At 37.7% G+C, this 249,652-nt stretch overlaps 14 protein-coding genes and 1 long non-coding RNA gene across 24 annotated transcripts; 7 read left to right on the forward strand and 8 right to left on the reverse strand.

Annotated features, from left to right (window-relative positions):
- Positions 1-8,914: 8,914 nt before the first annotated feature.
- si:dkey-27i16.2 (regulator of cell cycle RGCC-like) lies at positions 8,915-12,912 on the reverse strand. Its single transcript, XM_041047929.1, has 5 exons — positions 12,772-12,912; positions 11,643-11,807; positions 10,913-10,993; positions 10,150-10,212; positions 8,915-9,557 (listed from the first exon to the last, which is right to left on the reverse strand). Exons 1-5 carry the CDS (start codon positions 12,791-12,793, stop codon positions 9,550-9,552), a joined length of 339 nt encoding a protein of 112 aa, XP_040903863.1. The 5' UTR covers positions 12,794-12,912; the 3' UTR covers positions 8,915-9,549.
- Positions 12,913-13,565: 653 nt separating this feature from the next.
- Positions 13,566-17,569, forward strand: pcdh20 (protocadherin 20). Its single transcript, XM_041047927.1, has 2 exons — positions 13,566-14,306; positions 14,967-17,569. The coding sequence occupies exons 1-2, from the start codon at positions 14,259-14,261 to the stop codon at positions 17,493-17,495; spliced, it is 2,577 nt and encodes an 858-aa protein (XP_040903861.1). The 5' UTR covers positions 13,566-14,258; the 3' UTR covers positions 17,496-17,569.
- A 2,584-nt stretch (positions 17,570-20,153) lies between these two features.
- Positions 20,154-113,716, forward strand: plp1a (proteolipid protein 1a). The gene is made up of 7 exons (XM_041047928.1): positions 20,154-20,244; positions 22,547-22,733; positions 22,887-23,043; positions 23,366-23,534; positions 111,721-111,794; positions 111,902-111,967; positions 112,365-113,716. The coding sequence occupies exons 1-7, from the start codon at positions 20,241-20,243 to the stop codon at positions 112,443-112,445; spliced, it is 738 nt and encodes a 245-aa protein (XP_040903862.1). The 5' UTR covers positions 20,154-20,240; the 3' UTR covers positions 112,446-113,716.
- A 1,193-nt stretch (positions 113,717-114,909) lies between these two features.
- Positions 114,910-119,351, reverse strand: rab9b (RAB9B, member RAS oncogene family). Its single transcript, XM_041048206.1, has 3 exons — positions 119,258-119,351; positions 117,567-118,263; positions 114,910-116,978 (listed from the first exon to the last, which is right to left on the reverse strand). The coding sequence occupies exon 2, from the start codon at positions 118,181-118,183 to the stop codon at positions 117,575-117,577; it is 609 nt and encodes a 202-aa protein (XP_040904140.1). The 5' UTR covers positions 118,184-118,263; positions 119,258-119,351; the 3' UTR covers positions 114,910-116,978; positions 117,567-117,574.
- Positions 119,352-119,364: 13 nt separating this feature from the next.
- fut11 (fucosyltransferase 11 (alpha (1,3) fucosyltransferase)) lies at positions 119,365-123,646 on the forward strand. Of its 2 annotated transcripts, none has more exons than XM_041048205.1 (5): positions 119,365-119,494; positions 120,725-121,063; positions 121,201-121,581; positions 121,950-122,572; positions 122,739-123,646. In XM_041048205.1, exons 2-5 carry the CDS (start codon positions 120,725-120,727, stop codon positions 122,887-122,889), a joined length of 1,494 nt encoding a protein of 497 aa, XP_040904139.1. In that variant the 5' UTR covers positions 119,365-119,494; the 3' UTR covers positions 122,890-123,646. The 2 variants fall into 2 exon arrangements, with proteins under 2 accessions (XP_040904139.1, XP_040904138.1); XM_041048204.1 differs by lacking the exon at positions 119,365-119,494 and adding an exon at positions 120,382-120,529.
- A 186-nt stretch (positions 123,647-123,832) lies between these two features.
- znf185 (zinc finger protein 185 with LIM domain) lies at positions 123,833-137,662 on the reverse strand. 3 transcript variants are annotated; one of them, XM_041048481.1, is made up of 35 exons: positions 137,528-137,662; positions 136,466-136,519; positions 136,058-136,175; positions 135,867-135,974; positions 135,739-135,765; positions 135,374-135,433; positions 135,213-135,260; positions 135,046-135,117; positions 134,884-134,964; positions 134,594-134,656; positions 134,283-134,414; positions 133,756-134,197; positions 133,637-133,707; positions 132,780-132,845; positions 132,568-132,639; positions 132,244-132,318; positions 131,961-132,035; positions 131,673-131,753; positions 131,255-131,314; positions 131,055-131,108; positions 130,760-130,819; positions 130,134-130,184; positions 129,982-130,026; positions 129,696-129,743; positions 128,997-129,062; positions 128,683-128,760; positions 128,493-128,555; positions 128,072-128,182; positions 127,742-127,789; positions 127,372-127,407; positions 126,593-126,646; positions 126,414-126,488; positions 126,243-126,308; positions 125,161-125,266; positions 123,833-124,442 (listed from the first exon to the last, which is right to left on the reverse strand). In XM_041048481.1, the coding sequence occupies exons 2-35, from the start codon at positions 136,473-136,475 to the stop codon at positions 124,341-124,343; spliced, it is 2,724 nt and encodes a 907-aa protein (XP_040904415.1). In that variant the 5' UTR covers positions 136,476-136,519; positions 137,528-137,662; the 3' UTR covers positions 123,833-124,340. The 3 variants fall into 3 exon arrangements, with proteins under 3 accessions (XP_040904415.1, XP_040904413.1, XP_040904414.1); XM_041048479.1 differs by having other exon boundaries at positions 133,637-134,197; XM_041048480.1 differs by lacking the exon at positions 137,528-137,662 and adding an exon at positions 136,829-137,163 and having other exon boundaries at positions 133,637-134,197.
- Positions 137,663-140,152: 2,490 nt separating this feature from the next.
- Positions 140,153-143,587, reverse strand: nsdhl (NAD(P) dependent steroid dehydrogenase-like). 2 transcript variants are annotated; one of them, XM_041048685.1, is made up of 8 exons: positions 143,551-143,587; positions 143,340-143,429; positions 143,062-143,223; positions 142,677-142,823; positions 142,444-142,572; positions 141,920-142,062; positions 141,270-141,372; positions 140,153-141,098 (listed from the first exon to the last, which is right to left on the reverse strand). In XM_041048685.1, the coding sequence occupies exons 2-8, from the start codon at positions 143,358-143,360 to the stop codon at positions 140,766-140,768; spliced, it is 1,038 nt and encodes a 345-aa protein (XP_040904619.1). In that variant the 5' UTR covers positions 143,361-143,429; positions 143,551-143,587; the 3' UTR covers positions 140,153-140,765. The 2 variants fall into 2 exon arrangements, with proteins under 2 accessions (XP_040904619.1, XP_040904618.1); XM_041048684.1 differs by having other exon boundaries at positions 143,340-143,433.
- A 1,243-nt stretch (positions 143,588-144,830) lies between these two features.
- On the forward strand, positions 144,831-147,194 carry cetn2 (centrin, EF-hand protein, 2). The gene is made up of 5 exons (XM_041048686.1): positions 144,831-145,105; positions 145,374-145,538; positions 145,652-145,780; positions 145,935-146,072; positions 146,314-147,194. Exons 1-5 carry the CDS (start codon positions 145,103-145,105, stop codon positions 146,401-146,403), a joined length of 525 nt encoding a protein of 174 aa, XP_040904620.1. The 5' UTR covers positions 144,831-145,102; the 3' UTR covers positions 146,404-147,194.
- A 355-nt stretch (positions 147,195-147,549) lies between these two features.
- LOC121188938 (olfactory receptor 2AG2-like) lies at positions 147,550-149,353 on the reverse strand. Its single transcript, XM_041048884.1, has 4 exons — positions 149,163-149,353; positions 148,767-149,010; positions 148,529-148,630; positions 147,550-148,155 (listed from the first exon to the last, which is right to left on the reverse strand). The coding sequence occupies exons 1-4, from the start codon at positions 149,351-149,353 to the stop codon at positions 147,550-147,552; spliced, it is 1,143 nt and encodes a 380-aa protein (XP_040904818.1).
- A 526-nt stretch (positions 149,354-149,879) lies between these two features.
- gcna (germ cell nuclear acidic peptidase) lies at positions 149,880-154,433 on the reverse strand. Its single transcript, XM_041048304.1, has 13 exons — positions 154,349-154,433; positions 153,895-153,997; positions 153,158-153,350; positions 152,994-153,066; positions 152,803-152,852; positions 152,624-152,690; positions 152,463-152,533; positions 151,912-152,331; positions 151,633-151,798; positions 151,338-151,482; positions 151,035-151,170; positions 150,659-150,863; positions 149,880-150,537 (listed from the first exon to the last, which is right to left on the reverse strand). Exons 2-13 carry the CDS (start codon positions 153,982-153,984, stop codon positions 150,306-150,308), a joined length of 1,848 nt encoding a protein of 615 aa, XP_040904238.1. The 5' UTR covers positions 153,985-153,997; positions 154,349-154,433; the 3' UTR covers positions 149,880-150,305.
- Positions 154,434-155,185: 752 nt separating this feature from the next.
- Positions 155,186-168,925, reverse strand: ogt.1 (O-linked N-acetylglucosamine (GlcNAc) transferase, tandem duplicate 1). 5 transcript variants are annotated; one of them, XM_041047476.1, is made up of 22 exons: positions 168,557-168,925; positions 166,513-166,663; positions 165,921-166,164; positions 165,728-165,796; positions 162,194-162,310; positions 162,011-162,090; positions 161,359-161,554; positions 161,097-161,237; positions 160,869-160,969; positions 160,390-160,543; positions 159,875-159,976; positions 159,571-159,750; positions 159,092-159,250; positions 158,909-158,998; positions 158,621-158,746; positions 158,282-158,452; positions 158,069-158,185; positions 157,552-157,722; positions 157,071-157,223; positions 156,706-156,958; positions 156,424-156,547; positions 155,186-156,334 (listed from the first exon to the last, which is right to left on the reverse strand). In XM_041047476.1, exons 1-22 carry the CDS (start codon positions 168,591-168,593, stop codon positions 156,154-156,156), a joined length of 3,117 nt encoding a protein of 1,038 aa, XP_040903410.1. In that variant the 5' UTR covers positions 168,594-168,925; the 3' UTR covers positions 155,186-156,153. The 5 variants fall into 5 exon arrangements, with proteins under 5 accessions (XP_040903410.1, XP_040903409.1, XP_040903408.1 ...); XM_041047475.1 differs by having other exon boundaries at positions 159,553-159,750; XM_041047474.1 differs by having other exon boundaries at positions 166,513-166,693.
- Positions 168,926-186,951: 18,026 nt separating this feature from the next.
- Positions 186,952-196,801, forward strand: fhdc2 (FH2 domain containing 2). Of its 2 annotated transcripts, XM_041048986.1 has the most exons (12): positions 186,952-187,185; positions 188,397-188,984; positions 189,084-189,145; positions 191,053-191,155; positions 191,413-191,498; positions 191,762-191,862; positions 192,120-192,190; positions 192,425-192,532; positions 192,953-193,023; positions 193,511-193,628; positions 193,780-193,944; positions 194,054-196,801. In XM_041048986.1, exons 2-12 carry the CDS (start codon positions 188,508-188,510, stop codon positions 195,989-195,991), a joined length of 3,300 nt encoding a protein of 1,099 aa, XP_040904920.1. In that variant the 5' UTR covers positions 186,952-187,185; positions 188,397-188,507; the 3' UTR covers positions 195,992-196,801. The 2 variants fall into 2 exon arrangements, with proteins under 2 accessions (XP_040904920.1, XP_040904921.1); XM_041048987.1 differs by lacking the exon at positions 186,952-187,185 and having other exon boundaries at positions 188,323-188,984.
- Positions 196,802-198,730: 1,929 nt separating this feature from the next.
- rhogd (ras homolog gene family, member Gd) lies at positions 198,731-202,486 on the forward strand. The gene is made up of 2 exons (XM_041047857.1): positions 198,731-198,792; positions 199,445-202,486. Exon 2 carries the CDS (start codon positions 199,474-199,476, stop codon positions 200,047-200,049), a length of 576 nt encoding a protein of 191 aa, XP_040903791.1. The 5' UTR covers positions 198,731-198,792; positions 199,445-199,473; the 3' UTR covers positions 200,050-202,486.
- Positions 202,487-203,132: 646 nt separating this feature from the next.
- Positions 203,133-204,463, forward strand: LOC121188224. Its single transcript, XR_005894685.1, has 3 exons — positions 203,133-203,340; positions 204,073-204,171; positions 204,270-204,463. It is a non-coding gene; the product is annotated as an uncharacterized LOC121188224 (long non-coding RNA).
- Positions 204,464-232,975: 28,512 nt separating this feature from the next.
- Positions 232,976-246,119, reverse strand: kctd12b (potassium channel tetramerisation domain containing 12b). The gene is made up of 2 exons (XM_041048334.1): positions 244,520-246,119; positions 232,976-233,822 (listed from the first exon to the last, which is right to left on the reverse strand). Exons 1-2 carry the CDS (start codon positions 245,361-245,363, stop codon positions 233,257-233,259), a joined length of 1,410 nt encoding a protein of 469 aa, XP_040904268.1. The 5' UTR covers positions 245,364-246,119; the 3' UTR covers positions 232,976-233,256.
- Positions 246,120-249,652: the final 3,533 nt, after the last annotated feature.

The raw sequence follows: 249,652 nt of genomic DNA on the forward strand, positions 1-249,652 counted from the left end.
AGGACTTCCTCTTTACCTCCTCTCTCCTCCTCCTCCTCCTCCTCCTCCTCCTCCTCTTCCTCCTCCTCCTCCCTCTCTCCTTTTCTCTCGCTGAAACCTTTGAGAAAAACAGGCTAACAGCTTGGGGCCCATCGTGCATAACTCCAGATTTTACTGTAATTCATGCAAAGTAGTGCTGCAGCAATGGGAGATTGTGAAAAGATTGCCTTGATGTACTCACATTGCATCCTATTATATGTTGTTCTCGGGGAGAAACTGGAGTTATTGATTCTGCGAGTAAAACTGACAATTTTCATTAAGTATCTTGGCGTAGCACAGATTGTCTCCTGCGTTACAGTGGGGCGCAGTAATGCGACCTGACCAGTGATCCTAGATCAGTGTTGCAATTCTTAGACATTTCATGCACATAGGCCTCAACATTTTTTATGAAGTATCCCATTACAACTTCCCCTGGTATTTAATGATTGGAGACGCAGCAGAGCGAAAAGCACAGTCTGGTCACCTCATCACCGATTCTGCCAGTGGCAGAAAGAGAGAGGGGGTTATTTGAGGGAAATTGCTTGGAGACTGATCTATATGAGTCATCTTGTTTTCGCTCATCCTGCCTTATATGGGGCTCACCTCCTAATCAGCCACCGTCTTCAGCTGAGTTGCGGCCACTAAAGAAACAAGCAGTTGGCGTCTACCTGGAGCCATCTCATACATACAGAAACATTTAATAATGTCTGTGTGGTTGTGCTTATGTAAAGAGTAGATTATGTAAATAGTCAGACTTGTTTCAGTAACAATAAAATCAGCAGAACCTTGTTTTCTGGCAGAAAACATTAGAGCATCAGTGGCATTTTGATGAGCAAAGATATTTACTCCTGACTGTGTCCCTAAAGGGTCGATTCACCGAAATTACTTAAAGATATATATTTTTAACATACCTATTGTGGCATCTCACCATGCAGAAAGTTCTGCTTTTAAGAAATTGAGATTTATGCTACTGTCGCAGTACAACAGAAGTGAATGGAATTTAATTTGTGGTGTATTTAATAACAAAATAAAAATCATCCTTTGCTGCAGGTCACCTGAGCTCTGCGGAGCAATTTATTGTCTTTCAGCTCATAGTTTGAGTAGGTAGTGAAATCTAATGTTGCTCTGTGTCTGCTGGGGGTGTAAATAAGCACCTGTCTGCAAACAAGTTTGCCATATAAACGTAGTTTCTAAAGCTGTTAACACCACAAACCAAATTTCATTCACCACTCCATTAATTATTGATTCTTTATTGACTATGAGCAAAGTCCATCTGCCGATGAAGGGCATGAGATGTGGCTGAATGTTTTTTGCAATATATGCAGCTGATGCACCTACTAGTCAAATGACCCTTTAAGCCAGAATATCAAAGAATCAAAGTCAACTGTTCCCTCGTCTGATCTGTCTGCAGTGGTGGGAGGTCAGTTTCCACTGGCTCCAACACACACACACTCACACAAACACACAGTGGCACAGAGCTAAAAATTGAGTGGAGTTGAGAGTGAACTATCAAAAGGAAGAAATGTCATGGGAGGGCAACTTGTTTTTTGCCATGTAATCTTCCCATATGTTGTTAAAGCAGAGCAGATGTCACTGAGTACTGGCAGGGGTAGACCTGGTGGCCTTGGGGACCCAGTTTGGGATACATGGCCCTGTGAAGAGCCACATAATTAAGTGCCGGACCAAAGGGAAAGACCATGGAAACTGCGGTGCAGCAACAGAAAACAGGGTCAAACTCCTTCTGAATTCAGACACCTGGAGGCTTGATGAAATTAGTAGAAAAGAATGACCACCAGTAGAAAAACAGGACAGTTGTAAGCGAGACACTTTTACTCAGTCAACATTCGTTTGCAGTTCAGTGAGTGTGTTTCGAAAGTGACATCATTCAAGGACTGGCTGGAATACCCCGATGGGGTTTGTGACTGCCTCGACAGCACTGAAGACAAACTCAGCCTAGGAAATGGATGTGCCAAATTACACAGTGCCCCCCGCTGGGAAAGAGCTGCAGGTGTGTGTGTGTGTGTGTGTGTGTGTGTGTGTGTGTTTGTGCACAGTATGTGTGTGCAGATATTGAGAATTTTATTTCTACCGCAGTGAGCGTGTGGTTACCTATATTTCCTCTTCACCCTGTTCCTCACCCTCATCTCTCTTCCTGTTTCTCATTCGTCTTTGCAGCCATCGTCTTTTTCTTTCATGCAGCTTTTTTTTTTTTTGTCCTCCCTCACGCAAAATGCAATCTGCTCCGCTCTACCTCTGTCTCACACAAGCTTGACTTGCCCATTTTCTCTTTCCTCTACTTTCTAAGTGCCATAATCTGGACAACTTGCTCATTTCCAATCATTTAAGTTCTAATTTTCTTGAATTGCTGAGTTTCTCTGCTGACTAAGAAGCTAATGAACATTACTTACAGGGAAGCAGAGTGGAACCAGTCACTGAACCAAAACTCTTGTACTTTAAATTTAAATAGCCTGTTTTTCTCCAAAGGGAAATCATAGCGCGTTTGTCAAAACATCAATAAACTATTATTTCCATGTGAAAAACACACTCCTGACAATTTTATTTTGTACCCACAGAGCATTAGACAAATCACCGGCATATTTTTGGGGTTTTCCCTAACAAGGAGAATCATGCTCTGGAGTTTTTTGTTTGTTTTTTTTTCTTTCTTTCTTTCTTTCTTTCTTTCTTTTTTTTGGGTGGCATCAAACCTGGGTACTGTAATTCACACTTTTCACTAGAAACTAGAACTCAAATCAGCAAAAGCAATGGAGTTTGAGTCCAAATCCATGATGACAAATATCTGTTATCTCAGTGTCATTGTACAGATTACAAAAGATGCCCTGTTACTTCTATGTTTATGTCCATAGAATGTATTTATAATCACGCAAACTGGAGTAATCAAAATAAATATCTATTCTTTCTGTATCTTTTTGTGGTTCTCATAAATGTAGAAAATGACATCAATTTTCAGTGGGCGTGAGACCAAGAAGTTCGGTGCTGATAATAGTGTTTTGTATATTTTTCATCCTACAAAGTGATTCTGGAGAGAGCATCACAATCCAAGAGAGCATCTCTGTAAGTGCTGTATTTGAGTGCTCTGTTCCTCCAAAAAACACACAGCTTTTGCATTAAAGGATAAGCCCGGCATATTTTATCTTTTTTTATTATCATCAACAAATCCCACCAACAGACCCAAACCAAACAATGAGTTTATCCTGCTAACAAGTGCTGTCTGTGGAGCCACAGCCAGATGCAACATATGCCTCTGTGCTGTTGAACCCACTGTCATCCAAACACTATTAAAAACACAGGGAAAAGAGCCAAACAAGAGCCATACTGGTGTATTGGGTGACATATTCTTTAATTGCAATAAACACTGACTGTGTAGCTCTTTCCCCATTGCTCTTCAAACTAGCTGAGTAACCACATTACCCAGGATTCTCAGTCACGTCTGCCCGACGTGATGCTGCTGTCCAGAGAAAATGCTGCGGCAGATTTGTGTCGGAATAAACTGGAATATCACCCAATGGTATGGCTGTTTTATGTGTTTTTAATGGTTATTGGATGATGATGGAGTTCTGTGGCACAGAGGCATAAGCTCCAAGCTGAGGCCACACAGAGACACTTGTTAGCAGAAAAAATTCAAGGCTGTTTTTGGTCTTATAATGGGCTTTGTTGGTAAAAATAAAAAATAATAAAGTAAAATATCACCAGCGTGATCCTTAAAATGCAGCTCTGGGTGCAACAAACTGTGCAACGTTCCAAGAATAGAACAAGTTTTAGTGTAATGATTCAACAGTAAAAAGAGGTCTGGTTTGGTTTTTATGAAAGTCCAGTAAAGAACAGTAGCAGACTATGGTTCATCTAGTACCAGCAGTCCCACTTGCCCCCAGCCTAAAGCTTCCTGTCACCTACATAATGATCTGCCCTCTGTAAGATGGATGGCCTGGAGATACCACTGAGCCTGCTGAGACTAAAGCCCATACACTCCCAGTGTGTGTGAGGCAAGTAACAACAGCAGGCAACAAGCGCATTTTAAGCCTCTACAGAGTATCTATCCTCTTTCCTGTCCAGAAAACCCTGTTACCACAAGATGCTATTTGACGGCTAATTTTTCCTTACTAGTTGGTCGAGTTCTGATAGGGGAGAAGTGAGGAAGAAGTTTCATGGCAAGATTCACAACTTCCAGGAGGTTTCACTTCTGCTCTAACTGATCTCTTCACAGCATTATCTTGCAGATTCAGAGCTATTTTGCAAAGTCGGTCCTCGCCAGCTGAGGCCAGGCCCGGCGCTATCTCTCGGTTGCATCAGCTGGAGTTCACCATCAGATGGCAGTCCACTAATGCCTTTCTCAGATGTGGGTTACTGGTGGCAAGAGAAGGTTGCGTCAGTGGACCTTTGGTGTCTGAACCCGCTGGCCTGTGCTACTCTGGTATAGGCTACAGAAGACTCCCAGAGGACTTCCTGAAAGTATCTTATCACTTAGATCACATTAAAATGACTTTCAATGGCCAATTTGATCTTTGGTGCTAATCCAGACTACCGGGCTTTTCACAGATCTTTCAGATCAAATACACTGTGAGTTTGACTGCAATAGCTTACTCCAAAAAAGAATGTTTCTGTGCAATACTGGAAACATCCTTTGAAGTTAAGCTTTTTTTCTGCCCCAAGAGGCAGAAACACTCATTTGTCAGTTATGCCTAAACATTAGTCCTGTGCTGTGAATTCTGCCATTTTTCCAACAAATTAAGTAGATGTTTGAATGGTAATTTTCAACTATATAGACACAGATATTGTACTTAATACGTGATCATAAAATTTTATAAATAGATGACTTTCAGAAACATTCTGAAAATTATTTTAAGAGATGCAGTAGTTTTGCTGATGGGGATCTAATCTAATCAAAATGTGGGTCCATTTGCCTCTAGTGTTTACACATATTCCACACACCCTGTTTTAAACAGATTTAAAGTTCCTGCTTTACTGTCAGATATTGTGAGTTGGGGTATAAAGATGTCAGCCAGTCAGACAGAAAAAAGTATCATCCCTGCCACAAAAATATGTTTCATATCACTAAAATACATAGAAGCAAGGCATTCTAGGTAACACAGGCTCTAAACTGTAGGCACTCTAAAGCCTACTCTTAGATCTTAAAAATTTTCCACATTTGTTTCTGTCCGCTCTACTGAAGCTACGAACACACTGGAAACATTTTCTCAGCAGTGAAGATGCACTGAGACCTCCTCGTGTGACTGACAGCTTACCAGCTTGCTACATTAAAATAAAGAATATTTTTTCCTGCCCACTAGGTAGCCCATGGCATTTGCTAAAACTATGTTCGCTGTCACTTCCTTTCACGGATCCGCATCTTCACAGCTTGTTTTTACTCCCTTATCTTACCAGTATTTAATTCAGAATTAACACTCAAATCGGGTATTATTTAAAATACAGATGATCCACATAATCCAAGAATGGGCTTGTAACCATTTTTCTGCTTTTTGATTTGTTTTGTGTTGTTTGCTTGAGTTTCAGTAATGAATTCAAGTGAATTGCCAGTCTGAGCTAAAAGAGGAAGGGTGAAGTGGCGTCAAGAAATCCCCAGTCAGCAGTGATGTAATGGCTCATTTGAAGTCCAGGGATGACTCACATTCTTTGGGAACGAAATCCTGTGAAAGGAATTACACTGGTTTCCTGTATGTGTACAATGTCTGAGGACTCAGAGAGCAAAACAGGAAATGACCATGGCTACAGGTGGAGCCCTGGATTTGCTTGATAGTGCCCACAAAAATCCAAATGGGTCATTAAAATGTTTCCACTGAGGTCATTTTTGTCAGAAATAGCAGGCTGGTATGCTCAGTTATGATAAGTCTGTGCAAGTTCTCATTCATCCAGATCATCATATCCTAAGGGTTGATTGAAGGCAACTGGACTTCTTGTTTGAAGCTTGAAGACATTTCACCTCTCATCCGAGAAGCTTCTTCAGTTCTGGAGACTGGTTAGAGAATCCAAACATTTCCACCAAGTGGTTCCTATTGCTCCTAGAGGTACCACCCACTAGGTGAGATAGGGATGAGTTTAAATGTTTGGACTGTCTAACCAGAAGAAAAGTCAGGGGATCACTAAAGTTATTGACAGTTGAGAGAATGGTTGAGATTTTTCAGTCTGAATAAAAGTAATAGGCCGACAAACCCTTAAATGACAGGCTACATAAGACTGTTGTAGTCAGTTGTTAGTGCAGCTACAGATCAGATCAGTTCTCACTGTCCTCACAACATCAGAATAACTGAGAAATGGTTTTACAGTATTTAGGGCCTACATGAATATCTCATGACTTTGAAGAAATGTCATATGAGAGATATTATTTCACAGCACATCACTAAGCCCTTTTATGGTTCAAGCGCCTCGCTCTGCCTTTTGTGAGTTCTGCAAGAATAACAAAGCAGTGATCTGAGTCCTCGATCCAGGCTCTGCGACTGACCTCAGTTATGTAAGACCCAGTCAGAACCTGACAAAGCAGTGCATGCATATTGGGTTGGTGTGTTGGCTGGGTGTGTGTGTGTGCGTGTGTGTGTGTTGGCCAAGCTAATTCCTTGGGAGAGCGTTGTTAGCCTGGACCATTTGGGGACCTCTCAGGGGAGAGGCGTTGCTCCGTTCTCTCATCAGGCAGATGACTGCGTGCTCTGCATGCTGCACTCATCTCAGCCATGATAGCCTCACTGCACAGGCCATATCTCTGCTTCATTTACTCATTGTCTGATAATAGCAAGTGTCTCCTTTCTGCTATACTCAATTACATCTTCATTAGCTTGCTAACTAGCTTAAAACAAACCAGCATTGTGTGCAGAGATTTTAAGTCTATGTGACATTTATTACCAAGATGCCTGAGTCTATAGGTGATGGTCGTGAGGGGTACAACATGATATTTATTATGTCTTCATCTCTCAAGACCATTCACTGTCTCATAATAACATCAATTCATTTTAATCTTTCAGCTAATGAACTCAGTTCATTCATAATTTACTCTGTCTGTTATCTAAACAAGGCATCTGCCTGACATATTGGCCTCTTACTTTAGTGTGCTGCCAATCAAATACCAGCCTCATAGTAATTAGTGGATAAACAATGGGGAGGTGTTCCCAAAAGACAAACTGATATATTACATCAGATCCCACTGAAGAGCAACCTAATAAAAATCAGACTGTGTAATTAGCTGCTGGTGACTTTTCATGTTCACTGAAATGACAGGGTGGATTAGAAGAAGGGAAGGGTGGCAGCGATGTCAAGAGCCAGACCAGAAACAGAGCTACAGATCTCAAACATACTGTCACAAAAGTGGGAATTCAATCAAATGCCTTTCAGTTTCACTTGTGCTATACCATCACATTTCCTTTTTGCTGCAGTTCCTCAACTTCTGCATGAGAAAACAGGATGTGCCCTTCATTTGAGGGAAGTTCCATCATGTAAAAGCAAACTTTGTTTGTTACTGTGCTGTAACAGCTGTGGCCTCAATCAGTCATCCTCGCCTTTCTCTAAGTGGAACAGACAACACAGGAGGAACAGGTTACTCCATACAACCCCTGTGTATTTCCCTATTGTTTTAACACTCTCATTTTCCTTTTTGGTAACTTTCTGCTCCCATTATCCCTGCTCCCTTTACAGTAATGTCACATTTGGAGCTTATTTTCTCTCACTGCTATACCCTTCTCTCCCTCTCTCCTCTTTGACCAGAGCCAGCTCTTGTCCCGGTCAGCAAGGTTAAATAGTTGGCCAGAGTTCAGAGCTGCGCTGAACTTTCGGAACAAAGTGTCTTTTAATGAGACATAAACAGACAAGGAGCAGTATCTTCAATGTCCAGCTTTCCTTCCTTTGGTCACAGCCACTGACACAGTGTCAAAAAGCAGGTCCACCCAAGAAGTCTATCTGTAATAGATCACCAGGGCCAGTGAAATGGATGGCAGGTTGTATCAACCAGCTCTCCTGGGATTTTTAAGTAGAAAACAATAACAATTCAATAAACTGCTGGTCCCTGACTTCTCTGTTTCCCAAAGAACTTTGCCTTGACTTTACTCACCCTGAAACCAGGATCTTAGGTGTGATCACAATGAGCAGTGTAAATAAATATGTAGTTCCTCATTCTTCAGCGGTGTATAAATTATTTTAGCATACTTCAGCTGGATTATACTGCTGATGTCAGTCACTGTAAAATCACAAGTCATGAGTGAAAAATCACTCCTTACAACCACAACATTCACCTCGCCCCATGTCTGTTTCTCTAAGCCGTGTTGCTCTGACAAAGAGGAGGAGACACTTGTAAATGGATGACACACGGTAGACCTGAAAGTCACAGTGAGGTAACTGCCAAGATGTTCCTTTACAGGTAAACAAAGCAGAACAATGTCCCTCCTCCAGTTCAAAGCTTGGATTTGTGGTAATAAGTTACAGTGTTCAGAGCCCCCCTGCAAAAGAATCACAGCACAAAAGTCAAAATGAGCATTGTTCCTCACAGCACAACTGACGCATTTCCTTTTTTAGGCTGTCTTCACATGGTGTCTGAGCTTAATTTGTGTTTCCTGATTTTAGTGGCAGAAGTGAAACTCAAAGCATAATCAGAACAGACATACAGGAAGCGCAGGCACAAACAAAAAAGGCCGGGTGAAGGGCTCCTGAGACATGTGGTGTGACGCTAGCAACAGTCAGTTTAGGGGATAGTTAAGGTGTAGGCACACTGAATATAATTTGTTTCCAGTGCTGTCAGGAGTATTCTCTTAACTTCCAGCATTGTGTATTGCGTTTCAGTGCTGCGTATAGAATCAGATAAGGCCCACAAGGCCAGCAGTGTCTCTGGAACCAGATTAAATCTAGTTCTGCATGTCAACAAAAAATGAAATACAGTACAAAATAAAATCAAAACATAGATTTATTTATATGTGCATTCATCAGTACAACAGTTTATATAAAAAAATGAATTTTCACAACAACAACAAACATCGGCATAAAAATGACATTTGATATTACACAGCAGATCTGAACCCCTTGGACTTTGAATCCCTTGGACTTGAAATTAGTTTAAAACTAAAGTGCCATATGCAATTTTAAACACGGTAAAGATCAGCCTTCTTTAAAGAAATATGGCACCTAGGATTTAGGGCCCTTTCCTGGCATGGTTCTTATGGGAATTTCAAATGTGGCATAAAAATGCTTTCTATACTCTAGGCAGCGTTTCCTCATACGCCCAGACAGATGGAAGCTTTGTGTAGTTTCGGGAATATGTCACACATCTTGGATCTGATGCTGCAGGGACATCGTCTTGCTGGCTGGACACGGAGTTGCTAGGGGTCTGAGGGTGTTCTTGCATTTTGGAATGGAGTGCCCTTTTAATTTCTGATGTTAACCTTTTCCCCTGGAGCGGCCAGGGGAGCATTTGCTCCCTCAGATCTGCTCTGGTGTAGATCTGCCTGTCTGCTCGGCGGTAGCCAGCCATGTCGCCCCCGGCCTGTTTCAACCCCCTCTACGTAGCTCGCTATCTCTCTCTGTTCACATCTCTGCAAGAGAGCGAGACAGAAAACTACAAAAGCTCAGGAGCCAGAATAAGAGAGAGAGCACACAGGCGTATTAACACTCACACAAACATGCACAGACTTAATAAGTAAGCCTTGTAAAGATACAAGGGGAGTTACGATTAATTTATAACATTAATTCTCTCTGTGTTGAGACCACTGATAGCACAGAATGCATGTTTGGTTCTTTGTGGTTTGTGTGTGCGTGCAGGGACACGTATGTGTTTGCAGGCCTCTGAAACACCACTGCTTTAGAGCTGATAGCAGGATCATGATGCTTATGTAGTCAAGTATGCTATTATCACTAAAGGGCGTCTAGATAGTCCACCTGAGTCCCCAGACATGGCATTTACACACAAGAGGTACTCAGAGATAAACTGGAGGGAGGGGTAGTACAGGGTAGAAACAAGTTGGCTACTGGTACGCACTCTGTTTTTTTCGATGTGTAACAACACATGGACTCTGTCAGTGTCTGTGCCACCATTACACACTGCAGCCTGCTGGCTTGTCAGCTTAAGTGCAAAACAAGTAAAGAAAAGACTGAGTGATAGGGGGTATAATTCTCTTAAATACGCACCAGCAAGCTCCCGGTCTAACATGTCGATAAAACTCTCAAGTTCCCTTGTGTCTCCCAGCTTGGCTGCAGAAAGAGGACAGAAAGAAACGGAATTTGAGAAACTATAGAAGAAAGGGGAAGAAAAGCAGCAATGGAACATTTTTGTGGAGAAATGCAGCTCAGTTCAGTGGTATTTCCTTTGGACCAAAAGCTGAAGACTAATCTAAGTCCCAGAATTACATATGAACCCAACTGCTTTTGGACTGGCAAAAACTTCTTTTCTGCAAACTGAGATAAAGCGAATCTTAAGCACGATAAAACTTGGGCATCTTGATGGATCCCACCAGGAACTCTTTTGTAAAGATATGCGTAAGGTACTCTGTATAAACACAGACATAGTGAGTGGCACCTCCTGGTCACCTTCTTGTTTTCATCCGCTGAGATTTAAGGATAGTCCGTGCATCTGCATACAACAAAGAAACAGCAGCTCCCATTTATTTACATACACACACACACACACACACACACACACACACACACACACAAACACACAAACACACACACACCTGAGCCACTCTCACAACTACATAACAGCACAAATAACCCCTGCAGGAGACAAGGAAAAAGGGGTGGGGGGACTTTGTTGTGTAAAAACCAAAGAGCTTGCAGCCTAATGTGGAGAGTTTTTGTGTGGCTGTGATAGTGATCAGAGCAAAAGTGATAGTCATCACTGTAAGAGCGAGGGCTATCCGAGTAGAGATAGGCTGATGGAAGCCTCTAGTACCTTTCGGTGCCAGCGTTATGCCTGCTGTGTGAAGCTCCTCCTCGCTGGTGTTTAAACTGTTTCCCAAAGAAGCTTCACTGCCTGGAGCAGGGGGGTGGCAAGAGGGAGACGAGGAGGGAGTGAGCAGAAATAATAAACAGAAGACAAGCACTAAGGCCAGCTCATGCAAATGATCAACAACAATGACAGTAATTTATCACAATGCATGAGTTGCTTATAATGATACTAACATGCAGTAAAGTGAAGGTAAATGCCTGTTCACTGTTAGCGACTCCCATGTGTCAGCTTTTGAAAGCGGCTTGCCTGTTGAAGCCATAGGGGGCCAAAATGCTTTCAATAATGATGACACATGGGAGCAGGAAAACACACTTTCTTCTTTTATCTCATAACCGTCAACAAACGCACAACGGCAGCAAAAAAAATACAAATACAAAAGAGGAGTTATCCATAATTGCAGTTCATTCCAGTACACAGCTATTGTCATGAGCAAAACAGCCATTTTAATAGAAGTGTACAGGGATGTGTCCTCTTGTACCACTAATTTCATGCAAATTAAAAGTGTCAAGCAGCAGTTCTTTGGGCTGATAAAGGGGCTCAGACGGTGCCCATGGGGCTATCACACAACCTCACTCACCAACAAATGATGCAGTAAATAATGTCTTTCCTTCCCTATGCTTTGTACTTTAAGCAAACATCATAATCACAGAAACATTGTTTGTTCATTACTCACTGTAATCGGAGTCCTCGACTCCGCTGTCGTCCCCCGGCCCTGTGCGAGTTTTGGCCTCCTGCAGGATGCGCTGGTAAGCGTGCGGTTTGCTCTGTGCAGGGGCCTTCAGCTCCTCCACCACATCCTGGAACTCCTGAAGCAACTCGCCCAGTTCGAGCTCCAAGTCTGTGGAAAATATGACAGCAGTTGGAAAGAAATCACATTACTTGACTGAAAGAAAATTTTAAGATCATCTAAGGTTATTCCAGAAAGCACAATTTAGAACAGAGAGGCAGCAAATATATTTATGTTTCACAGAAATGAAAAAAGATCAAGGTCAAATCATGTTTAAAATTCCTGGGTAAGTCCAGAGAATTAAAAAATATTTTTTTGAAATTAAAAAAACCCTAATTTCTCAATGATCTAGGACATTTTCCTGTATGAGAAACAGCTTACTTAGAAGAAATATCTTGAGGGTGAGAATGAAATTAAATAAAGGCTAAAAGCAAAAGCAGTTGAGTTTGTGTCAGTGGGCTGTGTCAGATAACTCGGTGTGTGAAAATAAACCTAACAGCCCATGAGGCGTATAAACCACCAAACAGCCTGTAAACCACCTGGTCTGCAAACTGTGATACAAAAATATTACATTTTAAAGTCTATGCTTTGCACTGCAATAAAACAACACTTTTGTCTATTTCTTGAATGAATGCACAATCATAAAATGACAGATGCAGTAAAGGATCACCACACCTCAGTTTACCCAGCATTTCGTCACAGAGTCATTTCAAGATTAGGCTGACATGAATAAAGAACAAAGCTTTAACAGTCCCCTATGAAAAAAATATTAGGTTTTAGAGGAAGCAAGAGAGAGAAAAAAATAGATATTTGCCTTGTCTGTTCAAAATATACATATATAACAGAAAAACATGAGCTAGAAAACGTAAAATGTAAGCATAGCAGGCAACATGATCTATTAAAAAAAAAAATGGGGGGCACTAGACAAGTGTGGAATTTTAAAGGAGTTAAATATATATTACAGCCTCTCTGAAAGCGTTAGACTATACTTGTGGCAGTTGTTTCTTATGGGCCTATTATCACCATCGCTGTATCACCGTTTAAAAGTAATGGCTCAAGGAGTCGTTGGACTCACCTGTGTTAATGTCTGAGGACATGCTGGAACAGTGAAATTAAACGCCGCCAAGCTGCTGTGTATCTGGGTTCAGCGCGGTTTAAAGCTCATAAGGCAGGGCTGTAGTTTTATTCTAAAGTCATCCACACCCGCCTCAACTAGCAGACAGCACCAGCCAATCACCTCTCAGATAAACCTCAGAGGTCTAAGAGGAAATAAGTGGGCGGAAAGTTTAATGGAAAATCAGACGCAAATGAGATTTAGGAATAAAAAAATGCCGTTATGTAACTCCGGCCGAGGCTTACAGTTGCTGTTTTTTTCCCATGCTTTCAAATTAAAAATAAAACTTACTACTTTTTCCGTTTAGGATTCATTATCATGTTTTTGGCACAATCGGTTGGCAACAATATGGTTTTACAGAGGACCTGTAAGAGTTTGAGTGAGCTTTACTGAAGAAGGACAACGGCGACTATCAAATTCACGTACTATACGCACTTCACTCTGTATCACACTGTGTAGTCAGGTCGCATTATCTTAAAATTGATACGATATTTCGCGAAATATTGTTGATTGGGTCTACTTATACTAAGCGCATGACTTTAAAATAGTATGGAAGTTTACTTTTTAAGATTTTTAATTTATAATTGCTTTTTCTCCATATGTTGGAACAAAATCTTTAAATGTTATAATTTTTTGCTGTAAGTGGTGCAGTACTCTGCTCTGTCGATAGAGGCCCCTCTAGTGTGACTTCTACTCCCAAAGAGCAGCTGTGCAGGACCAAGGGCCATATTTTGCAATCTTGTGTGAAGCAGACCTGCATGTTTACCAGTGACAGAAATACTAAAGTATAAGTCCTCAGTTCAAACTTTTACTTAAGTAAAACATACAGAAGCATAATTAACAATATACACATATACAAATATAAAGTTCTGTAAGGAATATATCTCCTCCTGAAATTTACTTCAAAATTTTTGTTGAGTAAATGTACATAGTGTCTTTCCACCAATAAAGTTTACCTAAAGTAAAAAACTACCAGTTTACGTATTCATGCCACAAGATGCTTTTAGCATTGTAAACACTGTTGTTTATGTTATTTATTAAAAACTTAATCTCTAGGGATAAAAAGGGCTCTGGACAAATCTGAAAGAAAAGAATGTGTCAGAGAATTAAAACGTTGGTACGGCAGTGCAAGTAAAAACTGGTGTACATGCATATGCCGTATGAGCACATTAATCCTGCCCTGTACAGTTCAGAGACATTATATGTTCATTCCATAAACCTCGTTCATGCTCATTCAAGTGGTTGAGGTCTTACAAAACTATGCGTTTGACTCATGCAGATAAACCTGTTGTTCCTCTCACTTCTCCCGTGTCAGTTAGACACACAAGGTAAGTGCGGTAGGAGGAGCATGTAATGAATCATTCCTTCAGCTGTGCAGGTTTAGGTTGCTGCCTCCGTCCTCAGCATTCACTTGCTGCTGTGGAACTTGGGTAACATGTGTGAGGACGATGGGCCATGGGACTCCTGATAATATGAACTGGGCTGGACTACTGCAGGTCAGTGAGTCAAAAGATTCTCTATTGTGATGGTATCTAATTCTGGTCTCTCTGTGTGTCTGATAGTGTGAAAAGGTATAGCTGGAATGTTATTCTTTAGTGTACATTTTCAAAATATATAAATGTATTGAAGGTGTGCTGGAGCACCTAGAGAGACACCAAAGGGTTTTTAGGTTACATGAAAAATGATGCCCATTCAAAACCTCTTAAAGATTAAAAGAAAACATAATCCTCAAATATAGTATAATCCAAAGAAGTATAATCCTCAAATATATGGCATACTGAAATATATGTGAAACTGTAGAAATGTTTGCAAATGTGATGGGTTTTGTGTACCGCCAAATACATACTTTGGTATATGCTTTTTGTTTGTGTGTTGTTTGTATGTATGTGAGTGTAAATGGTTGGAGATAAGTGAGGGGCATCATATTTCCTTTATTGTACAGTTGCCTGCCTTCAAAAGAACTCACTGAGGCGTGAAGTTTAAGCCTTATCACCACCTAGAAAAACTTCTCTGACAGACTGAAGGGTAAAAAATAGGGCTGCCAAATCATGACCAAAAATAAAAAATGCTGCAGCCGTTAAAAAAAAATAAAAATAAAAATAAAAAACAGATGGGGAAAAAAATTACAGCTCACTGTTTTTTTCTTTTTCCATCAGAACCTGCTGCTTTTGGTCCAACTCAAGCAGATCATATGTGGTTCTCTCCGGTTTTCTGTCCCAGAGGAACAGGAGCCTGGTACTCTGGCTGGGTCACTTAGTAAACACTTTCCACCTCCGTACCAGCTCCTGACCCAAGAGTACCTGTGGATGGACAAAAACACAGGGAATTTCTACACCACTGAGCATAAGATGGATCGTGAGGCCCTTTGCCCCAAGGAGACAAAAGCTGAGGAATGCATTCTTCTACACAATGCTATCGTGAGGCCCTCAGGAGACCTTATACAGTTTCCTGTGATCATAGAGGACATCAATGACAATGCACCTCATTTTGAAAACAGTGAAATACACCTGAGGGTGTCTGAGGACGCAACTGTAGGGACCAGTTTCCCATTGGATGACCAGGCTAAGGACAGGGATGCCGGTCTTAACGGAGAGCTGCGGTACCACCTAGAAGATTCTAATGGAGTTTTCAGTTTAAAGGTCGAAGAAGACGGACATTTAATCATGCTGGTTGTAGAAACAGCTATGGATAGAGAGACTCAGGACCAGTATCAGATGGCGCTGGTGGCCACCGACTGTGGCACAGACCCTTTAAGTGCTACAGCAACTTTGATAGTCACAGTGACAGATGTTAATGACAACTGTCCAAGCTTTAGTTCTGACAGCCCACGCAATGTCACCATCCCTGGAGACTCCCCGAAGAACATGTTGGTAGCTCAGGTCAGAGCCACAGACCCAGATTCAGGCCCGAATGCTGTCATCACTTATTCCCTCAGTCCCAGAGTCTCTGAGCGGGCCAAGAAGCTCTTTAGCCTCGACAGCCTCACTGGGCACATCAGACTAACACAGGACCTCCAGAGTGACAACTCTGAGGAGCTGGTGTTGAAAGTGTTAGCTAGCGGCCGTCACTGCCCCCCAGCAGACACTCAGGTAATCGTATCCGTGCTCCCCAAGGCGAAGCAAGAGCTGACGATAAAGATCGGGTTCATAGTGGAGCATCAAAACGAGACTGTGGTGTTACCAGAGAACCAACCCCCCACCGCCTTAGCTGTTTTGGAGCTTGAAGGTGACAGCAGCTTTAACAGCTCATCTCTTGCCATTGAGGGTGAAGTTCCTTTCACTTTGAGCCCACAGAATGGCAAATATCTGCTTTCGACATCAAAGCCCCTAGACTATGAGATGAAAAGGCAACATCATATTTTTCTGGTAGTGCATAGGAAATCAGATGAAGTGTCTGTGATGGTTCCTCCCAGGCATGTGATCAGGGTGTTGGTGGCAGATGTCAATGATAATGCTCCACATTTCCTCCAGTCTCACTACCAGCTGGAGGTGGGGGAAAACAACGACCCAGGAATGTCACTGCTGCAGGTCTCAGCTTCAGACGCAGACAGCGGATACAACGGCAGGGTGACCTACGGGCTGGACAAACACTCGTCTACCATCTTTAACATTGACCCTGTGACAGGTCAACTGTCTGTGTCAGCCTCTCTTGATAGAGAACAGCAGGGTGTACACAAACTCACAGTGTTTGCACGAGATAGCGGCTCCCCTCCCTTGGAGTCTTCGGCCACAGTATCCATTCGTGTTCTGGACCAGAATGACAATGCGCCTGTTTTTCTAACCCCTCACTTCATCTTTTTCATCCCTGAGAATGTACGACCCTTTGTCCAGGTGGGGAGGGTAGGGGTGACAGACGCAGATGAAGGGGAGAATGGGAACACAGAGTTGCATGTTGTAAACAGCAGTGGACCATTTGTTGTGGATAACACCCAGGGGACACTTCGCACCACCACCAACTTGGACCGCGAGACAGAGGACCGCTACGAGCTCTATCTGCTGGCCAGCGATCATGGGCACCCTGTCGCTTTGACATCCACTGCCAGGGTAACTATCTTTGTGGAGGACATCAATGACAACCGACCAAAAGTGATCCTTCCCAGCAGCAACTCCTCATGCCTGACTGTCTCTCCTTCTGCTATGGCCGGCACCATGGTAACAAAGATCTATGCCATTGATGAGGACTCAGGGCTGAATTCAGAGATTACATACTCTATTGTGGCACCTGAGCCAGTGCAAAACAGCAGTCCCTTTCAGGTGGATTCAAGGTCAGGGAACATCGTTTTAGGGCAGCAACTTCTACAGAAGGACCTGGGAATGCATCACTTGTTCATTGTGGTCAGAGATGGGGGGAAACCAATTCCACTTTATAGCACTGTCTGGGTTAATCTGTTGGTCAATGACACCATGGAGCCCTGCCATTTGAACAGGGCACCTACCTGGACGGGAACACCTGACTTGTTTCGAACCCCTTCAAGTGCCCCTATCTGTGAGATAGAGACTCCAAGATATGACATGATACTGGTCGCAGGCCTAATTGCAATGCTGGTATCCACATGTTTGTTTGTGGTGACAGTTGTTTTATACGTGAAACTAAGGAGAAGAAGTCTACAACAGAACAAAAGGGCACACGTTGAGGAGAATGAGATTCCACTCAGGCTCAAAGCCAAATATTACTCTGATGACTAACAGAATAAAGCAAGCAATGTGTATAATCCTCACTCACACAGTGTCAATATGAATTCAGCCTGTGAAATAAATGTATTCTGAATATTTGTCAAAGTCTTCTTGCATTTTAATGATCAAATTCTTTGAATTTTTCTGATAGTGGATTCAAACATTTGTCAACAGCAAAACTGCAAAATTCTGCAGAAATAGAGTTTATCCATTTTCTGATAAAGATCCCTGTAAGCAACCAGGAAAGCAAAGAAAAGGTTATCTGATAAGTGAAGTATTTCAAGTTACCAGAACAGACTTGTCCCCAGTGCTTTCTGTCTAAAAATTTTAAACACTATAATTTGACACAACTGATGCATTGAGTCTTTCCCACCCTAAGGTAGAGCATATCACAGCAAGGCATTGCTAAAATACCAGTAATACAGTCATTATCTTTAGGGATTATGACCGCTGAAGCCAGAAGAAGTCTGAAGTAATGGTCTGCTAACTTGATTGGGCCTTTCTCAGATTTCTAACTCTGAGTGATGGGGAGTCTAAAGTATTTAGACACACAAAAGGGTTTAATGTTCCTCTGGTGGGGAGGTGATGAAAGTCTCTCAAGAAGAAGCTCAGTTCTGAGACAACCACAGGAGGCAGAGAGTGGCTGTGGACAGGTGAGAAGCGGCAGAGGGAAGGCACACCACCATCTCGAGTCACCAGCTCATACCTGTCATCCGATAGCGCTGCGTCTCACCCACAGCGCTGGCTCTCACCCAAAAGGCAGAACCTACTATACCACACCCTGTAACCGAAAAGCGTTGCTGATGTTTTGTTGACAGATGTTTGGAGTGAAATCATATCTAGGAAAAAAGAAATCTTTACAAAAGGAAGTTGCTCTCATGTGTTACTGATAGATTTGTATGCTGGGGAACAATTGAGATATCAAACCAGGCTAAGTGATGCATCAAGTATGAATGAGTCCGGGTAAAATGTGTTCACAAATCTGTGAACACACAATTACACAAAGAGGGCAGTGTAATTGTTTTAGCTTTTTTATTTTTTCTAAACGGTATCAAGCTATTGAGCGATCCTATCAAGGTACACCTGTGGTGGAGGACAGGAGCAAAGCCAAGAGTCAGAGACCGTAAAACAATGTACAACAACCTGGTTAGTGGAGAACAAGGCTTGTATTACATGAGTGGTGTCTCTCTGAGGATTTGTGAGCTAGCAGCTCAAAAATAAATGATCTAATAGGGTTGTACTTTAAGGCTAACTGCATTAACTGAGAGGAAATAAAGAGTTCCATAACAAAATTACAAATTAAGGCAGCATCTTCACGTAAGGAATTACAGACTCCATTAAGTAACAACATGTAGGACAAATTAATATCAAAGAACAGGCTGATTGGAGTTTTTCAAAAGAGACATTTTGACCTTGTTGACAAAAAGTCAAACAATTTTACAAAGTGATTTTTACAGCATCACGTTCAGAGATGCTTCCTGCCAAAGTTGACTTTTCTCAAGAAATGAGTAGCATTATGGGATAATACTGTTCCTGAGCCTGCTGCTGTAGAAATGTTGTGGCAGGACAAAGCCTGCCATCTACTGGACAAAGATGAAGTCCAATCTGTCTCTTTATTTCTGGTATCTGGCCAGAGGGTGGAGATGAATCAGAGGACACTCTCTGACTCCACCACAGTCTGGTCGCCTGAGATCAGTGGCGTTTCCCTGCTGCATGCTGTACTACTCCACTCAGAGCACATTTCATTTTAATCAAATTCTTTCTTTCTTTCTTTTTTCCCTATCAACATTTGATAGTTATGAGATCATATGAGCTGACATGGACAAAGAAACCAGCTGGCGCCCCACCAAATACCCAGTGATACACATCAGGGATTTTATGACCACAGAAGATCAACAATCCATTCCAATTAAAATACATGTGATTTTTTTTTCTCTTATCAAAGACAAGTATCCCTCAACTATTCAGGTTGACAGGAACTATCTGCCTTCATCAAAAGTTGAGCTATCCACAACTTCATGGTCTGTGAATGCCACTTGAAACTTGCTTTTTAAGGTAACATTCCAGGACTAAATAGACCCATTTAAGAGAAAAACGATAAAACACACATCAGTTTTCTTTTCTTTTTTTCAGCTGAGATGTCACATCTTTCTTGTTCAGTCCCATATCTCAAAGGCTGCACTCAAACAGATAGTATCTAACAATTTACCAAGTCTGGAGAGCCTCACCTGAAAGTCCACAGTCTCATTCGTTTTAATCTCAGACAAATCACCTACACTGTTCATAGGCACACATTCATAGGCCGAGTTTCTCATTTGGTTTTATTTATCAGGCTGGGTAAAAAAGGCCTTGGCGAACCAGGGATTGAATGCCCTATCTAAGCTGGGATGCCTAACTCAGAAGAAGTATGTTTTTTCCATTGGAGAAATACTTCATGCTTCATGCATTTGCACAAGAAGTTGCAAGGTGCTTTCTCTGCGTAAACTTGCGTCAACAATGAACTATCCCAAGTAAATTTCTACCAACGTAAGAACCTTGAACTCCTCATTATTCTCCGCCTTTGAGTTCATTGAAAAGCGACATTGTTTCTTTAAGATTGCACTTGCAGTCATCGGCGGGTCTGTTCATTGTTGGGGGAACAGAAAGCGAGTTGAGGTTGATATACGGGGGCCGAAGACAAATTGCGCATATCATCAGCGGACAAGCTGCAGTGTAGGCAGCAGTAGCCAACAAGTCCTGAAACGCATCCTTCCAGACATGGGTAAGAAACTCCTGCCACTAGACTCTAACTCTATTAGCTTTTAGCAGATAGAAAATTTCTTATTATCAAATCTGCGTTTTATTTTTATGCGATTGCACGTTTATAAGAACGGCACTGTGAAAGGGCATCAGAAGTTATATTAGGTTTTATTTATTTATTTATTTTTTGTCATTTTAGAGGTCGGCTACTCACCGGCTGATGCGGCACTGATATTATGAGATTTATTTCATGCTTGAGATGGCAGGGCTACTTTCAGAGGAGCCTTGTCGCATTTGCTTTCGGTTTCAATCATTCTCAATTTTTTAAAAAGGCGAAACTTGGCTCTCGGCTTTGCATTCTCTACCCGAACAATAGGCCTGCATTTTCATCTTAGTCTCAGCCCAGAGACAGTGAGTCGCCTCGGTCCGGAGCGCGTCAGCTGCTTACTCAGGCGGGTGATGTCATTAATTAGTTAATTGGTAGCCTACAAGGTGTATCTGGAGGCACGCGGACTAACATTGGTTAGACTGTGTCATATTTGAAGCTCTGAATTATGTCCAGGCTGTTGTACTTGTATACTTGTACACGTGGTGACCATAATTCTTTGTGTGCACAGTAGTATGTGTAATTGCCCCACTTTCATTAACTTCCTTTCTAATGTAGCAATACTGAAATTAACTGCCTGTTATTAGCTCAACTCCCTCTTCCACACTTTAGTAAAGTTGTGCTATCTGAATATCTGACAGTGAGACAGAGTTTGCCTCTCTGTCTCTGTTAAATAAAGAGCCAGTACAGCCATGTAGATGTGTTCAGTTAAAGAGCTATCTATTTGCCCCTTGTGCCATCTCTGTTTACTGTAATGGTACCAACCACAGTCAGTCTGCTTCCATTGTGCTCGTCTGTGTGGATGCATGCATGCATGCAAGCGTGTAATGGCTCACATGCACACAGTTGTTTGTTTATAGATTTGCTTTTCTCCATCCTCTTCCAGCACAGACAGCCCCTCACCCCCGACCAACTATCACTTTCTTGTTCCTGCGTCTCACCAGAAGGAAGTCTATGGGTGTGCATATGTGTGTGTGTCAGGCATAGAGGTGCCTCTGGTCTTTGTTTGCGTGACATTGGTGGCCCTTGTACCCCCATGATGCTGCGGGACAAAGACTGTTGTCTCTGCAGTCACAAAAGCAGCCTCTCTCTCTCTCTTCCACTTTGTTTCTCCTCTCTGTCCTCCCCCTTTTCTCACACTCTCCATGCTGGGTGGTGAATGGAGTCAGGGTGTGAGCTGGGGTCAGAACAGACACATCCACATGCCCTTGGCCCTTGGCATCCATTCAAACAACACATGACTATTAGGGAGAATGCTCAGCTTTACCTACCCTTAGTGTTATCTAAGTCTGCAGATAGTTTCAGAGCTATGTGCCCAGGTCTGAAGATATCCATCTCCTTAGATCACCACAGTTAAGTGGAATTCTGAATTTCCTGTTACTCTAGATAAGGGACCACCATTGTTCTCTTTTGTTCATGGGAACTGTTTTCTCCTAAAAAAAAAAAAAAAAAAAAAGTTATGATGAAAACTGTTGTGTGTTCTGTGAATTATCCAGCACAACAGGACAATTGTTTCTCGACAGAGAAGGTGCTGTTGAATATTTTGAGTGGTACTGAAATACTTAATGGATTTATTTGTTTGTGGATCCACTGAAAGTCAGTGTCCAGCAGGTTTTACTCAATACATTGTATTAATTTTTAACAATTTCCAGGTTCCAGCTTGTCCAGTGTGAAAATTTGCTGCTTTTTATGTCATTGTAAAATAAATATCTTTGAGTTTCGACTGGGTTTTGACTTCTGTAGATGTCACCTTGACATTTAATAGCTTTTTGTGGACATTTTTAGAAAAAAAAAGGCTAATCAGTAATGAAAATGATTCTTTAGCGATCCTAGTTTTGAGCAGAACAAACAAAATTCAGCTCACCTTCACTGTATTGGGATAGAGGCAAAATTCTTATACAGGAATATTTCAAAACCAAAGCAAATACAACCAGAGCCTTCTGCATGGCCACCACCAGAGTTAAGCAAAAAAAATGTTTTGTTTAGTTTTAATAATTTTGGTGAACCTAGCCTTTTTACAAGTTTAGTGCATGTCTGTATTAACTAATTTGACAGAATAAAAAGAAGAAAGAAGAAATGTCTTATTTAAAAGAAAGCTGTTATATTCTACTGTTCATTATTTGTGCATTGGAACAGAGTACTTCTCCTGTGTTGTCTGTCATGTGGCATCAGTTGATAATGTGCCCTGATTTTCATGATGCTGCGCCTTGTTTAACAGGTTGCTATGACTGCTGTATGCGCTGTTTGAGTGGGGTGCCGTACTGCTCCCTGGTCGCCACACTGCTGTGTTTCTCTGGCATTGCCCTCTTCTGCGGTTGTGGGCACCAGGCACTCACAGAGACAGAGAGACTCATCGAAAATTACTTTGCCCGTAACCTTCAGGACTACATCACCCTTGCCTACATGTAAGTAGTAAAGTTTAGCATATCCATCATTAGAGTGACATTTTTTTTAACATTCCCATGTGATTTCTGAGGGCTGTAGTCTCTATTTTGAAGGTTTGGTTTCTCTGTAACCCTGAATTTTGACTGTTTTCTTTTCCCTTTTCCTCTTCTCAGCATTCAATATTTCCAATATGTCATCTATGGTTTGGCCTCTTTTTTCTTCCTCTACTGCATCGTGCTGTTGGCTGAGGGCTTCTACACCACCAGCGCTGCCAAGCAAACCTTTGGAGAGTTCAGGAGCACCATGTGTGGCCGCTGCCTCAGCTCCTCGGTGAGAAGGCCCAGAGTGGGACAAGGAAAGGGGATTGGAGAGATTGCATAGGATTAATACACATATCACTCCCTGGTGGGTGCTGAGCTGAAAATCTTAAAGCTGCTAAAAACCTTTGGGGACATGCAAAGATAAGCATACAATATGTGTGTTTGAGCGGTTGGGTAAGAAAAAAAAACCTGAGTGGTTTGAAGAGGAGGAGAACAGAGTGAGATAATAAGTAAAGCTAATCAGAAAAAGTGGTCACTAAGTGAGTCACTGCTTTTAAAAACACTCTTACTCACTGCACCCCTAATGTTTATTCTACTTTCTCCTTGTACAGTTTATAGTGATGACATATGTTCTAGCTGTGCTGTGGCTCCTGGTGTTTGCCTTCTCCGCCCTCCCTGTCTACTTCTTCTACAACATGGATGCCACCTGCCACACCATTGACGTTCTGACTGAGACCCCAGCGAGTATCAACCAGCTCTGTGTTGATGCACGGCAATATGGTAATAAGACTTACTGACCCTCACTAATTCTATTATATATTCTATATTTTATTGCTAACAAATCACATGAAAAGACAAATATAAACTATGAACTGACCCCTCTACTAGTGCTGCACGATTAATGTAATCGCGATGTCATGCTGTGCAATTACATAATTTGCAATTTAATGTAAACCAATGTGGAGTAATTGACGCCACATCCACACGCTGTGGGCAGCTGCAGGTATGGTCACGTGACTACCCGGCTTTCAGCAAACAGTAGTGACCGACATGGACGCTGAGGAGAACCGGCTCTTTTGGCTCGGATCACTAAAAAGAGCCGGCTCTTTCAGCTCCCAAGCGGCTCTTCAAATTGTTTTGTTGATTAAATTAAATAACATTTTGAGGCCATACTTAAGTATGAATATTTTTGGCCTATTTTGAAGCCTCACTATAACATGACCATTTTTATGACATTTTTAGGCCATACTAAAGTATGACTTTTTTTTAGCCTGTTTTGAAGCCTTACTATGACCATTTTAATGACATTTTGAGGTCTTACTAAAATGTGACGTTTTTTGGGCTATTTTGACGCCTTACTATACTATAACGTTTTTTATGACATTTTGACGTCTTACTAAAATATGACATTTTTTGAAAATGTCATAAAAAAAATGTCATAGTATAGTGAGGCGTTTTTTTCGGCCAAAAAAAGTCAAAAAATTTTTTGACCTCAAAATGTCATAAAAAACGTCATAGTATAGTAAGGCGTCAAAATCGGCCAAAAAAAGTCAAAAAAATTTTTGACCTCAAAATGTCATAAAAAACGTCATAGTATAGTAAGGCGTCAAAATCGGCCAAAAAAAGTCAAACATTTATTTGACCTCAAAATGTCATAAAAAAACGTCATAGTATAGTAAGGCGTTTTTTTTTGGCCAAAAAATGTCAAAAAAATTTTTGACCTCAAAATGTCATAAAAAACGTCATAGTATAGTAAGGCGTCAAAATCGGCCAAAAAAAGTCCAAATTTTTTTTGACCTCAAAATGTCATAAAAAACGTCATAGTATAGTAAGGCGTTTTTTTCTGCTAAAAAAAGTCAAAAAAATTTTTGACCTCAAAATGTCATAAAAAACGTCATAGTATAGTAAGGCGTCAAAATCGGCCAAAAAAAGTCAAAATTTTTTTTGACCTCAAAATGTCATAAAAAACGTCATAGTATAGTAAGGCGTTTTTTTTTCGGCCAAAAAAAGTCAAAAAAATTTTTGACCTCAAAATGTCATAAAAAACGTCTATAGTATAGTAAGGCGTCAAAATCGGCCAAAAAAAGTCAAAATTTTTTTTGACCTCAAAATGTCATAAAAAACGTCATAGTATAGTAAGGCGTCAAAATCGGTCAAAAAAAGTCACAATTTTTTTTTACCTAAAAATGTCATAAAAAACGTCATAGTATAGTAAGGCTTCAAAATCAGCCAAAAAAAGTTAAAAAAAATTTTTAACCTCAAAATGTCATAAAAAACATGATAGTATAGTAAGGCGTTTTTTTCGGCCAAAAAAAGTCAAAAAATTTTTTGACCTCAAAATGTCATAAAAAAACGTCATAGTATAGTAAGGCGTCAAAATCGTTCAAAAAAAGTCACAATTTTTTTTTACCTCAAAATGTCATAAAAAACGTCATAGTATAGTAAGGCGTTTTTTTCGGCCAAAAAAAGTCAAAAATTTTTTTGACCTCAAAATGTCATAAAAAACGTCATAGTATAGTAAGGCGTCAAAATCGGCCAAAAAAAGTCAAAATTTTTTTTGACCTCAAAATGTCATAAAAAACGTCATAGTATAGTAAGGCGTTTTTTTTTCGGCCAAAAAAAGTCAAAAAAATTTTTGACCTCAAAATGTCATAAAAAACGTCTATAGTATAGTAAGGCGTCAAAATCGGCCAAAAAAAGTCAAAATTTTTTTTGACCTCAAAATGTCATAAAAAACGTCATAGTATAGTAAGGCGTCAAAATCGGTCAAAAAAAGTCACAATTTTTTTTTAATTAAAAATGTCATAAAAAACGTCATAGTATAGTAAGGCGTTTTTTTCGGCCAAAAAAAGTCAAACATTTTTTTGACCTCAAAATGTCATAAAAAACGTCATAGTATAGTAAGGCGTCAAAATCGGTCAAAAAAAGTCACAATTTTTTTTTAATTAAAAATGTCATAAAAAACGTCATAGTATAGTAAGGCGTTTTTTTCGGCCAAAAAAAGTCAAACATTTTTTTGACCTCAAAATGTCATAAAAAACGTCATAGTATAGTAAGGCGTTTTTTTCGGCCAAAAAAAGTCAAAATTTTTTTTGACCTCAAAATGTCATAAAAAACGTCATAGTATAGTAAGGCGTTTTTTTCGGCCAAAAAAATTCAAAATTTTTTTGACCTCAAAATGTCATAAAAAACGTCATAGTATAGTAAGGCGTTTTTTTTTGGCCAAAAAATGTCAAAAAAATTTTTGACCTCAAAATGTCATAAAAAAACGTCATAGTATAGTAAGGCGTCAAAATCGACCAAAAAAAGTCAAAAATTTTTTTGACCTCAAAATGTCATAAAAAACGTCATAGTATAGTAAGGCTTCAAAATCGGTCAAAAAAAGTCAATTTTTTTTAACCTAAAAATGTCATAAAAAACGTCATAGTATAGTAAGGCGTTTTTTTCGGCCAAAAAAGTCACAATTTTTTTTGACCTCAAAATGTCATAAAAAACGTCATAGTATAGTAAGGCGTTTTTTTCGGCCAAAAAAAATCAAACATTTTTTTGACCTCAAAATGTCATAAAAAACGTCATAGTATAGTAAGGCGTTTTTTTTTTGGCCAAAAAATGTCAAAAAAATTTTTGACCTCAAAATGTCATAAAAAACGTCATAGTATAGTAAGGCGTTTTTTTCGGCCAAAAAAAGTCAAAAAAATTTTTGACCTCAAAATGTCATAAAAAACGTCATAGTATAGTAAGGCGTCAAAATCGTTCAAAAAAAGTCACAATTTTTTTTTACCTCAAAATGTCATAAAAAACGTCATAGTATAGTAAGGCGTTTAAATCGGCCAAAAAAAGTCAACATTTTTTTTTACCTCAAAATGTCATAAAAAACGTCATAGTATAGTAAGGCGTTTTTTTCGGCCAAAAAAAGTCAAAAATTTTTTTGACCTCAAAATGTCATAAAAAACGTCATAGTATAGTAAGGCGTCAAAATCGGCCAAAAAAAGTCAAAATTTTTTTGACCTCAAAATGTCATAAAAAACGTCATAGTATAGTAAGGCGTTTTTTTCGGCCAAAAAAAGTCAAAATTTTGTTTAACCTCAAAATGTCATAAAAAACGTCATAGTATAGTAAGGCGTTTTTTTCGGCCAAAAAAAGTCAAAAAAAAATTTTGACCTCAAAATGTCATAAAAAACGTCATAGTATAGTAAGGCGTTTTTTTCGGCCAAAAAAAGTCAAAATTTTTTTTAACCTCAAAATGTCATAAAAAAGGTCATAGTATAGTAAGCAGTTTTTTTCGGCCAAAAAAAGTCAAAAATTTTTTTGACCTCAAAATGTCATAAAAAACGTCATAGTATAGTAAGGCGTTTTTTTCGGCCAAAAAAAGTCCAAATTTTTTTTAACCTCAAAATGTCATAAAAAACGTCATAGTATAGTAAGCCGTTTTTTTCGGCCAAAAAAAGTCAAACATTTTTTTGACCTCAAAATGTCATAAAAAACGTCATAGTATAGTAAGGCGTTTTTTTCGGCCAAAAAAAGTCAAACATTTTTTTGACCTCAAAATGTCATAAAAAACGTCATAGTATAGTAAGGCGTTTTTTTTTTGGCCAAAAAATGTCAAAAAAATTTTTGACCTCAAAATGTCATAAAAAACGTCATAGTATAGTAAGGCGTTTTTTTCGGCCAAAAAAAGTCAAAAATTTTTTTGACCTCAAAGTGTCATAAAAAACGTCATAGTATAGTAAGGCGTCAAAATCGTTCAAAAAAAGTCACAATTTTTTTTTACCTCAAAATGTCATAAAAAACGTCATACTATAGTAAGGCGTCAAGATCGGCCAAAAAAAGTCAAAATTTTTTTTGACCTCAAAATGTCATAAAAAACGTCATAGTATAGTAAGGCGTCAAAATCGTTCAAAAAAAGTCACAATTTTTTTTGACCTCAAAATGTCATAAAAAACGTCATAGTATAGTAAGGCGTTTAAATCGGCCAAAAAAAGTCAAAAATTTTTTTGACCTCAAAATGTCATAAAAAACGTCATAGTATAGTAAGGCGTCAAAATCGGCCAAAAAAAGTGAAAATTTTTTTGACCTCAAAATGTCATAAAAAACGTCATAGTATAGTAAGGCCTTTTTTTCGGCCAAAAAAAGTCAAAATTTTGTTTAACCTCAAAATGTCATAAAAAACGTCATAGTATAGTAAGGCGTTTTTTTCGGCCAAAAAAAGTCAAAAAAAAATTTTGACCTCAAAATGTCATAAAAAACGTCATAGTATAGTAAGGCGTTTTTTTCGGCCAAAAAAAGTCAAAATTTTTTTTAACCTCAAAATGTCATAAAAAACGTCATAGTATAGTAAGCAGTTTTTTTCGGCCAAAAAAGTCAAAATTTTTTTTGACCTCAAAATGTCATAAAAAACGTCATCGTATAGTAAGGCGTTTTTTTCGGCCAAAAAAAGTCAAAAAAATTTTTAACCTCAAAATGTCATAAAAAACGTCATAGTATAGTAAGGCGTTTTTTTCGGCCAAAAAAAGTCAAAATTTTTTTTGACCTCAAAATGTCATAAAAAACGTCATAGTATAGTAAGCAGTTTTTTTCGGCCAAAAAAAGTCAAAATTTTTTTTGACCTCAAAATGTCATAAAAAACGTCATAGTATAGTAAGGCGTCAAAATCTGTCAAAAAAAGTCACAATTTTTTTTAACCTCAAAATGTCATAAAAAACGTCATAGTATAGTAAGGCGTCAAAATCGGCCAAAAAAAGTCAAAATTTTTTTTTACCTAAAAATGTCATAAAAAACGTCATAGTATAGTAAGGCTTCAAAATCAGCCAAAAAAAGTTAAAAAAAATTTTGACCTCAAAATGTCATAAAAAACGTCATAGTATAGTAAGGCGTTTTTTTCGGCCAAAAAAAGTCAAAAAAATTTTTGACCTCAAAATGTCATAAAAAACGTCATAGTATAGTAAGGCGTCAAAATCTGTCAAAAAAAGTCACAATTTTTTTTAACCTAAAAATGTCATAAAAAACGTCATAGTATAGTAAGGCGTTTTTTTCGGCCAAAAAAAGTCAAAATTTTTTTGACCTCAAAATGTCATAAAAAACGTCATAGTATAGTAAGGCGTCAAAATCGGCCAAAAAAAGTCAACATTTTTTTTGACCTCAAAATGTCATAAAAAACGTCATAGTATAGTAAGGCGTTTTTTTCGGCCAAAAAAAGTCAAAAAAATTTTTGACCTCAAAATGTCATAAAAAACGTCATAGTATAGTAAGGCGTTTTTTTCGGCCAAAAAAAGTCAAACATTTTTTTGACCTCAAAATGTCATAAAAAACGTCATAGTATAGTAAGGCGTTTTTTTCGGCCAAAAAAAGTCAAACATTTTTTTGACCTCAAAATGTCATAAAAAACGTCATAGTATAGTAAGGCGTTTTTTTTTTGGCCAAAAAATGTCAAAAAAATTTTTGACCTCAAAATGTCATAAAAAACGTCATAGTATAGTAAGGCGTCAAAATCAGTCAAAAAAAGTCACAATTTTTTTTTACCTCAAAATGTCATAAAAAACGTCATAGTATAGTAAGGCTTCAAAATCGGTCAAAAAAAGTCACAATTTTTTTTAACCTAAAAATGTCATAAAAAACGTCATAGTATAGTAAGGCGTTTTTTTCGGCCAAAAAAGTCACAATTTTTTTTGACCTCAAAATGTCATAAAAAACGTCATAGTATAGTAAGGCGTCAAAATCGGCCAAAAAAAGTCAAAATTTTTTTGACCTCAAAATGTCATAAAAAACGTCATAGTATAGTAAGGCTTCAAAATCAGCCAAAAAAAGTTAAAAAAAATTTTGACCTCAAAATGTCATAAAAAACTTCATAGTATAGTAAGGCGTTTTTTTCGGCCAAAAAAAGTCAAAAAAATTTTTGACCTCAAAATGTCATAAAAAACGTCATAGTATAGTAAGGCGTCAAAATCTGTCAAAAAAAGTCACAATTTTTTTTTACCTCAAAATGTCATAAAAAACGTCATAGTATAGTAAGGCTTCAAAATCGGTCAAAAAAAGTCACAATTTTTTTTAACCTAAAAATGTCATAAAAAACGTCATAGTATAGTAAGGCGTTTTTTTCGGCCAAAAAAGTCACAATTTTTTTTGACCTCAAAATGTCATAAAAAACGTCATAGTATAGTAAGGCGTCAAAATCGGCCAAAAAAAGTCAAAATTTTTTTGACCTCAAAATGTCATAAAAAACGTCATAGTATAGTAAGGCGTCAAAATCGGCCAAAAAAAGTCAAAAAAATTTTTGACCTCAAAATGTCATAAAAAACGTCATAGTATAGTAAGGCGTCAAAATCGGCCAAAAAAAGTCAAAATTTTTTTAACCTCAAAATGTCATAAAAAACGTCATAGTATAGTAAGGCGTCAAAATCTGTCAAAAAAAGTCACAATTTTTTTTAACCTCAAAATGTCATAAAAAAACGTCATAGTATAGTAAGGCGTCAAAATCGGCCAAAAAAAGTCAAAAATTTTTTTTACCTAAAAATGTCATAAAAAACGTCATAGTATAGTAAGGCTTCAAAATCAGCCAAAAAAAGTTAAAAAAAATTTTGACCTCAAAATGTCATAAAAAACTTCATAGTATAGTAAGGCGTTTTTTTCGGCCAAAAAAAGTCAAAAAAATTTTTGACCTCAAAATGTCATAAAAAACGTCATAGTATAGTAAGGCGTCAAAATCTGTCAAAAAAAGTCACAATTTTTTTTAACCTAAAAATGTCATAAAAAACGTCATAGTATAGTAAGGCTTCAAAATCAGCCAAAAAAAGTTAAAAAAAATTTTGACCTCAAAATGTCATAAAAAACGTCATAGTATAGTAAGGTGTCAAAATCGGCCAAAAAAAGTCAAAAAAATTTTTGACCTCAAAATGTCATAAAAAACGTCATAGTATAGTAAGGCGTTTTTTTCGGCCAAAAAAAGTCAAACATTTTTTTGACCTCAAAATGTCATAAAAAACGTCATAGTATAGTAAGGCGTTTTTTTCGGCCAAAAAAAGTCAAACATTTTTTTGACCTCAAAATGTCATAAAAAACGTCATAGTATAGTAAGGCGTTTTTTTTTGGCCAAAAAATTTCAAAAAAATTTTTGACCTCAAAATGTCATAAAAAACGTCATAGTATAGTAAGGCGTTTTTTTCGGCCAAAAAAAGTCAAAAATTTTTTTGACCTCAAAGTGTCATAAAAAACGTCATAGTATAGTAAGGCGTCAAAATCGTTCAAAAAAAGTCACAATTTTTTTTTACCTCAAAATGTCATAAAAAACGTCATACTATAGTAAGGCGTCAAAATCGGCCAAAAAAAGTCAAAATTTTTTTTGACCTCAAAATGTCATAAAAAACGTCATAGTATAGTAAGGCGTCAAAATCGGTCAAAAAAAGTCACAATTTTTTTTTAATTAAAAATGTCATAAAAAACGTCATAGTATAGTAAGGCGTCAAAATCGGCCAAAAAAAGTCAAAATTTTTTTTGACCTCAAAATGTCATAAAAAACGTCATAGTATAGTAAGGCGTTTTTTTCGGCCAAAAAAAGTCAAAAAAATTTTTGACCTCAAAATGTCATAAAAAACGTCATAGTATAGTAAGGCATTTTTTTCGGCCAAAAAAAGTCCAAATTTTTTTTAACCTCAAAATGTCATAAAAAACGTCATAGTATAGTAAGCCGTTTTTTTCGGCCAAAAAAAGTCAAAATTTTTTTTGACCTCAAAATGTCATAAAAAACGTCATAGTATAGTAAGGCGTTTTTTTTGGCCAAAAAAAGTCAAAAAAATTTTTGACCTCAAAATGTCATAAAAAACGTCATAGTATAGTAAGGCGTTTTTTTCGGCCAAAAAAAGTCAAAAAAATTTTTGACCTCAAAATGTCATAAAAAACGTCATAGTATAGTAAGGCGTCAAAATCGGCCAAAAAAAGTCAAAAAAAATTTTGACCTCAAAATGTCATAAAAAACGTCATAGTATAGTAAGGCGTCAAAATCGTTCAAAAAAAGTCACAATTTTTTTTGACCTCAAAATGTCATAAAAAACGTCATAGTATAGTAAGGCGTCAAAATCGGACAAAAAAAGTCAAAATTTTTTTTGACCTCAAAATGTCATAAAAAACGTCATAGTATAGTAAGGCGTTTTTTTCGGCCAAAAAAAGTCAAAAAAATTTTTGACCTCAAAATGTCATAAAAAACGTCATAGTACAGTAAGGCATTTTTTTCGGCCAAAAAAAGTCAAAAAAATTTTTGACCTCAAAATGTCATAAAAAACGTCATAGTATAGTAAGGCGTCAAAATCGGCCAAAAAAGTCAAAAAAAATTTTGACCTCAAAATGTCATAAAAAACGTCATAGTATAGTAAGGCGTCAAAATCGTTCAAAAAAAGTCACAATTTTTTTTGACCTCAAAATGTCATAAAAAACGTCATAGTATAGTAAGGCGTTTAAATCGGCCAAAAAAAGTCAAAAATTTTTTTTACCTCAAAATGTCATAAAAAACGTCATAGTATAGTAAGGCGTCAAAATCGGCCAAAAAAAGTCAAAAAAATTTTTGACCTCAAAATGTCATAAAAAACGTCATAGTATAGTAAGGCGTTTTTTTCGGCCAAAAAAAGTCAAAATTTTTTTTGACCTCAAAATGTCATAAAAAACGTCATAGTATAGTAAGGCGTTTTTTTCGGCCAAAAAAAGTCCAAATTTTTTTTGACCTCAAAATGTCATAAAAAACGTGATAGTATAGTAAGGCGTTTTTTTCGGCCAAAAAGGTCAAAAAAATTTTTGACCTCAAAATGTCATAAAAAACGTCATAGTATAGTAAGGCGTCAAAATCGGCCAAAAAAAGTCAAAAAAATTTTTGACCTCAAAATGTCATAAAAAACGTCATAGTATAGTAAGGCGTTTTTTTCGGTTAAAAAAAGTCAAAATTTTTTTTGACCTCAAAATGTCATAAAAAACGTCATAGTATAGTAAGGCGTCAAAATCGTTCAAAAAAAGTCACAATTTTTTTTGACCTCAAAATGTCATAAAAAACGTCATAGTATAGTAAGGCGTTTTTTTCGGCCAAAAAAAGTCAAAAAAATTTTTGACCTCAAAATGTCATAAAAAACGTCATAGTATAGTAAGGCGTTTTTTTCGGCCAAAAAAAGTCAAAATTTTTTTTAACCTCAAAATGTCATAAAAAACGTCATAGTATAGTAAGCCGTTTTTTTCGGCCAAAAAAAGTCAAATTTTTTTTTGACCTCAAAATGTCATAAAAAACGTCATAGTATAGTAAGGCGTTTTTTTCGGCCAAAAAAAGTCAAAAAAATTTTTGACCTCAAAATGTCATAAAAAACGTCATAGTATAGTAAGGCGTTTTTTTCGGCCAAAAAAAGTCAAAAAAAATTTTGACCTCAAAATGTCATAAAAAACATCATAGTATAGTAAGACGTTTAAATCGGCCAAAAAAAGTCAAAAAAATTTTTGACCTCAAAATGTCATAAAAAACGTCATAGTATAGTAAGGCGTTTTTTTCGGCCAAAAAAAGTCAAAATTTTTTTTGACCTCAAAATGTCATAAAAAACGTCATAGTATAGTAAGGCGTTTTTTTCGGCCAAAAAAAGTCCAAATTTTTTTTGACCTCAAAATGTCATAAAAAACGTGATAGTATAGTAAGGCGTTTTTTTCGGCCAAAAAGGTCAAAAAAATTTTTGACCTCAAAATGTCATAAAAAACGTCATAGTATAGTAAGGCGTCAAAATCGGCCAAAAAAAGTCAAAAAAATTTTTGACCTCAAAATGTCATAAAAAACGTCATAGTATAGTAAGGCGTTTTTTTCGGCCAAAAAAAGTCAAAAAAAATTTTGACCTCAAAATGTCATAAAAAACATCATAGTATAGTAAGACGTTTTTTTCGGCCAAAAAAAGTCAAACATTTTTTTGACCTCAAAATGTCATAAAAAACGTCATAGTATAGTAAGGCGTTTTTTTCGGCCAAAAAAACTCAACATTTTTTTTAACCTCAAAATGTCATAAAAAACGTCATAGTATAGTAAGCCGTTTTTTTCGGCCAAAAAAAGTCAAATTTTTTTTTGACCTCAAAATGTCATAAAAAACGTCATAGTATAGTAAGGCGTTTTTTTCGGCCAAAAAAAGTCAAAAAAATTTTTGACCTCAAAATGTCATAAAAAACGTCATAGTATAGTAAGGCGTTTTTTTCGGCCAAAAAAAGTCAAACATTTTTTTGACCTCAAAATGTCATAAAAAACGTCATAGTATAGTAAGGCGTTTTTTTCGGCCAAAAAAACTCAACATTTTTTTTGACCTCAAAATGTCATAAAAAACGTCATAGTATAGTAAGGCGTTTTTTTTGGCCAAAAAATGTCAAAAAAATTTTTGACCTCAAAATGTCATAAAAAAACGTCATAGTATAGTAAGGCGTCAAAATCGACCAAAAAAAGTCAAAATTTTTTTTGACCTCAAAATGTCATAAAAAACGTCAAAGTATAGTAAGGCGTTTTTTTCGGCCAAAAAAAGTCCAAATTTTTTTTTACCTGAAAATGTCATAAAAAACGTCATAGTATAGTAAGGCGTCAAAATCGGCCAAAAAAAGTCAAAAAATTTTTTGACCTCAAAATGTCATAAAAAACGTCATAGTATAGTAAGGCGTTTTTTTCGGCCAAAAAAAGTCAAAAAAATTTTTGACCTCAAAATGTCATAAAAAACGTCATAGTATAGTAAGGCGTTTTTTTCAGCCAAAAAAAGTCAAACATTTTTTTGACCTCAAAATGTCATTAAAAACGTCATAGTATAGTAAGGCGTTTTTTTCGGCCAAAAAAAGTCAACATTTTTTTTAACCTCAAAATGTCATAAAAAACGTCATAGTATAGTAAGGCGTTTTTTTTGGCCAAAAAATGTCAAAAAAATTTTTGACCTCAAAATGTCATAAAAAAACGTCATAGTATAGTAAGGCGTCAAAATCGACCAAAAAAAGTCAAAAATTTTTTTGACCTCAAAATGTCACAAAAAACGTCATAGTATAGTAAGGCGTCAAAATCGGCCAAAAAAAGTCAACATTTTTTTTGACCTCAAAATGTCATAAAAAACGTCATAGTATAGTAAGGCGTTTTTTTCGGCCAAAAAAAGTCAAAATTTTTTTTGACCTCAAAATGTCATAAAAAACGTCATAGTATAGTAAGGCGTTTTTTTCGGCCAAAAAAAGTCAAAAAAATTTTTGACCTCAAAATGTCATAAAAAACGTCATAGTATAGTAAGGCGTTTTTTTCGGCCAAAAAAAGTCAAAAAAATTTTTGACCTCAAAATGTCATAAAAAACGTCATAGTATAGTAAGGCGTCAAAATCGGCCAAAAAAAGTCAAAAATTTTTTTGACCTCAAAATGTCATAAAAAACGTCATAGTATAGTAAGGCGTTTTTTTCGGCCAAAAAAAGTCAAAAAAAATTTTGACCTCAAAATGTCATAAAAAACGTCATAGTATAGTAAGGCGTCAAAATCGGCCAAAAAAAGTCAAAAAAATTTTTGACCTCAAAATGTCATAAAAAACGTCATAGTATAGTAAGGCGTTTTTTTTCGGCCAAAAAAAGTCAACATTTTTTTTTAACCTCAAAATGTCATAAAAAACGTCATAGTATAGTAAGGCGTTTTTTTCGGCCAAAAAAAGTCAAAAAAATTTTTGACCTCAAAATGTCATAAAAAACGTCATAGTATAGTAAGGCGTTTTTTTCGGCCAAAAAAAGTCAAAATTTTTTTTAACCTCAAAATGTCATAAAAAGCGTCATAGTATAGTAAGGCGTTTTTTTCGGCCAAAAAAGTCAAAATTTTTTTTGACCTCAAAATGTCATAAAAAACGTCATAGTATAGTAAGGCGTTTTTTTCGGCCAAAAAAAGTCAAAAAAAATTTTTGACCTCAAAATGTCATAAAAAACGTGATAGTATAGTAAGGCGTTTTTTCGGCCAAAAAAAGTCAAAATTTTTTTTGACCTCAAAATGTCATAAAAAACGTCATAGTATAGTAAGGCGTCAAAATCGTTCAAAAAAAGTCAAAATTTTTTTTGACCTCAAAATGTCATAAAAAACGTCATAGTATAGTAAGGCGTTTTTTTCGGCCAAAAAAAGTCAAAATTTTTTTTGACCTCAAAATGTCATAAAAAACGTCATAGTATAGTAAGCAGTTTTTTTCGGCCAAAAAAAGTCAAAAATTTTTTTGACCTCAAAATGTCATAAAAAACGTCATAGTATAGTAAGGCGTTTTTTTCGGCCAAAAAAAGTAAAAATTTTTTTTGACCTCAAAATGTCATAAAAAACGTCATAGTATAGTAAGCAGTTTTTTTCGGCCAAAAAAAGTCAAAATTTTTTTTGACCTCAAAATGTCATAAAAAACGTCATAGTATAGTAAGGCGTTTTTTTCGGCCAAAAAAAGTCAAAAAAATTTTTGACCTCAAAATGTCATAAAAAACGTCATAGTATAGTAAGGCGTTTTTTTTCGGCCAAAAAAAGTCAAAATTTTTTTTGACCTCAAAATGTCATAAAAAACGTCATAGTATAGTAAGGCGTTTTTTTCGGCCAAAAAAAGTCAAAAAAATTTTTGACCTCAAAATGTCATAAAAAACGTCATAGTATAGTAAGGCGTCAAAATCGGCCAAAAAAAGTCAAAAATTTTTTTGACCTCAAAATGTCATAAAAAACGTCATAGTATAGTAAGGCGTCAAAATCGGCCAAAAAAAGTCAAAAATTTTTTTGACCTCAAAATGTCATAAAAAACGTCATAGTATAGTAAGGCGTTTTTTTCGGCCAAAAAAAGTCAAAAAAATTTTTGACCTCAAAATGTCATAAAAAACGTCATAGTATAGTAAGGCGTTTTTTTCGGCCAAAAAAAGTCAAACATTTTTTTGACCTCAAAATGTCATAAAAAACGTCATAGTATAGTAAGGCGTTTTTTTCGGCCAAAAAAAGTCAAAAAAATTTTTGACCTCAAAATGTCATAAAAAAACGTCATAGTATAGTAAGGCGTTTTTTTCGGCCAAAAAAAGTCAAAAATTTTTTTGACCTCAAAATGTCATAAAAAACGTCATAGTATAGTAAGGCGTCAAAATCGTTCAAAAAAAAGTCAAAAAAAATTTTGACCTCAAAATGTCATAAAAAACGTCATAGTATAGTAAGGCGTTTTTTTCGGCCAAAAAAAGTCAAAAAAAATTTTGACCTCAAAATGTCATAAAAAACGTCATAGTATAGTAAGGCGTCAAAATCTGTCAAAAAAAGTCACAATTTTTTTTAACCTCAAAATGTCATAAAAAACGTCATAGTATAGTAAGGCGTCAAAATCGGCCAAAAAAAGTCAAAATTTTTTTTTACCTAAAAATGTCATAAAAAACGTCATAGTATAGTAAGGCTTCAAAATCAGCCAAAAAAAGTTAAAAAAAATTTTGACCTCAAAATGTCATAAAAAACGTCATAGTATAGTAAGGCGTTTTTTTCGGCCAAAAAAAGTCAAAAAAATTTTTGACCTCAAAATGTCATAAAAAACGTCATAGTATAGTAAGGCGTCAAAATCTGTCAAAAAAAGTCACAATTTTTTTTAACCTAAAAATGTCATAAAAAACGTCATAGTATAGTAAGGCGTTTTTTTCGGCCAAAAAAAGTCAAAATTTTTTTGACCTCAAAATGTCATAAAAAACGTCATAGTATAGTAAGGCGTCAAAATCGGCCAAAAAAAGTCAAAATTTTTTTTGACCTCAAAATGTCATAAAAAACGTCATAGTATAGTAAGGCGTTTTTTTCGGCCAAAAAAAGTCAAAAAAATTTTTGACCTCAAAATGTCATAAAAAACGTCATAGTATATAGTAAGGCGTTTTTTTTCGGCCAAAAAAAGTCAAACATTTTTTTGACCTCAAAATGTCATAAAAAACGTCATAGTATAGTAAGGCGTTTTTTTCGGCCAAAAAAAGTCAAACATTTTTTTGACCTCAAAATGTCATAAAAAACGTCATAGTATAGTAAGGCGTTTTTTTTTTGGCCAAAAAATGTCAAAAAAATTTTTGACCTCAAAATGTCATAAAAAACGTCATAGTATAGTAAGGCGTCAAAATCGTTCAAAAAAAGTCACAATTTTTTTTGACCTCAAAATGTCATAAAAAACGTCATAGTATAGTAAGGCTTCAAAATCGGTCAAAAAAAGTCACAATTTTTTTTAACCTAAAAATGTCATAAAAAACGTCATAGTATAGTAAGGCGTTTTTTTTCGGCCAAAAAAGTCACAATTTTTTTTGACCTCAAAATGTCATAAAAAACGTCATAGTATAGTAAGGCGTCAAAATCGGCCAAAAAAAGTCAAAAAAATTTTTGACCTCAAAATGTCATAAAAAACGTCATAGTATAGTAAGGCGTCAAAATCGGCCAAAAAAAGTCAAAATTTTTTTGACCTCAAAATGTCATAAAAAACGTCATAGTATAGTAAGGCGTCAAAATCTGTCAAAAAAAGTCACAATTTTTTTTAACCTCAAAATGTCATAAAAAACGTCATAGTATAGTAAGGCGTCAAAATCGGCCAAAAAAAGTCACAATTTTTTTTAACCTAAAAATGTCATAAAAAACGTCATAGTATAGTAAGGCTTCAAAATCAGCCAAAAAAAGTTAAAAAAAATTTTGACCTCAAAATGTCATAAAAAACGTCATAGTATAGTAAGGCGTTTTTTTTCGGCCAAAAAAAGTCAAAAAAATTTTTGACCTCAAAATGTCATAAAAAACGTCATAGTATAGTAAGGCGTCAAAATCGGTCAAAAAAAGTCACAATTTTTTTTAACCTAAAAATGTCATAAAAAACGTCATAGTATAGTAAGGCGTTTTTTTCGGCCAAAAAAGTCACAATTTTTTTTGACCTCAAAATGTCATAAAAAACGTCATAGTATAGTAAGGCGTTTTTTTCGGCCAAAAAAAGTCAAAAAAATTTTTGACCTCAAAATGTCATAAAAAACGTCATAGTATAGTAAGGCGTCAAAATCGGCCAAAAAAAGTCAAAAATTTTTTTGACCTCAAAATGTCATAAAAAACGTCATAGTATAGTAAGGCGTTTTTTTCGGCCAAAAAAAGTCAAAAAAAATTTTGACCTCAAAATGTCATAAAAAACGTCATAGTATAGTAAGGCGTCAAAATCGGCCAAAAAAAGTCAAAAAAATTTTTGACCTCAAAATGTCATAAAAAACGTCATAGTATAGTAAGGCGTTTTTTTTCGGCCAAAAAAAGTCAACATTTTTTTTTAACCTCAAAATGTCATAAAAAACGTCATAGTATAGTAAGGCGTTTTTTTCGGCCAAAAAAAGTCAAAAAAAATTTTTGACCTCAAAATGTCATAAAAAACGTCATAGTATAGTAAGGCGTTTTTTTCGGCCAAAAAAAGTCAAAATTTTTTTTGACCTCAAAATGTCATAAAAAACGTCATAGTATAGTAAGCAGTTTTTTTCGGCCAAAAAAAGTCAAAATTTTTTTTGACCTCAAAATGTCATAAAAAACGTCATAGTATAGTAAGCAGTTTTTTTCGGCCAAAAAAAGTCAAAATTTTTTTTGACCTCAAAATGTCATAAAAAACGTCATAGTATAGTAAGGCGTTTTTTTCGGCCAAAAAAAGTAAAAATTTTTTTTGACCTCAAAATGTCATAAAAAACGTCATAGTATAGTAAGCAGTTTTTTTCGGCCAAAAAAAGTCAAAATTTTTTTTGACCTCAAAATGTCATAAAAAACGTCATAGTATAGTAAGGCGTTTTTTTCGGCCAAAAAAAGTCAAAAAAATTTTTGACCTCAAAATGTCATAAAAAACGTCATAGTATAGTAAGGCGTTTTTTTTCGGCCAAAAAAAGTCAAAATTTTTTTTGACCTCAAAATGTCATAAAAAACGTCATAGTATAGTAAGGCGTTTTTTTCGGCCAAAAAAAGTCAAAAAAATTTTTGACCTCAAAATGTCATAAAAAACGTCATAGTATAGTAAGGCGTCAAAATCGGCCAAAAAAAGTCAAAAATTTTTTTGACCTCAAAATGTCATAAAAAACGTCATAGTATAGTAAGGCGTCAAAATCGGCCAAAAAAAGTCAAAAATTTTTTTGACCTCAAAATGTCATAAAAAACGTCATAGTATAGTAAGGCGTTTTTTTCGGCCAAAAAAAGTCAAAAAAATTTTTGACCTCAAAATGTCATAAAAAACGTCATAGTATAGTAAGGCGTTTTTTTCGGCCAAAAAAAGTCAAACATTTTTTTGACCTCAAAATGTCATAAAAAACGTCATAGTATAGTAAGGCGTTTTTTTCGGCCAAAAAAAGTCAAAAAAATTTTTGACCTCAAAATGTCATAAAAAAACGTCATAGTATAGTAAGGCGTTTTTTTCGGCCAAAAAAAGTCAAAAATTTTTTTGACCTCAAAATGTCATAAAAAACGTCATAGTATAGTAAGGCGTCAAAATCGTTCAAAAAAAGTCAAAAAAAATTTTGACCTCAAAATGTCATAAAAAACGTCATAGTATAGTAAGGCGTTTTTTTCGGCCAAAAAAAGTCAAAAAAAATTTTGACCTCAAAATGTCATAAAAAACGTCATAGTATAGTAAGGCGTCAAAATCTGTCAAAAAAAGTCACAATTTTTTTTAACCTCAAAATGTCATAAAAAACGTCATAGTATAGTAAGGCGTCAAAATCGGCCAAAAAAAGTCAAAATTTTTTTTTACCTAAAAATGTCATAAAAAACGTCATAGTATAGTAAGGCTTCAAAATCAGCCAAAAAAAGTTAAAAAAAATTTTGACCTCAAAATGTCATAAAAAACGTCATAGTATAGTAAGGCGTTTTTTTCGGCCAAAAAAAGTCAAAAAAATTTTTGACCTCAAAATGTCATAAAAAACGTCATAGTATAGTAAGGCGTCAAAATCTGTCAAAAAAAGTCACAATTTTTTTTAACCTAAAAATGTCATAAAAAACGTCATAGTATAGTAAGGCGTTTTTTTCGGCCAAAAAAAGTCAAAATTTTTTTGACCTCAAAATGTCATAAAAAACGTCATAGTATAGTAAGGCGTCAAAATCGGCCAAAAAAAGTCAAAATTTTTTTTGACCTCAAAATGTCATAAAAAACGTCATAGTATAGTAAGGCGTTTTTTTCGGCCAAAAAAAGTCAAAAAAATTTTTGACCTCAAAATGTCATAAAAAACGTCATAGTATATAGTAAGGCGTTTTTTTTCGGCCAAAAAAAGTCAAACATTTTTTTGACCTCAAAATGTCATAAAAAACGTCATAGTATAGTAAGGCGTTTTTTTCGGCCAAAAAAAGTCAAACATTTTTTTGACCTCAAAATGTCATAAAAAACGTCATAGTATAGTAAGGCGTTTTTTTTTTGGCCAAAAAATGTCAAAAAAATTTTTGACCTCAAAATGTCATAAAAAACGTCATAGTATAGTAAGGCGTCAAAATCGTTCAAAAAAAGTCACAATTTTTTTTGACCTCAAAATGTCATAAAAAACGTCATAGTATAGTAAGGCTTCAAAATCGGTCAAAAAAAGTCACAATTTTTTTTAACCTAAAAATGTCATAAAAAACGTCATAGTATAGTAAGGCGTTTTTTTCGGCCAAAAAAGTCACAATTTTTTTTGACCTCAAAATGTCATAAAAAACGTCATAGTATAGTAAGGCGTCAAAATCGGCCAAAAAAAGTCAAAATTTTTTTGACCTCAAAATGTCATAAAAAACGTCATAGTATAGTAAGGCGTCAAAATCGGCCAAAAAAAGTCAAAAAAATTTTTGACCTCAAAATGTCATAAAAAACGTCATAGTATAGTAAGGCGTCAAAATCGGCCAAAAAAAGTCAAAATTTTTTTGACCTCAAAATGTCATAAAAAACGTCATAGTATAGTAAGGCGTCAAAATCTGTCAAAAAAAGTCACAATTTTTTTTAACCTCAAAATGTCATAAAAAACGTCATAGTATAGTAAGGCGTCAAAATCGGCCAAAAAAAGTCACAATTTTTTTTAACCTAAAAATGTCATAAAAAACGTCATAGTATAGTAAGGCTTCAAAATCAGCCAAAAAAAGTTAAAAAAAATTTTGACCTCAAAATGTCATAAAAAACGTCATAGTATAGTAAGGCGTTTTTTTCGGCCAAAAAAAGTCAAAAAAATTTTTGACCTCAAAATGTCATAAAAAACGTCATAGTATAGTAAGGCGTCAAAATCGGTCAAAAAAAGTCACAATTTTTTTTAACCTAAAAATGTCATAAAAAACGTCATAGTATAGTAAGGCGTTTTTTTCGGCCAAAAAAGTCACAATTTTTTTTGACCTCAAAATGTCATAAAAAACGTCATAGTATAGTAAGGCGTCAAAATCGGCCAAAAAAAGTCAAAATTTTTTTGACCTCAAAATGTCATAAAAAACGTCATAGTATAGTAAGGCGTCAAAATCGGCCAAAAAAAGTCAAAAAAATTTTTGACCTCAAAATGTCATAAAAAACGTCATAGTATAGTAAGGCGTCAAAATCGGCCAAAAAAAGTCAAAATTTTTTTGACCTCAAAATGTCATAAAAAACGTCATAGTATAGTAAGGCGTCAAAATCTGTCAAAAAAAGTCACAATTTTTTTTAACCTCAAAATGTCATAAAAAACGTCATAGTATAGTAAGGCGTCAAAATCGGCCAAAAAAAGTCACAATTTTTTTTAACCTAAAAATGTCATAAAAAACGTCATAGTATAGTAAGGCTTCAAAATCAGCCAAAAAAAGTTAAAAAAAATTTTGACCTCAAAATGTCATAAAAAACGTCATAGTATAGTAAGGCGTTTTTTTCGGCCAAAAAAAGTCAAAAAAATTTTTGACCTCAAAATGTCATAAAAAACGTCATAGTATAGTAAGGCGTCAAAATCGGCCAAAAAAAGTCAAAAAAATTTTTGACCTCAAAATGTCATAAAAAACGTCATAGTATAGTAAGGCGTCAAAATCGGCCAAAAAAAGTCAAAAAAATTTTTGACCTCAAAATGTCATAAAAAACGTCATAGTATAGTAAGGCGTTTTTTTCAGCCAAAAAAAGTCAAACATTTTTTTGACCTCAAAATGTCATAAAAAACGTCATAGTATAGTAAGGCGTTTTTTTCGGCCAAAAAAAGTCAAACATTTTTTTGACCTCAAAATGTCATAAAAAACGTCATAGTATAGTAAGGCGTTTTTTTTTTGGCCAAAAAATGTCAAAAAAATTTTTGACCTCAAAATGTCATAAAAAACGTCATAGTATAGTAAGGCGTTTTTTTTCGGCCAAAAAAAGTAAAAAATTTTTTTGACCTCAAAGTGTCATAAAAAACGTCATAGTATAGTAAGGCGTCAAAATCGTTCAAAAAAAGTCACAATTTTTTTTTACCTCAAAATGTCATAAAAAACGTCATAGTATAGTAAGGCGTTTTTTTCGGCCAAAAAAAGTCAAAATTTTTTTTGACCTCAAAATGTCATAAAAAATGTGATAGTATAGTAAGGCGTTTTTTTCGGCCAAAAAAAGTCAAAAAAATTTTTGACCTCAAAATGTCATAAAAAACGTCATAGTATAGTAAGGCGTCAAAATCGGCCAAAAAAAGTCAAAATTTTTTTTGACCTCAAAATGTCATAAAAAACGTCATAGTATAGTAAGGCGTTTTTTTCGGCCAAAAAAAGTCAAAAAAATTTTTGACCTCAAAATGTCATAAAAAACGTCATAGTATAGTAAGCCGTTTTTTTCGGCCAAAAAAAGTCAAAATTTTTTTTAACCTCAAAATGTCATAAAAAACGTCATAGTATAGTAAGCCGTTTTTTTCGGCCAAAAAAAGTCAAAATTTTTTTTGACCTCAAAATGTCATAAAAAACGTCATAGTATAGTAAGGCGTTTTTTTCGGCCAAAAAAAGTCAAAAAAATTTTTGACCTCAAAATGTCATAAAAAACGTCATAGTATAGTAAGGCGTCAAAATCGGCCAAAAAAAGTCAAAAAAAATTTTGACCTCAAAATGTCATAAAAAACGTCATAGTATAGTAAGGCGTCAAAATCGTTCAAAAAAAGTCACAATTTTTTTTGACCTCAAAATGTCATAAAAAACGTCATAGTATAGTAAGGCGTCAAAATCGGACAAAAAAAGTCAAAATTTTTTTTAACCTAAAAATGTCATAAAAAACGTCATAGTATAGTAAGGCGTTTTTTTCGGCCAAAAAAGTCACAATTTTTTTTGACCTCAAAATGTCATAAAAAACGTCATAGTATAGTAAGGCGTCAAAATCGGCCAAAAAAAGTCAAAATTTTTTTGACCTCAAAATGTCATAAAAAACGTCATAGTATAGTAAGGCGTCAAAATCGGCCAAAAAAAGTCAAAAAAATTTTTGACCTCAAAATGTCATAAAAAACGTCATAGTATAGTAAGGCGTCAAAATCGGCCAAAAAAAGTCAAAATTTTTTTGACCTCAAAATGTCATAAAAAACGTCATAGTATAGTAAGGCGTCAAAATCTGTCAAAAAAAGTCACAATTTTTTTTAACCTCAAAATGTCATAAAAAACGTCATAGTATAGTAAGGCGTCAAAATCGTTCAAAAAAAGTCACAATTTTTTTTTACCTCAAAATGTCATAAAAAACGTCATACTATAGTAAGGCGTCAAAATCGGCCAAAAAAAGTCAAAATTTTTTTTGACCTCAAAATGTCATAAAAAACGTCATAGTATAGTAAGGCGTCAAAATCGGTCAAAAAAAGTCACAATTTTTTTTTAATTAAAAATGTCATAAAAAACGTCATAGTATAGTAAGGCGTCAAAATCGGCCAAAAAAAGTCAAAATTTTTTTTGACCTCAAAATGTCATAAAAAACGTCATAGTATAGTAAGGCGTTTTTTTCGGCCAAAAAAAGTCAAAAAAATTTTTGACCTCAAAATGTCATAAAAAACGTCATAGTATATAGTAAGGCGTTTTTTTTCGGCCAAAAAAAGTCAAACATTTTTTTGACCTCAAAATGTCATAAAAAACGTCATAGTATAGTAAGGCGTTTTTTTCGGCCAAAAAAAGTCAAACATTTTTTTGACCTCAAAATGTCATAAAAAACGTCATAGTATAGTAAGGCGTTTTTTTTTGGCCAAAAAATGTCAAAAAAATTTTTGACCTCAAAATGTCATAAAAAACGTCATAGTATAGTAAGGCGTCAAAATCGTTCAAAAAAAGTCACAATTTTTTTTGACCTCAAAATGTCATAAAAAACGTCATAGTATAGTAAGGCTTCAAAATCGGTCAAAAAAAGTCACAATTTTTTTTAACCTAAAAATGTCATAAAAAACGTCATAGTATAGTAAGGCGTTTTTTTCGGCCAAAAAAGTCACAATTTTTTTTGACCTCAAAATGTCATAAAAAACGTCATAGTATAGTAAGGCGTCAAAATCGGCCAAAAAAAGTCAAAATTTTTTTGACCTCAAAATGTCATAAAAAACGTCATAGTATAGTAAGGCGTCAAAATCGGCCAAAAAAAGTCAAAAAAATTTTTGACCTCAAAATGTCATAAAAAACGTCATAGTATAGTAAGGCGTCAAAATCGGCCAAAAAAAGTCAAAATTTTTTTGACCTCAAAATGTCATAAAAAACGTCATAGTATAGTAAGGCGTCAAAATCTGTCAAAAAAAGTCACAATTTTTTTTAACCTCAAAATGTCATAAAAAACGTCATAGTATAGTAAGGCGTCAAAATCGGCCAAAAAAAGTCACAATTTTTTTTAACCTAAAAATGTCATAAAAAACGTCATAGTATAGTAAGGCTTCAAAATCAGCCAAAAAAAGTTAAAAAAAATTTTGACCTCAAAATGTCATAAAAAACGTCATAGTATAGTAAGGCGTTTTTTTCGGCCAAAAAAAGTCAAAAAAATTTTTGACCTCAAAATGTCATAAAAAACGTCATAGTATAGTAAGGCGTCAAAATCGGTCAAAAAAAGTCACAATTTTTTTTAACCTAAAAATGTCATAAAAAACGTCATAGTATAGTAAGGCGTTTTTTTCGGCCAAAAAAGTCACAATTTTTTTTGACCTCAAAATGTCATAAAAAACGTCATAGTATAGTAAGGCGTTTTTTTCGGCCAAAAAAAGTCAAAAAAATTTTTGACCTCAAAATGTCATAAAAAACGTCATAGTATAGTAAGGCGTCAAAATCGGCCAAAAAAAGTCAAAAATTTTTTTGACCTCAAAATGTCATAAAAAACGTCATAGTATAGTAAGGCGTTTTTTTCGGCCAAAAAAAGTCAAAAAAAATTTTGACCTCAAAATGTCATAAAAAACGTCATAGTATAGTAAGGCGTCAAAATCGGCCAAAAAAAGTCAAAAAAATTTTTGACCTCAAAATGTCATAAAAAACGTCATAGTATAGTAAGGCGTTTTTTTTCGGCCAAAAAAAGTCAACATTTTTTTTTAACCTCAAAATGTCATAAAAAACGTCATAGTATAGTAAGGCGTTTTTTTTCGGCCAAAAAAAGTCAAAAAAAATTTTTGACCTCAAAATGTCATAAAAAACGTCATAGTATAGTAAGGCGTTTTTTTCGGCCAAAAAAAGTCAAAATTTTTTTTGACCTCAAAATGTCATAAAAAACGTCATAGTATAGTAAGCAGTTTTTTTCGGCCAAAAAAAGTCAAAATTTTTTTTGACCTCAAAATGTCATAAAAAACGTCATAGTATAGTAAGCAGTTTTTTTCGGCCAAAAAAAGTCAAAATTTTTTTTGACCTCAAAATGTCATAAAAAACGTCATAGTATAGTAAGGCGTTTTTTTCGGCCAAAAAAAGTAAAAATTTTTTTTGACCTCAAAATGTCATAAAAAACGTCATAGTATAGTAAGCAGTTTTTTTCGGCCAAAAAAAGTCAAAATTTTTTTTGACCTCAAAATGTCATAAAAAACGTCATAGTATAGTAAGGCGTTTTTTTCGGCCAAAAAAAGTCAAAAAAATTTTTGACCTCAAAATGTCATAAAAAACGTCATAGTATAGTAAGGCGTTTTTTTTCGGCCAAAAAAAGTCAAAATTTTTTTTGACCTCAAAATGTCATAAAAAACGTCATAGTATAGTAAGGCGTTTTTTTCGGCCAAAAAAAGTCAAAAAAATTTTTGACCTCAAAATGTCATAAAAAACGTCATAGTATAGTAAGGCGTCAAAATCGGCCAAAAAAAGTCAAAAATTTTTTTGACCTCAAAATGTCATAAAAAACGTCATAGTATAGTAAGGCGTCAAAATCGGCCAAAAAAAGTCAAAAATTTTTTTGACCTCAAAATGTCATAAAAAACGTCATAGTATAGTAAGGCGTTTTTTTCGGCCAAAAAAAGTCAAAAAAATTTTTGACCTCAAAATGTCATAAAAAACGTCATAGTATAGTAAGGCGTTTTTTTCGGCCAAAAAAAGTCAAACATTTTTTTGACCTCAAAATGTCATAAAAAACGTCATAGTATAGTAAGGCGTTTTTTTCGGCCAAAAAAAGTCAAAAAAATTTTTGACCTCAAAATGTCATAAAAAAACGTCATAGTATAGTAAGGCGTTTTTTTCGGCCAAAAAAAGTCAAAAATTTTTTTGACCTCAAAATGTCATAAAAAACGTCATAGTATAGTAAGGCGTCAAAATCGTTCAAAAAAAGTCAAAAAAAATTTTGACCTCAAAATGTCATAAAAAACGTCATAGTATAGTAAGGCGTTTTTTTCGGCCAAAAAAAGTCAAAAAAAATTTTGACCTCAAAATGTCATAAAAAACGTCATAGTATAGTAAGGCGTCAAAATCTGTCAAAAAAAGTCACAATTTTTTTTAACCTCAAAATGTCATAAAAAACGTCATAGTATAGTAAGGCGTCAAAATCGGCCAAAAAAAGTCAAAATTTTTTTTTACCTAAAAATGTCATAAAAAACGTCATAGTATAGTAAGGCTTCAAAATCAGCCAAAAAAAGTTAAAAAAAATTTTGACCTCAAAATGTCATAAAAAACGTCATAGTATAGTAAGGCGTTTTTTTCGGCCAAAAAAAGTCAAAAAAATTTTTGACCTCAAAATGTCATAAAAAACGTCATAGTATAGTAAGGCGTCAAAATCTGTCAAAAAAAGTCACAATTTTTTTTAACCTAAAAATGTCATAAAAAACGTCATAGTATAGTAAGGCGTTTTTTTTCGGCCAAAAAAAGTCAAAATTTTTTTGACCTCAAAATGTCATAAAAAACGTCATAGTATAGTAAGGCGTCAAAATCGGCCAAAAAAAGTCAAAATTTTTTTTGACCTCAAAATGTCATAAAAAACGTCATAGTATAGTAAGGCGTTTTTTTCGGCCAAAAAAAGTCAAAAAAATTTTTGACCTCAAAATGTCATAAAAAACGTCATAGTATATAGTAAGGCGTTTTTTTCGGCCAAAAAAAGTCAAACATTTTTTTGACCTCAAAATGTCATAAAAAACGTCATAGTATAGTAAGGCGTTTTTTTCGGCCAAAAAAAGTCAAACATTTTTTTGACCTCAAAATGTCATAAAAAACGTCATAGTATAGTAAGGCGTTTTTTTTTTGGCCAAAAAATGTCAAAAAAATTTTTGACCTCAAAATGTCATAAAAAACGTCATAGTATAGTAAGGCGTCAAAATCGTTCAAAAAAAGTCACAATTTTTTTTGACCTCAAAATGTCATAAAAAACGTCATAGTATAGTAAGGCTTCAAAATCGGTCAAAAAAAGTCACAATTTTTTTTAACCTAAAAATGTCATAAAAAACGTCATAGTATAGTAAGGCGTTTTTTTCGGCCAAAAAAGTCACAATTTTTTTTGACCTCAAAATGTCATAAAAAACGTCATAGTATAGTAAGGCGTCAAAATCGGCCAAAAAAAGTCAAAATTTTTTTGACCTCAAAATGTCATAAAAAACGTCATAGTATAGTAAGGCGTCAAAATCGGCCAAAAAAAGTCAAAAAAATTTTTGACCTCAAAATGTCATAAAAAACGTCATAGTATAGTAAGGCGTCAAAATCGGCCAAAAAAAGTCAAAATTTTTTTGACCTCAAAATGTCATAAAAAACGTCATAGTATAGTAAGGCGTCAAAATCTGTCAAAAAAAGTCACAATTTTTTTTAACCTCAAAATGTCATAAAAAACGTCATAGTATAGTAAGGCGTCAAAATCGGCCAAAAAAAGTCACAATTTTTTTTAACCTCAAAATGTCATAAAAAACGTCATAGTATAGTAAGGCGTTTTTTTCGGCCAAAAAAAGTCAAAAAAATTTTTGACCTCAAAATGTCATAAAAAACGTCATAGTATAGTAAGGCGTCAAAATCGGTCAAAAAAAGTCACAATTTTTTTTAACCTAAAAATGTCATAAAAAACGTCATAGTATAGTAAGGCGTTTTTTTTCGGCCAAAAAAGTCACAATTTTTTTTGACCTCAAAATGTCATAAAAAACGTCATAGTATAGTAAGGCGTCAAAATCGGCCAAAAAAAGTCAAAATTTTTTTGACCTCAAAATGTCATAAAAAACGTCATAGTATAGTAAGGCGTCAAAATCGGCCAAAAAAAGTCAAAAAAATTTTTGACCTCAAAATGTCATAAAAAACGTCATAGTATAGTAAGGCGTCAAAATCGGCCAAAAAAAGTCAAAATTTTTTTGACCTCAAAATGTCATAAAAAACGTCATAGTATAGTAAGGCGTCAAAATCTGTCAAAAAAAGTCACAATTTTTTTTAACCTCAAAATGTCATAAAAAACGTCATAGTATAGTAAGGCGTCAAAATCGGCCAAAAAAAGTCACAATTTTTTTTAACCTAAAAATGTCATAAAAAACGTCATAGTATAGTAAGGCTTCAAAATCAGCCAAAAAAAGTTAAAAAAAATTTTGACCTCAAAATGTCATAAAAAACGTCATAGTATAGTAAGGCGTTTTTTTCGGCCAAAAAAAGTCAAAAAAATTTTTGACCTCAAAATGTCATAAAAAACGTGATAGTATAGTAAGGCGTTTTTTTCGGCCAAAAAGGTCAAAAAAATTTTTGACCTCAAAATGTCATAAAAAACGTCATAGTATAGTAAGGCGTCAAAATCGGCCAAAAAAAGTCAAAAAAATTTTTGACCTCAAAATGTCATAAAAAACGTCATAGTATAGTAAGGCGTTTTTTTCGGTTAAAAAAAGTCAAAATTTTTTTTGACCTCAAAATGTCATAAAAAACGTCATAGTATAGTAAGGCGTCAAAATCGTTCAAAAAAAGTCACAATTTTTTTTGACCTCAAAATGTCATAAAAAACGTCATAGTATAGTAAGGCGTTTTTTTCGGCCAAAAAAAGTCAAAAAAATTTTTGACCTCAAAATGTCATAAAAAACGTCATAGTATAGTAAGGCGTTTTTTTCGGCCAAAAAAAGTCAAAATTTTTTTTAACCTCAAAATGTCATAAAAAACGTCATAGTCTAGTAAGGCGTCAAAATCGGCCAAAAAAAGTCAAAATTTTTTTAACCTCAAAATGTCATAAAAAACGTCATAGTATAGTAAGGCGTCAAAATCTGTCAAAAAAAGTCACAATTTTTTTTAACCTCAAAATGTCATAAAAAAACGTCATAGTATAGTAAGGCGTCAAAATCGGCCAAAAAAAGTCAAAAATTTTTTTTACCTAAAAATGTCATAAAAAACGTCATAGTATAGTAAGGCTTCAAAATCAGCCAAAAAAAGTTAAAAAAAATTTTGACCTCAAAATGTCATAAAAAACTTCATAGTATAGTAAGGCGTTTTTTTCGGCCAAAAAAAGTCAAAAAAATTTTTGACCTCAAAATGTCATAAAAAACGTCATAGTATAGTAAGGCGTCAAAATCTGTCAAAAAAAGTCACAATTTTTTTTAACCTAAAAATGTCATAAAAAACGTCATAGTATAGTAAGGCTTCAAAATCAGCCAAAAAAAGTTAAAAAAAATTTTGACCTCAAAATGTCATAAAAAACGTCATAGTATAGTAAGGCGTCAAAATCGGCCAAAAAAAGTCAAAAAAATTTTTGACCTCAAAATGTCATAAAAAACGTCATAGTATAGTAAGGCGTTTTTTTCGGCCAAAAAAAGTCAAACATTTTTTTGACCTCAAAATGTCATAAAAAACGTCATAGTATAGTAAGGCGTTTTTTTCGGCCAAAAAAAGTCAAACATTTTTTTGACCTCAAAATGTCATAAAAAACGTCATAGTATAGTAAGGCGTTTTTTTTTGGCCAAAAAATTTCAAAAAAATTTTTGACCTCAAAATGTCATAAAAAACGTCATAGTATAGTAAGGCGTTTTTTTCGGCCAAAAAAAGTCAAAAATTTTTTTGACCTCAAAGTGTCATAAAAAACGTCATAGTATAGTAAGGCGTCAAAATCGTTCAAAAAAAGTCACAATTTTTTTTTACCTCAAAATGTCATAAAAAACGTCATACTATAGTAAGGCGTCAAAATCGGCCAAAAAAAGTCAAAATTTTTTTTGACCTCAAAATGTCATAAAAAACGTCATAGTATAGTAAGGCGTCAAAATCGGTCAAAAAAAGTCACAATTTTTTTTTAATTAAAAATGTCATAAAAAACGTCATAGTATAGTAAGGCGTCAAAATCGGCCAAAAAAAGTCAAAATTTTTTTTGACCTCAAAATGTCATAAAAAACGTCATAGTATAGTAAGGCGTTTTTTTCGGCCAAAAAAAGTCAAAAAAATTTTTGACCTCAAAATGTCATAAAAAACGTCATAGTATAGTAAGGCGTTTTTTTCGGCCAAAAAAAGTCCAAATTTTTTTTAACCTCAAAATGTCATAAAAAACGTCATAGTATAGTAAGCCGTTTTTTTCGGCCAAAAAAAGTCAAAATTTTTTTTGACCTCAAAATGTCATAAAAAACGTCATAGTATAGTAAGGCGTTTTTTTTGGCCAAAAAAAGTCAAAAAAATTTTTGACCTCAAAATGTCATAAAAAACGTCATAGTATAGTAAGGCGTTTTTTTCGGCCAAAAAAAGTCAAAAAAATTTTTGACCTCAAAATGTCATAAAAAACGTCATAGTATAGTAAGGCGTCAAAATCGGCCAAAAAAAGTCAAAAAAAATTTTGACCTCAAAATGTCATAAAAAACGTCATAGTATAGTAAGGCGTCAAAATCGTTCAAAAAAAGTCACAATTTTTTTTGACCTCAAAATGTCATAAAAAACGTCATAGTATAGTAAGGCGTCAAAATCGGACAAAAAAAGTCAAAATTTTTTTTGACCTCAAAATGTCATAAAAAACGTCATAGTATAGTAAGGCGTTTTTTTCGGCCAAAAAAAGTCAAAAAAATTTTTGACCTCAAAATGTCATAAAAAACGTCATAGTACAGTAAGGCATTTTTTTCGGCCAAAAAAAGTCAAAAAAATTTTTGACCTCAAAATGTCATAAAAAACGTCATAGTATAGTAAGGCGTCAAAATCGGCCAAAAAAGTCAAAAAAAATTTTGACCTCAAAATGTCATAAAAAACGTCATAGTATAGTAAGGCGTCAAAATCGTTCAAAAAAAGTCACAATTTTTTTTGACCTCAAAATGTCATAAAAAACGTCATAGTATAGTAAGGCGTTTAAATCGGCCAAAAAAAGTCAAAAATTTTTTTTACCTCAAAATGTCATAAAAAACGTCATAGTATAGTAAGGCGTCAAAATCGGCCAAAAAAAGTCAAAAAAATTTTTGACCTCAAAATGTCATAAAAAACGTCATAGTATAGTAAGGCGTTTTTTTCGGCCAAAAAAAGTCAAAATTTTTTTTGACCTCAAAATGTCATAAAAAACGTCATAGTATAGTAAGGCGTTTTTTTCGGCCAAAAAAAGTCCAAATTTTTTTTGACCTCAAAATGTCATAAAAAACGTGATAGTATAGTAAGGCGTTTTTTTCGGCCAAAAAGGTCAAAAAAATTTTTGACCTCAAAATGTCATAAAAAACGTCATAGTATAGTAAGGCGTCAAAATCGGCCAAAAAAAGTCAAAAAAATTTTTGACCTCAAAATGTCATAAAAAACGTCATAGTATAGTAAGGCGTTTTTTTCGGTTAAAAAAAGTCAAAATTTTTTTTGACCTCAAAATGTCATAAAAAACGTCATAGTATAGTAAGGCGTCAAAATCGTTCAAAAAAAGTCACAATTTTTTTTGACCTCAAAATGTCATAAAAAACGTCATAGTATAGTAAGGCGTTTTTTTCGGCCAAAAAAAGTCAAAAAAATTTTTGACCTCAAAATGTCATAAAAAACGTCATAGTATAGTAAGGCGTTTTTTTCGGCCAAAAAAAGTCAAAATTTTTTTTAACCTCAAAATGTCATAAAAAACGTCATAGTATAGTAAGGCGTCAAAATCGGCCAAAAAAAGTCAAAATTTTTTTAACCTCAAAATGTCATAAAAAACGTCATAGTATAGTAAGGCGTCAAAATCTGTCAAAAAAAGTCACAATTTTTTTTAACCTCAAAATGTCATAAAAAAACGTCATAGTATAGTAAGGCGTCAAAATCGGCCAAAAAAAGTCAAAAATTTTTTTTACCTAAAAATGTCATAAAAAACGTCATAGTATAGTAAGGCTTCAAAATCAGCCAAAAAAAGTTAAAAAAAATTTTGACCTCAAAATGTCATAAAAAACTTCATAGTATAGTAAGGCGTTTTTTTCGGCCAAAAAAAGTCAAAAAAATTTTTGACCTCAAAATGTCATAAAAAACGTCATAGTATAGTAAGGCGTCAAAATCTGTCAAAAAAAGTCACAATTTTTTTTAACCTAAAAATGTCATAAAAAACGTCATAGTATAGTAAGGCTTCAAAATCAGCCAAAAAAAGTTAAAAAAAATTTTGACCTCAAAATGTCATAAAAAACGTCATAGTATAGTAAGGCGTCAAAATCGGCCAAAAAAAGTCAAAAAAATTTTTGACCTCAAAATGTCATAAAAAACGTCATAGTATAGTAAGGCGTTTTTTTCGGCCAAAAAAAGTCAAACATTTTTTTGACCTCAAAATGTCATAAAAAACGTCATAGTATAGTAAGGCGTTTTTTTCGGCCAAAAAAAGTCAAACATTTTTTTGACCTCAAAATGTCATAAAAAACGTCATAGTATAGTAAGGCGTTTTTTTTTGGCCAAAAAATTTCAAAAAAATTTTTGACCTCAAAATGTCATAAAAAACGTCATAGTATAGTAAGGCGTTTTTTTCGGCCAAAAAAAGTCAAAAATTTTTTTGACCTCAAAGTGTCATAAAAAACGTCATAGTATAGTAAGGCGTCAAAATCGTTCAAAAAAAGTCACAATTTTTTTTTACCTCAAAATGTCATAAAAAACGTCATACTATAGTAAGGCGTCAAAATCGGCCAAAAAAAGTCAAAATTTTTTTTGACCTCAAAATGTCATAAAAAACGTCATAGTATAGTAAGGCGTCAAAATCGGTCAAAAAAAGTCACAATTTTTTTTTAATTAAAAATGTCATAAAAAACGTCATAGTATAGTAAGGCGTCAAAATCGGCCAAAAAAAGTCAAAATTTTTTTTGACCTCAAAATGTCATAAAAAACGTCATAGTATAGTAAGGCGTTTTTTTCGGCCAAAAAAAGTCAAAAAAATTTTTGACCTCAAAATGTCATAAAAAACGTCATAGTATAGTAAGGCGTTTTTTTCGGCCAAAAAAAGTCCAAATTTTTTTTAACCTCAAAATGTCATAAAAAACGTCATAGTATAGTAAGCCGTTTTTTTCGGCCAAAAAAAGTCAAAATTTTTTTTGACCTCAAAATGTCATAAAAAACGTCATAGTATAGTAAGGCGTTTTTTTTGGCCAAAAAAAGTCAAAAAAATTTTTGACCTCAAAATGTCATAAAAAACGTCATAGTATAGTAAGGCGTTTTTTTCGGCCAAAAAAAGTCAAAAAAATTTTTGACCTCAAAATGTCATAAAAAACGTCATAGTATAGTAAGGCGTCAAAATCGGCCAAAAAAAGTCAAAAAAAATTTTGACCTCAAAATGTCATAAAAAACGTCATAGTATAGTAAGGCGTCAAAATCGTTCAAAAAAAGTCACAATTTTTTTTGACCTCAAAATGTCATAAAAAACGTCATAGTATAGTAAGGCGTCAAAATCGGACAAAAAAAGTCAAAATTTTTTTTGACCTCAAAATGTCATAAAAAACGTCATAGTATAGTAAGGCGTTTTTTTCGGCCAAAAAAAGTCAAAAAAATTTTTGACCTCAAAATGTCATAAAAAACGTCATAGTACAGTAAGGCATTTTTTTCGGCCAAAAAAAGTCAAAAAAATTTTTGACCTCAAAATGTCATAAAAAACGTCATAGTATAGTAAGGCGTCAAAATCGGCCAAAAAAGTCAAAAAAAATTTTGACCTCAAAATGTCATAAAAAACGTCATAGTATAGTAAGGCGTCAAAATCGTTCAAAAAAAGTCACAATTTTTTTTGACCTCAAAATGTCATAAAAAACGTCATAGTATAGTAAGGCGTTTAAATCGGCCAAAAAAAGTCAAAAATTTTTTTTACCTCAAAATGTCATAAAAAACGTCATAGTATAGTAAGGCGTCAAAATCGGCCAAAAAAAGTCAAAAAAATTTTTGACCTAAAAATGTCATAAAAAACGTCATAGTATAGTAAGGCGTTTTTTTCGGCCAAAAAAAGTCAAAATTTTTTTTGACCTCAAAATGTCATAAAAAACGTCATAGTATAGTAAGGCGTTTTTTTCGGCCAAAAAAAGTCCAAATTTTTTTTGACCTCAAAATGTCATAAAAAACGTGATAGTATAGTAAGGCGTTTTTTTCGGCCAAAAAGGTCAAAAAAATTTTTGACCTCAAAATGTCATAAAAAACGTCATAGTATAGTAAGGCGTCAAAATCGGCCAAAAAAAGTCACAAAAATTTTTGACCTCAAAATGTCATAAAAAACGTCATAGTATAGTAAGGCGTTTTTTTCGGTTAAAAAAAGTCAAAATTTTTTTTGACCTCAAAATGTCATAAAAAACGTCATAGTATAGTAAGGCGTCAAAATCGTTCAAAAAAAGTCACAATTTTTTTTGACCTCAAAATGTCATAAAAAACGTCATAGTATAGTAAGGCGTTTTTTTCGGCCAAAAAAAGTCAAAAAAATTTTTGACCTCAAAATGTCATAAAAAACGTCATAGTATAGTAAGGCGTTTTTTTCGGCCAAAAAAAGTCAAAATTTTTTTTAACCTCAAAATGTCATAAAAAACGTCATAGTATAGTAAGCCGTTTTTTTCGGCCAAAAAAAGTCAAATTTTTTTTTGACCTCAAAATGTCATAAAAAACGTCATAGTATAGTAAGGCGTTTTTTTCGGCCAAAAAAAGTCAAAAAAATTTTTGACCTCAAAATGTCATAAAAAACGTCATAGTATAGTAAGGCGTTTTTTTCGGCCAAAAAAAGTCAAAAAAAATTTTGACCTCAAAATGTCATAAAAAACATCATAGTATAGTAAGACGTTTAAATCGGCCAAAAAAAGTCAAAAAAATTTTTGACCTCAAAATGTCATAAAAAACGTCATAGTATAGTAAGGCGTTTTTTTCGGCCAAAAAAAGTCAAAATTTTTTTTGACCTCAAAATGTCATAAAAAACGTCATAGTATAGTAAGGCGTTTTTTTCGGCCAAAAAAAGTCCAAATTTTTTTTGACCTCAAAATGTCATAAAAAACGTGATAGTATAGTAAGGCGTTTTTTTTCGGCCAAAAAGGTCAAAAAAATTTTTGACCTCAAAATGTCATAAAAAACGTCATAGTATAGTAAGGCGTCAAAATCGGCCAAAAAAAGTCAAAAAAATTTTTGACCTCAAAATGTCATAAAAAACGTCATAGTATAGTAAGGCGTTTTTTTCGGCCAAAAAAAGTCAAAAAAAATTTTGACCTCAAAATGTCATAAAAAACATCATAGTATAGTAAGACGTTTTTTTCGGCCAAAAAAAGTCAAACATTTTTTTGACCTCAAAATGTCATAAAAAACGTCATAGTATAGTAAGGCGTTTTTTTCGGCCAAAAAAACTCAACATTTTTTTTAACCTCAAAATGTCATAAAAAACGTCATAGTATAGTAAGCCGTTTTTTTCGGCCAAAAAAAGTCAAATTTTTTTTTGACCTCAAAATGTCATAAAAAACGTCATAGTATAGTAAGGCGTTTTTTTCGGCCAAAAAAAGTCAAAAAAATTTTTGACCTCAAAATGTCATAAAAAACGTCATAGTATAGTAAGGCGTTTTTTTCGGCCAAAAAAAGTCAAACATTTTTTTGACCTCAAAATGTCATAAAAAACGTCATAGTATAGTAAGGCGTTTTTTTCGGCCAAAAAAACTCAACATTTTTTTTGACCTCAAAATGTCATAAAAAACGTCATAGTATAGTAAGGCGTTTTTTTTGGCCAAAAAATGTCAAAAAAATTTTTGACCTCAAAATGTCATAAAAAAACGTCATAGTATAGTAAGGCGTCAAAATCGACCAAAAAAAGTCAAAATTTTTTTTGACCTCAAAATGTCATAAAAAACGTCAAAGTATAGTAAGGCGTTTTTTTCGGCCAAAAAAAGTCCAAATTTTTTTTTACCTGAAAATGTCATAAAAAACGTCATAGTATAGTAAGGCGTCAAAATCGGCCAAAAAAAGTCAAAAAATTTTTTGACCTCAAAATGTCATAAAAAACGTCATAGTATAGTAAGGCGTTTTTTTCGGCCAAAAAAAGTCAAAAAAATTTTTGACCTCAAAATGTCATAAAAAATGTCATAGTATAGTAAGGCGTTTTTTTCGGCCAAAAAAAGTCAAACATTTTTTTGACCTCAAAATGTCATTAAAAACGTCATAGTATAGTAAGGCGTTTTTTTCGGCCAAAAAAAGTCAACATTTTTTTTAACCTCAAAATGTCATAAAAAACGTCATAGTATAGTAAGGCGTTTTTTTTGGCCAAAAAATGTCAAAAAAATTTTTGACCTCAAAATGTCATAAAAAAACGTCATAGTATAGTAAGGCGTCAAAATCGACCAAAAAAAGTCAAAAATTTTTTTGACCTCAAAATGTCACAAAAAACGTCATAGTATAGTAAGGCGTCAAAATCGGCCAAAAAAAGTCAACATTTTTTTTGACCTCAAAATGTCATAAAAAACGTCATAGTATAGTAAGGCGTTTTTTTCGGCCAAAAAAAGTCAAAATTTTTTTTGACCTCAAAATGTCATAAAAAACGTCATAGTATAGTAAGGCGTTTTTTTCGGCCAAAAAAAGTCAAAAAAATTTTTGACCTCAAAATGTCATAAAAAACGTCATAGTATAGTAAGGCGTTTTTTTCGGCCAAAAAAAGTCAAAAAAATTTTTGACCTCAAAATGTCATAAAAAACGTCATAGTATAGTAAGGCGTCAAAATCGGCCAAAAAAAGTCAAAAATTTTTTTGACCTCAAAATGTCATAAAAAACGTCATAGTATAGTAAGGCGTTTTTTTCGGCCAAAAAAAGTCAAAAAAAATTTTGACCTCAAAATGTCATAAAAAACGTCATAGTATAGTAAGGCGTCAAAATCGGCCAAAAAAAGTCAAAAAAATTTTTGACCTCAAAATGTCATAAAAAACGTCATAGTATAGTAAGGCGTTTTTTTTCGGCCAAAAAAAGTCAACATTTTTTTTTAACCTCAAAATGTCATAAAAAACGTCATAGTATAGTAAGGCGTTTTTTTCGGCCAAAAAAAGTCAAAAAAATTTTTGACCTCAAAATGTCATAAAAAACGTCATAGTATAGTAAGGCGTTTTTTTCGGCCAAAAAAAGTCAAAATTTTTTTTAACCTCAAAATGTCATAAAAAGCGTCATAGTATAGTAAGGCGTTTTTTTCGGCCAAAAAAGTCAAAAATTTTTTTGACCTCAAAATGTCATAAAAAACGTCATAGTATAGTAAGGCGTTTTTTTCGGCCAAAAAAAGTCAAAAAAAATTTTTGACCTCAAAATGTCATAAAAAACGTGATAGTATAGTAAGGCGTTTTTTCGGCCAAAAAAAGTCAAAATTTTTTTTGACCTCAAAATGTCATAAAAAACGTCATAGTATAGTAAGGCGTCAAAATCGTTCAAAAAAAGTCAAAATTTTTTTTGACCTCAAAATGTCATAAAAAACGTCATAGTATAGTAAGGCGTTTTTTTCGGCCAAAAAAAGTCAAAATTTTTTTTGACCTCAAAATGTCATAAAAAACGTCATAGTATAGTAAGCAGTTTTTTTCGGCCAAAAAAAGTCAAAAATTTTTTTGACCTCAAAATGTCATAAAAAACGTGATAGTATAGTAAGGCGTTTTTTTCGGCCAAAAAAAGTAAAAATTTTTTTTGACCTCAAAATGTCATAAAAAACGTCATAGTATAGTAAGCAGTTTTTTTCGGCCAAAAAAAGTCAAAATTTTTTTTGACCTCAAAATGTCATAAAAAACGTCATAGTATAGTAAGGCGTTTTTTTCGGCCAAAAAAAGTCAAAAAAATTTTTGACCTCAAAATGTCATAAAAAACGTCATAGTATAGTAAGGCGTTTTTTTTCGGCCAAAAAAAGTCAAAATTTTTTTTGACCTCAAAATGTCATAAAAAACGTCATAGTATAGTAAGGCGTTTTTTTCGGCCAAAAAAAGTCAAAAAAATTTTTGACCTCAAAATGTCATAAAAAACGTCATAGTATAGTAAGGCGTCAAAATCGGCCAAAAAAAGTCAAAAATTTTTTTGACCTCAAAATGTCATAAAAAACGTCATAGTATAGTAAGGCGTCAAAATCGGCCAAAAAAAGTCAAAAATTTTTTTGACCTCAAAATGTCATAAAAAACGTCATAGTATAGTAAGGCGTTTTTTTCGGCCAAAAAAAGTCAAAAAAATTTTTGACCTCAAAATGTCATAAAAAACGTCATAGTATAGTAAGGCGTTTTTTTCGGCCAAAAAAAGTCAAACATTTTTTTGACCTCAAAATGTCATAAAAAACGTCATAGTATAGTAAGGCGTTTTTTTCGGCCAAAAAAAGTCAAAAAAATTTTTGACCTCAAAATGTCATAAAAAAACGTCATAGTATAGTAAGGCGTTTTTTTCGGCCAAAAAAAGTCAAAATTTTTTTTGACCTCAAAATGTCATAAAAAACGTCATAGTATAGTAAGGCGTTTTTTTCGGCCAAAAAAAGTCAAAAAAATTTTTGACCTCAAAATGTCATAAAAAACGTCATAGTATAGTAAGGCGTTTTTTTCGGCCAAAAAAAGTCAAAATTTTTTTTAACCTCAAAATGTCATAAAAAACGTCATAGTATAGTAAGGCGTCAAAATCGGCCAAAAAAAGTCAAAATTTTTTTAACCTCAAAATGTCATAAAAAACGTCATAGTATAGTAAGGCGTCAAAATCTGTCAAAAAAAGTCACAATTTTTTTTAACCTCAAAATGTCATAAAAAAACGTCATAGTATAGTAAGGCGTCAAAATCGGCCAAAAAAAGTCAAAAATTTTTTTTACCTAAAAATGTCATAAAAAACGTCATAGTATAGTAAGGCTTCAAAATCAGCCAAAAAAAGTTAAAAAAAATTTTGACCTCAAAATGTCATAAAAAACTTCATAGTATAGTAAGGCGTTTTTTTCGGCCAAAAAAAGTCAAAAAAATTTTTGACCTCAAAATGTCATAAAAAACGTCATAGTATAGTAAGGCGTCAAAATCTGTCAAAAAAAGTCACAATTTTTTTTAACCTAAAAATGTCATAAAAAACGTCATAGTATAGTAAGGCTTCAAAATCAGCCAAAAAAAGTTAAAAAAAATTTTGACCTCAAAATGTCATAAAAAACGTCATAGTATAGTAAGGCGTCAAAATCGGCCAAAAAAAGTCAAAAAAATTTTTGACCTCAAAATGTCATAAAAAACGTCATAGTATAGTAAGGCGTTTTTTTCGGCCAAAAAAAGTCAAACATTTTTTTGACCTCAAAATGTCATAAAAAACGTCATAGTATAGTAAGGCGTTTTTTTCGGCCAAAAAAAGTCAAACATTTTTTTGACCTCAAAATGTCATAAAAAACGTCATAGTATAGTAAGGCGTTTTTTTTTGGCCAAAAAATTTCAAAAAAATTTTTGACCTCAAAATGTCATAAAAAACGTCATAGTATAGTAAGGCGTTTTTTTCGGCCAAAAAAAGTCAAAAATTTTTTTGACCTCAAAGTGTCATAAAAAACGTCATAGTATAGTAAGGCGTCAAAATCGTTCAAAAAAAGTCACAATTTTTTTTTACCTCAAAATGTCATAAAAAACGTCATAGTATAGTAAGGCGTCAAAATCGGCCAAAAAAAGTCAAAATTTTTTTTGACCTCAAAATGTCATAAAAAACGTCATAGTATAGTAAGGCGTCAAAATCGGTCAAAAAAAGTCACAATTTTTTTTTAATTAAAAATGTCATAAAAAACGTCATAGTATAGTAAGGCGTCAAAATCGGCCAAAAAAAGTCAAAATTTTTTTTGACCTCAAAATGTCATAAAAAACGTCATAGTATAGTAAGGCGTTTTTTTCGGCCAAAAAAAGTCAAAAAAATTTTTGACCTCAAAATGTCATAAAAAACGTCATAGTATAGTAAGGCGTTTTTTTCGGCCAAAAAAAGTCCAAATTTTTTTTAACCTCAAAATGTCATAAAAAACGTCATAGTATAGTAAGCCGTTTTTTTCGGCCAAAAAAAGTCAAAATTTTTTTTGACCTCAAAATGTCATAAAAAACGTCATAGTATAGTAAGGCGTTTTTTTTGGCCAAAAAAAGTCAAAAAAATTTTTGACCTCAAAATGTCATAAAAAACGTCATAGTATAGTAAGGCGTTTTTTTCGGCCAAAAAAAGTCAAAAAAATTTTTGACCTCAAAATGTCATAAAAAACGTCATAGTATAGTAAGGCGTCAAAATCGGCCAAAAAAAGTCAAAAAAAATTTTGACCTCAAAATGTCATAAAAAACGTCATAGTATAGTAAGGCGTCAAAATCGTTCAAAAAAAGTCACAATTTTTTTTGACCTCAAAATGTCATAAAAAACGTCATAGTATAGTAAGGCGTCAAAATCGGACAAAAAAAGTCAAAATTTTTTTTGACCTCAAAATGTCATAAAAAACGTCATAGTATAGTAAGGCGTTTTTTTCGGCCAAAAAAAGTCAAAAAAATTTTTGACCTCAAAATGTCATAAAAAACGTCATAGTACAGTAAGGCATTTTTTTCGGCCAAAAAAAGTCAAAAAAATTTTTGACCTCAAAATGTCATAAAAAACGTCATAGTATAGTAAGGCGTCAAAATCGGCCAAAAAAAGTCAAAAAAATTTTTGACCTCAAAATGTCATAAAAAACGTCATAGTATAGTAAGGCGTCAAAATCGTTCAAAAAAAGTCAAAAATTTTTTTGACCTCAAAATGTCATAAAAAACGTCATAGTATAGTAAGGCGTTTTTTTCGGCCAAAAAAAGTCCAAATTTTTTTTGACCTCAAAATGTCATAAAAAACGTGATAGTATAGTAAGGCGTTTTTTTCGGCCAAAAAGGTCAAAAAAATTTTTGACCTCAAAATGTCATAAAAAACGTCATAGTATAGTAAGGCGTTTTTTTCGGTTAAAAAAAGTCAAAATTTTTTTTGACCTCAAAATGTCATAAAAAACGTCATAGTATAGTAAGGCGTCAAAATCGTTCAAAAAAAGTCACAATTTTTTTTGACCTCAAAATGTCATAAAAAACGTCATAGTATAGTAAGGCGTTTTTTTCGGCCAAAAAAAGTCAAAAAAATTTTTGACCTCAAAATGTCATAAAAAACGTCATAGTATAGTAAGGCGTTTTTTTCGGCCAAAAAAAGTCAAAATTTTTTTTAACCTCAAAATGTCATAAAAAACGTCATAGTATAGTAAGCCGTTTTTTTCGGCCAAAAAAAGTCAAATTTTTTTTTGACCTCAAAATGTCATAAAAAACGTCATAGTATAGTAAGGCGTTTTTTTCGGCCAAAAAAAGTCAAAAAAATTTTTGACCTCAAAATGTCATAAAAAACGTCATAGTATAGTAAGGCGTTTTTTTCGGCCAAAAAAAGTCAAAAAAAATTTTGACCTCAAAATGTCATAAAAAACATCATAGTATAGTAAGACGTTTAAATCGGCCAAAAAAAGTCAAAAAAATTTTTGACCTCAAAATGTCATAAAAAACGTCATAGTATAGTAAGGCGTTTTTTTCGGCCAAAAAAAGTCAAAATTTTTTTTGACCTCAAAATGTCATAAAAAACGTCATAGTATAGTAAGGCGTTTTTTTCGGCCAAAAAAAGTCCAAATTTTTTTTGACCTCAAAATGTCATAAAAAACGTGATAGTATAGTAAGGCGTTTTTTTCGGCCAAAAAGGTCAAAAAAATTTTTGACCTCAAAATGTCATAAAAAACGTCATAGTATAGTAAGGCGTCAAAATCGGCCAAAAAAAGTCAAAAAAATTTTTGACCTCAAAATGTCATAAAAAACGTCATAGTATAGTAAGGCGTTTTTTTCGGCCAAAAAAAGTCAAAAAAAATTTTGACCTCAAAATGTCATAAAAAACATCATAGTATAGTAAGACGTTTTTTTCGGCCAAAAAAAGTCAAACATTTTTTTGACCTCAAAATGTCATAAAAAACGTCATAGTATAGTAAGGCGTTTTTTTCGGCCAAAAAAACTCAACATTTTTTTTAACCTCAAAATGTCATAAAAAACGTCATAGTATAGTAAGCCGTTTTTTTCGGCCAAAAAAAGTCAAATTTTTTTTTGACCTCAAAATGTCATAAAAAACGTCATAGTATAGTAAGGCGTTTTTTTCGGCCAAAAAAAGTCAAAAAAATTTTTGACCTCAAAATGTCATAAAAAACGTCATAGTATAGTAAGGCGTTTTTTTCGGCCAAAAAAAGTCAAACATTTTTTTGACCTCAAAATGTCATAAAAAACGTCATAGTATAGTAAGGCGTTTTTTTCGGCCAAAAAAACTCAACATTTTTTTTGACCTCAAAATGTCATAAAAAACGTCATAGTATAGTAAGGCGTTTTTTTTGGCCAAAAAATGTCAAAAAAATTTTTGACCTCAAAATGTCATAAAAAAACGTCATAGTATAGTAAGGCGTCAAAATCGACCAAAAAAAGTCAAAATTTTTTTTGACCTCAAAATGTCATAAAAAACGTCAAAGTATAGTAAGGCGTTTTTTTCGGCCAAAAAAAGTCCAAATTTTTTTTTACCTGAAAATGTCATAAAAAACGTCATAGTATAGTAAGGCGTCAAAATCGGCCAAAAAAAGTCAAAAAATTTTTTGACCTCAAAATGTCATAAAAAACGTCATAGTATAGTAAGGCGTTTTTTTCGGCCAAAAAAAGTCAAACATTTTTTTGACCTCAAAATGTCATTAAAAACGTCATAGTATAGTAAGGCGTTTTTTTCGGCCAAAAAAAGTCAACATTTTTTTTAACCTCAAAATGTCATAAAAAACGTCATAGTATAGTAAGGCGTTTTTTTTGGCCAAAAAATGTCAAAAAAATTTTTGACCTCAAAATGTCATAAAAAAACGTCATAGTATAGTAAGGCGTCAAAATCGACCAAAAAAAGTCAAAAATTTTTTTGACCTCAAAATGTCACAAAAAACGTCATAGTATAGTAAGGCGTCAAAATCGGCCAAAAAAAGTCAACATTTTTTTTGACCTCAAAATGTCATAAAAAACGTCATAGTATAGTAAGGCGTTTTTTTCGGCCAAAAAAAGTCAAAATTTTTTTTGACCTCAAAATGTCATAAAAAACGTCATAGTATAGTAAGGCGTTTTTTTCGGCCAAAAAAAGTCAAAAAAATTTTTGACCTCAAAATGTCATAAAAAACGTCATAGTATAGTAAGGCGTTTTTTTCGGCCAAAAAAAGTCAAAAAAATTTTTGACCTCAAAATGTCATAAAAAACGTCATAGTATAGTAAGGCGTCAAAATCGGCCAAAAAAAGTCAAAAATTTTTTTGACCTCAAAATGTCATAAAAAACGTCATAGTATAGTAAGGCGTTTTTTTCGGCCAAAAAAAGTCAAAAAAAATTTTGACCTCAAAATGTCATAAAAAACGTCATAGTATAGTAAGGCGTCAAAATCGGCCAAAAAAAGTCAAAAAAATTTTTGACCTCAAAATGTCATAAAAAACGTCATAGTATAGTAAGGCGTTTTTTTTCGGCCAAAAAAAGTCAACATTTTTTTTTAACCTCAAAATGTCATAAAAAACGTCATAGTATAGTAAGGCGTTTTTTTCGGCCAAAAAAAGTCAAAAAAATTTTTGACCTCAAAATGTCATAAAAAACGTCATAGTATAGTAAGGCGTTTTTTTCGGCCAAAAAAAGTCAAAATTTTTTTTAACCTCAAAATGTCATAAAAAGCGTCATAGTATAGTAAGGCGTTTTTTTCGGCCAAAAAAGTCAAAATTTTTTTTGACCTCAAAATGTCATAAAAAACGTCATAGTATAGTAAGGCGTTTTTTTCGGCCAAAAAAAGTCAAAAAAAATTTTTGACCTCAAAATGTCATAAAAAACGTGATAGTATAGTAAGGCGTTTTTTCGGCCAAAAAAAGTCAAAATTTTTTTTGACCTCAAAATGTCATAAAAAACGTCATAGTATAGTAAGGCGTCAAAATCGTTCAAAAAAAGTCAAAATTTTTTTTGACCTCAAAATGTCATAAAAAACGTCATAGTATAGTAAGGCGTTTTTTTCGGCCAAAAAAAGTCAAAATTTTTTTTGACCTCAAAATGTCATAAAAAACGTCATAGTATAGTAAGCAGTTTTTTTCGGCCAAAAAAAGTCAAAAATTTTTTTGACCTCAAAATGTCATAAAAAACGTCATAGTATAGTAAGGCGTTTTTTTCGGCCAAAAAAAGTAAAAATTTTTTTTGACCTCAAAATGTCATAAAAAACGTCATAGTATAGTAAGCAGTTTTTTTCGGCCAAAAAAAGTCAAAATTTTTTTTGACCTCAAAATGTCATAAAAAACGTCATAGTATAGTAAGGCGTTTTTTTCGGCCAAAAAAAGTCAAAAAAATTTTTGACCTCAAAATGTCATAAAAAACGTCATAGTATAGTAAGGCGTTTTTTTTCGGCCAAAAAAAGTCAAAATTTTTTTTGACCTCAAAATGTCATAAAAAACGTCATAGTATAGTAAGGCGTTTTTTTCGGCCAAAAAAAGTCAAAAAAATTTTTGACCTCAAAATGTCATAAAAAACGTCATAGTATAGTAAGGCGTCAAAATCGGCCAAAAAAAGTCAAAAATTTTTTTGACCTCAAAATGTCATAAAAAACGTCATAGTATAGTAAGGCGTCAAAATCGGCCAAAAAAAGTCAAAAATTTTTTTGACCTCAAAATGTCATAAAAAACGTCATAGTATAGTAAGGCGTTTTTTTCGGCCAAAAAAAGTCAAAAAAATTTTTGACCTCAAAATGTCATAAAAAACGTCATAGTATAGTAAGGCGTTTTTTTCGGCCAAAAAAAGTCAAACATTTTTTTGACCTCAAAATGTCATAAAAAACGTCATAGTATAGTAAGGCGTTTTTTTCGGCCAAAAAAAGTCAAAAAAATTTTTGACCTCAAAATGTCATAAAAAAACGTCATAGTATAGTAAGGCGTTTTTTTCGGCCAAAAAAAGTCAAAAATTTTTTTGACCTCAAAATGTCATAAAAAACGTCATAGTATAGTAAGGCGTCAAAATCGTTCAAAAAAAGTCAAAAAAAATTTTGACCTCAAAATGTCATAAAAAACGTCATAGTATAGTAAGGCGTTTTTTTCGGCCAAAAAAAGTCAAAAAAAATTTTGACCTCAAAATGTCATAAAAAACGTCATAGTATAGTAAGGCGTCAAAATCTGTCAAAAAAAGTCACAATTTTTTTTAACCTCAAAATGTCATAAAAAACGTCATAGTATAGTAAGGCGTCAAAATCGGCCAAAAAAAGTCAAAATTTTTTTTTACCTAAAAATGTCATAAAAAACGTCATAGTATAGTAAGGCTTCAAAATCAGCCAAAAAAAGTTAAAAAAAATTTTGACCTCAAAATGTCATAAAAAACGTCATAGTATAGTAAGGCGTTTTTTTCGGCCAAAAAAAGTCAAAAAAATTTTTGACCTCAAAATGTCATAAAAAACGTCATAGTATAGTAAGGCGTCAAAATCTGTCAAAAAAAGTCACAATTTTTTTTAACCTAAAAATGTCATAAAAAACGTCATAGTATAGTAAGGCGTTTTTTTCGGCCAAAAAAAGTCAAAATTTTTTTGACCTCAAAATGTCATAAAAAACGTCATAGTATAGTAAGGCGTCAAAATCGGCCAAAAAAAGTCAAAATTTTTTTTGACCTCAAAATGTCATAAAAAACGTCATAGTATAGTAAGGCGTTTTTTTCGGCCAAAAAAAGTCAAAAAAATTTTTGACCTCAAAATGTCATAAAAAACGTCATAGTATATAGTAAGGCGTTTTTTTCGGCCAAAAAAAGTCAAACATTTTTTTGACCTCAAAATGTCATAAAAAACGTCATAGTATAGTAAGGCGTTTTTTTCGGCCAAAAAAAGTCAAACATTTTTTTGACCTCAAAATGTCATAAAAAACGTCATAGTATAGTAAGGCGTTTTTTTTTGGCCAAAAAATGTCAAAAAAATTTTTGACCTCAAAATGTCATAAAAAACGTCATAGTATAGTAAGGCATCAAAATCGTTCAAAAAAAGTCACAATTTTTTTTGACCTCAAAATGTCATAAAAAACGTCATAGTATAGTAAGGCTTCAAAATCGGTCAAAAAAAGTCACAATTTTTTTTAACCTAAAAATGTCATAAAAAACGTCATAGTATAGTAAGGCGTTTTTTTCGGCCAAAAAAGTCACAATTTTTTTTGACCTCAAAATGTCATAAAAAACGTCATAGTATAGTAAGGCGTCAAAATCGGCCAAAAAAAGTCAAAATTTTTTTGACCTCAAAATGTCATAAAAAACGTCATAGTATAGTAAGGCGTCAAAATCGGCCAAAAAAAGTCAAAAAAATTTTTGACCTCAAAATGTCATAAAAAACGTCATAGTATAGTAAGGCGTCAAAATCGGCCAAAAAAAGTCAAAATTTTTTTGACCTCAAAATGTCATAAAAAACGTCATAGTATAGTAAGGCGTCAAAATCTGTCAAAAAAAGTCACAATTTTTTTTAACCTCAAAATGTCATAAAAAACGTCATAGTATAGTAAGGCGTCAAAATCGGCCAAAAAAAGTCACAATTTTTTTTAACCTAAAAATGTCATAAAAAACGTCATAGTATAGTAAGGCTTCAAAATCAGCCAAAAAAAGTTAAAAAAAATTTTGACCTCAAAATGTCATAAAAAACGTCATAGTATAGTAAGGCGTTTTTTTCGGCCAAAAAAAGTCAAAAAAATTTTTGACCTCAAAATGTCATAAAAAACGTCATAGTATAGTAAGGCGTCAAAATCGGTCAAAAAAAGTCACAATTTTTTTTAACCTAAAAATGTCATAAAAAACGTCATAGTATAGTAAGGCGTTTTTTTCGGCCAAAAAAGTCACAATTTTTTTTGACCTCAAAATGTCATAAAAAACGTCATAGTATAGTAAGGCGTTTTTTTCGGCCAAAAAAAGTCAAAAAAATTTTTGACCTCAAAATGTCATAAAAAACGTCATAGTATAGTAAGGCGTCAAAATCGGCCAAAAAAAGTCAAAAATTTTTTTGACCTCAAAATGTCATAAAAAACGTCATAGTATAGTAAGGCGTTTTTTTCGGCCAAAAAAAGTCAAAAAAAATTTTGACCTCAAAATGTCATAAAAAACGTCATAGTATAGTAAGGCGTCAAAATCGGCCAAAAAAAGTCAAAAAAATTTTTGACCTCAAAATGTCATAAAAAACGTCATAGTATAGTAAGGCGTTTTTTTTCGGCCAAAAAAAGTCAACATTTTTTTTTAACCTCAAAATGTCATAAAAAACGTCATAGTATAGTAAGGCGTTTTTTTCGGCCAAAAAAAGTCAAAAAAAATTTTTGACCTCAAAATGTCATAAAAAACGTCATAGTATAGTAAGGTGTTTTTTTCGGCCAAAAAAAGTCAAAATTTTTTTTGACCTCAAAATGTCATAAAAAACGTCATAGTATAGTAAGCAGTTTTTTTCGGCCAAAAAAAGTCAAAATTTTTTTTGACCTCAAAATGTCATAAAAAACGTCATAGTATAGTAAGCAGTTTTTTTCGGCCAAAAAAAGTCAAAATTTTTTTTGACCTCAAAATGTCATAAAAAACGTCATAGTATAGTAAGGCGTTTTTTTCGGCCAAAAAAAGTAAAAATTTTTTTTGACCTCAAAATGTCATAAAAAACGTCATAGTATAGTAAGCAGTTTTTTTCGGCCAAAAAAAGTCAAAATTTTTTTTGACCTCAAAATGTCATAAAAAACGTCATAGTATAGTAAGGCGTTTTTTTCGGCCAAAAAAAGTCAAAAAAATTTTTGACCTCAAAATGTCATAAAAAACGTCATAGTATAGTAAGGCGTTTTTTTTCGGCCAAAAAAAGTCAAAATTTTTTTTGACCTCAAAATGTCATAAAAAACGTCATAGTATAGTAAGGCGTTTTTTTCGGCCAAAAAAAGTCAAAAAAATTTTTGACCTCAAAATGTCATAAAAAACGTCATAGTATAGTAAGGCGTCAAAATCGGCCAAAAAAAGTCAAAAATTTTTTTGACCTCAAAATGTCATAAAAAACGTCATAGTATAGTAAGGCGTCAAAATCGGCCAAAAAAAGTCAAAAATTTTTTTGACCTCAAAATGTCATAAAAAACGTCATAGTATAGTAAGGCGTTTTTTTCGGCCAAAAAAAGTCAAAAAAATTTTTGACCTCAAAATGTCATAAAAAACGTCATAGTATAGTAAGGCGTTTTTTTCGGCCAAAAAAAGTCAAACATTTTTTTGACCTCAAAATGTCATAAAAAACGTCATAGTATAGTAAGGCGTTTTTTTCGGCCAAAAAAAGTCAAAAAAATTTTTGACCTCAAAATGTCATAAAAAAACGTCATAGTATAGTAAGGCGTTTTTTTCGGCCAAAAAAAGTCAAAAATTTTTTTGACCTCAAAATGTCATAAAAAACGTCATAGTATAGTAAGGCGTCAAAATCGTTCAAAAAAAGTCAAAAAAAATTTTGACCTCAAAATGTCATAAAAAACGTCATAGTATAGTAAGGCGTTTTTTTCGGCCAAAAAAAGTCAAAAAAAATTTTGACCTCAAAATGTCATAAAAAACGTCATAGTATAGTAAGGCGTCAAAATCTGTCAAAAAAAGTCACAATTTTTTTTAACCTCAAAATGTCATAAAAAACGTCATAGTATAGTAAGGCGTCAAAATCGGCCAAAAAAAGTCAAAATTTTTTTTTACCTAAAAATGTCATAAAAAACGTCATAGTATAGTAAGGCTTCAAAATCAGCCAAAAAAAGTTAAAAAAAATTTTGACCTCAAAATGTCATAAAAAACGTCATAGTATAGTAAGGCGTTTTTTTCGGCCAAAAAAAGTCAAAAAAATTTTTGACCTCAAAATGTCATAAAAAACGTCATAGTATAGTAAGGCGTCAAAATCTGTCAAAAAAAGTCACAATTTTTTTTAACCTAAAAATGTCATAAAAAACGTCATAGTATAGTAAGGCGTTTTTTTCGGCCAAAAAAAGTCAAAATTTTTTTGACCTCAAAATGTCATAAAAAACGTCATAGTATAGTAAGGCGTCAAAATCGGCCAAAAAAAGTCAAAATTTTTTTTGACCTCAAAATGTCATAAAAAACGTCATAGTATAGTAAGGCGTTTTTTTCGGCCAAAAAAAGTCAAAAAAATTTTTGACCTCAAAATGTCATAAAAAACGTCATAGTATATAGTAAGGCGTTTTTTTCGGCCAAAAAAAGTCAAACATTTTTTTGACCTCAAAATGTCATAAAAAACGTCATAGTATAGTAAGGCGTTTTTTTCGGCCAAAAAAAGTCAAACATTTTTTTGACCTCAAAATGTCATAAAAAACGTCATAGTATAGTAAGGCGTTTTTTTTTGGCCAAAAAATGTCAAAAAAATTTTTGACCTCAAAATGTCATAAAAAACGTCATAGTATAGTAAGGCGTCAAAATCGTTCAAAAAAAGTCACAATTTTTTTTGACCTCAAAATGTCATAAAAAACGTCATAGTATAGTAAGGCTTCAAAATCGGTCAAAAAAAGTCACAATTTTTTTTAACCTAAAAATGTCATAAAAAACGTCATAGTATAGTAAGGCGTTTTTTTCGGCCAAAAAAGTCACAATTTTTTTTGACCTCAAAATGTCATAAAAAACGTCATAGTATAGTAAGGCGTCAAAATCGGCCAAAAAAAGTCAAAATTTTTTTGACCTCAAAATGTCATAAAAAACGTCATAGTATAGTAAGGCGTCAAAATCGGCCAAAAAAAGTCAAAAAAATTTTTGACCTCAAAATGTCATAAAAAACGTCATAGTATAGTAAGGCGTCAAAATCGGCCAAAAAAAGTCAAAATTTTTTTGACCTCAAAATGTCATAAAAAACGTCATAGTATAGTAAGGCGTCAAAATCTGTCAAAAAAAGTCACAATTTTTTTTAACCTCAAAATGTCATAAAAAACGTCATAGTATAGTAAGGCGTCAAAATCGGCCAAAAAAAGTCACAATTTTTTTTAACCTAAAAATGTCATAAAAAACGTCATAGTATAGTAAGGCTTCAAAATCAGCCAAAAAAAGTTAAAAAAAATTTTGACCTCAAAATGTCATAAAAAACGTCATAGTATAGTAAGGCGTTTTTTTCGGCCAAAAAAAGTCAAAAAAATTTTTGACCTCAAAATGTCATAAAAAACGTCATAGTATAGTAAGGCGTCAAAATCGGTCAAAAAAAGTCACAATTTTTTTTAACCTAAAAATGTCATAAAAAACGTCATAGTATAGTAAGGCGTTTTTTTCGGCCAAAAAAGTCACAATTTTTTTTGACCTCAAAATGTCATAAAAAACGTCATAGTATAGTAAGGCGTCAAAATCGTTCAAAAAAAGTCAAAAAAATTTTTGACCTCAAAATGTCATAAAAAACGTCATAGTATAGTAAGGCGTCAAAATCGGCCAAAAAAAGTCAAAATTTTTTTTGACCTCAAAATGTCATAAAAAACGTCATAGTATAGTAAGGCGTTTTTTTCGGCCAAAAAAAGTCAAAAAAATTTTTGACCTCAAAATGTCATAAAAAACGTCATAGTATAGTAAGCCGTTTTTTTCGGCCAAAAAAAGTCACAATTTTTTTTAACCTCAAAATGTCATAAAAAACGTCATAGTATAGTAAGGCGTTTTTTTCGGCCAAAAAAAGTCAAACATTTTTTTGACCTCAAAATGTCATAAAAAACGTCATAGTATAGTAAGGCGTTTTTTTTTGGCCAAAAAATGTCAAAAAAATTTTTGACCTCAAAATGTCATAAAAAACGTCATAGTATAGTAAGGCGTTTTTTTCGGCCAAAAAAAGTAAAAAATTTTTTTGACCTCAAAGTGTCATAAAAAACGTCATAGTATAGTAAGGCGTCAAAATCGTTCAAAAAAAGTCACAATTTTTTTTTACCTCAAAATGTCATAAAAAACGTCATAGTATAGTAAGGCGTTTTTTTCGGCCAAAAAAAGTCAAAATTTTTTTTGACCTCAAAATGTCATAAAAAATGTGATAGTATAGTAAGGCGTTTTTTTCGGCCAAAAAAAGTCAAAAAAATTTTTGACCTCAAAATGTCATAAAAAACGTCATAGTATAGTAAGGCGTCAAAATCGGCCAAAAAAAGTCAAAAAAATGTTTGACCTCAAAATGTCATAAAAAACGTCATAGTATAGTAAGCCGTTTTTTTCGGCCAAAAAAAGTCAAAATTTTTTTTAACCTCAAAATGTCATAAAAAACGTCATAGTATAGTAAGCCGTTTTTTTCGGCCAAAAAAAGTCAAAATTTTTTTTGACCTCAAAATGTCATAAAAAACGTCATAGTATAGTAAGGCGTTTTTTTCGGCCAAAAAAAGTCAAAAAAATTTTTGACCTCAAAATGTCATAAAAAACGTCATAGTATAGTAAGGCGTTTTTTTCGGCCAAAAAAAGTCAAAAAAATTTTTGACCTCAAAATGTCATAAAAAACGTCATAGTATAGTAAGGCGTCAAAATCGGCCAAAAAAAGTCAAAAAAAATTTTGACCTCAAAATGTCATAAAAAACGTCATAGTATAGTAAGGCGTCAAAATCGTTCAAAAAAAGTCACAATTTTTTTTGACCTCAAAATGTCATAAAAAACGTCATAGTATAGTAAGGCGTCAAAATCGGACAAAAAAAGTCAAAATTTTTTTTAACCTAAAAATGTCATAAAAAACGTCATAGTATAGTAAGGCGTTTTTTTCGGCCAAAAAAGTCACAATTTTTTTTGACCTCAAAATGTCATAAAAAACGTCATAGTATAGTAAGGCGTCAAAATCGGCCAAAAAAAGTCAAAATTTTTTTGACCTCAAAATGTCATAAAAAACGTCATAGTATAGTAAGGCGTCAAAATCGGCCAAAAAAAGTCAAAAAAATTTTTGACCTCAAAATGTCATAAAAAACGTCATAGTATAGTAAGGCGTCAAAATCGGCCAAAAAAAGTCAAAATTTTTTTGACCTCAAAATGTCATAAAAAACGTCATAGTATAGTAAGGCGTCAAAATCTGTCAAAAAAAGTCACAATTTTTTTTAACCTCAAAATGTCATAAAAAACGTCATAGTATAGTAAGGCGTCAAAATCGGCCAAAAAAAGTCACAATTTTTTTTAACCTAAAAATGTCATAAAAAACGTCATAGTATAGTAAGGCTTCAAAATCAGCCAAAAAAAGTTAAAAAAAATTTTGACCTCAAAATGTCATAAAAAACGTCATAGTATAGTAAGGCGTTTTTTTCGGCCAAAAAAAGTCAAAAAAATTTTTGACCTCAAAATGTCATAAAAAACGTCATAGTATAGTAAGGCGTCAAAATCGGCCAAAAAAAGTCAAAAAAATTTTTGACCTCAAAATGTCATAAAAAACGTCATAGTATAGTAAGGCGTCAAAATCGGCCAAAAAAAGTCAAAAAAATTTTTGACCTCAAAATGTCATAAAAAACGTCATAGTATAGTAAGGCGTTTTTTTCAGCCAAAAAAAGTCAAACATTTTTTTGACCTCAAAATGTCATAAAAAACGTCATAGTATAGTAAGGCGTTTTTTTCGGCCAAAAAAAGTCAAACATTTTTTTGACCTCAAAATGTCATAAAAAACGTCATAGTATAGTAAGGCGTTTTTTTTTGGCCAAAAAATGTCAAAAAAATTTTTGACCTCAAAATGTCATAAAAAACGTCATAGTATAGTAAGGCGTTTTTTTCGGCCAAAAAAAGTAAAAAATTTTTTTGACCTCAAAGTGTCATAAAAAACGTCATAGTATAGTAAGGCGTCAAAATCGTTCAAAAAAAGTCACAATTTTTTTTTACCTCAAAATGTCATAAAAAACGTCATAGTATAGTAAGGCGTTTTTTTCGGCCAAAAAAAGTCAAAATTTTTTTTGACCTCAAAATGTCATAAAAAATGTGATAGTATAGTAAGGCGTTTTTTTCGGCCAAAAAAAGTCAAAAAAATTTTTGACCTCAAAATGTCATAAAAAACGTCATAGTATAGTAAGGCGTCAAAATCGGCCAAAAAAAGTCAAAATTTTTTTTGACCTCAAAATGTCATAAAAAACGTCATAGTATAGTAAGGCGTTTTTTTCGGCCAAAAAAAGTCAAAAAAATTTTTGACCTCAAAATGTCATAAAAAACGTCATAGTATAGTAAGCCGTTTTTTTCGGCCAAAAAAAGTCACAATTTTTTTTAACCTCAAAATGTCATAAAAAACGTCATAGTATAGTAAGCCGTTTTTTTCGGCCAAAAAAAGTCAAAATTTTTTTTGACCTCAAAATGTCATAAAAAACGTCATAGTATAGTAAGGCGTTTTTTTCGGCCAAAAAAAGTCAAAAAAATTTTTGACCTCAAAATGTCATAAAAAACGTCATAGTATAGTAAGGCGTTTTTTTCGGCCAAAAAAAGTCAAAAAAATTTTTGACCTCAAAATGTCATAAAAAACGTCATAGTATAGTAAGGCGTCAAAATCGGCCAAAAAAAGTCAAAAAAAATTTTGACCTCAAAATGTCATAAAAAACGTCATAGTATAGTAAGGCGTCAAAATCGTTCAAAAAAAGTCACAATTTTTTTTGACCTCAAAATGTCATAAAAAACGTCATAGTATAGTAAGGCGTCAAAATCGGACAAAAAAAGTCAAAATTTTTTTGACCTCAAAATGTCATAAAAAACGTCATAGTATAGTAAGGCGTCAAAATCGGCCAAAAAAAGTCAAAAAAATTTTTGACCTCAAAATGTCATAAAAAACGTCATAGTACAGTAAGGCGTTTTTTTCGGCCAAAAAAAGTCAAAAAAATTTTTGACCTCAAAATGTCATAAAAAACGTCATAGTATAGTAAGGCGTCAAAATCGGCCAAAAAAGTCAAAAAAAATTTTGACCTCAAAATGTCATAAAAAACGTCATAGTATAGTAAGGCGTCAAAATCGTTCAAAAAAAGTCACAATTTTTTTTTACCTCAAAATGTCATAAAAAACGTCATAGTATAGTAAGGCGTTTAAATCGGCCAAAAAAAGTCAAAAATTTTTTTTACCTCAAAATGTCATAAAAAACGTCATAGTATAGTAAGGCGTTTTTTTCGGCCAAAAAAAGTCACAATTTTTTTTGACCTCAAAATGTCATAAAAAACGTCATAGTATAGTAAGGCGTTTTTTTCGGCCAAAAAAAGTCAAAAAAATTTTTGACCTCAAAATGTCATAAAAAACGTCATAGTATAGTAAGGCGTTTTTTTCGGCCAAAAAAAGTCAAAAAAAATTTTGACCTCAAAATGTCATAAAAAACATCATAGTATAGTAAGACGTTTTTTTCGGCCAAAAAAAGTCAAACATTTTTTTGACCTCAAAATGTCATAAAAAACGTCATAGTATAGTAAGGCGTTTTTTTCGGCCAAAAAAAGTCAAAAAAATTTTTGACCTCAAAATGTCATAAAAAACGTCATAGTATAGTAAGGCGTCAAAATCGGCCAAAAAAAGTCAAAATTTTTTTTGACCTAAAAATGTCATAAAAAACGTCATAGTATAGTAAGGCGTTTTTTTCGGCCAAAAAAAGTCAAAAAAATTTTTGACCTCAAAATGTCATAAAAAACATCATAGTATAGTAAGGCGTTTTTTTCGGCCAAAAAAAGTCAAAATTTTTTTTAACCTCAAAATGTCATAAAAAACGTCATAGTATAGTAAGCCGTTTTTTTCGGCCAAAAAAAGTCCAAATTTTTTTTGACCTCAAAATGTCATAAAAAACGTCATAGTATAGTAAGGCGTTTTTTTCGGCCAAAAAAAGTCAAAAAAAATTTTGACCTCAAAATGTCATAAAAAACGTCATAGTATAGTAAGGCGTCAAAATCGGCCAAAAAAAGTCAAAAATTTTTTTGACCTCAAAATGTCATAAAAAACGTCATAGTATAGTAAGGCGTTTTTTTCGGCCAAAAAAAGTCAAAAAAATTTTTGACCTCAAAATGTCATAAAAAACGTCATAGTATAGTAAGGCGTTTTTTTCGGCCAAAAAAAGTCAAAAATTTTTTTGACCTCAAAATGTCATAAAAAACGTCATAGTATAGTAAGGCGTTTTTTTCGGCCAAAAAAAGTCAAAAAAATTTTTGACCTCAAAATGTCATAAAAAACGTCATAGTATAGTAAGGCGTTTTTTTCGGCCAAAAAAAGTCAAAAAAATTTTTGACCTCAAAATGTCATAAAAAACGTCATAGTATAGTAAGGCGTTTTTTTCGGCCAAAAAAAGTCAAAAAAAATTTTGACCTCAAAATGTCATAAAAAACGTCATAGTATAGTAAGGCGTTTTTTTCGGCCAAAAAAAGTCAAAATTTGTTTAACCTCAAAATGTCATAAAAAACGTCATAGTATAGTAAGGCGTTTTTTTCGGCCAAAAAAAGTCAAAAAAATTTTTGACCTCAAAATGTCATAAAAAACGTCATATTATAGTAAGGCGTCAAAATCGGCCAAAAAAAGTCAAAAATTTTTTTGACCTCAAAATGTCATAAAAAACGTCATAGTATAGTAAGGCGTCAAAATCGGCCAAAAAAAGTCAAAATTTTTTTGACCTCAAAATGTCATAAAAAACGTCATAGTATAGTAAGGCTTCAAAATCGGTCAAAAAAAGTCACAATTTTTTTGACCTAAAAATGTCATAAAAAACGTCATAGTATAGTAAGGCGTTTTTTTCGGCCAAAAAAAGTCAAAAAAATTTTTGACCTCAAAATGTCATAAAAAACGTCATAGTATAGTAAGGCGTTTTTTTCGGCCAAAAAAAGTCAAAATTTTTTTTGACCTCAAAATGTCATAAAAAACGTCATAGTATAGTAAGGCTTTTTTTTCGGCCAAAAAAAGTCAAAAATTTTTTTGACCTCAAAATGTCATAAAAAAACGTCATAGTATAGTAAGGCGTTTTTTTCGGCCAAAAAAAGTCAAAAAAAATTTTGACCTCAAAATGTTATAAAAAACGTCATAGTATAGTAAGGCGTCAAAATCGGCCAAAAAAAGTCAAAAATTTTTTTGACCTCAAAATGTCATAAAAAACGTCATAGTATAGTAAGGCGCCAAAATCGGCCAAAAAAAGTCAAAAATTTTTTTGACCTCAAAATGTCATAAAAAACGTCATAGTATAGTAAGGCGTTTTTTTCGGCCAAAAAAAGTCAAAATTTTGTTTAACCTCAAAATGTCATAAAAAACGTCATAGTATAGTAAGGCGTTTTTTTCGGCCAAAAAAAGTCAAAAAATTTTTTGACCTCAAAATGTCATAAAAAACGTCATAGTATAGTAAGGCGTTTTTTTCGGCCAAAAAAAGTCAAAATTTTTTTTGACCTCAAAATGTCATAAAAAACGTCATAGTATAGTAAGGCGTCAAAATCGGCCAAAAAAAGTCAAAAAAAATTTTGACCTCAAAATGTCATAAAAAACGTCATAGTATAGTAAGGCGTCAAAATCGGCCAAAAAAAGTCCAAATTTTTTTTGACCTCAAAATGTCATAAAAAACGTCATAGTATAGTAAGGCGTTTTTTTCGGCCAAAAAAAGTCAAAATTTTTTTTGACCTCAAAATGTCATAAAAAACGTCATAGTATAGTAAGGCGTTTTTTTCGGCCAAATAAAGTCAAAAAAAATTTTGACCTCAAAATGTCATAAAAAACGTCATAGTATAGTAAGGCGTCAAAATCGGCCAAAAAAAGTCAAAATTTTTTTTGACCTCAAAATGTCATAAAAAACGTCATAGTATAGTAAGGCGTTTTTTTCGGCCAAAAAAAGTCAAAAAACTTTTTTGACCTCAAAATGTCATAAAAAACGTCATAGTATAGTAAAGCGTTTTTTTCGGCCAAAAAAAGTCAAAAAAAATTTTGACCTCAAAATGTTATAAAAAACGTCATAGTATAGTAAGGCGTCAAAATCGGCCAAAAAAAGTCAAAAATTTTTTTGACCTCAAAATGTCATAAAAAACGTCATAGTATAGTAAGGCGCCAAAATCGGCCAAAAAAAGTCAAAAATTTTTTTGACCTCAAAATGTCATAAAAAACGTCATAGTATAGTAAGGCGTTTTTTTCGGCCAAAAAAAGTCAAAATTTTGTTTAACCTCAAAATGTCATAAAAAACGTCATAGTATAGTAAGGCGTTTTTTTCGGCTAAAAAAAGTCAATTTTTTTTGACCTCAAAATGTCATATAAAACGTCATAGTATAGTAAGGCGTCAAAATCGTTCAAAAAAAGTCACAATTTTTTTTGACCTCAAAATGTCATAAAAAACGTCATAGTATAGTAAGGCGTTTAAATCTTTTTCTTGAATCGGCCAAAAAAAGTCAAAATTTTTTTTGACCTCAAAATGTCATAAAAAACGTCATAGTATAGTAAGGCGTTTTTTTCGGCCAAAAAAAGTCAAAAAAATTTTTGACCTCAAAATGTCATAAAAAACGTCATAGTATAGTAAGGCGTTTTTTTCGGCCAAAAAAAGTCAAAATTTTTTTTGACCTCAAAATGTCATAAAAAACGTCATAGTATAGTAAGGCGTTTTTTTCGGCCAAAAAAAGTCAAAAAAATTTTTGACCTCAAAATGTCATAAAAAACGTCATAGTATAGTAAGGCGTTTTTTTCGGCCAAAAAAAGTCAAAATTTTTTTTGACCTCAAAATGTCATAAAAAACGTCATAGTATAGTAAGGCGTTTTTTTCGGCCAAAAAAAGTCAAAAAAATTTTTGACCTCAAAATGTCATAAAAAACGTCATAGTATAGTAAGGCGTTTTTTTCGGCCAAAAAAAGTCAAAAAAATTTTTGACCTCAAAATGTCATAAAAAACGTCATAGTATAGTAAGGCGTTTTTTTCGGCCAAAAAAAGTCAAAAAAAATTTTGACCTCAAAATGTCATAAAAAACGTCATAGTATAGTAAGGCGTTTTTTTCGGCCAAAAAAAGTCAAAATTTGTTTAACCTCAAAATGTCATAAAAAACGTCATAGTATAGTAAGGCGTTTTTTTCGGCCAAAAAAAGTCAAAAAAATTTTTGACCTCAAAATGTCATAAAAAACGTCATATTATAGTAAGGCGTCAAAATCGGCCAAAAAAAGTCAAAAATTTTTTTGACCTCAAAATGTCATAAAAAACGTCATATTATAGTAAGGCGTCAAAATCGGCCAAAAAAAGTCAAAAATTTTTTTGACCTCAAAATGTCATAAAAAACGTCATAGTATAGTAAGGCGTCAAAATCGGCCAAAAAAAGTCAAAATTTTTTTGACCTCAAAATGTCATAAAAAACGTCATAGTATAGTAAGGCATCAAAATCGGTCAAAAAAAGTCACAATTTTTTTTGACCTAAAAATGTCATAAAAAACGTCATAGTATAGTAAGGCGTTTTTTTCGGCCAAAAAAAGTCAAAAAATTTTTTGACCTCAAAATGTCATAAAAAACGTCATAGTATAGTAAGGCGTTTTTTCGGCCAAAAAAAGTCAAAATTTTTTTTGACCTCAAAATGTCATAAAAAACGTCATAGTATAGTAAGGCGTCAAAATCGTTCAAAAAAAGTCAAAATTTTTTTTGACCTCAAAATGTCATAAAAAACGTCATAGTATAGTAAGGCGTTTTTTTCGGCCAAAAAAAGTCAAAATTTTTTTTGACCTCAAAATGTCATAAAAAACGTCATAGTATAGTAAGCAGTTTTTTTCGGCCAAAAAAAGTCAAAAATTTTTTTGACCTCAAAATGTCATAAAAAACGTGATAGTATAGTAAGGCGTTTTTTTTCGGCCAAAAAAAGTAAAAATTTTTTTTGACCTCAAAATGTCATAAAAAACGTCATAGTATAGTAAGCAGTTTTTTTCGGCCAAAAAAAGTCAAAATTTTTTTTGACCTCAAAATGTCATAAAAAACGTCATAGTATAGTAAGGCGTTTTTTTCGGCCAAAAAAAGTCAAAAAAATTTTTGACCTCAAAATGTCATAAAAAACGTCATAGTATAGTAAGGCGTTTTTTTTCGGCCAAAAAAAGTCAAAATTTTTTTTGACCTCAAAATGTCATAAAAAACGTCATAGTATAGTAAGGCGTTTTTTTCGGCCAAAAAAAGTCAAAAAAATTTTTGACCTCAAAATGTCATAAAAAACGTCATAGTATAGTAAGGCGTCAAAATCGGCCAAAAAAAGTCAAAAATTTTTTTGACCTCAAAATGTCATAAAAAACGTCATAGTATAGTAAGGCGTCAAAATCGGCCAAAAAAAGTCAAAAATTTTTTTGACCTCAAAATGTCATAAAAAACGTCATAGTATAGTAAGGCGTTTTTTTCGGCCAAAAAAAGTCAAAAAAATTTTTGACCTCAAAATGTCATAAAAAACGTCATAGTATAGTAAGGCGTTTTTTTCGGCCAAAAAAAGTCAAACATTTTTTTGACCTCAAAATGTCATAAAAAACGTCATAGTATAGTAAGGCGTTTTTTTCGGCCAAAAAAAGTCAAAAAAATTTTTGACCTCAAAATGTCATAAAAAAACGTCATAGTATAGTAAGGCGTTTTTTTCGGCCAAAAAAAGTCAAAATTTTTTTTGACCTCAAAATGTCATAAAAAACGTCATAGTATAGTAAGGCGTTTTTTTCGGCCAAAAAAAGTCAAAAAAATTTTTGACCTCAAAATGTCATAAAAAACGTCATAGTATAGTAAGGCGTTTTTTTCGGCCAAAAAAAGTCAAAATTTTTTTTAACCTCAAAATGTCATAAAAAACGTCATAGTATAGTAAGGCGTCAAAATCGGCCAAAAAAAGTCAAAATTTTTTTAACCTCAAAATGTCATAAAAAACGTCATAGTATAGTAAGGCGTCAAAATCTGTCAAAAAAAGTCACAATTTTTTTTAACCTCAAAATGTCATAAAAAAACGTCATAGTATAGTAAGGCGTCAAAATCGGCCAAAAAAAGTCAAAAATTTTTTTTACCTAAAAATGTCATAAAAAACGTCATAGTATAGTAAGGCTTCAAAATCAGCCAAAAAAAGTTAAAAAAAATTTTGACCTCAAAATGTCATAAAAAACTTCATAGTATAGTAAGGCGTTTTTTTCGGCCAAAAAAAGTCAAAAAAATTTTTGACCTCAAAATGTCATAAAAAACGTCATAGTATAGTAAGGCGTCAAAATCTGTCAAAAAAAGTCACAATTTTTTTTAACCTAAAAATGTCATAAAAAACGTCATAGTATAGTAAGGCTTCAAAATCGGCCAAAAAAAGTCAAAAAAATTTTTGACCTCAAAATGTCATAAAAAACGTCATAGTATAGTAAGGCGTTTTTTTCGGCCAAAAAAAGTCAAACATTTTTTTGACCTCAAAATGTCATAAAAAACGTCATAGTATAGTAAGGCGTTTTTTTCGGCCAAAAAAAGTCAAACATTTTTTTGACCTCAAAATGTCATAAAAAACGTCATAGTATAGTAAGGCGTTTTTTTTTGGCCAAAAAATTTCAAAAAAATTTTTGACCTCAAAATGTCATAAAAAACGTCATAGTATAGTAAGGCGTTTTTTTCGGCCAAAAAAAGTCAAAAATTTTTTTGACCTCAAAGTGTCATAAAAAACGTCATAGTATAGTAAGGCGTCAAAATCGTTCAAAAAAAGTCACAATTTTTTTTGACCTCAAAATGTCATAAAAAACGTCATACTATAGTAAGGCGTCAAAATCGGCCAAAAAAAGTCAAAATTTTTTTTGACCTCAAAATGTCATAAAAAACGTCATAGTATAGTAAGGCGTTTTTTTCGGCCAAAAAAAGTCCAAATTTTTTTTGACCTCAAAATGTCATAAAAAACGTGATAGTATAGTAAGGCGTTTTTTTCGGCCAAAAAGGTCAAAAAAATTTTTGACCTCAAAATGTCATAAAAAACGTCATAGTATAGTAAGGCGTCAAAATCGGCCAAAAAAAGTCAAAAAAATTTTTGACCTCAAAATGTCATAAAAAACGTCATAGTATAGTAAGGCGTTTTTTTCGGTTAAAAAAAGTCAAAATTTTTTTTGACCTCAAAATGTCATAAAAAACGTCATAGTATAGTAAGGCGTCAAAATCGTTCAAAAAAAGTCACAATTTTTTTTGACCTCAAAATGTCATAAAAAACGTCATAGTATAGTAAGGCGTTTTTTTCGGCCAAAAAAAGTCAAAAAAATTTTTGACCTCAAAATGTCATAAAAAACGTCATAGTATAGTAAGGCGTTTTTTTCGGCCAAAAAAAGTCAAAATTTTTTTTAACCTCAAAATGTCATAAAAAACGTCATAGTATAGTAAGCCGTTTTTTTCGGCCAAAAAAAGTCAAATTTTTTTTTGACCTCAAAATGTCATAAAAAACGTCATAGTATAGTAAGGCGTTTTTTTCGGCCAAAAAAAGTCAAAAAAATTTTTGACCTCAAAATGTCATAAAAAACGTCATAGTATAGTAAGGCGTTTTTTTCGGCCAAAAAAAGTCAAAAAAAATTTTGACCTCAAAATGTCATAAAAAACATCATAGTATAGTAAGACGTTTAAATCGGCCAAAAAAAGTCAAAAAAATTTTTGACCTCAAAATGTCATAAAAAACGTCATAGTATAGTAAGGCGTTTTTTTCGGCCAAAAAAAGTCAAAATTTTTTTTGACCTCAAAATGTCATAAAAAACGTCATAGTATAGTAAGGCGTTTTTTTCGGCCAAAAAAAGTCCAAATTTTTTTTGACCTCAAAATGTCATAAAAAACGTGATAGTATAGTAAGGCGTTTTTTTCGGCCAAAAAGGTCAAAAAAATTTTTGACCTCAAAATGTCATAAAAAACGTCATAGTATAGTAAGGCGTCAAAATCGGCCAAAAAAAGTCAAAAAAATTTTTGACCTCAAAATGTCATAAAAAACGTCATAGTATAGTAAGGCGTTTTTTTCGGCCAAAAAAAGTCAAAAAAAATTTTGACCTCAAAATGTCATAAAAAACATCATAGTATAGTAAGACGTTTTTTTCGGCCAAAAAAAGTCAAACATTTTTTTGACCTCAAAATGTCATAAAAAACGTCATAGTATAGTAAGGCGTTTTTTTCGGCCAAAAAAACTCAACATTTTTTTTAACCTCAAAATGTCATAAAAAACGTCATAGTATAGTAAGCCGTTTTTTTCGGCCAAAAAAAGTCAAATTTTTTTTTGACCTCAAAATGTCATAAAAAACGTCATAGTATAGTAAGGCGTTTTTTTCGGCCAAAAAAAGTCAAAAAAATTTTTGACCTCAAAATGTCATAAAAAACGTCATAGTATAGTAAGGCGTTTTTTTCGGCCAAAAAAAGTCAAACATTTTTTTGACCTCAAAATGTCATAAAAAACGTCATAGTATAGTAAGGCGTTTTTTTCGGCCAAAAAAACTCAACATTTTTTTTGACCTCAAAATGTCATAAAAAACGTCATAGTATAGTAAGGCGTTTTTTTTGGCCAAAAAATGTCAAAAAAATTTTTGACCTCAAAATGTCATAAAAAAACGTCATAGTATAGTAAGGCGTCAAAATCGACCAAAAAAAGTCAAAATTTTTTTTGACCTCAAAATGTCATAAAAAACGTCAAAGTATAGTAAGGCGTTTTTTTCGGCCAAAAAAAGTCCAAATTTTTTTTTACCTGAAAATGTCATAAAAAACGTCATAGTATAGTAAGGCGTCAAAATCGGCCAAAAAAAGTCAAAAAATTTTTTGACCTCAAAATGTCATAAAAAACGTCATAGTATAGTAAGGCGTTTTTTTCGGCCAAAAAAAGTCAAAAAAATTTTTGACCTCAAAATGTCATAAAAAATGTCATAGTATAGTAAGGCGTTTTTTTCGGCCAAAAAAAGTCAAACATTTTTTTGACCTCAAAATGTCATTAAAAACGTCATAGTATAGTAAGGCGTTTTTTTCGGCCAAAAAAAGTCAACATTTTTTTTAACCTCAAAATGTCATAAAAAACGTCATAGTATAGTAAGGCGTTTTTTTTGGCCAAAAAATGTCAAAAAAATTTTTGACCTCAAAATGTCATAAAAAAACGTCATAGTATAGTAAGGCGTCAAAATCGACCAAAAAAAGTCAAAAATTTTTTTGACCTCAAAATGTCACAAAAAACGTCATAGTATAGTAAGGCGTCAAAATCGGCCAAAAAAAGTCAACATTTTTTTTGACCTCAAAATGTCATAAAAAACGTCATAGTATAGTAAGGCGTTTTTTTCGGCCAAAAAAAGTCAAAATTTTTTTTGACCTCAAAATGTCATAAAAAACGTCATAGTATAGTAAGGCGTTTTTTTCGGCCAAAAAAAGTCAAAAAAATTTTTGACCTCAAAATGTCATAAAAAACGTCATAGTATAGTAAGGCGTTTTTTTCGGCCAAAAAAAGTCAAAAAAATTTTTGACCTCAAAATGTCATAAAAAACGTCATAGTATAGTAAGGCGTCAAAATCGGCCAAAAAAAGTCAAAAATTTTTTTGACCTCAAAATGTCATAAAAAACGTCATAGTATAGTAAGGCGTTTTTTTCGGCCAAAAAAAGTCAAAAAAAATTTTGACCTCAAAATGTCATAAAAAACGTCATAGTATAGTAAGGCGTCAAAATCGGCCAAAAAAAGTCAAAAAAATTTTTGACCTCAAAATGTCATAAAAAACGTCATAGTATAGTAAGGCGTTTTTTTTCGGCCAAAAAAAGTCAACATTTTTTTTTAACCTCAAAATGTCATAAAAAACGTCATAGTATAGTAAGGCGTTTTTTTCGGCCAAAAAAAGTCAAAAAAATTTTTGACCTCAAAATGTCATAAAAAACGTCATAGTATAGTAAGGCGTTTTTTTCGGCCAAAAAAAGTCAAAATTTTTTTTAACCTCAAAATGTCATAAAAAGCGTCATAGTATAGTAAGGCGTTTTTTTCGGCCAAAAAAGTCAAAAATTTTTTTGACCTCAAAATGTCATAAAAAACGTCATAGTATAGTAAGGCGTTTTTTTCGGCCAAAAAAAGTCAAAAAAAATTTTTGACCTCAAAATGTCATAAAAAACGTGATAGTATAGTAAGGCGTTTTTTCGGCCAAAAAAAGTCAAAATTTTTTTTGACCTCAAAATGTCATAAAAAACGTCATAGTATAGTAAGGCGTCAAAATCGTTCAAAAAAAGTCAAAATTTTTTTTGACCTCAAAATGTCATAAAAAACGTCATAGTATAGTAAGGCGTTTTTTTCGGCCAAAAAAAGTCAAAATTTTTTTTGACCTCAAAATGTCATAAAAAACGTCATAGTATAGTAAGCAGTTTTTTTCGGCCAAAAAAAGTCAAAAATTTTTTTGACCTCAAAATGTCATAAAAAACGTGATAGTATAGTAAGGCGTTTTTTTCGGCCAAAAAAAGTAAAAATTTTTTTTGACCTCAAAATGTCATAAAAAACGTCATAGTATAGTAAGCAGTTTTTTTCGGCCAAAAAAAGTCAAAATTTTTTTTGACCTCAAAATGTCATAAAAAACGTCATAGTATAGTAAGGCGTTTTTTTCGGCCAAAAAAAGTCAAAAAAATTTTTGACCTCAAAATGTCATAAAAAACGTCATAGTATAGTAAGGCGTTTTTTTTCGGCCAAAAAAAGTCAAAATTTTTTTTGACCTCAAAATGTCATAAAAAACGTCATAGTATAGTAAGGCGTTTTTTTCGGCCAAAAAAAGTCAAAAAAATTTTTGACCTCAAAATGTCATAAAAAACGTCATAGTATAGTAAGGCGTCAAAATCGGCCAAAAAAAGTCAAAAATTTTTTTGACCTCAAAATGTCATAAAAAACGTCATAGTATAGTAAGGCGTCAAAATCGGCCAAAAAAAGTCAAAAATTTTTTTGACCTCAAAATGTCATAAAAAACGTCATAGTATAGTAAGGCGTTTTTTTCGGCCAAAAAAAGTCAAAAAAATTTTTGACCTCAAAATGTCATAAAAAACGTCATAGTATAGTAAGGCGTTTTTTTCGGCCAAAAAAAGTCAAACATTTTTTTGACCTCAAAATGTCATAAAAAACGTCATAGTATAGTAAGGCGTTTTTTTCGGCCAAAAAAAGTCAAAAAAATTTTTGACCTCAAAATGTCATAAAAAAACGTCATAGTATAGTAAGGCGTTTTTTTCGGCCAAAAAAAGTCAAAATTTTTTTTGACCTCAAAATGTCATAAAAAACGTCATAGTATAGTAAGGCGTTTTTTTCGGCCAAAAAAAGTCAAAAAAATTTTTGACCTCAAAATGTCATAAAAAACGTCATAGTATAGTAAGGCGTTTTTTTCGGCCAAAAAAAGTCAAAATTTTTTTTAACCTCAAAATGTCATAAAAAACGTCATAGTATAGTAAGGCGTCAAAATCGGCCAAAAAAAGTCAAAATTTTTTTAACCTCAAAATGTCATAAAAAACGTCATAGTATAGTAAGGCGTCAAAATCTGTCAAAAAAAGTCACAATTTTTTTTAACCTCAAAATGTCATAAAAAAACGTCATAGTATAGTAAGGCGTCAAAATCGGCCAAAAAAAGTCAAAAATTTTTTTTACCTAAAAATGTCATAAAAAACGTCATAGTATAGTAAGGCTTCAAAATCAGCCAAAAAAAGTTAAAAAAAATTTTGACCTCAAAATGTCATAAAAAACTTCATAGTATAGTAAGGCGTTTTTTTCGGCCAAAAAAAGTCAAAAAAATTTTTGACCTCAAAATGTCATAAAAAACGTCATAGTATAGTAAGGCGTCAAAATCTGTCAAAAAAAGTCACAATTTTTTTTAACCTAAAAATGTCATAAAAAACGTCATAGTATAGTAAGGCTTCAAAATCAGCCAAAAAAAGTTAAAAAAAATTTTGACCTCAAAATGTCATAAAAAACGTCATAGTATAGTAAGGCGTCAAAATCGGCCAAAAAAAGTCAAAAAAATTTTTGACCTCAAAATGTCATAAAAAACGTCATAGTATAGTAAGGCGTTTTTTTCGGCCAAAAAAAGTCAAACATTTTTTTGACCTCAAAATGTCATAAAAAACGTCATAGTATAGTAAGGCGTTTTTTTCGGCCAAAAAAAGTCAAACATTTTTTTGACCTCAAAATGTCATAAAAAACGTCATAGTATAGTAAGGCGTTTTTTTTTGGCCAAAAAATTTCAAAAAAATTTTTGACCTCAAAATGTCATAAAAAACGTCATAGTATAGTAAGGCGTTTTTTTCGGCCAAAAAAAGTCAAAAATTTTTTTGACCTCAAAGTGTCATAAAAAACGTCATAGTATAGTAAGGCGTCAAAATCGTTCAAAAAAAGTCACAATTTTTTTTTACCTCAAAATGTCATAAAAAACGTCATACTATAGTAAGGCGTCAAAATCGGCCAAAAAAAGTCAAAATTTTTTTTGACCTCAAAATGTCATAAAAAACGTCATAGTATAGTAAGGCGTCAAAATCGGTCAAAAAAAGTCACAATTTTTTTTTAATTAAAAATGTCATAAAAAACGTCATAGTATAGTAAGGCGTCAAAATCGGCCAAAAAAAGTCAAAATTTTTTTTGACCTCAAAATGTCATAAAAAACGTCATAGTATAGTAAGGCGTTTTTTTCGGCCAAAAAAAGTCAAAAAAATTTTTGACCTCAAAATGTCATAAAAAACGTCATAGTATAGTAAGGCGTTTTTTTCGGCCAAAAAAAGTCCAAATTTTTTTTAACCTCAAAATGTCATAAAAAACGTCATAGTATAGTAAGCCGTTTTTTTCGGCCAAAAAAAGTCAAAATTTTTTTTGACCTCAAAATGTCATAAAAAACGTCATAGTATAGTAAGGCGTTTTTTTTTGGCCAAAAAAAGTCAAAAAAATTTTTGACCTCAAAATGTCATAAAAAACGTCATAGTATAGTAAGGCGTTTTTTTCGGCCAAAAAAAGTCAAAAAAATTTTTGACCTCAAAATGTCATAAAAAACGTCATAGTATAGTAAGGCGTCAAAATCGGCCAAAAAAAGTCAAAAAAAATTTTGACCTCAAAATGTCATAAAAAACGTCATAGTATAGTAAGGCGTCAAAATCGTTCAAAAAAAGTCACAATTTTTTTTGACCTCAAAATGTCATAAAAAACGTCATAGTATAGTAAGGCGTCAAAATCGGACAAAAAAAGTCAAAATTTTTTTTGACCTCAAAATGTCATAAAAAACGTCATAGTATAGTAAGGCGTTTTTTTCGTCCAAAAAAAGTCAAAAAAATTTTTGACCTCAAAATGTCATAAAAAACGTCATAGTACAGTAAGGCATTTTTTTCGGCCAAAAAAAGTCAAAAAAATTTTTGACCTCAAAATGTCATAAAAAACGTCATAGTATAGTAAGGCGTCAAAATCGGCCAAAAAAGTCAAAAAAAATTTTGACCTCAAAATGTCATAAAAAACGTCATAGTATAGTAAGGCGTCAAAATCGTTCAAAAAAAGTCACAATTTTTTTTGACCTCAAAATGTCATAAAAAACGTCATAGTATAGTAAGGCGTTTAAATCGGCCAAAAAAAGTCAAAAATTTTTTTTACCTCAAAATGTCATAAAAAACGTCATAGTATAGTAAGGCGTCAAAATCGGCCAAAAAAAGTCAAAAAAATTTTTGACCTCAAAATGTCATAAAAAACGTCATAGTATAGTAAGGCGTTTTTTTCGGCCAAAAAAAGTCAAAAATTTTTTTGACCTCAAAATGTCATAAAAAACGTCATAGTATAGTAAGGCGTTTTTTTCGGCCAAAAAAAGTCCAAATTTTTTTTGACCTCAAAATGTCATAAAAAACGTGATAGTATAGTAAGGCGTTTTTTTCGGCCAAAAAGGTCAAAAAAATTTTTGACCTCAAAATGTCATAAAAAACGTCATAGTATAGTAAGGCGTTTTTTTCGGTTAAAAAAAGTCAAAATTTTTTTTGACCTCAAAATGTCATAAAAAACGTCATAGTATAGTAAGGCGTCAAAATCGTTCAAAAAAAGTCACAATTTTTTTTGACCTCAAAATGTCATAAAAAACGTCATAGTATAGTAAGGCGTTTTTTTCGGCCAAAAAAAGTCAAAAAAATTTTTGACCTCAAAATGTCATAAAAAACGTCATAGTATAGTAAGGCGTTTTTTTCGGCCAAAAAAAGTCAAAATTTTTTTTAACCTCAAAATGTCATAAAAAACGTCATAGTATAGTAAGCCGTTTTTTTCGGCCAAAAAAAGTCAAATTTTTTTTTGACCTCAAAATGTCATAAAAAACGTCATAGTATAGTAAGGCGTTTTTTTCGGCCAAAAAAAGTCAAAAAAATTTTTGACCTCAAAATGTCATAAAAAACGTCATAGTATAGTAAGGCGTTTTTTTCGGCCAAAAAAAGTCAAAAAAAATTTTGACCTCAAAATGTCATAAAAAACATCATAGTATAGTAAGACGTTTAAATCGGCCAAAAAAAGTCAAAAAAATTTTTGACCTCAAAATGTCATAAAAAACGTCATAGTATAGTAAGGCGTTTTTTTCGGCCAAAAAAAGTCAAAATTTTTTTTGACCTCAAAATGTCATAAAAAACGTCATAGTATAGTAAGGCGTTTTTTTCGGCCAAAAAAAGTCCAAATTTTTTTTGACCTCAAAATGTCATAAAAAACGTGATAGTATAGTAAGGCGTTTTTTTCGGCCAAAAAGGTCAAAAAAATTTTTGACCTCAAAATGTCATAAAAAACGTCATAGTATAGTAAGGCGTCAAAATCGGCCAAAAAAAGTCAAAAAAATTTTTGACCTCAAAATGTCATAAAAAACGTCATAGTATAGTAAGGCGTTTTTTTCGGCCAAAAAAAGTCAAAAAAAATTTTGACCTCAAAATGTCATAAAAAACATCATAGTATAGTAAGACGTTTTTTTCGGCCAAAAAAAGTCAAACATTTTTTTGACCTCAAAATGTCATAAAAAACGTCATAGTATAGTAAGGCGTTTTTTTCGGCCAAAAAAACTCAACATTTTTTTTAACCTCAAAATGTCATAAAAAACGTCATAGTATAGTAAGCCGTTTTTTTCGGCCAAAAAAAGTCAAATTTTTTTTTGACCTCAAAATGTCATAAAAAACGTCATAGTATAGTAAGGCGTTTTTTTCGGCCAAAAAAAGTCAAAAAAATTTTTGACCTCAAAATGTCATAAAAAACGTCATAGTATAGTAAGGCGTTTTTTTCGGCCAAAAAAAGTCAAACATTTTTTTGACCTCAAAATGTCATAAAAAACGTCATAGTATAGTAAGGCGTTTTTTTCGGCCAAAAAAACTCAACATTTTTTTTGACCTCAAAATGTCATAAAAAACGTCATAGTATAGTAAGGCGTTTTTTTTGGCCAAAAAATGTCAAAAAAATTTTTGACCTCAAAATGTCATAAAAAAACGTCATAGTATAGTAAGGCGTCAAAATCGACCAAAAAAAGTCAAAATTTTTTTTGACCTCAAAATGTCATAAAAAACGTCAAAGTATAGTAAGGCGTTTTTTTCGGCCAAAAAAAGTCCAAATTTTTTTTTACCTGAAAATGTCATAAAAAACGTCATAGTATAGTAAGGCGTCAAAATCGGCCAAAAAAAGTCAAAAAATTTTTTGACCTCAAAATGTCATAAAAAACGTCATAGTATAGTAAGGCGTTTTTTTCGGCCAAAAAAAGTCAAACATTTTTTTGACCTCAAAATGTCATTAAAAACGTCATAGTATAGTAAGGCGTTTTTTTCGGCCAAAAAAAGTCAACATTTTTTTTAACCTCAAAATGTCATAAAAAACGTCATAGTATAGTAAGGCGTTTTTTTTGGCCAAAAAATGTCAAAAAAATTTTTGACCTCAAAATGTCATAAAAAAACGTCATAGTATAGTAAGGCGTCAAAATCGACCAAAAAAAGTCAAAAATTTTTTTGACCTCAAAATGTCACAAAAAACGTCATAGTATAGTAAGGCGTCAAAATCGGCCAAAAAAAGTCAACATTTTTTTTGACCTCAAAATGTCATAAAAAACGTCATAGTATAGTAAGGCGTTTTTTTCGGCCAAAAAAAGTCAAAATTTTTTTTGACCTCAAAATGTCATAAAAAACGTCATAGTATAGTAAGGCGTTTTTTTCGGCCAAAAAAAGTCAAAAAAATTTTTGACCTCAAAATGTCATAAAAAACGTCATAGTATAGTAAGGCGTTTTTTTCGGCCAAAAAAAGTCAAAAAAATTTTTGACCTCAAAATGTCATAAAAAACGTCATAGTATAGTAAGGCGTCAAAATCGGCCAAAAAAAGTCAAAAATTTTTTTGACCTCAAAATGTCATAAAAAACGTCATAGTATAGTAAGGCGTTTTTTTCGGCCAAAAAAAGTCAAAAAAAATTTTGACCTCAAAATGTCATAAAAAACGTCATAGTATAGTAAGGCGTCAAAATCGGCCAAAAAAAGTCAAAAAAATTTTTGACCTCAAAATGTCATAAAAAACGTCATAGTATAGTAAGGCGTTTTTTTTCGGCCAAAAAAAGTCAACATTTTTTTTTAACCTCAAAATGTCATAAAAAACGTCATAGTATAGTAAGGCGTTTTTTTCGGCCAAAAAAAGTCAAAAAAATTTTTGACCTCAAAATGTCATAAAAAACGTCATAGTATAGTAAGGCGTTTTTTTCGGCCAAAAAAAGTCAAAATTTTTTTTAACCTCAAAATGTCATAAAAAGCGTCATAGTATAGTAAGGCGTTTTTTTCGGCCAAAAAAGTCAAAATTTTTTTTGACCTCAAAATGTCATAAAAAACGTCATAGTATAGTAAGGCGTTTTTTTCGGCCAAAAAAAGTCAAAAAAAATTTTTGACCTCAAAATGTCATAAAAAACGTGATAGTATAGTAAGGCGTTTTTTCGGCCAAAAAAAGTCAAAATTTTTTTTGACCTCAAAATGTCATAAAAAACGTCATAGTATAGTAAGGCGTCAAAATCGTTCAAAAAAAGTCAAAATTTTTTTTGACCTCAAAATGTCATAAAAAACGTCATAGTATAGTAAGGCGTTTTTTTCGGCCAAAAAAAGTCAAAAAAAATTTTGACCTCAAAATGTCATAAAAAACATCATAGTATAGTAAGACGTTTAAATCGGCCAAAAAAAGTCAAAAAAATTTTTGACCTCAAAATGTCATAAAAAACGTCATAGTATAGTAAGGCGTTTTTTTCGGCCAAAAAAAGTCAAAATTTTTTTTGACCTCAAAATGTCATAAAAAACGTCATAGTATAGTAAGGCGTTTTTTTCGGCCAAAAAAAGTCCAAATTTTTTTTGACCTCAAAATGTCATAAAAAACGTGATAGTATAGTAAGGCGTTTTTTTCGGCCAAAAAGGTCAAAAAAATTTTTGACCTCAAAATGTCATAAAAAACGTCATAGTATAGTAAGGCGTCAAAATCGGCCAAAAAAAGTCAAAAAAATTTTTGACCTCAAAATGTCATAAAAAACGTCATAGTATAGTAAGGCGTTTTTTTCGGCCAAAAAAAGTCAAAAAAAATTTTGACCTCAAAATGTCATAAAAAACATCATAGTATAGTAAGACGTTTTTTTCGGCCAAAAAAAGTCAAACATTTTTTTGACCTCAAAATGTCATAAAAAACGTCATAGTATAGTAAGGCGTTTTTTTCGGCCAAAAAAACTCAACATTTTTTTTAACCTCAAAATGTCATAAAAAACGTCATAGTATAGTAAGCCGTTTTTTTCGGCCAAAAAAAGTCAAATTTTTTTTTGACCTCAAAATGTCATAAAAAACGTCATAGTATAGTAAGGCGTTTTTTTCGGCCAAAAAAAGTCAAAAAAATTTTTGACCTCAAAATGTCATAAAAAACGTCATAGTATAGTAAGGCGTTTTTTTCGGCCAAAAAAAGTCAAACATTTTTTTGACCTCAAAATGTCATAAAAAACGTCATAGTATAGTAAGGCGTTTTTTTCGGCCAAAAAAACTCAACATTTTTTTTGACCTCAAAATGTCATAAAAAACGTCATAGTATAGTAAGGCGTTTTTTTTGGCCAAAAAATGTCAAAAAAATTTTTGACCTCAAAATGTCATAAAAAAACGTCATAGTATAGTAAGGCGTCAAAATCGACCAAAAAAAGTCAAAATTTTTTTTGACCTCAAAATGTCATAAAAAACGTCAAAGTATAGTAAGGCGTTTTTTTCGGCCAAAAAAAGTCCAAATTTTTTTTTACCTGAAAATGTCATAAAAAACGTCATAGTATAGTAAGGCGTCAAAATCGGCCAAAAAAAGTCAAAAAATTTTTTGACCTCAAAATGTCATAAAAAACGTCATAGTATAGTAAGGCGTTTTTTTCGGCCAAAAAAAGTCAAACATTTTTTTGACCTCAAAATGTCATTAAAAACGTCATAGTATAGTAAGGCGTTTTTTTCGGCCAAAAAAAGTCAACATTTTTTTTAACCTCAAAATGTCATAAAAAACGTCATAGTATAGTAAGGCGTTTTTTTTGGCCAAAAAATGTCAAAAAAATTTTTGACCTCAAAATGTCATAAAAAAACGTCATAGTATAGTAAGGCGTCAAAATCGACCAAAAAAAGTCAAAAATTTTTTTGACCTCAAAATGTCACAAAAAACGTCATAGTATAGTAAGGCGTCAAAATCGGCCAAAAAAAGTCAACATTTTTTTTGACCTCAAAATGTCATAAAAAACGTCATAGTATAGTAAGGCGTTTTTTTCGGCCAAAAAAAGTCAAAATTTTTTTTGACCTCAAAATGTCATAAAAAACGTCATAGTATAGTAAGGCGTTTTTTTCGGCCAAAAAAAGTCAAAAAAATTTTTGACCTCAAAATGTCATAAAAAACGTCATAGTATAGTAAGGCGTTTTTTTCGGCCAAAAAAAGTCAAAAAAATTTTTGACCTCAAAATGTCATAAAAAACGTCATAGTATAGTAAGGCGTCAAAATCGGCCAAAAAAAGTCAAAAATTTTTTTGACCTCAAAATGTCATAAAAAACGTCATAGTATAGTAAGGCGTTTTTTTCGGCCAAAAAAAGTCAAAAAAAATTTTGACCTCAAAATGTCATAAAAAACGTCATAGTATAGTAAGGCGTCAAAATCGGCCAAAAAAAGTCAAAAAAATTTTTGACCTCAAAATGTCATAAAAAACGTCATAGTATAGTAAGGCGTTTTTTTTCGGCCAAAAAAAGTCAACATTTTTTTTTAACCTCAAAATGTCATAAAAAACGTCATAGTATAGTAAGGCGTTTTTTTCGGCCAAAAAAAGTCAAAAAAATTTTTGACCTCAAAATGTCATAAAAAACGTCATAGTATAGTAAGGCGTTTTTTTCGGCCAAAAAAAGTCAAAATTTTTTTTAACCTCAAAATGTCATAAAAAGCGTCATAGTATAGTAAGGCGTTTTTTTCGGCCAAAAAAGTCAAAATTTTTTTTGACCTCAAAATGTCATAAAAAACGTCATAGTATAGTAAGGCGTTTTTTTCGGCCAAAAAAAGTCAAAAAAAATTTTTGACCTCAAAATGTCATAAAAAACGTGATAGTATAGTAAGGCGTTTTTTCGGCCAAAAAAAGTCAAAATTTTTTTTGACCTCAAAATGTCATAAAAAACGTCATAGTATAGTAAGGCGTCAAAATCGTTCAAAAAAAGTCAAAATTTTTTTTGACCTCAAAATGTCATAAAAAACGTCATAGTATAGTAAGGCGTTTTTTTCGGCCAAAAAAAGTCAAAATTTTTTTTGACCTCAAAATGTCATAAAAAACGTCATAGTATAGTAAGCAGTTTTTTTCGGCCAAAAAAAGTCAAAAATTTTTTTGACCTCAAAATGTCATAAAAAACGTCATAGTATAGTAAGGCGTTTTTTTCGGCCAAAAAAAGTAAAAATTTTTTTTGACCTCAAAATGTCATAAAAAACGTCATAGTATAGTAAGCAGTTTTTTTCGGCCAAAAAAAGTCAAAATTTTTTTTGACCTCAAAATGTCATAAAAAACGTCATAGTATAGTAAGGCGTTTTTTTCGGCCAAAAAAAGTCAAAAAAATTTTTGACCTCAAAATGTCATAAAAAACGTCATAGTATAGTAAGGCGTTTTTTTTCGGCCAAAAAAAGTCAAAATTTTTTTTGACCTCAAAATGTCATAAAAAACGTCATAGTATAGTAAGGCGTTTTTTTCGGCCAAAAAAAGTCAAAAAAATTTTTGACCTCAAAATGTCATAAAAAACGTCATAGTATAGTAAGGCGTCAAAATCGGCCAAAAAAAGTCAAAAATTTTTTTGACCTCAAAATGTCATAAAAAACGTCATAGTATAGTAAGGCGTCAAAATCGGCCAAAAAAAGTCAAAAATTTTTTTGACCTCAAAATGTCATAAAAAACGTCATAGTATAGTAAGGCGTTTTTTTCGGCCAAAAAAAGTCAAAAAAATTTTTGACCTCAAAATGTCATAAAAAACGTCATAGTATAGTAAGGCGTTTTTTTCGGCCAAAAAAAGTCAAACATTTTTTTGACCTCAAAATGTCATAAAAAACGTCATAGTATAGTAAGGCGTTTTTTTCGGCCAAAAAAAGTCAAAAAAATTTTTGACCTCAAAATGTCATAAAAAAACGTCATAGTATAGTAAGGCGTTTTTTTCGGCCAAAAAAAGTCAAAAATTTTTTTGACCTCAAAATGTCATAAAAAACGTCATAGTATAGTAAGGCGTCAAAATCGTTCAAAAAAAGTCAAAAAAAATTTTGACCTCAAAATGTCATAAAAAACGTCATAGTATAGTAAGGCGTTTTTTTCGGCCAAAAAAAGTCAAAAAAAATTTTGACCTCAAAATGTCATAAAAAACGTCATAGTATAGTAAGGCGTCAAAATCTGTCAAAAAAAGTCACAATTTTTTTTAACCTCAAAATGTCATAAAAAACGTCATAGTATAGTAAGGCGTCAAAATCGGCCAAAAAAAGTCAAAATTTTTTTTTACCTAAAAATGTCATAAAAAACGTCATAGTATAGTAAGGCTTCAAAATCAGCCAAAAAAAGTTAAAAAAAATTTTGACCTCAAAATGTCATAAAAAACGTCATAGTATAGTAAGGCGTTTTTTTCGGCCAAAAAAAGTCAAAAAAATTTTTGACCTCAAAATGTCATAAAAAACGTCATAGTATAGTAAGGCGTCAAAATCTGTCAAAAAAAGTCACAATTTTTTTTAACCTAAAAATGTCATAAAAAACGTCATAGTATAGTAAGGCGTTTTTTTCGGCCAAAAAAAGTCAAAATTTTTTTGACCTCAAAATGTCATAAAAAACGTCATAGTATAGTAAGGCGTCAAAATCGGCCAAAAAAAGTCAAAATTTTTTTTGACCTCAAAATGTCATAAAAAACGTCATAGTATAGTAAGGCGTTTTTTTCGGCCAAAAAAAGTCAAAAAAATTTTTGACCTCAAAATGTCATAAAAAACGTCATAGTATATAGTAAGGCGTTTTTTTCGGCCAAAAAAAGTCAAACATTTTTTTGACCTCAAAATGTCATAAAAAACGTCATAGTATAGTAAGGCGTTTTTTTCGGCCAAAAAAAGTCAAACATTTTTTTGACCTCAAAATGTCATAAAAAACGTCATAGTATAGTAAGGCGTTTTTTTTTGGCCAAAAAATGTCAAAAAAATTTTTGACCTCAAAATGTCATAAAAAACGTCATAGTATAGTAAGGCATCAAAATCGTTCAAAAAAAGTCACAATTTTTTTTGACCTCAAAATGTCATAAAAAACGTCATAGTATAGTAAGGCTTCAAAATCGGTCAAAAAAAGTCACAATTTTTTTTAACCTAAAAATGTCATAAAAAACGTCATAGTATAGTAAGGCGTTTTTTTCGGCCAAAAAAGTCACAATTTTTTTTGACCTCAAAATGTCATAAAAAACGTCATAGTATAGTAAGGCGTCAAAATCGGCCAAAAAAAGTCAAAATTTTTTTGACCTCAAAATGTCATAAAAAACGTCATAGTATAGTAAGGCGTCAAAATCGGCCAAAAAAAGTCAAAAAAATTTTTGACCTCAAAATGTCATAAAAAACGTCATAGTATAGTAAGGCGTCAAAATCGGCCAAAAAAAGTCAAAATTTTTTTGACCTCAAAATGTCATAAAAAACGTCATAGTATAGTAAGGCGTCAAAATCTGTCAAAAAAAGTCACAATTTTTTTTAACCTCAAAATGTCATAAAAAACGTCATAGTATAGTAAGGCGTCAAAATCGGCCAAAAAAAGTCACAATTTTTTTTAACCTAAAAATGTCATAAAAAACGTCATAGTATAGTAAGGCTTCAAAATCAGCCAAAAAAAGTTAAAAAAAATTTTGACCTCAAAATGTCATAAAAAACGTCATAGTATAGTAAGGCGTTTTTTTCGGCCAAAAAAAGTCAAAAAAATTTTTGACCTCAAAATGTCATAAAAAACGTCATAGTATAGTAAGGCGTCAAAATCGGTCAAAAAAAGTCACAATTTTTTTTAACCTAAAAATGTCATAAAAAACGTCATAGTATAGTAAGGCGTTTTTTTCGGCCAAAAAAGTCACAATTTTTTTTGACCTCAAAATGTCATAAAAAACGTCATAGTATAGTAAGGCGTTTTTTTCGGCCAAAAAAAGTCAAAAAAATTTTTGACCTCAAAATGTCATAAAAAACGTCATAGTATAGTAAGGCGTCAAAATCGGCCAAAAAAAGTCAAAAATTTTTTTGACCTCAAAATGTCATAAAAAACGTCATAGTATAGTAAGGCGTTTTTTTCGGCCAAAAAAAGTCAAAAAAAATTTTGACCTCAAAATGTCATAAAAAACGTCATAGTATAGTAAGGCGTCAAAATCGGCCAAAAAAAGTCAAAAAAATTTTTGACCTCAAAATGTCATAAAAAACGTCATAGTATAGTAAGGCGTTTTTTTTCGGCCAAAAAAAGTCAACATTTTTTTTTAACCTCAAAATGTCATAAAAAACGTCATAGTATAGTAAGGCGTTTTTTTCGGCCAAAAAAAGTCAAAATTTTTTTTGACCTCAAAATGTCATAAAAAACGTCATAGTATAGTAAGCAGTTTTTTTCGGCCAAAAAAAGTCAAAATTTTTTTTGACCTCAAAATGTCATAAAAAACGTCATAGTATAGTAAGCAGTTTTTTTCGGCCAAAAAAAGTCAAAATTTTTTTTGACCTCAAAATGTCATAAAAAACGTCATAGTATAGTAAGGCGTTTTTTTCGGCCAAAAAAAGTAAAAATTTTTTTTGACCTCAAAATGTCATAAAAAACGTCATAGTATAGTAAGCAGTTTTTTTCGGCCAAAAAAAGTCAAAATTTTTTTTGACCTCAAAATGTCATAAAAAACGTCATAGTATAGTAAGGCGTTTTTTTCGGCCAAAAAAAGTCAAAAAAATTTTTGACCTCAAAATGTCATAAAAAACGTCATAGTATAGTAAGGCGTTTTTTTTCGGCCAAAAAAAGTCAAAATTTTTTTTGACCTCAAAATGTCATAAAAAACGTCATAGTATAGTAAGGCGTTTTTTTCGGCCAAAAAAAGTCAAAAAAATTTTTGACCTCAAAATGTCATAAAAAACGTCATAGTATAGTAAGGCGTCAAAATCGGCCAAAAAAAGTCAAAAATTTTTTTGACCTCAAAATGTCATAAAAAACGTCATAGTATAGTAAGGCGTCAAAATCGGCCAAAAAAAGTCAAAAATTTTTTTGACCTCAAAATGTCATAAAAAACGTCATAGTATAGTAAGGCGTTTTTTTCGGCCAAAAAAAGTCAAAAAAATTTTTGACCTCAAAATGTCATAAAAAACGTCATAGTATAGTAAGGCGTTTTTTTCGGCCAAAAAAAGTCAAACATTTTTTTGACCTCAAAATGTCATAAAAAACGTCATAGTATAGTAAGGCGTTTTTTTCGGCCAAAAAAAGTCAAAAAAATTTTTGACCTCAAAATGTCATAAAAAAACGTCATAGTATAGTAAGGCGTTTTTTTCGGCCAAAAAAAGTCAAAAATTTTTTTGACCTCAAAATGTCATAAAAAACGTCATAGTATAGTAAGGCGTCAAAATCGTTCAAAAAAAGTCAAAAAAAATTTTGACCTCAAAATGTCATAAAAAACGTCATAGTATAGTAAGGCGTTTTTTTCGGCCAAAAAAAGTCAAAAAAAATTTTGACCTCAAAATGTCATAAAAAACGTCATAGTATAGTAAGGCGTCAAAATCTGTCAAAAAAAGTCACAATTTTTTTTAACCTCAAAATGTCATAAAAAACGTCATAGTATAGTAAGGCGTCAAAATCGGCCAAAAAAAGTCAAAATTTTTTTTTACCTAAAAATGTCATAAAAAACGTCATAGTATAGTAAGGCTTCAAAATCAGCCAAAAAAAGTTAAAAAAAATTTTGACCTCAAAATGTCATAAAAAACGTCATAGTATAGTAAGGCGTTTTTTTCGGCCAAAAAAAGTCAAAAAAATTTTTGACCTCAAAATGTCATAAAAAACGTCATAGTATAGTAAGGCGTCAAAATCTGTCAAAAAAAGTCACAATTTTTTTTAACCTAAAAATGTCATAAAAAACGTCATAGTATAGTAAGGCGTTTTTTTCGGCCAAAAAAAGTCAAAATTTTTTTGACCTCAAAATGTCATAAAAAACGTCATAGTATAGTAAGGCGTCAAAATCGGCCAAAAAAAGTCAAAATTTTTTTTGACCTCAAAATGTCATAAAAAACGTCATAGTATAGTAAGGCGTTTTTTTCGGCCAAAAAAAGTCAAAAAAATTTTTGACCTCAAAATGTCATAAAAAACGTCATAGTATATAGTAAGGCGTTTTTTTCGGCCAAAAAAAGTCAAACATTTTTTTGACCTCAAAATGTCATAAAAAACGTCATAGTATAGTAAGGCGTTTTTTTCGGCCAAAAAAAGTCAAACATTTTTTTGACCTCAAAATGTCATAAAAAACGTCATAGTATAGTAAGGCGTTTTTTTTTGGCCAAAAAATGTCAAAAAAATTTTTGACCTCAAAATGTCATAAAAAACGTCATAGTATAGTAAGGCGTCAAAATCGTTCAAAAAAAGTCACAATTTTTTTTGACCTCAAAATGTCATAAAAAACGTCATAGTATAGTAAGGCTTCAAAATCGGTCAAAAAAAGTCACAATTTTTTTTAACCTAAAAATGTCATAAAAAACGTCATAGTATAGTAAGGCGTTTTTTTCGGCCAAAAAAGTCACAATTTTTTTTGACCTCAAAATGTCATAAAAAACGTCATAGTATAGTAAGGCGTCAAAATCGGCCAAAAAAAGTCAAAATTTTTTTGACCTCAAAATGTCATAAAAAACGTCATAGTATAGTAAGGCGTCAAAATCGGCCAAAAAAAGTCAAAAAAATTTTTGACCTCAAAATGTCATAAAAAACGTCATAGTATAGTAAGGCGTCAAAATCGGCCAAAAAAAGTCAAAATTTTTTTGACCTCAAAATGTCATAAAAAACGTCATAGTATAGTAAGGCGTCAAAATCTGTCAAAAAAAGTCACAATTTTTTTTAACCTCAAAATGTCATAAAAAACGTCATAGTATAGTAAGGCGTCAAAATCGGCCAAAAAAAGTCACAATTTTTTTTAACCTAAAAATGTCATAAAAAACGTCATAGTATAGTAAGGCTTCAAAATCAGCCAAAAAAAGTTAAAAAAAATTTTGACCTCAAAATGTCATAAAAAACGTCATAGTATAGTAAGGCGTTTTTTTCGGCCAAAAAAAGTCAAAAAAATTTTTGACCTCAAAATGTCATAAAAAACGTCATAGTATAGTAAGGCGTCAAAATCGGTCAAAAAAAGTCACAATTTTTTTTAACCTAAAAATGTCATAAAAAACGTCATAGTATAGTAAGGCGTTTTTTTCGGCCAAAAAAGTCACAATTTTTTTTGACCTCAAAATGTCATAAAAAACGTCATAGTATAGTAAGGCGTCAAAATCGTTCAAAAAAAGTCAAAAAAATTTTTGACCTCAAAATGTCATAAAAAACGTCATAGTATAGTAAGGCGTCAAAATCGGCCAAAAAAAGTCAAAATTTTTTTTGACCTCAAAATGTCATAAAAAACGTCATAGTATAGTAAGGCGTTTTTTTCGGCCAAAAAAAGTCAAAAAAATTTTTGACCTCAAAATGTCATAAAAAACGTCATAGTATAGTAAGCCGTTTTTTTCGGCCAAAAAAAGTCACAATTTTTTTTAACCTCAAAATGTCATAAAAAACGTCATAGTATAGTAAGGCGTTTTTTTCGGCCAAAAAAAGTCAAACATTTTTTTGACCTCAAAATGTCATAAAAAACGTCATAGTATAGTAAGGCGTTTTTTTTTGGCCAAAAAATGTCAAAAAAATTTTTGACCTCAAAATGTCATAAAAAACGTCATAGTATAGTAAGGCGTTTTTTTCGGCCAAAAAAAGTAAAAAATTTTTTTGACCTCAAAGTGTCATAAAAAACGTCATAGTATAGTAAGGCGTCAAAATCGTTCAAAAAAAGTCACAATTTTTTTTTACCTCAAAATGTCATAAAAAACGTCATAGTATAGTAAGGCGTTTTTTTCGGCCAAAAAAAGTCAAAATTTTTTTTGACCTCAAAATGTCATAAAAAATGTGATAGTATAGTAAGGCGTTTTTTTCGGCCAAAAAAAGTCAAAAAAATTTTTGACCTCAAAATGTCATAAAAAACGTCATAGTATAGTAAGGCGTCAAAATCGGCCAAAAAAAGTCAAAAAAATGTTTGACCTCAAAATGTCATAAAAAACGTCATAGTATAGTAAGCCGTTTTTTTCGGCCAAAAAAAGTCAAAATTTTTTTTAACCTCAAAATGTCATAAAAAACGTCATAGTATAGTAAGCCGTTTTTTTCGGCCAAAAAAAGTCAAAATTTTTTTTGACCTCAAAATGTCATAAAAAACGTCATAGTATAGTAAGGCGTTTTTTTCGGCCAAAAAAAGTCAAAAAAATTTTTGACCTCAAAATGTCATAAAAAACGTCATAGTATAGTAAGGCGTTTTTTTCGGCCAAAAAAAGTCAAAAAAATTTTTGACCTCAAAATGTCATAAAAAACGTCATAGTATAGTAAGGCGTCAAAATCGGCCAAAAAAAGTCAAAAAAAATTTTGACCTCAAAATGTCATAAAAAACGTCATAGTATAGTAAGGCGTCAAAATCGTTCAAAAAAAGTCACAATTTTTTTTGACCTCAAAATGTCATAAAAAACGTCATAGTATAGTAAGGCGTCAAAATCGGACAAAAAAAGTCAAAATTTTTTTTAACCTAAAAATGTCATAAAAAACGTCATAGTATAGTAAGGCGTTTTTTTCGGCCAAAAAAGTCACAATTTTTTTTGACCTCAAAATGTCATAAAAAACGTCATAGTATAGTAAGGCGTCAAAATCGGCCAAAAAAAGTCAAAATTTTTTTGACCTCAAAATGTCATAAAAAACGTCATAGTATAGTAAGGCGTCAAAATCGGCCAAAAAAAGTCAAAAAAATTTTTGACCTCAAAATGTCATAAAAAACGTCATAGTATAGTAAGGCGTCAAAATCGGCCAAAAAAAGTCAAAATTTTTTTGACCTCAAAATGTCATAAAAAACGTCATAGTATAGTAAGGCGTCAAAATCTGTCAAAAAAAGTCACAATTTTTTTTAACCTCAAAATGTCATAAAAAACGTCATAGTATAGTAAGGCGTCAAAATCGGCCAAAAAAAGTCACAATTTTTTTTAACCTAAAAATGTCATAAAAAACGTCATAGTATAGTAAGGCTTCAAAATCAGCCAAAAAAAGTTAAAAAAAATTTTGACCTCAAAATGTCATAAAAAACGTCATAGTATAGTAAGGCGTTTTTTTCGGCCAAAAAAAGTCAAAAAAATTTTTGACCTCAAAATGTCATAAAAAACGTCATAGTATAGTAAGGCGTCAAAATCGGCCAAAAAAAGTCAAAAAAATTTTTGACCTCAAAATGTCATAAAAAACGTCATAGTATAGTAAGGCGTCAAAATCGGCCAAAAAAAGTCAAAAAAATTTTTGACCTCAAAATGTCATAAAAAACGTCATAGTATAGTAAGGCGTTTTTTTCAGCCAAAAAAAGTCAAACATTTTTTTGACCTCAAAATGTCATAAAAAACGTCATAGTATAGTAAGGCGTTTTTTTCGGCCAAAAAAAGTCAAACATTTTTTTGACCTCAAAATGTCATAAAAAACGTCATAGTATAGTAAGGCGTTTTTTTTTGGCCAAAAAATGTCAAAAAAATTTTTGACCTCAAAATGTCATAAAAAACGTCATAGTATAGTAAGGCGTTTTTTTCGGCCAAAAAAAGTAAAAAATTTTTTTGACCTCAAAGTGTCATAAAAAACGTCATAGTATAGTAAGGCGTCAAAATCGTTCAAAAAAAGTCACAATTTTTTTTTACCTCAAAATGTCATAAAAAACGTCATAGTATAGTAAGGCGTTTTTTTCGGCCAAAAAAAGTCAAAATTTTTTTTGACCTCAAAATGTCATAAAAAATGTGATAGTATAGTAAGGCGTTTTTTTCGGCCAAAAAAAGTCAAAAAAATTTTTGACCTCAAAATGTCATAAAAAACGTCATAGTATAGTAAGGCGTCAAAATCGGCCAAAAAAAGTCAAAATTTTTTTTGACCTCAAAATGTCATAAAAAACGTCATAGTATAGTAAGGCGTTTTTTTCGGCCAAAAAAAGTCAAAAAAATTTTTGACCTCAAAATGTCATAAAAAACGTCATAGTATAGTAAGCCGTTTTTTTCGGCCAAAAAAAGTCACAATTTTTTTTAACCTCAAAATGTCATAAAAAACGTCATAGTATAGTAAGCCGTTTTTTTCGGCCAAAAAAAGTCAAAATTTTTTTTGACCTCAAAATGTCATAAAAAACGTCATAGTATAGTAAGGCGTTTTTTTCGGCCAAAAAAAGTCAAAAAAATTTTTGACCTCAAAATGTCATAAAAAACGTCATAGTATAGTAAGGCGTTTTTTTCGGCCAAAAAAAGTCAAAAAAATTTTTGACCTCAAAATGTCATAAAAAACGTCATAGTATAGTAAGGCGTCAAAATCGGCCAAAAAAAGTCAAAAAAAATTTTGACCTCAAAATGTCATAAAAAACGTCATAGTATAGTAAGGCGTCAAAATCGTTCAAAAAAAGTCACAATTTTTTTTGACCTCAAAATGTCATAAAAAACGTCATAGTATAGTAAGGCGTCAAAATCGGACAAAAAAAGTCAAAATTTTTTTGACCTCAAAATGTCATAAAAAACGTCATAGTATAGTAAGGCGTCAAAATCGGCCAAAAAAAGTCAAAAAAATTTTTGACCTCAAAATGTCATAAAAAACGTCATAGTACAGTAAGGCGTTTTTTTCGGCCAAAAAAAGTCAAAAAAATTTTTGACCTCAAAATGTCATAAAAAACGTCATAGTATAGTAAGGCGTCAAAATCGGCCAAAAAAGTCAAAAAAAATTTTGACCTCAAAATGTCATAAAAAACGTCATAGTATAGTAAGGCGTCAAAATCGTTCAAAAAAAGTCACAATTTTTTTTTACCTCAAAATGTCATAAAAAACGTCATAGTATAGTAAGGCGTTTAAATCGGCCAAAAAAAGTCAAAAATTTTTTTTACCTCAAAATGTCATAAAAAACGTCATAGTATAGTAAGGCGTTTTTTTCGGCCAAAAAAAGTCACAATTTTTTTTGACCTCAAAATGTCATAAAAAACGTCATAGTATAGTAAGGCGTTTTTTTCGGCCAAAAAAAGTCAAAAAAATTTTTGACCTCAAAATGTCATAAAAAACGTCATAGTATAGTAAGGCGTTTTTTTCGGCCAAAAAAAGTCAAAAAAAATTTTGACCTCAAAATGTCATAAAAAACATCATAGTATAGTAAGACGTTTTTTTCGGCCAAAAAAAGTCAAACATTTTTTTGACCTCAAAATGTCATAAAAAACGTCATAGTATAGTAAGGCGTTTTTTTCGGCCAAAAAAAGTCAAAAAAATTTTTGACCTCAAAATGTCATAAAAAACGTCATAGTATAGTAAGGCGTCAAAATCGGCCAAAAAAAGTCAAAATTTTTTTTGACCTAAAAATGTCATAAAAAACGTCATAGTATAGTAAGGCGTTTTTTTCGGCCAAAAAAAGTCAAAAAAATTTTTGACCTCAAAATGTCATAAAAAACATCATAGTATAGTAAGGCGTTTTTTTCGGCCAAAAAAAGTCAAAATTTTTTTTAACCTCAAAATGTCATAAAAAACGTCATAGTATAGTAAGCCGTTTTTTTCGGCCAAAAAAAGTCCAAATTTTTTTTGACCTCAAAATGTCATAAAAAACGTCATAGTATAGTAAGGCGTTTTTTTTCGGCCAAAAAAAGTCAAAAAAAATTTTGACCTCAAAATGTCATAAAAAACGTCATAGTATAGTAAGGCGTCAAAATCGGCCAAAAAAAGTCAAAAATTTTTTTGACCTCAAAATGTCATAAAAAACGTCATAGTATAGTAAGGCGTTTTTTTCGGCCAAAAAAAGTCAAAAAAATTTTTGACCTCAAAATGTCATAAAAAACGTCATAGTATAGTAAGGCGTTTTTTTCGGCCAAAAAAAGTCAAAAATTTTTTTGACCTCAAAATGTCATAAAAAACGTCATAGTATAGTAAGGCGTTTTTTTCGGCCAAAAAAAGTCAAAAAAATTTTTGACCTCAAAATGTCATAAAAAACGTCATAGTATAGTAAGGCGTTTTTTTCGGCCAAAAAAAGTCAAAAAAATTTTTGACCTCAAAATGTCATAAAAAACGTCATAGTATAGTAAGGCGTTTTTTTCGGCCAAAAAAAGTCAAAAAAAATTTTGACCTCAAAATGTCATAAAAAACGTCATAGTATAGTAAGGCGTTTTTTTCGGCCAAAAAAAGTCAAAATTTGTTTAACCTCAAAATGTCATAAAAAACGTCATAGTATAGTAAGGCGTTTTTTTCGGCCAAAAAAAGTCAAAAAAATTTTTGACCTCAAAATGTCATAAAAAACGTCATATTATAGTAAGGCGTCAAAATCGGCCAAAAAAAGTCAAAAATTTTTTTGACCTCAAAATGTCATAAAAAACGTCATAGTATAGTAAGGCGTCAAAATCGGCCAAAAAAAGTCAAAATTTTTTTGACCTCAAAATGTCATAAAAAACGTCATAGTATAGTAAGGCTTCAAAATCGGTCAAAAAAAGTCACAATTTTTTTGACCTAAAAATGTCATAAAAAACGTCATAGTATAGTAAGGCGTTTTTTTCGGCCAAAAAAAGTCAAAAAAATTTTTGACCTCAAAATGTCATAAAAAACGTCATAGTATAGTAAGGCGTTTTTTTCGGCCAAAAAAAGTCAAAATTTTTTTTGACCTCAAAATGTCATAAAAAACGTCATAGTATAGTAAGGCTTTTTTTTCGGCCAAAAAAAGTCAAAAATTTTTTTGACCTCAAAATGTCATAAAAAAACGTCATAGTATAGTAAGGCGTTTTTTTCGGCCAAAAAAAGTCAAAAAAAATTTTGACCTCAAAATGTTATAAAAAACGTCATAGTATAGTAAGGCGTCAAAATCGGCCAAAAAAAGTCAAAAATTTTTTTGACCTCAAAATGTCATAAAAAACGTCATAGTATAGTAAGGCGCCAAAATCGGCCAAAAAAAGTCAAAAATTTTTTTGACCTCAAAATGTCATAAAAAACGTCATAGTATAGTAAGGCGTTTTTTTCGGCCAAAAAAAGTCAAAATTTTGTTTAACCTCAAAATGTCATAAAAAACGTCATAGTATAGTAAGGCGTTTTTTTCGGCCAAAAAAAGTCAAAAAATTTTTTGACCTCAAAATGTCATAAAAAACGTCATAGTATAGTAAGGCGTTTTTTTCGGCCAAAAAAAGTCAAAATTTTTTTTGACCTCAAAATGTCATAAAAAACGTCATAGTATAGTAAGGCGTCAAAATCGGCCAAAAAAAGTCAAAAAAAATTTTGACCTCAAAATGTCATAAAAAACGTCATAGTATAGTAAGGCGTCAAAATCGGCCAAAAAAAGTCCAAATTTTTTTTGACCTCAAAATGTCATAAAAAACGTCATAGTATAGTAAGGCGTTTTTTTCGGCCAAAAAAAGTCAAAATTTTTTTTGACCTCAAAATGTCATAAAAAACGTCATAGTATAGTAAGGCGTTTTTTTCGGCCAAATAAAGTCAAAAAAAATTTTGACCTCAAAATGTCATAAAAAACGTCATAGTATAGTAAGGCGTCAAAATCGGCCAAAAAAAGTCAAAATTTTTTTTGACCTCAAAATGTCATAAAAAACGTCATAGTATAGTAAGGCGTTTTTTTCGGCCAAAAAAAGTCAAAAAACTTTTTTGACCTCAAAATGTCATAAAAAACGTCATAGTATAGTAAAGCGTTTTTTTCGGCCAAAAAAAGTCAAAAAAAATTTTGACCTCAAAATGTTATAAAAAACGTCATAGTATAGTAAGGCGTCAAAATCGGCCAAAAAAAGTCAAAAATTTTTTTGACCTCAAAATGTCATAAAAAACGTCATAGTATAGTAAGGCGTCAAAATCGGCCAAAAAAAGTCAAAAATTTTTTTGACCTCAAAATGTCATAAAAAACGTCATAGTATAGTAAGGCGCCAAAATCGGCCAAAAAAAGTCAAAAATTTTTTTGACCTCAAAATGTCATAAAAAACGTCATAGTATAGTAAGGCGTTTTTTTCGGCCAAAAAAAGTCAAAATTTTGTTTAACCTCAAAATGTCATAAAAAACGTCATAGTATAGTAAGGCGTTTTTTTCGGCTAAAAAAAGTCAATTTTTTTTTACCTCAAAATGTCATATAAAACGTCATAGTATAGTAAGGCGTCAAAATCGTTCAAAAAAAGTCACAATTTTTTTTGACCTCAAAATGTCATAAAAAACGTCATAGTATAGTAAGGCGTTTAAATCTTTTTCTTGAATCGGCCAAAAAAAGTCAAAATTTTTTTTGACCTCAAAATGTCATAAAAAACGTCATAGTATAGTAAGGCGTTTTTTTCGGCCAAAAAAAGTCAAAAAAATTTTTGACCTCAAAATGTCATAAAAAACGTCATAGTATAGTAAGGCGTTTTTTTCGGCCAAAAAAAGTCAAAATTTTTTTTGACCTCAAAATGTCATAAAAAACGTCATAGTATAGTAAGGCGTTTTTTTCGGCCAAAAAAAGTCAAAAAAATTTTTGACCTCAAAATGTCATAAAAAACGTCATAGTATAGTAAGGCGTTTTTTTCGGCCAAAAAAAGTCAAAATTTTTTTTGACCTCAAAATGTCATAAAAAACGTCATAGTATAGTAAGGCGTTTTTTTCGGCCAAAAAAAGTCAAAAAAATTTTTGACCTCAAAATGTCATAAAAAACGTCATAGTATAGTAAGGCGTTTTTTTCGGCCAAAAAAAGTCAAAAAAATTTTTGACCTCAAAATGTCATAAAAAACGTCATAGTATAGTAAGGCGTTTTTTTCGGCCAAAAAAAGTCAAAAAAAATTTTGACCTCAAAATGTCATAAAAAACGTCATAGTATAGTAAGGCGTTTTTTTCGGCCAAAAAAAGTCAAAATTTGTTTAACCTCAAAATGTCATAAAAAACGTCATAGTATAGTAAGGCGTTTTTTTCGGCCAAAAAAAGTCAAAAAAATTTTTGACCTCAAAATGTCATAAAAAACGTCATATTATAGTAAGGCGTCAAAATCGGCCAAAAAAAGTCAAAAATTTTTTTGACCTCAAAATGTCATAAAAAACGTCATATTATAGTAAGGCGTCAAAATCGGCCAAAAAAAGTCAAAAATTTTTTTGACCTCAAAATGTCATAAAAAACGTCATAGTATAGTAAGGCGTCAAAATCGGCCAAAAAAAGTCAAAATTTTTTTGACCTCAAAATGTCATAAAAAACGTCATAGTATAGTAAGGCATCAAAATCGGTCAAAAAAAGTCACAATTTTTTTTGACCTAAAAATGTCATAAAAAACGTCATAGTATAGTAAGGCGTTTTTTTCGGCCAAAAAAAGTCAAAAAATTTTTTGACCTCAAAATGTCATAAAAAACGTCATAGTATAGTAAGGCGTTTTTTTCGGCCAAAAAAAGTCAAAATTTTTTTTGACCTCAAAATGTCATAAAAAACGTCATAGTATAGTAAGGCGTCAAAATCGGCCAAAAAAAGTCAAAAAAAATTTTGACCTCAAAATGTCATAAAAAACGTCATAGTATAGTAAGGCGTCAAAATCGGCCAAAAAAAGTCCAAATTTTTTTTGACCTCAAAATGTCATAAAAAACGTCATAGTATAGTAAGGCGTTTTTTTCGGCCAAAAAAAGTCAAAAAAAATTTTGACCTCAAAATGTCATAAAAAACGTCATAGTATAGTAAGGCGTCAAAATCGTTCAAAAAAAGTCACAATTTTTTTTGACCTCAAAATGTCATAAAAAACGTCATAGTATAGTAAGGCGTTTTTTTCGGCCAAAAAAAGTCAAAAAACTTTTTTGACCTCAAAATGTCATAAAAAACGTCATAGTATAGTAAAGCGTTTTTTTCGGCCAAAAAAAGTCAACATTTTTTTTAACCTCAAAATGTCATAAAAAACGTCATAGTATAGTAAGCCGTTTTTTTCGGCCAAAAAAAGTCAAAAAAATTTTTGACCTCAAAATGTCATAAAAAACGTCAAGGCGTTTTTTTCGGCCAAAAAAAGTCAAACATTTTTTTGACCTCAAAATGTCATAAAAAACGTCATAGTATAGTAAGGCGTTTTTTTCGGCCAAAAAAAGTCAAAAATTTTTTTGACCTCAAAATGTCATAAAAAACGTCATAGTATAGTAAGGCGTCAAAATCGGCCAAAAAAAGTCAAAAATTTTTTTGACCTCAAAATGTCATAAAAAACATCATAGTATAGTAAGGCGTTTTTTTCGGCTAAAAAAAGTCAAAAAAATTTTTGACTTCAAAATGTCATAAAAAACGTCATAGTATAGTAAGGCGTTTTTTTCGGCTAAAAAAAGTCAAAAAAATTTTTGACCTCAAAATGTCATAAAAAACGTCATAGTATAGTAAGGCGTCAAAATCGGCCAAAAAAAGTCAAAATTTTTTTTGACCTCAAAATGTCATAAAAAACGTCATAGTATAGTAAGGCGTCAAAATCGGTCAAAAAAAGTCACAATTTTTTTTTACCTAAAAATGTCATAAAAAACGTCATAGTATAGTAAGGCGTCAAAATCGGCCAAAAAAAGTCAAAAATTTTTTTGACCTCAAAATGTCATAAAAAACGTCATAGTATAGTAAGGCGTCAAAATCGGCCAAAAAAAAGTCAAACATTTTTTTGACCTCAAAATGTCATAAAAAACGTCATAGTATAGTAAGGTGTTTTTTTCTGCTAAAAAAAGTCTACATTTTTTTTGACCTCAAAATGTCATAAAAAACGTCATAGTATAGTAAGGCGTTTTTTTCGGCCAAAAAAAGTCAAACATTTTTTTGACCTCAAAATGTCATAAAAAACGTCATAGTATAGTAAGGCGTTTTTTTCGGCCAAAAAAAGTCAAAAAAAATTTTGACCTCAAAATGTCATAAAAAACGTCATAGTATAGTAAGGCGTCAAAATCGGCCAAAAAAAGTCACAATTTTTTTTTACCTCAAAATGTCATAAAAAACATCATAGTATAGTAAGGCGTCAAAATCGGCCAAAAAAAGTCAAAAAAATTTTTGACCTCAAAATGTCATAAAAAACGTCACAGTATAGTAAAGCGTTTTTTTCGGCCAAAAAAAGTCAAAAAAAATTTTGACCTCAAAATGTCATAAAAAACGTCATAGTATAGTAAGGCGTCAAAATCGGCCAAAAAAAGTCAAAAATTTTTTTGACCTCAAAATGTCATAAAAAACGTCATAGTATAGTAAGGCGTTTTTTTCGGCCAAAAAAAGTCAACATTTTTTTTAACCTCAAAATGTCATAAAAAACGTCATAGTATAGTAAGGCGTCAAAATCGGCCAAAAAAAGTCAAAATTTTTTTGACCTCAAAATGTCATAAAAAACGTCATAGTATAGTAAGGCGTTTTTTTTTCAGCCAAAAAAAGTCAAAAATTTTTTTGACCTCAAAATGTCATAAAAAACATCATAGTATAGTAAGGCGTCAAAATCAGCCAAAAAAAGTCAAACTTTTTTTTTGGCCTCAAAATGTCATAAAAATGGTCATAGTATAGTAAGGCTTCAAAATAGGCCAAAAAAAAGTCATACTTTAGTGTGGCCTCAAAATGTCAATGTCATGTGTTGTCCTTGATATTCAAGCAAGTAGACTCATGACACCATTCATTTATAATATCGTAATCGCAAATTGCAATATTGTTCACAATAAACGCAATCGCACATTTTCATCAAATCGTGCAGCACTACGTACTCATGTTTTAGAATTGTTTGCTAAAAATAAAACTACATTCTCTAGCTGTTCTAGGAAATTATTCCTCTTTTCTTTTAATGAGAAAGTATTGATGAAAGGACTGAAAATGGACAAATGTATTATGGCTTCTTTAATTGTCACTGTTACAAATAAAATTGATGAGATGGTCTTAATTTCAACAGGCCTCCTGCCGTGGAATGCAGTGCCAGGGAAAGCCTGTGGAATGACTCTGTCCACCATTTGCAAGACCAGAGAGGTAAGGACCAGGAAATAATTCATGCTCTGCAGTCATGTTCCACAACTGTCCTGACATGAAATAAAGAAGACATGTCGTCACCGCTAAAGTAAATCTCTTCCTTTCAGTTCCAAATAACCTATGACCTCTTCATTGCTGCCTTCGCCGGGGCAGGCATCACTCTCTTGGCTCTGGTGAGTGATTATGCTTCAGTCGGGGCCAATTTGGCTGCACTTCCACAGTGGGGTACAACAATAGTGTTATGGCTCATGTGACTAAGTGACGCTCAAAGTGTAGGCGACGAGGCATCTCAGGCCTCCATGACTGATGACTTTTGTGCTATTGCTCTTTGTTCCTCTTTCTCAGCTGATACAAACATCATAATAATGCTGTAATGTCTGGTGGTTTTCCAGCCAAGCAAATGGTGCATCTATTATACTCGCATGCTCCATTACAGAGGCTGTTATATGGATGGCATCTGCTATCAAATTAATGCCATTAGTAGTTAATCTCTAATTTGTAGAGTTTCTGGATGTTTTCTTTTCTTCACTTGTGTTCTGACACTTCCTGTCTCTGCTTCTCCTTTCGTAGCTGACCTATACTGTGTCAACAACTTATAACTTTGCGGTTCTACGGTATCTGGGGAGAAAGGGCATAGGTGCACGGTGTTAGGCTCACCAGCTTCCTATCTGCTCTGTCACTACGTCACCACCAACACGGGCATCTAAAGGGGACAACAACAATTCTTTTCTTCCACATCATCTGCACAGGAGCTCCTATGATCACAGACTTTTAAAAATCTTCTCTTTATATTTTTATCTTCCTTGTTGTAAGGATGTTATTTTTTTTGTATTTCCTTTTCTTGTTGTTGTCATTATTTTCAGTGCCACATCACTAAATATTTGTAATTTATTGCTCTTGTTGCTTGCAGAGGTTAGTGTCTAACATTCATTTCTGCTTTCCATCACAGAAGAATAACACTCCACTAATAAATTAACATAAAAAAAAACACCAATTGGCAATACATGTGCAGCTAGAATGCAGCTGTTCCAGAGAATTGGGATTATAGGTTACTATGGCTACCATCCTTCACATCTGGTTGCCATGGTGGCAGACAAGCATGCATTTGCAGTCTCACGCTGACCTCAGGACTTTTCTCACGGGCTGGAGAAAAGCCTCAACAATGGAGTCATGCCTGGTTTAAAAGCTAGCCAATAAGGATCCAGTTCTGGGAGCCACCTGCGCTACGAGTCTCTGCCAAGGGTTTTATTACATGTCAAGGGAAAGGGTCCTCTGGACAAAGAGAGGGTTAGACCTCTCTAAAGCCACAATGCAGCTCTTCTGGGACAGAACACACACACACAACACATCCACACTGCTGCTGCATGGCCCCCACCTTCCCCCGAATGATGGAAATGATGGATTGAGTGAGTGAGCGAACTGAAGGAATTTTAGATTATCTTGAATAGTTTCTTTCTGACGAAGGGACATACTTGTTTAGTTCTGATCTAGAAAGGTCTGAAATTGTTTCTCGTAATTTTTGAGATAGCAAAAGCACTAGGTGCTAACTTATTGAGTAACCTCATGTTATTAGATGCAAAACACATTGTTGAGGTGTGACTCCCCCCCTGCTGTTAATGCATGATTGAGGTACTTCTATAGAGATAGGGCGGCTTTGTTTTGTCTCTGATCCTTTAGGAATTTTGTTGTAGCTATTGTATAATAATTCTTTTTACTTATTGTAGCTGAATTTACTACGACTTTTACACTTTGGGTATTACTAACAAAACCTTTTGCAAAATAATGAGTAGTTTATTTTATTTGGTGGAAGCTTTACCCAGCTGTGAATGGTAGATTTGTCAAGTGGCAGCTGGCTGTTTGATGATTTTTTTTTGTGTGTGTTGGTAATATTTGATAATAAAAAGAATATTCTTTGAAGTGTTTGTGCAGAGTGCCTCTGAAAATATTTGTTTGAAGTCTGTGTGAAAGTGCAGTTTATTATGTAGTGTCACACTGTTTAACTGGAGCTTCATCCTTGGCCTCCTGCCATGTCTAGAGGCCAAGGTGCTTTGTAAGGTGTTTTGTATTCTTTCCTCTTGTGTCCACAGGTGCACTGTTCCCTGCACTTGGCTGTGAACCAGGTGTATCTGAGGAAGCTGAGGCACAGGGCGAAAGAGGAGAGAAGAGGCTATGACCTATATGGGAGGCTGCAGAGCGACAGAGGAGGGACACTGTGCTCTCCATACCCTCCAAACGCATCTGATATCTCCTGACAGTGTCTCCAGTTTTTGCTGCAGAAGCAGCAAAAAATGAGCTGGTCATCATAATAATACTGCATTGAAAAGCACTCAGTTTTTTTGTTACAACTTGGTAGTACTTGTTAAATTGATTCCCTTCATTATTTTTGATGTTTTCATTAAACTATGGGCTACTGTGTATAACGATGGGCCATCTTAAGTTGTAAAATGGTAAATATACAGATGGGAACTTTTGTTGTTTTTTGAGCCATAACAGCTCAATATTTTGTGCTCATTTCATATAATGTTCTGCATTTGACCAATGTCTGAATATTTGATTAAGTCAGAGATTTAAAAATATGTACTTTGTAAGGCAGACATGATGGGGAAAAAAAACACTGCCTAGGTCACAGTATGCAGTGCACGCTTGATATCATTTTTAATGAAGGGAAAATAAAAATGCAGTGCACACTTGATATTCTTTTTTTAATGAAGAGGAAATGAACAGTGTTCACTGTCTCTTGGGTCCCACACCTACTTGGTCATTCTGTGACATTCAAGGTCTTGCATGATGAAATTCAAACATAGTATGTTTTGGGATAAAATTGCAGGACTTGTGTTTTACTTGTGATTTTACTGAGAAATGCTTATTTTTATTTTCAACATTACCGCAAATACTGGGGCTTTTTTTTTTTTTTTTTTTTACCCTGATGGTGACTAGAAAAAGGTGGATAACTTACGTTAGTAATAAATTTGAGTGACCTATTTTAGTTTTAAAAATAGTTTCAAAGAGCTTTTGTTTTCAAACTTTAAAGTCATTTTTAAAGCCATGTACTTTAATGTGCTTTCAAGGCATCAGCACAAAAACAACAGACAAGATAGCGTCTCCATTTGGTATGTCGCATGTTTTTATTTGTAGCCAAGCACTGGAGAGAATTTGCCGCTTTGCCAGCATGTTGGCACAACCAGTCTTATCCTCCGTAGTGCAAAAAGAGGAGCGAGGGAAGTTGTCCATTAAATCAACACATAATCAAGATGAACAGTCCAACTTTCACACAGCTTAAATAGCACTCTGGGGTGAGCACTGAGAGTGAAACAGACGTTCACTGTCATTTTGTACATTATTATAAAATGAATGCCCTTTGCAATTTACATAAGCCATTAATATGGACAGCCCAAAGAAATTAGTTTTTACATTCATAAATATTACAGCAACATTTAAAAAAAATACTGACATTAGACTGAGTTGCTATCATGTAAGACAGCAACATGAAAGCAACATACTGAAGGGTTATGCTACCAGCTTATAAACACCCACTCATTCTCAGGTATGTTAGATTTCAGGTAAACACTGTGGTAGGCTACATTTCCTGAACAGGATACAAACTGAAATAGTACAGGAAAGGAGACATGGTATTCTGATTAATTCAGAAAGCATTGACACTGACAAATGATAAATTTTCAGCCCTCATTTTTGCTTTGAATTAATATAGGCTAACAGCTCCACTTTGTTAAAATGCCCGACTCAGTTCACAGTTAAAAAGCTATCTCTCGTAAGCTTCGAGTACCACTACTGTAACACATCTTATAAAAATTTTAACAATGATCGTATCAATAAGCTATTCATCATAAGCCTACATTAAAACAAAGAACCATGTAATAAATTGAACATGACAGTACCTGATTGGATTAGGTTCTCTTGTAATGTTCACCACTAGTCAGCATGCATACAGAAATATGATGCCATTTTTGACTCGGAAGGCAAATGATGCTCAGAGACTACACAAGACCATCAACACCATGGCGGCTCTGTGCATTCAGAAGATGAAAACATTTTATCTTATTCATGGAACAGGTTTGGTTGTTTGAGCAGACACAATATAAAATGCTATTCAAGCAGCAACTGAAATACTGATAAGCAGGAATTTAAACCATGTCAAACTCAGTTTGAAGCACTGAATTGCTAGCATGTCATTTTCTAAAACCACACAGGCAAAACAACGCTGCCCTCTGGCTCACAGCAGTAAAAACCAAATGCACCTGTGGTGAGTAAACCAGTATGTAAAAAAAACATTGAAATAAAAGTACCATTGAGAAGAACACGAGTAAATGTTTAGTTATAAGAATACTCAGTTGTAAGTTTCACTCAATACTGTATTAATGGACAGGAGAGATGATGCACACATCAGCAGTAACGTCATTATCGTTGTGCCCATGCTATTTCACATTCAGCTGAGACCTTGAATGACAGGACTTAACAGTAATATTGACAGTTTGGACAGTAATATAACAGTAAAGCACAGGGAACCTTCAGAACAGGCAAAGCTAAAAGACTGGAATGTTAAGGCCTGCCACGCAATCAACCAGGCAGGCACAGGATTACAAACATGCCATGATTATGAAAATTAATGTTAATTTAAATAATTATAACCTCATCCACACATCAGGAACACAAACTTCAATCAGCCTCTGATCAAACACAGAAACCTAATGTAAATATCACGCAATAATGTCTGTTAAAAAAAAAAAAAATCAAAGGATGGAAATCTGCTTCTCAGAAAAATAAAAATCAGTTTATCAACAACAGCAGTATTATTTTTGAACTTTGAGAAACACTGAAACTTTTTGTAGCAAACTGGCCCATATACATAAATCACGGGAAATAAATATGATCTCATAATGCCTGACTCGTACCCCTGATACCTGCAGCTACACAGTTTTGCAGTGGTAATCGATCTAATAATCAAATGAGTAAGAGCACCACAATAGCTCATACCCAATGCGTACAGTCAGAGCTGCAAAATTAAAGCTCACAATTGTCTTCCCATTAAAGACAAACAAGGTCATCTTCCTTTTAAGTGCAGCAATTATCTAACCTCACCGTAGGCCTACCTGGAATCATATTGGTCATCATCCCGATGTCAGGAGTTCTCAGTTACAAAATCTGCATGGATCGGGAACGCTGTCACTGACGGACAGAGAAGACACATTAGCTCTCCAGAAATTACCAACATATAAAAAGAGAAGGCAATGTTGTATTCAGTCCTTCTAAAACCCTGGAAAATCAGGTCACGGACAGAAAGTTGAGCAGTTACAAGACCAACTGAATGTTACTGTGCCAAAGGTAGAGTGTGCTCTTCAACAGAGGACTGGTACTGTCTCTCTTCTGCTGTATTAATTAAATTTTTAATTGTTTTGATTAAAATAAATGCTCTGAAAGCAGTGTTTGATAAAACTCCTGCACAGGCAGGCAAAGCTGAAGCTGGGTAAAACAGTTTTTGTGCAACACTACTGAAAGAAGATAGAGTACAAAGGATGAATGTGCCTGTTACAGGGTCCCTGTACCTCAGAGTAATAATTCAACAATCTACACAAACAGCTGATGCCTTGACATCGCCCTCCTCAGACGCTGTATCTTATCCATATTATCTTTAGGGGATACTGCACTCAGTACCTTGTACCTATAGTATGTGTACCATAAATAATATCTACCCAGGTTTCAAAACTGCCTCAGGCAAGTTTGAGTCAGAGAGATTAAGATAAGGTGGAGTCACACCTGACCAATCAGCAGCAAGACGCGCGAGAGGTTTTGCGGTTGCCATGGAGATCAATAGTACCACTCAGTAGTGCATGGTCAGTCGGGTCCTCAGCAGCCAGAACCTCTCTGACAGCTGCCTCAAATGCAGCTGTGACATTCGTGTCATCCTTAGCACTGGTCTCAAAGTAAGGACAGCAGCCGTTCTCTTCACACCAGGCCCGTGCTTCGTCCTCCCCTACCTCCCTCTGCTCCATGTCTACCTTATTGCCAAGCACCACAAAAGGGAACCGCTCAGGGTCCTTAACGTCCGAATAGTACATGAACTCCTTCTTCCAGCAGCCAAGGTTCTGGAAGCTCTGCAGGTCATTCACAGCAAATGTGAGCAGGCAGCAGTCGGCACCTCGGTAAAAGGGCGTGCGCAGGGACTTGAAGCGCTCCTGACCCGCTGTGTCCCAGATCTGAAGAGTGACCAAGCGTCCGTCCACCTCAAGGTCCCGGTTGAGGAACTCCACACCGATAGTGTGAAAGGACTGGGAGTCGAAGCGGTCTGTGACATAGCGGTTCATCAAGGAGGACTTACCCACTCCACCATCCCCCAGCAGGATCACCTTCAGAAGCAGGCTCTTCCCGCTCATCGTGCTTCCTCCCACCCAGAAAGGCCTCCTCACTGGGTTACAACCCTCCACACCAGATGGCAGACCAGGGTCAATTTAACCTAGAAAGAGGAAGAAAGGAAAGAAGAGATAGTTACTGGACAATCAAATGAGAAACACAAATCACTATTGTGCAATAGGATATGAAAGATTCAGACTTCTCAGAAAAAAACTCAACATGCACCCACACACCCAGGGTTTGGCTTTGCTGATGATTCACTCCAGATTACTAGAGGAAAAGACTGCTGCTCAAGCAACATTCGTATTCAACCTCGAATGAACCTTTCTGGCAACAAATGGAACCCATATGAGAGATGTGTAATGGTTGACTAGTTTCAGGTACACAATGACAGAGGTGAATGACCAAGATATCAAGGTCTCTGGCTGAAGTAAGGAGGCTAGCTCTGGGCTGGACGACTACAGCCTTGTTGTGTACTTCATGACACAGTAATTCTGAGTCATGACTGTCCGCACATGTACTACGCCTGGCGAAACTGAAATGAACATGTGGCAGCCATAGCGTGGGGCCCTAAAAGGTAAAGGATAACATGTGTTTTATGACACGTGGAACAGGTAATGCGAGAGTCCTACGCCACAACAACAAAGGCAAGTCAAGACCAAACGCTGACACTGAAAGCGACCACTGCACCTGCGCAGACCACAAACAACAAACAGGCTGCCGGGTAAACTCTCATTAAACTGCCTCTTCGATGGTGTCTGCTAAGCTATCCAAAGCGTGCTTCCGAGCAGAAGTTAAACAGGAACCGAAACAGGTAACAGACCTTTGAATAGAAACTTTCATGCAGCAGACATGAAACTGTTATCCTGTGTAACGGCTTAGCAAGCCTCATAGCCAAGCAGCAAGCTAGCCGGCTAGTCTGACGGCTTGTTGACATTCCAGCCTGGCCAGGCTAACCGTTAGCCTCAGTGCATATGGGGCTCAAAACAAATTTCAGAAGCGTTGTAAAGCAACAAAAGAACAAATGCTGCAGTGAGGTGATATATCAAAACTTAACGCAGGTAGCAGAAACACAATAAACATCTATTTTCCCTCACCCCGTTCCAAATAGTTGGTGTTTTGCGGTCTCCCCCGTCCCCCTGCATCTGACTGAGATTGAGTGTCGTGACGTGCGCGCGACCATCGAGGAGCCGCACGTGCACACCGCCGAGGCACACCGGGGTCCAAAAGCCCGACAGATTAACCAGCCTCCATAAGTCATGACAACAAAGTGAATGTTGTTCAGTGTAACTAAGTACATTTACTGAAGTATTGTTGTTAACTACAAATCTCAGGTACGTTATGCTTCTATTCTACTAAATTTCAGAGTGAAATATTCTACTTTTACTCCACTACATCTATTGAACAGCTCATTTAAGTCTTTTATTTTTTTTTTTTTTATTTAAAAATAACAAATATTTAATGGCTCCAGCTTCTCAAGTGCTGCTTTTCCTTTTAACTATTTTAATAATGTTAAGGTTTGAACTGATTGGATAAAACAAGCATGAGCAAGGTGTCAGTTGGTAGTAGTAAAATGCTGTTTACACTTTAAGGCATTGGTAACGATCATCTAATGATATCATATTTGATAAGATGTTTACTTGTAATGGAGTATTATTACAATGTGGTATCAGTACAGGGTCTTAGTATTAGGGTCTGAATACTTCCTCCACTACTCTTGTGGTTCGTGGTTCCTGTACAAATGTACTTAAATTCATTTTGAGCTCAAAGTTCTTCACTTCAGTGTTTTTTCTGTTTACTACAACTGCTACTTCTGCTCTACTACAATTAATGAAATAAAATATTATACTTTTTACTCCATTGGAGGGATTTGACTCGTGTAATTAGCTGTTACTATACAGATTAAGATTCTGTAAGAAAAACACATGTTAAGCTGTTATAGACGAAACTACCCAGCACTATGTGAAGTAGATAAAAAACTGATAAAAGTGCCTTGGATAAGAGTATGCGTCTGATATGGTTTATGCACCAAAATATTTGAATTACCTTATTAGAAATTCATAGAATTCTGCACATACATCATTCTGCACCGTGGCGCAAACCTGTGCTGCGGTGTTCACAGATATTTAGTTGAACCTCAGCTGTAGCAGGCGCTGTGCGACCTGAGGTTAGTTTACAACCCAAAGAAGAAGAAGAAGAAAAGGCAGCAACGTAGAAGAAGAGTCCAGCTGTTTTTATTCCCTCGGCCGTTGGCTGTTATCAGACAGTATCCCGTTATCGCCGCTCTATAAAGCAAACTTTTGAGAATAACCTTTTTTTTTGAAGAGTAAAGAGAAACGTACCTTCATGTGTTTGCTGCAGTGACAATGGTAGGAAACTGTCAGTGCTGCGATATCGATGTATGCTCTCACAACACTGACACGTATGATTGAAAAACAGTAGTTTGCCAGGCTGTTTGTTGCCTATAGAAATAACTGTATCTGTAACTCGTTAACCCACGCGGGGCGTGAGTTTATTTACTTTTCTGAAATGTATTCTGTTCTCTGTTCTTTTCAACTTTGCAGATGGCAAGTAGGGGCAGGCTGATGCCCTGTGTGTGTCTGGGGCTGTTCGGTTTCCTGTGCTGGGTATGGGTCTCCTTTGCGTCCTTTCCAGACGATCAGCTTCCCCTGGAGGCCTTGGATGCAGTGGACCGTGGAGCCTTTCAGCCCCAGAGTGCTCTGTCAGAGATGGAGTTTGCCTCCGTCAGTTCGTACAGAGGACCGGGCAACAGTGACCGCCGCAGCAACAAGGAGCTGCCCATCATCCTCTGGTGGAGCGGGGGACTGTTCCCACATTTTCCAGGGGACACTGAGCGCATCGACTGTGCCACGTCCTCCTGCCTGGTCACAAGTAACCGTAAGGTACCAAAAATATTTAACCTTAACAAAGCTTTCTACTCAAACTCTTGGTTTAGACAGAGAGATGGTGCATGTGCACATTAGTAATAATTATCATTCCAAGTTTCTCTGCCAGTAATTTTGAGTTTGATCTTGAAAAGGTCCAGCTGTACAAGCGGACAGCATCCATCATCTTTTATGGGACAGACTTCAGGGCATATGAGGCACCGCTCCCTCGTCTCAGCCACCAGACCTGGGCACTGTTCCATGAAGAGTCACCCATGAATAACTACATCCTCTCTCACGGACCGGGAATCAGGCTATTCAACTACACTGCCACGTTTCGCAGGGAGTCTGACTATCCTCTGACCCTGCAGTGGCTGCCCTCTCTCGACTACTTGCTGGAGCCTGCAGCTGTGTCCCTGCAGGAGAAGAACCGCCTGAGGAGGGAGGGCCTGGCCCCTGTGCTCTACATGCAGTCTCACTGCGATGTACCATCAGACAGAGACAGATATGTCAAGGAGCTCATGAAGTACATCGAGGTACGATACAGAGGAGACCACCCAGTGTCATGTTTATTAAGATGTGTGTAGCTGCTTCCAGTTTAATGCCTTTATCTAGATTACTAGCTAGCTTACGTTAGCTGAGAGTTTTCCATATACTTGTGCACATAGGTTAGGAGGTGTGGGATATTAACAGTAACACCAGTAACAGTAAATAGTGCTCTAAATAATGTTTGTGAATTCCCATCAGGGAATGAAATGTAAGAGTTCAATTTGAAATATATAATCAGGGTTTTGTGAAAAATGCAGACCATTAAACATTTGTCATTAATAATCTCTTCCCAAATGTTTCCTAACTATCCCCCCACATCCTTCTCCTTTCACACACCTTATTGCTGTCTCTGTAGGTGGACTCCTATGGGAAATGCTTGAATAACAAACCTCTACCTGAACATCTGGAGGACACGGCCACTGCTACCGGCGAGGAACCCAGATTCATGAATTTTGTAGCACGCTACAAGTTCCACCTGGCACTAGAGAACGGCATGTGTCCGGATTACATGACAGAGAAGCTGTGGCGGCCTCTCCATCAGGGCTGTGTGCCTGTCTATCGAGGCTCCTCTGTGGTGGTGGACTGGATGCCCAACGACCACTCTGCAATCATCATAGACAACTTCCCCTCCCCAAAAGCTCTTGCGGACTTCCTCAAACTTCTCGATAACAATGATGATGAATATGCAAAGTATTTAGAGTTTAAGAAGCCCAGTCATATTACCAACACTCGCTTGCTGGAGGCTCTAGAGACTCGTGAGTGGGGGGTTAATGACATGAGCAAGCCTAACTACCTGAATGGATTTGAGTGTTACGTGTGTGACCAGGAGAATGCGCGACTGGCAGCAGAACGAGCATACAGGAAAGCACCTAAGAAGAACCAACCTCCTCGGCCTAAAATGGCCGATAACTCTCACATGGGATGCCCCCTGCCCAGCCCTGGGTACGGAGACATCCAACATTTACCTGCAGATGATGGGTGAGTTTATCTTAAATTATCCACCATGCCAGCTGTGAAATCCTTCCACTTTGTATACTTTAACGTGAATAACGATGTCACAGGGGGAGAGAAATCAGCCTATTTTAATTGTCTAATTAAAACATCCTCTCTGATGATCCTAATCTGCTTGTATATCTGTCCACAGATGGTTGCAAATATGGCCTCAGGATTACTGGCAGAGCCTGGACCAAGCAGAGGGGCTGGAGTCTCTGATAAGACATAACGAGTCAGACCCTTCACTGCTGTGGAAGCACATCCAAAACATAGCTGTGAGCAGAGCCAGAGGAAAACACTGACACAGGCCTTGAAACAGAGGATGGAGCACATCCAGGATTACAGGGGTGTCCCACATTATGCATCCCTTCTGTTTCAATGAGGACACGAAGCAGAAATTTCTCATATTTTTGTATCTGAGCCAAAACTCCTTTACTCTTAAGAGCAGTTTAGTTCTAGCATAACAGATTTTGATATTGTATTCAGCTGATGTGATACTTTTGTCCTTCATTCCAAGTTCAGTTATGGGAAAATAATGTTTTAGAGTGCTGTATGTTAATATTTTCAAGTTGTTTTATCACCATAACTGAGGTGCCATCATTGCCCTTACTCTGCCTTGCATTGTTAACATTAACTGCATGCAGTGCAGTTGTTCCATAGATGCACATTCTCATGGGAGGCACATTTTCATTGGACTGGGGCAGAGCCAAAGACTTGTCCTCTGTACCAAGGGAGCTCTGCCTAACTGTGTGTGAAGACCATCAAGACAGTAGCCAATGAACTGCACTAGCTTCTTTTACAGTTACTCAGCGGGTAGCCGATGGTTATTAGCTGAAGTCACATTAATGTACACGGCTATTCTAAGTGACTATGCAAGGGAAATATTATCCCACCAAGGAGAGGAGGAAGGCAAATGAAAAGTTAAGCACAACTCCCAGTGGGAAATCACCACTGCATCTGTAAAGTAGTTCTCAGGAACAGCTCATCTAATGAATTTCTGTGGTTGATACTTCATACTTTTGCTCTGTATGCTGTTACATGATGCTAGGATCATCTTTAGGTGCTATATATATATATATATATATATATATATATATATATATATATATATATATATATATATATTTTTTTTTTTTTTTTTTTTTTTTTTTAATAATGCTTTTCTAAAACATGTAACTCGAGACTCCACAGCAATCTTGTGTGTCTCCTAGCACACTACTTTTGTATCACGTATTTATACCAGGATCATATAAATCATTTTATTTTGTTAACAAGGCATCATACATGTGAACACACTATTTTGTATCATAAGAACAAAGGAAGTAAACATTTTGTAACAAAGTCATATTCTTGCACAACTAGTGTTGCTAAATTATAATGTCGTACCCCACTTGCCAGTTTTAGGCTGTTCACAGCTACATGTTAGCGCATCATGTTGTACAGACATATCCTTCATAGGCTACTGAGGCAGAAACAGCTTTCACCACCCGGGGAAAAAAAAAAACAAGCTCGTATAACATGTTCAGTTCAGGTCAGTAACATGAAATTAGAAATTGAACCTAATGTAAAAATGCACATGAAGAAATCATATTGTTCCCTGTAACAATCTCTTTGATCACCCTAAACCACAGCAAAGTTCAAACTGAACACAATCCAAACTTTTGCAAAAGACCAGTTCTCACTTTATATGCAAATGAACGGGGAGGGGGGGGGGGGGGGGGGGGGATAAGAGGCTGCTGAAGAGCTTTGATAATCAGTCCAAAGCTTTGGAGTAGCAGCACTCGCAGTGGACTTTACCACCATGTATGAACATACTGTAGAGAAGGTCTCCCATAGGCTTACTACACACAGCGCACTGAAAAATGGTGAGAATGTCATTAGAAAATGTAATTAAAAGAAAATACAGTCCAGAGCAGTGTTTCTTTCTTTCTTTCTTTGAAACTCTGCAATACATTTTCCCCACAATACACAGTATAGAAAAATGCTTTAGCTGTATAAACATGAAGATAAGAAGATTGACGACACTCTCACATTGGTTAATTATGATATGATGATGCCGCAGCCCATTGCCAGTTAGCTTAGCTTAGCATAAAGACTGGAAATGGGGAAACAGCCAGCCTGGTTTGGTCTAAAGATAAAGGTAACAGCACTTCCTAAGCTCACCAGTTAATACTTTGTCTCCATTATTTATCAGTATAACAAATTCGTTGTTGTTGCAGGGGATTATGTGCCAGTCCTGTCACCATGATGTTACCAGGCAACCACTCTCATGAAGTCACTGCCTGTTTAAGAAATAGTCAAACACTAACAAGATTTCCCCATTTACAGTCTTTATGCTAATCCAAGCTGTATGTCATTTATTTATATTCATCATTTATTTATGGGACAGATGTGAGAGTGATATCTGCTCATCCAGCTCTGGACAAAAAAAGTGATTGAAGACATTTATCAAAATTTTTGTAAGGTCAACAAAAGCTCATTTTCTCCACCTGAATATATCCAAAATCTTAGAGGCCAATAAATACCTCATTGTATCTCTAGCAGAAGTGTATCTGAGTGCACAGATGAATTACCTTGAAGCAGTCAGGGTGACAGTTGATATTGAGGTGCTCAATGGTGATCCTGGCGTCATGTCCCACCTGCTCTCCACAGTATGTACATGTGGATGACAGGGAGCCACTGGAGAGGACAGAGCAGTTGAGACAAGTTAATTTGGCCGCTGAATCAGAAACAGCTCTTGTGCAACCACAGCTCTGTCTGGATAAATAACCTGTGACCTTTTCTGTGCTGTGTGAGGGAATTTAAGAAGTGTAAATAATCCTTTCATGTCCCTGCTTAGCCTCCTAATGAGCAGGCTTGGTAGAATTTCTGCCCTACTGCTTACGTATGTATCTGGTTTCGTCAAGATGGGAAATAACAAGGCAGTGGGAGAAAGGGCTGAGGCTTAAAGCTGATTTAAAACAGGTTTAGGGAATTGTGTTGTCACCAGGAAATAAGTGGAGGAGCTGCTGTAAATGGACAGAGCTTGATATCAAATAATCTGACTCACTATGGGAACAAGAGCAACTACAAAAAGCTAAATTTTCTGAAGAAAATGTACTTGTGCTTGCTGAAGGAAATTTGCAGTTGAAGTTGAGGGTAAAGTTGAAGTGGCAGTCACCATACAAATACTGCAAGTAGCTGAAGTGGCAGTTAAAACAGAAGTGATAGAAGAGGTTCAAGTTTAAGTGGAAATGTAAGCACTGACTTAAGTTTAAGCAACAATTTTGAGTGTGAGTGCTGAGTGAAGTTTAGCTTATATGTTGAAGTGAAATGTCATCCAAAGTGTAGGTGATAAATTGAGCTGAAGTGTATAAACTGAAAGAAGACATCAGCTGAAATGTGTGCACTGAAAGCAGTTACAGTAAATTGTGTGTGAACTGTGGGAAGGGTTTAATTTGTTGTTCAAAGCTGAAGACCTCAGATCTGAAAGGATTTAAAGTGCCGGTCAAAGTCTGAGCACTGAAAGGAGTTGAAATGTCAGCTGAAGAAAAACAGACAAATACAGTCAAGAAGTAACTTGACATGTGACTGGTGAAAGCAGTTGAATTGTCGGGGGAGAAAGGGCTCAGCCTAATAGGTGGTCAAATACAGGTTTAAGGAACTGTGTTATTACCTGGAGTGAGTGGGGGGACTGCTAAAAGAGTCACTGACGGAGCTTGATGTCAAATAATCTGATTTGCTGTGGAAACAAAAGCAGTAAGTAAATCATTAGAGCAGTGTTTATTCAGCAGTATGTTTTAATAAATTATGTTATTTGATTGTGTAAATAATGTAGTCGTCCTACCCTTCCATTGTGTCTCTGGTGTTATGCAAGGACAGCTCCGTTGCATTGACATACTCCTTCACATATACAAACGCCCTTGAACACAGGTATGTGAATGAAGGAGTGAGTTAATATTGCATAAGTAAAATAGATCTCACTTGTCGCTTTTATTTTAAAATCTAGTTTGTAAAATCACTCACTTTTTGCCCTCAGGTTCTGGTGTTTGGACACGGCGGTCTTCTTCTGTCACGGTCCTGGAATAGGTTTCATAATTGGAGACAGAGTGCAGCAGCGTTAGTTTCATCTTTCACTCACCCACGGCAGCAGCGCGATGGGTTAGACAGAGGGACTCTACATCTGTCAAATGTAACTCAGGAGATAATCATTTTCTGCCATCGCTTGTTAATGGCATGCTGTTTAACGGGCTGTGATTTGACAAAAGGACATCTCTAATACACATCATTAATCTGACATCTGGAGACTGATAATTAGAGGGAAGGAAATGAGGGCAAATTGAAAGACAATGGGAGAGCAGATCTTGTCATTTAACTTCGGTGGCAGAGTTGAGACAGGGGTCTGTCTCACCAGGCGTCATGGGGGAGTTGCAGGTAACTTTAGTTCCAGAGTTTAGCATTAATCGGACACAGCTGCAGTACAGCCCCCCCCCCCCCCCCAACTAAGATGGCTGGGTTACAAGCACAGAATGTGTAAAACAGATGACCTAAATATTAGAGATTGTGTTTTATGTATTAAACATATTTCATTAAATCAAACACAGGAACATTTTATTTACATACAGTAACTCAGCCTTGTTTAAAAATTCTAGAGTCATAAAAGACAAAAAGCTCTGCTTACAAAAGAAAAGGAGTGTCTTTTACAAAAGTGAGAAAATCAGCAGACCAAATAGTAGAAAATAACACTCTGGAGAAAGTATTCTTGCATTATGCTGTGTCTGATGCTAACAAGATCATAAACTTACCGATCCATAGCAGGCTCTGGCTCACTGTGCATCTCCCTGGAAAGTAAAGAAAGCTGTATTAGACTTTTACTGTAGCCTGTAGCAGTCAATAAGCTGGACGCCATCCAGTGAACAAGAATTCAGCGGCTTTTAGTTTATTAAGCTGATCTTTCTAAGTCACAGCTCCAGTGGGGTCGAGGTTTATTGACCAGGTGTGGTCTGTTTTCTTTTTGTACTGCAGCGTTGCCTCATCCTGAGCTCTCCTCCCATGAATCGTAATTGTAAACATCACCCTGCATGCCTCTCACACCCTCTCCTCCTCCTCCTTCTAATCTCAAAAGTTTTTGATCTTAAGATGGGAGCTTTAAGAATTTCAAAAGTTTTTCCCTACCTGATAGTGGTGGTGGTCGTGACTGTCTGAGTCTGTGTATCCTCAGGGCTACAAAACAGAGGACATTCCTGAATTGTAATTAATCTGGCAGCACAGATGAAAAACAGTGGCAGTGTTAAAGTTTTAAAAGAAAAGAAAAGAAATCAGAAGTTGAGAAGAAGTTGATTATTCTCAGAGTGAGCCGCGAGGAACTTGTATTTAGCTCACTTTCAATTAAATGGTTGACAGCCACTGAATTTTAAGGTGCTGTAATCACATCCTGCTAAAATGGTACAAAAAATAAAAGCTGCTTTAATATGCATTTAATGAGCTCCGCCACAGCAGAGATACCTTTCCTCCTTCTCCTCCTCCTCTTCCTCCTCTTCCTCTCCTGTAGTGGTAGTGACAGTATAGACAGTGGGTGATGTCCACCTGTCCCATGGGGAGTCATTCTCAGTGGACCTTGTGCACAAACAAAGACATGGCATTGTGGCATGAAGGGAAGATGAACTCACAAAACTCTGAACATTGTTAAAAATAAATAAATAAATAAAAAAGCTGGCAGGGGGTCTGTTTACCACAGTTGTGAGGGAAAGTTGTAACAAATATATATCTGACCTATTTTCATCAGCACCAGTGCACAATGTTTTCTGGCTCGATGAGTAAATGCTGCAAAAGCCTAGTTACTTCACTGTAGTGAAAGGGAAGGAGGTTATGGGAATAAAAGGGGCAGATATGCACCCGGAGCTTTTAATAAAAAAAGATGACTTACTTTCTCTCAAACATGATCAGCGTCTGTTGATCTTCCGCTTGGCCTTCTGGCTCCGGCTCTTGGCTGAGAGGGGGACATACATTGAAAGGCTTTTAGCACATAATGGACCAGGATGGGTGCATGTAGATGAATGAAACGTAGTGAGCCGCATTGTGTGGAAGTGTAAGAGTAAATCGAAGCGTGTCATCACCTCTCTTCTGCGTTAGTCTGCTGAGGTGTGCTGGTTTCCCATGTGCGTGCCCATGACCGCTGAGACTGAGTGCTGGGGCTGAAGAGCCCAAATGGAGACAGAGAGAGAGAGAGAGGGAGAGAGAGAGAGAGAGAGAGAGTGAGAGTGAGAGAGAGATAGAGAGAGGATGCAGAAGTTGTGACAGATCAAGCATATCAGACACTGGTAATGTGAGCTGTCTGAGAAATTGATTTCTGCAGATCCACATTCTTCCTTTTTTCTGCATCTCTCTCTCTCACGCATTCATAACACAATTATGCACTTGGGTTTAATACCTTGTGGTGTCGGTGTCAATGGGGATGATGTCGTCTGCAAGGGATGTAAGTGCAGCACCGCTCATACTGTCAAACGCATACACACACATATTTGATGGTCAATCAGTTTAAAATCAACAAAAAAAAGTGATTTTCAGGCAAACATCTAGTTCCAGCTTCTCAAAGGCTTTTCTCTGTTTTATATCATTATAATTTTAATATCTTTTGCGCTTTTGGTCAAACAAAAACAATCTGAACACAATTTCCCAGGTGTCTCGAGGAAATTGCAACATTGCAAAGTCTGTTGATTAAATGACTGATTTATTGCTGGGCTGCAACTCATAATAATGTCCATTATTGATACATTTGCACATTATTTTCTAGATGGCTGATTATTTGTTTTATCTATCAAATGCTGGAAAATGGTGAAAAAAAAATTACAAGACTCCAAAAACCGGATGATTTTCAATATACAGTGATTTAAGACACAGAAGTATCAAATTGCATCACATTTAAAGGCTAAAACCACTGATGATCGATTAGCAAATTTGTTTCTAATTCATTTTCTTTCTGATGGACTGATTAATTTTCTAAACATTTCAGCTCTAATCTACTGCTCAACAAATTGATCAATATTGAAAATAATTGTTAGCTGTTGCCTTATTTTACTAAATTTTTAGCTTAATTTCATATAGAATCTAATAAGTGCAAATAACTCACTTTGTTTCTGGACCTGAGTCTTTGTTCTCCATGGTAGGGGCTGGTGCACTGAAGAAACAAGACAATAAATAAATAAAGCAAACAATAAATAATAAATCAACAGAAGCATATCAATAACATGTACTGTAGCTACAGTGAGGTTTGCTAGCTGCTTATTATGAATAATAATTATTGCAATAACTTTCAAAGTGGGAGCAGCAGTAGTAAAGAGGATATTATGTAGTAACATGCAACAAACAGAGGTTGCAATATAGAAAAAGAGGAATTTGCATTATCATTTCTGTACCTGTTGATGGAAATATCTGCGAGGGGCTGGAGCAGGTCAGAGGAGCTGCAACAGGGAAAAGTGGCTCATAATCAGAAGCTGCTGCATTATGCATGCCGAGATGCTATCTGGCTGGCTGGAAAACAGTCACAGCTCCAAACCAATATGATTACCTGTTAGGGGATGTGGTCCCTATCGGATATGGATCAAACGGATCAGCCGAGCTGAAAAACAATTTCACACTGATTTCACTCTCAATTGTCAGCATGGCCCATCTTGTGTCGGAGGAATTCTGATCACATTGACTCATAATGGAAAGATTTAATGCAGTTTGAATGGTAAACAGACGCACGGAGGAACCCGGGGCTGGACTCAATCAAAATCAGAATCTGGATGTCTTGGACAAATGGAAAGACTATTCTGCTGCTGAATAGCAAAATAAGTGTATTTCAGATTTTCTTCACCTAAAATGAACCCTGGCTGCAGTCGATATTAATTTCACCACACAAATCATTAGTATTACCAATTCTGTTTTCAGATTTTTAACCGACAAGAAAATTTTTCCTGCACACAATCAGATTCATTACCCGCATTAAACTTGATTTGTTTAACAGGAATGACACTGAATCTCTTTTTTTTTTTTTTAAAGAAAATGAGTCAATGAGTTTTTTTTATATTATTCACTCAGTATCAGTGGGTTAAACTGTTTTTTAAACACATTTACATATATATTACATACACTGTGACACAGACATCTTAAAGCACTAGTCCAAGTGTGACATGGCAGTAAATAAACTACCTTGATGCAGTGACTGTAGTTGTCACATGTGAGCTCCAGGGATCTGCACGGTCCTCTTCACTGCACAGAGGCAAGATAGGAAAGTAAGGATGGTGGTACGGATGAATGGCATAATACGAGGAGAAAAGAGGCCAAGTAAAGGTTAGTGTGGTCCTTCTCATACACTATTTACAATGCCAGTCCATTAGAAATGCCTGAAATCCACTGAACTATTTAACGAGCATGAAAACCATCTGAATATAGTACAGAGCTGACTTCTGTCTCTGTGTGTGTGTATATGTGTGTGTTCTCATACCTTTTGTCAGTAATGATCACAGTTGTGGTGGTTATAGTGACTGTCTCCGTGGGGCTGGCGGGCAGAGAGACACAGCACAGTTGCAGGCAGGAGTTAGTATAAATCAGTACAAGGCATATCTGAATAGAATGCATTTCTTCGCAGGAACAGCTCTGCATAGATAGTTAATTGTTTAAGAGCAGCCTGTCATCTCCCTCTACCTTTGTGTTTCTTTGGCTGTCTCATCTGTCTGCTTCTCCTCCTCTCGCTGTGTGCTGAGGCTGGTGGAGACAAAACAAAGCCGCAATACTAATCAGTACAGAACATTCTATTTCCAGTCGTGCGGCAGATAAGACTTGGCTTTCTGTTTCAAAGTGTTTCTCGGTCGCTTCGGAAAATCTGCGACTTTGTTTCTATCTTACACGGAGCAGGGGTTAAAATAGAAATAAATAGAATGCCGGAAGTAGAGGGGCCCCTGAGTTATGGATCAAACTTGAGGAGGATGGGGTTTATTAAAAATCGTCCTCCTCAGGGAGCTGAGATTCTTGCCCCCTCCATCTGTGGTGATAAAAATTAATGGTACACAAGGAGGGAGGGATGGGGAGCAGAGGCCATCACATGTCCGTCTCTTTCTCTCACCTGCGAGCCTCTGTGTTGATTAAAATGATATCATCAGCCAGGAGATCCAGGGTGCCACTGGTCTTTGCTGGTTCTGCCTCACTAAAGAAGTCAAACACAGAAGTCAAATACAGAGTGTGTGTGCGCTCCAGCTCCCTTGTAAGTGTATATCCAACTCTGGCAAGGTAAGTTAAGGTAATGCTTCGGCTCGCTACTGACAAGGGAGCTATTGATTTTCCGCTGATGAAAGGATAATTCTTTGCATAACTCTGTATTCAGGGCTTGGGTGGGAAAGAGTTCTTCCTATACCTGTCTAGTGCGCTAAGCAGATCCTGACTCCAGCGTCCTGGGCTGGGGGGAACAGGCTCTGCTGACTCCTCTGGACTGCGGAAAGAGGAGAGGAAGAGGAAGTGGAGAAGATGATGAACAAAGGGGGATTTAGGATTCATGGGAGATTTCAGAGCAAGAGCAGGCCAGTTGAGGTAGAGGAGAGGGAGATGATTAGAAGTCCAACAGTGCCACCTTGTGGGTACTACCCTTTTGGTGAGGCCTGCTTAATTGCACAATCAGTAAGAACATATTTTTCACAAACCTATCATCAAGAGCCAGGAGATCGTCTGTTATTGGTTCACAGTTGCTGAGTGCTGGTTCTGGCTCCTTTTCAACACTGCAGACAGTAAGAAAAAAATCAGTGCAACTGCACTGGCACACACACACACTATATTACATTTTTAAGTGCCACTTTTAATGAAGACTAATTTGGGACACCCCCTTGTGTAAGGTAGCTTTAGGCCCCTGAAACTGAGATATGGGTTATTTTGTGATTACTTTGACGTGAACACAGTGGCAGTTTGTTACTTTCTGTTTTTTTGCCAACCCTGCAATGACAGGAATGAGGAAGTTGTTGGTTTTATACCTGTTCTCTGTGGTGTGACTGTCCGCTGAGCCTCCCTCTTCCTTTGCCAGCACTGGCTCATCATCCTTGAAACTGGAGAGGAAATAAACTCTAATTATCAGATGGCGTGTTGTTAAGGCTGGAGGCACTAACATATCAGTGCCATGGCTTGCTTTTTTTTTTTTTTTTTTTTGGTGTCTGATGCTGCTGTTATCTTTTTCTTTTTCCAGTACCTGGTTGAACTTGTGTCAAATGGAATGAGAGTGTCGTACAAGGCGGTAAGCGTGTCACCGCTGGAGCTGTGAAGGCAGATGGAGAACAAACACATGGTACTCCAGGGTAACTTTCAATCACACGTGTGAAAGGAATGAGAGCAAACAAACCATAGACATAAACAAATAAAAGAATCTGAAAGCACATTTGGTTGAGAATAATGATATTCAATTATTCAGAAAATATTTACGCAAACCTAATGTTGATGTTTGAGTCTCATTTTCACAGTGCTGGTACAATTTTATGTCACACTGTTACACTGGGAGAAGAAGTGTAAAGATTCTTTGATTAAGTGAAAGTGACAGTACCTAAATATAAAAATTACTATTAAAAGTCCTGTGTTCACATTTTTGCGTAAGAAAAGAAGCAAACGTATTGTCAGCAAAATGTACCTCAAGTGTCAGAAGTAGCAGACAAATTGTTGCTGTGAGTGTTGTCATATATTTAATTTCTGGACTGTTAACACTAATGCATTAATGTATAAGCAGCATTTTACTGTTATATTTGGTCATCATGCAGTTAAATTTAGCTTCTTTATTTAAAGTTTGGTAGTTTAATCCACAATATAAATTGATAGTAAATTGATTTTTGTGTGTAAAATGTTAACATACAAAGCTGAATTCATCTGAGTTAAAAAGTACAATATTTTCCTCTGAAATCTGGTGGACTGGAAGTATAAAGAAACAGGTTAGTAGAAATTCAATAGTAGAAGTAAAGTACCTAAAAATGACTTAAGTATAGTACTGAAATTGCTTTCCATCACTGACACTAAGCTAAATTATTTGGCAGCACTGATTTTTGTGAGTGAGAATCTGACCTCGGCTTTGGAGACGGTGTAGATTCTGGTTCTGGTTTTGGTTCTGGTTTTTGCTCTGGCTCTGGTTCTGGTTTTGGCTCTGGTTCTGGTTTTTCCTCTGGCTCTGGTTCTGGTTCTGGCTCTGTCTGTGGCTCTGATTCTGATCCAGGCTCTACTTCAGGTTCAGATTCTGTCTTCACTGCGATCGCTGTTACAGCAGACACTGGAGCAGGTGGCTCTGGGACAGTTGGAGCTGGGGCAGGAGATGGTGGAGTTGTTGTTGGAGCCGGGGTTGGTAATGCAGGGACAAGTTTAACCAGAGGGGTCCCGGCTTTCCCAGAGACACCTGAATCCTCAGGCTCTGGCTTGGCACAGACTGCTTCAACGCACACAGGGACAAGTTCAGGGAGAGGCGTGGCCACCTTGGTGCACCCTGGTTTCACGTCTTCAAACGGGTCTTTTTCTGTAACAGACACTGGAGCGGGGTCTTTTTGCACGGGCTCTGGTGCAGTCTCCTCCACCTTTGGAGCCACCGGCTCATCGACAGCGACATTAACAGCTGTTTTTACACTGGTGTCAACTCTGTAAACAACACAGATAATGAATGAAACTGAAGGAGCAGAAATCACTCGTTGCACAGGAAAGAGGAACATGGCACAGGACTTACATTTTCCTTGGTTTGGGCTGTGGCGCAGAGGCAACAGATGTGACAGGGGCGACGGGTGAGACGGGGGAGGGGGCCGGAGAGCTGGCAGGTGCTGGAGTCATGTTGCTCTCATCATCATCAGTAATCTCCACCCTGCACATTTGTAGCCAAGCACACGTGCACACACACACACGCATGGATGGATGCATGTGTGAAGTCAGGCGTGTGCACATACAAAAACAGACAGATGTACAAACATTTAATCACACAGACTTGGATTCACAGATTTTTCTTTTGGCTTCAGTGTCAGTTATGTTAGAGGGACCATTTACCTTTTAGCCACAAATGATGGACTGCTGTTGACCAATGGGGTGTCAGGTGCTTTTTCTTTAGAGCTGGAGGTTTTTCAACACACAGCTTTCATAAATATCACCATAAATTCTCATCATTTATAATCATATGTGAGTGAAAAGTGCTATTTCTCAATGTGTAGTACGTTTTTGTTTTTTGTTTTTTTTATAACAATATATATATATATGTCACTTATTTCCTTTATGGTTAAACAATTCCAGAAACAGACTGAGAGTGAAGATTAGTATAAGGAGACATAAGTCATACATACTCATATTTCTTAGCAGCAGAAAGCACATACGACCGCTGCCTGACTGCAGATTTCTTCAGAACATTGCTAGCTGCCTCTTTCCTGTGAAACGAATCATAATGATGTTAACATAATCTCTTCCCTTCGAACTGGACGGTGTTCTTTGTGTTAGGAGAGTCTTACCGTCTCTCCTGCTCCTCCTGGCTAAGCTGGCTCTCCTGGGTCTCTGAAGTGGGCCTCACAGTGTGAAGGGCTCTAAGGAACAGAAGCACAAACATGAAAACCTCATGAAAACACATTCTCACTTAGCTGCCAGCAGCTCACTGGGAATCTGATTTGCGTGCGCTCACATCTTCTTGTAGCTCTCTGAAGGTTTTTTGTTGAATTGTGTTGTTCCACTGCAAAAAAAAAAAGCAAGCAGACAACATTAATGTGAGAATTGGAGAGGTCAGTCATGTGCATCACTAGTCACACTATTAACTCCACTCATATGAGTAAGGGAAGCTCTTACCTAAAGCCATTAGATGTTGAGGATGACGCAGGCTTATCTTCCAGTTTAGTGAAAACGCCTCTGAATGAAAAACAAAAAGTGTGAGTAGATATATGCTTTCTCTCTGTGTAATCTATGATTTAACATTCAAAATGTCCCATGCTGTTCTGTTGTCAGTGCTCAGATGTCCCTGTGTCTGCTTTCAGTTCCAATTTCTAGTTTCAAATTGGATGACTACAAAACGTTTGAGCCAGAAAACGACTATAAACTCATAAGCTTTCCAAATGTTTGTTGTTGTTATTTTGCTTGTTCTTGTACTGTCAGTAAGCACTGAAACCAAATGGCACCAGACTGAGGAGTTCATAATTTCACAAGTGAAATCTTACCTGATCAGATATCCTGTTGCTGGTGCTCTAAGTTCAAAACAGAGACTCGTTATCAGCACAATCATGTTTTGTGGGAGGTTTCAAAGTGCTGTGTAGATAACTGAGCAACATTAGACACCTGTGTTTACCTTTCAGTGTCAGGCTTGGTGGGTGGCGGAGTGGATGTTGTTGGGGAAGACACTGGACTGGTATCTGTAGGGGCTCCATTCAAACGACTGGCTCTTACCTCTGCTATCCTGCATGGATGCACAGGAACTAGGTTTTATCTGTTCAGGTAAGTGATAATATGGACAGTATCCTGTCAAAACATGTGGCTTACCAGGGTTTCTCCTCCTCAGTTTCAGCCTGAGGTTCACTGCGGCGCTGCAACCAGCTGCCGTCTCCCTTCAGCTTGGTCCGCACTTTGGTGGTACGAAAAACAGCTGCTCTGTCCCCCTCTGAGAAACAAACACGCACAACGTCAGATACCCACACACCATCTGAGATATTATACACTCTGTAGGCTGCATCATGACAAAGTCTTAATCACTGTCTGCTTGGCAGCGTGTATGATTTTCAGCCCCCTTTGGGCCAACACAATCAGCCACTTGTAGTTTGCATTCAATGAGGGCAATGACAGAATTTACAGAGTCAACAGCCTGACGCAGAGGAGACCCGCCCTCTGATGCCCTTTGTTTTTTATTGGAAAAACACGTCATCTCATATTCAGATCAGTCAGCCCTCTCACTGTTTGACATGCTTGTTCTCAAGGTTTCTCTCTCTCTTCTTTTTTCCAGGCCACCTGAAAAAAAAATACAATAGCACCAGATAAGTGACAGAGATTGTGTTAAAAGAAATTGCATAAAATTGACAGCAAAATTGCAAATTATTATAACATAGTTTCAAAATGGTCTTTCCCACGGTATGTTCCCTCCCAATGAGGAATATGTGCTCTGCAAAGCATTCCTCAGTCTCATCCTTTAGACATGTAGATCATCCTGTCCTGCCACTTTCAAAAAAAAAAAAAAAAAATACTGCTAATTCCTAAATATGAATGGGCACACACAAATACACACATGAGCCTTTGTCTTTACATACAAAATATACTCACACAGAATGATTCATGTGATTGGGAAAATATTTCTTTTGCACGTATCCAAATTAGTTGAGTCCTCAGTTATTTACGGTCAAAAATGAACTGTTCAAAGGCAAACACGCTTCCACAGGGAACTTAAGAAAAAAAAAAAACAAAAAAAAAAGGAAAACACTAATGAAACACTGAGGAGTGTTCCCTTATCTGAAAGTAGGCGCAGGCTACAGCTTATGCAAAAGTGTGGAGTACTGCCAAATTCAGAATGCAAATGTTAGTTGTAAAACTCCCAAGGCTGCGAATTCACTCCTTCTAAAGCACGTTGCCACAATATCTCTGGAAGGTATTGTCCTGAATATTGGTGACAGGAGAAATACACTGAGGGCTCAGAGAGCATATTTATCCTGGGTTCAACACATCAGTCCACACACGATCAATGATTAATGAAGAGCAATAGCATTTAAGGCGAGCAAGGAGCAGGACAGACAACTCTACTGACAAGCAATCATGACAGAGGAACACCCAGAAAAATGAGAGCAAACACTGACAATCACCAGCTGACACGTTCAACAAACAGTTTATATGGCATGATTGAACACTTTTTGCACTTTCTGTTCTTACAGCTGCTGATTACTGAAGCTCTAAATACACAAACATATCTAGGTAATTTGCTGCACCACGTTGTGAATAACACAAACATCTGCCAGTCAGAGCACCTACCTGCTACCACTTTATATCCAGCAGAGCAAAGTCCGTGCAGTTCAGTCGAGAATCGGTGACAGTGTGTCCCACTGAGAGTGGCTGGTGTGAGTAGAGGGAAAGTCTTTCTCTGTCTGACAGGTGTTTCAGTCCCTGAGCTAGTGAACAGGTACGGGCGTAAGCACTAACAAGCCCAGCCAGTCAAGGAAGGTGAGGGGTGGGGTGGAGCAGTGTGTGCGTGTGTGTGCACGTAATAGAGGTTGCTAAGAACTCATTTTTGTTTACTACATCTGTGCTTTGTTCATGGGAATAAGCAAGCACATACCCGTCATACAGGTGGCAATCAACCCTGAGAGCGAGTAAGGCAAATGGAAGAGAACAACGACAAGGTGCACAGCGTGGCACAAGTAAATGAAGCAACTCGCAGCAACATCTCCTGTGGGAACTCTGCTCTCATGCTCAGTGGGTACGAAAAACCCGGAAGCATGCACGCACACGCACACGCACACGCACACGCACACGCACACACACACACACACACACACATCATTAAAATGAGATCAAGAACAACAGTAATGAGCTGAACTGAGATAACAAACAAAAAAAGTGGCCCACACATCAATAAAAACAATCTAAGCTTTTTAAAAAAAAACAAAAAACAAAAAAAAACCCAAACTAAATTCTAATTTTATGTTTGAAATAAAAATGTTGAGCACTATCATGTTTTTGTACAATGAAAAATTGAAAAATTTTAAATTGTTGTTTTGAAGGACTGATTTTCTTTCATAATATGAGTTTGGTAAAAGTCAGTTATAACTTATTTTCTTGTAGTACATAATGTTGGCAAAAAAAAAGAAATCAAATGCAAGCCTATGATGAAATGTTTGCTCAATCTAAGTAACTGTCTATGTTTGTACAAGTGAAAGACAAGAAAAATGACAGGTCTGCGCTCCTGCAATTGTTCAGCAATTTCTTCAGCAAATGTGAAGCACTTTCTGAGGGTGTAGCATGCACTCTTCGAAAACACAACATGGAGATCAGCCTACCACTGTCTCTGTAGAAAAAAACCAATCTCACACATGCTGTGCATACATTTACAAAGCCTTTTCAAATCAGCAAAAGGGTGTGAATAGATTTCGCAACATGTCACAGAGAGTAGGTGGAAGAGGAAATTAGCAAGTGTGTGAGAGAGCCAAAGTTTCACTCTGGTGAGCGCATTGGCAAGTGTAAACGCTCAGGTCTATTATCTACGTGGATCCCGCTCCCTCTTTACCCTGAACAAGAAACCAGTCCGACGGCCTTGCCCAGTGGCTCAGACTCTCTCTCTCTCTCTTGCAGTGAATCATTTGGGTGCTGCTGGCTTAGAATTAAAACGAGAATGCAAAGTATCTGAACTTAACCCCCACCTTATCGTCACCACACCAAGATACGGAATGACAAAAATGTTTCACCCAGAAAAGGCAAATTCACATAGCAGCTAATCAATACACTTAACAGGAACACTGTGAAAACGAGGCGCTGTAATATCTGCAACTCGATGTAATTTTAGAACTCTATAATTATCAAAATGACAGGTTGAATGTGGAAATAGAAGGACTGTAGCTCATGATGCACTTTCATCGCCCATTCCATTATTGTATTTGATGACGATGCTTGAATAGTATTCTAGCAGTATGCCAAACTCGTAGAAACACATGCCATACTGATGATATATGGAATCTAATACCAGAGAGTTATTGCAGTGTCAGAGAAGAGAGAGAAATTGTGAAAAATGTGTGTGATATGTATCTGTGAAAATACTATGGTCAAATGTGTGTGGACACCAAACATTAGTCCCATAGGGGATTTAGATTGTTGAGCAATTTGTGGTCTGCCTTAAAACAGTGCTCACATGCTCATATGGACATTGAAACAGTTACTGATTGCTGAGACCATTCCTCCTGCCCGTAGCCCTGAAGAGGCCCTTTCCAAATGCAATTCCAATGTGAGAGACCGTCCTTGATCTGTGTTGAAATTCCTTTTAAAGTTTAGCCTGTTAGTTAAAGTGTCAGCAAGTGGGTATCTTCCAAGGTTTTATTTTTTTTAGGGCAAAATTCCCTCTCCTTTTCCCCTCATATTAGCTTTGGTTGAACTTCAGGATGTATTTTTAAACAGAAGTCTCTTACACCAGAATCACATTAAGGGAACCCTTTTTACATCCATTATGGACAGAAGGAACAATCACAGCAAGCAAAAACTGTTTCAGTGTACATATGGGTGTGTGAGTATTGTTTTAGGATAGACTTGAAAATCTGTGAATCCATGCTTCCAAATATGGGCAGTTACATGCTGCTCTATATAGCAGCCTCCAGTCCTTGAAGAAGGCTCTGAACAAGATTCTGGACCAGGGATTTGCTCCAGTTCAGCCACAAGAGCTTTAGTAAGGTCAGCCACAGATCTTCAGCGATAAGGCCTGGCTCACAGTTGCCGTTGTTGTTCACCCTAAAGATCTGGATGGGGATGAGGTCGGGGCTTTGTGCAAGGCCAGTCGACTTCTTCAACATAAAGCCCAGAAAAGCATTTTTAGATGCATGTGGCACTGTGCACACAGGATTGTCCTGCTGAAACAAGACAGGCCCTTTCACAAAGAGTTGCCACACTAATGTCTAAAGAATCACTGCATGTTGTAGCATTAAAACTTATCTTAATTCAAACTAAGGTGTTTATAAAGCAAAGTTACAACTAAATAAAACAGCCTTAGAGCAATAAGTAAATAAATAAATAAATCCCTGTCCACATACCACATGCCAGTAAACATTGTAAACAAAATCACTTTCATGCGAGTTGTATCAGGAGAACCATCATTTAGTGGAATGTATTAAGGCATTTTGACTTATCAGCAGCAGCATCTCAATGTGTGTACAGAACTCAGGTGAAACATGAAAACAGAACAGGTGCGTTCGTAATTCTCTGCAGTTTTCACAGTGTAAGATCTAAGCTGACATAAAGTGTTTGCTAAGTGCTTTAAAACTAAAAATATCAGACTGCAATGTGTTGACCAAAACCAGGACATTCTGCTGCCATCTGCTGGTGAAAATCACACATCAACACTGAAAGGGTACACAAATGCTACACATTGCGAGGTTCGATTAAAGATAAACTGTCTCTTTCCTCATTTTGATTTGTCCATCCGGTGTGACCTGATCACCTTACTCTCACCATAACTGTACTAACAGCCACAGCACTGCATGTCTCAACAGTCTTCATCTCCATTCTGCCATCAAGCCCCTTGTCTGAGATGGGGGTAGCTCTGCACCGTACGGGCGATCCCCTCCTTCAGGCTGACGACCGGTTTGTAGCCCATGTCCTGTTTCGCACGTTCACAGCTGTAGTAGTGATGGGTCCCAGCCAAAGCCACCCTCATTGGAGTAAAAGTGGGTTTGAAGGACACTAGAGGACGCAGGATTAGGGCCAACAGCCAGAGGAGCAGGGCCAGTCCGTACACAAGGGCATAGGGGAGGTGGTAGCGTGGAGCTGCATATCCCAGCCCCACCAACACCTCAGACATGAAGTCCCAGAATCGAATTGGCTCATCATTCGTGATGTGGTATGGCTGAAAGTGAAGCAAGAGCATACATTTAATCGTGCAAAGACAGAGCAGAGATACATGTAAGTCTGATCCTGAATATGGACGTATGCAGCTAGTACCAAGATCTGATGGACGTGGACTTTAAACCAGCTATACCAACAAGTTGGCTCTGCTTTAGATTTTATTTTCACTCACTTTTCCACATATAGGAGAGTCCGGCCTGAGGCGTTCAGCAGCCAGGATGTGTCCGTGAACAACATTCTCCACAAAGGTGAAGTCCACCAAGTTGGTCCCATCTCTGTGGAAAATTAAATAAAGAGAAATACCATTGGATCGAGAAAACAAGAATCATCTGTCCCTCAGCACACCAGTGCAACAATCTACTACTTCACTACTACTTGCAGCTTTTCAAATGGCAGGGGAGTAGTGAGTAGGCTGGAGAGAGTGTGGGTGAAGAGGGAGAAGAGTGGATAGCTGGGTTTAGAAGTAGGTGAGAGAAAATAAAATGTCAGAGCCCAGTATTTTACACCCACAATGTTCGGACATAAGCACATGCAGATAAAATCTTTAAAACAAACAACGTGCTTCATGAAGGTTTTAGATGACATCTGGTAAAACATATTTTTAATACCATATTTTAAATCAAGTCCTGTGTTTATATCTAGGAATCCAAAACACAACCTTATATTTGAGTTCAGGTTCGGGAGAGCATGAAATTCTTGTTTATGACACACACTGACTGATGTTAGCTTTTAAACTTAAACTGACTCCAGTAAATTTTTAAGTATTTTTTAACCAAATTGGCATCAGTGCAACGAACTGATCATTACTCCCCTATGGCTTACCCAATGATGAACTTCATCTTGCCCCTGCGAGCCGTATCCACCAGGATAGGAACCAGCTGTGGATCCCGGGGGCCAAAGATGCCATGAGGCCGGATGGCAACCGTGAGGAAACCTTTCTCCTTGTCACAAGCCCGGAGGACCAACTAAAAAAAAAATACAAGAACAGAATATAATCAACTCTTATCAGAGATGCTCTGATAATTTGCTCCCTTCTCTTTCACAGGTGTGACTGATTGTAATGGGCATTGTTGATATGCAAATAACGGAGATGTACCCACTACTACTTAAGTTTATATTATGTTGTGGGATACAGATGAAAATAAAAGATAATTGTTGAAAAAAAACAATTGATACTCATCTAAAAAGGAAGGAGATTTAATAAACTACTCGGTCACAGATTCACTCATTTAAAATAACTTATTTCTTTCCAAATCATGATGAGCTGGAAACTGGACCAACATCTTCTGGTGTCAGGTTAACACAGTGCTAACCACTGGGCCACACTGATGAAACCGCTCTCCTACCTTCTCCTGTTCAATCTTGGTCTCTGTGTAGTAGTCGATGGGCTTCTTGGCATATGGCAGGTCCTCACTCCCATTCTTAATGTCCGTCCCCTCAAACACCACGCTGGCACTGCTGGTCAGGACCAATTTCTGGCGCATGCAAACAGATTAAACATTTTTAATGGCATCTCTCATCCTTAATCAGTAATTTTAATGCATATAAAGCCTAGTCTCTCATCTCTTGGCTGACTTACCTGTACTCCAGCCTCGATGCAGGCCTGAATAACGGTGCGGGTGCCCTGAATGTTGACGCTCTCAAACAGTGCACGGTTATCGCTGCCAGGGGCCGGGGAGGCACAGTGGAAGACCAGGGACACATCCTTCAGAGCTGGCAGCAGAGCCTTCAGCAGAACAACACAGAAACCTCACAGCTATCGACAAGTGCATGTTAAGACTCCCTGGTCCAGGCCAGAGATATTTCTTAAGGTCTTTTGGGTCTCATGTGTACATTTATAAACTGCAGGTCGGCTGTAGATATCACAGGTATCTGAGCAATAAAAAGGAACTAAATTTGAACGTTTCATAACTAACATCCCACAACAGGCTCCACAGTCTCCGGGCTGAGAGGACAACCCTTACCTGTTTGTCGCAGAGGTCTCCCTGGTGAAAGGTGACACCAGGCAGCTCGTAGCTCTGACGGATGTCAAACACAGAGACAGAGTAGCCTCGGTCCAGCAGCTTCTCCACCAGGTGTCTGCCCAGGAAACCAGACCCCCCGATGACCGCACACCGCTTACTACTCTGTACGGCACACAGAAAGCGGTTATTAATACATTCTAGACGAACCGACAGCACTACAGCACTTTGTAAAGTTTAAATAAAATTTCACAGTGGACAACGGTTCTCATGTAACTCACCGGTCGAATTCGCGTGGCCATGATGAGTGAAAAGCGACCAACAGGTGAGGGAAAATATCAACACTTTGTAGGCACTGTGGCGAAAACAGTCTTCCTTTCAAAAAGAACAGTCAGTGAAAAAAAGCGTCGCTAAGTATCCAGTTAGCAGGTCACAAATGTGGTGACTTTTAGCGGAGGAAGCACAAACTCTACTATTATTTGAACTACTTACCTGCAGTCGGTGCGTGCAACTGTACCGCGCACAAACCATAGCCTGTATGAATCGGCTGAGTGAGACGTGCTCTGTGATTGGCGGAGCTAACGCTCAGTACAAAGGTGACGGTTGCGAACAGCCAATGATGTTCAGAATACGTCAAAGAACGCCACAATTTAAACCAATCAGGGAGTACAACCTGGTTCGATCCGCCTCCCAGCTCAAAGACCACTCCCCTAGAACTGCTGTGTGAAACTGGTGAATTTATCACCTTCTATATTAATATTTATATTATTAATAGTAAGAACAGAGTAATAACAAGGTAAAAGAAACAGCTATAGAAAAAATTCAGAAACAACTACAGCATCAAATTAGTGTTCAACATGCACTCAACGGCCACTTTGTTAAGTAGACTAGTTTTTGTTAACACTGTCAGAAAGGGGATAGATCTATTTCATGTTAATTATTGAGGTAGTAGTAGTGGGTGGTGGTGTTGCACTGGAGGGCATCATATTTAAAGGTCTTTCAAATATTTTGCCTCCCCCTCGTGTGTAAATGGGAAGGAAAAGTAAAGCACTGATAAACAGAATTAACACCTTTTTGACAGAAAAAGAAAAAGCAGAATTTATGGCAGAGCAGTTGGTTTGGATTGTATTACATTGTGCAGGTGTACCTAATGAAGGGGCCACTGAGGGCATATTTCAGAACATATTTGAAATTTTAGCAGCCATTCTTGCCAAAGAGTGTGTCAAGCTGTACCGGATACTCTTATAATAATAATAATAATAATAATAATAATAATAATAATAATAATAATAATAATAATAATAATAATAATAATAATAATAATAATGTCATCTCCTAGAATAAGAATAAGCTCTATTAATATCTGTATGATCTGAGGTCCGCTGACACTAGGCGGTGTATTGAGGCAATTTCAGAGAAGCAAAAGCAAATCCATTTCTTTAATACAGTACATGATATATTTTGCATACAAACATGACGAAAACCTTCACATTCTCCATATTCTGTTCCAGCATTTTCTATTTTTATGGGAAATCCAAGGAGGTTTAACTTCGTTGTCTCTACAGCTCTGAATTTTCTGATCGTGTCTTGCGCCCCCGTGATTTCCAGCAACCAATCATCTTTTTGCCCGACTGGTGCGTTTCATTTCTACTCCAATTTGTGCCTGTGTCCATCTCCTGCTTTAACGCCTCACAGGTTGTGATACGATGGGGCTTATCTGCTGGCACAAAGGGTAAACAAATGAAACACCCGGACTCCATCGGGCAGCTGAACCTGTGCATGCTGTTAGCAGGAGACGTTCATTTTCTCCACATTTTGGCAGCTGTTCCTGCGACATAAACAGGAGGATTTGATTATTAAGAGACTGTCTTACATCCGGTGTAATTAGATGGTTAATGCGAGCGACTGATGTAAAGCAGAAACCGTTTTATGAGCTCCTCCTCCTCCTCCCTAAATGATAGGGAGGCTTCAACAGCCCAGAGGAAAACATTGATTGCTTAATAGATCTGCACTTCCTTTTTGCCAATCAAATAAACAGCAACTGATGGTGAGTGAAAGTGTCTTATACTCTACTAATAATAACCTGAATCTATAACCCGTGGCAACACACGGGTTATAGATTCATTTTAAGAAGTCCTCATTCTTGTGGTTTATAAGTCTGGGGAAATGCCAACCTGAAACCTCTCTGATTCTCATATTATCATAGATGTGGTGGCTCTTTTCTCTGCCTCTATGAAGATGGGGTTTCTCTCTCTCTCTCTCTCTCTCTCTCTCTCTCTCTCTCTCTGCCTCACCTCCTCTTGTGTCTCCATCAGGCGACCAGTGCCAAGAGACCATCCCTGCAGGGTCCAGTGCCCCCTCCGCGCAAGAAGACCACCCCCAAACCAGAGCTGACTGAGGAGCAGAAGCAGGAGATCAGGGAGGCCTTTGAGCTGTTTGACACAGATGGTTCTGGATATATTGATGTCAAAGAGCTCAAGGTAAAAAACAAACAAACAAACAATCATAATCAACATGTGTCAGGGGGAAAATAAACACTTTACTGTGTGTGTGTGTGTGTGTGTGTCTGACTGTTCACCTTTCTCTGTACCAGGTAGCGATGAGGGCTCTGGGGTTTGAACCAAAGAAAGAGGAGATCAAGAAGATGATTGGTGAAGTGGATAAGGATGGCACGGGGAAGATCTCCTTTGCAGACTTCCTTGCTGTCATGACACAAAAAATGGTAGATATCTATGTCAGGACCTATTCTTTATATGCATGTAAATTTAATGCAGCGCATATACATTGCATCTGGTTATTCTATGGTCCATTTCTTTTTTACTACTGCAGAACTGCAATTTATAGTAAAACCACTCTCCGTATTTTCTCCAATTTAGGCAGAGAAAGACTCCAAAGAGGAGATCCTGAAAGCTTTCCGTCTGTTTGATGACGACGAGACAGGCAAGATCTCCTTCAAGAATCTGAAGAGAGTAGCCAAAGAGCTCGGAGAGAACCTGACAGATGAGGAGCTGCAGGTAAAGCACATAATGATATAATAAAGCAATATTCCCATATATGAATGCTCAGAATAACTCCTGCCCAATAAAAACAGGACAACTGTCACTTACAGGCTAGTTGTGTTTACAAAGCCAGAGGTCACGACTGTAATACTGAATAATGTCAACATGATCATGAATGCAGTCAAACAAGCTTGATTTGCTTGCTCCATCCCTCCATTCTTCTTTTCATTTCCTCTTGTACTGTGTGTTTGTGAAGGAAATGATCGATGAAGCAGACAGGGATGGAGATGGAGAAGTCAACCAGCAGGAGTTCCTGCGCATTATGAAGAAAACCTGCCTGTACTGAAGGAAGAGCGGGACAGGAGGGTTGGTGATACAGTGTCGAGAGGACCAGTGGTGGTTTGACATGTAATGCTGCTCATATATCTAGCTGTATCTCACAGTTTCCCTTTCCTTATTACTATGTCGTGCCATACATTCTCACTTAAAAAAAAAAAGTTTGACTGATACTTACTTACATGTACAACTTTTGAGCTATCTTCCACTGATTTACATGGTAATCTACATTACATTTGCCAAAAACTTTTAAGAGAAAGCTCTTTCTTGCTTGAAATGCTGCATACTTTTAAGACTACATTGATAATATTAATGATAATATGCAGGTTACTTCTTGTCATTGAAACTCTCAGTGCCTGCCTCAATGCGGTGGCAAACACAGTACATTCCGATGATTTGACTGACGGCACAGCATGTTTCATCCATCTGTAGGATGCTTGATTTATGCTGGCGACTCCCGTGTTTCATGTCTTTTGTTTTGTAATGTGAGCAGCTGGTTAACCGCTGATGACTGGGGAGTGCTGTCTCACCTCAGTGCTACCTGTGGATTTGTGCCTGTGCCTCTTAAAGGGGTGATCATCGCAATCAGGGAAGCTGCCCAACCTCTCTGACCTGCACTCCTTCCCCACAAGTCTCATTATCTTAAAAATATAGGTTGATTGTTGATGTATTTTTCTTGTAGCATTGAGTATTTATCCTTCTGTTGTGTATATTGACTCTGTATTCTTGGACGTTTTGTATGACATATAGTGAATTAATAAGTAGATATACAACATATTAGTGTTTAAGATGCTAATTAAATATCCTGAAGCAGTTTCTCGTGTCTTTTAGTTTTATTTATTATATGCATCCTTTATCTGTGCAGTTGTTAACAGCTTTTTTTTTAACTCACATCATAAAAGCTGGATTTTATTCTACTGCTGCTAAGAAAACACACAGTTTGCCCTTGAAAAGCAAACGAATCACAGGAAGATGCTGCTACGTTACCACACTATATTGACTCAGTAATCTTACTTTTCCCAAGAATCAATTAAATTCCAAGCCCAGTGCACTTAATGTAGAAAGATATTCCTGCTGAACAGGAAGATACTGCTCTTCCTATTCAGACAGTGCAAGTAAGAACTGTTCAGTTCCTCAAATGGATTCTCATCAGGCTTTATGACTGACTTTGGTTGGTGACTTTGTTCCTGTGTGCAGCCTTTCGTATCCTTTGCTGCAGCTCTCGTGAGCGGTACCCATAGACTAGAGGGATGAGAGACACCCCCAGGTTGTAGGTGATGGTTGCAGCTATATCAAGAGCATCACTGTGCAGGTAGCCAGGGATCAGGTAGCTGTCCATGACCACAGGAACTGAAAAGAGAAGAGTCTGAACAGCCTGGAGGGTCAGGGTCACACAAGCTCTCTTGGTGCAGAGCAGCCCTGCATGCATGTCCCAGCAGAGCAGGCAGAAGCAACCCAGGATGGTCAGAGAGCAGAGAGGCACCACCACAGCGGTTCCCACGGTGCAGTAAAGCACCACAGCCGACGTCCCTGACAGGCAGGGTGCGAGGATGAGAGGTCGACAGCGGGGAAGGGAAAAATTCACCTGGATGGTGCTGAGGCTGATACATAAAGCTACACCACTGAGAACGGCCGATAAGGTCCATATAGTTGCAACAGCTACTCGCTTCCTTCGAGAACACATCAGGAATTCATAGCGCAGGGGCCACTTGACAGCTACAAATCGGTCCACAGCCAGGGCAGTACTCAGTAAGAGGTCCGCCTGTGCAAAAAGCGGAGACAGAAATCAAAGATCAGAGCAGGGAGACTTGGAAGGGACCTCATCAGCAGTTTGTATGATACAGCAGAAAAATGTCTTATTTTAGTGTAATTAACTTTGCTGTCTTATTTTTCCTCTCTCCTCAGTAGTCATTCTTATCATTTAACCTTTGAAATCATGCTATTGACAAATTTTGCAACTCCACTTTGGAAATATATTGCCATAAAAACATGAGTAAACATGAAATCCATGATCCAGGCTATACAGCAATTTAAACCAGGGAGTGCTAATGCATGTCCAAAAGACAGAGCTGTACTGTAGCTCAGTGTGACCAGAGAACAATGGATTGCACAAGAGTAATCAACACATTACAAACCAATGAGCAGGCCTGGGTGGCAGCACAGAAGACCAGACAGTGGGTCACAGGAATGCCTTCTCTGGATCTTAAAAGAACCGCTTTGATGGTCCAGATGAGCTGCTGAAATGGTAAATGTGTGTTATTTAGCACATAAGGCACTTTGTCATCTCAGCACTGTCCAAAGCTCTATGGGCATGCTATCAATGAAAGTTGATTTCATTGGGATTGGGACAAGAAAAAGAAAGTTTAGACCTACTTGGAGGTTGTCACACAAGAGGAGATGTGTGAGGAGCAGGAAGCGAGCGTGCCTGAGGAGGGATGGGGAGCGTGTGATGACCAAGAGTAAGGGAAGACTGAGCATGGTGTTCAAGGTGCAGCTCACACACATGCTGATCATCTTAACCAGGTGGTAGATGGTGGAGTTGATCTGTGTCTGGGTCTGTAGCATCGTCACATTGCAGTGGATATCCATGACATGAAGCTCCCTTTGATCTGCCGACCTGATAGGCTAATTTAAAAAAAAAACAAAAAACACAAACACAAGTCATTAGCACCTAGGTAGATTGAAAAAAGCAGACAAAATTACTTTTAGCTCATGTCAAATGGGAAAAAAATAAATGTACACTCACCCTCACATCCGTCTCAAAGTTACTCTTCTCTGTTGAGCTTTTCCAGAACAACATGGCACAGCAGACACATGGTCAGACCTGTTCCATTATGATGGCCAATTTCAACTACATCCTCCTGATATGTCCCAGCAACACAGGTTGTCCATTTACTCAGCTTCACCATGTCAACGTGCCAAGACCTCAGGACTAAAACCTCATCCCCGTAGACGGTCATGTGTCAACAGTTAGTGTTTGTTATCAGGATTGCATTTGCTTATTTATACAAGTCGTAGGCAACATTAATACATCTGCACAGAATTGCATTCTACCTGTCAATATTTGCCTGATATCACAGGCACAGTCATGGAAAACATCACGCAATCCTCTTTTTCACTCACACGCATTACAATATTTATGTAAAATATTTATCCATACCTTAACTAAAGTTAAATAGCCATACTGGATTTAAAAGTTATTTTGTAAACCAACATTCCTTTTGTTTGGAAAAAAAAGGTTTAGCAGATGTTATGTAAATATGAACCCTGTAACACTGGATTAACATATCTAAAATTATGTAACTGATGGTTAAAACTGACTTACAAAAAATAAAACATTTTCTGTGCCAATCATAAATAACCAACCAAGTCACTGAAAACTGAATGTCCTAAAAATGAGGTAAAATTATTCTGGAATAGATTTCCTGTCACCTAAGGTTTAACTGTTCATTTATAGATACATAAAGACGTCAAGGGTCCATTTAATGAAAGGTCACAGTTTAAACTTTATTTAAATTACTTACAACGGGAAAGTCAAACCGCTCAAATATTTAAAAAAATATATGGATCTATTTGTACTGATCTCCAGAATGTATCAGATACCAGCGATAACAGGTGGTATGAATTTCATTGTTTGACACAGCCTGATCCACACACACACACACACACCATTGTACAAAAACATACTCAAGAACATCAGCTGGCTGTTTAGGCTCAGTTTTCCCTCTGGTTCAGTCTATAATCACATACCAACAAATACAGAAATAAAAAACATAGAAACAGACTCAATATTAATAATCACAGCTTCTCACTGCTGTAAGACTAGTTCACTGAGGTATTTGAGAATTTGAACAGGTCTCCTGTGGCTGTGCAGCTCAGTCCACAGCTTTAAGTACAGTTACAGGCTACATCTCAGCTTTGACTGAGTTTAGTCTTGGAGGCAAAGTCTGCGCTAAGCTTACGCATCACCTCTGCGTGGCTCTGTCCTGCTAGCTCCTGTCGTACAGTCCCATAATTCTCTTTGACGAAGTTGGCAAAAGGCGTGGGAGCACGCGGCTTGGAGGGAGTCAGCAAGACAAGCTGACCTGTGCAGAGGGCACACACGAACCTCTGCGTGTCCAGTGACTTGGAATGACGCCCGATGCTGTGAAGAATCATGGCAGGAATCAAAGGGTTAGGAATATTACCCAGTGGAGACTGATATACAAGCCTGTAAAATGCAAGGTGAATAATGACGAATGATATGAGGCTGATAGTTGACTTACGTGTTCTGGCAGCGGGTGCACTGGTATCGGAATTTGTATTTAATGTCATAACTGTGACAGCGAGTGACCATGGGCAGCTCAGGATGCACCACTGTGGCCTTGCGAGCATAAAGCTTCCAGAAGTTTCCATGCCCGTCCCTTACGCCATTTATCAGCCACGTTGCAGCGTGACACATCTCATGGATCAGCGTGTCCCTGAGACGATCTACGAGGGAAGGACAATAAAATAAAACTGGCTATGAGATTTAGAGATTCAATATAAAGGCGACATAAAAATTTTACTATGCAAGACAGATGACGGTACATATTTGCTTTCAGGGACAATCACGGAGACACAATGTATTACTTTAGTGTGTTTGGCTTACTAACGCATTACCTGCAGAATCACAGACTTTCTCTGACAGTTCAATGCGGGCGTAGCGGCTTCCTCCACCTCGCTCCTGCCCTGTGATACAGTAACCGGCTGTTTTCCGCATCTTCTTATTCCAGGTCACTGACATACTAGCAGGAAGCTAAAAAAGGGCAGACAAGGAAAAAGGAAAACATAACATATGTGAACAAAGCAATTATTTATACATTTTTTAAAAAATGAGAGAGAGAGAGAGAGAGAGAGAGAGAGAGAGAGAGAGAGAGAGAGAGAGAGAGAGAGAGAGAGTGATACACAGGAACTTGTCATCACCTTATTGTCAAATACACTGGTATTGTACAGCTGGTAGAGTTTACTGGTGAGGTCTTCCTTGTTCTGTTTAAAACTGCGGACATAGCTGGAGCCAGGGTTTGAAAGTGACTGCAAGAAGCAGCCTGGGGTCTTACACACAACTACCCTAAAAGGGAAAGAACAGGGTAAAAAAAGATTAATATCAAACTAAGTGAGTGGCAAACAGAAACGCTGCTCAAGGCAGATTATACAAAATATATTACAATTGTTGAAACATTTGTCCAGGCTGTACATAAAAACTGGTCAACAGATGTACCTGCTGGTGGGGCCGTGTCTGGGCTCTGTCTGACTGACTGTGGGCTTCAAGATGCTGGATTTCCCTGGTGTTTTCACATGCAGAGGTGTTTCCCTTAATGTTTTAGAGACTGGTGTTGCGAGTCCCTTTACAGGAGGGACTACCACAGGAGGCTCCTTACTGCACTCTAGATTTAAAAACAATTTTTTAAAAAAATGATAAAACAGTCTCACAACTAGAATGAAAATAAAATCAAGAGACTGTTTAAGATGTTAATGACAATAAATATTAAGCAGTTACCTTTCGTGTTCTTAGGTGAGAAAGAAGTACCAGGGAATTTGTTTTTCTTTTTCAGTCTCTCCAGCAGGGACGTGAACTCCTCCTCAGAACTGGTCGAATTATCCAGCTTAGAAGGTGCTGAAAAAGTACGCTTGGGAGAAGCCAGTGGTGTTGGAGTTTTGTGGGGAGGAAGAGAAAAAGGAGAAGGGAAAGGAGGCAAAGGCACTGATGGTGGACTGACATCTTTATCACACAGCGGAGCACTATTCTTGTTCGCTTTTGGCGGGGGTTTAGGTTTTGAGTGACGAGTTCTCCAAGTGCTCTTGACTACAATATTATTATCGTCATCGTCACTGTCACTAACAAAGACTGGGGAGTCACACTGAGACAGTGGTCTCCACAGTGGAAGCTGGGCTGCGGGAGTATTGCTCTTCTTAGGCACTGCAAAAAATAAATAAATAAATAAATAAAAAGCGGAAACAAAACATCATCATTTTGAACGTTTAGTTCTATGTTATGTTTCTTTGAAATATAGCAGATCATCAGTACTGATAGACACCCAAAGGTCATACCTTTAAAAGATAATTTTGTCTCAATGAAGTCATCATCTGATGAGTAGTCATCCACTATGAAGTTTTTGAGGCTTTGAGATAAAAGCAGATATTAAAAAAAAAAAAAAAGCAGGTTTTCCAGACAGTGATGAATGTAAGGAAGGAATACAACACAAACTCACCTGTCTTCACTCCCGCTCTCAGATATTTTCTTGGGCTTGGTATTAGGGGTTTTCACTCGTTGCAGAACTTAAATGTGCAAAAGAATGAATTGATTTTCCTCCTCATCTTACTGTTGACTCACTTTTTGTCATTGGTTACAAAAACTGACAACAGTAACCAACAGAAAAAAGCCACTTACATGTCTCAAAACTATCGTCCTCATCCGAGCTCACCACAAGAACATTTGGACTAAAAAGAACAGAACTGGTTAAAATAAATAAACTGTCATGCCCCAAACTTAGCTGAGACAAATTAGAATAAAATTGAAACCAGAAAGAAGACACAGATTTAGCTTCACGAAAACACTTTCAGTGAAGTCCATTTTCGTACTTGTCTTTCTTTGCAGCGCTGTGTGTTTTCTGTGTGGCAGGTTTAGCTTTCGGTGTAGCCCTTCCCACAAGAACTAAGGAATAAAAGGGCAAAATGAGCAAATTAGTGTATGTGCAAACCGAGACACACAATTTAACAATATTTATACAATTCAACTCACTCACATTGGTCAAAGTCATCATCACTTGACTCAGTCAAAGACTTGCTTCTGTAATCACTGCCCTTGGAGAGCTGGTTCTCCTTCTCTGAATCGTCTTCGCTTCCAGAGAGGCCGGGCAGGACAGGCACAGCTGTTCGATCCACAGGTCGATGTCCACTTGTGGCAGCACGTCGAGTCTTGCCAATTGTGCTTATCAGCTATAAACAATGAAGACAGACAGACATTATTACATAAATATTCAGTTATTTTCATTATTGATCAAACTGCTGATTTTTGTCTTGATTAATCATTTTGTCTATGAAATATCAGAAAATAGTGAACAGATATTTCCCACAGCTCAAGGTGATCAGTTTACTGGTTTTATTCAACTAACTGCCTGAAATCCAAATATATTCAGTTTACTATGATATATAACAAAGAAAAACAAAATCTCCACATTTAAGAAGCTGGAACTAGCAAACGTATTGCATTTTTGTTTGAAAATCGACTGAAGGAAAAATGTTTAAGTCTATAGCAGGGGTGTCCAAACTGTTCCACAAAGGGCCATGTGGCTGCAGGTTTTTGTCCCAACCAATGAAGAGCACACAGTTTGACCAATTAACTGTCTGAAGATTGAGATCAGTTTATTAAGTCAAGAGTCAAGTCTGGTGTGCTGCTGCTTGGTTGGAACAAAAACCTGCAGCCCTTTGTGGAACAGTTTGGACACCTCTGGTCTATAGGTTAATAAAGTATTCAACAAACCTTCTTTTCTGCTGTGTCCAGTCCTCCCTTATCCGTCCACCCCATCTTTTGAGCAACTCTTTCAAATAATTCGCAGGTGTCATCATTCATAGTTTCCACTACTCTGTGAAAACAGTACACACACACCAGCAAGGGAGTCATTTAACATTTAAAGTCCAGCACTAACGTCAACAGCCACACACTAAGGCTAGCCGATGGCTGAAATGTATTTATTTTTCATTTAATAACTTTGAACATTTTTTTCAGTTAGCACAAAAAATATCAACAAACAAAGCCACACGACCGACATAGCTTACTGTCTCTACGTTAGGAGCGTTATCGTTAGCACCTTGCTAGCTAACATTATTGCTGGACTCAATCTAACTTTTTGAAAAAGTGATACATATTTCCTCGTTTGAATTCATTACATTATACTTCTATCGCTTAAAACCTATTTCACATGAGGTATGATTACCAAAGGCGTTTCTGTTGCTGAAAATAAAAGAGAACAGAGATGGCAAACGGGTCTCAACGAAGACGATTTCAAATCTTGTGCTCGATCGTACCGGAAGTTGTCACGAGAACATTTGACCAATCGGAGCGGGCTTCAAATGGCACCGCCATGAATGCATGCAAAAGTACATTTACGTTTATTACAGTTGTTCTGTTCAGTTTTGAGGAACTTGCACATAAAGTCACGCTATTCTTCTACTTTTATATTTAAAACGTATGACCAGTTTGAGCAATATATTGCTTTTGATGAAATTACCAGAATATTTGGTTTAAACTAGCATAACATCAAAGTGCAATGATGCACAATGATCCAGTAATGTAAGGGCCTTTTCCAATGAGCATGTTACTTACATGCACAAGCATAATTTGGAATGCTGGAGTTTTATTCATAATATTGGCATTGTGATGCTGTTATGTTTCCTTAAGTACAACGTGTGGGTAGATGTTTCTTCAGTTCTTTTCTATATGACCAACATGCTTAAGAATAAAGAAGAAGAAAACCAGCAGTTGTCCTTTAGTTCCCATGGAAAGCACATGTACCTTGCAACTCACTATGGTGACTGATGCAGATTTAGGCACAGGACATGAAACATTAATGTCACTGCCTCGGTGAACTCAAGTGGGCCAAAAAATACTGGAAAAATAATGAAATCAAAAGTATATGTGAACACGTGAACAAACAGTAATCCCAGGCTCAAAACAAGGAAACAAGGCTGTTTCTTCTTTTTACAAGGCTTTAACATTTCATTGTTTCTACCAACTGCATCGAGTAAGAGCAAAATACAGTAAACACAGAACACAGGTTTGCCATCTCTTTATTTTCTTTTTTTAATTATATTTATAGCCCTGTGGCATCATTGACAGCATACAGTTAACGGACAATACAAAAACAAAAACTGCTTAGAAAATACTTACCTAGGCCGTTCCTTGTGTGATTAAAAAACAAGATGAATTTGTGAACAGCTCTGACATCTAAACTGAAATTTAGGCCCTTTCCAATGACCTGAAATTCCTCTGTCCAGCTTTGTCCAATTATTAATATTATTTTTTTTACAAGCAAAGTGTGACATCAAACAGGACAACAGCTACTGAACATACTCCTTGATTAACAAAATTAATAAAAGTTGGCATTAGGTGAGGGGAAGAAGTCCATATTCTTCAAAACTTGCACATCTACTTATTTTAGTCATTTAATAACGGCTTAAGACAAACTAAAGAGCAGTTGCAATCTATGTCCACAATTGCATGTTAAAGCTGATGAAACTTAAGTCAGAGTTACAATTTTCATGGTGCAACATTGTCCTTTTAAAACACACAACACTCTTTATCCATTTATAAATAGATCAACATGTAATGGCGGCTGGGCATTCTCTCCAGAAGCTGCAATCAATCCTGTATGCACACGGACAGGAGAAACAAAATCCACTGATCCAAGTACTGAAGGGGTAGCAGGGCATTCACAATCCTCTCATGCTCACCAAATATACTGTGTTTCAGGACAAGAGTCTCAGATAAGGTGCCCGAAAGTCTCAGGCTCTATCTGGCTCAGGAAATGCAGATGTGTGATGGGGGACAAATGTGTACATCTGTAGGCTCCTTTACGAGTCCCATTAATATTAAATGAGTGAGATAAGATGGAAACAGTCATTCAGGGATAGGGGCTGAAGAGGACAGTGACCATTCAAGCTGGGGTGCTGGAAAAAAAGATGGTGGGGAGGGCTGGACATGGCTGGAGTATAAGGGAAGAGAAAGCAGCGTGCTTCCACTTCAGGCGTTCTCACTGGTCTCTACTGTCTGGAGTTTGAACAGGTGTTCTGGCTTGTTGCCTTTGCTATGGTGCTCCCACATCTGCAGGTAGAGGTTCTCCAGGTCGTATGTGTACTGCTTGGTGTTGAAAAGGGGGCTGCAGATTCGCTGCTTCCAAACACGTGCTCTGACCGTCTTCAGGCTGAAGCAGGGAAAGGAAATGGTCAGACTTAGTGGTTTAGCAAACAGAAAAGATGTTTTTCATGTGAAGTTAGGTCCAAGTCTACTTACTACTCCATGTCAGAGCCCAGTTTGACTGCTATGTCCTCGTAGTCCTGGCGACTTTGGGCTATTAGCTCAGGGCAGCCCAGGCAGCTGAGTTGTGAGGCAGCCACACGGGAGGCAAGTGTCTCACCTTTACAAAGGGAATTTACAATTAAAAAGCAGCCCTCATTTAAAATTTGTTCCACAGATATTTTATCCGAAAGAAATCAGAAATCTTTAATTTCTAAAATGGTTGTATTTATTGCACATTACAGTTAAATCTGTCTCTTAAAAGCCCCCAGTCCTCACCTGGCATGGTAACCATGGGTGTTCCAGCCCAGAGAACATCCATGCCTGTGGTGTGACCATTGCACAGAGGAGTGTCTAAGCACACATCAGCCAGCTGTCCCCTTCTCACATGCTCCTCCTTGGGGGCCACAGGAGAAAAGATGATGCGAGAGGCCGGCAGACCCATGTTCTGAGCGTACTGCTGGATGTTGGGCTCGCCCACAGCAGGGAAGCGAAGAAGCCACAGCACACTGTTAGGCACACGCTTCAGGATCTGAAATGAGAGTTTTAAAAGTGCAAACTTAAGGAATAAAGTTTTGGGGTTTTTTTGGAGTGCAGAGTTTATGGAACACTCAAAGTAGTTGTTATAACCAAGTCAAACTTACATTTGCCCACATCTGAAGAGTAGGGGGATCAATCTTGTAGAGCTGGTTGAAGTTGCAGTAGACGATGGAGTCCTCTGGAAGACCATACTGAGAGCGGGTTGTCACAACGATCGTGCGTGGCACCTCCTCTCCAGTGGCAGCTTTGTTATTGATCTAAAATAGGGGACACAACTGTGTGTTAAAGTATGACATTTTCTATGACCAGCATAGTAGAGTTAATCTTAAACCCACCCCATAGTGCCACCATTTCCCCTCACCAACCATTCTGTGCTACCACCTTACGTTCATGAACAAACCATACCTGTATGGACACAGCCTGAGAGACTACAACTTCATCTACTGAAAAGATCTGGAAAAGCAGCAATCTAAATTAAACTACTGCTCTTGCCTTTGCTTCAGCATTTGTAGACACTTTGTGCCCATGATGTATCTCTCCATATTTTTGCATTTATATTGACGAGCGTGTCCAAGTCAGACGTACCTGTGTGGTGGCCAGGCCATTGCTGACAGTGAAGCCATTGATTGTGACCTGAATCTGGCCTTGATTGATCATGTTGATGATTGCTTCAGCTGCCGTGTTCATGGGAATTACGGGCATGGACAGAGCTCCATTTGTGTCCCCGGCAGCTTCCTGGTTGTTGTCACACTTCATCTGGTCACGGAGAATAGTTTCAACTTAGATGCCTGAACATACTTCAGTGATATGTATACTGTATTTTTGACTGCATGGCTCATTTTAACATATTTTAATGATTTTACCATTGAAAATCAAATCTGAATCAGCAGATATTGGATGAGACAGATAAGATTGTCTTATGAACATAAACTAAGGACAAGAGTTTTGTTCTGCCTCTACGTCGTGACTGAGAGTCAACAACATGTAAAACAGTCAAAAATACCACATATAGGTTCAAAAGTTAACAGTATGGTGAGCCTATTTACACTAACCTCACTGGTTTGTAAATGATAAATCAAATGACTTGGTTCTCTGAACACACCTTTATCACTTTGACATCCGGCAGACTGTCCAAGAAGGCCTTCAGATCAATACCATTAAGAACAATGCGGTTGTCGAAGATGTGTCCATTAGACTTGAAATCAATAACTGCCTTTTTCTGTGAATCAAATGAATGAAGAAAACAAATGATTACACTCATACTTGGTTCACTTTTCTTTTGAAAGAAAGGGCAGCAATGTGAGGATGGACAAACCTTGAGGTGAGGGAACATGTTGGCGTGGTCTCCAATGAAGAAAGTGTGGGGCATGTAGGCGAGTTTCTCAGAGTACTGCTCAGCTACCTCCAGGGGTGAAGTCTCCTTGTCAGAGATGATGTAGTCCATGAAGGGGGCCCCACTGGTTCCTGGGTAACCCAGCCACATAGCCTGTCGAACAGAAAAAGGGACTGAGAATTATTTGTGGATTCTTTGATGCAAAACATTTGTTGTACTTAAACAGAGATCAGACTGAATGTGAGCGAGGATGCAGTTTGCACAGGTGACATCTATCCTTAGCATACAGCTTTGTGTCAGTTAGAAATATGTAGACCTTACCTGAATGGGAGCAGGGCGGAGGGCGAACAGCTCATTTCGGGCTCCTTTGGTGTATCCGTTCATGTTGACCAGAATGTGGACTCCATCCTGGTGAATACGATCAGCTGCTTTGCCATTGCAAGGGATCTGGAGGAGGAAGGTACCAGTTTCAGTCAAAATGCTTTTTGCTACTTGCAACTTACTTTTGTCAAAATGACAAACCATTTAGTTAAAAATTCAAAAGGTTAACAGAAACTGAGTACATGTACAAATACTGATAAAGAAACTGCTCTAAGTCAAAACAGTTACCTGTGAGAGGTCTGTGAAATGATGAGCCTCTGCTACCACTTTCACACGGAAGTTGGTACTATCATCAGGGCTGAGCGCGTAGCAGAACACCTTAGGGAAAAGTTAAATTAATAAATATGACTACAGATAGGCCACACTGAGTTTATAATTTATAGAATTAAAATTACAATAACGATCTCCTACCTCAAATTTCTCAGGTCTGTGCATTCCAGGAATGGACTGCATCAGGTGGGAAGTCGGGTGGTTTCCAAAGTCAGAGCTGACATAGCCAATACGCAGGCGTCCGCCGCTGGCCTTCAGATCCTTCGGATGCTCATAAGCAGGTTTGTGCAGTGCATTGATCTGTGGAATAAGCAAATGTAAGATTACAACTACAACAAGACAACCAATTCTAGCTTAACTGAGTTACGCTAACTAATGCTGAATCAAAAAAACTGCCACTGGTTAATCTCGAATGACATCCAACTTCTTAAAATACCCTTTTCCCTGCAAGCAACCCATTCACCACCAGCTTTCACCTCTTTTTCTACAAAGTATATCCAGTATCTTCACCCATCCCTTACCTTCCCCATATCCCTGCAGACAGCCACTGCCATCACCAGCCACCTTCCATCCCCCCAAAAAATGAATTAAAGGTTACTTGCTTTGATCAGTGCGTGTACCTTGTCCAGGCAAAGGTTTCCGTGGCGCTCAGCTATGGCCTTGCGGAAGCTGTGAGAGAGTGGGTACAGCATGCTGTGGTGTGGGTGCACTGAAGGCAAGCGGTTCTTGTCCAGCTGGTCCGCCACAATGCTCACAAGCTTCTTCATCCGCTCGTCATAATCTGTCCAGTCGCACACAATCTGGAAGAGTGATAAAAATAACACAAGTTAGAGGATGCAGTTCGCACTCAACAGCAACACAAGATAATTAACTTCTGCTTGTATTGTATCGTAATAGTTGACAAAAGAATGAGCATCTAAGAACCTGCAGGCAGTGAGCCAAGTTGCAGTAAGCATCGGGGAAGTCTGGCTTGAGTTTCAAAGCTGTGCGGTAAGATGCAATGGCCTCTGGGATGTTTCCAGAATCCTAATAGTAGAGAAAAACATTAGAAGACAAAATCAAAATGCTTGAAGTTGCATAAAGGTAACAATGTTTTTGTAGTAAATCAGAAATTGAGACACATTAAAAAGCATCAGAACAAATAGGAATATTCTGGTTGGTATCAATCATATAAATAAATAAATAAAAAAATAATAATCACAAATCACATTTCTCCTGGTTGCCAATAGTAAAGCCTTATACCACACACAAACAGGTGGAAATTTCCAACCGTGTGTGCATCACTTGGAAACCCCATAAAGCAATCAAATCATGTCCTTTGAAAACTTGTATGTGTGAGAGCATGCAGAGCTCCGAGCAACCTTTTGGCGAATTAACACAATTCACACTGAAAAACGTAAGGGAATAATGTCATAGTTAAAAAGAAGAATCATCCCTACCTTGTGGATCGAGGCCAAATTGCTGTGAGCATCAGCAAAGGCAGGGTTAATCTGAATGGCACGGGTGTAGCACTGAAGTGCTCCTTGCACATCTTGCATTTCCTTCAGTGTATTACCCATGTTTGAGTAGGCATCAGCAAACGTGGGGCTGATTCTGAAAATCAAAAAGGAAAAGCGTGTAAACACCAATGTGAGAACATTAGCAACATTTTCTTGTTAAAAAAACAAAAAAAAAAAACAAACTAAAAATATATGATAAAAGAAAGAAAATATATAGAGCATTAACAGTTGATTTATGAACATTTAGTTTAGACTAAGTGGAAACTAATAAACCATCAAGTTAAACTGTACAGAACATGGGGATTTGTGCATGGCGATGTGACACCCCACCAATATGATGTAGTTTTTGCATTAATTATCATGACATAACGCCACTTTAACACAAATTAAGTCAGCAGGTTCCTGTGGCATTCACAAACCTGATGGCCTCCTTGTAGTGCATGAGGGCCTCCTGGAGTTTTCCCTGCTGCTGCAGGACACTGGCAAGGTTAGAGTGAGCTGCTGCAAACTCTGGGAACACCTGATGAAAAACACAAAGGGTTACTAAAAGTACAGCACGTGACTGTTACTGGCTCACGTTTACAGAAATATTTCCCTATCATATCTGACAGGGAAATAGAAATACAAACAGCTGATTCTTTACTCACCTCTAGGGCTTTCCTGTAGAGCTGAACTGCTTCCTCAATGTTGCCCTGCTCACGCTTGATATTGGCCAAGTTGTTAAGGGAGTCAGCATGGGTTGGACACAAACGCAAGGCCGTGTTATAGCATTCCTCTGCTTCAGACACCTGGGAAAGACAATTTAAAAGTCAAATTTAAAAAATTTAATTCAGTAAAATGCTCACTGACTTAAAACCTGACAAATATTCAAGATTGAGTTATGTATGGTCTAGATGGGTATCGCCTTACATTGCCTTTCTCCTTCAGAGCATTTGCCAAATTGCAGTAGGCGTCTGGAAAGTGGGGCTGCAATTCAATTGCACGGCGGTAGGTGTCAATAGCCAGGTCAATGAGACCTTGCTCATAGTAGACACAGGCCAGGTTTCCATGGACAACCGCATGGTTAGGGCTGAGACTCAAGGCTCTCAGGTATCCAGCCACAGCTCTGGAAACATATCACAAGGTGTGAACACAAGCTGAAAATTAATCTATAGCTGATATTTGAAATTGTAGTTCTCATCTTTTTAAATAACCTCTCACAAGCCATAAAGAGTGTGTTGTACAATTTTACACATATTTTAAACATCTTCCTAACAACAGGGACACATATATATATATATATAGTGTTCCAAATGAATTGCTGAAAATAAAGCCACAGTTTCAGCAGCTGAGTTACAGCCCTGACCACGATGGCAGTTCTGTAGATGCAGCAAATCTGCCCTGCCTAAACAATGGCATGTGAAAACACAGCTTCAAGATCAAGAGGAGGTAACGAAACTGACAATGTTCATGACTCATTCTAAATCCCACGCCAGGTGTGGCAGGGTGGTGCATTTAAAGACAAAAGACTAAACATGAAACTATAAAGAAGGCCTCATACTGTTTTCTGATTTGGACTCACCTGTCAAAGATTCTGGCTTCCTTCAAAACATTTCCTAAATTGATGTAAGCATCAAGGAAATTTGGGTCCAGAGTCACAGCCTAAAAATGGAAACCAAGCTTAAAAACATGGGACTACACAAGAATATACCAAGACAGAAAAGTATTAGGATTGACAAATAATATGAAAAATTATGCAACCTACCTTTTCAAAATGGTGTATAGCCAGCCATATCTCTCCCTGGGCGTTGAACACACAGCCCAGGTTGCTCCAAGCCACTGCAAAGTTGGGCTGAGTCTCAATGGCTTTCAGGTAACAAGCCTTCGGTGGGTTTATAATGGAAAAACCACAGGAAAGGAGGAGTAGAGGTAGAATGGGAGAGGTATAGTTTGTAGAGGGGAGGACAAGGGATTGTAAAATAAAAACAAATAGAAGATTGAGAATAAAAGTAAGAAAAAACAAAAAGGGCAGAGAAAGCAAAATTAGTGACTATTCTCCATGATGGCAAAAAGTGAGTCTACAGCATGGGCTCGCGTGCGCACAAGTCTGCCGCGCTAAGCTGCATTGCTTTTTCCTACGCTGCGCAATCCAACCAACACCCACACGTAAGCCCTCATCCTGCAGTTATGACCACACTCTCACCAACTGTAGTGGTTCCCACACAAAGGTATAGTTTGTTGCCTATAACACTGATTGGTTATAACCCAAACAACTCAATTAATTTTTAAAAAGTCAAGTCAAATAGTGAAATATCTCCACCTGTGCTGCATATTGTATGTGGGCATAATATCTCACAACCTGGGATGCTAGACAGTTCGTGCAGGTGATGGTCCCTGTAATGCATGCGCAACAAACGCAAGCGCGCGGTGTGTGTCTATTGCCAACATCACCACAATGCATCGTATTATGCCACTGCCGCGACCTTGCTCCTGGCAAAGGTCATTGTGCTTCGCTGCTGCGCTCGCTGAATGGCCAGATGAGACAGCTGCAGACCCAGAACCCCTGGCAGAACACCTGCAACACCAGACTGGCACACGCTCAGCACCCATGAAGTCTCTCAGAATAAAGAGGTGGGGGGGACTGTGGGGGGATTGAGGGATCAACCAGTGGGTACACTGTGATGTTAAAACATGGGGCATTTGGAAATAAACAGCCAATGAAGAATAAATAATAATTTCCCACTGAATTAGTTAAAAGGAGTTAATGAACATGACACAATATGTTTTTTTTTTTAGAAGCCAAATCTGAGATTTGGGGGCATCTGGGAGCGAGGCTGGTTGTGAGTGGGGAGAGGTCCGCAACCAACAGGCCAAAGGGAGTGAGGGGGGTGGGGGTCGCATGCTTGCGCTTTCCGCCTTTTTGGTTGCTTGGAGGGTATCGCTGCGCAGCCCCTGCGCTACTGCAGACTCACGGCGCACTATCTGCATCATCATCAGAACGCTGCAACTCCAAATAAAGAAGGAAAAACAAAACAAAATAGGAAAAATAACCAACGTGTAAGAGTTAGAGGGTTCTTACTTGTTTTTCACGATTATTGCTTCCATATCCAAGTTTCTTTTTACTTAATACAGAATTGGGTAATTAGTATAGCATACTAAGGAATGCTTACTGTAATTTGTTTTGTTACTTTTTTTCTTTTGCTCTTCAAAGGAAGCCACAAGACAGAGGAGCTCAAGCATAAAGTGAGGTGGTTTTTCTTTTGTTGGCAGTTACAAACCCGTTACCATATTTTTGGACTTTGTCAGAGTGGTGGCCGCAGCTGGCTGGAAGAAGAGGAGAGGACTGAGGCTGCCCTAGTGTTCCTTTCCGCCAGGCACCTACGCAGGAATAGTGTCACCCACCTGAAACCTTCTAAATAACAATATCAGTTGTGGAAAAACCAAAAGAGACAAAATCAGAAAACAAGACCATTAGTAAAAGTTTTCAAACAATACATTCTTTTTTTTTTTTCTTTTTTTTAAAATATGGAAATAAAACAGGTTCTTCCAAATCACAACAAACAAACAATAACAGACTATTCTTAATTTTCATTCATGCAATGAATGTTTCATTTCAAAGAAAACAAAAGGAATGCTGTGAGGGTAACAGGGAGGGAAGAAAGGCTTTGATGTGTTCAGTTTATCAATGAGATAGTAAGGCTTCCAGCTGTCCATGAATTCAGTTTGCATGTGAAACTACAGGAGGGCAGTTACTGGCTTGATCTTGCCCCAATGAACTGATCCCATTTCTCTGGGAATAATATTACATATTTGAAGGAAAAGGGAAAAAGTATTAATCATTGCTTTTCGTTTATTCTTCATATTCATTTTCATGAAATATTTTTAAAACTTTGATTTCTTTATCCTTGCCTGCATTCTTGAATCCTGGCCAATGGGGTAGGGAGAAAAGTCTGTGGTTTAATTATTTGTATCTAGAAGCCTCCACAGCTCTGAAATAAAGAAGTCATCGCTGTTGCTGCGCGTGCTTCTGTCTTTCTAACCCAGCATCTGACGCGGGCGGTGGAGTACAGATTGTGAGCTGTCTGCCTGACGCTGCTTGGACCATTTTAAGGCACTTGAAAATGAGCTCTCTTAAACCCACAGTTTAACGTGTTATTCAATAGCAGTGGATATCAGAATAGATAACCAGCTGGGTCACATTTTTTTTTATCAACCATAGTTAAAATAATAAAAAAACTAATGCATGTCTGCATGGGCACTGATTGGGTGTATCCAAAAGGTCAGGAAGACAGCTCTTGGCGCGCACTCCACCAATCCTCAGCGAGCGCGCGGGGGGTGGAGCGACAGAGCGGGGGAGCTTGTGACTCCCTGATGCTCCTCCCCACTCCTTTACCCCCCTCTAGCACAAAATAAGATGGCCTGTAACCAGTGGGACAACTCCACATCTCCAGATTTGACCCAACCCAGGGAGCCCCCTGTAATACAGACACAAGTTTCACAAGTGACAAATAGAAGTGTGACATTTGGAAAAAACAAAAAACAAAAACCCACACTGGCAGCAACTGTACTGACAGCAAACTGAGACCAAACGCTTGTCATTGGGCACTTGATTAACAATATTGGAGTATAGTGGTTAGGTTAGAAACCATCTTATCTTTTGCACTGCAAAGTTAAACTAGCTTCTCATCAGTTCATGTATTCCTCAAAGACCGAGCCAGCATTTTCCCTCCAAAGTCAAGTACATGAAAATGCATGGGCCAAGGTTTAAAAATTACAATATAGATTAACTATCAATTTAAAAACTCCAGCCTTTCTTCCTGAAAGGGGAGGGGCTGACCTCTGGTAAAAAGGTCGGGGTAAAGCAAAGGACATTGGGACTAAAAGTGATACAAAGTGAGAACAAATGTAATGCGTATACTATACTGAAAAAACAAAATACGATGAGTCTGTCTAAAAAGTAATCGACAGAAAGTGTGTGTATTATGATTTTAAAAAAATAAAAAATACAGAAAAATTGGTTGCCTCTCATGGTATTGACTCATTCCAGTCCAATAGTTCCAAAGGTTTTTGGGAAGTTGGGAGTGAGAAGCTAACTGTAACTCTGAGAAATGACAAAAAGCTACAATTTTCTGTCCTTCATTTTGCCAAAGGGGGTTGAAGGGAAAAGACTCCATGTGGCTTAAAAATGTCAAAAGGAAAAAGGGACGCTAAAAACAAAAATTTGTGGACAAGAAAAAAGAAACCTACAACAAAAACACAAACGACACATCTATACAAATGCGAACCCGATTTAACATACCTTGGCCTCTTCCAAACGCCCAAGAGCTTTAAGCAAGTTGCCCAGGTCACTACGCACACAGTAAAGATCCTGGCAGGGAAAGAAAATCATTTTACTGCAACAATAAATCACTTATCAAGGTGTTGACTCCAAATATGTTTGCCATTTTTGCAGATAAGAGTTTAAGCATTTCCATGTATGGCATCTCACTTACAGGGTTATACTGTAATGCAGACACATAAGCCTGCACTGCTCCCTCCATGTCCCCTGCGGCCACCAGAGCTGCTGCCAAGTTGATGTATCCATCGATAAAATCTGGCTTCAGTCTCAGAGCATGCCGATAATGCTCTATGGCCTCCTGCAGTTGTCCACGTTCCTTGTACACGTTTCCCAAGTTGGAGTAGGCCTCGGCCAGCATTGGGTTCTGTTTGATGGCCAAGGTGCTGAAGTGAGCAGACCTGTAGGGCCAGAACGGGTACAGAACGGTTACAAATCCTGAGGAGGGTGGCTGGCAGCGTTGGCTCGATGCATTGCATAGAGGGAGCAGCAAGGTGCAAGTGGTGAAAAGCCATGACACCTGCAAAGCAAAGGTATGCCCACCAACTAAACAGTGTTTTAATTGAGGGGACAGCATGAGACCAAACTAAACCAAGCAACAGGATTTCCAGAGGACAGCCCAGTTGTTGCATTTCACTCCCTGAGACCAGATATGTGTTTTGAAAGTGACAGAAGACCCATTATTCTAAGTCACTTCCACAACACATGTTCAGTGTGAGTTGAGTCAGCCCTCCCCCCCCACACCTCACCTGTCAAGTCTTCGGCACTGGAAGTGGATGGAGGACAGGAGTAGCAGTACGCCTGTGTTATCAGGCTCCTGCCTCCACAGTTGCATGCAGTGGCGCTCAGCTGCCTCAAAGTCCCCTGACTGATACTCCCGGTGCGCCAGCTCAGCCAACCCTTGGAAGGAAAGCATACGTTTTGTCGGTTCTGGAGCACCAACACAGCCCAAGGAGGTGAGGGGGGGGGGAAACAACATGTTAGAGGTGATGGAAGAAATTAAAGCAGACAAATGAAAACAGAAAATAAAGAGATGAAGCTAATGCTGTCAATGACAAATAATGGCTAACAATTTGAACTCAACAGAAAACGGCAATGAACAAAATCACTTAGATCAAGTGTTGCTATCATGAGACATATTTGGGAATTTCATATTTCCGTTTAAATTCTTGTAGTCATGACTGAATTAAAAATCTAATCTCTGTTCAATATTAAGCATGATCAAATGTAAAGCTGTCTTGGAGTTGCACTTGAGCATTACTTCAGGGGACTGCCAATAGCACATTCAAAATGACTGCAGTTCCCCTTTACTACATGAAACTATATGGTCTCACACACTTTATTATTCTCTTTTGTAAATGTTTCAGTGTCTATGTAGATGTAAGAACTTTAACAAAGACCACGCTGAGTGAATTAAGCACAGCCGAAGCAAAAAGTAATACAAAATTTGGAAAAGATATTGATGCATGAGATGAAAAACAATAGCAAACAGGGAGGGGGAAAATAAACTGACAGTAAATCAGAGGTCCCTGCCAACGATTTTCATTTTAGACAGAATTTACTGTACAGCTGTCAAGTCACATTTCTATACCATACAACCTAAAACCAGTCAAAATATGTAAATAATGATTTCATTTACAAAATCCTCTTTCTCTTATCCAGATTGTTCCTGTTTTGCATTGCTAAACTCATTGTGTTGTTATCATATTTGACATTTCATTTTTCATTATCAAAAGACTGACTACCTGTCAGTCCAGATAGACCTTAGTGTCCCTAGAGCTCAGCTTATTCAGGGTGTGGCAAAAACAGGATGAAGCCACGGACACATCATGCGTGGTGTACAGCAGGGGAGAGGTGTAATGGTTTGGGGACATTGCATACAGTCTTGAATACAGTGGATTTGACACACACCTACAAAGGGATGCAATTATGCCAGAGTATATGCTAAACTCGCAGTGGATCGGGTTTATGCATCCAAGATAATTATATCATAAGGCTCCTTCGTACAAAAGATGGATAGTTTGAATTACATAATGCAAGACGCCGTAAATAACCACAATCAGATATCAGTTCCTCTGTTCACACCAACAGCAATGTGGCAGGAAGCCATTAACCTTGGGCACCTGCGCCAATGGTGATGTCTGTAGGGCCTCCTTTATCAGCGGGACATCTCAGGGCCCTCGTTGTGTCAGTGGTCGTGACCAGTGGCATCCCGCAACTGTCATCAGTACCAACTGTGATGGTGGTGTGGTGTTTTTAAGCAGAGGAAGCCATTTCCTGATGTGTAACAGAATGCAACTGCGTCTACATGTCTTTGGGGCTACATGTCGGCTAACAGCTAGCGATAACGCAAATCGTTTTTTAAGCAAAACCCATCACGAAAATGTTACACGCCTGTGAATAGTATCAGGATTTGAGTTAATACAACGTTTGTACACATGCCCGCAGTCATCAAATTAACACTCGCAAAGCATTGTAAGAGATCTATCCGTTACAATCTCATGCTAGCAGCTATATATCATGCTAACATTACGTTACCATTAGCCCAAGACTATGCCTCTTACACAAAATGTAAAACGAAACTGGAGCCATAAATTAGTTCTACGTCGGCAATGTTATCGTATTTAGGTCAGCCACATCAAAAAGCTCACTGTTTTATAAATTTTAATGAGCTTTACTTGCAAGCCACCGGCTCCGTCCAATCCAACGCGGACAACACCGGAGATATGGTCGTCTTCGCAGCTTACTACGTTAACTGTCAAAGCTAACGTTAGTTAAGTAGAAGCAACCAACCTGTGCTGTCAGCCACGTTTCCCACTGAGCTCGCCATCTCCTCGGTCTTCGTGTCTTGCACGGTGGTCGTCAATGTGTCTTCTTGCAGATGACAGTTTCAGAGAAAAATGTGCGACGGGATGTCGTCGTTGTCGGCTGCGGCCAGCAAACACGTTGCCAGGCAGGCTATGTAGCTCACTAGCTAACCTGATCTTTGATTTTCCGCACCTCTCACGCCGCTTAATGTAATGATCCTGCAGTAGTTAGGATATAGCTGGGTAATAATTAATCATCTAACCTCGTTGCAATACTTAACCTTTACTAGAATTACTTTTGCCGACGCTTTAAGGTTCAAGCTGGCTTTCTCCTCACAACAAAGCAGTTATGTATCATGAAATGGCGAAATGGGTGGAACTCATTTTTGAGAGAAACTAGATCTGCACAACGCCATTACGACGAAACGTGTGCAAAATTCTAAAGAAATTTCGTATTGGTAAAATAACAATTAGTAGGATACAGGCTTGAAGTATTAATTACTAATCATGGGTCGTAAGTTTCACCTTACGAAAAATAAACCGGTTTCGAATGACACTGCGCGGAAGGACACATTGGTGCAGTAAGACGGAGCGCGAATGATATCAGAGTGTTCTCGGAAAAAAACGGCAGTAATACTCTAAGTATTGATGAGACGGTTTTTTCTTTCGATTTCAGCATGTAATGACTTCTAAATATATCACCGATGTCAAAGTCTGCGGCCTTTAAGGCGACAGATTTAATGACTAATAGAGAACAATGATACGATGCAGTTATTATTGGTTAAAATACTCTACTTACAGTGAAGATCCTTCATGTAGTGTACATTCAAATTGGACACATTAAAGTGCCAGAATACAGATACAGCCACATTTTCCTTTTATTTTGACGAGATGCATGTATGGCACCTAAAATGTGTAGTGAGATAATTTAGCTGTTAGAATACTCAATATGCACTGCTGTGCAGGTAGAATGTGATATTCAGTCACCAACAGGGGGCAGCATATTGCAAAGAAAGATTTCTGGAGCACTGCAAAGAGGCTTTGAGCAAGGTTCTGCCTAACGTTTTGTTACTTCTGTAGGTCCCACTTATTATGTTTACTTATCTGAAGCTGACAATAGGATCCTCTGGCTTCCATGGTGTTTGTATTCTACTATTAAATAGCTGTTGCACATTTCCCACCACTAAAAGACCCCCCTCTTCAGTTTTTTAGTATAACCTATAATCATTTTGGCCAACATCACAGTTTTATTACAAACCTCAGTAGAAACTCATTTGAAGCCTGAATTGTAGGCAACACAATCTCTTCTTTTATTCCATCACTATGCAGAGCATCTCTTCAGTTTCCATGTCACGTCAGTTTCAAGGACATGGCCTATGAAGTGATCAGTCAGTCATTAATGTGCCATTCTGCCCTGAAGGTGCTGAAAAGGGGGCTACTGCTTGCTGCACCCCAGTTTTTCCCATAGTCCCTCTATGGGAAAACAGTTGACATCATTGCCCATGTTGGCTTTGCTCTGTGTACTCAAAGCATGCATAGGGTTCAGGGTTTGTGTACTCTTCCACACGTTCTTCTCTTTTGCTCTCACTCTTCACACTGCTTCGTGGTCACTTGTGCACAGGATGATGTCATGGGCACTGTGTGTCTATGGCAATTGCATCTGACATGCTTTATCTTTGTGCAAGCTACAGTCACTAGGAAGGCAGTCGGGGTGATCACATCTTCTCTTGCCTAAAGGCTGGGTGACAGCTCTCCACAACAGACCCTGCTTTCACAGAGGCTATTTTAGGAAGCACGTGAGAGCAAGAGGTTCATTCACTCACAGGTCAATTTAGACCGGCTGCTATTAAAATCTCAGCGCAGCCTGGAGATATTGGGAGTTTGTTGTGCTATTTAATTGCCAGGCCAGAATATTCTGCTACCAAATGAGTGGCCTAAATTATTACAGCCCATTTATTTCAGGATAAGATCCAATGCAAGCTGATGACCCACATTATTTGCAGTGTTTTGGAATGCTTTCCTAGATACTTGAATGGGGTTGCTTTGGGATACACAGGGAGTTATTTGGTCATTAGTTAGATATTTTTGCTTCACTCAGTGATTCATAACTATTCATGTGTCACAGTGCATGAGCCCAGACGAACATGTTTTACTGTAATGAGCGAATATTCTTTTGCTCACTCACATCTGGAACAGCTATTATGGACAAGTATTTCAGTGCCCATCTACAGTTTCAGGCTTGCAGATCAATGAGTCTTCTTAATTTTATGGCTGTGTTATTGGTGTTTTCCAGAGGTCCCATAATTCAGAGCCTGCGCTCCAGTTCTGCAGGGATGCTCAAAAAAGTATTTATTTCATTTTCCGGATGAAATTAAACACAACCATCTGTTTAAATTGCAAAGTAGAAACTCATGAGGAAGCTGAATTTCACTAGATGATGCTGACATGGCGAGACCAAGCTGATGATGATAACTGAACCAAGTGCCACATAGAATTACATTGTTATAAATAAATGTCCTGCTAGAGATAGAATATTTACAACCAATCTTCAGCTGCTAGACATGTCCCTAGGATTATAACTTTAATGGAAAGGGAGAACCAGTAGACAGATCGTGTGCCCCCTGAATTTGTTAGCAGTGACGGTGAAGAAAACAAATGGCTACACTTACAAGATTGCTAGTAAATGGTAAACGAGATGAAAGTTCAGATTAAATAAAATGGCAGAGGAGTAGACAACCATAATTTCTGCATGAGTGCAGCACTTTATTGCTTTGCCAGATGGCCTGTAGCAACAGACACATTCGTCACTATAAGCTTCCTTTCTGTAAGACAGGCAGAAAAAAAGACAGAACACAGGCATTTCCTCAAGAGCAACTTTGCGTGATATAGCACAAGCCAGCACGCCTGCTGTGATCATTGACACACTAACACAATGAGACGAAACTGAGTCACTTTTAAAAGTGCGAAGCTTTAAAAACATCGTGATTTAGGGTATTACAGTCTCTGTTTCATCAGAGTTGAGTTTTCAAATAAGTGAGCTGTGCTGACAATAACTGCCCTCTGTGGAAAACACTTGGACGTCTAGCTGCCAGCTAGGTTAATCATCAGGTACTAGTAGTTTGAATCATGCTCCTGGTCTTTATTTAAGACATTTGTCAGGTGCAGACTGAAGTTTTATGGCCACACATTTTGTGGTTGGAAGTTGTGTCTGAACAACACAACTATGCAGAAAAATGCACTGCTGTAAACTGTTTCTGTTTGAAGTCACGTTTAATACTCGTCTCTTCCAGGGTTATAGCTTATAGTCTGTTTTAGGTTACTTTCATATTAATCTAAGTTGTTCAGTGCAGATGGGAAGAAAAACACAAATGGCAGATCATAATCATTCGTCATCATTCAGGTCACATAACACTTTGAAGTACTTTTATATTGCACTAGGTTACGTCGCACTTTAACCCTGCCTGTCTCTACGTCCATCACACTGTCAGGGAGCAGAAACAGGGCAGGTCAGAGCTGGTGTTTGCAGTGAAGGTGTCAGGGCCCGTCTGGTGCCTCCTTTAAATCTCTGCATTCATCACCTGTTGCCCCTCTCTGACTCCCTGACCCTTCTCATTTCCCCCTGCCTGCTCCCCTTTTCCTGCGTCCCTCTTTCCTCCTCTCAAAGAGAGGGGAAGAATGGCAGTGTGGAGGGGCCTGGTGACACCTCTCGTGACAGCAGCTGTCATTCTCTCCTATCAATTACACCGGCTGACTGACACCCTCTCCAGCCCTGATCCTGGCTTTCATTCACCCTCTGGGAATCCTGACCAGTTGGGACAGCACCTACCTCTGGCCCAGTCACCTCACTGTAGACCTCAACTTTGTCCCAAGATTACCACCTCCACACAAGAGGAGAACAGTGCATTGTTCATTAAACACACAACTTTTGCTCTAGTAATATTTTAAGGATGTCACTGCATGTGTTGCACACTACAGTGCATTTTAATTGTGAAGAGGGTTTAGACTGAATCTCCTATGTAAAGAAGTCTCCTCGGATGGAAAACTCCACTGATCCCAGCTTTGCCAGATCTCATTTAGATCCACCTGAGGGGGCATTGAGTGGCATGCAATCCCAGAGACGGGATGTCTGGGGTGGGGAAGGATTAGAGGGGACTCCCCCTGGCTGGCTAAGGTCCTAGACTATCTGAGAGGCTCTCCAGTGTGTCTGTGTGGCCATGTGTTGTGCAGTTGATTTTCTGATGTCGCCTTTGTACTTTATCCTCTGTGAGTCAGCGTGCAGCCTTAGATTTTAACTCCTCGTGCTTCATGTCTTTTATTTGTGTGTGTGTAAGGTTTTACACACTTTATTTCAAAATCCCACAACTCTCTTCTTCTTCAGACTTGTTTTAATTTATTTTATGAGTGTGATGTTTGCTTTCACTTGCTTGTTAAAACGCTTTGTGAGTCTGCATCTAACAATTGTGTCTTCAGTTTGTTTTATAGTGCTATTAACTAATTCTTTTAGGTATTCATCATTTATTTTATACCCTTTTAATGATTTGTTGTTTCTGCATATTCAAAATGAAACTGACAAGGGACTAACAAAATGTTTCCACTACATAACACTGGGAACATACTCGTTTCTTCTCCATGACCTCTCTCCTCTTTCTGTTGTGAACAGAGCACTTGTTGTGGCCTATCCCTTTGTTTGTTTAAGATCACATGGAGGTGGAACCTTACATCCTCAAAATGAAAAACACAAATAAGCTGTCAGGGGTTAACCTTATAATTACCAACTGTACATGCACTATAAACACAGTGATACGAGTGGGAAGATTTATGTTGCTCCGTAGGCCTGAAGCACTCACACACCCTGATTCCACCAAATAAAACAACACTCTGCCTCTGCGGTGGTCCTCTGTCTTTAGATTAATGTGGTTAGTCATTCACGCGGCAGTTTCTACCTCTTTTGCTTTCTCTCTTGGCTTCTCTGCATCATTCAAATGGCTTTCCTCTCCAGTGACAGTTACAGCATAATTGACCTGTAGCCAGCCTTGAGCAAATAGGACTTGTGTTGTGTCCCATTCTCACGCAGAAGTCATCCACTTTGTGAAACCTTTTATCCAGAAAAATGGATCATCCATCACTAACCCCTCTCCCCTCTTCTAGCCCCTCTCCTCCCGCTGGTTGCGTAATAGGCCGTACCTTGTGAGTCAGTCATGGTGGGGGGAACACTTTGTCCGGAAAGAAGGTCACCGCCGGAGAGTAGAAATCAGCCACTCACCAGGCTCTGGGCACAATACACCACTGTTCACCCTAAAACCAAAGGTCTCCTCTTGCCACCATCATGTAAGCAGCTTAAGAGGAAGCTCATGTGTTTGAACTGTACTTACTGCACCTGTTCGCATTACAGGCTGACAGTTCAAACGTCATGACCGAACTTATGGTCTTCCTTTGTGTGTGAGAACTTTTCCCTCCCTGTCTTATTGATGCTGTTCCAAGTTATGTAACTGCACACTGTGCCACAATAAAGGATTAGACCAACTTTGAGAAGATAAGCTTCATAATAATAATAATAAGCAGCAGTAGAGACCTGGTTTTCTGAGCTCTGAGGTGTTTATTTTTCATTTGTAATCTTATTCACCATCACCAGTTGCAGCTCCCAGCCATAGTTCGTACATGTAGGTAAAGCAGTTTAGTCTGGAGTCTTCCTCTCATTGGGATCTGTTTATTTGCCCTTTCTCCCACGTGGTGATTCACTAGTAACTCTCATGCAGCAATTGTACAATTATTTGTTCACGCAGTCGTTTGAACAGTTTACCTCCAATCTCAGCCCTCCCCTTGTCTTTTCCCACCCTGTTCTTTTCCTCTCAAAGTATCCTGTTTATATGACACATACAGTTGTAGAAATATTGCGGAAACTGGGACTCATTTCCAGATACAATACACACTTGATTTGAGTGTGTGTTTGAAGGAAAGGTTTTGACAGCATTTTGTAAATATTGTCATTCTAATCCAACTTTTCTCAGTGTTGGGTCTTTCCATATATGCCAACTTTATCTTTTTAGCTTGGATCTTTAACAGGTTGACAGTGTTAAAGTGTTTTTGTGTGTGTGTGTTAGTTCTTGCAAGTGCAACATGTACAATCATGTCTGGCCATTTTATGTGTGCATTTCTTTGTGCGTCTGTATCTGTGTGTACACAGCATAGGTCGGAAACGGGTTGGACCACAGCGGCTGTGGAAGGAACAGGGAAGGAGTCAAGAGGAAAAGGCGTAACTGCTGCCTTTTGGCCACCACATCCACATCCACTGCCCTTGCCACAGGGTGCAATAAAACATACACTGGAGAATTTCACCCTCACACACACACACACACACACACACACACACACACACACACACACACACATGCAGACACATAAACAGGGAGACCATAATGACAAAGTACAGAGCTGACCATTATTGTAGATGTGCTGACCCTCTCTTGTAAAATGTCATGTCATAGCAAAAAAATGACAAGAAGAATTTTTGGTTGAATGGATGGCTGTGGTTTTACTTTGAATGTGAAAACTAAGCAAAGAGGATAATTGAAGTATAATTACTAATCTGTGTGGGACTGGGCTTTTGTGGGTCAAACAAATGACCACTCATTTTTGGTCACTGCAAATGTGCAGTGATCACAACCTGTTCTGACTTTAAACCGAGCTGTTCAGGTCATGCAGACAGGGATTATATCATTATCTACTCAAAGTCGAACACCCTTTGGCATAAGATCTTAACCAAATCAAATGTTGCATTATGTAACAAACCAAAATCTTTTGAGAACCTTTAGTATGCATCCACAACAAAATATATATTTATATATATATATTCTGTAATATATATGTAAAAGAAATTTTCTTGAGCTAATGAGATTAACTCTTTAGGAAAAAACCTGTACTATTCCTGTAGTAGTGTTCCAGGCTAAAAGAGTAATTTTACTACAACTTTACTTACTAGTGAGTAGACAGCGTGGGATGGTATTCGGACACAGCTGCGGTGACGAGGCTGCTAGGGTCAAGGGCCACCAAGAGAGTTGAGAGTTGTGATATCTACTGTACAGTCTAATAGTGTTGAACGGACAATGCCAAGAGAATCAATCAACTTTCATCACTGCAACATCCACAGAAGGGTTGTAATTTGCTGGAGCGTTGCAACATAAGATAATTATTTATTTTTGATTTATCTGCAAGCTGTTCAGATTCAGAGGATTACATCCTCTCTTTTTCCTGTGTTATCTCTCGCAAAACAATTACAGGAATCACAGGAACCTTTGTCTTGCTGACTGTATGAATGAAAATTGAAACAATGGGAATGTCAAACTGGGTCCAAGGTCAGGATCTCTCTGTTGGCATACATAAGATTTATAAGAAGCAGAAGAACTGGTGATTTGTATGTTCCCTCCATGGTGAACATATACTACTCCTGTGTGGTTGATATCTGTAATGTGTCAGAAGGTGTTGAGTTACAGGTGTTTTACTAAAACCTTACCTCCCTTATTAGCAGCTCCGTACTCTTCAATGATCTTTAACCTTCTCTCCACAGCTTTGGGTTACTGCTTGGAGACAGCCCCTGAGAGATGGGACCAACGAGGGGGAAACATGGGGGTGAAAGGTCAGAGGTTGCTGATGCAGAAACAAGGGTCAGTGAGGGAGTGGATGGGGTGGTGACCTTTGACATTGCAGTCACAGAGTTGCAGACTGCAAGTCTTTAACCACCAATCAAGTTAAAATTACTCACTGAATGTTTGCATCCCTAGTTTATTACATATTAACGTACAACCAGTTAACAAGCACTCAATGAACCCACTGAGGGGCCTAGTTTGTACTGTGTAATGTCAACTGCACTGAAAATATCATAGACAGTGAAGTCCATCACCAGAGTCAAACTGCAGGTATAGAAAAAGTGTAACATTAATTATTATTTAGACTATATTATTTCCACCAGTGATTGATCCACTCCTCCATCCAATAAATGGTTTTGTTTTTCAATGCTCTTATTTTGACATCATGGCAGGAAGAGCACAGGTCGAAGTAATATTGTTAATAATGACTTGTTCCATTTATTATAGTAACATAATAAAGTATAGTATTTTCACTCAAGGGTCAAGCATTTGACTAGCTATAACTCTGTCATGACAATGTGAGGAAAAATAAGTCTGTTAAGACAAGTTGTGAACCATAATGGTAGCTAACATTTTGGCTGATGTAACTAGCAACTGTCAGCATAGCAATTTTCTATAGCCTGAGGGAGATTTATCTATTTATCTGTGTGAATGCAAAATGTGAAATGTAGGCATCAATCCAGAAGCTAATATTCATCACGGCCCTGCCCTCATATTGTTGTTGGACCAGCACTCTGTTGGGTGAGGCTTTGAAGGCCCAGAGGTGGAAGAGAACTGAACAGCCCCAAGAGGGGAAGTAGATGTACATTAAGAAATGGATATTGGCTCAGAGTGGAACACTGACTCAACTACAAGTGAACATGTTTTTTCCAGATAAGGGCCATTATTTTTCCACAAAAATAAGAGAAAAACACAACCATACAAAGCCTGAGGATGTTGGCTGTTCCAGCAACTCGAAATGAGAACATAATATATCAACAACTGCATGGACAGGACACATAACAAATGCTGACCCCAATGTTTAGTTGCTTTGAAGTGTGGCAATTTTCAGAAACAAATCAAAATACAGAAACATTTGGCTGGAGGACAGTGGAGACTGTGGTGTGTTGCTGTCATGTTTGCTGTAGTGGTAGTCTTGTTGAGTGACTTTCATTTCCTGGCTGTGTAGATGAAATGAGGCTGGGTGACTGACCACGCAAACACTATTTACTGATTCATACGGCGTGAATGCCATATGAGTATAAGGTATATGGAGAATTTTCATAGACATACTTCACTGTTTTATAAATGGCATTCAAATGTTTCTAATATACTAATAAACTAATATCTGGCCATTGTCTCATTTTTTCTAGTTGTAAAGCAAGGTTATTATTAAGCCTGCTGTTGCTGTTGTTGTTAAAACGGAGGGAGAAAAAAATATGTAGTGACATAACCGGCAATTCAGACATCCCAGCTTATATGTAGTGTGTACGGGCCTGTTTTTTTGGCATGGCCTTGGTTTGGAGCAAATCCCCTTTGTGTGATACACAATGCTAAAACCAGCCAGCTCATAATTAGCATTGCCTAGCAAAGACCTGCCCAGTGCACCTGGGGAAATGGGAGTGGAAGAGGGACTACTGGATGAATGGTTATGTCGAAGTCATGTAAATGTGCAGCAAATTGCAATGTGTCTGATTGTTGCCTTCTCACAATAATTTTTTATTTTAATGTTTTTTGGTTTTTCTTTTAACATATTGATGTTAAAAATATTCAACAGCACGTCCCGTCGCTAATGGTCATGTTTGCTTATTTATAACCTGCTCTGACAGAGCATGACGGGAACCTAACACTGCACAGCAGACTTTATCATTGCTGTCAGTTGTAATAAGTACCCTTACCTTATCTGCTATTTTTATGGGAGTACTATGTTATTATGGCCCCGTGAAGCACCATGGCTGCACAATTTGTGGCCCTCCCTTGTTTTTACATCCATGTCAAACACCAGGTGGGAAATTAACGCTGAGACTCAAACTTGTCATTACAATTCCTCATATAAGCCTCTCCTCTATACGTTTTACTTTGATCAGTAAATATCAAACATGGGGTAACATATAGTAGGGAAACACCGTCTATGTTTCTCCTTATGTGAAATCTGTGAGCATATGTGATCACAGAGTGGGAATACAAAGGATCCATTTCAACATGTTAAACCAGCGTTGGAGTTTAGGCCCCACCAAACAGGACTTCAAAGGAATTTCCATGTCAGTCAGGGATCAGGGTCCTGCGTATGAAAGACGTGCTCTGTGCCCAGATCTGTGCCCCTGGACCCTACAGCTCTGATGTTCCACATAGTGGCACCCTCCTCTACTTTGATGCCCACATTGTCACTGAGTCCTATGGAAGTAATCAGGCGTGTTCTGTTTATGCTTGATCACAGCACCAACCAGAGCTGGACATTGCGACGGCCGTGTCTCATGTGCGACTCCTCTGCGGGTCACTGGAGATGACTGAGATCAGCCTTAGATACACAGAATTCACTGTGGGGTCTCCTGTGCAACAAGAACCAAAACAATGTTGACGCCAAGTCGAAGCTGAGAGGGGTGTCTTACATGGACAGAGATGCTGCGAGGGTCTGTAATGTGTAGCGGCTGCTATGCTATGTAGTGACAAGCGTGTTAGTGTGGATAACATTACAGAGAAAGCACTTCAGTCAGATGCATTCAATTTATGAATAAACAATTGAATCATGGTGAAAGCCAAGACAATAAACAAATGAGCAAATAAAATATTCTGTGCCTTGGAATTAGGCCAGTGAGAAGACTCTAGTCAAAGCTTTTTGTTTCTAAAGTTATTGCCTCCCTCTTCTCCTCCCCCCTTCTATTCTTGACACCTCCCCCTCTCCTCCTCCTTCTCCTCCTCCTCCACACCACTTGCTCAGGTCACAGTTGGAAGACCATTAAGAATGCACTGTAGTACATCCCCCAGCATGCTGAATGAGGGAGGCGTTAAACAAGAGCTTTGCCATTATCATTCACATAAGTGTGCGTCTGTGTATATGGGTGTGTGCGTGTTTGTGTGTGCGTGTGTGTGGTTGTTGTGTCTGCCATAGCTGTATGTACTCTGCAAATCCGTTGGGTCAGTCAAAAATGAGTTATTTCCATGTTCTATTCGGGTTATCGTATAATTAACTGGTTCCTCTCTGTTGAATTTCATTGGTCTCAATACACAAACACAGCACCTCCTGTTAACTCTTTACATTCTCTGGGAACAACAGGCAGGTGTGACCAGTAACAACAGGATGACAGGGTTCAACACCTCTGCTCCCCACTGACTTCCTCTCACACCCCAGCTCCACATCCAACCACACCCAGAACAACCAGAGAATCACTCGCCAGTGTGTCTGCCAACATACGATGTATGTGTACAAAAAACGTGTAAGTGTCTGTGTTCTGTGTTTGTGTCTGTGTGGCTGATGTGGGCTTGCACTCTGGTTTTAACCCCTGAATACCTTCACTGGGTTAATCCATTTAACTGTAGAAGTACTCATCTACTCAGACAATTGTAGTTAACCCCAAACAGTTACTGATAACCTCTAAGCCTAACCTGTGACCTCTGACCTTAACCTCAGGGCTCTTCAAACAAGACATTGGCCTCTAGGGATTCAACACACATATCTTAATGTGTTTCTTTTTCTTTCTCTGTTTTGCTTTCTCCTTCTGTCTCTCTCTTCTCTTATATCTTGTTGTCCTCTCTCTCTCTCTCTCTCTCTCTGGTTTCTGTGTATGGCCAGCCTAAGATAATCCTTTCAGTCTGTTTCCTTTAGAGGCCATCCTGAGTTTTCACAACACAGAGCCAGAGGCTGCTGTGGTGCACACGTGAGGAGTAAACAGCAATGCATAGATCTGTAAGATCTCTAACCCTTGTCTGGGCTGGGAAATACCTCTACAGTGTGCAGTGCTTTATAGCAGATACATAAAGCCTCTCATTTCTTATAAAGCAATACATCAGTTATTGATTTTATTTTATCCATTGCTCACAATAAAACATAATGGGTTCGAAACATCTAAAGGATATGGTTGGTAAAGCTTTTTCTTTTTGTCAACAAATCCCTTAGACAAACAGAATAACAATGCATTAGTCCTTCTTTTAATACTTTCTGTATTAAATCCCCACGCCCATTTGTTCCATCTGAAAATCTTTAAAAATGAGTCACAAATAAATTGTTTTGGTTTTCTGAGAACAGCTGGAAACTGTAGTCTTCAGAAAAGGTTACTCAAGCGGGCACAGATAGTGAATTTATTGGATGCTATTTTGTGCTGCAGGCTGAGGGCACAAGTAAATATTCAGCAGCAGGACGGCGTTTGTGGGAATAAATAAAATAAAATAGTTTTCAAAGTTATACGATACAATACTTGTTAGTAGAATCAGTTCATTGTTGGTTTTGGTCTATGCATGGGATTTGTTAGCAATAAGAATAAAATACAGGATATCACCAGAGTTATGTTTTTAATATCTACTGACAAATCCTTCTGTAAAGTACCAAACATTTGTTTATCTGTCACACTGTAATGTGCGTTCATTTTCCGTAAAGACAAAAAGGGAAACTGTTCACTTCCTAATGTTCACATACTGTACATCATCGTTGTATCTCTTTCTGAGAGGATTAAAGGTACCATTATAAACCCGTAGGTCCTGCAGAATGTGATTATTGGTCTTTTTTTTTTTTCTCTGGTTTTGCCACTATGACCCTTTATGTTTAGAATCTACTGCACACTGAATGATGCAAGGGATAAATAGGGGTGTGATTTGTTCATAGTATGAGTGGTGTGTGTTTTGGTGTGTAGTGCTTTGGTTGTCAAGGACAGAGAGGCCATTACACTGACAACCTTTGATTTGACGTTCTGACAATCTGAAGCACTTTCACATTTCACAAGTACGGGGTGTGCAAATAAGCTAATATCAATTCAGAATAGTGTCATTTTTGTAGGCAGAGTGAATTGAAAAGGGTGTGGATATGTGTCATATTTGAGTGAGCTATATATTTAATAGTGTGGGTTTCAAAAATACTTATAGATATTTGTGGCAACATGAATTTCCATGTGCGTTGTGTTTTTCCATCCATCACTCACTGCTATTTAGGCTTGCTCCCAAGCTCTTGGTAAGTTCTTTAGCTCCTCTTCAACAGAGTGATAGGAGGTAATAGTGGGTAATAATACTAATTGGTGGTGATTGCAGTGCTTCTAAAGTGGAATATCTGTGTGAGTAAACAGAGGCCTGGTTCTTTTCAATGAGCTCAGCCAGAGTGCTCTCTCTTTCTCACAGCACAGCCTAGCAACAGCCTGTCCTTCCATTTTACTGGGTTTTGACCAAATAACTCAGCTGGCCATCGCAACTCTACATTGGTCACTCATCCTTTTGTTGCCACTCTTTTCTCCCTTTGCCAAACATGCCAGATCTCCATGTGTCGGAGAGAGAGGGGAAGGGAGGGAGAGCGGGTTTGCACGTGATTTTCCAGAGAGTAGAATACACCCCATGCTGTCCTCCCATTTATCTGACCCACATTAAGTCATTTCTCCCTTATTCCGTCCCTCTCCATTAATGGCTTTGAGATCATCTTGTCTTTTTAGAAGTGATGGAAACGGCTATTGCCACTGACAATGGCTGTTTTTGTCACATTTAAGACTGCCAGATGAGATCAGTGGGCCCTCATGTCAGAGACAACTTTATACTCTCAGGAATACTTAAAGGAATAGTTCAACATTTTAGGAAACACCTGTCTTATGCCTGTCTTTGAGCCTAGCTTAGCAGAAAGACTGGAAACAGGGGGAAACAGCTAGCAAGGCTCTGTCCAGAGGTATCAAAATCTCACTATGAGTGTATTTCCTAAAATGTCAAACTATTTCTTTAAAATATCCTACATCTTATAACACTCATTAATTCCTGCCTCCACGATGACGTGTGCCTCACACGTCCAGTCACTGACACAACAGCTCCAGCCTCAAAAGGCTCCCCCACAACACAAGAAACTGGGCCTTGGGCAGAAGGGTTCTGGGGGCCCAAGGGTGCCTTGTTTTACCAACAGCTCCAGTGCTGTAGGAAAAAGGCAGGCTGCATTGTTATGCAACAGTTTGGTGAGGATGAATAGGCTTCAGCACAGGCCCAGTGAATACCAGTGGAAATGATGGGAAGAGAGTAGCAGCCAGGTTAATCCCAGAGGGAGTCCCCATGGGGCCTGGCCCTCATAACTCCTCCGTGTTTTCCTTTCAGCCTTAAACGTGTTGGCTGAATGTCTATCGGAGCCGGAGAAGGGGCAGAAAGGAGGAGGCTGGGGTCTGTGGGTCCAGCAGCAGAGCAGGCGGGTTAATCCCTGCAGCCCCAACAAGGGCCAGCCAAAACTCTGGGGGTCCCCCCTCATTTTCCTACTTTGCCAGCCTCTTTACTGCTAATCTTCTCTTAACTTCCTCTCCTCTCCTCTGCTCTCCTCTGCCAGCATGGCCGCCCTCAGGCACTGTCTCTCTGTGGGTGACATCACTGGTTGGCACGGAGAAGCAGGGGGAGAATAATTAGGTTTAGATGGCTGAAGTAACTGTGTGTGTGTGTGTGCATGGCGAGTGTGTGTGTGCGTGCATGGCGAGTGTGTGTGTGATGATGTAGAAGGGAATTTGCAAGGCTTCAACATGAAGCACGTAGACGTTACGATCATTACTCAAATGGAAACCAGGGGAAATGATGCAGTTTATCTGAATGCTTTAATTGCGAGGTTTTATGCAACACAAACAGGTCAGATAAATATTGCAGTCAGTATTTAATGAGCTAAATTCCGAGTTCAAGCAACGAAATGCACTCAATTTGATTCTCTCTGCACTAAAATACACGAAAATCGAAAATTTTGGGACAAAATTACAACATGAATAAAAGCCAAAGAGACATGAATTGAAGAATGTGAGATTGGGTTTGGAGTTAATTGTGATGGTGGGGGAGGAAGAGCAGGAGGCCCTGCTTAAATAACTCACTATAGACTCCATACATGACCACCCCAGCAAAGCCCATCCGTTCACTGCGCTTCGTGCTATATACACAGCCTACTTAGGGAGAAGCCTTTGTTTGTACGATGCGCTTTGTCAACTTCTATTTAGTGGCTTCTTTACAACAGACCCAGCCCTTTGAATATTAACTGTGTGATCACTCTTGCCACACAAGCAGCCGCTCAGGACCCCCTATCAACGCAGCCCAGCTCCCCTGCGCTCTGCACCAGGGCTTTGTGCCCAACCACAGCTTGGTATACAGACTCTTGTGGTCTCTCATCAGCCAGTTAGGGAGAATTTTAGTTTCCATTGCTTCACTGACATCATTTATGAAGCGGTTGATTCATTTCACATATGAGGGGAGTCTGAACCAGGGATCAAATGTAAGAGGAGTCTTACATTTCACTAAAAGAGACAAAGAGATGCAAAGAAAGCAGGGGAAGAAAAGGGCTGAATCGTCTATGTCGTTGTATGTCACTGTGTCATTGTGAGCCTCTAGTGGAGTGCGACTGTAGTTCTGACTAGCGTAATGACCGTAGCAGCTGAGGCAGGAAGGCGGCTGAGGGTGGGAGAGTCTGGGCTAGTGTTTTTGCAGGCCAATAATCCCCTTTATTGAGTCTCAGGAAATCCTAATTGGAGTCGGAAGTGGCTCTAGTGGCCAGATGTGCAAAGACAAACAGAGTCGACCCAACCCCCAAGGACAACTGACCACAAGCACCTCAGCCTCCCTTCCACCCTGCTGAGTTTAATTTAAACACAGCACACACACACACACACACGATGTGCTCACACTGACCACAAGCACCTCCACTAACATCCCCTACATCCCGTCACAAACCAAAAGACACACACGTGTGCACACATGCATCCAATGCTGAAAATACTGTGACAGTAGCTTAGTAGCAGCTTGGTAAACATAGCAAAATGTCAGCTGTGTACTTAGGACAATCTATGAAAACAAAGATATACATGGTTCAGTGGAGCCTCTCGTCTGCTCTCTCAATCGATTAAGGTCAGAGAAGCTGTGGTCAATGTTGTTGCAGAAGCAAATAGTGGAAATTCTTACACAATCAACATACACCAAGCTTAAAAAGAGAGAAACAAAGAAGAAAAAAGCCGGCCTGCTCTGACAAAGAGATGAAAACCCGAAAAAGTGAAAGCTTCCAGAGAAAGCCCTTCACTGCGTGTTTTCTTTTCTCCACAAGTTTGACTCACAGCCCTCTCAATTTTCTGTCTCCATGTTGTTTGTATCATCGTCCAGTGGCCTGTCTGTGAACCCCTGCACACACGGCTGCTTCACATTGTGCAACAGCAGTGTGTGCAAGCCTCTCTTTGTGTCTTTCACCATCATGTATAACATATGTATGTATGTGTGGGAGTGGATATACTCATGTATGGAGCAGACATGTATAAGTCAGTATGAGTGCACATGTGTGTCTGTGTGTGTGATGAGAGAATTTGGGAAAATCAGGGCAAGACTCTGAGAGTGTGTCTGTGTTGTCTGCCTCTTGCTGTCTCTCCTTATCAGGCTGGCGGTCTGACCAAAGCCAGAGATCCTTGTCAGATCTTTGTTCTGGATAACTGCACGTGATCTGAGCGCAGCTGGGAAACCAAGAGCGATCTGAGGAAGCTGGGTTTGATTAGAAATACCTCCCCAGACCTACTGTCCCAGTCTGGGATCAGACCCAGGTGTGGGTGCATGTCTATACATGTGTTTAATACCCCCGCAGAGTCACAGTCACATTGACCTATTTACTCCACCATGGAAATGGCCAAGACCCAGGAGGCAGACCAGACTCACCAGAGGCAGAATAACACTAAGCTCCCATATGGTTGTATCAATAGTTTCACGTGGAACAGTTTTACAGCCACTTTTACACGCTATATAAATGGGGCATCTGGGTAAAAAAAATCAATTGTATCGATTCCTTTACATCCGGATTCATTTCTGCAGTGTGAAAAGCCAATTGCAGCAGAGGTCACTGAGTAGAATTTGATCACCATAGCAAAAGTATTGTGTATAACAAATACCATTTTTGTGTGTTTTTATCTGTGTGTGTGTGAGAGAGAGAGAGAGAGAGAAAGAGAGAGCACCAATGATTATGTGTGTGTGTGTAATTTAGGGGAGGAGGGAGCTAATAGCCTTCACCTTTACGTAACCCTTCTGGAACTTCAAAGCAAGATTAAGAAGGAGAGATGGCGAAGGGCTAACACTTGCTGCATGTCTGCAGCCACCCCACCAAACTAAGCACCCTAAGCTTCTAAAGGGTTGCGGCCGTTGGGGTCTCATGTGTTAATCCTTATTTCTCCAGTTGGAGGAAAGGGTAGCAAGGTTCTTCAAGGCCTCAGAGAAATGTCACGCTTTATGATCCACCAATTTTGAGATGTTTTTCTGACTGCTTGATCAAGAAGAACCCCTATTTCTCACCACCGTATGTCCAAGCAATGCTGTCTAACTTGAATGCATGGATCCCCTCTCACACTCACACAGACTCACACTCAAATCTTACACATGAACACCCTCATGCACATTCATTCACTAAAGAATGGGCCGAGTGAAGCACAAGCTCTGAAGCTCACTGTTATGCAAAGGGGGGACCGGCTGGGAGTGGGCCTGTAAACACATCACAGACTGTTTTGTCTCCTTGCAATTTAACCATCTTGGTGAAACAAGTAAGGGATGCCAAGTTAACTCCTCACTATCCATTAATCACTGTCGCACTGTCCGCATTGCATGAATGCTGGCATAATATGTGGAATTGTGCAGGGTTGTTCGGGCCCTTTATGGACTATAAAGCTGCTGTCTCTCAACAGTGGCATTTCCTTGTATTCTGAGAAGTGCACTGTACTCAGAGAAGTGAGTGACTGAATAGAAAGTGAAGTTTCCTGAGAGAGGTTTATTCTGGCACGGGTGCACTATAACATGCCCTGCTGCACAGGCGCAACAATAGCCAGATCTTTTGGGTCGTAACCCCCTAATTACTGCAGCCCCAGAAGTGATGACGACGGCCTGTCAGCGTGGCCTGTGAAAGGGGCTACCTGAGCCGGGCTCAGGGAGCACCAGGTGACATGGGCCAGGAGCACTCCAGCACCTCGGATGAAAGGTCAGTGTTATGGGTCTACATGCCAGCACCTGGGCCATTTCAGCACCCTAGAGGGACTTCTAGCCTCTTGGCTTTCACCTATGCCCCGTTCTTGGTTCAGGGACTAGATGTGGACATCATTTCCCATGTCTGATAGCCATCTGCTCCCTCTCTCAGGTTCACAATAGCACCCTCTTCTCAGCCTGATCAAGGTCTTCTGCACCAATTACAGATCAGAGTCCTGCCCACTATGATGATTAGCCTGAAATAGAGACTTACCAAGTTGTCAATACACCTCTTGACAGCAAGATTGCATGTAAAATCTTATCTGGACTTGAACAAATTTATAATAAAAATACTATGTGAGATATCAAGGTCATTCCTCTTAAAGATTAAAGAAACAAAGAGTTCAAAGCCATGGGTTATTTATGTTGGTGAGGTTCTTGACACTTTTACTCAATCTTTTTTTTTCCTCTTGGTATCAGAAATTCATCTCCAGCAAAACATCCTCTAAGTCTAAAAGTGGACGAAGGAGGAACGAAGATCGAGTGTACTCCCACCTGACAACCCTAAATCCGCCCATGGGAAAACTGCGGGGATACAATAAAGGCATATGAGAGTGCGGGAGCGCGCCTGCGCGATGATGAGGAACTGTGTGGAAGTTTCCCTGCAAGTTGAGAAAGACGAGGGGAGTGCTGCGAGCGGAGCGGCACAAGTCACCAGGAAAAAAACACCGGAGACACAACAAAAAAACAATCAACAACAACAAAAAAAAACTGATTGAAGCGCGTTTTCATTTAAGTTTCCTCTGAAATTAAAGCGGTGGCTCTCATCGGTGTTTGTGGAGTTACCTCACAGGAGAGAGAGAGTCCTCATCAGAGCCAGGTAAGTGAAGTAACTTGATTGAGTTGTCCTGAATCAGAGACATGAGAATTAATCGCGCAGTGTTTTGGTAATCTGTAACTGAGGCATAAATATTTTGTAATGTTAGGTGAACCAAAGTAAACTACCGAGTCTGTGGAACCGGTTTTGTCAGCTTAAAAAAATGTCAACATAAAAACAGTTGTAAAGTTTCTTAAATAGTCATGCAAAAGTCATGGCCGGTGTTCATTTTGTGTTTGATTACTCACTTTTCCCCGTTAATTTTCCATCCATCCTTCTCACGCACTCTTGGGTAATAATATCTGAGAAATGAGTTTTCGCTTGGAAAAGATACACATCTCAGCGAATGATGGAGGCTCAGATTAGCGGCGGTTTTTTTTTTTTTTTTTTTTTTGGAGCGCGCTCCTGTGGCGCTCGGAGGAACAGCTTTGCAATCAAGCGCATCCCTGTGAAGTTTCCCAAAAGTTGTGATTCATTTTAAGAACCCGGGAGAGGACGAGTTTTTTTGTTAAATGCAAAGCCATGTCATGATTAAAGACTTTCCCCTGAACCAGACACCTGAAACCTCTGAGTCATTCCTAATTGCTTTACTGATCCGACTTAAAACTTGCTGGTGCAAGTGTGTGCAACTGGCTTTCAGATGTTAATCTCCTATAAGGTGGAGAGAATATTATAAAGTCATGATTTCTGAAGCAGAACCTCTACTTCGCAGCTTTGTGGTTAAACGTGTTAAACGTGCATCTTACGTTGCCTGTGGTGTCTCCATGTATTCTAATTAGAAGGGAGAGGGCGCATGGTGGAGGTGTGTGTGTTTGCATGCAGTGAGGTGAAACTGAACAGGATGGGACAAGCTGTTCAAACAGCCTGACAGAGAGGGAGGGAGGGAGGAGGGGGGCACACATCTTGCCAGGATAGTACTTTCCCAAAAAACGCCTTGAACTTCCACTGAAAGTTGAAGCAGGGGTTACATTTTTTTTTTAAAAACTGTAGCTCCCAACTACTAGTTAGATCAGTCAGTGCACTGGAACCATGTTAATGAAAGGAGAAGTCAGGCCAGGTGTCAGCTCAGGTGAGGTCATCAGCCTCAGAGCTAACTTCACTGAGTTACTAACTATGTTACTAACCATCAAAACTCCACAATAGCAGTGATTTCCCGTCTCTTTCTGTGCTCAATATTTTCTGAGATAAGAGAATGCTGCTGTCTTGTTTCCTAGACTGGAATCACTGATCGACCTTTGAACTAAAGCCAAGTGACATCATTGACAGTCTGAACAGAGACTGTTCTCCCACTATCACCTCCCCCTCTGTCGCTCTTGGCCGCCTCTATGCTCATCAACCTGACAGTGGCCATCAAGGAAACTCGTGTCTTTCATGGAACACAGCCTGCCCACCCCATCGCTGCCCCTGAAGCTGTGGAAGTGACGGCCATGGATTCACGTCCAGTGCTGGTCGCCCCTCCACCGCCTCCCCTAGCGCCTCCGCCACCTCCGCCTCCTCCACCTCCTCCCCCACCTCCACCTGCATCCTCCTCGTCCTCCTCCTCGCCTTTTAGCAGGGCGGACAGTGCCCGTCGGAGCCGGCTGAGGAAGCTGAACTGGGAGCGTATCCCCAAAGAGAAGGTAGAGGGAAGGAAGAGTGTGTGGAGCGGGGCGGCCCCAGACGAGGATGAGTTCCCCATTGACCTCCATTCACTGGATGAGCTGTTTGGTCAGAAGGACAGTAAGCCTCATGACCGAACCAGCACTCTGAGACGCCGGTCTGCTCTGCTGCGCTGCAGATCCCCCCAGGACAGCTCAGAAGAGGTCAGATCATGGGGATGGTAGTGATTATTTTTCAGTAATGTATAAAGATGGTGATTCTTTCACTTTACTTTCCCTTATCACTGCTTTGCCTCTTCACAGATCTCCCTGTTGGACTCCAAACGCAGTATGAACATTGGAATATTTCTCCGCCAGTTCAAGATGTAAGCCCCCTCATTCCTTACCAGAGCTGAAATATTAGTCCATTAATCAATAAACAGATCAGCAGAAAATTATTTAGCAACAATTTTTTTTCAAGCCAAATAGCCAAGTTTTCCAAGTTACAGCTTCTCTGTTTGCGGGTTTTGGTGTTTGGCTTGACGCTGGACATTTGAAAATGTCAAATATTGGTCTGAGGAATTCGCCATCTTTTTTTTTGACATCTCATGAATCAAATGATTGCTTGAGAAAGTAATCAACAGTCTAATGGTGAGCTTGAGCCCTTGTCTTAACAGTCTGTTAAACTTGACCGGTTTCAGCTTTTAGCCTTTTTGTCTGCATTTGCTGGAGGTCACCATCAGTCAAAACTCCAAGCGCTTCTAAGTGCAGGAAACAGACGTGTGTACAATTGTGCCCGGGGGAACAGTACTTCACTTGAGATTGGCCATACACTGGAGCGTGTGGCCATACATCAAACATGGAGGGGTGTCAGGAGTGTGAAGTCTCATCATCAGGAGAGAGAGTCTGGAGTATATTGCAGTGGACAGGTGCAGGGGAGGGTGCACCCTGAGCAACTGGACTGGGGAGGGGTGGGGGGTGTCTTGAAGGAGGTTGGTGGGTAAGTGGCCCAGTATAGCCTTTAGTAGTCAGAGTTGACACCTGCTTGACACCCCCTTAAAAAGCATCTAATGTTAAAGCTACCCCCCCTACAGAGAGAGACCCCACTGGTGGCCTGTCATATTCATCCATCCCCTAAAGCCTCTTTAGCATGTTTGCCAGGCTCAAACAAAGCAAGACCTCTTGTAACCAAGAGGGCTGTCCTTTTTTGTTAAAATGCACATACAGACAGCATGGCATCTGAAACGTTTCTGTTGATGTTGGAAAATCGTGTGCTGAAAGAAAATACTCGACAAATGCAGGGGAAGAAAGTGCTGAGTGGCTAGATTGCTGTGCCTCCGCGTGCCCCGCGCACCTCTCAACCTAAGAGCGCGTCTTTTCTAAACTAGATTTGTCGAGACTTGTAAGGAAAGCCATTATGTGAAAAGAGCCTCTTCTGTACACAAACATTTGGCTTATTGGGAGCTGGTTTGCCCTCTGTTCGGAACTCAGATAGAGCTACTGTTCAAATATGGGCGTAGTTTAAACAAAATATGGTTTTATATTGTCATCAGTGTCTAAGTAGCCATTTCAATATCTTTTTATTGTGCGACAAGTTCTATTTATAGGCTGTTTCAGTCAGCATTGTGTTTTCAATAGAACTAGTTGGGACAAATAACAAAGAGTGTTTAACCACTTATCTGCTTTTGAGGGGAGTTCATTATTTATTTATTTATTTATTTATTTATTTATTTATTCTCAGTCTGCCATGGATGTTTTCGGGGGGGGGGGGCTGAACTGTTGTTGTCAAAGAGTTAGATGTGGACGTGCACATTCAGCTGTGAATGAGGACAGTTTGCTTGAGAATGAAAGGCCACACACAGTAGCATGGGCATAATGGAGAGTAAGCATGTGTGATGGGCTGTAAGACAAAGGGGGAGGGGAGAGGATAATGAAAAACTGCTGGAATGGAGGACAGATGTGTCATTTGGAGGAAGTAAGTCAGAGGTCAAACAGCCAGTCGGCTCAGTTTCTGGTCTTTCACCTTGACATCCCAAGGCCTTTCAGACGTCTCCTCTGCGTGTCTGCCTTTTATTTGCACAGTGAATATGCTACTTTGCATCGCCAGCTTGGCGTCAACTGAACCTCCGTCCCAGACTCTTTGACTGATAAGAATAGGATAAGCCTCAATGTTGTGTGAAACAAAGGGCTGATGCTGCTCATAACGTGTGTTTTCTCAGGCTGAAAAATCCCATTGCATGTTAAAAGTGATGTCATACTAAAAATGTGCATGTCGTTTTTTTTTTTTCCGCAGGCCTGCTAAAGAGATAGTTGAGGATATCAGGCAAGGTGCTGGGGACCGTTACGGAGCGGAGAAGCTCACAGAGCTTTGCAAATTGCTGCCTGACAGTGAGGAGGTAAAGTGCCTTTTTTTAGCATAGAAATGCAAGTGACAACCCTCCCCCCAATCTACTTTTACTCATCATCTGGCTCTGGTTAGGATGATCAAAAGTTTGCCATTACACCATGTTGATGTGGTCTGTTTCCAATGAAGGAGCACGCTGAAAGATATTGGAATTGACTGTTAACGTTGGTTTTACTATTCCAGTTTTTTTTTTTTTGTTGTTAATTGAAGCTGCTTTCCAAATTTTACTCAGCATCTGTTCTCTCTCAGGAGTCCCGCCTGAGGAGGTTCAGTGGGGAGCGGAGCTGGCTTGGAGAGCCTGATCTTTTCATGCTGCTGCTGGTGGAAGTCCCCAGGTACATCCCACCTTAGCCCTAGACTGGATAAAATTACCAAAAATATCCCCAATACCAGTACTTTCCTACACATTCTTTGTTTTTATTTTTTTAAACTCCTTGTTTTCCTTTATTTTAATGGTACACTTGTCCTCCTCACATGCCTCACTTTGTGATGACATGTGCTTGTTTAACTGATGATTGATCAGTAGTGCCTTTTTGTCTCTGTCATCAGTCACTCCTGTCTATTCATCCACCCGTCCCTCTCTGCCCTCTTCCATTAGTTTTCGGCTTCGTCTGGATGCCATGATCCTGCAACAAGAGTTTGACCCTGCTGTGACCTCTCTGTGTGTGGCAGCCAGATGTCTGAGGGAGGCGGCCAGAGGTAAAGTAACAGCAGGGAGTTGTGTACTCCACTGCAATAAAGATCTAGGTCTGTTTTTGTCCTTTTAAATGCCTTTTTTTTGTTGTTAAAGTTTTTTTTGTATAAGAGTTTATGTCATCAGTCAGCTTGAGTGTCAGTTCTTCAAAACAAAGTTGCTGAGTCATTTTAAGACCTTGATGTCAATGGCAGACACATTCATACACATTATGTCTCATCCCTGAGGCACAATATTGAATCTCTGTCTTTTACTCTCCTAGAACTGCTGAGCTGTCCTGAATTACACTCCATCCTTCGTTTGGTGCTGAAAGCTGGGAACTATATGAATGCTGTGAGTGATTCTTCTTTTTTTATTTGTTTTCTTTTCTTCAGCCCGACAAAGCAGAGCCAGACAATTTTTTTAATCTGTGTACAATACACCAGTCACTAGGGGTCAGGGTGTGTGCTCAGGGACGTCACTTTGACTGTGCACCTGGGTTTTGTATCATTGTTTGTTTAAAGTTGTCACATGTTGTGTGTGGGTGTGTGTGTGTATGTTTTTCTAACTTTGTACGGGGCTTCTCAGGGTGGATATTCGGGGAATGCCGCTGGTTTCCGAATTTCATCGCTGCTCAAACTGGCTGACACCAAAGCCAACAAGCCGGGCATGAATCTGCTGCACTTTGTAGCTATGGTAAGAACTGACATTCAGATGCAACACAGGTGCTGAATAAAATAAAATATTTTAAACAAAAGAGTTGGATACATTTTGTGCTTAAATATAAAGTTTAAGAAAATGTGAAGGGAAAATAATGCTCATTATATAAACCCTGCTGCTGCTCATGTAGAGGATTTGTATTGTGTATAAAGATATTTGTTAAAACCTGACCATTAATAGTAAAAAGGTATTAATATTGATGGCTTTTGGATGAAATTAGTTGTTTTTTTACAAGAAGCAAACAGTTCTGACCACAAAGTGCTTGAGGAACATTAGCCGTGTAAGATCTTCGATCCAGACTGCTCCACAAAGCATATGATTTAGTCAACATTAGCAAATGATGTGTTGCTTCTTTGGAAACAATAGCTGAATAATCATTTGTGTTTGTCTCCACAGGAAGCTGTGAAAAAAGACCAGAGTTTACTGTCATTTCCCAGCCAACTAGGCCATGTTGGCTCCGCCTCCAGGTCAGCCTCTTCCCGAAACTCAGATCCCATCAGATCCCACAGTGACTGAGTCTGAGGAAATAAACTAGCCCTGCCTAATATCGTCAAAAACAAACTGCAACTAAAACAAACGTAATGTACATATATTGCACACTCATATCCGAGAGAGGCACCCAGCTGTTAGCAACAGCTTGCTGCCTGAGTGAAAGTGGGTCATGACAACATTGATATTCCAAGCCAATATTTGAGCTCTGCTGGACAGTTCTGCACTGTTTCTGTTCTATGCTGTAGTTATCTACAAGGTGCTAAGGAATGACCATCCTTGTTCTGCTTTTTCAAGTAAAGCAGATTTTGCATGCTAGTCCAGGTCAACTGAAAAAATGTAATGCCTACTTTGGGTTGGATTTCCAACCTTTGGTTGGGAGACCTTTCTCAAAACATGTTACACAGCTGTTTCTTTACAGCTCTTAGCATAATTGTATATTACATGTCTTTTCATTCCCTGCAGGTTGTGTGAGGAGTCTGTTCTGGAGGATTTATCCAAGTTAAAAAGCAGAGTGGTTGCCCTCAAGGCAAACATCCAGACTGAGGCAGAGATTCAGCAGCACACACAACCTTTCCTGGAGGTATACAACTTATTGTTTTAAATTGCGACACACCAGCGAATATTTGCATTTCAACTTTGGCATGTTTTTATGGAGAGTGTAATAAATAGAGATAGAGAAATAAAAGTATTTGAAAGATGAGTTGGTAAAATATGTCTCCATCCATGTGCAGGTGGCTGAGGAGCGTCTGAAGGAGGCAGAGGATGAGGTGGAAGGCATGAGGATGTCGAGTCAGGCTCTGGTGGAGTTTTTTTGTGAGGACGACAGCACTTTTAAACTTGAGGAGGCATGCAGAGTCTTCCATTTGTTTTGCCATCGCTTCCAAAGAGCTGTCCAGGTTAGGTCCAGAAATCGATGCAAGAGTCATTTTATCGGAAAGATATATTTTGTCATAATGAGCCACAAGGATTTAACTAATTTTAACAAATCATCTTTTTTTTCTACAGGAGAATGCAGAGCGGGAGCTGAAGGAACAGAAACGTCTGCAGCGTCAACGTGAGATGGGGGAGAAGCGCCGCTCTCTGGCCGTTTGTACAGGGCTGGACCTGAGCCTGAGCCTTGCCAGAGAGCCTCACAATCAGGAAAACCAAGATGAACTGGAAAAACTCTTAGAGAAGAACCTTAGCTACACTTGGAGTCGTCGTAGCCTGAGAAGCTCTGACTCCCGCAGACACTCACACCACCTTCACAATGACATGTTAAAGAGCTTCCCTGAGTTGGGCAGCAGCCCGACATCCACCAGTTGTCACTCAAACAGCTCTTCAGACCACGAGACCACCACTGTGCTTTGTAGCTCTCCAGAAACTGATGGCACATGTTCCCCCACTGACCAAGAACCTGTTCTGAGTAGAGGGAGCGGGGCTCAGCCCAGCCAGACAACCAGCCGGAGCATGAAGGCAGTTCAGGACTCACGCGTTGCTACATTTAGTCATTCTCAGCACGGACGGGGCTTCACAGTCAAACAACAGGGGCCCGAGAGCATTTCCTATGTGATGCACAGCCAGCCGAAGGAAACGGGACTCGTTAAGGAAGCTGAGATTCCACATGAACACATGGCTTCGATGAACACAGAAACTTCACCCAGTTCCTGTACAAACTCTGCTGCTATAAATACTGATGCATCTGCCCTCTGTGTAAAAACCCAGACCTCTACTCACAGACATAGGTTTGGCCTGCAAGTAACAGACAATAATCGCCATCTTGAGAGTAAATCTAATGACTCTTCTGTCAATGAGCTGGTACCTCAGGCTGTTCATACGAGTGGAATACTTTCTCATAGTGATGCCAGGGCTGGGCTATTGAGGTACCAGAGATCTGAGAGTGAATCTCAGTCTTCTCTAAATGCTCCAGATAAAGCCCAGTCACACCCACAGACCAGAGAGATGCATGCTGTGACAAGTGCTGTGATGCCTTTGCCTGATGCAGATCTAACAAAGCAGACAGACACAGAAGTTGCATCCACACCTGTGGACGACAACTGGATGCCCTCCAGTCTACCAGAGTTCAGCCAGTCACAGCCAGAGGAGTACACTGATTTTCCAGGTCCAGACAGGGAGGTTGCGAGGTCATACTCCCGTGTTGGTGAAACACTGGAGTGCCACACTTTGGTGAAAGGCCTCAGATCCTATGACGCCTTGTCACCTCCAACCTCTCCACTCCCACGCCCCGCACCAAGCCTTTGCTCCAAGTGGAGGAAAGAGAGGGAGGTTGACCTTCGAGAGGGGACAACTCCAGGGTCTCCTACATCAAAGGAGGAAATTCAAACCATGAAGATCCCTGTGCGTAGTGGGATAGGATCCAAACGGGGACTTGTGTCACGTGCAGGACCTTCCAATAGCACAGGGATCCCCAGGGTCCGCAGCAAAACTGAGCCTTCAAATGGTGCACCGGCCCCTACAAACCCACCCACTCCTAGCCGGCTGTCTACTCCTCGCAGCGTGTCAATGCGCTCGTCTCCCATCACTCGGCCTGCCACCATTCAAGCAGAGGTGAAACGAAGTAATAGCACTCGGGAGAGGACTGTAAATGAGCCACAGACTGCAGGAAAGCCTACCCTGGCCCGCAGGACCTCGGACAGATCCGTACCAGAGAAGGTCTCAGGCAGCATCCAGCCAGCCTTTGTCAGAGGGACTCCTCTCCGCGTGTCAAAACGACTTGCCCCAAACTCTGAGACTCAGGTTTCTTCCCAGCCTCGCACTGCCCACAGCCCATCCTCTGCCACGGCCAAGACAATACGCACGGCTGTCATATCTGCAGCCCGAAATAAAACTGCCAAGACCACAAGCACAGCTGCCTCTCCTGCCAGCTCTAAAATCCCTACAGCTTCACGGATACCTGGTCCCAAAATGCCTCGAGCTACTGCATCTCAACCACTGTGGAGGTGATGGACATGAATAAGTGCCCATACTGTGCAGTTTATAAAATCTTTTCATGCCTTTTACGTATTTCAGTGTAATATATGCAATGTGGGTATTCACAAATTATGTGAGTCATCAGTCAGATGATTTCTGGTTTGAATCAGCCTCAACTGTAGTCCATCTAAATTCAACTTTTATGAAAGGAGTATGTTTGTATGTAGTTCTGAGTGCTTAGGGTCTACATGTGTGATATAGAGCTGCACTGGGAGCATCTGGGATACTTTTATCTCTCACCGACCACTAGAAAAGAAGAATAGATTATTTAAATCCTACCTCTTTTTTGCATCTGTTCGTGTCCTTTGCAGGCAATAGGACACGACAAAAAGACCCATGTTCATGTGTTAAACAGTTTAACATATATTTCATGTTAGTAAAATGGATTCAACATAGTGGCTGTGTGCTTTGTAAGGACTGTGATTTGGGAAACGGTTTCAATCACTCTGGCATAGAATTTTTTTTTTTTTTTTTAAGGAAGTTGTCCAAACGATTTTGAATACTGTGACCCTTCTGATAAGTGATCATTGTGTTCTGACACTTTACTGTCTCACAGTCTGGACTTAACTCGGTACACTATTGAACTGTTCATCCTCTTGCTGAGAGGCCTCATCGTTCGAATGCACTTTACAAACTGAAGAAGAGGCTGCAAGGAGATAATTACTGTAATTTTTGTTTTATATCAAAATATTCTATAACTTTATTGAATAGCATTGGTTGTTATTCACTGCACCATGTGGATTTGTAAATAAGAAGATGAATAAAGATGGTGATCTGAACAGAGCTGTTGTTTGTTTAATTGAATTAAAATGTTCTGGTTTGTTACTGACATATTCATCAAACCTGTTCTTTAGCTTTGTATTCAGGCAAGCACTTGTTTTGAGAGCATTCATTTTCAAGGTCCCCACTCTTCTTCATCAATTGCTGCACTTGCATCTTGCTGTCCTGTGTCTTTTTGTCACCCTCATTTTTCTCTCTCCCTCTTCTTCAGAAGTCCCACTTGCTGCATCTCTTGACACAGTCACCCCCAAGCCTGTCAGTGGCTGTTGTCATGGAAATGCTACAGACGTCCCGGGGAATCTCCTGGCAGAATAGTGGGGTGCAAGGGTTGGGGTGGAGGGTGACTGTGGGTGTAGGGTCCCAGTGGGAATTCTCTCTTTATAGGCTGCAGTGACGCCAGAACCTCTTGGGAAAGGCAATAAACTGGTGCCTCTTTGTGTTCTTGAGTGTCCGGTTGTCGGTCAGTGCTGGCCTCTTAACCTGGCCCAGTGTTTAGAGGTGACATCATCAGCTGGTCTCCAGGGGTGCAGGACCGAGTGCTCTGAAGTGATCCCTTTTTTAGGTGCCTTCGTGTATTCTGCATTGATCTGAAAGCACTGGCTCAGTGAGAATAATGCCACGTCTGAAGGTGAATAAATGATATATGGGCTTTAAGCCCGCACTAACCACGTAGAGGATGAGGTCCAAAAGACAGGAGACAGGATTGTTTTATGGCCTGTTTGTATGTGCGGTATGTAAGCATACACAGTGACACATAATGGCATTTAATGGTAAGAATGTGGGTGATTCAAGAGAAAGGGTAAGGCCAAAGTAGAAAGTCTGTAGGTGTCCATGCATTCAGACAACTCTTGAAATGTCAACAGGCTGGTAAAATCCAGGAGAGGCCTCTCTGTCAAGCACAACAAGGAACGCTGGAAAGCTTGGTAGAAACACTGGGAACACACAAGACAATCTGGCAAGGAGTGTAGGGAGGACGGGGACTAAATACATCAGGAGGCGGGGAGACAATTACACACAGGTGAAACACATTAAGGGAGGAAAGGTAATCAGGAGGTGGGAGGAGCACACGAGGAGAGGGAAGTCAAGACACCTGAAACGAGAGGAAGAACCATGAACAATTGGAAACTCAATCATTACCAAAATAAAACAGGAAACACTAAATAAACAATAAGACCACCCTGGCTCCCAGGGTGAAACCTGACACTGTCATTTGCAGTGACACTGACTGGATTTAGTGTTTAGTGTTAGTGAAAAAGTGTTAGATTGGAAGTCAGTAAGGTTCAGGGACATCTCTGTTTGTTACAAGATGTAAAATAAGTATTGGGAGGTGCCTATTACTGTGGTCAGTGTGTGAAAATAAAGTTGTCTGATGTTATCTTTGTATTGCTGGAGGAAGTAAATGCTGTGGCTTGCAGCAGGAAATATTATGCAATATTATGCCCTGCACCAGCTACAGTGTTAAAATGCTCTGTATATGGTAATGCATGACAAATCCAAAATAACACTCTGAGAGGGACCATTCTGAACAAGTGCTTTGCTTTGCTTTTGTTTCTATTTACATTTTGCATCTCATACTTTTACTTAAACTTAATTATAATTACAAATGCAAGACATTTACTTGTAATGGCATTGGCATTTTTACATTGATTTATTGCTCCACTTACTTGGCAAACAAATGATAAAACTTATCCTATTATTCTGACACAACATTTGTAGTTTAAGATAAATCTAAATTCTTGTAACAGTGTTTTAACTTGAACTTTTTCTACTGTGCTCTCTGTACCGCACAGGCCAAATGTAAGCTAGGAAAATCACAGGGAAAACAAAACAGCATAACAACGCCATCTAGTGTCAGACAAACGACAGTCACAAAGTGAAACTACAGCTACCAGTTTACATTGTTTCCGTACGTCGAGTTTTACGTAATGGACAGCTCCCCGGATGCGGCTGTGATTGACTATACCAGGCAAAAAGAGATCGAAAGACAAGTGGCGGTAAGTCACAAAATCCTTAAAATTTCACGGTTACAGCAAATTACTACTTCTGAGACATACACTAGAACAGAATATAATTTTTTTGAGTAACTTGGGGGTGGTAGCAGGTCAGGAATAGGCCTTTCTCAGAAGTGGCTTGCAAAAAAACTTTCAACTTGTTTGCTAACTAGCTAGGTTATTAGCAACAGAATGCGCTAGTTCCTTAGCTTGATGCTAGTGAGTAGGGGGAACGCCTAGAATCATAAGTATACGGTGTGAAACAATACAAACCAGAAAATTAGCGTCTCGCTTCTGTTATACTCGTTGTCCTTTATTAATGGATCAGATCTATAAAGTGTCCAGACTTTGTTCATTACTGGACGACTGAAACTGGTCGCTAACGTTGACCTATGTACCGTTACTTACGTCGATGAGCTAACGTCGGCGGCGGTTAGCTCGTCTGCTAACTGGGTGTAAAGCTGGATTACTGTACAGACCGCTATTGCAGAGTCACTAGCCCGTAATTTTACCTGCGAGTGACTCTACACGCTCTTAAAGTGTAATAATCATACCCCTTATTATTGTTGATGAAAAGCTGAGATTAGCCTCACACAGCAGTAGTCTTGGATTATTGTAATTAGAAGTTACCCAGGTGCTTTCTTTTCGTTGTCAGGTGCTGCAGCCCCAGTGGTCGTAGGCAGGATGCAGACCATAAAGTGTGTGGTGGTGGGTGATGGGGCAGTGGGTAAAACTTGTTTACTCATCTCTTATACCACCAATGCCTTCCCTGAAGAGTACATTCCCACGGTGTTTGACAACTATAGCGCTCAGATGAGCGTGGACGGCCGCACTGTCAGCCTCAACTTGTGGGACACGGCTGGTCAAGAGGAGTATGACCGCCTGCGCACTCTCTCCTATCCCCAGACCAACGTTTTTATCATCTGCTTTTCCATCGGCAGCCCCTCCTCCCATGCCAATGTCAGGCACAAGTGGCACCCCGAGGTGTCTCACCACTGCCCCAATGTGCCCATCCTGCTTGTGGGCACCAAGAAGGACCTGAGGGGTGATGCAGAAACGGTGAAGAAGCTGAAGGAGCAGGGCCTTGCTCCCACCACCCAGCAGCAGGGAAACGCCCTGGCTAAGCAGATTGGGGCTGTTAAATACATGGAGTGTTCTGCTCTGCAGCAAGATGGTGTTAGGGAGGTGTTTGCCGATGCTGTGAGGGCAGTATTGTATCCAGTCACGAAAAAGAACCCCAAGAAGTGTGTCCTGTTGTAATTAATGGTTCCCATGGTTGGACTGTGTAGAGAGATGATGGAGATCCACAGATGCAAAGGAAGGCCGAGGAATGAAGGTCGTCATCTGGCTGCCTCCATACCACCTCCAGCAGTTCAGACTTTGTTTTCAAATCCTCTCTCACTCCTCTCTTCCTTATTCATCTCTTGGAGGATTTCTCTTCGTTGCCATCATCACCAAAGTGACTATGCCAAAATGGGGGCAACAGACTGTATCTCCTCTATTTTTCTTACATTTTAACTTTTTATATTTACACTTTTTTTTTCCAATTTTACACCTGTTCTAGATTTATAGCTTCTCTGCTTTGCCTTATAAAATGCTGATCATGGTTGTCACAAGCCATAACAACATCGAAACCAACCAACCAAGCTACCCTGTTTGACTGGAGAGAAGAGATCTACCTTTGTTCAGGTGGAGAAATAATGACTACCTCAAACTCTCACCTAGGTTGCATCTCATGAGACTCAAGCAAAGTCACCATCAAAATGCTTTGACTTGCCTATTTAGATGTAATAAACTGACAAGTAGAGGGTGAACAAGTTTTAATTTCAAGCAGCTTGAGTCCAGACAAGGTGTGATGACTCCCAGACGAATGCCAGTACCGCTTAACCAATATGCACAGATTAGAGGTTAAACTCTCAAGCTGCAATTCCCCTTGTGCTCAGTCTGGCATGTTAGAGCTGTCTGGCAGGCTGCCCCTCCAGCCACTAGCACTGCTCTCTCACTGCCATGCATGGAAGAGCCACTAGGCCTTTGAAGATAAACCGGATCCATTAAAAGCAGCCGACCATTTGCCCTCTTCAGTAATGGAGGAGCAGGTGTCATAAGGCCTCTGCCAAATTAACCCACACTGGTACTGGATTTCTTGGGCTGACGTCTTCAGGAAGTCAGGTTGTAGTACAGCTCTCCTCTGTCTTCGTCTTAACTCTTGATGCTCACACCGAGTGCCATTTTAAAAACATGCCTAAGAATTACTTTTTGTCAGAGAGACTTTATTTTGTCTAATTATGTTGAATTTACTCTGTAAATGATTTTTTTTTTCTTCAAGTGTTTTTAACCTGAGTGCGGTAATGGCCAAAGTTGAATATATTTTTTTGTAATAGCCTATGTTTATTTGATCAGTAAGATTTGTTTTGTAATTAATACTCAGATTTGATAAAGCAGAACTCAATAACATTTTACATTTCAATTACATTATGTCCTTACATTTAAGGTCCACAGACTTGTACCACTTCATAATTGATTCAGTATACCATATAATACCAGAATATGTTTTAACTGGCTTATGCTAGGCTTATATACTTTTCCTACATTGTCTTGGTTAGGTGAATAGGATTTCATCTTGGAAGAAGCAGTGTCATAGCTGCCTTGTTAACCATGCAACAGCAATTTATCTACAACATGGAAGGAGCCTTTTATTTGGTCAGGTGCCTTATCTAAACCAAAGACCACAGCAGTGCTCCTTTGTCAAACCCAAAGGTGGTCATTTATAGCGCTGCAAGTGCCACGAGACCTTTTAAATACAGGTCCAACCAGCTCTGGGTTTCGTTTTTGTAAATTTTCAGAAGCTTTCTGCCTTAGTTCCTTCCAGTAAACACACTCTTCTTGCAGCGCTCTTTGTAAGACACAGGTGCTAAACTGACATCTTGCATGGCAAGTCTTTGTGCATTTGTGAAACGGAGCGCTCGTGGCGCACAGCTCTTAACAGATTGTGGTTTACATCCCTGCATTGCATGGTGCAGTGAGGGCAAGGCGCAAGCACAACCTGCACATACGGTTAGCAAGAGCTGCTTTGGTGGAACGTACCTTGTCACATCTGAGAATTTTTATACATTTTATAAAATATTTTTTTAGTAACAACTGGTTGCTCATTTGTGCTTTCAGCTGCCAGTAATACCAGCAACCCTTTTACTATAGTTATTTTCATTTACTCACTCGAGCTGGGTGTATCATAAGTCAACCTAGCTTGTGGCCTGTGTAAAGTCTAGAATAACCGAAGCGCAACACGAGCGGGAGGTTTTTTTTTTTGTTGTTTTTTTTTTTTGTAACAACAGTGATGCGGTTTGAGATCTGCCTAAAGATGTGTGAAAACTTCCCAGATCGGTGTGTGGAGGGTTGAATGTAAGTGCACAATTTGTCAAACTGTCAACTGTGGTGAGCTTGTTTTTTTTTGCCATGTCCTGATTTCACTCAGATAATGCTGTTGAAGTGGAACATACACCTGTGGGCTCTGTATGTCTGTGTCCCGGAGCTGTATGCTACCGTGTGCGTGGTACTACGCTTTTACACTGGGAACTTGATTTGTAGAAATCTGTTTGTAATTGTTTTATATATAACAAAAGCATATTTGTATAAATGAACTAACAGTGAGATGATTTTAAATTATGCCAAATAAAATGGTGGTTAAAACCAGACAGTTTTTATTCTTCAGTGCTTAGAGTTTTTATTATGTATTACACATAATCAGGACATTACTGCACAGCTGTATGATAACAGTGAAAGAATAAAGCTAGACTGATATATGTGTGTGCTGTGAGGAGTCACACGTTTACATGGAGCCACTTGTATTTTCAGTTACAGAAACCACACTGTGCCTGCGGTGTACATACACGAATGTAGCTAGTTTTCTTTCATGTTAATGCTTTTTCAGTTACCATGTCCGAACACTAGATGGACACAGCCTTCTAGCTCAGTTCCATGTTAGACAGAAGAAGTGCCATTCTTCAAAGCCTGTGTTTTTTTTTTTTCTTTCTGTACATTTGGAGTTAATGGTCTATACCGATCCGGTTTTCAGGGCCATCATTCAATTTAGCAGACACCCACAAGTTCAATCAGTTTCAGGGGCTTAAAAAAATGTACGTGCTGCTTACTCTGAAAAATTCCCCTGACCTTTATGGGTGGTGGCGGTGACAAATGACAGATGTGTTGAACTCCACCAAAGGCTCATTACAACATCACTGCAGCAACATTTAGAGCTCATTTCCTCTGCGGTCTGTCTCTAAATGTTTTACAACCGAGACAATGCTGAATGTATGTTTACAGCCTGTAAAAACTCTGTTACTCTCCGTGTTGCAGCTTGATTTATTATTTCAGCGCACACTGCTAAGTGCTAACTGTAGAGGCATTCAGGAAAACCATGCTTAGAGGGACGCCTGAGCTGTGTGATGGTTAAATAAGATGAGAAAGGATGAGCGCTCGTTGCTGTCTGCAATACGCTTAACTAAGGCAGGGGGATTAATGTGACTTGGGTCGGTTAAGGTGAACCATTTTTAGGTGAGTGGGCAGCATAATGATTTTAATGGTCACTGTACATATTTTAGTCATTTGCTACATGTCTGTCTCCCTTTTTTCCTTCCTTTTTTGTTTATTTTTGTAAAATAAGACCTGGGCCCTGTCATTTGAAAGTGAAAAAGAGTAGTGAGCTTGATTTGACTGCTGATGAGTCCACACAAGCCTGGATTTTTCAGTTCTTCAAAACTGGCTTTAAATATGATCCTAAGCTGTTGTCATAGCAACAAGACTTAAAGCTCAAACATGTAGAAAGACAGACCTGTTCGCAGTTAGCTGGACCATGGTATGTCTGTATGTATGCTGACATACAAAAAGGTTTTTTTTTTTTGGCAATTGGAAAAGTCTGGGTGTAAATATCACAATGAATTTTTCATGATGAACAGTTAAGGGACGATATGAAAATAACTGGGGTGACACTGAATATTATATTTCATTTTATGAAAAAGCAGTGCCTTTCACAGCATTATTAATATTTTCTTTGGACCCTCCTCCTAACTTAAAAGAGAATGCAATAGTAAAACAAAAAACACTATTTACTGTTAAAGCACTAAATCTCCCTATACATGGTAAAGTACACAACAAAACAAATACAAATTGGGATATTCAACTGTAACTTTCTGACTGTTAGAAGACCAACAGAGCAAGAACATACTGCATGTTTGTCATTTGAATATTAAAATGTATTAGATCTAATTTAATCTAATCTAATTTCAGCCGCTCTTAATTATTACATTGGAGAGAACCTCACCAACAACAGTGTAAAGCACAAAAACAGCATTAACAAGGCAAGAAGAAACACAAAATTAGACTTAGGTGAGTCGGTTACCGTAGTGCATTCTGGGAGGCTTCCCTGTGAGTGCTGATGATGGTTTTAACTTTCTCTCCCTGTTTTTATGTTTCTTGTTTCACAGTTCAAGATAACATCATCCAGGATGAGCAAATCAAAGAGGGCTCAGTGCTCCGTGTTCTCATTTATCTGTGCGACAGACACCAGACCAAACAGGTGTTAAATTTACGGTGTGCAGTACATGATGTAAATGTAGATGTTTTTCATGTTGAAGAGTCACACGGCGAACCTTGTGCTTGAACTCTGCAGGAGGTGAAATTTTTGCTGTGTTCCATCTCTGCCTGTTTGATAGAAATGTGCGGCTGAGGGTAAGCCGACCAGCAGATATCCTTTCTGTGAGTCATCAGCGTGGAGCGAGTGGGAGTGCTGGCCTCCGTCGGGACCTTGATCTCAGCTCAGTCTATCTCTCCTCAATCTCCCTGGCTCCTTTCCTCCCTCTCACTGTCCATTTGATGATGTGCTGGGTAAAGCCAAAGGGCCGGGCAGCTCCCGGCGCTATTCAGTCAAGGAACTGGGGAGATTCCTCTTCTTCTCCTTGTCTAAAGATGAAAAAGCAAAAGGCCTTGATCTAATAGACGGCCCGCAGCTAGAGCGAGACTGAGAAAGCTGCAGTTCTGCATTCAAATCAAACCGTTCCAGCAGAAGGAGAGGGAAAATGAGATTGGAAAGGAACTCGGGGAGGGGGGAGTGAAGGCCGTTGGCTGTGTTTGCAACAAAATAGGACTCAGAGCGGAGGAGAAAGAGTGAGGTGCTGAGACAGTAATTGAAAGATAGAAAATGGGCATAAATAATGATGGAGTGGAGGGGACCTCAGTCAAGTTGTGTCAAATGTGAAACCAAAGAAAGATGGTGGAATGTTGGAGAGAGGATTGATGGAGAAATAAAGGAGTAAAGTGACCCTAATGTTTTCTACCTGAGGTCACATGGGCTGAGTGGCTGGTTGTAAAAATGCTTGTTCACTTTCTTGCAGAATCCAGGACGTTAGTACGTGTGGCCAAGAAATAGCTTTTTATGCTTTGATGAATGAAATGAGATATCACATGTCAATCAGTGAGCTTTAGAGATCCTGGTAGGTGGATTTTCTTTGAATCATTAGACAGAGCCAGACTAGCTGTTTCACCTTATTCACAGGGTTTATGCTAAGCAAACAGACTGCAAGCCGTGTCTTTGTATTTAGTGTACAGGCAGGAGAGCGGCATTAATATTCTCACCTAACTTTTAGCAAGAAAGCAAAAAAGCATATTTCCTTAAATGTCAAACCGCTTCTTTAAATGAGCAGTTTATTTTAATGTTTACATCAGCATTCCCCACAGCTCTGGGGGAAGAGCAGCACCAGTCCAAAAGGAAGACCTGTAGGCGCTGCACTATTATGAGAGTGTAAAGAGAAAAGCGAACAGAGGAGCAGAACAGAGAGAAGAAAAGACCAGACACTCAGGTCTACTTAAGTATTAATTATGTTGGTTTGCAGCTATGAGGTGGGAAACTGCTGCCTGTGAATCGCTGAACTAACAGCACTGGGAACACAAAGTCCTCAAGTGCCCTCCCCACATCCTTGCTTCTCAAACCCTCTCTTGTTAATGCTTCCTTCTGAGAAAACAAACACCGAATGAAGCCAGGCCAATCAGATGTACCGTGTTATGTGGCCGCCCTTTGTTGATGCGCAAATTCCTCTAAATTCATAAGAGGCTGTTCGCACGCTGTCATTCACTGATGTCTGTATCACCTCAGTGCGGGAGAAGGCCAGATGGCACAGGGCGCCAGAGCTAGTCAACTCTGACACTTTTCCGAAGCACAGTCACACCATCGCAGGGTTGGAGTGATGAAGTGAGAAAAAGGGAGGAGGACAAAAAAAAAAGGAAAGATCTTTGTGGGACAAGCTGTGGTTAGATGTAAGTGGAAGCAATCGATGAGCTGAGTTTTAGCTTTGCGGCCCTTCATTGCAATTGGATGGGACATATAACAGACCACAAGCAGGGAGCCTTTTGCCCTACCCAATTACCACATATAACTTTGGTTTTATGCTCTGTCTGAGCTGTCATAACTCTGAAATGATGAGACAGCGTTGAAACCAAACACTGTTAAGTCTAAACAAGCCACGTTTCTACATTCCTCTCCTTTCCATCCTTTCTCTTCTTCCTCTGTCCGGCTTTGTTTTGCTTTCTGGCGTGTGTCAGTGTCAGCTATCCCCCAGATCCGTCAGCAAAGAGAGCGGAACCTTTTCACAAACTTGTCAATTCAGGCAGCGAGCAAAAGGTCACTCAGCAATTTAGGCCGCCTGGTACACAACCGATCCCCAGACGCTGCCAACCCTGAATACATCTGCAAACCTCAGCCCAATGGGTGCGTCACCTGAAGGAAGGGTAGAGCAATCAGACGCCACTTCTCTCCAGAGCTTCACTGTAACAACATGTAGTTCAGTCGTTAAGAGAGAGAGAGCTGGTGTTTCTGGGACTGTGGCCTCCGTGTGTGTCGAGACAGAACATCCTGTGCTGGCTTGGTTATTGCTTTCCTGCAGCGCCGTGCCTGCTTTGATCTCACTCGTCTCGTCTTTGAGGAGCAGATTTTCCCGTTCTGCTCACAGTGATGTAGATTGTGTGGTTTAACCAGGTGGAAAATACTTTCTAGAGGAGAGGGGAGTTATTTTTCTACCTATGTGGACTTTCTTTTTTTTTTTTCCCTGCGGTCATCTCTGCTCTTTGAAATGCACATTTCTGTCTCTCATTGGCTCGATTTCATTTGTCAGGGCTTTGCTGTCATAGAGGATGACACTGTTATGGCACTCTCAGGTGCTGTAAGCTGTGAGGTAAAGAGTCCTTACAGTCCAAGCGATAATCCAATTGTCTTTAGTCCCATGTGATGAAAAGGGGATTGAGTTCCCTGTGTGCATATGTGTGTTTGTGTCTGAGATGTTTATGGATTACAGAGAGGTCAGTTTCTGCAGTTGAGCCTCTTCTGAACAGGGAAAGCGTCATTGGTGTGGAGACTGTTGTACTTGGCTCTCAATACATAAACTTTAGAGTTCGCTCTCAGTGCAGCGTGGAAGCTGCAATTCAACAAAAAGACAAAATGAAATATGATCTGCTGATTTTTTTTTTTTTTTTAAAAGCTGTTTCCCCTCAAGGAGAAATATGTGTCGTTGGTCTCATTGTGTTGCAGAACAGCAGTTTGTGCTTCAGCTGCGACTATCATTAGTGTCTGCTTAAGCTGTATAGGTGGCCAGTGAGAACTAATTCAGATAAAAGAAAAATACTACTTTCCCAGGGGTAGCTGCTTCTCTCAAAGTATGCAATGAGACATTTTTTTTCCCTTCCTGCTTCTCTTCTCCTTCCTTTATTCTATCACCCTTTATCCTCATCTCTTTGTTTCTGTCTCCAATGGATCCACAGAGAAATGTATGCATTTACTGCTGGGTCTGCTCATTTTTTGTTACTTGTCCTGATTTTAACTTGGAAACCCAAAGGATCCAGGCACAGGTGGATGGATATTTTTGTCCTCCTGGTTAGAATCAGATTCTTTTTTTTTTTTGTGATAAGTTTCTGTGATATGAAGTATAGATGGGCCTAAAATTAGTCAGCGTATGGTTTACAGAAATATAAGACACTGACAGACTTCTGTTGATGATGAAGATCACATAATTTGATTGAAAGCTCCTGAGCAGCTAATGGACCTTTTGGCAAGACTGTTTTCTCAGCTGCTGTTGCCAAGATCAGGAATGAACTTTGAAAACTCAACTTTTAAGTCGCTGTCATTTTAGAGAGGAACATCTTCAGTTACGTGACAACTGGGCAAACTCCATCTCCTGATGAAGTGCGTGTGATACGATCAAAAGGTCTGACTCACATTTGGGATTCCAGTTATCCCAAAAGGTGTTGGGTGGGGTTGAGGTCAGGGCTCTGTGCAGACCAGTCAGTTTCTTTCAAACTCAGAAAAACATTTCTTTATGGACCTGACAGTGTGAACATTTGTCATCTTGAAACAGGATATGGCCCCCTAAACAGCCTAAAACCAAAAGTACACAAACAGGGGTGTCCTATTACTTCTGGCCAAAGAGTGTAAGTACATAAGGACTCACTGTTTGGGGAAAAATATGTACTGTATCTGTTGTACATAAGCACTTAATGCAGCACTATTAAAATGTTGTTTCTAAATAGGGCATCTGTTGATTTTAATAATTAAATATTCTACTGATATCCATACCAAAATGGATCTGCATTTCAGTGGCATTGTCACTAAATCCCTGTGTATTCTGGGGAACAGTCTGACTCACTTCTTCCATACATGCATATCTATGTCTTATCTGTGCACACGTACTGAAATGTCATGCTCTATATCATACTTTCTATGCATGTCTTTGAAGAGAATGTACTACAGGGATATTGCACACAAGCTGATGTACATGTGACAGATTCTGAAAAAAAAAATCATCCCATTCACATATGCACCGTTTGATAAAATTTACATCTGTTGAAATACTGAGTCAAAAAACATCAACAGGAAACTTCACGGGGCCCAGCTTTTCTAGGTTGTTATCTTGCACAGAACTGGCTGAGATGAGCTCGGTTTTTGTGCGTTTGTGTTTTTCCATGTTGACGTTTATGCACGACGCTGTGTGTAGACAGTGCATGTTTGAGTGTTCTAATAGATGGTTTGCTTTTATAACATCTGACATACTGAGACTGACAGCTTTTTCTGTGACCATGGAAACGGGAAATTAGCCCGTTCACGGGCTACGGTAATCTGCAGGCTGACACTTTAGACGCTCGCATCCTGAAGAGCATAACAGAGGAGAGGAGAGGAAAGGAGAGGAGGGAGGAAAGGTGGCAGAACGCTTTACATGCTGACATTTGGGTGAGCATGGTATCTCATTTTTCCTTAGAAATCTTTCCCTCCAAGGGGACAAGTGCACCCAAACCATGCCAGCAAAATGCCCCCCACAGCATAACGGAGCCACCAGATCCCCTCTCTGCAGGGGACAAGCATTCAGGGCCATATCGTTCTCTTGGTTTACACCACACTGGCATGCACTTGTCGAGAATATGATGAGGCATGAGTCATCTGACCATGTCGCTTTTTTCCACAACTCTGTGGGGCAGTGCCTGTGGTTTTTGCAGCACTGAACTCTCAAATGCGTACTGATTTTTGTAACGAGGAGCTCTGCGAAAATACTATGATATCCCTCTCTAATTGTCCACAGACTGTTCTTGCTGCTACAGTCTGACCACGTCCTGCACTGAAATTCTCAGTCATCTGAGGAAGAGATGCTCGTCTGTTTTTCCTTACATATCGCACTGATGCACAAGCATCAAGGTTATCAAACGTGCGCGGTCAACCACAATTTCCGACCCTATTAGTCTACGTCTTTCCCACAGATCTAAATTCAGATGTCAGTTTATTCACTGTCCCTTTGAAACACCACTCAGCTGAACAGTCTTTGTGACTGAAGTTCTTTCCATCTGTGCCCCAACAATGAAGCCTCCTTTAAAGTCTCCTAGATCTTTTCCTCAAACCATCTTGATAGAAAATCAGAATAAACTGGGCCTGTTCAGCATATTTATACATGCCACAGAGCATGACTGAATGTTAACTGCTTAACTGTACCATGCAATGCACCTGTGTGGAGGCATCTGCATTTGTTGTGTTTCTCCATTCATTTATTCAGGTTTTTCCTTTAATTTGTCAGCCCGTCTGTATATCCTCCAGATGTGGTATCTGCAGATTAGACCTCAGATTAACAGTCTGCGGTTAGGCTCCCTCTATGCCTTGGGAAACAAGCTGTGTGCAGTAATTGAGGCTGGCTCCCCCTGGGGCTCTGAACTGATCGCTAATAAAGTCTACCTCCTCCCCACCACTGCCACCACCACCCGGCAGAGTGTGTTTGACCCCTGCCTGCCTTCTCTGTGTGGTCCCCTAATGAAGGTCAGGATGACTGTATACACTCACACGCTGCATTTTACTACTAAGCTAACTAAAAAAATACAAATACATCATACAGTATAGACAAGAAGAGGCCTCACTAAAACACATGCACTGTAATTACAGTGCAGTATCATGCATGAACCATTTGAGCTGCTCAGACATGCATCACTGCACACAGATGTACATCCACACATAAGGTCAGCCACACATTTCCCCTTACGGCGTTTCTGCGACACCCTCCAGGGTTTTTTTTTTTTTTTTTTTTTTTCCACAGTTTTAATTTCACAGCTGAAGAGAGGAGACAACTCTGTCTACTTGGCACAAAGCACATTGGTAAATGAACAAGATTTGTATTGAATAAAACATCTTGCAAGAATCCCTAATGCTCACAGTGCTGAGCTGAATGTAAGCCTCACAAGTAAAAAGAGGATCAAGAAAGGAATCTATTAAGGCTGTTTAAGTCGGTTTCATACCCTTTAAGACATGGGCACTGTGACCTCTGCTTTCGTGTACTTAAAAAGCTATTTTCAGTGCACGCATGAATGCAGAATTTTTCAAACTTCAAAAATAACATTTCATAAATAGTCTATTAATTTTTATTGGATTTTTCAGGGCAGTTTTGTGTAGTAGTGCAGTAGTAACAGTAGTGAAATGACAGGAAATGGGAGGAGAGGGGGATAACATGCAACAAAAGTCCCCAGCAAGCCCGGACAAGGGATGTTGCTATAACACTATAAGCCTCTGAAACCCCAAGGCCACAAGGACGTCAAGGTTCTTCAACAATATAACACCACACAAAACAGGACATTAAAAATACATAATATGCCAACAACTACACTTCTCACCCTCAATGGTTGCTGTTGCCCTGGCTCAGAGGAGGGACCATATTTTCAAAGAAGCAGCAGCAGCTGTTGCGATGGCTGCTGAACAGTGAACACTGCACCATTCAAATTAAGTTATAGTTTATACATGTCTAAACAAAGTATTTATTTTAATAGAAGTGTGTTTACTGGATTAATTTAGTAGTCTGTAATGTACAGTGAATGATAACATGAATGTTAGCTAGCTTGGTAGACTGTCATTTCTGGTAGGAGCGCAACGACCACTTTCAATTTGAGACAACACTACCCAATCAAAATTCAGGAACCATAGTGTACACAGTGTGCACACGTGGAAGTGTACTGATGGAATTTTTTTGTTAGTTCATCCGTGTTTTAGTCAACAAAAACTACAGACAGCAGAGCTTTCATCAGTGACATGCTAGTCTCAGTTTTGTCATACATTTTTAGTTTTTATGTCCTCAATGCATCTTCAGACTTCAGCTGTCTCCATCTTTGTGTAGTTACCATGGTTACAGGTGTTTCTGGCAAGGTGTCCATGTCACTCTGCTCTGCAGTTGTACAGACTGACTCACCTCAGCAAATCCACTAAGCATTTCCACACTGTCTGTTTAAGAGCTCCCTAATCTAAGGTACAGTCGTTCCTGCTAACCCTAGCATTACTGCAGCCACCTGTGCAGTGCAGAGGAGTGAGTCATTCAGAAGCTGCGTTCACTCACCTGTTCACTGAAATACTGTTTATTTTCTGGGTTTAGTTTGAGGGACACTGTATTGTCAGAGGTCATCAATACTGTGATCTTAGCAAGACAATGAAGGTGGACCGCAAACATCAATCCTGGGACTTATTCACTTCTCCTGTTAGCAACATAGCGGACTGAGAGTAACGTTGATGTTACTATCTTACGTCTATATAAATGTTGGTGTGCTGCCTTCATGTTTTTGTAAATTGTCTCAGCTGTTTTGTTGCTGCCTATTGTCTAATTCTCAGTGGACTGTAGATGAATTTAATCCACAGATTTTCAGGAACGGGTAATGTCAGATAACACTTAGGTCACACGGCTAAATCATCTTCTGAACAAGAGATATTTTGAGCAGTGGCAGTTTTACTAATCAGGAGATATAGTGTGTGCTCACACAGATGCACACTGTTGAATAAGACTTTGCATAGAAACATGTACATTTGACAGCCTTTCACATTAATGTATTACAAAAAATGTAATACATTTTGTCCTAGTTCTCATTTTCAAATATTACTTTGCATTTAGTTTTTTATGTTTATATATATATATATATATATATATATATATATATATATATATATATATATATATATATATATATATATATATATATATACATATATATATATATATATATACACACACACACACACATACATACATACACACATATGTATATGTATGTATGTATGTATGTATAGTTAAACATTTTTCATCATAGTTTACGTTGACAAAATTACTGGACTACAGATTTTCAGACTTCAGACTTGGACTTGAGTGAGAATGAGAACTGGCAACTTGACTTGAATTCTTGATTGAGACTGGACTGCCTGAGGTCTTGACTTAATATGAGACCTGACGGCAAAATGCTGAGGAGACTTGACCGAGCAAAAAAACAAAAATGCAGTGTAGTCACCACAACCTAATGCACACTTTCAGTTGCATTGGCTGGCACTAAAACAAATTAGACTTTTAGATTAAAATAATTAGCTTACTGGACCAACTGACTGACAGGCATTGTTGTCCCTAGAAATAATTTGCTAGTGTGGCTAAAAATAAAATAAGATAAATGTCTCAAGCCTTATACGTCCTGTGTTCAGGGTCAGCAGTCATCAACAGTCAGATTTAAAGCTGATACCATACATTATGTATCATATAGTGCTTCAGAAGTAAGGCTTTCAAGGTGAATAACTGGACGAGTAATCTAGAAAAGGTGTCCAAACCTTCATTTAAAATAGACTATTTTCTATGATGAATAGGTGTATTGACGATCTCTCTTCACCAAAGAGTAACACTGGGCAGGGCATCATTGATCCACTTTTGTAGAATGCACTATGGGCAATGAGGAGGAATATCAGGAATAGTGTGATTGGTGGAGGCATATTTCCCTTGAGGGCAAATGTCGAGGGAAAAACTAAGCATCTTGTTTAATTTTCACCTCAGATATCCCACTGGGTTCCCAGGAAACAGACTCTCAAACTTAGTTTGCTTTCCCAGAGTCTTATTGTGCGTTCTATATATGATTGTAGACCTGTTTAAGTGTGTCTTGTTTTTTTTTTTTTTTTTTTTTGTTTTTTTAAATGATTGTCTTTCAATCAACCTGCAGAGCCCATCATGTCCTGGCCTCCATCAGACTTCCCGTCACTGACAGAGATGACTGTAATTATATGCTCAGCATTGCTTCCAAAATAGATTTGTGATTCACCAGCCCACGCAGTGGCCACACATGCACAGACAAGTGCTCACAACACACACACACACACTCGGTGTGCAGCCACACAAACAAACATGCGCACACCTCTCCAGTAATCAACTCTGATGGAACACAATTAATATCCAATTCCACCAGCCTTTCGGCTATGGATTTAAAAAGGAATGAGGAGCTCATGAAAACCAATATTTAGTGTGGTGACATTGTCTGCTTGAGGTCAGGGATAAAGCACAAGCCAGCTCATGTCTGAATTGTCTTTGTGAGGGAACAACACTAACTGGACTCGGGGTAAAATGAAGAGTATGCGAAAGCTTGCACAAAATACCCTTGGTGGTTTTTATTAGGTTGTGAGAGGTCTTTAGTATGCCAGAGGCCTCAGGTGTTTGGAGACGCAGAAGATTCCAATCTTAAGCTTCCCGTCTGGTCGTTGATGACACACCGTGGATAGCCAGCCGATTCATTCCTCCTGCGAGTCTTCAATCAATAGCAGAAGCAGCGGGGGGGAGGAGAGGTATCTTGGCTTCTCTGTTTCCCCTTTAAATCTAACTTACTATGCAGGGAAGGAAGACAACCCCTTCATCCTTTATCTTGCTGGAAAGACAAGACCAAGGAATGCCTCAAGGCAAACTGTCTGCTCTGCACTCTCCTCCCTGGCTGTCTCAGTGATAAACGGTGTCTTTGTAGCCTGCGGTGGAGTTAGGTGTTTGTCATTATATTTGGCCACTGTGGTTAAACATCTAGATGGACTGGTTTGAGGGTGACAGACAATGAGATAGGAGGGGTTCGAAAAAATCCTCATGTCGTTGTGCTGATACACCAGGGGGTTTGACCTTGAGGATGGTTTGATAGGTTAGTTATTGATGTCTATAACTTCATTTTTCTCTAATGAGAAACTACCTTAACAACACCTTGTTCTAGTTTTAAAGGCAACACTTTAGTTCTTCTTCAATATATCTGTCTGCTTTAACACCCACTTTTTACTTTGCTGTCCTCCTCCTTGCTCTTCCTTTTGCCAGAGAGATGGATGGCCATAGATCAGGATGGAGGCAGCTGCCTTGGACAGTCTGATGGGGAGTGTGAGTGAGCCATCACTCTTGTAATAAGATGTTGGGGACAGAAACTAAGGTGAGTGGGACCGGGGAGGGGGGTGGGGGAGAAGGCAGGATCAGCCCATTAGAGTCTAGCCTAGAGGTCAGAACATAGAGGTGTGAACAGGACAAGGAAGAGCATAAACACTGTGGTATTAGTGGAAGACAGAAATAGCTGCTACAGAGGGCTTGGTAACAGACCGAGGTCAGGTTGTGTGAGTGCGTATCTGTGTGTGTTTAAAACAAGATGGGGAAAGAGTTGAGGCAGGGACCCCTCCCAAGCGAGCAGTTAAGAACGAAAGCAGTTGGTGTTATTGTGTAGATATGTCAGAGTCTTCAGGACCTGCTGCGAGGGTAAGGGTAATGTGAGCACTTCCAGCATAGAGGTGTTTGTTTAGGGGGCATCAGGAAGCATCTAATTAATGCCATCCCAGAGGCCCTGGTGAGGCCTGACCTTCTGTTCAAAGCCCCGAGCTGCCTCCACCACCTCACCCTGCCTGGGCTGCCATCAGTGAGGCTTGAATTATTGATAAGACTGAGAGGAGAAGCAGGAGAAAACTGGGGGACGGATCAGGATTCCTCCACTGCTTGTGCATGTGTGTGTGTGTGTGGGTTTGCACGTGTGCAAGCAAATGAGCTCACAGGAAGTTGAACAATCTATAAAGGGAGCGTTAGATGAGACTAACCCCAAGGGCGGGCAACTCTCAGGCCTACAGGGAGAGAAGCATCCTAAATAACAAGTATGTTTCAGGGGCCGGGGTTAAAGGTGATGGGAGAAAGAAAGAGGGAGGTGGAAGTGAGCAACATGAGCATGATGAGTGAAATCACAGGAAGAAACATGCATCCTAAAAGGAAGCAACCAATGATGGGAAGAGAAGCAGAAATGAAATGAAGAGTGAGAGGAGATTTGTCCAAACATTTAGGAATGTGCATGCGTGAAATGCAGCACAACGCGCCACAGCACACCAGAGTGGAAACGGGGGGTGGGGGGGGGGGCAGAGGCAGAGGGAGTGCTGTGACTCCTAAATCAGGCTGATGCTTTTCTCGAATGCTCCGCTGTTATTTTGCCGCAGCTGGGGCTTGCTCACAGGAAACAGATGGAGGTAATAAAGCCGGGAGCGGGGTGGACGCTGTGATCCCACTGGGCTGTCTGCTAGCAGGCGCACTCCATCCCAGCCTTGACACACATAAAGCCCGCTGAGGTTTGAGTAGGGCACGAATGGCTGGCAGGCAAGGTGACCAGTGGGGCGGGATTGAATCTTGGGGAAACGGGCCGTGGTTAAGGTTTAAAAGTTTAAAAATGATTAATGAATGGACTCCAGAAGTAATACAAGGGCTGGGTCTTAAACATCAGCTGTGAAGTCACAGAGAACAGGGGCTGGAAACATGGCTCAGAGCTGGTTTTAAGTTGCAAACACTCTGATGAATCAATACACAGCACATGATGAAGCTTGATATGTACAGGGATATTTCAAACTGTGCCTACCAGCATCTCTAAAGCTCAGCTTTTTGTGATAAGGTGCGTTGTGGGTGGAGACAAACTGGTGGCAGAAAGTGACAGCATTGTGAGGTGTCAATTTACAGCATAGGAATATGGATCAACTGGATGGCCTCTCCAGTTATTTTAGTGGTTTGTCAGAAGAAAACACGTTAAATAAGGGGATAAGTGAACAATGAGGGAACAATATCTGGTCTTTCTGTATATCTGTAAGACGTCCTCAGTCATTATGTTGTAATGTCAGTAATATTATATGATCCCAAGGTTTGTGCTCAGTCACAGTGTAAAGTAAAAGTCATATTTGGCATTAATTTATCATTTTACATGTGGTAATGTGCCAGACTGTCTCTATCTTAGTAAAGACTCCACAGTAGTACTGGTCCCAGTCAGGAAATAGTCAGGCATGTAGTTTTTACACTTTTCGAGAAATAACATTATGATATGAGAGTGGCATTGATCTTCTCATCTGTCTGTGGGCAAAAAAAAAAAGCAATTGAATGCATTTCCCCAAATTCCTTTAATCAATTAAACCTTAGCCTCAAGCCATATTTTCCACATAAAATACATCATCTGCTCTCGAGAAGTCAGATGCAACGATAATTTGACAGTAATAAACAACACTCATTGGCTGAGTTACCCTGAAATTGCACAGATTGCATGGAATCTCTCCAGACTAGGAACCTGAACACTTTTGCATAAATCGGAAAGACTAATTAGCCTTTGGTGATTAGCTCCTGCTCTTGCTTTTATTCCCATCTCTTTTAATCCCAACCCACCCACTACACCTACGCTCTTTCTCTGCTAAGTCATTAACAGCAAACCTCCCATGGGAACTGAAGCTACCTGCATCGAACAAAACAAATACTAGCTTGTTTCATGCATCAGCCGCTGGAGCCCTTGGGACCGGCAGAGTATGAAGTCAGGAGACGGCTTCTCTCGCTAATGTATTTTTAATCACTTGTGTACACTTTTTATTCTCCCATCCAGACAGGAGACAGATGCAGTCAGTCCTCGTGTCACCCTCCTATTATCTAACATTATTAAAAAGTATTTTTGGACCCATGTTAGTCAGAAAATAAGCCATGCTCACATAGTTTTCTGGCTTTGGTACATTCTGTATAAACATTTAATGCAGAAGCAGAGAGGTGGAGGAAAACATGTTGCTGCTTAAGTGCTGTGTTTTCACGGCCCTGAAAAGCTGCACCCTTTGAGTCATCGAGCGTCGAGTCAGAAAAAGAAAAAGGGAAGGACAGTTGTCTGCTGTTCATCCTCATGCACAATCCACCGAATAAAGAAACATTAATTTAGCATGAGGGGAGAAACTCTGCTACCTCAGTGAGATCAGAGGCAATCAGATCCCATTAGTATTACATGCCACTAACTCCCTGCACACACACACGCACAATCCACAGAGCCACCAGGAAGCTGTCTTTTCTTTTGATTCAATAAACAGAACACTTGTGTTTACACGTCGAAGCTTTTACTCTGTCCAGAGCCATTTTTTGTCTTTGTCAGGCAACATTTGGCCTTAGTTTGTCTGGCAAGGCAAAGTGTATATATTCACATCCCTGAAAATGTAAACACTCACAAAGGCGACACTCTGACATCCAGTTTTCAGCTCACCTTCTCTGTTACTGCTCTTACGAGCACTAATATTCTCTGATCTCTGATTCAAGGTTCAAGCTGCGTCTAACAGTAAAAGAGAGAAAGAGACAGAGAGAAGGGAGAGGAGTGTAGCAGAGAAGCACATAAAGGAAATAATGTGACGACAGAGATAACAAAGACGTTCGGAGCGGGGTTTGAGCTTTCGCAGAAGCAGCAGCAAACAAGCGAGCCAGATGTGGCAGTCTGCATTTTGTCTTTCCTGACAGAGCAGGAGTGATGGCTGCTTTGATCCAGCAGAGGATCTGACACATCCTCAGTTCCTATCTGAGTGTTCAGCACATAGCCACTGGCACGCAAAGCCCCTCCAAACATGCCGCTGTTCGTAATCACAGATAAAACTGGAGAGCGCTTGAAACAAAAGTCCCACAAAGCCACCTGTCACGGGGCTGGATGTGATGTGATGTGATTACAAATTGTTCCATTAACTCTCATCTTCTCTGGGGTAGAAGATTTTCCTGACTCGAGGCAAAGCTGCAAGAGGAGAAACAGTTTCTGTCTGTGTGTATGGGAAATATATTGCGGTTCACATCCCTCTCGGTGTTTGACTAAAACCCCACCTGCAGCAAAGTAAATGTTATCATTGCAGAAAATGGGCTGGCATGCATGTTTTCATGGAGGAGAGCTCCCGAACGGAAATCCACAGTTAAACAGCGAAAAGGCCCCTCTGAGTCTCTGTAAACAGTGGATAGGTGCTTCACCCTCTGGTTAGATTTGGAAGCTCCTTTCACCCTATGTTTGTATCCTGGTCGACAGACAGTATAAACTCTTCCGGGCTGTAAGTAAAACAGGATGTAGTCCACTTTTTCAGAGAGATCTGGTCGCAGAGTGACACTGTGACTTGGTGACACACTTGCTAATACTCAGTCTGCAATATGGAGTCAAGGAGGGTTGAACATGGGCTCTGAGGGATTTACCCTCAGACGCTCTGCTGTGTATCCCCTCATAATAATGTGCTTTTCTATGCATATATATTAGCATTCCTGTGAGTGTCCTCTGGTCCACAGATTGTCTTTCTACAATACACTCTTTAAAAGTGGTGGACAGAAAAGCCAATTTATTCAAGTAATGTGCTTATGTACAATGTTATGGGGCTTGTGCCTTAATTAAATATTTACATTTTATGCTATTTTATATTGTACATACCCTCCACTACATTTCAATGGAAAATGTACTACATCTATAGTTACTGGTTTCTCTGCAGATAGTTGTTTGCCTTAATGTAATATCACTTTTTGGCCATGATAGCTGCATGACTCTAAATACATGGCTCTGAAATATATTAATAACTTTTTAATGGTTTGACATGAAATTCAGTACAGATGTCCTTTGTGCCCAGAGGATGAAGCCTTCCTTGGTGACTCCCCTAACTTTTCATCTGGCGCCACCATGAGGTTGATGCTGTTGGTTTTTAGGCAACAATTGAATGGGTTTCCACAACAATCGATACAGATATTCATGATGCCCGGAGGATGAATCAGAGCAACTTAAAAGAACCCTTTGATATTTTCTGTAGTGCCACCACCAGGTCAAAGTGTTCACTAACTGATGTTAAATATCTCTATCTATCTATTGGATGGACTGGCACAAAATGTTCTACGGGAATTCATGGTTCCCAGATGATCCATCCTAAGGACTTTGGTGATTTTTGGTGAATTTTTCCACAAATCAGGCTCAGTTTGTCCATTACTTTGTTTTCTGATGAAGTACCAGCAAAACAAGTCCCATCAGCCTCAGTTGTATGTCATGTTTAGTGCTAATTAGTAAATGTAAGCATGTTAACACTCCAAACTATACATATTATAATAAACAGTCTGTATAAAGTTAGAGAATATTTCTGAATACAGGACTGACACTTTTACTTTTGTAAAGGGTCTGAAAACTTCTCGCATCATTGGTGTCTACGTTGTCATGAATTCGTCTGTGGGTTGATGTAGCTGCATTGTTAATGCAATTAATCTAATCTTGAATCTTTTTTTCTGGGAAACTGAAAGCACGTTCTGATCATGCTTAATCAGAACGACATCAGTTTCATTTTAGCAGCAGCCGAGAGACTCAACAAACCAGCTCTTCTATTTACTCTCTATGTCTTGGACCGAGACTTACAACCTGTAAGCATCTTAAGTGCCTGTTATCAGCAGCATCTGCCTCATAAAGAATCAAATTGGGCTGCTGATGCACACACAGCTGATCCCTCACCCGTGGGACTTGAACCAAAGAAAATGTTGCAATCGTGAGCCATGGATTTAGTCTGGGTAGTGTTTATCCACCAATCTGTTTGGATTACTGGATAGCGCAGAGGATATTGTTCAGATACGGTTCCCTGTCGTGGGTAACGGAGCTCTGAATAAGTCTGTCTGTGTGCTCAGCCCATGCTCAACTCTACAGAGGAAGACAGGACTCCAGATGTAATCCACCCACACAGTGAAGAGACAGTTTCATCATCGCTGTCGGAGGGGGCTCGCAAGTTAGCAAATGTGAAGAAAGTGTGTTGAAATGCGAAAAATGGTACAGGGTTGAATTTAAATTATGCTTTTTAAATTCACATCACATCAAATGTAGGCGGTCGAATGGAATTTTGAGATATTATAAAATGAAAATATGATTTATTTAGTTTTTATGTTCAGTTCAATAAAAAAAAGAAAGTCTGAAACCCCTCAAACTGAAGGAGGAGAAGACATGAGCTAAGATGAAATGTAAGATGCGGTGTGGACTAGTGCTTTGCTCTGAGGTGAGTAGACTCTAAGCAGTAGATGAAGTATGTGTGTTGTAATGTTCCCATGTCTGCTGCTGAGCAACATAAATACATAGTATACATTATCATCACCCATTTAATGACTGGGTTTCACTTATAGCAGCTGTTGTTCACATATCTGTTGTTAATGAACTCTAGCTACAGGACTGAATTCAGCCTTTTTCCAGATTCTGGTTATAAAATTCGAACATGGTTCATATATTTGCTCTGACTGGTGTCAGAGCAGTCAGGAGGCAAGAACTTTCAATATTAAACCTGTCCATGATAATTTGTGTCAATGACCCATACTGTCCTGCAACATAATAAAATAATCAAAACAATAAAATACAGTGCAACATTTCATTCAAATAGAAATATGCATTTTTTTTTTTTAGTTTCAACCTTGAATTCATCACTGACTTTTAGTCAAGTGCTGTCGCTGCTTCACAAACAACCCAGTCCAGATAATATTGTAACAGCAGAAGAGGAAGTGTCCTATTCCTGCCCTGCTGTCCTGTTCCCAAAGCAGACTCTCTCAGCAACCCCATGCTTATTCTCCCTTATATGTATCCAGCCTGTCAGATGTAGAAGCATACAGATCTTTTCCTGTTTTGACTTTTCCTGTCTCCACTCTTTCCTGTTGAGCACTGCTTCAGCCGCTGTGTGTTTGTCTAAAACGTCTGTATGTGCGATGTTATGTGCGCAGGAGTTGGCAGGTGTTGCCCGGAGATAGAAACAGGTGGGGATTGGTAATGATTTTCTCCATGAGCTGGCGCATGTGCATGAAAGATTTAGGGAGAGAATGAAAAGGGAGAATGGACAGATGTGTTCATTGCAGATCATTGGAGCAGAAGCTCTCCTCTTCCTGGAGTTCATCAGTTTCTCTGTGGCTGCTGCTCTGACCTCCCACCCCGTCCAACCAGGCAGCAGAGGCCATCCTCTTTAACTCACTCCATCTCATGAAGACTCTTGTTTTCTTGAACTTCAGACCAGCCTTTCTCTGCAGTGGCTAAATGTAGCCCCTATTTCAACTAGTGTTCTCAAACAGTTTTCTAATCTTTCTTGTTTTTTTTTGTATAACCCAGCTATATTATAGCGGAATTGTAGCACTTTTGTTTTGCAGCTACTGAGCACTGAATATAGAGTGCCAAAAATGTTAGTCAACACACTCTCTTGTAGGATTGTAAATATGATTCTTGGGAACTTGGACAGCCACTTCACCATTATGGTTTACTACTGTTGGCAGCTTGTGAGTCTGTGGATCTGCTGGTGTGAGATAGAGAACTTGTGAATGCCTCCGTTCTTGCTGTTAATTTATTAATTCCTGGCGAACATCCTCCTGATGAAATGTGTCCTCTTAAAAGACTGAGCATCAAGGTCTCTCTGCGACCTCTCCACCAGTATGAGGAGAGAGCTAGTTAGCAGCTGCCGTAGTAGCAACAGCAACGTGAACTTGTGTGCGCGTGTGTGTACACTGTGTTTGAATGGATTCAGCATTGCTGGCAGTTCAGTGTGGTGCTGTGATGAATCACTGTAATTTGTGCAGCCTGCAGAGGAGGCGATACCACAGACTATTAAAGACAGCAGCCCTGCATTGATTACCATAGCAGGTAATTGCTTGGTGAAGATAAAATCAGTGGTAATCCTGGGATGTTGTCAGGTTTTGAAACAAGAAAAAAACTTTTGATCTTCCCAGTGGGTATGTAAAAGCCTGGCCATGCCAAAATAGATAAGCTGAAGTGGACCAAATCAATTCCTGCAGTGGGTTAATTGCTTTTCTGTGCATGTCTAGCACATTTTAAGAGTGAGGGGGAATTGTTTTTATATTGATTCACTGCACAGGGAAGATTTTAATTTCCCCAAACCTTTCTGGTAGTGCTGACAGTCTGAGGTTAGAAAATCCAATTATCTGGGCTTGCCCCAAAACTAAGCTAAAACCACAGGAGAAACATGATATTGAAATGACTGACATGACTCAATGGTTCCTTTGAAATTTTGAATGACTCGAGATAAGGATCAATAGATCAAGGTCGCATTCACTGAGATAATAAACAGGTGCAGGGAGGCTTGAATGCTGTGTCCTCTGTAGAAGATTTTGTCCTGGAAATATGTTGTGTGAAAAGCGACTCACTGAACAGTAGCACTTAGCAGAGACATTCAGTGTTGCCGCAGTGTTGCATATAACAAACCAGAATGAGATTTTAAGCAATTTTTGATTTTACAGAATGTTGACCCCAGAGGCACAAAGTGAAATGTGTTTAAAATTGCAAGCAAGTGTAATAAAAATGCCCTTTCTTTGAGTGAAATGTAGGTTTTGATGAACACTGTTTTTCTACAATGCAGTGCAAATTAATACTATATAGAGAAGCTGCTCATAGCTGGAGAAAGTGAAATAATATCAGACAGGGGTGATGGCTCGGGCAACAGCTCAATATCTTGTCTCGAATGCATCTGCATAAGATGTTCTGGTTGTGGATTTTCTTCTATCTAGCAGCAGCTCAAAGAGCAAGAAAATAGACCAAGTGCTCCAACAACAATTTTTTTTTAAACAAATGAAATTGGCAGTAATGTTCCAGCTCACAGTTTGACCAACTTTTTGTTGTGGCATGCCTGTCAACAGTGATACAAGAAGTACACATATTGTAGTGCTATAGATAGCTCAGATAACTTACTATAACTGGGAGAAAGGACCAGTGAGTATGGCACCATAAAATAAAGAACACAGTCTATTTGCTTTAAATATTAAGCTGTTTCCCTTTGTTTCATGTTGGTTCAGTTTGAAATGACTCTGTTGCCTCCAATATCATCAAAATTAGAGCATATATATGTTCTTCAACTGACTGTTTTCCCATTGCCAGAACACAAGTTTGCATTTCTGTTATATTTTTTGGTGTGTCATGTTCAACGTCACAAAATAATACATTGACTACTGCATAGTCATTTGGCCCAGGAGTGTCGATTGTACCCTTTCCCACTGAAGAGAAAAGCCAGATGTCAGTGGGTGTTAGTGGGGTTTTTTTCCAGTGTGAAAGGAGCTCAACTTTCAAACCCTTTATTGTAGCAATATGTGTCATATTGCTAATACCTTATGCATTATAGTATGTGTTATATAAACAACGATGACCATGTGCTTTTCCCATGACCATAATCTGGTATCAACGCTCAAATGTGGATTGCTCTCGATTTCATTTTCTCAAGTAAACCCAGGGTTTGTGTGTTAAAATGTGTAGTTAAAAGCATGCTAAAAAAGCTAAAAAGCTCAAATGCATTCCCATTTAGAGATTTACAACAATCCCCTAGCTCTAAATGCAGTTCTGAGAATATGGGGTGTGTAACAGGGAGGAATTAGCATTTTGCTCTTTCAGCCCTCCAATAATCCATTAATTTAGTCTTCTATTAATTGGTGGCATTCAACTCGAGTGTTTCTGTGCGACGGTAGCGCCGACATGTTATGTTAGTGGCGTCTTTTAATTGAATTCTGTCTGTACATTGCAATAGCTATAGCTACAGGGTAGAGTGCTCTCTTTGTTCACCTTGATGTGTTGGAGACAGGGACACAGCCAAAAGCCATAATAGAGACTTCACAAGACACTGGGAGAAGAATACAGCAGTGATGATCACTTCAAAGCCGTCAGAGGGCCTATACATAATGGATGACACAAGACCAGTCCGCTCTGAAGTGCATTGTTCTTCCCTCCCAATTAATTTAGAGGTAATTATTCCTCAGGCACCTTAATAGGATGAGAGACCACCTTTGTGAGAGTGCTGCTAGCGCTGGAATTAGCAAACTCATTCACAAGCAAAACTGATCTGTGGTGATGGCTGTGGCCAAGAACATGGGGGAGAGGACCCAAATGCAAACACCATCTCATGGATGGATAAAACAAACAAGAACCAAGGAGCAGACAGGAGCTCAGGAACAAACATAACCACAGGGACAATGACTGCAGGTACAAACACAGCAAGAACACAGCAAGGACAGACTTGGGCAGGAACACAGACTAAGGCTTGACAACAGAGCTAGGGCACAACCACAGACAAACTGAGGCACTGGAACAACAAGACTTATATACACAGGGGGTAATTAGCCACAGGTGAATCGCATTAGGGCAGGGCAGACAATCAACAAGGTGGGAAACCAGACAAAGACAGGAAATACTCTAGGAACAATGAATGGGGCTTTAAAATAAAAAATAAAAAACAAAATACTGAAACCGAAACTGAAACCATAACAAGAGTAACCTGACTTCAACATAAAACAGGAATCCAGGTCCAGTAAACAGGGAGCTGAAGTGTGAAGCAGGAGACCTCAGGCGGAGGGCGCGGAGACCAGGCACACAAGCAAAGGAACTGGGGGAGCTGACCCGGAGACCAGACATACAGGCACACAAGCTGGGGAGGGCAGCCCGGAAGGTGGAGCAGCCTGGGAGGGGGCAGAGAGGGCGGTGGTGGCAAAGGCAAGCCCGGGGAAGAAATGGCTGACTACAGATCAGGTGCAGGAGTCAGCCAGGCCACCGACAGCAGGTGAGGAGCCGGGATCAGCCAGACCACCAACAGGGTACCAGAACCAGAAGCTAATGTTCGCTGGACTGCTGACTAGATGCAGGGAGCAGGTGTCAGCCAGACTGCCGAATGCAGGTGGGGTGCGGGTGTCACATTACAGTGACTCACAATGGCAAAGTCTTATTACGAGGTATACAGACATACAGGTATAACTTCAGCAGAAGCAGAACAACAGTTAAAGCAGTATCAACTGATCTTTTGGCCACTTTTTTGGGAAGAGGAAAAAAGCTAGAAACAGGTGGTAATAGTATCACCTTTTGAAGTCACTATAGAGAATACACATCCATTTACACATCGAGCAGTTAGGGAACAACAGGAGCATTCATTTGTAGCCGTGTTTTGGCCAACTGGAAAATGTAAGTCCAACATTTACTGTCCTTTAGCTCTCTGTTTTTGGTCTCCACCAACTTCTGAGGGAAATATGTGGCTCTTCAGGTGTTTAATGCTTCACTATATTCGCCAACTAGTCGCTAACTTTTTGTTTCTGCTGGGCAGGTGATATACAGTGAATTTATCAGAGCCAGAAAAAAACACAACAGTGAGATGAAACATGCTAAAATGCTCCGTAGACCTGAGGGTACTTGCTGAGTCTGGTGATAATTCTCTGTGGGTTTGTCTCTTGGACCAGTTCCTTTCACACAGAAGGTGTCAATATAAAAATATAAATTACAGCCACTATCAGTTTCAATAAAGCACTCAGTAAAGCCCATTTTTGTGAGTGGGAGTTTAAGTTTTTCCAGGACATGTTTTGAGGTGTGAGCTTGTGCTGTAGTGTTGCGAGTGACTGGCAGTTTGCCAGACAGAAAACAGCATCACTAATGCATGCAGCCCATTTGGATGCAAAGAGAAAGGAAGCCAACGATGTTCCTAGTTTATTTGGGAACAACGGGGGACTAGAGAGGGCTCTGTTGTTGCTGCAGTGTTTGTTTGTTGCTCTGGAGCCGGCAGGGCCTCGTGGGAGACTTGGAGACAAGACACACACACACACACACTCACAGACACCCGCACAGTACATAAGGAGTGACGATGATGTACAGCCTCGGTGTGTTGAGGAGCCTCTTCAGCAGTACATGCCAGGAGAGCGCAGTGACTCAGGCTGACACAGCGGGAGTGTAGGGCCAAGGAAACTAGTATCTGCTCCCAGTGCACCACAACTCCTCCTCTGCCTGAAAGAGTGCCGCTTTGCAGAATTTGGGGCTGAGCTTCCAAAGACTCCCTGGCCCTATTGTTAACGGTAATGTGTTTTGTTGTTTAATGTGGTCTATCTGCTGCTTGCATCCCTGCAGTTCTGAGTTTTCATTTGATCTCCTCCTTGTTCCCCAAAGAGGCTAATAATCTTCATCCACGCTGTGCTAAATAAGTCAAAAAGCTCATGTGGTCCTGCAGACGTTCCTTGTACAATAATGATTCAATTAATAATAATAACAAAAGAGACTCAAAATTTGGAATTGTCACCTCAGGGCATGGGGATGGAAAAATAAAATAAATACCTTGTAGAGCAAGTCACAGAGCTTCAAAGGCTCTGACATTTTGATGAGGATTCTTTTAATATAGTTTTAATAATGTCAGTGTTGCACACTGGGAATTTTCTTTAGACAATAAGATGAGCCTCCACTGCGACTATACTGCAGCTATAGGCAATGTTTTCTATCTCTCGCTTTTACACTTGTTTGTCTCTAAAATATTTGGGCTGAACTGTCCAAGGCCACATAAAAAATGCATGTTTTCTGCTTCTGGGTAGACTTAACGTTCCCTTTTAAACAATAACAACAGAACTGTACAATATTTCCATATTCCTTTCTTATTTTTTTATGGTCATGAAAGATTTTGCAACATAGGAATGAGCTGTTAATGAAGGAAAGAATGATTATGCATCTGTGCAAGATTATATTATCTACAGCATACATGCAGGTTACAGAGAAGTGTTTGATGTTCGGTACAGATGGATCTTATTGGTGAAGATTAGAAAGAAACAGTTGTCATCTGAAGTCCTTTTGATGCTGCACATGAAAACGTCTGATTAGAGTTTAGTTTTCAACAAACTCATTAAAATTTCTTTTTCAAAATGTTCCTTTTTGTCCCTTAAATTAGTGAGTATTTTACTTTGCATGAGCAGTTGTTTTTAAATGTGCAATGCAGGACAGGGATACTGCATAAAGGAAAGTCTACTCATCATGACAGACAAGACTGCAGTTAATGAGGGACTTGCAGGTGAGGTTTAACGGTCTTAAAAATGCCATTAAAGGTGAAGTCATATCAAATAGGATTAAGGGTTTGGTGTTTAAAAGGCAGCTTTCTCTTTTCCTTTTCCGTGCTAGTACTGTGTGCTATAGAGGTGTTTAAAGAAGTAACAGATGAGACAAAGTAAGTGGCTTAACAATCGACTTTTTTTTTTTAAATAACAGAATATTCTTTATCCAGTGCTGGAATATGGTGCATTTAGTTTTCGCAAACATTTTCTACAAATGCCTTTCTACACCATCTACAATCATTATCAACAGCAGAGTTCCTGCTGTTTACAACAACATCAGCGAGGCATGCTTCTGTCTCCTACTGTCAGGAATACTGTATATTCTTAATACTGCTTATGCCTTGTCTCATTTGCTCTCACAGTGCAGTGATATCTCTACAGTTTATATTCTCCAACACGATTCCAATTAATTATCATCCTGTAGTTCATGAAACACAGACACCGGACCAGTCAGAGGACAGCACAAATCAGACGGCCCTGATGCTGCAGATTAAATTCATGTCAAGCTGCATTCCCTGCCCCACTCCTCTCCACATTGACAGCAGATGGCCTGGAGGGTAACATGTCAGCAGGGCACTCATTGCTATGCATAAAAACGCAACTATCTGGAAAAAGCCAAAGAATAATATGGAATACAGTGCGGTGATTTGCAACAAGAAAAACATTAATGAGCGACGGTGCATCTTGGGACGACTGTCAAAATGACGTGGCTGAATTTTAATCAATTCAAATGATGCGCTGTGACGCATCTCTGCCACTATTACAAGTTAAATATGTTACTCTTCTGCAGGAGGCTTAGCCTGTTTGATATTTGTTTCTATATTTGGTACATTATAATTCCCATGCAGAGCAAGGGAGGCTGTTCCAATCACGCAGCAGTCTCTGCAAAACAGCGACAAGGCAATGTGCCTCGCATTCAGACAGGTCATGTCATATTTTCCACAGAGAAATGTAGTGGGCCGGGCACTTGGCTCACATATCGGACTATCAGGCCATCTGCCGCAACCATCCCACAAATTTTCTTTTATGTGATGCTTGGTAATCAACTCATCTAATGTTTCCATCTACTTCATGCTACTGCACGTCTCCACATGCCTGGTCCCCTGCCATTATACAGCACTACCCATGATGCCGCTGTATATCCTCTTACATACCATTAATCACGTTCGGGGGATGACAAGGATCACGGAGACGGCAGAAATGAGCATCAAAACCTCTCCATACACAGGAGGCATATTCATGTAAAGGATTTAAAAGCAAGTAAAGTGACCCTACTGAAATAATAGAGGTGTGACCGTGTGTGGTTCTGAAAGCTTTTGCTCTGAATCTATGGAAACACATGATTTTAAATGTGAGTGTGGGACAGTGAGAATGGGAGTGTACTGTATGCAGAGAGAAAAAAGGGTTCAGAATTAGGAGATTAAAGTAGCTGCAGGATTAGGCTCCAGGTTTTAATGATGGAAATGGAAAAGCTGTGAACAGAGTCTGACACATTCTCTCTGGCCCTCTTCTCCTCTTCACTGGCTCTTTCCAGAGCATGTGTCTCCTGCTGATTGCGTGGACAGCCTGCAGGGACAGCCAGCTCTGCTCTCCATTAAACAACATACATTTGTTTAAAAAACATTTATGTGCAAGCACATGTTTCCTGAAGCAATGTGGCCGCCCCGGTTAACACATAATATGTGGGATAGCAGATTGTCCACGTGCCAAAACATTTTCACTGTTGTTGCCATTGCAGGTGCGCTTGTCCATATTTAGGACCACACACACACACACACACACACACACACACACACACTGGCTTTAATACATTTGCACTCACATGCATAACGCAGACTCTGTAAATAACAGGATTAAGGTAATGGTTTTGTTAAAGCACTTACATGATTTACAGTAATCAGACTTCCACAGTAACCTGAGTTTACATAATCAGGTTAATGTCTGTAAGGATGTGTAGTCGCTTATTGGAAACATCTTATAATGCCAGAAAATAACAGAACAGAAAATTAAGAGCCAGTGTTCATGGTTTTTTTTGTTATTGTTTTTTTTTTTTTTTTTTTTATGAATTTGCAGAGCACTTTAACATGATTTATGTGGCTTTTTAGCTGTAAATTGAAAGCTGTTCTGCTGTCAGCCAAACAATTTCCCTATCACTCTCAGCTATGCTACTTTTTCTTCTGCCACAACAAACTGAAAAAGACTGATGTGCAAATTCAATTGAATGAATCTGCATAGTTTTTCTCAAACCTAAATAGTTTAATAAGAAGTGCGCTAACATGATTAAAATGCATGTAAATGCACACTTTGATCATTTGGGATCTTTGCTCCCAGTGAGTTATATTCTTAAAAAAGTAGTGGCATATCACCTCTAAAAATAATTGGAACAAAGCAGTTGATTAAGGTCACACCAAACCACTGACAATGTGAAAACTGCAGGCTGCAATATTTTTACACCAGTATGAACCTGTGAGTGCATTAGACAGCCTGACTGCCAGCTCTGCACTCCCATTTCAGGCGTAATAATTAGCCCTCCGTTCTCTTATCTGCCCTAAAGCCACATTTCATTAGCACATACATACTGCTTGCACACAAAGTTTATCTTAAAGTGTGAAACTCTTACTGACTGCTGAAATACTAAAATATCCTAAGACCCTCACTGCAGCACTGTATTTTACAAGGATCACTTTCAGCTGAGCTTTAATTGTCAGGAGGGCCGACTGTACCGAAGATAACTCATGCCCCGAAGAAATGAGATGCTAATGTATTGCTGGCCATTCGAAATAAATCTGCAAGGTGCTCTTTCATGCAAATGCAAGCCGCCTTGTGTGTCAGCAAAAAGGCAAAAAAAAAAAAAGGAAAGGATACATTAGAGGAAAGAAGATGGAAGACTGTGCTCAGGATATTTGTGGCACGTTACATTTGACATTCTGTTTTTGCTGAGGGCTGCTGTGAAAACAAAGGGGGCGGGGGCGGGGGGGTTCACAGTCAGTCCTTTTTTTTCTCTTCTCATATTCACATTACTCATTATGTTTTACTGAACAGTGGGTGTTTTAATCTAATCAGATGCAGTTCTAATGGGTGACGCTTTCAAGTTTGGCCACACAAACCCCTTTAAAAGTCTTGGCTTTGGATCCAGCACTGGCATTACAAAATCATAGTGGAAGGGCTTAATTTAGTTTTCATCCTTTTTGCCCTGGGTGCCACAGCAGTGAAAACTTCAGGAAGTGACTTTAAAGAAAGAACCCATGCTTAGCTCTACCTCTGTCCACTGATAATCACTACAGCTACAATTCGTAGGTTTGATCTCAAATGCTTAAATATTCTGTCAAAGAATGTCTTTCTGTCAGTCCTGTTCCCACCAGACTGCTTTACCTCTTCATTTCAAAGGATAACTATTCCCTTTGTTGAAGGACTGAGCCTATCAACTTCAGAGATCAAATCCTCATAGTGCATCCATAATAAGTCAAAAGGCCAGCTTCAGAGGGTTATACCAAAAATAAAAAAAAATAAAAAAATAAAACACAAAGAGTGAAAGAGAATTGAGAACTGAACATTTCTGATGGCGAGGCCTAAATGAAAAGGACTCTGGTGTTGGATAGGGATGTCTGTTTTGTCTAACAGGATTCCAACACAGCAGACTGTGCAGCTTCTGCCACAGTAAACAGGAATTTTAAATTGGGAAGACTTGTTGTTTCAATCCTCTGCGTGCATCCTGACTCAGGCGCGCTCTGATGACACTCCTCCTAGCACGGGAGCCCGGCCAGCGCGCTGTCGCTGTCCAAGCCGCCGCTGAAAGATGAGAAATACGAGAAAAAGAAGCTGATGAGGCAATACTCTCTAATGAGTTGCAAAGTGGAATCTTTTCTATGGATTTCTTAGCAATCAGCAGCCAGCTGGACACGGCTTGAGTGTTGATGTCAGTGTGAAATCAAGTTTCAGCAAAGACTGACTGGACGGCATTAATTGTCGCCACTGTGTAGCTTGTGAGAGGAATAGCCTGCTGTTTAGAGACTCTTTAGGACCGTGGCAAACCCTAATCTGTTGTTAAACCTCTACTCAGAGCAAGAGGATATCTCTATTGCTCCTTAGTGGTTACCAGTGTGCCTGATAACACTATTCTATTTGTCTGATGTTTAACAAGATAAAACTTCCCTCTCAGCCAATACTTGAGGATTAACGTCTTAACCTCAATATTAACCCTGGGCAACGCAGAGCTGAACTCCATCAGTCTGGAGGCGCGGCGCTGATAGAAAGCTCCGGGTTAAGACTGCATCATTAGAGCTCCCAACCAGAGATGCTGTGTACAAACCAAGGAAAAACACTACAGGTTGGACTTTGGTTCTGCTCTGGTCAAATTAGATGGACAGACAAAATAAAAACAGATAAAATGAGAGAGCATCTTCAAAGCTGTGTTCAATAAATCAGTGATCTATTGTGAATGTGGTGGTGGAGGCTCTGTGTAATATTAAAGCTTGATGTAAAGCCAACATTTCACATGGACGTTTTGGTAAAGCACAAGAAAACAGCAATTTTTTTATGGTCTCAGTTTCTAGAGGAAACAGTATGCCGGTGAGGACATGAAGAGGAAATGATCAAAAGGGCTGTGTACACTATCTTGAGTTGTCACATGTTTTGGAAGTTCAGACTGAAGAAAAGTAATTAGGGAAGAGTCACATGGTTAAGTAGGTTTTAAGAATAAGAGGGATAGTCTGCAAATACTTCCAAAACGTAGACTGGCTCCCTGTTAAACCACACTGTCTCATTTTATATTTTTAGTCTTGAGATAAAGAATATATGACGTGGTTATGGAGGACTTGGAGTTGTTTAAGGTACTTTGTACTAATGGAGCTGGAAAGTGGTTTCATTGCAGGTTTTGATGGAGCATGTGATGGATTGTTATTGCTTGGAATGTGACATCAAGATTTGCGTCACGTAAAACTGATGGGATTTTAATATTTAAACATGAGAAAATCATTTTTCTTCCATTTCTGTAGAGTTTATTCTTGAATCATAATATATTTTCTTGCCAATTACATGAGAAGATTGATGTCCACTGTCCAGACGTGGTGGCGACATGGTGGTGACCTTCTCCTCTAACTCTAACTACTCAGTAAACGAGTAGGCGTATTTCCCACATATCAAACTGTATGACTGCTGAGAATTAGTCAGGTAACTAAAAAGATAAATAGCAAACAATTTTTCATTTCATTGTGACTCATCCTCTGTATCCCATAACAAGGAGTAGAACAAGGTACACACATATGCACACACACACACTCACCTGGTAATTCATTAGTGAAGCTGGATGAACATTTTTATGCAGAGCAGATAGAGGAACAAATGGCACCGTGCATTGGTTCATGTAGTCATTACTGTCATTATTATTCCACATTCAGGCCGTCTGTAATTACCCACTTCGCTTCCCGGCACAGCACATTCTCGTGCTGAATTCTTTTCCATTGCTAGCTTGAAGATAATGTAATCACAAAATGAACCAAACTGCAGAGCTTTTGAATCAAAGGCAGAGAGGAGAAGAAAGGCTTTGAAGTCATACGGTTAATATTGATGAGGTGAAATAGTTGAGATGATTAGAGGCAGAGATTTCATTTTTTTCTTTTATTTTGCCTCAGCAAGGTCAAACGCCTAAAATTTCACACGTAGCGTGGACACGTTACAGAGAGCAGAGCAGAAATTTCTAATTAATGACATTACACATTATCCTTTCGTTTCAGAGAGAAGAAAATGATTCAGAAAATTTTTCAGTGTTTCCATACAGCGGTATGTGGAACATGTGGTGTCACTAACAATTTCTAATGATGATGGGAAAAGACAAATCTTAGTATTTTAATCTTGTGTTTATTTCTACACAGCCTAAACACTACACTTTATCAATTTTGTTCTGTTGACATGCAAGAGCTACTACATTAGAGGTTTAAGTAAACTTGCTGTGAATATATAAAGCGGGAGTCCACTGCTCACAACATGTTCTCGCCATTGTTATAAAATCCCTGTCAAATTTGTTGCCACCATGTTGCCACAGCAAAGGTCTCTACGCATTATACTTCTTGAGCAAGTCACTTTGCCAGTGCCTCTTGCGATCTGGAAACACTCTGGGCAAGCGAATCTTTTTGAAGTCCTCGATGCATTTCTTCAGATCCTCCTCCAGCAGCTTCCTCTCCTCTTCGTCCTCATCCACCCCGAGCGGGGGGCCGCCGTTCTCCCTTACGGAGGGACGCGGCAGTGTCTTTAGGTTGAGGGTGGTGGGACGCTGGGGGCTCTCTGCGGGAGGCGGCGTTGGGGCAGGAGGAGGAGGGCTGGAGGTAGACGAGGGTTTGGATGATGGCAGAGGCGGAGGCAGGACTGGAGGTGAGAGAGGTGGGAGGTCAGGGCTGTCTGTAGGGGGAGGAGGCGGTGGAGGAAGAGGAGGTGTTAGAGGAGGAGGAGAGTCCAGGGGCAATGGGTTTCGTAGGTCCAGCGTCGTGACGCTGCTGGTTTCTGGAAGGCTTTGGGTTCGGCCAGAGCTGCTGGGCTCCACAGCAGCTCGTTTAAAGGTCTCCACTTCTGTGAGAGCTGGGGGGTCAGAGGTCATCAACTTGGAATTTACTGATGAACCACCTGTGGCAGAAAAAAATAAAAAGCCAATTGAATGTGAGTACAATTTGGGACATTTTGTGCTTAATTCAAATCATCTGAGAGCTTGGTTGCTTTCTTGCTGAGAATTAGATCCGTAAATTTCTACTAATACATACTGAACATACAGACATGAGCTTGGAATCAATCTCCTCAATTAACTCTCGACAAAAAAGTATTTTCCAAAATCAGACTAGTCCCATTGAATTTCATAAGTGGTAGGATAGATAGAATATTCATACTCAGGTATCTGGTGTGTTTGAATTAAGGTCTCAGCAAACAGAACAACACATGCTGGCACAAGAGCTTGTCAGAACATTATGGAAAAAGAAGTTAGCAGAGAAAGGGGAGGAAAGGAAATGAGCGATAAGGAGAGTAGAGGACAGTTTCGCTTAATTTCAGAACTCCCTTGTACCTTGGTTTGCATGTATATTATCCTAGAAGGAATACAGTGACTGAACGAAGAGTGTGAAGCCTCCTGACTGAAGCTTGACAAGCCATTTTTCACGGTATGTTGATTTCTCATCTCATCTCTGTGTGAGGACCGAGGAAGTTGCTGCCGTGCAACTTCTCGGAATAGTTGGAGTGGCACATGCACATTCCGTACCCCTTGGTATTTGAAAGCCCATCAACCATTTTGAATTGCCCCCTCTCTCTTTACAAACAGCCTGTTTTTTAGAAACAAGTGGGCGGTCTACTCAGCTTCTCGCTGTTCTTTGGTTGTTGAAATCATGCTACACAGCCTCAGATTTGCACTGCGCTTTTAGCCCACATCCACCGAAAAGCGGATCAATTTCAAAATGCATATTTTTTTTCTTTTTTGGCCTTCCATTTTGCACTAATTCTGTGTTTCTGACCACGGAGAACACACCACCCTTAGTGTATTCAAATTTGCCCTTTTAGTGCTGTAGGGTGGACTGGGAAAATCCAAAATCTCACTATAATTAATGATCTTTATGCGTTCTCAGGCTCTCTCGTCATGTGATCCATTTTGGAGAATCTTGACTTGCTCAGTTCTGTAAACAATAAACAGCATTTCAAAAAGAAAAAAAACCTCCGGAGGAAATGGTGCAAAGCTGCTGGCTGCAAACGCCCAGAAGAAGAGATCTGAGCTTTTTCTTGTCGTTGTGGTATTTCAGTGTGAACCCTGAACTTTCAGAGAACAATCAGAAAATGCTCCACGGATGGAACAAAAAAAAAAGAAGGAAAAAAAAACAACTTAATGCATCAACATTTTTCAAAATATCCACATGAGTTTGGACATGGCCGTAGACTAAGTTAATATGTAATGACAGCCCTGCATGCACACTGCTCATTCACTGCATCATCCGATAGAGTCACAGTCACACAATATCAAATCGCATGCATTCTCACACTCACAGTGAAGCAGCACACTGTACACGTGGCTGCAGAATATGAAAACACATAGGAGCAGCTAATCTTTCTCACAACCTCTCATGCAGAGATATGCAGGTACAATGTGTCACACAAACACACACGCACAGGGGCAGACACACAACCCAAACACACATGTGTCTTGACATACAAAGACACACACAAGGGCCTGCACTCTTTCCTTCAACAGGGCTCATCGTCACGGTAACCCGTCTTATATAACAGGAAAAGCCGCTTGTGTCAAACGGAGGCGGCACAGAATATTCTCCCACTGCCTTGGCTTTCTGAATACCTGAATACAAGTGTGTGTGTGACAGTAAGTGCCCAAGCCCGTGTGTGAGAGCAACTGAGTGTCGTCTTGTGTGTTTGGGCATGCATGCGTAAGTGTGTGTGTGTGTGTTTACTGTATGTGTAGGTGTGTGTGTGTGCTAGTGGTTGTATTCTGGGCGTGCATTGGCATTTGAAAGAAGGACAGATAAAGGCAGGGAGAAAAAAAAGAAGATGGAGGAGAAGGAGGAGTAACAGGAGCATGTTCTCCACTGTGTTTGTTTGTGTGTTCGCTGCCTTCAGTGTCTCTCATAATGAATACATGTGTTTGAGGGCCTCATGGACGCGGGAGTATGGTGGCTTAGCAGTGTCGGAGGAATAATCCACTGGGGGGATGGGCTCCGTGTTTTCCTCCACCACTAAGCCTTGTGGAGGAGAGCAGCGAAAGAGTGCACTCAACCCTTTTCCCCGGGCCACTTCTCCAGGGATATATGCAAAAGCCAAAGCACTTTCTCACACATCCTCTCTCCTCTCTCTCCGCCTCACTCTCAGCCTCTCCCATCTGTTCAGTGTGACACATCCCTCCGTTGCCATCATTACTGCTATTAACAACTCTAATGTGTCACTGTTGCCAGGGTTTAGCACCTCTCTGTCACAAAATGTCTCCTGCTTGGTTTGTAATGTTACTCTCACCTGAATCTTTATATTGTACGCCAGTCATAGCACACAGACTAAATAAAACCACGACGAGGCATCAAAACAGATACTCCGTAAATAATGTAAACATTTGGCAGTGTCTATTATATTGAAACTGAACTGAAATTAAAATTCATTTTTGCTAAGAAATAGCCATGGTTCTATGCTTGTTTTGACCTTTGTGCTTATTTAAAGGTTTATTTATATGTCCGTGCTACACTTCTGTAGGCTATACAGGGCTTTGCTTAGACACTGTTTCCACATATGTGTCCAAAAACAGCTGCAGCATCATTGTGGTTTATATTTCCACACAAACAGTGTAATCTCAGTCCATCTTAAACACACAACAATGTGTGAATGTGGAATAAAGCTGTTTAAAAATTAATGTATAAGCTGCTTCTGAATTACCTTGAATATGACCAGGTCAGTCAGCCTGTGGGTACTTTTTTAAAATTCACTGTGTCCGCTGACAGGTGTTGTGACCCGAGGATGGGGAGACTAGCAAACAAGAGGACAGCATCATCACCATGGTAACGCCACAATGATGTGCAGGGGCCAGAGCTGCACAAATGCATAGTAATGTCTCTCAGACTGAGAGGAGCCTTTTATCCACAGTGTGAAGTTGTACATATGGCTCTATCCTGCTGTTCTAAAGGGAGCTCACGCTACATAGGTTTGGCAATTACAGAATTACCTTGTATTCAGCTCAGATACCCAACATCTGCTTTGTGAAATGATCTGTATGGTGCCTAATGATAGAGTGGGCCTCATCACCTTCAGTCTTCACACTCATTGTCTTTCCTCTCTGATTACTGTCACAGCAAATACGTACGGGGGTGTAATCAGACATGGTAATATTATATTCTTCTTCTGACTTTACATGCTGGGGCATAAGCACATCCGCCTGTATCAAAACCACTGGAGTGTGCTCCTAAGTCTCTGAGCAATTACAAATCTGTCAATCTACATAATGTTGAGGAAATGCGTGACGTAAACAGCTGGAGACCGGGGAGCTGCTGCCAAGAAAGAAAAGCAAAGAGGGAGTAAAAGGGTTAGAAGAAAGAGAAAGAGAGAGAGAGAGAGAGGGAGGAAGAGAGAGAGAGAAGGAGGTGTTTGAAGTAAACCAGTGAGCCAGTCATCAATATTTCACCCACAGATAAAGTTTTCCAGTGCATTTGGCAAGGAAAGGAGTATTGTATTATTTTTATTTTTTGCAGGACACTGCAAAAAAAAATGCAGGACACTTGGAGAGTCAACTCCAAGTGTCCTGCTGATTCACCTGCTCCACATGCCTCCTTTTTATCTTCCCTTGCTTTAAACACCCTGAGCTGCTGCCTGGCGTCCACAGACCATAACCAGCCTGACTAAGCACCCTAAAGCCTATCCTGGCACCCCTTAGCCGCTGCAGAGCCTGCAGCCCTTCCCCCTTCTCCCTCCTGCTGCCACCTGCTTCTCCTCCTCTGCCGGGTTTCAGCCGGGGTCCAACCACGCTCAGGACTGCAGCACCAAGGGCAAGCCTGACTGTTCAGATTACTGATAATTAGAGGGGCAGATTAGAGCCCAGGTCTCCAGATGGCCAAGGTGAATCCCATCCGAACAACGGCCCTGACAGTCACATTTACAACTCACCGCTTAAAGCAAGATACACAGTAACTGCTCAAGGTCCTTTCGCTGTGGCTTCACAAAGTTGATTCATTGTGGACATGTTACACAATACATGACGCAACTTTTTCCGCCCGTCAGAGATTTATTGCATGCAATTAAAACTCATCAGAGTGAAGCAAATTGCCATCTTGAGACATTTGTCTACAAAACAAAATGAAAAAACTTCAGAAACTAAATGCACACTGGTTTAAATTTTGAAAAAGTTTCAAAAAGACATAAAACCACACAGTGTTCACACCAAAACCGATCACCAAAGCATATGAAAGAAACCCCATAAAATAAGACCATGCTTTTAAACAACATAAAACCATATTCCATGATCAAAAAACAGTTTAAAATGGAGAATGGATGGCCATTCAAACAACAGCATTAAAACAAAGCGGGATTAACGTTAAATTAGAATTACATATAATCCTCCTCACAAAGAATCCAAATTTGTGATCATTTTGTGACCTTTTTAATGAAGAAATGTTATGTTTTCTCGCTGCACTGTGCAACTTTTGTCTTGTTTTGTCTGGGAAATTAGTATAAATAATAGATATCAGACTCTGTGTGAACAGGGCTGTGAAAAAAACAGTGTATTTAGACTTTGGCTTGTAATGAGAAGGCCGGAAAAGGCCGGTTGCTGCTGAGTCTAACAGGGGAAGTTCAACAGTCTTCTGATTGTGTCCTCAGTCAGTTATTGCCCCAACTTCCACTTCACGTTACCCAATCCCACTGTACGCTCTGTCTGTCTTTCTCTCCCCTTCTCTCCTGTCAAATTGCTGCTGCCTCTCTCCTCTTGATCCTCTTCTCATATTTACAGTCTCTGTGGTACTGTATATGAGGAACTGTGCCACTTGAGCTATCCTTTTTTTCTTTTTGTTTCTTTCCTTTTTAATCCAACCATTTCCACCGCTCCCAACTCTCTGACTCACTCTCTAACTAATTTCATGCTCCCTCATTCCCATCCTACTTTCCACACATCCCTCATGCTTTCCACTGTCAGTTATTTTTTTCTGTCTTGGAGAAAAGAATAGATTGCAAAGTAAAAGCGAATAATAGAGAGAAAACATGGAGCAAGATAGATGAGATTATACAGAACTGCACCCCCTCTGTCTTCTTGGATTTGACTACACCTTGACCTTGCATGACGGAGTCCCCTTGGAGTTCATGGGCTAATATGTTTTGAGACAGCTGCTCTCTGTTTGAGATGAGTGTGAAGAGGAGGAATAAGAGGAGGAGGGCAGAGGAGCATGTGTGCCCATGCTGGAGGATAGAGCAGAGCAGCGAAGGTACACATCTGGCTCAATGCCCAGCTCACTATAAATAACCCAACACACAATGAGATAAAGATGCCCCGAGCCAGCGCTACTGTACGCTGTGCATGTGGGCTTAGATGGCAGCGTGGGTGAACCGTGTTGTTGTCAAGGACAAAACACAAACACAGGGGCCTGAGCTCACGTACGTGTACATGTGAAAATGAGCGAAAGCATGCAAAGCTCTCCGCTGACGTTTAAACACATTACATGCATTGCGCTCTCTTCGCACACATATGTCACATACTGATGGAGAGCAGGCCCAACGCTGCCGCTGCTTTCTCCAGTTCGCCACTACAACCTCCTACTGGCTGACTCTCCTCTCAGGTAATTAGCAGCAGCAATGATGCTTTTCTGTATTAGCATGGACTTCTCCTGTTTATTGCCGTCAGGAGAGAACGAAGGAGGCAAATGGCTTGTTTGCCTGCTAATGCATTTTTAACTGGTCACAAAGACGAGTGAAAAGGAGGCAGCCAATTAGATCTAAAACCTCACAGCTTCGAGTCATTAGCCTCGTAGAGGAGGGTTGCTGCTCGTGTTCTCCTAGCAACCCCCCCACCCGTGCATGTGTCCGTCTGTATTTGTGTCGGTGCGCATTCAGAGACGCCAACTGCCTGCTCAGCATATTTGTGAGACAGGGAGTGCACCTAGTTCATTGCCCCCGCGTGGCCCTCCTCCCTTCCCCCATACCAACCCAGTGCTGACCCACCCAACGCACAGGCTCGAATACTCATCCGACCTGCTCTCCAAACATCCACGTAAGCACAAACACGAGCATAAAAAAAACAAAAACAAAACAGAGCCAAATCATACTGGCGTGACAATTCATGGAGGCTGACAAGACATTAAAACAAGTTTAGAGCCACAGATGGTTGCAGCAGAATGTGGAGAATAAACAGTAACAGCAGCATGCAGACAAAATCCGATAGTACACTCAGTCTAAGATGTAGAGAAAATGACTCATTGTGGCGCTGTGTGTTGTCAGTCTAACTCATGTGATGTGCCTATTCATAAAACCTGAGCTGGTTGTAGTGAATTTAAAGGCACAGCTCGTCTGATGAAAATACAATTTCTTTCTTCTCGTTTACTCCCTTTTTTTGTTGTTGATGTAATCATACCATCAATCAATATTAATCCCAACCATACTGGGTAATCCTGTGGATCTAAATCTGTCTGGTGTAAGTGAATCTCTCGGAGTGCTGACGGAGCTGACAGGCCACTAAGGAGCACATTACATTGCAGCACGGCCCAGTGAGGGGTTTGTTTGTCAAGACGACCCGGCAGCTCTTTGTATTGTATAACAGGACCCTTCGTGCTGGAGTTGTGCAGGAAGAGAGATAAGATGGGAACACCAAATCCTTCCCCGCTTAAACACACACTCCCAGTCTCATCTCGCTTCTATCAGGTTATCTGTCTCTCCTTGCTCCCTTGCCCCATTTTCCAATCCCTTTTTTCCTTTGACGTACATCCGTTCCTGTTCTCCTCTGCTCTCTTCCTTTCTTTCTCCAAATGGGGGGAAGCAATGACCCAGCTGGCTATGAGACAAGGCGATCATTTTAAGAGAGGAAAGGAGACGAGGCCAAGGCATGTTGCCATGTAGAGCCGCCTACACTGACAATAGCACTAGAGGAACTCGACACGGGTCAAATCACTGCCCCAAGGTAGAGTTCTCGAAGAGAGAACAGTCCTGTGCTCTCAGGGTACATTTCTGTTTGCCTTGTACTTTAGAGTTCAGTAATGAATTGCAGAAGAAACTGTATTAACTTCACTTCATCGTGATTGGAACAAAACTCTATAAATTAATTCAGTTGATTAATTAATTCAGCTGTGTGATGAACAGGTTTGTCACATGCAATCTGCTGCTATTTTGGATTTTTTTTTTTTTTTCCAAAAGACAGAGAAGCAAAAATTTCATGGTAAAATATCTTTATTGTAACACTCTGGATAAAACACAGGCACACCACTGTGGTGACACAACTAGAGCCTGCTTCTTTTATGGCACACGAGCAGGCATGCTACACTTTTCAGCCACAAGTTTCACAATAGAGCATTAAAAAAAAAAAAAAGGCAGCATGTAGTCACAGGCAGGCCCGTGGACCTCGCTGCTGCTGCTCAATGTCTGAGTGTCAACACTTCTCACACATCTAATGTTGAATGTTGAGTCTCAAGGCAACTCATGGAGGTAAAGACGGAGAGCGGGGTTTTAGGACACTGATGCCTGAAATTTCACATACGAGGCGTTGTCTCTCCACGCTCGCGCTAATGACTGACCTTGGTGATCCCCGTGTTGAGGTGGACTGCCGGAGGACAGTGACAGAGGAATGCTGCCTGCAACTGTGTTTGTTTGGGCTGGAGAGATACTGCAGGCACTGTATTGTCCCCGATCTCTGTGGATTCGTCATGCGTTACAGGCCGAAACAAAAATCATCTGTTTTCCAGGAACGGAGCCACATAAATTTTTCAACAGTTTATGTGAAGCTCATCAGCTATTTTATCTGGGCCAGACTGACATCAGGTTTTAGAGGTCTTATGCTAAGGTAACGAGCTCATGATAATCTCTAGGTAGCAAAACTTGTATGAGTCAGAATTTATAAGACATGTGACTGCCTCACCTACGTAACCATAACACTGGTTGTTGTTCAAGTTTAAATTATGCCCACTTTTCTATCTGTGGGTGTTTTTATTAACAACAGACGAAAATCATTTCTTGATCTTTTAAAAATGGGTAAATCATTGCTCTGCGTGAAGCCTTAACAACTACAGTAATTCACCGTCATGGATTTTAGGTCCAATCTGCTTCAAGATTTTTACTGTATGAAGTAATTAGGTCAGTTATTAGCAACAAAATAAGGGTTTTGTAATCTGCTTTAACAGAGCCTGTTATCTATGCATGTCCTCATTTCTATCCTGGCTCTATATTCTGGTTAACTGCTCGATACAAGTCCAGGCTGAGGAAGAAGAAAAAGAAGAAAAAAAGGGGGGGGGGGGGGGGGGGGGGGGGGGGGGGCAAAATGTGGAGAAAAAAAGTGGAAAAGCAGATGGTAGAATGAGGGAGATGATGCCCAAGGGGAGAGTGTTGAACATTTAATATGAAGTAGAGTTTATGTCCAAGGACATTTATTTTACTGGGAAATTGTGAAATGAAAATGTGAATTGGTTTCTTTTGTGATTGAGTTGTATTGTCACTGAAAATTAAAAATTTAAATCGCAGTAATCGGAGGGCTTGTACCACTTTCCTCAGTTCAGTTGACGCTGAGTGCTGTTCGAGACTGGGAAAACATTTTTGCTATGAATGGAAAATACAACCCAAATAGGAAGAAAACATCTTTTATTTGACAAATCAATTTGCTTTTTGCTGAACACTTTTAATTTCAGTGTTGTCTACGCCTTCAGCGTCACACTGCTGCAGGTCTAACATATTGACTCAGATGTCGACAGCACGTCATCACACGGAAACACAACATTGCGGTTTCTAGACATTTCAGAATACATTTATTGTCACTGTCAGACGCTCTGCCAAAACTACAACCTGACACCTTATCGCTCAGGTGAAATCCTGCACTATGCTGCTCTGCTGGCTGCTTTCCCGGCTCAAAACCCACTTCATATTAAACCTCTTTTTATTCAAGATCTTATTACAGCATCTACATTTTCCAACCTGTGTCTGCATTTTCCTGTCACTGGCTGGATCTTTTGTTGGAGTGAAGTGCCTACAGTTTGTGTTTTAGGCTGAGGTATATGATGTGCAGACCTGTCCTGAGACTGTAACTGGGAAAAAAAACCCTCTCCCTTAACTCACTCCTCTACAACCTAAGTTATACCTGCTCACTATAAACTGCCCTCAAAATGCCCTTGCTACAGTGGTGAGAATTGGGCTTTGGCTGGCTACAGCATAATCCTACCCTTTCTCATGGGTATTCATTTACAGTAAGTGAGAGCTATCATCAAATATGCAACAGCTTCAACTAATACTGAACTGGGTATTAAGGATAACATTATTGTTTACAGAACACTCAAAAACATGATCCGCTATGGTGACTACTACAGTTTTCTTCTCATGGAAACAACATGTAGTCGTGGGGTAAAACCTGTCCCAAGAAGCGCTCCACTGTAAAAATGCTCTCGAATATCTAATTGAGCAAAAGAAATGTCAAAGAAGCACAATGAGCAAAAACTAAAAAATAAAATAAAGCCGTGGGCTGCGAGTGATGTAACGCCTTCCATCTCATCTCTGCCCTCCCAGCGTGGGTGATTAAAATACTGAAAGCTCCATTGCACAATCAATACACACAACTCATCCGGCTACCTTTTTTTTTCTTTCCGTCTATGAGATCTCTTGATATCTGAGCTTTCGTTGTTCTTTTTTTCATTTTTTTTTTCTTATCAAAGCCTGTTGCTTTTTCATTTGCCAAAGAACCAGCAAGTGTCCTTTTGTAAAGGAAATTCCACACACCTACAACCTGCTTTTCCCTTTCAAAAACAAAACAAAAAGCAAAAAACTTCAATGCATCCTTTTCCCTGTCCGTGTGGCTGTATTATCTCAAGCCTCATTCATTCATAACAGCAACAACTGAACAGATAAACTACTGTATGGCACGTTCCCAATCATCCACGTGGTTCTGGACACGTTTAATAAAAACTGAAGGAAATAAGATTTTTGTGTTACACTTCTTTCTTGTGCTGCGGCTGCTCACATCCCTCAAGGCTGATAAGATGTCCAATTATTTGGTAATTTAGTTCAGAGGAGCAGGAGAGAGTCCAATCTGCTCGAGTAAGCAGGCAAAGTATAGCACTGTACATCACGGCCACTCTTTGAAGCCCTTTCCCATATGCCCTTATGACTGGTTCAGTAGTCATACAGACACACTGGGGCGCTTATTTAACTGAATTAGCTCTTGGATACGGCATTGTGTTTCACCAAGGCAGATGCAATCAATATATAGAGTACAAAAGGGAAATAGTACATAGAAGGTATCAGTCTCCGCAGGAAAAAGCTGTGGGGTTGCTGAGGTTGAGGACCTGGGTATGGGGGGGGACTACAACTAGATGGAACGGCGGCTTTAGTAAGGGCAAAAGCTGGACCTGAGGACGAAGGAGGGTGGATTTGAGGTTGAGGGGTTGGGCTGCAGATTGGACCTGCAGAGAAGGTATGAAGAGTCAGAGCAGCTGCTGCGTACTGTTCATAGGATAAAAGCTGGATGCTGCGGAGAGAGATGGAAGGGCACAACATCTACGGTACATCTACTGGAGCAGGAGCCATCAGAGAGAGAAAGACAGGATGGCTGGAGGCTGGAGGGGGGTAGGGGGGCACTTGGAGACAAGGTGGGGGACCAGAGGAACAAAGCCGATAGTCTCACTCACGGTAGAATACATATTCAGTGTAGCTGGTCCAGATCTTGTCGTCCGTCTGCTCATGGGCAAAGGCGCAGGTTCCTGTGGAGTTACAGGCCACCATGTGGAAGCCTGCATCAGCCAGCTTGTCAAAAGCCTGCTCCAGGAAGGTGAACTTGAGATAGTAGCGAGATGTGTAGCGCTCAGGGGGGCGGTCAGGGTCACGGCTCTCGTTCAGCGTCTCCCCAAATACCTCTTTGGCCAGGGAGGTCTTCCCACACACCATGATCCGTGCCACTCTGCGGAATTTTGCATCGGTGTGGCTGTCACGGCCTAAGGTGTACGAGCCTCTGTAACCAATTGTGATGAACCCGGACCGTTTGCCATCCATAGCCCCGGGCACCAGGCTGGCACAGGCGGCAGCAGCAGCACCCAGGGAGCCGAGGTTACGGGCCGTGTCAATCCCAGGTGAGGAGTCCTCTGGGTCGCTCTGACATCCCTCGTCGCCCAGGGAGTTCTGCTTGCTGATTTTAGGTGCCAGCAGCTTGACGAGCTCTGGCAGATTGAAGAACTCAGCCTCCCTCTGCAGACGCCCGCGCTCCGGGAAATGATCTGGAAGAACCAGCTGCTGGTCCCGCATGTAGTCCAAGATGTAACGGAACAGGAAACCATCACGGTCCACAAAAAAGCGACCCTTGGTGTCCCTGGCCAATCCTTTGGCTGACTTCCGGCTGAACATCTCCCATAGAAGAGAATCTGGCACGCTCGTGAGGGTAGAGTAGCGGGTTATATACACCTGGCCACCAACATTGAGTTCTATAATCTCAGGGAAGGGCACTTCCTCCCCAGATATGCCACTATCTGGTAAAGCCATGGCTCACTCCTGCCACACAGGTGCACTTCGATGCAGCTTTAAAAACTCTCTTGGTTTGCAGTGAAAGTTCAAATTGAAAGGACTTGACGCGATATTTTCAGGGAAAACCTTGCACAGTAGTCGATGAGGCCTGTTGCCTGTCAGAAGATCACAGGTCTTGTCTTGGTGGATCGCCTGTGGTAATGGAGCGGCTACAGCTGAAGCGCACAGCCGGTACGCGCGCACTAAAAGCTGGGCGCAGCTCTCACATCAAAGCCGGCAGAAGCTGGACAGTCGCACAAGCACGCGCTGTCTATTCTGTCTATGTCTAATCTAACTACAACATTTCCTTAGAGTTGCTAGAACATAGCGCAGAGTGTTTCAAGCAGCGCTGAGTGGAACCGTTATGTCCATGTCCTTTACGCGCAGATAGAAGGGGTATCCTGAGGATGTGATTCTGCTTTTCACACCAGTTCTCTGATCAGGAAATGCACGATTTGCACAACTGTCCATAACGACTTCACTACTCTAATGCTGGTCGGTTGTCCTGGCGCAAACAGGATCAGGTGGCCCAACTTCAATTAAGCAATCCATAGTTGCTGATATCTGTGGGCATCCCCCAGTTAAAAACCCACGAGACGAAGATGATGTTGCAGATGTAGTGAGAGACGATGAAGGTGAACAAAAAGATCTCACGCGTTTCCATAGCTCGCGGTTTTAAAATTCACGCGAGCTGGTCAGCTGTTCAGTCCCCTCCGCTCCTCTCTCTCGTGTCAGACTGTAACTCTGCTGCAACATAAACGGAGGATAAGGCATTATTCATCCCGGTTAACCACGCCCACCCGCCGTGACGCGTCTCTGCTGTGATCCAGGTCAAAATACCGTGTCCTCGGAGGGCTGTGTAAACAGACAGGTCGCTGTACTGTATATTTTTCTCAAAGGAGTCCGGGTAATACAGTAGGGCAGCATTCCTCAAAGTTTATACTGAATTGTTAATTACCCCAAACAAATGTATAAGGCCACAGAATCCATTTGAACAAGCCTCATTTACCGGAGTTTTTCCTATAATTAAAAAAAACTGACTTGCACACCCGTGTCCACTGACTTGGACATGGGTGTGCATTTAATTTTGATGCACTTGTGTTTTTTAGGGAGCATTCAGTGCGGTCATGTCTCGCTGGAGGATGGGATAACAGTGACATCTAGTGATTACTCAAGAGAAAATGTTTTCTCTTTCAAGACATTAATAACTCCCGATCCTGATCAGACATATAGTTAGTTAAGTATTAGTATTCTGTGTTAGTTAGCATTGTAACTGAACCCCCCAACAAAAAAGTGCTTTTCTTGTGGTTATTTTCACTCGGGTTTTATCCTGCATGGCTGTTTTCACATGTAAATGCCAAAGGGGAAAGTTTCTCTGTGCTCACCTTCAAGCCCTTTCTCACCAGCTTTCGACTATATCACATGGTCTTCATGATGTGAACAGTTTGCCCAGTTGCCATGGAGATGGATTTGTTTTTATGTGAACTCAACAGCTGCTATGACTGAATCTAGCACACTTGGATGACTTGATAGTTAAGCATGAAAGTTCATGTTTGACTGTCAAAATAAAGTTTGACAAAACAGTCTCAACTCAAGGTCCACTTACTCGCTTTTGAGTCAAAGTGTAAACATACTTGTAGGAGCATCAGTTAGAGACCTGAATAGTCAACAGGCTGCCTGCTATTTGTCATTTTTGTCTCTTGCTGTCCTCTATTTACCCCCAAACACGTGAAATCCACTACACAGTCCTAGTCCCTTCTTTGGCTTATCAGCAGCCAGTTTTTTTGCCCATCTCGAAGCAGCCCGCCACTGATTTCCCTGAGGGCTCCACAGTCTCCAGATGGCTCGCAGCACTACGAAGCCTTGTTGCCGACAATCTGGATCGGACGACTCTGCTTATGCGGGCCACCACAGGATCTGGAGGTAATATGGCAGCGCTGTCTGCCAGTGAGATGAATTCCTGACACGGCTCCAGCTCCTTTGACTGAAATATGCAAGATCAATATGCTGTGTAAGACCAGAATCCTGTGCAGGTTCTGCAGAACCATGTATAAATAATTTGGTGTATTGTCATTATTTAACCCATAACACTGATTTAAAACGATCAAACTACTGTGATATTTATGTATGAATGGTCACCTTCTCGCTCCCTGGCTCTGAAATCCTTGCACGTCAGCATGTTACCCTGATTTTTACTTGCAGTTTCATCATTCTAATCACATCCACACCATAGACCATTGATCCCCAGAAATGTGGACAAAATGACTACATCAAATAAATGAGTCTGACCTTCTGCAGCGGCTGGATTATCTGTGTATGTCTGTCAATTCTCATCACAGTGATGGCCTTCGGAGGCTGTTGGGTGTACTGTGTGTGTGCGTGTGTGTGTGTGTGTGTATGTGCAAGTGTTTGATGCTCTGCTGATTCAAAATAGGCCGAGAAGAGGCTTGCAAACCCATGGGAGAGAGATAGTGGTTCAGCATAACTCAGACAGGAAGTGAGAAAATGTACTTACAGCTACTGGTGCTGCTAAATCTACATGTGTTGAGAGAGAAAAAAAGAAAAAAAAAAAAAAAACAACCAGACACGCTACTCGAGCCGAATTTTCTTGGAGACCGAAACGAGGGGGTTAGTTTGGGAGGATTTTTATGGATACGTCTGAATATTGATCTCTGAGTCCTCGGTGGTTTGTGCTGACAGCTGCATCACTAAGTGATTTATGAGATATTCTGTGGGATCAACAAAAAAAAAAGACGAACAGGCTGTTGCATCTATTTTCTCAGGTGTTTCCACGGTGCCCATGTGAACCCATCTGCACTGCCTCATTTCCCTCAGTGTGAGACATCATACATCTTTCATGGCAGGTGACACGGAAGTGAAACAAGACACGACTGTGTCACATCTCAGTGGGATTTTACACAGCTTAATTTTTCTTCTAGTGTGTTGAAAAGAGCCAGTTTCCCTTGTGAAGCTCAGCCAAGAGGCAGATGTGTTTTGTTTTTTATAATTTAATAATGAGAGTCAGGTGTTGACAGCTGTCACTCTAACATATGTGCAACACATTCATTAAATTAAAGTGGACATTAAACCAGAAAGGCTTCACACACCCTGATTAATGCTGGGAACTTTTTAATCGAATCAGTTGACTCATCACTTTTTTTTCCTGACTCAGTCAGGGCGTTCCCCTTCTCTTTCTACGGTTGCACCCAAATCATTTAATCAGTTTGTTTCCTCCTTCCCCGATGCCACTCCCAAACCAATCATATCCTCTCTATGAAATATGCGTAATGTATACAGCTTTCATAAATGTAGCTCCTCATCCATCACTATCTCTCATTGATTTTTCCTCTCTCACCTTCTCCCATCTCTTAAGTTTGGGATCTGAATGTGAAGCCAGTGTTATTGACGGCCGGACAATGAAACCAAATCACTCATTTACTTACACCGACAACATTTCGACCCCTGACGAAGATGTGACTTGGATCAAAATATCAAAATGTTGTCAAGTTAAATAAATTTGTGGTTATCAGTCAGTGTGCAGGCGTTACTCTTTTCATCGCCTTTGTTTCCCAGTAGTTCTGCATCTACATGTGCTGTGTGTGTATATAAGAGGGTTTTTTTTTTCATGGACAGGTGCAAGTAATCAAACTAACGACAGCTGAATTCCATTTAGTTGCTTAGGTTTCAGGGTCCTGGCACTGTCACACCGTCATGGTTTACTGGGACATGTGAACAGAATGGAACCATTGTTATGTTAATAGTTGCACCTGTGCTTTTTCTACTATTACTCTCCATCTAACAATAGCAGGTGATTGCAGATATAATCAAACTGCCCTTCAACCATTTTTTAATGGACAAAAATAGTGTACTGCTGCCTAAACATGATGAAGACACATCAACAACCAGCAGCTTTGAAAATTATAGCAGTTTTTTTTTCTTTTTACCCCTAATGGTTGCTGTAGTTTGAACTTTCTGCAGGCTGTGGTCTCTCTTTGAAGACCTCAGCGTGTACAGTATATATTGAATCTAGTTGTGGAGTTGAAGATGCTCTTAATGCGGCGGGATTTCATCATAGCAACTGAGAAAGAAAATAAATAATTCCAGATAAGCCAGCATGCCCGCAGTGAGTTAAACTCAAAGTGCGAAACTCTGGAAGGCTTTAGTGCCTCTGGATTTCAAGTCTGGAGCTCTCAGATTATCGTATCATTTTCACCCTGTGCTAGCTGAAGTGTATGACTGCACCGTCTGCTGGGACGGTGTGGTGCAGC

The sequence above is a fragment of the Toxotes jaculatrix genome, chromosome 10 (genome assembly GCF_017976425.1).
Source record: "Toxotes jaculatrix isolate fToxJac2 chromosome 10, fToxJac2.pri, whole genome shotgun sequence".
Taxonomy (NCBI): domain Eukaryota; kingdom Metazoa; phylum Chordata; class Actinopteri; family Toxotidae; genus Toxotes; species Toxotes jaculatrix.

Bases quoted from the DNA above. Each gene is read 5' to 3' on its own strand.
- rab9b (XM_041048206.1), bottom strand. From the start codon at position 118,183: ATGAGCGGGAAGAGCCTGCTTCTGAAGGTGATCCTGCTGGGGGATGGT.
- cetn2 (XM_041048686.1), top strand. The intron at 145,539-145,651 runs GTAAAAAACAAA...TCTCTGTACCAG, and splicing joins TTGATGTCAAAGAGCTCAAG to GTAGCGATGAGGGCTCTGGG. The intron at 145,781-145,934 runs GTAGATATCTAT...TCTCCAATTTAG, and splicing joins CTGTCATGACACAAAAAATG to GCAGAGAAAGACTCCAAAGA.
- gcna (XM_041048304.1), bottom strand. From the start codon at position 153,984: ATGAATGATGACACCTGCGAATTATTTGAAAGAGTTGCTCAAAAGATG. The intron at 152,534-152,623 runs GTGAGTTTGTGT...TTTATCTCAAAG, and splicing joins GAGAGCGGGAGTGAAGACAG to CCTCAAAAACTTCATAGTGG. The intron at 151,483-151,632 runs GTACATCTGTTG...TTTCCCTTTTAG, and splicing joins AGACACGGCCCCACCAGCAG to GGTAGTTGTGTGTAAGACCC.
- fhdc2 (XM_041048986.1), top strand. From the start codon at position 188,508: ATGCTCATCAACCTGACAGTGGCCATCAAGGAAACTCGTGTCTTTCAT. The intron at 191,156-191,412 runs GTAAAGTGCCTT...GTTCTCTCTCAG, and splicing joins TGCTGCCTGACAGTGAGGAG to GAGTCCCGCCTGAGGAGGTT. The intron at 192,533-192,952 runs GTAAGAACTGAC...TTGTCTCCACAG, and splicing joins TGCTGCACTTTGTAGCTATG to GAAGCTGTGAAAAAAGACCA.
- kctd12b (XM_041048334.1), bottom strand. From the start codon at position 245,363: ATGGCTTTACCAGATAGTGGCATATCTGGGGAGGAAGTGCCCTTCCCT. The intron at 233,823-244,519 runs GTGAGTGAGACT...TTTCTGCCACAG, and splicing joins CACTGAATATGTATTCTACC to GTGGTTCATCAGTAAATTCC.
- LOC121188938 (XM_041048884.1), bottom strand. From the start codon at position 149,353: ATGACCGTCTACGGGGATGAGGTTTTAGTCCTGAGGTCTTGGCACGTT. The intron at 148,631-148,766 runs GTAGGTCTAAAC...TTACCATTTCAG, and splicing joins TCTTGTGTGACAACCTCCAA to CAGCTCATCTGGACCATCAA. The intron at 148,156-148,528 runs GTTTGTAATGTG...CTTTTTGCACAG, and splicing joins CCACCCAGGCCTGCTCATTG to GCGGACCTCTTACTGAGTAC.
- pcdh20 (XM_041047927.1), top strand. From the start codon at position 14,259: ATGGGCCATGGGACTCCTGATAATATGAACTGGGCTGGACTACTGCAG. The intron at 14,307-14,966 runs GTCAGTGAGTCA...TTTTTCCATCAG, and splicing joins ACTGGGCTGGACTACTGCAG to AACCTGCTGCTTTTGGTCCA.
- fut11 (XM_041048204.1), top strand. The intron at 121,582-121,949 runs GTACGATACAGA...CTGTCTCTGTAG, and splicing joins AGCTCATGAAGTACATCGAG to GTGGACTCCTATGGGAAATG. The intron at 122,573-122,738 runs GTGAGTTTATCT...ATCTGTCCACAG, and splicing joins CATTTACCTGCAGATGATGG to ATGGTTGCAAATATGGCCTC.
- plp1a (XM_041047928.1), top strand. The intron at 22,734-22,886 runs GTAAGTAGTAAA...TCCTCTTCTCAG, and splicing joins TACATCACCCTTGCCTACAT to CATTCAATATTTCCAATATG. The intron at 23,044-23,365 runs GTGAGAAGGCCC...CTCCTTGTACAG, and splicing joins GCCGCTGCCTCAGCTCCTCG to TTTATAGTGATGACATATGT.
- ogt.1 (XM_041047473.1), bottom strand. From the start codon at position 168,593: ATGGCGAGCTCAGTGGGAAACGTGGCTGACAGCACAG. The intron at 166,165-166,512 runs GTGAGGTGTGGG...CTGGCCCTACAG, and splicing joins CAGTGCCGAAGACTTGACAG to GTCTGCTCACTTCAGCACCT. The intron at 160,544-160,868 runs GTTTGTGAATGC...TTTGATTTTCAG, and splicing joins CACTACAAGGAGGCCATCAG to AATCAGCCCCACGTTTGCTG.
- si:dkey-27i16.2 (XM_041047929.1), bottom strand. From the start codon at position 12,793: ATGTCCTCAGACATTAACACAG. The intron at 11,808-12,771 runs GTGAGTCCAACG...TATTTTCCACAG, and splicing joins GTCCTCAGACATTAACACAG to ACTTGGAGCTCGAACTGGGC. The intron at 10,213-10,912 runs GTACTAGAGGCT...CTCTTTCTGCAG, and splicing joins CATAACGCTGGCACCGAAAG to CCAAGCTGGGAGACACAAGG.
- znf185 (XM_041048479.1), bottom strand. The intron at 134,657-134,883 runs GTATGTATGACT...AAAAACCTCCAG, and splicing joins TCTGCTGCTAAGAAATATGA to CTCTAAAGAAAAAGCACCTG. The intron at 129,744-129,981 runs GTACAGAAATGA...TTGTTTCTTCAG, and splicing joins GCAGATATTTCCATCAACAG to TGCACCAGCCCCTACCATGG.
- nsdhl (XM_041048685.1), bottom strand. From the start codon at position 143,360: ATGGCCACGCGAATTCGACCG. The intron at 143,224-143,339 runs GTGAGTTACATG...TGTGCCGTACAG, and splicing joins TGGCCACGCGAATTCGACCG to AGTAGTAAGCGGTGTGCGGT. The intron at 142,824-143,061 runs GTAAGGGTTGTC...GTTCTGCTGAAG, and splicing joins GAGACCTCTGCGACAAACAG to GCTCTGCTGCCAGCTCTGAA.
- rhogd (XM_041047857.1), top strand. From the start codon at position 199,474: ATGCAGACCATAAAGTGTGTGGTGGTGGGTGATGGGGCAGTGGGTAAA.